The 233,758-nt window shown below is 41.3% G+C and overlaps 8 protein-coding genes, 2 long non-coding RNA genes and 10 other non-coding genes across 37 annotated transcripts; 16 read left to right on the top strand and 4 right to left on the bottom strand.

Moving 5' to 3' along the window:
- The first annotated feature begins 707 nt into the window (after positions 1-707).
- Positions 708-4,031, top strand: cenpv (centromere protein V). The gene is made up of 5 exons (XM_062988626.1): positions 708-830; positions 2,382-2,480; positions 2,601-2,670; positions 2,987-3,101; positions 3,792-4,031. Exons 1-5 carry the CDS (start codon positions 805-807, stop codon positions 3,914-3,916), a joined length of 435 nt encoding a protein of 144 aa, XP_062844696.1. The 5' UTR covers positions 708-804; the 3' UTR covers positions 3,917-4,031.
- Positions 4,032-4,786: 755 nt separating this feature from the next.
- On the bottom strand, positions 4,787-31,934 carry pigl (phosphatidylinositol glycan anchor biosynthesis, class L). Its single transcript, XM_062988671.1, has 7 exons — positions 31,598-31,934; positions 29,752-29,851; positions 17,282-17,372; positions 15,268-15,335; positions 9,527-9,558; positions 8,336-8,469; positions 4,787-5,650 (listed from the first exon to the last, which is right to left on the bottom strand). The coding sequence occupies exons 1-7, from the start codon at positions 31,932-31,934 to the stop codon at positions 5,522-5,524; spliced, it is 891 nt and encodes a 296-aa protein (XP_062844741.1). The 3' UTR covers positions 4,787-5,521.
- A 5,632-nt stretch (positions 31,935-37,566) lies between these two features.
- ncor1 (nuclear receptor corepressor 1) lies at positions 37,567-129,835 on the top strand. Of its 12 annotated transcripts, none has more exons than XM_062988789.1 (48): positions 37,567-37,676; positions 42,363-42,591; positions 48,579-48,676; positions 49,607-49,799; positions 50,621-50,803; positions 52,068-52,181; positions 53,700-53,756; positions 53,914-53,966; positions 55,908-55,974; positions 60,076-60,248; positions 63,425-63,515; positions 64,660-64,838; positions 66,560-66,614; positions 67,674-67,775; positions 80,914-81,044; positions 82,841-83,043; positions 83,212-83,316; positions 88,006-88,068; positions 94,077-94,213; positions 94,306-94,408; positions 95,121-95,514; positions 95,598-95,721; positions 97,411-97,600; positions 97,854-98,015; positions 100,288-100,451; positions 100,562-100,682; positions 101,666-101,761; positions 101,917-102,008; positions 102,099-102,267; positions 102,476-102,586; positions 104,645-104,728; positions 104,900-105,123; positions 105,789-106,080; positions 106,923-107,129; positions 108,374-108,577; positions 109,102-109,242; positions 113,184-113,354; positions 113,472-113,595; positions 114,946-115,364; positions 116,238-116,369; positions 117,833-117,951; positions 118,037-118,278; positions 119,507-119,662; positions 123,036-123,154; positions 124,454-124,507; positions 124,606-124,809; positions 126,561-126,734; positions 127,720-129,835. In XM_062988789.1, exons 2-48 carry the CDS (start codon positions 42,484-42,486, stop codon positions 127,914-127,916), a joined length of 7,101 nt encoding a protein of 2,366 aa, XP_062844859.1. In that variant the 5' UTR covers positions 37,567-37,676; positions 42,363-42,483; the 3' UTR covers positions 127,917-129,835. The 12 variants fall into 12 exon arrangements, with proteins under 12 accessions (XP_062844859.1, XP_062844866.1, XP_062844861.1 ...); XM_062988796.1 differs by having other exon boundaries at positions 88,003-88,068; positions 124,606-124,800; positions 126,564-126,734; XM_062988791.1 differs by having other exon boundaries at positions 88,003-88,068; positions 126,564-126,734.
- Positions 49,708-69,574, bottom strand: LOC134303393 (uncharacterized). Of its 3 annotated transcripts, none has more exons than XR_010007642.1 (3): positions 69,369-69,574; positions 52,603-52,754; positions 49,708-49,779 (listed from the first exon to the last, which is right to left on the bottom strand). It is a non-coding gene; the product is annotated as an uncharacterized LOC134303393 (long non-coding RNA). The 3 variants fall into 3 exon arrangements; XR_010007640.1 differs by having other exon boundaries at positions 49,730-49,782; XR_010007641.1 differs by having other exon boundaries at positions 49,730-49,782; positions 69,378-69,574.
- A 2,538-nt stretch (positions 129,836-132,373) lies between the features above and the next one.
- On the top strand, positions 132,374-136,438 carry LOC134303479 (uncharacterized). Its single transcript, XR_010007653.1, has 5 exons — positions 132,374-132,441; positions 132,537-132,635; positions 133,660-133,692; positions 135,740-135,802; positions 135,903-136,438. It is a non-coding gene; the product is annotated as an uncharacterized LOC134303479 (long non-coding RNA).
- A 169-nt stretch (positions 136,439-136,607) lies between these two features.
- Positions 136,608-142,138, top strand: si:dkey-65b12.12 (uncharacterized). Its single transcript, XM_062989198.1, has 6 exons — positions 136,608-136,630; positions 138,832-139,238; positions 139,334-139,444; positions 140,681-140,725; positions 140,849-140,902; positions 141,244-142,138. Exons 1-6 carry the CDS (start codon positions 136,608-136,610, stop codon positions 141,294-141,296), a joined length of 693 nt encoding a protein of 230 aa, XP_062845268.1. The 3' UTR covers positions 141,297-142,138.
- A 1,142-nt stretch (positions 142,139-143,280) lies between these two features.
- On the top strand, positions 143,281-163,984 carry LOC134303560 (smoothelin-like). Of its 3 annotated transcripts, none has more exons than XM_062988997.1 (20): positions 143,287-143,999; positions 147,740-147,833; positions 147,933-148,037; positions 148,381-148,623; positions 149,427-149,684; positions 149,766-150,077; positions 151,722-151,901; positions 151,978-152,208; positions 152,481-152,678; positions 153,606-153,698; positions 153,791-153,946; positions 154,055-154,171; positions 155,399-155,659; positions 157,967-158,203; positions 159,226-159,288; positions 159,411-159,471; positions 159,563-159,685; positions 161,744-161,855; positions 162,516-162,667; positions 163,145-163,984. In XM_062988997.1, the coding sequence occupies exons 1-20, from the start codon at positions 143,499-143,501 to the stop codon at positions 163,269-163,271; spliced, it is 3,624 nt and encodes a 1,207-aa protein (XP_062845067.1). In that variant the 5' UTR covers positions 143,287-143,498; the 3' UTR covers positions 163,272-163,984. The 3 variants fall into 3 exon arrangements, with proteins under 3 accessions (XP_062845069.1, XP_062845067.1, XP_062845070.1); XM_062989000.1 differs by having other exon boundaries at positions 143,288-143,999; positions 155,399-155,491; XM_062988999.1 differs by lacking the exon at positions 159,563-159,685 and having other exon boundaries at positions 143,281-143,999.
- A 4,796-nt stretch (positions 163,985-168,780) lies between these two features.
- On the top strand, positions 168,781-176,106 carry sebox (SEBOX homeobox). Its single transcript, XM_062988960.1, has 3 exons — positions 168,781-169,366; positions 171,192-171,394; positions 175,221-176,106. Exons 1-3 carry the CDS (start codon positions 169,267-169,269, stop codon positions 175,869-175,871), a joined length of 954 nt encoding a protein of 317 aa, XP_062845030.1. The 5' UTR covers positions 168,781-169,266; the 3' UTR covers positions 175,872-176,106.
- Positions 176,107-178,818: 2,712 nt separating this feature from the next.
- Positions 178,819-195,031, top strand: poldip2 (polymerase (DNA-directed), delta interacting protein 2). 3 transcript variants are annotated; one of them, XM_062988853.1, is made up of 11 exons: positions 178,819-179,000; positions 181,094-181,175; positions 181,551-181,648; positions 182,233-182,332; positions 182,623-182,698; positions 183,142-183,249; positions 183,333-183,469; positions 183,965-183,991; positions 184,622-184,747; positions 184,883-184,962; positions 191,695-195,031. In XM_062988853.1, the coding sequence occupies exons 1-11, from the start codon at positions 178,819-178,821 to the stop codon at positions 191,807-191,809; spliced, it is 1,131 nt and encodes a 376-aa protein (XP_062844923.1). In that variant the 3' UTR covers positions 191,810-195,031. The 3 variants fall into 3 exon arrangements, with proteins under 3 accessions (XP_062844923.1, XP_062844924.1, XP_062844925.1); XM_062988854.1 differs by lacking the exon at positions 191,695-195,031 and adding an exon at positions 188,839-189,334; XM_062988855.1 differs by having other exon boundaries at positions 178,826-179,000; positions 181,100-181,175.
- Positions 195,032-200,913: 5,882 nt separating this feature from the next.
- On the top strand, positions 200,914-224,094 carry LOC134303491 (leucine-rich repeat-containing protein 75A-like). Its single transcript, XM_062988922.1, has 4 exons — positions 200,914-201,187; positions 204,998-205,126; positions 212,723-212,835; positions 223,416-224,094. The coding sequence occupies exons 1-4, from the start codon at positions 200,957-200,959 to the stop codon at positions 223,918-223,920; spliced, it is 978 nt and encodes a 325-aa protein (XP_062844992.1). The 5' UTR covers positions 200,914-200,956; the 3' UTR covers positions 223,921-224,094.
- On the bottom strand, positions 207,777-207,866 carry trnar-ucu (transfer RNA arginine (anticodon UCU)). The gene is given in 2 exon segments: positions 207,777-207,812; positions 207,830-207,866. It is a non-coding gene; the product is annotated as a tRNA-Arg (tRNA).
- On the top strand, positions 208,077-208,166 carry trnar-ucu (transfer RNA arginine (anticodon UCU)). The gene is given in 2 exon segments: positions 208,077-208,113; positions 208,131-208,166. It is a non-coding gene; the product is annotated as a tRNA-Arg (tRNA).
- trnar-ucu (transfer RNA arginine (anticodon UCU)) lies at positions 208,549-208,638 on the top strand. Its single transcript is given in 2 exon segments — positions 208,549-208,585; positions 208,603-208,638. It is a non-coding gene; the product is annotated as a tRNA-Arg (tRNA).
- On the top strand, positions 213,104-213,193 carry trnar-ucu (transfer RNA arginine (anticodon UCU)). The gene is given in 2 exon segments: positions 213,104-213,140; positions 213,158-213,193. It is a non-coding gene; the product is annotated as a tRNA-Arg (tRNA).
- On the top strand, positions 213,452-213,541 carry trnar-ucu (transfer RNA arginine (anticodon UCU)). Its single transcript is given in 2 exon segments — positions 213,452-213,488; positions 213,506-213,541. It is a non-coding gene; the product is annotated as a tRNA-Arg (tRNA).
- trnar-ucu (transfer RNA arginine (anticodon UCU)) lies at positions 213,788-213,877 on the top strand. Its single transcript is given in 2 exon segments — positions 213,788-213,824; positions 213,842-213,877. It is a non-coding gene; the product is annotated as a tRNA-Arg (tRNA).
- On the top strand, positions 213,954-214,043 carry trnar-ucu (transfer RNA arginine (anticodon UCU)). The gene is given in 2 exon segments: positions 213,954-213,990; positions 214,008-214,043. It is a non-coding gene; the product is annotated as a tRNA-Arg (tRNA).
- On the top strand, positions 214,129-214,218 carry trnar-ucu (transfer RNA arginine (anticodon UCU)). The gene is given in 2 exon segments: positions 214,129-214,165; positions 214,183-214,218. It is a non-coding gene; the product is annotated as a tRNA-Arg (tRNA).
- trnar-ucu (transfer RNA arginine (anticodon UCU)) lies at positions 215,192-215,281 on the top strand. Its single transcript is given in 2 exon segments — positions 215,192-215,228; positions 215,246-215,281. It is a non-coding gene; the product is annotated as a tRNA-Arg (tRNA).
- trnar-ucu (transfer RNA arginine (anticodon UCU)) lies at positions 218,141-218,230 on the bottom strand. Its single transcript is given in 2 exon segments — positions 218,141-218,176; positions 218,194-218,230. It is a non-coding gene; the product is annotated as a tRNA-Arg (tRNA).
- Positions 224,095-233,758: the final 9,664 nt, after the last annotated feature.

The following is a 233,758-nucleotide window of genomic DNA, read 5'->3' as shown; positions in this document are numbered from 1 at the left end:
TCTAAGCTGGTTTTTGTTCTTGTTTTGGTTGGGTGTGTTTTTGCTTGCTCTTTGTAATCCTGAATACTATAATACATAATGCATGTGATGAAATGTTTAAAGTCAATATATATATATTTGTGCTAGTTCTTAATTTTAAAATAACTGAATATTCTTGGTTCCACTTAAAATAAGTAGGCCTAAATGCGTTCTACAATATGGATCATGTGGCAACACTGAGTGAAAACAGAAACGAGGCTCTGTCAGCTGACTGGATCATGTGAGTAGCGTTTATTAAACGGCGTTGCCAGATTGAACATTTTACTCTATTTACGCAAATGTCAGCATAAAAAATGAGTTTGTGCATGAATAATATATGCATGATAATAAATAATAACCTTGTTAATTTATATCAAATTTTATTGATGTTTTTACACCCATGATTCCATATTGCACATTTAGAACATCTCGTCTACGTGGTACACAACCGAAATGGCTTGCTGTGGTATTTATTTGATCAATGGACCGGCATATTTATACATAGCATTTAATTATAATTGTATCGAACATTGCGACTTCACGGAATACCGTGACATTACTAAAATATAAAAACAGGTTTCTATGGCAAGTTCACAATTTGCTTGGATAATTCTGATTTTGTGTGTTCCTACAGCAGTACAATCTGGCAACCCGATGCCATTCAAAGCTCGGGTCAAAGTTTCTCTAAGCTGACTGTTTAACAGGAAACTAAACTCCAGTCTGGTGGAAACGCAGCGGTTTTACCTTTGTTTTTTAGCCGTGTGTTTAAAATATCACGACAAAGCAATGTCGAGCGATTTAGAGGAACAAAGGTAGGGTGTTTAAGGTGACACAGTGATTTGCATGGTTTCAATAATGATCATGTATGTGAATGAGCTAGAATGTGAAGTGTACAGGCTCTGTATGCATAATGGTATACAGTATACTTACATAACAGTAGTGCATATATGACTTTGGGCTTAAAGATCTAAGCAAAAAAAGAATGTGTTTAATATTGTATAATTGTTTCATTTTAACATCAGAGTATGGGGGTATTTTTTTGTATATATTTTCTTTATGCATTTTCTCCCCTTTTTCTCCCTTTTTAACGAGTCCAATTGCCCCGTTGCATCATGCTTCCTCTCCGCCAATGCCGATCTCTGCTCTGATTGAGGAGAACGAAGCTAACCCACGCCCCCTCCGACACGAGTGCAGTGCAGCTTAGCTGCGTGTACGAAGGGACACACCCTAAGAGCACTCTTATCTCATCTCTGTGCAGGCGCCATCAATCAGCCAGCAGAGGTCGTAATTGCACCAGTCATGAGAGAGAGACCCCATCCGGCTTAGTCCCGCCCATATGAACAACAGGCCAATCGTTGTTCATGTGGCCGCCCAGCCTCAGCCGGCAAAGCAGAGCTGAGATTCGATACGATGTATTCGAGATCCCAGCTCTGGTTCCAGCGTGTGATTACGATGTGAAAATAGGCGGATGACCTAAAAAAAGCAGGAACAACAACTACCAATAAGCAATAAACTGCATCACTATCATACAAGGCAAAACATTTGCACGCATGCATTGCCAGGAAGAATTCACTTAATCCACAGTTAAGAAAACGCTAATCTGATCCTAGTTTTTTGGGGAAAAAACCCAACCATTATCTTATAAGGCCATACGTCTTGTTCCTAAGTGGATATATGTATTAAAAGCATATTATACAAAAAAAACTAATTTAAAAAAATAACTCCTTTTAAAGAACCAACAATTAAGTTCAATAAAACTCAAGCTTCTCAAGGATCTGTTGTAATAATTTAGTCACGGTGAGTAGAACAGTTGCATAAAACATTTGTTGATCCTGCCACATCAACAACAGATGGATCCAAACATTATGCAAAGCTAGTACGTGTTTTACATCAGTAAATTGGGGTGGGACATATCTGAATGTGGGATGTATTTTTAACTGGATGTTAAATTAGATTAGATTCAACTTTATTGTCATTGTGCAGAGTAAGCAAGTACAAAGCCAACGAAATGCAGTAGCATCTAACCAGAAGTGCAAGATAGAGATTATATACATATAATACAGTTAAAGTGCAGAAGTGACCAGATAAGTGAAATGAGCAGACATATAAGAATATTAAAAATATTAAACAGATAATGTTGATATTAAACAGATAATGATGATGATATACAGTGTATAGACTAATATGTATTTACAGAGTAATGGAAGGTGACTAAAGTGGCTACATGAGTATACAGAGAATACAGAGGCATGAAAATACAGAGACTTTGAGGAAACCCTTTTGGTATAGACTGTAAAATGATCGTGTGTTGCCTGGAGTTTCGTATTTTGTATCATTTGTAACCTTAGAATCCTTTTTGCCAGGAAAGCTCAGGGTCTGGTAAGACATGCAGGTGGCTGCCATTGTGGTGTTGTGCGTTTTGAAGTGTGGAGTGCTCCAGATTTGCACATATTCAAATGCAAGTATGTCCTTTTGTCTAGAGGTGCAACAATTTACACAATCCTTATAAAGCTGGGACAAGAATGTACCCAGTTCTGTGTTCAGATCAGATTACAGTTTAATATAAATGCCTGTTTTCTCAGTTGCAGTATTTGTACCAAGAAGCAGAACCACCATTTCATTGTTCCTAAGGCCCAGTTCAAGTTGCTTCAGGTATAATTTCAACTTCAAATCCAAACATTGACGATAATAAATATTGTGTGAAATATTTACTATGGTAAAAACATCTGGGCCCAAAAAATGCCACAGTAATTTTAAATGATTTTTACTTTATTAAGCTGTTTTAATACAATGTTAAAATCTTCATATCTTGCTCATTCATTCATCGTTCATCCTCCAATATCTAGAAACAGCAGACATAATTTACTCACACATTGCAGTGCTTTAACATAAATGTGCCAGTATAATGATAGAAAAGAGCAACACTAATGAACAGAATTAATGTGTATGTGTACTGTATGTCTTTCAGGGATCAGAGAACTTAACAACGTACACCTTCAATACACATACAGCCAAGCATACATTCTGCAAGACTTGTGGTGTTCAGAGTTTCTACGCACCCCGATCTAATCCTGACGGGTTTGGTAGGTCACACACAAACACATTAATACTGGAGCTGTTACGTTATAAGCCAACCATTAATTACAAGATGGACCATAATTACAATACATAATGTTATAACACATCCTCCACGTCAGTGGAGGTAAAATTATATAATTTTAATTATAAGTGCTTATTAGGTAAGCTTTATATTTGAAAGTTTTGTATTAATACAACCTTTTGGTTGTCTGATTGTAATAAGTAGTGTCGTCTTTCCCCTCCCATCCACAATAAATTACCACTTTAATGTCCAACTACCGTTTCTGCCACATTTAACTTTAGGGTGAGCGTGAAATACAAATTAGCGACCGTGTCAAAAGTAATGGCAAGGGCCTTAAGTATTCGGTCTAACCAAGTGTGCAGTTAAAAACACTAGTGTGCATGTTAAATGCAATTTCAATAATAAGCTGTGGAGCACAAACACATTGGCCCTGTGCCTGGAGAAGCCAGAAAAATAGACCTACATAGGCATTGTTTATGATACTGGCGTGGCTACATAGCTAGCCATAGTCATCACAATTCTATTAGTTACTACTAATTGAGTAAGTAGGTTTGTGTGTCGTTTGATTGACAAGTCGATTACTGCCCATACAGAGTTTACTTTGCCCGACCAGTCTCTCTGTGCCAGAGATAAGTCACATTTGCGTTGTGTAACTGTTGTGTGATTATCTTAGGTGTGGCTCCACATTGCCTGGACCCTGGTACTGTAAAGAGTGTGACGGTTGAAGATTTCTGTGGGGAGAACTGGGAAGAAAGTATGCAGAAACATGAGACTATCAGAAGTATGTCCAAACCTTGACCAGAAACCAGTTAACCCACCAACGTTCACACACGGTCCATTTTGTGTAAATGCCTATCAATGTTTGGATTGAATTGGGGAAAAGTGGTCCATTAAAACACCAAGTGCCTTTAAATTTGAGTATGATGTGTATGATTAATGCTCTTAACACATCTTTATAAAGCACAGATCAAGTGTATTTGTATATAAAAGAATATTGTCTATCACTGCCAAAAAAGTGACATGCAATAGGGATTATTTGTCTTCTAGAATGTTTTGTTCCCTTATGTAATGGGTTCCACCCACAAACACACCGATCAGCCATAACATTAAAACCACCTCCTTGTTTCTACACACGTTGTCCACCCATCGGCTTCACTTACCATATAGAAGCACTTTGTAGTTCTACAATAACTGACTGTAGTCCATCTGTTTCTGTACATGATTTGTTAGCTCCTTTCATCTCCCAGGACCACCACAGAGCAGGTATTATTTAGGTGGTGGATCATTCTCAGCACTGCAGTGACACTGACATGGTGGTGGTGTGTTAGTATGTGTTGTGCTGGTATGAGTGGATCAGACACAGCAGCACTGCTGGAGTTTCCGCTCACTGTCCACTCTATTAGACACTCCTACCTAGTTGGTCCACCTTGTAGATGTAAAGTCAGAGACGATCGCTCATCTATTGCTGCTGTTTTGTTAATTCCACCTAACAATTACGTTCTACTTCTGTTATGTTTCAATGTGTTTACACACACGGCAGATACCAGAAAACCAGTTGTACTGGAATAATCTGCTAAGCAACATACACTTTTTGTTCAAGCCATGAGCCATGCACAATAGCATATCAGTGTAATAATGTATTTAATATAAATTACCCAACTGAATGAGTTTGATCATGTGGACTTTAATCTTCAGGGTCAGTGTTTCAAAGTAAGAACATTAGAACATGAGAACAAACAGTACAATCAAACTGTCAGTACTTTACAATCTGCACAAAACATTCTGCTCTGTTCCTACTACACATTTTTACATTTGAACAAGTGCTGTGGTTATACACAGATATACAAAACGTTTAAACAATGAGAAACACACAGGATTTGCAGTCTGCTGTGAAAACTATATGGCCAAAAGTATGTGGACACCCTAATTAGTGAGTTCAAGTATTCAGCCACATGTATTACACACAGGTTTATATAATACAGTTTGGTTTGGACATACTGTTCAGTATAGATGCCTGACCCCACAGATGTTGTTTTGACTGAACGGTAACAAATTCCCACAGTCCACAACTATCCTTGGCTAGACAGTGGCAGGTTGTCTACAATAGAGATTTGGATATGTGTATATGTAACCTGAAAGAGAGAGGGACTTCATAATAATACCAATGGCTTTGAAACAGAATGTCCAACAAGCTTATGGTCAGGTGTCCGCATACTTTTGTAGTAGTGTGAAAGACTTGTAGTGTGAAAACCGAAGACTAAATACATCAGAGTAACACGAAACTTAAACGTTTCAGAAAATACTGTAAAGCATTGAAACTGCAAACAGTGAAAATATGAAACTGTAAACAATAACGAAACATATTTCAGTGCTTTGGGTTGATAAGAAGTCCGTTTACTTCCATCAGTAGATCTTCACGTTCTTTCTCTCTACTGGTATGGCCCGGAAAGTGTTGATAAACATGTACCGTGACAACAGAATGTACAACCTTCGAAACCACAGCAGCTGGGAGCGGTGACACAGCATAGCCTCCTTAATTCAAAACAGAAAGGACAAGAATTTTAAAACAAACAGGTTGCCACCCAGTGGGTACCACCCAGTCACATGGTCCTGGGAACCTAAGTCTACATAATGGTTATACAGTTGACAACTCTAGGCCTTTGTCTATATATGTCACACTTCTACAAAGACCGGTCCTTCTAGATCAGGGGTGTCAAACTCATTTTCACTTAGGGCCACATCAGCATTATTGTGGCCCTCAAAGGGCCGATTGTAACGCATTCTGCTGTCATTGCAGTCTGTTGTTTTTCTTGGAGGCTGAATTCTGCATTTATATTGTCCTACTTTACCACAGACACGGCCTCATAACACAAGAGACGCACCGTTTTTTCTTCCTGAAGCACAAACTTGTTTTCATTTTCTTTAAATTTCCTACTGCTTAACTTTCTTACTTATCTTCTTGTACATTTTGGGATTATGTGTAAATATTTCTTCACATCATCTACTGGCGGGATGTGTCACTTTGCAGGTCACAAAATCAGCCTGCATTTTGAGAGATGCAGGTAATGTAGGATTTTACAGTGTATTTTAAGACAATTGTTCTGCCCTCACTAATAGTTTATCCCCCTTTCCCAGCTAGAGAGACAGACAGACAGACAGCTCCCTTCAGAATACAGTCGGTTTATTTGCTTCCCAGCTGTGTGATACACTGTGTGCACCAGAATGAAGTAAAAATACAAACAATAAAAACAATAAAGAACTTAATACAGTAAAAGCACACAGCTGTAGTCAAGTGTTACATCTGGTACAATATGAGATTTAACCAAACGTAAAATAGTGCTAACGAGTTAGCATTTTGTGTAAAGATACTAATTGCTATAGTAACAGTAACAATTGTATTTAATTACGGTAAATGTGTAACTAAAACGCTGTGATGTACTCACTAAACATTTACAAACAACTGAGAATATAAATGCCACTACTTACAGACGATGCTTCTGTATTATACTGCAAGATAATTATTTATATTTATTATTATTGTTTACATTATTACCCGCGTTCTTTTGCCGTAAAAGTCACATGGCTTCTAGCAAAGGTTAGTTGCCATGACTACGATGTCACCGGTTGCCGTTTAAAGGCGCAGGTGTCTCATTAAATTATAAGTGCGTCTCTGTAACGACTCGAACCATCACAACAATCGTACAGTCGTTTAAGCCAGATCCGGCCCGCGGGCCGTGAGTTTGACACCCCTGTTCTAGATCATCAGGCAAAACCCAGGCAACTCAGGCAAAACAATGCATCTTATGCCTAGTTCACACTACACGACTTTTGCCCTAATTTTTGCTCGGCGACTGGTCGGCGCTAGATTTGCCGGCTCTGGAGCAACTCGGCGTTTGCTCAGTGATCGAACGCTATGTGTGGACTACTTGAACAAGCTCGGCGACCGAATCAAGATTTCTAGCATGTCAGATATCTGATCTGAGTTGGCCGACCGGCAATGAGTGCTATGTCGAACAGCCAATGAGAACACAAGATCCGGTGTGAGGGGAAACGCAGGGGATGAGTTGTAAAAAGGTGGTACAGGGGCTTAATATAGTTCATATCAGAATACACACACACACACAAGTTTTACAGTATTTCTGACCTTGTCGTTCTCTACAAAACACCAACACTGCATTGCAAAAAATATTTATTAACCTCCAACTCACTACAGAACAATCCATGCTGTTTGCATTGCCAGATCCACTCAGATTCATTAATTTTCCTCTTTGTTTTTACGCTGCACATCAGCGCACAAACTTAAATCGCTCGCTACTTGTTGACTTGATACTTGATTACTCTCTCTTAGATGTAACACAAAACCTCCTCAAGTGTTGCCACTCTCCATTTTAAGAATTCCCAACATCTTGCCACAAAAATCCCAAGATTGTACTAAAAATTCTCCCAAAGAGGTTTGTTTGTTTTTTTAGGATTTTAACGTCATGTTTTACTCTTTGGTTACATTCATGACAGGAACCGTAGTTATTCATTACTCAAGGTTCATCAATTCACAAGTTTAATGTCAAACACAGTCATGGACAATTTGCTGTCTTCAATCCACCTCACTTGCATGTCTTTAGATTATGGGAGGAAACCGGAGCACCTGGAGGAAACCCACGCAGACATGGGGCCTAAAGAGGTTAATGTACAGTAGCTGTAGAAATAGCCAGTGACGACCAAAGGTTATTATTTAGTACTAGTACACTTTGCCATTTCTTATTAATGACTGTAGACCATAAAATTGCATGCGGATTTAAATTGCTTGAGTGCAATTTAAAAATCCCAAGATTACTTGGCATGATCCCCAAACCTCAAGTCGACCCCCCAACATCCCAAAATCTTGGGTACAATCCCAAAGAGTGGCAACACTGCTCTACAAGGGGGCGTTTGTGTACAAGTTTATTTAATTGTTTTTTTCTCCTCGTGTTTATCCCTAATGGGTCCAGAATTACACCCCTGGACAGAGCACTACCCCAGCATCACATGGTCATTCACATGTGAGGACAAATGGCTGATCAACCTAGCAGTATTGTTTTGATGTGTGGAAAAAGCCAAAGTACACATAGACACAGGAACGACATGGTAAATTCTACCCACAAAGAAGGGATCAAACCGGAGTCCCTGGATCTACGCAGCACCAACACTACTTTTATTTAAAAGCTTATGTAGTTTTCTTACCTTAGCTTTCTTGTATTCATTTGGTCCTATGATACAGCAGAAATGTGTGGATAACAGCCAGCTGAATGGCAGCTCTAAGACTGACAGGTACTTCCGGAGGATGCTAATGGTTTGGAGGGAGAGGACCTGGCAACCTGTGGGGAAAAAAGTGTAATGATTATGTTTCAGAGCTTGGGCAGTTCTGTGAAAGCTTTAGCATGTTTTAAATAAATACTGCAAATTAATAACTACATAGTTACATTTACATAATTGTAAATTTGATGGTAGCAACATATTTCAAAAAGAGTTAAGACAGGGGCTTGTTTACTACTATTATACCACTTTACAGAAAACACCTATTATTACAAAAGGGAATCCCCTCATTTTTCCTTGATAAAACACCTAAAAAGGTGCTCATCAGTCCAGAATCTCTGCAGTTGTATTTTCCCTTACATGTGTGGACTGCAGGCAGGTCAGTCTAACACCTTTAAGTCTGTCTTTCTTGTGGTTGATGAGGTTGAACCCAAAGAAGTTGGCAGTGTTTTTGGTGTTGTTTTATCAATAAACTTTATAGCTGCTGACCTGTATTTTGGAGTCAAATGGTTTGTAAAGTATTACAAAGACCCTGTGCTTATATTCACTACAGAAGCATGTCCGGTTCTTTGAATCTTTTAATAATGTTATGAACTGTACATGGTAAATTCTAAAAATTTTGTTCATTAAATTCTCCATTTGCTCATATAAACAATAAGACTTTTGATAATGCTTCTTCTATGACCAAACATGATTGCATTATTCATTCCAGATGGTCTTAATTCACTCCTGTCCAAACTCTTTTTTTTTTCAGAATGTGTTGCTGTCTTTGTATATTTGTATAGTTACAAAAAACATAAAGTACACATGGTAAAACTTATATGTGTTTTCCGTATGCTGTTTTGAATTAAATACTTGTATAAAACGTTTTACAAATCACTATTGTTCTTTTTTTATTTGCGTTTTGTCCACTGTCTCAACATTTTTTGGAATTGGGTTTGTTGTTTGATAGTGTAAATATGATAAATTAAGGGACACTAGCAAGAGAATCAGTGCTGCCCCCTGGTGGCACTGAAACTAAATGCGCATATTAACAGAAGACGGCAAGTGGCGCAATTCACTAAGAAAACATGTCCAAGTCTGTCGCGTCATAAAAATAACCAGCAATATTCTTCTCACCTTCTGGTATTCTTCCAACAAAGGCTAGATGACTGAAATCAAACAGAAAAAGAAAGGGTTATATGGATAAACATTTAATAAGCAAACCTTTTAACATAATAACAAATCCAGTTTATGTATAATAACAATAGCAACCTGGCAGTGGTGGGGCATGAACCAGCAAACTTCTGATTACTAGTCCAGTACCTTAACCACTACAACTTAACCACTGGTCCAGTACCTTAACCACTACAACTTAACCACTAGTCCAGTACTTTAACCACTACAACTTAACCACTGGTCCAGTACCTTAACCACTAGTCCAGTACTTTAACCACTACAACCTAACCACTAGTCCAGTACTTTAACCACTACATCTTAACCACTAGTCCAGTACCTTAACCACTACAACTTAACCACTAGTCCAGTACTTTAACCACTAGTCCGGTACCTTAACCACTACAACTTAACCACTAGTCCAGTACTTTAACCACTACAACTTAACCACTAGTCCAGTACTTTAAACCACTAGTCCAGTACCTTAACCACTACAACTTAGCCACTAGTCCAGTACCTTAACCACTAGTCTACTACCTTAACCACTAGTCCAGTACTTTAACCACTACAACTCAGCCACTAGTCCAGTACCATAACCACTAGTCCAGTACCTTAACCACTAGTCCAGTACTTTAACCACTACAACTTAGCCACTAGTCCAGTACCTTAACCACGAGTCTACTACCTTAACCACTAGTCCAGTACTTTAACCACTACAACTCAGCCACTAGTCCAGTACCTTAACCACTAGTCCAGTACTTTAACCACTACAACTTAGCCACTAGTCCAGTACCTTAACCACGAGTCTACTACCTTAACCACTAGTCCAGTACTTTAACCACTACAACTCAGCCACTAGTCCAGTACCATAACCACTAGTCCAGTACCTTAACCACTAGTCCAGTACTTTAACCACTACAACTTAGCCACTAGTCCAGTACCTTAACCACGAGTCTACTACCTTAACCACTAGTCCAGTACTTTAACCACTACAACTTAGCCACTAGTCCAGTACCTTAACCACGAGTCTACTACCTTAACCACTAGTCCAGTACCTTAACCACTACAACTTAGCCACTAGTCCAGTACCTTAACCACTAGTCTACTACCTTAACCACTAGTCCAGTACTTTAACCACTACAACTCAGCCACTAGTCCAGTACCATAACCACTAGTCCAGTACCTTAACCACTAGTCCAGTACTTTAACCACTACAACTTAGCCACTAGTCCAGTACCTTAACCACGAGTCTACTACCTTAACCACTAGTCCAGTACTTTAACCACTACAACTCAGCCACTAGTCCAGTACCATAACCACTAGTCCAGTACCTTAACCACTAGTCCAGTACTTTAACCACTACAACTTAGCCACTAGTCCAGTACCTTAACCACGAGTCTACTACCTTAACCACTAGTCCAGTACTTTAACCACTACAACTTAACCACTAGTCCAGTACCTTAACCACTAGTCCAGTACTTTAACCACTACAACTTAGCCACTAGTCCAGTACCTTAACCACTAGTCTACTACCTTAACCACTAGTCCAGTACCTTAACCACTACAACTTAGCCACTAGTCCAGTACCATAACCACTAGTACAGTACCATAACCACTAGTCCAGTACCTTAAACACAAGTCCAGTACTTTAACCACTATAACTTAACCACTAGTCCAGTACCTTAACCACTACAACTTAACCACCTGTCCAGTACCTTAACCACTACAACTTAACCAGTTGTCCAGTACCTTAACCACTACAACTTAACCACCTATCCAGTACCTTAACCACTACAACTTAACCACCTGTCCAGTACCTTAACCACTACAACTTAACCAGTTGTCCAGTACCTTAAACACTAGACCAGTACCTTAACCACTACAACATAACCACTAGTCCAGTACCTTAACCACTACAACTTAACCACCCGTCCAGTACCTTAACTACTACAACTTAACCAGTACCTTAACCACTACAACTTAACCACCTGTCCAATACCTTAACCACTACAACTTAACCAGTTGTCCAGTACCTTAACCACTAGTCCAGTACTATAACCACTACAACTTAACCATCTGTCCAGTACCTTAACCACTAGTCCAGTACCTTAACCACTACAACTTAACCATCTGTCCAGTACCTTAACCACTAGTCCAGTACCTTAACCACTAGTCCAGTACCTTAACCACTACAACTTAACCACTAGTCCAGTACCTTAACCACTAGTCCAGTACAACTGCCCCACTTTTGGCCATACAGTCTAATGGAAACCATTTCAGATATATAATTAAATTACAGTAAATCCAGGACTGGAAAACTCATGTACAACTAAACTGATCCATCGGTTGACATCTTGTGTAATCACATGCAGTTTATGTATCAGACGCATCCTAGACAAATTGCAGATGGAATTTCTCAGTGAGATCCAGAACAAGATGAATGATAACTAGAATCACACTTCATAAATACAGCAGACAGACTACAGACACCCCTCCCTTAAGCCGAAAGAAGAAAAATGTGTTCAGCTCCATTAAAACCACTTTCATCTGACTGGCTCTGCTCATCCAGGAGAAACACGTTTTTTGGAAGGAGTCCAACTGGGCGAGAGTTCAGAGCGCTAGCAGCACATTGGGTGCTGTAACAGGAATATCAGACTGCAGTCTCGGAGAGCTGAAGCACTGCAGTTTAACATTTCTCCTGATTTTTGATTCAATCCATCAGCGGAATGTACAACCCAAAATCAGAAAAAGTTGGGACAGAATGGGAAAACGCAGTGTTCCTTACATTTACTTTGACTTATTTGATTGCAGACAGGATGAACCTGAGATATTTTATGTTTTGTCTGCTCAAGTTCATTTCATTTGTTATTATACCTCCATTCCTGCATTTCAGGCCTGCAACACATTCCAAATAAAGTTGGGACGGGGGCAATTTAGGGCTAGTAATGAGCTGACAAAACTAAATAATGATGATGTCAACAGGTCATTGTAATCATGGTTTGGTACAAAAGCAGCATCCAGGAAAGGCTGAGTCCTTGATGAGCAAAGATGATCAGAGGATCTCCAGTTTGTCAACAAATGTGTGAGAAAATGATTGAAATGATTAAAAACAATGAACCTCAAAGAAAGATTGGAAGGGATTTGCATATTTCTCCCTCTACAGTGCATAATATCATTAAACCATTCAAGGAATCGGGAGGAATTTCAGTGCGTAAAGGCCAAGGGCGCAAGCTGAAGCTCAATGTGCGTGATCTTCAATCCCTCAGATGGCACTGCATCAAGAACCGCCACTCAACAATAGCTGATATAACCACATGGGTGAGGGATTACTTTGGCGAACCTTTGTCAAGCGCTACAATACAGAGTCACATGCACAACTTTACTGTGCAAATAAAAAGCCTAATGTTAACCATGTCCAGAAGCGGTGTTGACTTCTCTGGGCTCTAAGGCATCTAGGATGGACCATCACACAGTGGAAACAGTGGAACTTGTGCTCTGGACCAAAGACGAAAAGGACCATCCAGACTGTTATCAGCAACAAGTCCAAAAGCCAGGGTCTGTCATGGTATGGGGGCGTGTCAGTGCTTTGGCTAAGGTCATTTACACTTCTGTGATGGCAGCATTAATGCAGAAAAGTACATTGAGATCTTAGTGCAACATGTGCTGCCTTCAAGACGTCATATTTTCCAGGGACATCCATGCATTTTTTAACAAGACAATGCAAAACCACATGCTGCACACTACGGACTTCTCTGGGCTCGAATGCATCTAGGATGGACCATCACACAGTGGAAACGTGATGTGGTCAGATGAATCAGCATTCTAGGTCTTTACAAAGGCATGGCTGCGGAAGAAGGGGGTACGAGCACTGGACTGGTCTGCCTGCAGTCCTGACCTGTCCCCAATAGAGAATATGTGGAGAGCTTTAAAATATAAAATGCGACAACGACGACCCCGTACTGTTGCACATCTTAAGACGTGTTTGCAGGAAGAATGAGACAAAATAAAAGCTGAAACACTAAATCACTTGGTCTCCTCAGTGCCAAAACGTCTTTTAAGTGTGGTGAAAAGGAATAGCAACATTACAAAGGGGTAAATGCCTTACTGTCCCAACTTTTTGTAATGTGTTGCAGGCCTGAAATGCAGGAATGGATGTTTATTAATAAATGAAATGAACTTGGATTTTTATAGCCGTTCTATCGCCGTTCTGAAACGCTGTGCATGATAAACATTGAGAAAAGACAGATGGCTGCATATTATCACTTCTTCAAGCTGCCGTAATGAGAACAGGGTTTGGACGGAACAAAACGCCTGGCCTGCTTTCCTCACGACCAAACATTGCATAACAGCCAAACAGAGGTTTCTGTGGTGCGCCATCGATTCGGGCGTAGCACAGAAACTCCGCTGAAGTTCTTATCTGTGTCTGTAATAAGACTGCAGAAGAATCGACTTCAGATTTAGGTCATCGCTGTCTTATCTTAATAGACTTCTGAGCGGATTTAAACCTCGGTAACCTGGTCACGCCGAGGTGCGAGGATACGGCGAGTTTATCAAGGAAAAAGTGCCTCTGTGTGGGTTTAGCAATCGCTTTAAAGGCTGGACGGGTTCTGAAATCTGCTCATGATAAATTGTCGCAGTTGCAAAATAGTAAACACAGCTGTACGATCTGAGATTAAGACTATCGTCCTGCTCCGCCGCCTCATAGCTTCATTCCATTCATTCAGTTTACATGATGAACGCTGAATGGTGCATGAATGGTCTGTCTGTCTATGGCTTTCATTTGAACGTTTGAACTGTACTGAGAGGGTCGGTCATGTGTTTGTGAGTGTGGGGGATTGTGAATATGACTTTTTTTTTTATCCCATGGCAGCATGTGAGCTCTTTGAGACACAAACAGTGCATAAAAACAAAACACAAAACGAAATATACTTATACAATCTGGTCCCACTGTGGTTTACAAGATATAACGTAAAGCCTCCACAAGGGGGCGTAAGTGTACAAGTTCGTTTTGTGTTTTTGTGCCTGTTAAAATTCACTCACTCAAGGGGGTGGGGGGGTGCTGGAGCCTATCCCAGCTTTTCAATGGGCGCAAGGCACACAGTAACACCCTGGACGGGGCGCCAGTCCATCGAAGGGCAGACGCACGTGCACCTATAGGGCAATACAGTATCTCCAATTAACCTGACTGCATGTTTTTGGACTGTGGGAAGAAACCCGCACAGACACGGGGAGAACATGCAAACTCTGCACAGAAAGGACCCGGGCCGCCCAGCCTGGGGATCGAACCCGGGACCTTCTTGCTGTGAGGTGACAGTGCTACCCACAAGACCACCGTGCCGCCCCCTGTTAAAATTCGTTTATTTAATTATTATTGTTTTTCTCTGAGACCCATTTTCGGTTTGAAAAACCCTGTGGAAAAGCATCATGGGTCCTGGAGACCATTAAACAGTCCGCAAAAAATACCCGGACGACCCCACTGCATGGGTGGTGCACTGCTGTCTGATAATCTTTCCCATAATCCAACTGGAGCTGCAAAGGCGATCGGAGCCAGAGTCAGCAGTTTACAAGACAATAAAAACCCTTGTGTACAACCCTGAATAATGTCGAGTCGCTTGGTGGAGAACATGCACAACATCATGCTAGAATAAAAAATGCTTTGAGAAGAGCATTTCTTTTGAAGAGTGTGTGTTAAGGTTAGAAGATACCTGAGGGCTTTGTAGATGGCAATGTGATTGGCGTGTCCACTCACTCCTCCCTCATCGAACGTCAGCACCTGTATAGACATTGTAAAACATAAGAACATTTTAAAATGTGGACAAGTAAACGCACGGGTGGCGCAGAGGTATAATATGCTAGCCTAGTAGAGGAGTAGAGGAGTAGAGGAGTAGAGAAATAGAGAGAAACAAGTGTGATCATCTGTAGTATTATGACTCCTTCCCGGTGTATTAAAGTAACCCGTGGCCCTCCTCGAGCAGCAAAGGTGACCAAAGTGCACATCAAAGAGGAATTAGACATATCCAAATCAGGACAAATCACTCCTGTTATATAAGAGTAATAAAAAGCTTATTTGGAGAGAGAATTGGCCCGGCAGGATGGGAGGGACGCTAGTTGGCGACGGCGAGTAAGCATGTTTACCAAAGCCAAGGGGAATATCAAACTGGAACTGTTTCATAACAGCGCTCGGTCTGTCAGTTCACTTATTATTTGTTTATCCAAGCCGTCTGTGCTTGGCTTTTTAATCAGAGGTTTAATGCACTGTGGACTGAAGAGAGAGGTTTTATACAGAAGAGAGATGTAAGAGGGAAAAACAGATGTTGATTTGACATTCCACTTGGGAAATTTCCTGGAACTCGAAGGCAGGCCTGATAACAATCTCTGGGTTAGGTCACAGGGGAAGCCGGGAGCGTTGTGGGATATTTGTGTGTGTATTTATGGATAAATACGGACAAAGGATAACATGGTGGACTCATTTCAAGTTTGTCGACTTATTTATTTACATAAAACACAATTAGCCATGAAATAAAAAGGACCTGCTGCTTCCAAAGTATAAATGTAGTTTAAATTAGAGACAATAAAGAAAAAGGACGAGGTGGAGGTAAAAACAACACTACGTAAGTCCTGTTTTTTCACCAAACACCAGGTAGTTCTAACCACGCAATCTGATTGGTTAAACCAGGTTCTTACCATGCTGTTATACACCGATCAGGCATAACAATATGACCACCTTCCTAATATTGTGTTGGAAGGTGTGCTGTGCTATCTGGCACCAAGATCTAGCAGCAGATCCTTTAACTCTCGTATGTTGTGACGTGGGGTCTCCATGGATCGGACTTGTTTGTCCAGCACATCCCACAGATGCTCGACTGGATTGAGATCTGGGGGGTTTGGACGCCAAGTCAACACCTCAAACTCGTCGTTGTGGTCCTCAAACCATTCCTGAAGCATTTTGGCTTTGTGGCAGGGCGCATCATCCTGCTGAAAGAGGCCACAGCCATCAGGGAATATCGTCTCCATGAAAGGGTGTACATGGTCTGCAACAATGCTTAGGTAGGTGGGACGTGTCAGTGTAACATCCACATGGATGGTAGGACCCAAGGTTTCCCAGCAGAACATTGCCCAAAGCATCACACTGCCTCTGCCAGCTTGCCTTCTTCCCATAGTGCATCCTGGTACCATGTGTTCCCCAGGTAAGTGGCGCACACGCACCCAGCCATCCACGTGATGGTAAAGAAAACATGATTCATCAGACCAGGCCACCTTCCATTGCTCTGTGGTCCAGTTCCGATGCTCACAGGCGACAGGGGTTAGCATGGGCACCCTGACTGGTCTACAGCTATGCAGCCCCATATGCAACAAACCCTGATTTACTGTGTATTCTGACACCTTTCTATCAGAACCAGCATTAACTAGCTACAGTAGAATCTAGCACACCAGTGCCGAGATTCTGAACACCCGGTTCGAGTCTGGGCTCTGCTACCGGTCGGGTCTTCAAACGCTGTGCAAGGACCCTGGTTAGCAGATAGAGGCGCCTGTGCCGAAGCACGAGCGTAAAGAAGAAGTCCTCATTGGAGGGTGTGTGAATAGCAATATACCCTCCTCAAAAGCAATCAGGGATCCACAGCATTGGAAGACAAATTGACTACGCTGAATCGCGAGATAAAGGCATAAAATGCATAAATAAATAGGGAAAAAACAGAACAACTTCCAGAAGGTTCTTACCAAGTTGATGGAATAAGTTGTGATGTGTTTGTGGATGAGCGATGAGGTCAGTGCAATGCTCCACACAGCCTTTGGGTCATCAGGCAGCTCTCTGGAGAACAATAAAGGCACAAGAAAACCTAAGTTACATTTAAAGGTGCAGAATTTGGCAGAATTGTCATATAATAGTACCAAGTAATGGTAAATTTAAAATATTTTGTAATTGTCCACCTTGCTGGTAGCTCTGGATTCAATACAATCCTTTTCCAAAACATGGTCCATATGGTAGAGTATGTTTTTAAATCCATCATCCCACATGCAGTAGCTGTTTCCATTGCCAAGTGACCCACACTGCACCCAAGTACCATTATAAATTGGCTTACCTTTCTTGGTTTTGTAATACAGCAGGAAATAATTGTAACCAAAATAAATTTTGAGTTCACCAGGCAATGGATACACTGATGGGCCAAAACATTATGGTCACGGTGCAAAAAAGAAGCCTTATGTTAACCATGTCCAGAAGCAGCGTCGACTTCTCTGGGCTCAGAGGCATCTAGGATGGACCATCACACAGTGGGAACGTGTATTGTGGTCAGATAAATCAGCATACCAGGTCCGGACCAAAGACGGAAAGGACCATCCAGACTGTTATCAGCAACAAGTCCGAAAGCCAGGGTCTTTCATGGTATGGGGGTGTGTCAGTGCCCTTGACAAAGGTCATTTAGACTTCAGTGATGGCAGCATTAATGCAGAAAAGTACATTGAGATCTTAGAGCAACGTGTGCTGCCTTCAAGACGTCATCTATTCCAGGGACGTCCATGCATTTTTCAACAAGACGATGCAAAACCACATGCTGCACACATTGCAAAGGCACAGCTGTGGAAGAAGAGGGTACGGGTACTGGACCGGCCTGCCTGCAGTCCTGACCTGTCCCCAATAGAGAATGTGTGGAGAATTTTGAAACGACAACCCCGTACTGTTGCACATCTTAAGACATGTTTGCAGGAAGAACGAGACAAAATAAAACCTGAAACACTAAATGGTGAATGCTTTACTGTCCCAACATTTTTTGGAATGTGTTGCAGGTCTGAAATGCAGGAATAGATGTTTATTAATAAATGAAATGAAGTTGAGCAGTCAAATAAAAGTCAAAGTAACTGTGTTTTTTTATTTGCATTTTCCATGCTGTCCCAACTTTTTCTGACTTGGGGTTGTAACATATTTTCATGCTGGATTTGCTAAGTTGTAATGTTGTTTCTTTAGACATATTTCGGCCATGAGGGCAGCAAAGAGAAGAGTAAATCCAAATCCCTGGAGCAATGAAGCTTGTAGGCCCAGCGTGTGTGAACTGATTTTGCATGGCTGTCCCGTTCAGCACAGCTGGAACACTGCCTACAGGGCCTCTCTGAACCCCAGGGGTTAGAGGTTACCAAAGTCTTTGGCTTCTATTCATATGTAAGAGCATCCAGTAAAAACTAGGGCTGCTATGAATCTCTCTCAAATACAGAGAGACACACAAACACTATTCATCCAGACAGACACCCGGCTCTGCCAGAAATGCACCGGGGGTCAATGAACCTTCATCTCACTGGCCAATCGTTCACACTACCTCTCTCTCTCTCTTTTCCATGCCTTGTTTTTCCATTGCTTTTTTCCTCTCGCCCTCTTAGTACAGACATCAAACATAAAAGAGAGAGAGAGAGAGAGAGCGAGAGCGAGTGAGAGAGGCAACCAGGCATACAGAGTGTTTCAGACACACCGGGGTCACTGCAGTTGAACCGAAATCGAAGTGCTCAGGGGCTGAGCGAGATTAACCCTGTCTGTCCCAATCTAACAGCAGTTAAAGCCAAAAACTAGAGCCACGGCTTCATGCGTTCATGCCAACTTTGTGTGGCAGATTATCAGGTGGCACCCTGCCACACATAACGACTTATAATTCTCATTACTTAATACTAACATTTACATCTGCAGCCCTCTCTTGTGTTTGGGATTCGTTTAGCATGAGATTGCGAGTTTTTTATGGGTATTATAGGGTCAAAAATATGTGGACACCCCTTCTAATCTTGGGTTCATGTGTTTCAACCAAACCCACAGCTAACAGCAGAGATGTTCACAAGTCACAAAATACGAGTCCGAGTCAAGTCACGAGTCTTTAGACTAGAGTCCGAGTCAAGTCTTTAGACTAGAGTTCAAGTCTAGTCTTTAGACTAGAGTCCGAGTCAAGTCACGAGTCTTTAGGCTAGGGTCCGAGTCAAGTCACGAGTCTTTAGACTAGAGTCCGAGTCAAGTCTTTAGGCTAGAGTCAGAGTCAAGTCATGAGTCTTTAGGCTAGAGTCAGAGTCAAGTCACGAGTCTTTAGACTAGAGTCCGAGTCAAGTCTTTAGGCTAGAGTCAGAGTCAAGTCATGAGTCTTTAGGCTAGAGTCAGAGTCAAGTCACAAGTCTTTAGGCTAGAGTCCGAGTCAAGTCACAAGTCTTTAGGCTAGAATCCGAGTCAAGTCTTTAGGCTAGAGTCAGAGTCAAGTCACAAGTCTTTAGGCTAGAGTCCGAGTCAAGTCACAAGTCTTTAGGCTAGAGTCCGAGTAAAGTCACACGTCTTTAGGCTAGAGTCCGAGTCAAGTCTTTAGGCTAGAGTTTGAGTCAAGTCATGAGTCTTTAGGCTAGAGTCCGAGTCAAGTCACGAGTCTTTAGACTAGAGACTGAGTCAAGTCACGAGTCAATATAAAATACACAAAACATATATTGGAAATGTAGCGTAGAAATAAACAAATAATTTGTTCAGATAAAACACAACAACAGATTAGCGACTGTATTTTGCCGTTTTACTTCGTGTCTTTACTTTCCTAGTCATTGAGCAAATGAATGTAATTTCCGTAACAAGAAGGTACCAGTTAAAAGCTTCAACTGATACGTTTTGTTTTCACTGCAAAACAAAAGCGCACGATAAATCACAGCACAGCGGCCAAAATCCAAAACACAGCAAAAAAAAAATCATAACCACTGCTTACCTTAGCTTCTGTTCTTCCAGATGCTATTAAATTTATAACCGTGTGTCCCATTAGGAATATAATCCATTATTCTGTAAATGTGTTTATGATTAAAAACCTCCAAACTTTTCCCGGTTGTGAAGTTTCTTACTAAAAATTAAAATCAGAAGGTCTGATTGGTACAGAAAGCGCTCTTTGCGCCAATTCTATAGGAGCGTTCCATTCACCCCAGTTGTTCCTGTGAAGTGCACTACGTAGGGTATTCCACCATTTTAAGTGAGATTCCAATCTAAAGGTAACACAAATATTTAAATGAAGTGAACTTCACACTGTGTAGGGAGTAGGGAGCGACGCTTCATCACTACGCCGGAAGCTGGCTGTAACATTTAACCATTGCGTGCGTTGCGGGTTAAGATGGCCGGAGCGTTATTAGAGAGCAGAATATTTCTAATAATAACAATAATATATATATAATTGTCACACATAACTTATGTTAACACATGCTGACGCTAGAGACTCTTGTTGTTTACGAGTCATTTTGAGTCGAGTCTGAGTCATTTTAAACGAGTCCGAATCTCTGGCTAACAGGTGTTTAAAATCAGTTGAACGAAATTGACTATATACTTTTGACATCAACTATTCCAGCATGATTTGACCAACTTGGTGTGGAGGTACTCCAATGACGTGCAAACCCTGAACCCAACCCTATTCAACACCTTTCGTACAAAGTTCTCATCTGACTCGTTCTCGTTAGCGTCAGCTCTCAGAACGGTTTTGATTAAATAGACACAAACATTATCAAACACTATAAAACCTGTGGAAGCCGTCTCAGATGAGCAGAGCCTGTTATAAGCACAAGGTGGGCCAACTTTTAGGCAATACAATATCTGCTAAATGCTTAAAAATATTCAGTACAGTGGGGAATCTATACTGGTGTGTGGTTTGCATGGGTAGTTGTAGCTTAGTGGTTAAGGTACTGGACTAGTAATCTGAAGGTTGCTGGTTCAAACCCCACCACTGCCGGGCAAGGCCCTTAACCTTCCGTTGCTTGGACTATATACTGTACGTATCTTTGGATAAAAGCGTCTGCTAAATGCCATGGTTGTACAGCAGCCAACATATTTAAGCCAATTTACAGGGCATATCGAATCTTAGCTCTGCTTGCCGGCTAGGCTGAGCGGCCACATGAAAAACGATTGGCCTGTTGTTCAGATATAGGTGGGATTAAGCCGGATAGGGATTCTCTCTCTCATAACTAATGGGTAGAGTGTACTAAGGGGTACAGGGTAAAAGACTGAGGAAACTATTGATTGAACATGGCACAGAAGTATGAGGGTCAATCACAGTGGGAGAGAGTCAGACAGAAACACTAAGATAAAGGAAAAGAAGAGAGCAAAGGGGCGAATAGTGGGTGAACTGCCCCCGTATCGGCATTCTCCCTTTCTCTTCTAACAATAGGGTTCGGACAGTGGGGGCTGTCCTGGCTCCTGATGGATACGGCCACAAATCAAGCGCATCCCGGGGTCACCGAGGTTAGCTGTGGGTGATACCATGTAATGGGGTAGCTAAAGGTGACATCAGGGGGGAGATTTCTTGTCTGGGTAACAGCAGAGAAGAATAGGATTTGGGGAAAAAAGGAAAAGTCAACGGTGAAGGGTGAGACACGGTTGGGGTGTGCCTGTGGGAATTTCCCACAAAGGTTAGGAACCAATGTGAGACCAGATGGCCTGGCGTACAATCAGCATGCCAGTTCTACCCAAAGGTGTTTATTGGGGTTGAGGTCTGTGGATCAAACAGTATCTTTATAGGTTTCTTCTTATGCACAGGGGTACAGACATGCTGGAACAGAAAGGGTCTTGCCCAAATGGGTGTGGCTACAATACCTGAACTCAATAATTAAGTGGGGTGCCAATATATTCATGGTCGTAAGTCTACTGCACCATCCAAACTAGGACAGTCAAATAGTGGCAGCCTAGCAGTGAACCAGCAACCTTCCACTAGTTGCTCTACCCACTGAGCTGCCACCCTTACCACCGTAAATCTACTGCAACCAGCAACCTTCCACTAGTTACTCTACCCACTGAGATGCCACCCTTACCACCATAAGTCTACTGCACCACCCAAACTGAGACAGTAAAACAGTGGCAACAACCTTCCACTAGTAACTCTACGCACTGAGCTACCACCATTACCACTGTAAGTCTACTGCACCACCCAAACTGAGACAGTAAAACAGTGGCAGCCTAGCAGTGATGGAACTTGTACCAGCAACCTTCCTCTAGTTACTCAACCCACTGAGCTACCACCATTACCACCATAAGTCTACTGCACCACCCAAACTGAGACAGTAAAACAGTGGCAACAACCTTCCACTAGTTACTCTACCCACTGAGCTACCACCATTACCACCGTAAGTCTACTGCACCACCCAAACTGAGACAGTAAAACAGTGGCAACCTAGCAATGATGGGACTTGAACCAGCAACCCTCCACTAGTGACTCTACCCACTTAGCTACCACTGCCTTGAAATCGTTTAAGGAGCTTCCGGTTTCCAACAGATCCAATTGGCTGAGTCTGACGGATGAAGGTGGGATGGTGTTTCACCTAGCAAGTGGTGGAGCATTCACATGAAGCATAGCGTGTCTCTCCATACGTGATTTAGCTCCGTGTGGGAACCCACTGCTGGTTGGTGAAAAAAAATGACTAGACTGGAATAAATCTATGGTTTGGTTGGTGTTGGAATGGCCACAATGGTCTAAAATTCATTCTTTCAGTTGTGCAAGTCTGATGTTCGTGTATAGAAATAAGTTTGGGGACTGTTATCGTCTCGAGAAATGTAAATGTGTCACATTTTATCAGTAACAACTAAGGTAATCCAGGTAATTCTGAAGCGTTCAGTTTTCAGATGTTTCATTATCTGCCCTATATAAAAAAAATTTGGCCGAGCAGGAGACCTGGCAGCCGAGAGAGAAACAAAACAAAAGACACATGATCTACCTGACCTTTCTCAAGTTAGGCAGAATGTTGGATTTGCTATGGCAACAGTGCTGAATGGCCCAGAGTAACCCTTCGTAAAGCCACGCCCTCCCTCCCGCCCGCCCTCTTGCCCGCCCGTCCGCCTGCTGCAGTCTTACATGTGGATGTGTAATTGCTTGCAGGCATGTGAATGTAGCGGGTGAACTTTGTCCTACTGCAGATTTTGTGAGTGTGTGCCGATTTTGGGGGGGGGATCCTTTAACAGCACTTGTTTTGTCTGGGAATATAAAGGCACAGGGCTCGTACCGAGTGCATGCTGGGATTGCTAGCTTGCTGAATAAGTTTTAACTCCTTAAGCACTATGACATAATTGAGGAAAGTTTAAGTACACTTATATGAGACACTGTCATGTACTGGGTTTCCAATCAGGCATAACATTATGACCACCTTCCTAATATTTTGTTGGTCCCCTCCCCACCTCTGAATTTTAGCGTCTAGACGTTCACACACAGAATTAGTGCGGACATTATTATTAATGCACTTTCGATCGTAAGTCTACTGCACCACCCAAACTGAGACAGTAAAACAGAGGCAGTCTAGCAATGATGGAACTTGAACCAGCAACCTATCTCTAGTTACTCTACCCACTGAGTTGCCACTCTTACCAGCGTAAGTCTACTGCACCACCCAAACTGAAAACAGAGGCATAACATTATGACCACCTTCCTAATATTGTGTTGGTCCCCCTTTTGCTGCCAAAACAGCCTTGACTTATCCAGGCATGGACTCCACTAGATCCCTGAAAATGTGCTGTGGTACCTGGCACCAAGATGTTTGCAGCAGATCCTTTAACTCTTGTAAGTTGTGATGTTGGGCCTCCATGGATCGGACTTGTTTGTCCAGCACACCCCACAGATGCTCGACTGGATTGTGATCTGGGGAATTTGGAGGCCAAACTCATTGTTGTGCTCCTCAAACCGTTCCTGAAGCATTTTTTGCTTTGGGGCAGGGCGCATTCAGGGAATACCGTTTCCATGAAAGGGTGTACATGGTCTGTAACAACGCATAGGTAGGTGATACGTGTCAAACTACGTGTCACTAGGTTTTCAGACCAGGGCAGGGCAGGAACTGAATTCCACAACCAGGATTCTGGGTTTCTGGGTAGGAACTATGCCAACATGCATGTGGCACAGTGAGATGGGTACAGTTGGAAGAGAGATCACTATGTGATAAGAAGGTCATCTGGGCATATCACCAAGAGATTGGATGAGAGTTCCAGGTGGGTGTCTGAGTTCACATGCCATGAGCGGCTCGGCTAAGCCTCACTGTTTAACCTCACACACGGAACTAAGTCTTTCTCAAACACACACACACTCACATGTATACACACTTCTTAGAAGCCTCTGTAATTCTGCGTATGACCGCTGGTTCATCCAAACCGAACTTCAAACATGTCTCCATCTGTGTCCTGTACACTATCAACCTTAAGCTTCTTCCACATACTTCACGTCTCATAAGATATACATGGGTTGGACAGAAAAACCCAAAAGCACAACTAGAAGGAAGTTGACCTTGAAGAACTACATTTTTTACCCTTTTAGGAAAAACAGTCAGACAAGACCCGTCGGCATATGTCAAACACTGACAAATGGAATCAGAGAGGTGGATTGTTTCTCAGATTTACTTAACACTTTTAGCCCAACTGGTGCATTTGTTAAACAACCCCTTGTTTTGACCCCTTTGCTGGAGGCCTAATGCTTTTATTGCCGGGCTTGGCAATAAGGTTATACCATTCCAAAGCCAATATGAAGCAACCCCCCCCCCCCCCCCCCCCCCACCCTCCTTCTACTGTACAATGTAGGAAAATAACCACAATCCTTAGACCCTGCGGCCTTTTCCCACTCAGCAGATATTTTCGTGGCCAATTTTGTCTGCTGCAGGCACTGCCGATTGTCAATTTATTACATTTTTATTTATTTATTTTTATTACATTATTTAATTATTTTTTATTTATTTTTATTACAATTTTTATTTATTTATTTTGTATTATTTTTGTTACATTTTTTATTTATTTATTTATTTAATTAAATTTTTTATTTATTTTTTTGTATACATTTTTATTACATTTTTTATTTTATTTTATAATTGTTTTATTTTTATTACATTTTGTATTTATTTATGTTTGTATTTATTTTTATTACATTATTTTTTTTTATTACATTTTTTATTTATTGTTTTTTTTAATTTCATTATTTGTTTATTTATTTATAATTACATGTTTTATTTATTTATTTTTATTACATTATTCATTTATTTTTATTTTTTTTATTACATTTTTTATTTACTTTTTTAAAATCATTTTCTCCCCTTTTTTCTCAGTTTTCAGCATAGTCAATTAGTCTTCCCCTGCTGAGGATCCTGATCACGTCTGAGGGAGGGTATATTCCCCTGCCCCATGCCCCCTCTGACGCATGTGCAGTCACTTTACCCCTTCTTATTTGCCCATACTTGGTGGATTCACACACGAGGCCTGATATCGCGCATGGAGAGACTCGGAACGATCTCCAGGCTCCCCCACTTCTGTACAGGCGTCTCGAGCTGCTTACCAGGGTCCTTGCACAGCGTTTGAAAACCCCACCCACTTATTAGTCCGGTATTTCACTATGATGGTCAATTTTGTCTGTTGCACGCACTGTCAATTGTGTTTGCAAGATGACCCCCAGTGGACCGGTAGCAGAGCCGAGATTCAACTTTTGCTGCTTGGTTTAGGAACTTTCCAAATATTTTAGCTTCAAATGTATAAGAAATCCCCCTAAATAAAATATCAATGTATCCACAATTTCTCCTCACTGAGCAGCACCCAAGAGACAGAGCCAATCGTCTCTGGCCATCAATACATCAATAAAGACATAAAACCTCAATTAAATTAAAAACCTCCAGTGCCAGACTCCAGTGTGAATTTAAACTAGGCAGTAAGACCTTCATTAGTCATTTTCTGTCACAGAAACGTGAGTTTAGCTACTGTTAGTTCAGGGGGAAGAAATGCTGGGTGGTTTGGCAGAGAGGTGTCTGTATTTTGTGCTACATGCTGATGTACTGCTCTCACCAGAGTAACCACATGCTTTAGACTAAGAACTAACAGATGGGTGACTAAGAAGAAAACATGAGAGTTTAGATTCTGATCCATGATGTAAAAAGATCCTTAATATGCTTATCAAAATTGTAAGTGCATTTGTGGCATACACCAAAATAACAGTACAGGTCTGAATGATTGACCTGTAGAGTAAGGCAGTTTGGTTGTGCTGTTATTGAAGCATTTGCCCCTTAAAAAAGCTATGAAAGCATGCTTTCCTGATGGGAATGGTTTCTTTAGGAATGACACTCGCCCTCCACAGGAACAGATTTTGGACCAATGTGTCAGCCCGTCACCACCACCATCATCATGATCAAAACACCAAGTAAGGCTAATGTAGTGCAGCAGTCTCATGAGGTAGCGCGGCCTGGTTGGGCTTCAACAATCACCATTAGACGTGTCTAAGAAAGGGACGGCATGAGCGGGAGTAATCTTCTTGCCCCATGCATTGGCAAAGCCTACTGCCTGGTCTAGATGGCCAACTTGAGCAGTGGACAGTGATTTTGTTTTACATTTCAGAGAAACCGTGTGCCAGTCTGTGAACCTCCTAGACCACTTTGGGTGTTTTCCATTCAGTTGAATAGTTTCAATTATTATTAGAAATTACTACATTAGAAAAAAAAAAAATCATGCTTCTGTTACAGTTCCAGAGACTAAGACACTTTATCCCTGCATCCATTAAGACCATGCATTACAGTTTTAATGTTTAAATAATCTTGTAATTTCTTTTTCTGTCTTCCATCAACATCTGGACTATGACCTAAGCACTACATCATCTTAGTTTTTACATATCTGCCCAAATTAAGGCTTGTCCACTTGTTCCTGTCAATTTGAGACATTCAATATGCACAAAATATCTGGACCAGCCTGTATTTTAAAGCTCAGGAAGCTATCATTTCTGGTTCACTGAAATTACAGGGATAGAGAAAGAACAAATTATGATCCAGGATAAAAAGACAGTGCCAGTTCATGAAAACAAATGGGAAACGTAATGCTGCCAAAAACATCCCACAGATTTAAGGCTCACTCTTTATAAGAACAGTCAGTCTTATATAGATAATTCTATAGAATATAATTGCTTTTTTCTGAGTGGGTAAAAACTCTTATTTATTTACTTGGATATTTACTTGGATATTTACTAGTAATTACTGGGTATGGGCCTGAAAGCACACAGCAGACTGGCAAAGAAATGAACCAGATCAGGAGACATTACAACTCCTGTGTAATTGATAAGACAGGCAGGCATATAGACAGACAGGCAGACAGTCAGGCAGACAGATGGACAGACAGACAAATTAATAGACAGACAGACAGATAGATAGATAGACGGATGGATAGATGGATACAGAGAGATAGATAGACAGATAGATAAACACAGACAGACAGACATACAGACAGATAGAGACAGACAAAAAGACAGTTAGACAGACAGATAGATGGACAGATAGACAAACAGTCAGACAGACAGTGAGACGGACGGACAGGGAGACGGTCAGACGGATAGACAGACAGACAGACAGACAGATAAACAGACAGACAAATGGATGAACTGACGGACAGACAGATAGACAGACAGATGGACAGACAGACAGAGTCAGACAGATGGACAGACAGACACAGACAGACAAACAGATAGACAGACGGACGGACAGACAGACAGATAGATAGACGGGTGGATAGACAGACAGATAAACAGACAGACACACAGACAGACAGATAAATGGACGGACGGCTCAAAAAAGAAACTGCCACTAATGCGGAGTGCATGACCCCTGACGAGCTTTTTGGGCAAAATACAAATGAGTCTTGACTAAATTGGTCATAACCTGGCACAAAACTAAACCAGAACCAGCACGTGGAGCAGGAGCTAATAGATCATCCAAGATGAACTAAAGCTTTGATGTGGTTGGAGTATACAGCCATGATTTGTAGTCTAACCACTGTTTGTTCTCTTGGTAGCCAGGGAGAAGTGGAGAACCCATGCTCAGCATGGAATACCCTTAACGTCCCTGCGTGCTGGGATTGAGGACCGGGGGTGGGGTTCAGACGTGTTGTTCTCTGAGGGGTTTCAATATTCTTTTACAGAAGTGCCTCTGAGCAGCTCAGAACAAACAAGCACAGAGCTTTCGTTGTTTATTAGAACAGTAGAAGGTTTTTGGCCTTTGTACGGCACCCCTGGAGCTTAGAGGGTTAAGGTCCCAACAGTGGCTTCTTGGCAGAGCTGGGATTCAAACTAGGCTACCAGGCTGTGGCTTGAACCCATGACCTCATACATGAAAAGCATATTACTATGTTATGAAGATTGTGTGGTTGCTATAATATTTCTTGTGGTTGCTATGGCACATACCATCATTTCGTTGATTGAGTAACAAAAAGGCCAATTACCTTCTTACACAGGGTCATTTAGTGTTATACACCAATCAACCATAACATTAAAACCACCTCCTTGTTTCTACACTCACTGTCCATTTTATCAGCTCCACTTACCATATAGAAGCACTTTGTAGTTCTACAATTACTGACTGTAGTCCATCTGTTTCTCTGCATGCTTTGTTAGCCCCCTTTCATGCTGTTCTTCAATGGTCAGGACTCTCCACAGGACCACTACAGAGCAGGTATTATTTAGGTGGTGGATCATTCTCAGCACTGCAGTGACACTGACATGGTGGTGGTGTGTTAGTGTGTGTTGTGCTGGTATGAGTGGATCAGACACAGCAGCATTGCTTGAGTTTTAAAATACCTCACTGTCACTGCTGGACTGAGAATAGTCCACCAACCAAAAATATATCCAGCCAACAGCGCCCCGTGGGCAGCGTCCTGTGACCACTGATGAAGGTCTAGAAGATGACCAACTCAAACAGCAGCAATAGAAGAGCGATCGTCTCTGACTTTACATCTACAAGGTGGACCAACTAGGTAGGAGTGTCTAATAGAGTGGAGAGTGAGTGGACACGGTATTTAAAAACTCCAGCAGCGCTGCTGTGTCTGATCCACTCATACCAGCACAACACACACTAACACACCACCACCATGTCAGTGTCATTGCAGTGATTCACCACCCAAGTAATACCTGCTCTGTGGTGGTCCTGATCATTGAAGTACAGGGTGAAATAGATGGACTACAGTCAGTAATTGTAGAACTACGAATTGCTTCTATATGGTAAGTAGAGCTGATAAAATGGACAGTGTTTGTAGAAACAAGGAGGTGGTTTTAATGTTATGGCTGATCAGTGTATAATCTTTGTTATTCAGTAAATAAAACGAACATTTAAAATTGTATTTTTTTAATCAGGTTATTTTAGTCATATAATACATTTAAATGAGGCAAACACCTTGTAAAGGGCATCATACACATGTACAAAATAAACATCAGAATAAAACAATACACTCTTACTTGTGATCAATAATGGTGACTTGGTTAGCTGGAATTCCCAAAACTGCACAGCTCTTCAGCAGTTCCTCTTTACGCTGCGCTCCTTGATGATAGTAATTTCCTAAACATAAAACCATTTGGGAACAAAGTCATTTGTGAGTTTCCCCTCATATGATGACTTATAACAATAAATCTAATAGCCAACAATATGTGGACACCCTTTCTAATTAATAACTCCAGGTGTTTACGCCACACCCATTGCTAACAGGTGTATAAAACTAATTATTTAATATAAATCATGTGCTTCAAACTTTGTGGCAACAGTTTGAGAAAGGTGCTTTTCTGTTTTAGCATGACTATGTCCCTGTGCACATAGTAAGATCCATAAAAACACATATGATCATGGTTTGATGAGTTTGGTGTTAATGAATTCCAGTAGTGTGCAACCTCATGTATCAGTGCACATAGAAATGTCAATAAAGACATGGTTTGACGAGTTTGGGTAGAGGAACTTTTGTAGTATGGTTACTTCCATATCCCCAAAAAGGAGGGCATGACAGTTGGTAGTCAAGACAGTGTCTACAGCACACAAAATTAAAACCTCATATATAATTGTGATCCAACCAGATGAACTATGAAATTGCCATAATATAAATGCTCTACCCACCACATTTAGCATCTACTAGTGATACTTTAGTACTAAAAGCATGAAATAAATTTTTCCTTCTCTTCGAAATGAACGGGTGGTGAGCCAACCATTCAGAGCTGTTCATTGTTTTTCATTTTGGCATGTTGACAGCATGAACTGTTAGTAATTAATGTAACTAGCACTCCAGGGCTGGATGTTCCACAATAAAGTGGTGGACGACCTCATGGAAAGTGGTGGCTTTAAACCAATAACATACAAGAATTTTTTTTGAGGGCGGCACGGTGGCTCGGTGGGTAGCGCTGTCGCCTCACGGCGAGAAGGTCCTGGGTTCGATCCCCAGGCGGGGCGGTCCGGGTCCTTTCTGTGAGGAGTTTGTATGTTCTCCCAGTGTCTGCGTGGGTTTCCTCCGGGAGCTCCGGTTTCCTCCCACAGTCCAAAAACATGCAGTCAGGTTAACTGGAGACACTGAATTGCCCTATAAGTGAATGAGTGTGTGTATTTGTGTATTTGTGTGTGTGTGTCTGCCCTGCGATAGACTGGCACCCCGTCCAGGGTGTTACTGTGTGCCTTGCACCCATTGAAAAGCTGGGATAGGCTCCAGCACCCCCCCATGACCCTAACTGGATAAGCGGTTAAGACAGTGAGTGAGTCATTTCTTTTGACATGTTCGGAAGCCAATGACACAGATATTAATTCCAGAGGAGAACAAATACATGTTCGTCCAGGCATTGTGCTGGACATGCAAATAAAAAACCGGTCTGTCCACCCTAAAACTGGACATTTGTGCCCCCCTCCCCCCTTAAACCATGTCATTCAGTGGTGACTTTATGTCTTTGGTTGTAGCACTATTGTTCTCCCAGCATTGACATTAAGGTGTTTGAAAATCCCAACAACACTGATGAGCCTCATACACTTACACAAGCACAACACACACTACCCTCTCATTACCATGTATATAGTGGTAATAAGGCACTTGTAGCCTAGCGGTTAAGGTACTGGACTAGTAATCAAAAGGTTGCTGGTTCAAGCCCCACCACTACCAGATTGCCACTGTTGAGCAAGGACTAACCCTCAATTGCTTAGACAATATACTGTCAGAGTACTGTAAGTGCCGAAAATGTAAATGTTAGTGTAATTAAGGTCTTAATAAAGTGCACAATTAGTAAAACCTGTGCGGAACACCGTGACTGTACTCTCTGTGTTTACTATAAGCCGTACCTGATGACAAGCAGAGCAAATGAACATCTGCATGCGATTCACTGAGTTTTAACAGTGCAGGAGCGAAAAACATGCACTCATCATCCGGATGCGCAGTGACCAGCAGCACCCGCAAAGCTTCCTGCACCGCATCCCGCTCCGCGTGCACCGCGACTCTCTGCGACGGAAAGTCTGACTCTTTGTGTGTGGAGAGAAAGTGTATTTCGTTATCAGCGCATGTAGTAGATGAAATATTATTCAGAATACTCGTCCATAACCGCTTATATCGCTTATATATCAGGTTTATAGTAATAAGGTAACACAAGCAACACACAGCAACTAAAAGCAAAACAAACATCTTTACCGCATTACTAAATAATCCGTGTAGGACAAAGTTTAAGCAAAGGTTCCGCCGCTTAATGTCAGTAGTGAGTGGTTAAGCGTAATGTTAAAGGATCTAAAGTTTCTAATATTTTATACTAATAAGTACAGCACGACTTAAGGTAAACTAAATATGAATTAAATTGACTATTCACTGTCTACCTACATTAAGTGACTTAATTTATCACCTCTTTTTTTAGGCTTTGAAAATAGGGGTCAGGTCACTGTATTTCTCAGTTCACTAAGTTCCATTCAGTCCACTTTATTAAGACATTTTGTATTGATTAACATTCATTCATTCATTCATTCATTCATTTTCATATCCGCTTATCCAATCAGGGTTGTGGGGGGGTGCTGGAGCCTATCCCAGCTTTTCAATGGGCACAAGGCACACAGTAACACCCTGGATGGGATGCCAGCCCATCGCAGGGCAGACACACACACTCACATACACACACCCATTCACTTATAGGGCAATTCAGTGTCTCCAATTAACCTGACTCCATGTTTTTGGACTGGTGGAGGAAACCGGAGCTCCCAGAGGACACCCACGCAGACGTGGGGAGAACATGCAAACTCCACACAGAAAGGACCCGGACCGTCCCGCCTGGAGATCGAACCCAGGACCATCTTGCTGTGAGGCGACAGTGCTACCCACTAAGCCACGCTCTTTACCTGTTGCTTCATGTTTGGTAACTGTATCGATTTATCACCTACAAGTCTACACCCAAAACAACACTTACCAGACACGCATAGCTTATATAATAAGTATTGGGTAATGTTATTACATTTAACAGTTCTATAATTTTTAGTGGTCATATTTCATACCATCTGAATCAACCTATCCAAGTGCTTAAAGACGACTAATCAGATCATTGTGTGTGTGAGAAATTAGCACATCATTAATGGCCTTAAGTTATTTTGTACATTTAGGGTTTTTTATATTTCAGTCCAAAGCCATCCTGTTGTAAATTATTCTTTCCTTACTGACTTAGAAATGTCAACAAATATTAAAAACTGCACCTTCAACATATATTTTATATATATTTTAATTCAACATTCTTTTAAATTCAGGGGGGCGGCACGGTGGCTTAGTGGGTAGCACTGTCGCCTCACAACAAGAAGGTCCTGGGTTCAATCCCCAGGTGGGGCGGTCCAGGTCCTTTCTGTGCGGAGTTTGCATGTTCTCCCCGTGTCCGCGTGGGTTTCCTCCGGGTACTCCGGTTTCCTCCCACAGTCCAAAAACATGCCACCAGGTTAATTGGAAACACTGAATTGTTTCCACGCTTGCCATCTAATCTCATAAAGCTTAAGAGGATCTTACATAAAAAATCTATCTAAATCAATGCATATAAACTATGATACTATAATAATTTGGTACAGAAATAGGTAAAAGGACTGAAGGGTAAAATCTTTGTATAATTATGGTAGTTATGGGTGGATGGTTTGATGGTTTGATGTAAGGTCCAGATATAGCAAGAATAGCTGGCATTTGGTGCAGTTATGAGAATAATGTTTGGAGGTTTGGCACTGGTAAAGCAGAAGCTTTTATAGATACGGTACTAACAGGTGGCTTGTTAGTGGCTTGCAAGTTTTTGGTAGTTCTAGTCAGAAGGTTATAATATTTTAGAGCTCTGGTTGTTCTAGTCAGAAGGTTATAATATTTTAGAGCTCTGGTTGTTCTAGTCAGAAGGTTATAATATTTTAGAGCTCTGGTTGTTCTAGTCAGAAGGTTATAATATTTTAGAGCTCTGGTTGTTCTAGTCAGAAGGTTATAATATTTTAGAGCTCTGGTTGTTCTAGTCAGAAGGTTATAATATTTTAGAGCTCTGGTTGTTCTAGTCAGAAGGTTTTAATATTTTAGAGCTCTGGTTGTTCTAGTCAGAAGGTTTTAATATTTTAGAGCTCTGGTTGTTCTAGTCAGAAGGTTATAATATTTTAGAGCTCTGATTGTTCTAGTCAGAAGGTTATAATATTTTAGAGCTCTGGTTGTTCTAGTCAGAAGGTTATAATATTTTAGAGCTCTGATTGTTCTAGTCAGAAGGTTTTAATATTTTAGAGCTCTGGTTGTTCCAGGCAGAAGGTTATAATATTTTAGAGCTCTGGTTGTTCTAGTCAGAAGGTTATAATATTTTAGAGCTCTGATTGTTCTAGTCAGAAGGTTATAATATTTTAGAGCTCTGGTTGTTCCAGGCAGAAGGTTATAATATTTTAAAGCTCTGGTTGTTCTAGTCAGAAGGTTATAATATTTTAGAGCTCTGGTTGTTCTAGTCAGAAGGTTATAATATTTTAGAGCTCTGGTTGTTCCAGGCAGAAGGTTATAATATTTTACAGCTCTGGTTGTTCTAGTCAGAAGGTTTTAATATTTTAGAGCTCTGATTGTTCTAGTCAGAAGGTTTTAATATTTTAGAGCTCTGATTGTTCTAGTCAGAAGGTTTTAATATTTTAGAGCTCTGATTGTTCTAGTCAGAAGGTTTTAATATTTTAGAGCTCTGATTGTTCTAGTCAGAAGGTTATAATATTTTAAAGCTCTGGTTGTTCTAGTCAGAAGGTTATAATATTTTAGAGCTCTGATTGTTCTAGTCAGAAGGTTATAATATTTTAGAGCTCTGGTTGTTCTTGTCAGAAGGTTATAATATTTTAGAGCTCTGATTGTTCTAGTCAGAAGGTTATAATATTTTAGAGCTCTGGTTGTTCCAGGCAGAAGGTTATAATATTTTAAAGCTCTGGTTGTTCTAGTCAGAAGGTTATAATATTTTAGAGCTCTGGTTGTTCTAGTCAGAAGGTTATAATATTTTAGAGCTCTGGTTGTTCCAGGCAGAAGGTTATAATATTTTAGAGCTCTGGTTGTTCTAGTCAGAAGGTTTTAATATTTTAGAGCTCTGGTTGTTCTAGTCAGAAGGTTTTAATATTTTAGAGCTCTGATTGTTCTAGTCAGAAGGTTTTAATATTTTAGAGCTCTGATTGTTCTAGTCAGAAGGTTATAATATTTTAGAGCTCTGATTGTTCTAGTCAGAAGGTTTTAATATTTTAGAGCTCTGATTGTTCTAGTCAGAAGGTTTTAATATTTTAGAGCTCTGATTGTTCTAGTCAGAAGGTTTTAATATTTTAGAGCTCTGATTGTTCTAGTCAGAAGGTTATAATATTTTAGAGCTCTGATTGTTCTAGTCAGAAGGTTTTAATATTTTAGAGCTCTGATTGTTCTAGTCAGAAGGTTATAATATTTTAGAGCTCTGATTGTTCTAGTCAGAAGGTTTTAATATTTTAGAGCTCTGATTGTTCTAGTCAGAAGGTTTTAATATTTTAGAGCTCTGATTGTTCTAGTCAGAAGGTTTTAATATTTTAGAGCTCTGATTGTTCTAGTCAGAAGGTTATAATATTTTAGAGCTCTGGTTGTTCTAGTCAGAAGGTTTTAATATTTTAGAGCTCTGATTGTTCTAGTCAGAAGGTTTTAATATTTTAGAGCTCTGATTGTTCTAGTCAGAAGGTTTTAATATTTTAGAGCTCTGATTGTTCTAGTCAGAAGGTTTTAATATTTTAGAGCTCTGATTGTTCTAGTCAGAAGGTTTTAATATTTTAGAGCTCTGATTGTTCTAGTCAGAAGGTTATAATATTTTAGAGCTCTGGTTGTTCCAGGCAGAAGGTTATAATATTTTAGAGCTCTGGTTGTTCTAGTCAGAAGGTTATAATATTTTAGAGCTCTGATTGTTCTAGTCAGAAGGTTTTAATATTTTAGAGCTCTGATTGTTCTAGTCAGAAGGTTATAATATTTTAGAGCTCTGATTGTTCTAGTCAGAAGGTTTTAATATTTTAGAGCTCTGATTGTTCTAGTCAGAAGGTTTTAATATTTTAGAGCTCTGATTGTTCTAGTCAGAAGGTTTTAATATTTTAGAGCTCTGATTGTTCTAGTCAGAAGGTTTTAATATTTTAGAGCTCTGATTGTTCTAGTCAGAAGGTTTTAATATTTTAGAGCTCTGATTGTTCTAGTCAGAAGGTTTTAATATTTTAGAGCTCTGGTTGTTTTAGTCAGAAGGTTATAATATTTTAGAGCTCTGATTGTTCTAGTCAGAAGGTTTTAATATTTTAGAGCTCTGATTGTTCTAGTCAGAAGGTTTTAATATTTTAGAGCTCTGATTGTTCTAGTCAGAAGGTTTTAATATTTTAGAGCTCTGATTGTTCTAGTCAGAAGGTTATAATATTTTAGAGCTCTGATTGTTCTAGTCAGAAGGTTTTAATATTTTAGAGCTCTGATTGTTCTAGTCAGAAGGTTATAATATTTTAGAGCTCTGATTGTTCTAGTCAGAAGGTTATAATATTTTAGAGCTCTGATTGTTCTAGTCAGAAGGTTTTAATATTTTAGAGCTCTGATTGTTCTAGTCAGAAGGTTATAATATTTTAGAGCTCTGATTGTTCTAGTCAGAAGGTTTTAATATTTTAGAGCTCTGATTGTTCTAGTCAGAAGGTTTTAATATTTTAGAGCTCTGATTGTTCTAGTCAGAAGGTTTTAATATTTTAGAGCTCTGGTTGTTATAGTCAGAAGGTTTTAATATTTTAGAGCTCTGATTGTTCTAGTCAGAAGGTTTTAATATTTTAGAGCTCTGATTGTTCTAGTCAGAAGGTTTTAATATTTTAGAGCTCTGATTGTTCTAGTCAGAAGGTTTTAATATTTTAGAGCTCTGATTGTTTTAGTCAGAAGGTTATAATATTTTAGAGCTCTGGTTGTTATAGTCAGAAGGTTTTAATATTTTAGAGCTCTGATTGTTCTAGTCTGAATGTTATAATATTTTAGAGCTCTGGTTGTTCCAGGCTGAAGGTTATAATATTTTAGAGCTCTGGTTGTTCTAGTCAGAAGGTTATAATATTTTAGAGCTCTGGTTGTTCTAATCAGAAGGTTATAATATTTTAGAGCTCTGGTTGTTCCAGGCTGAATGTTATAATATTTTAGAGCTCTGATTGTTCTAGTCAGAATGTTATAATAATTTAGAGCTCTGATTGTTCTAGTCTGAATGTTATAATATTTTAGAGCTCTGGTTGTTCCAGGCTGAAGGTTATAATATTTTAGAGCTCTGGTTGTTCTAATCAGAAGGTTATAATATTTTAGAGCTCTGGTTGTTCCAGGCTGAATGTTATAATATTTTAGAGCTCTGATTGTTCTAGTCAGAATGTTATAATAATTTAGAGCTCTGATTGTTCTAGTCTGAATGTTATAATATTTTAGAGCTCTGATTGTTCTAGTCAGAATGTTATAATAATTTAGAGCTCTGATTGTTCTAGTCTGAATGTTATAATATTTTAGAGCTCTGGTTGTTCCAGGCAGAAGGTTTTTGGAGGTTTGGGTGGGGAAGGCTTGTAGGAACGCCAGGCCGCCTGTGGGGAACCTTTAACGTCATTCCACATTATCTTGACTGCTACATAACACATAAATCAGTCCTCATTTTCATGTTAGCTCTGGAGAGTCGTTATTGATGAAACCACGCATTAGAATAAATGTACTTAGAATAAAACTCCCTTCTGTTTATAAAATTTTTGAAACAGAAATAATACATTAAAATAACTGAGACTGCCATGTGTTTGTGCTGCCAGGACAAATAGAAGCACAGAAGTGTGTGTGTGCAGCGTCTAACACTCGCGCAGTCCGTCAGTGGCGGATTAAAAGCTCGTCGTTTACTCACACCGCTTCCGTTCTGTGTATTTTTCGTGGATATTACACCAAAATGAGGTGAGTTTATCAAAAATATTTCAATTGTTTCCGTGCTTACTTGTTTATAAACTGTAGGCTTGCAGCAGTTTGTGACGGTAGAGATAGCTTGTTGAAGTTAGCTTAGCTGGCTAGAGGCAACATGGCGGCCTGGTTTGGAAAGGTGAAATGTTCAGCAAGCGAACGCTCGACTAGTTTGTTTTTTTACATTTTAGAGACTTGTGAGGCACATTTCACATGGTTATAAGTGTTATTTAAATACTAACACATATATAACTTAGCTATTTGCTTAAAAAACAAAGGCGTATTTTTGTTTATATAGCAGGGGTTAGCATTAACGACAACTTGGCTAACGTTGCTAGTCAGTTCTCTTTTCTGTTATTATTTCACTCGACTATAACTGCGTCTTAAACCTGAAACTATTGTAATACATATGTTATTAACTTAAGCTTGGGTCATTTGTTAAATATGTAGTACTAGAATTTGCAATTTGGGACGTGTCCCTAGGCTCCAATAAAATGTTGCTAACGCTAGTTACTTAGTTCAGCCTGTTTAGGCAATAATGCACCTAAAAAGGTAAGTTCGTCTCAGACGTGTAACATCACTATTAAACTTTTTATATATTAAAGATATAGCTGTAATGTTAGGTCCAGATATAGTAAGAAAAGCTGGCATTTGGTGTAGTTATGAGGATAATGTTTGGAGTTTTGGCTCTGGTAAAGCAGAAGCTTTTATATGTATGATACTATTAAACACACCTTAAACCTTTTATATATTAAAGTATATATGTAATGTTATACTCTTATAGCCTGCATTGCAAATTAAAGGGACAGTTTGTAACTTGATGTCACTGTATGCTGTGTAAATATGACTGTTTTAATATATGGAATAATTTATCACCTCTGGACATATTTGTTGGGATAATATCTTATGCATTTTAAGTCCTAATGTGTGATTTAGAGCTCTTATAGATATAAAATCCAAAGTTACCACTATTTGTGCTGCTCTGTATGAAGCGCTGATAATGGTGACATGAATCCGTACACTGGCACACACATTTGAACCTTAATTTTATTTTTTAAACTGCTTATAGACTCATCACACAAACACATGGTCATGATAAGTGGTCCGATAACTTATTAGTATTGTTGCAGCCACTGAAGTGATTCTGTCACACTGATAATCCACGTATAGACCATATGTGTTGCCTGCAAATGAATGTAGGAACATTGATAGTGTTTCATTGATGCATTGATTGCTTTTTAAAGATCCTTGTGTTTGTATTATTGGTAATCGGGGGACTCCAATGACACAACAGTTTGACACGTCAAGCTTGCACACGTGACAGTTAAATGTGTTAACTTATTCCTTGTAACCATCTGATCGAGCTGCTCTTGTCAACACATTTTTGTTAGCAATGTCTCCAAACCCTTTTCTGAAGGTTAGGTGCTGCACACAAACTATTTCATTGAGCAAAATTTATGCATGGGTCAGTGACCAAAGCAGGGTTTAACAGTTTAAGTAGTGGCATGCATTCTAAATGTAAATATTAATCTTGGCTGTGGATACAAAATGCAGTGACAGTTCTCAGTAGTAACAGTTTTTGATAGAAGCACGTGTGGAACTATTTTAAACAGCTAGCAGCATGGACATAAATCTGACACAGGAATGGAGAAGCGGAGTTAAAGGCCAAGTGTCACAAAAGATAATAACAAACATATTTCTGTTAGTATCTTCAAACCTACACTGTAATTTAGTCTTTACTTTAGATGGCAGACGTGATGTCGACCTATAAACAACAGGCTAAATGAATAACTCATGTCGGGGCACAGATTTATGTAAAGGAGTGTATGGTAAAAGCATGCTTGTGTGTCTGTCTTTCTGTAAGATGATATCTGGATCAGTGAACATACTTTAACTGAATGCTTTATTATCAGTGCCATACTAATACTGGGTATTAGGATATGCTATCAAAACAGCTTTACTAGTTTGTGGTTTGTATTCCACATGTTGGAAACATTCATGCAATTTATGTAGTTGCTTTCAATCTCCCATTCTACCGCATCCCACATTGTCATGATCAACCAGTTTGAGATGATTTTTCTCTGTGACATAGTGCATTATAAGGCCTAAAGTCGCCATTAGAAGATGGGTACATTGTGGCCATTAAGGGATGCACATGGTCAGCAGCAGTACTTAAACGGGCACAGCCTGTTCAAGCGTTAATTGATTGGTTTTAACTAGAGATGGACCGATCGGGGTTTTTGGCTCCGATCTCCGATCTCCGATCTCCTTTCAGGGACATCGGCCGATAGCCGATTCCGATCGGGGGGGGATTAGCAGTAAATAAACTTAAAAAGAGCCTCACAGTAAAGATAAACCGGAGCAGCGCGTGCGTGTGTGCGCGTGTGTGTGTGTTTGTGCCTTTAGAAGAGACGCTTTGTTCACAGTATCGCTATAAGTGATTCATTGATTCATGAGTTGATTAGTTTTTATGTGAAGCGAAAGTTTCTCTTCTCAGTTATCTCTCCGTGTTTACTGTTATTAATTAAATGTCGTGGTTTTAAATAAACACCAGCTACTACAGAACATTTTGTGTGACTCTCTTACATTAAAAAGCTTCATTAAAAAGCTTAATTAAACTGCTGTTACCACAGATCTGTAACCGAGTCAGACTTGTTCCGTCTAAGGAGCTAAAAGTTTTCTAAAAGTTCAGCAGATGATCCTGAACTAACGAATTTGGTAATGAATAAACTTTTGCCTCCGATTGGCTCTGTAACGTTTTCTGTTCTCATCTACATCACAAGTAAGAACCGCTCACGATTTACCAAAGTGAACCAGGAGTTTATATAACGTGCTGATAGAATCGACTCGGATGTGACCGGGTTGAATTATCTTTTTAAAGTAAATATTACAATCAGCAAAATTACATCGTAAGAGCTTTCACGATGGTTTCTGTACGATGGTTGATGAATGGTGATGTGATGGTTGGTATTTCGTAGCTCAAAGTCTGGATCAATCCACTGAGCTGTTAACTTAACATGGTCTTTATATATCACACGATCGGATCGGCTACTTTTAGGAAATATCGCCGATCGCCGATAGCATATTTTGATTAAAAATCGGCCGATACCGATTCGTAGCCGATCGATCGTCCCATCTCTAGTTTTAACAAACCTAAAGTGTGCTAAGACAGCATGTCCTATATCATTATGCCACATGCACTAACACAGTCTGGACTGTTGACACAAGCCAGCCTGTTAAGTTGGGTCAGTAGATTCAGGCTGTTGGCACTACATTTTGGCACTGATTTTTTTATGGCACTTTTTTGAGTAAATCTAGGAATGTTGGGTGCACACATCCCAAGAGATCAGCAGATTTAGTATTTGAACCAGCCTATCTGGCAACGAGGATCTTGTCACTGTTAAAATCATGTATACATATACATCAAATCACATTACATATAGCTGCTGGGTCATACACTATATGGACAAAATTACTGAGACACACACACACACATCACACCTACAGGAACTTTTATGACATCCCATTCTGAATCCATATGGAGTTCATACCCCCCTTTGCAGCTATAACAGCTTCCACTCTTTTGAAAAGGCTGTTTACAATGTGTGTTAAAAATAACACTTACAGTTGATCGTGAAATATTTGGGATATTCTATTACAGTACCATATGATATAATGAGATGACATGACACAATTTTTGCAGCGGCGGCACCCTATTACAGTACCATAATTATGTCATGTCAGTGACATAATTGGCTTATTAGTTATCACACTCGTGTTAGGAGCCGATAAGCGGAACCGAAATTTAATTTGTACCTGGTACCTGCAGTTTCGTGTTCCCGACCCTAATGGCCAGGTTGATAGCATCTTTGCGATTCTAACTGGATAGCTCGAGCTCTCAGCGGTGGTGGGCTTAACACATAAACACTGTTTTAAAAGTAAAACCAACACTGTTCTGCTTTTAGATCTAATGCTTGCTCATTCATTCATTCATTTTCTTATCCGCTTATCCAATTAGGGTCGCGGGGGGTGCTGGAGCCTATCCCAGATTTTCAGTGGGCGCAAGGCACACAGTAACACCCTGGACGGGACGCCAGTCCATCGCAGGGCAGACACACATACACACACACCCATTCAGTTATAGCAATTCAGTGTCTCCAATTAACCTGACTGCATGTTTTTTGGACTGTGGGAGGAAACCGGACCTCCCGGAGGAAACCCACGCAGACACGGGGAGAACATGCAAACTTTGCACAGAAATGACCCAGACTGCCCCGCCTGAGGATCGAACCCAGGACCTTCTCGCTGTGAGGCGACAGCGCTACCCACCGAGCCACCATGCGGCCCTAATGCTTGCTCAGTGTTACTTAAAATTTAGTTTTATGATTAGTCAAGTGTGTGAAGTCAAGTGTACTATAATTTTTTACATTTCTTATAGTCTTGAATATTCCTGAATTGTTTGTTCCCCAATACATTTCATAGCATTGCAGCATATGATGATTCAGGTCTTTGCTGACTAGTAGACGTTATGTCAGACCCAGTTCTATAATTCCATTAGGTGACCACTCCTTAATCATCCAGCACATTGCAAGTATCTCCTCAAGCAGCAGCCATGTTAAACAGTCAATTCTTAAACCTCAAAGCACTCTTGGTTTAACTAATACCTCTCTCCTCTTTTTTTAGGTGTGTTGGCATTGGTGCCATGCTGGCATTAGGACCTTAAGTCAGCTTCTGTGCATCTAGGCTCCAGGCCTCTGTCTGAGCCTTCATCACCACCACCACCACCACCAATTACAGCAGCAACATGTCAAGCTCGGGCTTCCCTCCCAGCCAGGGGAGCTTCAGCAGCGAGCAGAGCCGCTATCCACCACATTCAGTGCAGTACACCTTCAGCCCTGCACGCCATCAACAGGTAAGATCGATTGTGTTGTTTCAACTTGCAGTGGTGGGCAAAGTTAACAATGGAATAGGTCTGGATGTATTTATACTTGTTTGTAATGATTACACTGCAACATGTCTATACTCCCATCTGTTGTGTTGATTTAGAACTGAACCTTTTTGTCTGGGTCTAGTTTTGAGACTCTTTTAGACCAAAAAAGTGCCAATGCCATCTTCACAAGATATTATTAGTAATTGTTTGGTTTTAAGGACTCTACAACCAAGAAGACAAGAAACTAAAGTGTGTGTGAATACAACAGGCGGCACTGAATGTGATTCAAACACCAGCACTAATACACATTGTAAAGGCTAGGATATCTAGCAGCTGTTCTGTATCTTGCATATAAAACAATAATGAATGACAGATACACAATATGACAAAAAGTATGTGGACACCTGACCACAAGTCAAGTGCTTTTTAGAACAAAATAGTTTCAGAGCAAACCCTAAAACCCTAATGTGCAAGTCGGTGCACAAAACTGCTCAAACAGCTTGGTTATAACAAAGGCCATGGTGCTAACTGAGGACATTAAGATGAAATAAAAGGAGCTAAAAAGTTGTTAAGCGCTTTATTATACTTTTCATGACATTCTCATAGCTGGTTAATACACAGATCCTATTCATACCAAATGCTTACAATGGTAGCGAGGCAACACAGTGGCTCGGTGGGTAGCACTGTCGCCTCACAGCAAGAATGTCCTAGGTTCAATCCCCACGGGGGCGGTCTGGGTCCTTTCTGTGTGGAGTTTGCATGTTCTCCCTGTGTCTGCGATTTCCTCCCACTGTCCACAGACATGCAAGTGGGATGAATTGGAGATGACCAAACCAATGTTTGATGTTAAACTTGTGAATCTTGTGTGATGAGTAGCTACCGTTTCTGTAATAAATGTAACCAAAGTGTGTAAAACATGTTGTTAAAATCCTAATAAATAAATAATAAACAATGGTAGCGTCTCTAATAGAACATCATTCCCTACAAGTGTGCACTTTATAGGCTCAAAGGTGTAAAGCGACTATGCTTTGCTGCTTAGTTCGTCACTCAGGTTCTCAAAGCAAAATGTGTAATGTTGTACAGAAGCTAGGGAGCACTGCCCTTTCACTGACACTGGCTGTATTGTAATACTAAGCTTTAAGGCCAAAGTAAGCACTCCTGCATCAGGGTAACTTTATATAACTTTATAAAACATCTGTTTTTAACTGGCAACGTGGGAAATTAAAGACTTTTGACCTAGAGACTGCAATTAGTCACAAAACTATAGAATTATGTTAAACTTTGCTATATTAAAATCCGTTGTATGTGTAAATTTAACCTGTAAATGTGTCTAATGTTAGCGAAAAACCAAGCCAGCCATTCAAACCAGGGTCCAAAACAACAGCTATATTATCTGGCTCAGCAACTTGAATGACTGCCCTGAAGGTCACTTGCAGTTTATTTGCTAAAGGTGATTAGAGTTCTCAGAATGGAACATTCACAGGAAGACTGGGCCAGTGAATTGATGCCCTCTCTCCACCCTCATCTTGGGTTCTACACACAGAGAATAGTCATTTTTATAGGGCCCTTTTAAATCCGAGACCCAGAAATGCACATAATTTGACGGGTGTGGGGATTAATACACATTTTCTGAACATATTCATTAAATAAGGGTGCAGTTAGCCACGTTTCCCATTTATTTGTATCTGTTCTACAGTGATCTAAACCCATATATTCACTAACTGACTAGGTGAGTGGAGTCTAGTGCTGGATTGTAGACATTGATGTGCTTTTTGGGACACAGCTTCTGTAAACACATGCACATTACAGCTCAGCCTTTGTAATGAATTTACATGTACATGAATTTTGATGTACAAACTCATCATTTTGCAAATAGAACTAGAAGTCATAAATGGTTTGTGGTGTTTTGCTAAAACAGTTTTTGAAAGTGATAAAGGTTGTGATGGAGGTCTACCTTGTAGTTTGTGCCCAAAAACATCCCATAAAGTTAAATTTGTAGAGGTCAGGAAACACATCTGACTTCACTTTGCTGCTTATTAAATCACTTTAAAAATTTTAGCAGTATGTATGGTCTCATTATAACCTGAAACATTGGGACATCAACAGGAATGAGGCTTTGCACCAATGGATGCACCTAATCCTGTAAAATTGCTGTGCAAGTTTTATTAATAAAATGAACCAATCAAAATGAAAGAGTTTACAAGCTGGCTGCTCACCCTTATGGATAACACACCACTTCAGTGTCAAACAAATAGTGTTGTGATTTTTGATACTACTGCACATGTAAAATATAATAATATGAGCAAAATATAAAACCTGTACAAAACAAACAATAAAGCGGCCCTAACTGTAATCACGATAAAAAAGATGAACAAGCTCTTGCCTGATCTACCAATAAATTCTAGTCTTGTGACTAATGTTAAAGCTGATGGTTTTGGAATTTGATGTATTATAATCAGGATGAGGTGTACACATACTTTCGGCTGTATTGTAATTAAACAGATTCATCAAAAACTAGAATATTAGCAAGTTATTTAGCAGCCCAGTGAATAAATACCCCAATTCTAGGTACTGTATTATATTTGTACTAAAATATATAATGTGTGAGTACATATTGCCTTACATATGTCTTTTACAGACAGTGACGGACGGTAATGAGTTCAGTGTCCCCGTCTGTAATGCTGCAATACATGTTGAAGAGAGTGTTTTTTGGGTTAATCATGCATAGCTGTTAAATGTAGTAAACCCAGTGACCTTGTTGGTCACTGCCTGCACCTTTTGCATAGATCGTAATCTTGTTTTTTGTGTCTGGTTCCTCATTTGGCCTCACTATGTTTAGATTTGCTTAGATTTCCATCCTGCTGGCTCCTGGTACAGCAGTTGTTAAACCTGTTGTAATGGGTGGAACGTGTAAACATTATAACACACAGGACTAGAACTGCTGGGTTGCTGAGTTGATCTGGATCAGAGCCTCGGTTTAAATAAACTTGTGCGTGGTGATTAATGTCACGTCTGAAAGAGATTCCGAAAAGCCGGTTCGGCACGTTTTGAACCTAAACTTTGAGGACACTGCAACATGCGCAGTCAAGTTATTGGTTCCAGAATGGTGGATTAAACACATAATAAAGAGACCTCTGCTAAGTGGTAACTTATAATTCGAATCGCAGTTGTGCTACCGGCCTAGCTGGGCACAATCAGTTGTGTTTGAGGAAGGAAGGTTGGATAAGGCTTGGATGGGGTATTTCTCATTGTGTTGGATTCATGAATGTGACCTCTGCTGTCTGGTCAATGCACCTTGGTATGAGTGGTAAAAATATTCATGGGGTTAGTATGACTTCCTATATGTGGTATTGCTTTCTGTGAGTGTTCATTGCTGGCAGGTTAAAAGAAGCACTTAGAGACTGTACATTCGACAAGGGGCGGATGATAGCCTGTGGCTCTCCTTGGCCATCGTAGAATGGTGCACATGGCAGAGAAATTTTAATAAAAAACAAACTTATAAAAAATACTGATTGAGTACAAAAATACATTACTTTTGAAAACAAGTGGCACAAATTAATATGAATTAATATGTGGCAGTGGTACCTCAGTGGTTAGGATACTGGACTAGTAATCAGAAGGTTGCCGGTTCAAGCCCCACCACCACCAAGTTGCGACTGTTGGGCCCATGAGCGAGGCCCTTAACACTCAATTGCTCAAAATTGTGTTCAGTCATAACTGTAAGTTGCTTTGGATAAAAGCGTCTGCTAAATGCCGAAAATGAAAATGTAAATATAGTTGTTGTTCAGTCACAATCCCCAGGTGGGATGGTCTGGGTCCTTAATGTGTGGAGTTTGCATGTGTCCCTGTGTCTGCGTGGGTTTCCTCCAGGAGCTCCGGTTTACTCCGACAGTCCAAGCACATGCAAGTGAGGTATATTGGAGATATGAAATTTGTCCATGACTGTGTTTGTCCATTAAACTTGTGAACTGATAAATCTTGTGTAATGAGTAGGGATGCATCAATACCATTTTTTCCCAACCGAGTACAAGCACATGTATTTTTGTACTTGCCGATACCGATACCGATACCAATACCTATTGGATCAGATATCTGACATGCTAGAAAACTCGATCTGGTCGCCGAGCTGCTCCCGAGCCGGCAAATCTAGCGCCGACCAGTCGCCGAGCGAAAATCAGGGCAAAGATCGTGTAGTGTGAACCAGGCATAACGCAGCAACGTGCACTAGGCACACGGTATCGGATGTTTCGTATCGGAGCCTCGTTTGTGAGTGCGAGTACAAGTTAATGAGTGCGGTATCGGTACTCATGCATCTCTAATAATGAGTAACTACCGTTTGTCATGTTTCTGAATGTGACCAAAGTGTGTAAAACATGATGTTAAACCCTTAATAAATAAATAAATAAATTATCCAAAGCTATCTACAGTACAATTATGACTGAATACAATTCAAGCAATTGAGGGTTAAGGGCCTTGCTTAGGGACCCAACAGTGGCGACCTGGTGGTGAGGCTTGAATCGGCAACTTTCGGATTACTAGTCCTGTATTGGCCCCTAAGCCACCACTGCCAATCAAACTGTGAGAACATGTTGAAAGATGTTAATATTAATGTTAATATTTTGCCTAAATTCTACACATTTAATGGTTTTTGTTGGATTTTCCAATGTATTGATTTTTTAGATGTAAATTAAGTAATGGTGAAAAACATGGACCAAAAAAGTATGTTAGTATATTAGTAAATTATATAATAGCATGGCTTTGTAATTTCAGTTTGTAGAAGATCTTGTCTTGTCCTAAAACCAAAAATAGGTTTGCCAGTTTTAGTTTTACTTACTACTTACACTGTCAAATACTTTCGTTTCAATGATGTGCAAGTTTTTCCGATGATTGAAATCAGTGATTGAAAGCGGCTCAGTGGTCATGAGTGGCTCATGTGCGCTGTCATATGACCAATGAACAATACAATTTAAATGTGTTGACGAATGGGTGCTTGTCACTTTCAGTAAGCCTTGTGCCAGACCTCATACAAAACAAACAGGAGAAACAATTCAGGTAGGCTGCTCGAGCTGGTGTTAAGCTAGGTGAAAAAGACATTACTACGCAAACTGACAATTTGCATTTTAAAACTGACGTGGTAGATGTACTCGGGGCGAATGTAGCTCAGCGTAATGTACTGGACCAGCAATCGGAAAGTCATTGGTTTAAACCTTCTTGCCCCCAAGACCCCCAAGGCCTTTAATTCTCAGTTGCTTGTATTTGTTCGCTTGCAAGTTGCTTTGGATAAAAAAAGGTTATTAAATGCTGTCACTTTAAGTAATTTGTGTTTGAGCAACTGTATGAATGCAGGTTTATCTAAACTTGACCTGTGGCATGACTGCAGAGGCTCAAGTCTCAGTTGGGTGTGTGTAAGGAAGGGAAGGATTGCTGGGATATCACCACCTTGACGCTAGCCTGTGACCTACCTCGAGCAGTGTAGGTGTTTCCTGACTGGCAGAGGTCCCTGGAGTTCATAGGGAAATGAAGTGCATTTAATTTGAGACAATGCAAACACGGCAGAGGGAGAATTTGAGTATATCACAATATGCTCATTTAATTCAGTATTATTAGTTCAAGAACAAATAAACACCTCTAATCGTTGATAGCATTTAGTGTACCAGTTTGATTCTCACCAGTAGAATTCTAGTACTGATTTACAATCATCTCTGTTTTTTGGAATAAAAAAATAAAATACAATTTTACATTCTTAAGTCTGAGTTCTGGGTCTGGGTTTGTTACTAAACCCTTTTTCTGGACCACCTGACTGCTGTAGACTGAGCTAAAGGGTCCCAAGAAAAAAATCACGCTCTCTTTTCTTATCTCACCCTCATGTTTTTGGAAGTTCCCTCATGCAGGGTTTTTGTATTTGGTTATGTCTGCTTTCTTTCTTTCTGGTTGTGCATCTCTCAATTTGTGTGGTTTTATTGTTCTAGGAGTTCACAGTACCGGAGTACCGCAATAGTCACTTGCAGGACCAGCAGCAACGGCGTCGACCCTCGTTGCTGTCAGAATTTCATCCTGGAACTGAGAGGTCATATTTATTCATTTATTTTACTATTATGTATTATTTAAATATCATGTATTCCTATAAAGAAACAATTATGACTTGATATATGATATGAGATATATGATATATAAAGCTGGATCTTATTGTGTAGTTGTGATTGTAGTCATATACAGACGAACCTCGATTTAACGGACCTTCATGTAACAGATTTCGGATTTAACGGACAAAACCTGGAAAATCGATTGTCCAGTCCGATTGTTCAGCGAGAAGCAGACCAAGACCAGTAGTTCAATAATTGTCCGCTAGCCAGCGCACGTCTCTGTTTACATGAGTGATGGGCTTTCTTGTATATGTATCTATATTTTATGTATCTATCTGTGTGTATATATATGTATGTGTATTTATACGAATATAATTAATTCTTAGTAAATCACAACCAGAAAGTACAGAAGATTTGTATGCAGTAAGTAGCATAAAAATCTGAAGAAAAAAACAGCTTCTTTAGCCCTAAAGTGGCTAGTATTTAGGCTAAGATATGCTAAAGTTGACAGAGATTGGAATGAAGGTCAGTGGAAAAACAGTATTTTGGAGTGACAAATCCGAAAATTTGGGTCCAGTTGTTGACGATACGTGAGAAGAAGAGTTTGAGAGAGATGGAAGAATGAGTGCTTGTGGTCTTCAGTGAAACAGATAAACCCTGCAGGTTTTGGTTAGAGAAAGTCAGAGTTAGACATTTTAATTCAGGTCACACAAAACATGATTTACAGCGGCTGTGTTTTTTCAGTTTGCATATTAGCAGAATCTAAAGAGCCAGGGTTTGTAAATGTGTAGACTTTTTTGTGTAAAAGCCAAGTGGGGTTTATCTTTATAAATTTTATAATAACAGTGAATTTACACACATTTGCTAAGAAGTTTTTATTTGTAGTTTCTAAAGCTGTCTTCTTTGCTGCGCAGGCCTCAGGAGTTCAGACATGCATACGAACAGCAGTTTCACACGATCACGGACCACGAGGTCGTGGAGGCCAAGCGGCCCCGGGTCGAAGGCTCCATCGAAGGCCACCTGCCTCGAGGGCAACACGCCGGCATCCTCCTACCACTACAGCACCCTGTACCGGACAGTCTCCGACCTGCTGGAGAGATCAAGAAGGTAAGACACATTACAAGCTTTTTATTTGGACCTCCTACTAATAATTGAGTTCGGGCGCTTCGGCCACACCCATTTATACCATAGAATAAATTATATGAATTAATATTTTGTGGCAACATTTTGGCCTTTCAACCTTTTGTACTATGTCTGCTCTGGAAAGTTCCAGAAAGACATTGTTTGATGAGTTTAGTAAGAGCAATTCTATTCTATTGGCTTGCACAAAGCCTTATTGAATATTGGAACATTGATTGCCAAGCTAGTCCTTATCATCCCTCACAAATGCTCTTTTGATTGAATGGACAGAAACCTCCACTTTAAAATCTTTCTTGAAATGAGAAGACTCTCCATGCTGTAAATGGGAAGCCAACTACACATAGTGCCCCTGGTTTCGGAATGGGATGTCCATCAAGGTCATGGTCAGATACCCACATAGTTTTGGACATATGCTGTCAGAGCACCTCTGGTGGCTGATCAATGGCGTCTGCACAATAAGTCATAATGAGGTTCTCCTTTGACAGTCCCACCGAGCCAATCTCCATCTGTATAGGCACCTGACCTGCCGGTAGCAGAACCGAGATTCAACCTCACAAACTAGAGTTTTAGTGTTTTACCACTGCATCACTTGAGTGCCCACCTGGGTTGTGTGCTCATTGATTAGAAATAGCCAGTAAGAGCCATGAGAGGTGCGTCAGCATGCATGTATTGTGTCCAGCGTCAGGTTTTACACAGTATAAGGGAAAGGTGCTAGTGTGTGATCTGTGTGGAGCATTTTTCACAGCATTAAGCCCTAAATGCTTAAATGGGACCTGTGTTTTTCCTAGGAAACCCAGTACAGTGTGAAGCTGGAGGCCTCATCCCTGGGGGGAGGTGTTCACAGCCTGGGGGAGGAACAGGACACGTCCACCTCCAAACTCTCCAAAGAGGAGCTCATCCAGAGCATGGACCGTGTGGACCGCGAGATCGCCAAGGTTGAGCAACAGATATTCAAACTGAAGAAGAAGCAGGTTAGCGGTTTGCTCATTTTGATATATCCCATTTACCATGTCACTCATGACCTCCATGGCATGAATATTATTCCCATTTTAACAAATTTAAACTTGAACAAATGTCATTAAATTCATTCATTTTTATGTGTTTTCCACTATTTTATCCTGGTCTGGGTTGTAGTGTGTTCAGTTTCCCCGGAATCACAGGACTGCAGTCCCTCACATAGCCAGTCGTGTCTGTATGTAAACGCCGGAACGATAGCCCGGAAATAAAATTAAAAGGTCAAATCTTTTACAAACTATGTAGGCAAGTGTATGTATTTCATATCAATTCTCATTTTACATAAACATAGATTGGTGAGAGCTTGAACTCCATGACCTTTCACATAAAAGATTGCCCTTGACCTTTCGGAGTGTCGCCAATGAGACAAATCGTTTATATGACAAATACAGAAGTGAAGCACAGACATGGCGGAGAGAAACGGATTCTTAGGGAGCATTCACCTGCGAATCGTTTTACGTTTCGCTCGATGCAAGCATCGGCGCAAACTGCCGTTTTGCTCAGCGCTTGGTGGTGCGGTAAACGTCATCAAAGTGCAAATATGAGATGAATATACTGTACATTTGTGTGTGATAACAGTCAGATCCACTCTGAAAGCTCCACATGTATCTGTGTTTAGCTGGATTTTCCTCCTGTTTCACTTTTAAACTTGTGTTATAGCTCGGGGTTCTGAGAAATTGAGAGAATCAGTTTTTCCAAGAGTCTAATGGAATTCCTCGGTCAAGAAGTCATATTAAGCTTTGTTCACGTTAAGCATTGGTTGTACTGCCTGAGTCGCTTTTATTACATCATATCAAACAGTTTGTCTCATTGTAGGCGTTTTGAAAAGGTCAGCATCAAACTGGGTCAAAGTTCAGTCAGGTGCAGGCAGTACGTTGCTCCATCGTTTCCTGCTCTACATGAATCGTCTCTAGTCGGCTTCTTTCCCCCAAGTGGTCTCCTGATGACCATTTAGTATTTTAAATCAACACTTATTTAAGGAAATGCATTTGACATTGCTGTGCAATTTAAGCGGTAACGATCTTAATGTATCTGGTTCATGGTTAGTACACCTGTAAAGCAGGGTGACACTTGTGGTAAGAAGTCCCGATGCAGTTATACTGTGTCTCAGGACTTCTCAGATGCCTCTAGTCCAATCCGATGACTTGTTTAAAACTAACTCTTGTATAAATGTGAATAGATTATTGCAATGTCAGTGATTGTATTTTTTTTGTCTCCTAGCAACAACTGGAGGAGGAAGCAGCTAAGCCTGTGGAGCCTGAAAAGCCAGTGTCTCCGGCCCCTGTGGAGCACAAACATCGCAGCATTGTCCAGATAATTTACGATGAAAATCGGGTACGAAGCATCACACACATTCTGAGTATTTTAGCGCTATTACTTAATACCATCTACATTTTAAAGCACCAGTGTGACTGGTTTTGGCAAGCACACACAGACAAACCAGAACAAAATAAATGCTGGTGCCAGAGCCAGTTCAAGCGCCATCTCGTTTTTACAGTCAGTGCAAGAGCTGAACTACTATGTAACAGAGTGTGGGCAATCTTGGGTAGGAAGGAATACAACTGGAAGTTACGGTTACATACACATGGTATCGACAATAATAGTGGCTTTATGCAGAATGTGTCTAGGACTGGTTGCCATTAAAGGAACTCTTTCGGCTGCTTCAGTTAGGGGTCGCCACATTGGATCATTTATCCACATATTTGATTTGGCACTTCTTTTTTTTTACACTGGATGGTGGGTGCAGCACTGTCACCTCACAGCAAAAAGGTCCTGAGTGCAATTCCCAGGTGGAGCAGTCCGGGTCCTTTCTGTGTGGAGTTTGTATGTTCTCCCCTGTCTGGGTGGGTTTCCTCCCACAGTCCAAAGACGTGCAAGTGAGGTGAAGAGTGATGAATTTTGTGTAACCTGTAACCAAAGTGTGTAAAACATGACGTTAAAATCCTAACAAAATCAAATAAACACTAGATGCCCTACCTGAAACAGCCCTTCTGTTAATTTAGGCTTTGAACTGGCACTTAAGGGTGCATCAATATGTGCACGGTCTGTTGCCAATGTGCTTGTTAGTAACAGTGAATACAGGAGCTAAAGTGACCTGGTTGGTATTGGCATTAGCACCGTTTTTTAACTTTGCACAAGACTTGCCTGTATAGTAATGAACATTTTAGTCCCTAATGCTATAAAGTTGGTAGAGATGACAAGTTATATATATATTTTAATAGTCCAGGGTGAATTATTGCCGCATTATTAATGTGTTGATGCATTTGACAGTGGCCATATACTAATAACAGCACCAAAGTTGTTTTTTCTCAAGTTTAGGAAAATGCTGGTATTTGGAAGGATTTATTACAAAGTATTTACTGACAATTTAAAATTATTGGGGTTTTATACTCAGTTAGTGGCTGAAATCTCTCTTTAAATGTACAGTGTTTTGACTTTTCTGTGATCAATAACATAAGTAGCCACACAAATGGAATCAGCTCAAACGTGGCCATCGCTGTCCTCATTTCGAACAGCAATTTCAGTCATAGCAATGCATTGTTCTTTTTTGCAGAATGCTTGCCCCGTGAGCCTCTGGTTAGCAACTTACAAGTTCAAAACAACACAAGTTCAGTTTTGCAATGATATTATTGCTAAATTTCCACCATGTATGAGAAAATTGATGGTGTTCATGATAGTACCCAGCCCACATGACCTAAATGTCACAGGTTTACATTGCAGGACTGTTTTTACTCACTGAGTTTTCAGAAGCATCGTTTCTATTTATTGCACTACACAATCATTTGAATGTTATATTTCTAATCCACCTCACGCCAATTAAAAAAAGACATTCTGTTCTCGTTTTGTCTTTAGAAAAAAGCTGAAGAAGCCCACAAGATATTTGAAGGACTCGGCCCTAAAGTAGAACTGGTAAACCAGCCACATTTGGTGCTTGAACTGTACTGTATGTTTAATGTTTCGCAATGCCACCGCTATCCACGCGCTGCAGAAACCAGACAGATTTCCTATTTTTTGGCTAATGATTAACCACCGTTTCCCCTCTGTGCATGTCTTTCTCTGGCCCCAGCCGCTGTACAACCAGCCGTCAGATACTAAAGTGTACCACGACAACATTAAGACGTGAGTATTTCTTTAAACAGCTATTTAGTCTGAATCTGTGGTTTTCACATTCTTTGATTCGGTGAGGAAGAGGGGTTGAGAACGGAAATTCTAGTCGTAGATTACGACAGTGCTGGGTTAAAGGTGAGGAGCAAGTTGCCAATTTTTCATTGTTTATATTTTCTGACTGTAGCTTCCGCAGGTTTTATAGAGCCGGATTTCGTCTGTTGAATGGCTAAAGCATTAAGTTGTAATTATTTGAAGATTCTAAATTAAAGTCAGAATTATTACGCATTATTAATATCATTAATGATTTTATGATCTTGGACAATGGTTTTAGTGGACTGACTGGTTAAAATGTTCAAATTAAAACATACTAATTTCAGTACCATAGTCATTATTGCCATCATAGATGGAACTGGTGGTCCTACTTTCTCTCCTAGACATTAAAGCAAACTAGCTAATCTGTATTGAACCTATCTAAAGGAGGGTGTAGCAAGAGCATCGTCCTCCAGGGATTATGGGTCTGTCCAAAAACCTTGGCCTAGGCCATGCTGCCTACTGTCTACCTGGGCAGCTGGGCAGCAGAGTGGATTATAATAAGACATTGAACTTATAAGGCAGAATATTTAGACGCACTACTTAAACAGTGATTACGTCCTGGGTTCGATTCCCAGGTGGAGCTGTCTGTGTCCTTTCTGTGTGCATGTTCTCCCCGGGTTTCCTCCCACAGTCCAAAAACTTGCAAGTGAGGTGAATTGGAGATACAGTCAGACACAGTCACATAAGGAAGGATGTTTTTACTGTATGTCTGCAAACAAGCTGTCTAAACTATTATGAAATAAAACAAACTCTGTGTGTATGTGTGCACATGCATACACACACGGTATCGGTTGGGTTGTCTGGAATCTTATCTAGTTCTGTGAGTAGGTGAGTAGGTCAGTCAGGTCAGTCCTTTATCTTAGTCCCTTTATCAGTGGCATCGTTCTTGCACACAAGTGCGAGCGTGCGTTCACTGGCAGTGTGCCAACGTCACAAAATGACACCGGTAAACAAACATGATCAACCACCAACTGAACAATAATTCATTGTTCTGTTTATACTGTCAGGTTAATCATTCAAATTCATTTCTGAGAGCTAAGGGTTGATTACATTTACATTTTCAGCATTTAGAAGACATTTTTATCCAAAGTGACTTATAGTACTGTGACGGTATATTGTCTAAGCAATTGAAGGTTAAGGGCCTAGCTCAAGGGCCCAGCAGTGGCAACCGGGCAGTGGTGGGGCTTGAACCAGCAAACTTTTGAATATTAGTCTAGTACATTACCTGCTAGCCTACAACTGATTCGAATTGAAAGCAGAGCTACAAATCTCTCACATACATGAGCGGTACAGACAGTTCCAGAGTTCCAGTCCTCAGTACGCACGTGACAGGTGTTACGTTAAATACTGAACCATGTGTGCATATGAAACCACCTATCGGGACAGTGGTAGCCTAGTGGGTAGACCTTTGGGCTATCAATCAGAAGTTTGTGGTTTCAGATTCATCACTGGTGGACCATTGAGCAAGGTTTTTAACCCTGTCTACTCTAGGTGGGCCGTACAATGGCTAACCCTGTGCTCTGACCCCAGCTTCCATACAAGCTGAGATATGCAGAAAAAGAATTTCATTGTACTGTACACGTGTGTATATATGATAAATGAAGGCATTCTTTTTAGCGGTGGTTGTAGCCTAGTGGTTATATACTGGACTATTAGACAGAAGGTTGCTGGCTCAAACCCCACCATTGCAAGGTTGCCATTGTTGGGCCCAATTGCTTTGACTGCATACTGTATGTCGCTTTGGATAAAAGCGTCTGCTAAATGCCGAAAATGTAATGTCTATGTATTCCATTGAAAGAGCTTGCTGCCACTGCAATGGCTAGGCTGTACGTGTAAACATGCCCTCTCTGTTTTTCTTAGAAATCAAGTGATGAGGAAGAAGCTTATTCTGTTCTTCAAGAGGAGGAACCACGCACGCAAACAGAGGGTAAGTGTGCCCACATGTGTGAACTAAACTTTTGCACTTCAATTACAGATGCTCCTCTTTAAATAAGTTTCATATTAACTTTCATAGTGAACATGGCAGTGATGTAGAACAGTAAAATAAACACACACACTATGAGCAGAACCAGTTTAACGTCATTAATGCTCTTAGATTTTACACCCAGTTGGTAACAGTTCAGTACAAGCTCAGTAGCTGAATAACTAAACTTCATAATGGATGGAGACACAGCTGATGTTAAAGCTTATTCTGACAACGTTAGTTTAATATTTATAAAATGATAAACAGATTTCTACTTTTATACTGGGACACGATGCAAAATATCCACATCATTTTGGAAACAAAAGACATTACACACAGATCCACACACAGATCAGCTTCCAGTTGTGAGTCTAATAGGTAATAGTTTTGTTACTCATCATTTAAATTGTATAAATGCAGAAAAAGAGTTTAGAATAACAATTTGTTTGTGAGTGTTTAAATACACACATTTTCCTTTTCCTAGAGTTAAATCATGAAATATTACATGGACCACATGTGGAAGTTATTTAGTTGTGGATGTGTACATACGTTGCTTTGTGTTAAGTTGTGCTAGACCTTTTTAGAGCCTAAAGGCTGTGATGTGCATCAGAGAGCTTTTTTATAGGTTAACAGAACAGAGGGAAATGATTAAATGAATCAAACACACGGGCAGGTAGTAAACCTGAACTAGTATTAGGAGAATGAAGATATTTATGTATTCTAAATGCTTAATGGGAAACAGTGTACTACTATACTGAATAATATTTTAATATAGTTACATTATTATTAACAAATATCTATCTAATCTAATATTATGTTATAGTAATGTTATGTGGTTTGGAACACTGCTCTTTCTAATACTAATCTAATAGTATGTGATAGTATTATTATGTGGTTTGGGACACTGCTCTTTCTAATACTATCTAATCTAATATTATGTTATAGTAATGTTATGTGGTTTGGAACACTGCTCTTTCTAATACTATCTAATCTAATAGTATGTGATAGTATTATTATGTGGTTTGGGACACTGCTGTTTCTAATACTATCTAATCTAATAGTATGTGATAGTATTATTATGTGGTTTGGGACACTGCTCTTTCTAATACTATCTAATCTAATAGTATGTTATAGTAATGTTATGTGGTTTGGGACACTGCTGTTTCTAATACTATCTAATCTGATAGTATGTGATAGTATTATGTGGTTTGGGACACTGCTGTTTCTAATACTATCTAATCTAATAGTATGTTATAGTAATGTTATGTGGTTTGGGACACTGCTGTTTCTAATACTATCTAATCTAATAGTATGTTATAGTAATGTTATGTGGTTTGGGACACTGCTCTTTCTAATACTAATCTAATAGTATGTGATAGTAATGTTATGTGGTTTGGGACACTGCCGTTTGTCTCCCAGTCTGTGCATGAGCCTGTTGGGAGCAGATACAGAGCTGAAGCTCCTCCAGCATCTATTTACACGTCTTAAATCACCGATCACTACAGATGTTGCTGGAGCCTTTCAGACGCTTTTAAATACCAGAATGGAAAAAGAAATGGGTTCTGAGTGACCATGGCACTGATGATGGTGCCAGGCAGGCTGGCTTTATGAGAGACTTCAGAGGAAAATAGACTTACTGACTTCAATTGACAGATGTAGAAAATTCGAACAGCTAATGTTAGGGCAAATCAGGATATCAGCCTGTGAAGCCACACATTTAATTGTTTACCGCGGTCCATATTCCACACCGTCCTAAACTTAGTCATGCACTATAGCTCGGGCATGCTTTGCAGGTATGTACATACATGCTTGTAGATAGGTATCCTTTGTTTACAATGACAGTTATCGCGCTCAGAAATAATAAGTAGAACCGAAATGTAGTATGTACCCGGGACTTTGTGGGGATGTCCCGATCACGTTTTTTTGTTCTCGATCATTAATTTTTATCCCGATCCGATACCAAGTCTCAAACCGATACTTGTATTTTCTAGATATTGTCTCGATAAGAACTAGATAATACTGTTCACACAGTGCACACTTCAAGTACATTACAGTTATTCAAATTAATCCAATGTATATGTTTAACAACTGAATAGCTCTGCAGTGCTGTAGGAAAAAAATTGCCTGCATCCAAGCTATTGCTTAATGTTCTTCTATTTTTACAAAATAGAAGTAAACAAACTTAGTGCAGCATTGTAGTAGTAAAACTAGAACACTCAGAATGAAGTGAAGGTTCTTTTTGAGGAAAATCAGTAATGAACGCAGCTCTGCTCCTACCGCCTCGTGAAACGCTCGCATTGCATACATTACACTTCGCTGTTGGACTTGTTTCACTTTCCAATTTAAAGTATTTCCACACAGCGGACATGCTGACGTAAAACAAAGGATCGGGATTAGGATCGGTCTTAGTAAAGCCGATACCGATCAGTTAAAAAATGCCTTGATCGGCCCCGATTACGATCTTTGAGATCGGATCGGGACATCCTTACTAATTTGTATTCAGTTCTAAATTGGAACCGAGTTTTAGTTCCCAACTGTACAGGGCACACAACACATCAAACCTTAAAGCATCACAGCAAAACCAAATTGGATTCTACTCCTGCCAGTCTAGGACAGAGATCTGAGGCAACAAGGACCCTACTAAACCAGACAGTTACTTTAAAACAAAAATAAAGTCTGGACCTACACATCTGGATATGAGCCACCGTGTGGAAAAGGTTGGGGCCAGGATTTGGCAGAGAATTAATAGATAGACTTGTTGGAACAGTTCAGGCCTGCATCCAATCAAAGCCACATTTTGCCTTCTTACAATGGCAACAACTGAAATGAAGTTTTACATTTGACATTTTTGGCATTTAGCAGACTTACAGTATACAGGCCAAGCAATTGAGAGTGAAGGGCCTTGTTTAAGGGCCCAACAGTGGCAGCCTGGCAGTGGTGTGGTTTGAACCAGCAACTTTCTGCTTACTAGTTCAGTACCTTAACCACTAGGCTACAACTGCCCTTATATAAATAACATGAATTTAATGTACTTCAATGGCCTCTCCAGTCACCAAATCTGAATATGTTGGAACACATATAGAATGAGGAACATGAGATTACAGCATAAAGTGTAGCTGAAAAATTGGAAGTAAATACATGTCATTGTGGACCAAACTCACAAAGCAATGTTTTTAATTCAGTGACACAAAGAATTAAGGCTGCTTAATATTGGTATAGTGTTTCTAATAAAGTGGCCAGTGCATTTTTGTGGCAAAAATGACAGAAGCTTTAGGATTAAGGTCCTGGGTTTAGATGGGTTTAGATTAAGGTCCTGAGTTCGATTCCCAGGTTGAGTTTGCATTTTCTCCCTGTGTCTGCATGGGTTTCCTCCGTATGCTCCGGTTTCCTCACACAGTCCAAAGACATGCAAGTGAGGTGAATTGGGGATACAATATTGTCCAAGACTGTGTTTGACATTAAAAACTTGAACTTTGGCCGCTCAGGTGGCGCAGCGGTAAAAAACACGCTGCAACCAGGCCGGGATCTCGAATACATCGTATGGAATCTCAGCTCTGCCTTGCCGGCCAAATGAACAACGATTGGCCGGTTGTTCACGTGGGCGGGGCTAAGCCGGATGTGGGTCTCTCTGTGTCAGAATGGTGCAATTCCGACCTCTGCTGGCTGATTAGAGGCGCCTACACAGAGATGAGGAAGGAGTGCTCTTAGGGTGTGTCTCTCCGTACACAACGCTAGATGGCACAACACTCATCAAAGTGTAGGTGATAAGATGCATGCGGCTTGCTGCCTACGTGTCGGAGGGGGCGTGGGTTAGCTTCGATCTCCTCGGTCAGAGCAGGGATCGGCATAGGCAGAGAGGAAGCACGATGCAATTGGGCAATTGGACGCACTAAAGGGGGAGAAAAAGGGAAGAAAGTGCATTATCTTTAATCTTGTGTAACCAGTAACTACCTGTCCTGTCATGAATGTGATCTGTGTGTGTAAAACACGACGTTAAAATCCTAATAAAATAAATAAATAAATATTTGATAGTGAAATTAAAATGCTCCTTGTTTTTGTGCTCAGGAGCAGAAGATCTGCCAGCGCTACGATCAGCTGATGGAGGCGTGGGAGAAGAAGGTGGAGCGGCTGGAAAACAACCCGCGGCGCAAGGCCAAGGAGAGCCGCACGCGCGAGTACTACGAGCGCCAGTTCCCCGAGATCCGCAAACAGCGCGAGCAACAGGAACGCTTCCAAAGGTCAGCCCACTCCATTCCCCTCGTCCTGAATTCCCAGTATTCACTGTGCAGTTCCGTTCCCGGAAAAGTGAAGACAGGCCGGCCCTGGAAACTTGTTTTGCAGACACACGGTCTCACAGGAGCGATCCACAGACGCGCATCCGCCATCGGTCGCTGTGATGCAACTCGGTGTGTAAACAGTGAGAGAGAAATGAATTGGGCTTGCCAGCAGCATCCAGTCAGCTGTGCGCAGGCTTTCGGTGATAAGGTCAGAGGTCGTGCATGTTGCGCTTCCTGGTATGGAGGTTATAGGGTTTCTCTGAATGCAACAGAAGACCAGATTTCTCATGCTTCCAGTAACTAAAGGTGCACTTCAGTTTCAATAGTTCAGTTCTCTTCATTCATTTGGGTAATTAAATAGAATTTGGGTCAGCAGGTGGTGTGGGTGCTGCACACCTGGACACCAGGTCCTCGACACCTGGCTTTAAACCTGCCATGTGACTTTTTTTTTTTAAATACGTGCTTTATTTCTTTGTAAATATTGCATTTGTACTTTACGTTCCCACTATGTGCACCATTTGGTCAAAAGTATGTGGACACCACCTTGAGCTTGTTGGACATGCCATTCCAAAACTGTAGGCAATGCTTATAATAAGGATGGTTGTCCACACAGTTTTTGTCATATAGGGTCTATTCGAAATCTAATGAGCTGCCTTGCTGCCTACTCCCTACCTAGGCAGCTGCCTCGATAGAGATAGAGAATCTGATAAGACATCAAACTCATAAGGCAGGTTATTTAGAGTCTGCAATTAAGGTGATAACGTCATTGCAGTTTCACTTACACAGTTAGCCTCAGGACACTCAAACCAATAGACCACTGAAGTCGTGTCGTCATTTTGTAGGCCACGCCATGTTGTTATGCCCATATTTGGTAACCCGGGTCTAAGAGAAATTTTGAATGGGAAATATGAATGGAGATTTCGCAAATTGCCTCTCTCGCATCCTGTAGTCATAAAAAAATGTTTCAAAGCTGTTACGTTTTGTTTTATGGAGATTCTTCTGTCTATTATCACTGGATCCTCTGAATTATGAAGTCGTTAAAGAGTCAAAATATGAATATTGCTACATGTAAGCTAATGCTACTGCGCGCTGAATTGACGTCACTACACTGGAAGCCTCTTAATGTTTTCTTTTTTCTTTTCTTTTATAAGCCTCTTAAATAACTGCACGAAGCAGCACGATTCACCAGAGTAACAGTGGAGTGATGTTCACAAGTTTTACTTTATATTTTTAGTAGCTAGCTACATTAAAGTAGAAAGCAAGGATGGGTGTTACGCCTTTGGTTGTACTCACCAAAAGCGAGCCGCTCGTTTCGTTGATTTGATTGGTGTAGTTCAGTGACGTCCAATTAATGCGCAGTAGCATTAGCTTTCGTGTAGCATTATTAGTATTACGATCCTTTAACAACCTCGTAATTCAGAGGATCCAGTGATGTACAGGAGAAAAATGTACACAGGACAAAACGTACAGGGTTCTGAACATGTTTATTTAGCACAGGATGCGTTCGAGTCGATTTTTTAAAAACCCCGTTCATTTTTCCTATAGGAAATCTGAGTTAGACCCGGGTCTCCAAATATGGGCATAACGAGGACTACAGAATGACGCACGACTTCAGTGGTCTATGGGCTGAGGCGGCACAACCCGCTAGCATGCCAGCTAACATCTCCGTCGTGTCACTGACTAGACCAAATTTGCAAATAAATTACACTCGTGCACCTTTATACAAATTAGAAGTCAATGGTAATTTATTTACATTTAAAAAGAACTGTTTGTTGCTCCACATTCGTCCGCCACATTTGTCCACGGGTCCTTTCTGTGTGGAGTTTGCATGTTCTCCCCGTGTCTGCGTGGGTTTCCTCCGGGAGCTCCGGTTTTCTCCCACAGTACAAAGGCATGCAGTCGGGTTAATTGGAGACACTGAATTGCCCTGTAGGTGAATGGGTGTGTGTGTGTATGTGTGTCTGCTCTGCGATGAACGGCGCCCCTGCAGGGTGTTACCGTGTGCCCTGCGCCCATCGAAAAGCTGGGATAGGCTCCAGCACCCCCCTGCGACCCTGACTGGATAAGCGTGAGGTTGTACCGCACTGAATGCTGGGATTGCCTTCACTGCTAAAAAGCATCAGATGCTCTCTTGTTATTCAGTCAGTTTATTGCTTCGAAATAAGGCACCTCTGTAGGCAGCATTTTAAGGCATCTATGAATTGAAACAGCCCTTCTCTCGGGAGCGTGCTGTCTATGTAGAAAGCTCACTAGGTTTTCGGACAGACCCGTAGTGTAGGATGGAATACTGAGCTCAGGTGGTGGAGTCATAAATTTTGCTAGTGTGACTGAATGGCTGAACAGCCTACCCATTTGGAAGTGCACTTGTCAGTGCGCTCTCAGTGCTTGTCCCAAGCTCGGATAAAATAAAGAGGCTTGCGTCAGGAAGGGTATCTGTCATAAAGCTGTGCCCAGTCAAATATGAGGACCGGAATGATCCTCTGTGGCGACTCCTGTCATATATACATACACACACATGTACAGAACAATGAAATACTTCTTCCACATATCGCAGGTCATTTGGAAGCTGGGGTCAGAGTCCAGTGCCATTGTGCATTGCCCCTGGAGTCGAAAGGGTTAAGGGCCTTGCTTAAGGGCCCAACAGTGGCTGCATAGCAGAGCCAGGATTCGAACTCTGCTGATTGCCTCAAGAACCTTTAGCATTTTCTTTATCTGCCCGTTCATTGAATTTGACCTTGACATTAGTACACTCTTCCTGCCTGTGTGCTGCTTATTTTCTTCAGGCCTCCCACTTGCCAGCCAGGTTTCCACCCATTCACACACTGACCCTTGTCCTGCTGGTTCTGTCCGTTTACCTGCACTTCATTGTTTTCCTCAGCGGCGTTTACGGAAGCGCCCCGAGAAGCCTCGCACATCTGTAGGAAATTAAAAATAGTCGCCCGCTGCCTGCAAACACACTGCTTTAAAGTCCCTTCGACTAAAAATAAGCCGGCGGAAGGGTATTTCGGTTTTAGAGGCAAGGGTAAGTTCTGGAAGACATGGAGGATTAAAGAACAGGATGTACGGAACCGTGTCTATTAAAATAACTCTTTAAGGAGGAGGAAATGGTTACATTTGTAATGCTTTTATTTTCTCAGGGTGGGCCAGAGAGGAACGGGGCTGTCGGCCACCATAGCGAGAAGCGAGCATGAGATCTCCGAGATCATAGACGGCCTGTCGGAACAGGAGGTAAGCCTCTGATACCCCTCATATATACAAATCCGGTTCCGAAAAAATCTTTTGGAGCTGCCACCTACATACACGGCATCTTTTTTAGTGATGTCCCTGATTTTTATTTTTCGACATAGCGATGCCAATCTATATTCTGCATGTGTTACTACAGCATGGCTTTGAAGTAAAGCAGCTAAATTCTTATTTTAATCATGAATTAGGATAAATAAATCCACTTTAAGAACAGCAACATATGGTGTCTTCAAAGGTGATCTCACTTACTGGTAAACATGCCCTTGTCCCAACTTTTTTGGTACCTGTTTCAGACTTTAGATTTAGGGCGCATTCACATGAGAAGCAGCAAAACTGCTTTTGCGCGGACCGTGTTGTTGTTTTCTATGGAGTGTGGCTGTACTGTTTAGCTTGCCGCTGTGCTACCCTGCGTCCATCCGATTGAACTTTGACCCAGTTTACCGCTGACCTTTCAAAGTGCCTCCAATGAGACAAACTGTTTGATATGACGCGGTACAAGTGACTTGGGCCGAACGAACACTGCTTAACATGAACAAAGCTTCATTGTACTAAAACAGCCAGGGAATGTCATTAGGTGAGAGCTATTAAACAAAATGCACAGGTAGAATTAGGTGACCATTGACCCACTAAAAGGTATCAACCAATGACATTGCTTGATGACTCCCAGATCAGACCATCTGATCATGTAAGAAGGCTTCGTGCTGTCCTGGATAACCAGCTGACCTTCTATCCTCATGTAGTCAACATGACAAAATCGTGCCGGTTCCTCTACAACATCAGGAAGATTTGGCCATTTCTCTCCACTCAGAAGCCACTCAGATTCTTGTCCAGTCACTTGTAATCTCACGGTTGGACTACTGCAACTCCCTCCTGGCAGGTGCTCCTATGTCCACTATTAAACCCTTGCAGCTCCCTGTGTCTGCGTGGGTTTCCTCCAGGAGCTCCGATTTCCTCGTGAGGTGAATTGAAGATATAAAATTGTCCATGACTGTTAAAGACTTGAACTGATGAATCTTATGTAACCAGTGATTACCGTTCCTGTCATGAATGTAACCAAAGTATGTAAAACATGACGGTAAAATCCTAACAAGTTCTTTCTTCTGGCCTTCTCTTTGTGTCAACCAATCAGAACAACGAGAAGCAGATGAGGCAGCTATCGGTCATCCCCCCCATGATGTACGATTCGGAGCAGCGGCACGTGAAGTTCATCAACATGAACGGACTCATGGACGACCCCATGAAGGTCTACAAATCACGGCAGTTCATGAACGTCTGGACGGAGCACGAAAAAGAGATTTTCAAAGAAAAGTAAGTATCTGTTGTCATTTAGCTACTTCACATTTCAGTTGATTTTGACATCAGCTGTGTACAATTGAAGTCAAATGTAAATACAACAGAATCTTCAAAGTTACATTTCAAAGATGCATATCAGCACTTTCTTATTTTCCTCCATATCCAGTCACAGAGTGGCGACACTCCCATAGGGAACCGTTGTAACGGGGGCGGGACATTTTTCTGCGCAGCTCAGTTGTGGAGCTCTGAAAAGTTCCAAACATCCCATAGAGCCCCCTTCATTTCCACTACTTATCAAGCATTTTTAGCTGTATGTTGCTTTGTTAAAAAAAAAAAGAATTTAATGTCATTAATATACTTAATACTGTTATTGTTTAGTATTTGCTCAGCACTAAATGTTACATCTTTATCTTAATTAATAGGTATAACCCAATTAATTTTCTTGTTACAGAAATGATCATAAAACATTAGAGCCATAATAAAGCATGCTACTTTTACTTTCATAATTAAGTACATTTTAAGGTAAATTTAGTACTTTAGTGGAGGTAAAGAGTATTTTACTTTTACTACTACTTTTACTGGAGTAATATGTTACCTTGGATATCTCAACTTTAACTCAACTGCATGGTTTGTTTACCTTGTCCACCACTTACATTAGACAAAATGAACTAGTGCACATTCATAATGAATTCATTAATGTATTACATGTAGGAATCAATGATTAATCACTCATGAAATAAGACATGAATGAATGCTTTTTCATGTACCTGCACTATAATGTTAAAGGTACGGTAGTGTGTTTATGAATCTGTTCATTCAGTGCAGGTAAACCTTATGAATCCAGCCACATGGCTTGGTGTTTAACCAAAATGGTTATTATTATTATTATTATTATGAATCCTCAGGAAAGTGAAGGGATATTAGTTCATGCAAAAAACAAAACAAAAAAACTGTCTAATCTCTGTACTGTATATTGTCTCTATTACTTAATGATATCGCATTATGTAATGTATGCTAATATAATGCACTGTGTGTTATCAAGAACGACCTATTAACAAGTCATTATAAACATCAATCTTCCACTTCATATACCAAACTGACATTAAAGCAGATGCAGTAAATGTAAAGGCAGGTGAAAATACCCAGAAATTGTACAAATTTTTATTATTTAGCGTTTAATATTTCATTCACTGCTGCCTGTCCCATAGAAGAACATGACAGCGCCGGGTTTGTTTGGAACTATTGGAGGGTTACATGAACCACGTGACCGCGTGGCGGCGAGATCAAGGAGTGTCGCAACTCTCTCCATCTACGTCTCTGCTCTAGTGCTGTGTCTGTATTATGGACAGACTGATGTATTCGGCTGGCTCAGCGGGCAACCTGTAACTACCCGTCCTGTCACGAATGTGAACAAAGTCTTTAAACAAACATAAAAATCTTGCCCATCACCGCTGAGATCTAAGTTCAAAAGTAAGTGGTGCTATCAGCCAGCCAGGCATCTACACAGACATCATAGGCTCTGTCTCATAGGGGGCTGATGGCTAAAACCCTGAGAAGAATTGGCACCCTGTCCATGCACTAAAAATCAAACTCTCTCAAGAGATCTGAATAGTTTCTGACACCACCGTCCATATATTTATTGATTTTCTACCTTTGTTGGCCACCGTGTCTCTGTGCTTAGTATTCACTCAATCATGTTTTGTGGGTAAAAATCTTTTACCTCTTTGTTGTTTCAGATTTGTGCAGCACCCAAAGAACTTTGCCCTGATAGCCTCTTATCTTGAACGAAAGGTGAGAGCTTCCCGTTTGCGCTAGTGCAACCTCATACATGTTCATAAGATCGCCCGATCAAACCACAACCCACCAGCAGCTCTGAACAATGACTGAAGTTTCGTCTAGAAGATTTAACATTTTGGGTTGATTGAAGAGTATAAAAAAGGAAGGTTGTGTCAGGAAGGGCATCCAACATAAAACTGTGCCCAGGCACTTTTTATCCAAAGTGACAGTATATCATTTAAGCAATTGAGAGTTAAGGGCCTTGCTCAAGGGCCCAACACTGACAACCTGTCAGTAGTGGAGCTTGAACCATCATCACACATCCCCTCTGACTTGTGGCCAATCTGGTACCACTTCTCTTCACCTGCAAGTATTGCATTTATACACAGAGCCGTAGCCTCCACCTCGCGCAGGCGCCCAGACCAGTCTAGGTCACATGTCACTCTGTCAGCAAGAAGAGACCCAGTCTGAGCCACCCTCCCTCAAACGTGCCAGTTGTGTTTGTATGGATGCCTGACCAGGTCGGTGGCTCTGTGGTGCTGAGATTTGAACCTGCGAGTTTTAACACTAGTGGTGTGCTGGCTTGTTAGCCCGCTGCGACACCCAGGCACCCACTATTATAATTTATGCTCTGTAGTCTAAACCAGGGTAACACAAGCAATGCATATTACTCTGTCTGGTCTTACTGTGATTTACAAGATGTAACATAACCTGGTTCAAAACTCAACACGAAAACAAAGGTTCCATGATTATTCATTCATCCTGAGTTTGTTTCACCATGATCAGGGTGCTGTGGGCACTTTAGCACTTGAAAACGCTAGGGGCACATGGGAAACACATCTTGGACACTACACACCAATAGACTACAGAGATTTTTATTTTTAATTTATTTATACCAAGATCTAACCCTGATCTGGTCAACCCTGTGAAAGCTTTACTGTAGTAGTTTGATGAAACTTCATTGGCCTGCTTATTTCTATATAATGAGATTAGTATAAAGTAATAAGTATAGTCGGTGATTGGATGTGTGTCTCACTCCCACCTACATGTTTACATTTTCTCCTACTGTTGCAGTGTGTGGCTGATTGTATCTTTTATTACTACTTGACCAAGAAGAGCCAGAACTACAAGACACTCGTCAGACGCAATTACGGCAGCAGGAGACGAAGGAACCAGGTATGCGACAATAAGTGTCTGGACTTGGGATGTATTTCACACTTGTGCATCAGTTCTCGTTATGTTTTTGGGTTCAGAACTTGCAGAATGCCGGTCATTAGCACAACATCTAGGCTACGAAGGTCACAAAGGTGGCCTGGTGAATCAGACTGCTGTGCCACCTGAGCGCCAAATATACGCAATATTAAAATGATTACAATAATCACAGCACACCAGCACGGAGATTCTGAGCTCCTGGGTATGAATATCAGTTCTGCTACCGGTCGGCTGGTCACCCTTTAGCAGGCACAGTTGGCCTCCAGTCTGCTGGGTGGGAAAATACCGGGCTAAGGGGTGGGGTTATTAATACTGTGTAAGAACCTTGGTTGCCCAGGGCGCCTGTACAGAAAGTGGAGGAGTGCAGATTTCGTGGGCGTGGCTCTCTGTACACAAAGCCGACCTCACACACAGATCCACTGAAGTATGGAAGAATAAGTGGGGAAAAATAGGAAGGGATTGGTGGACTGCACACACATCAGAGGGAGTGTGTGTCAGGCGAATATACACTTTCCTTGGACTCCAGGGTTCCCAGCAGCAGATTGGCTGTGCTAAATTGAGACAAAAGGGGGAAAACGCGTAAAAAATTACATTTGGATTGGATTGGATTGGATTTCTGCAGTAATTGTATATTTGAGCATAATGAAATGCTATACTTTAGGATTGAGGATTATTTACTCATGACCGCCGCCTAAACATTTAAACAAGTATAAGCTAGACCAAAGGGTTTAAAAGTGATCTGTTATACAGGAGCAGTCTGGTTTTATCTAGTACTATAGATAAATTGTATTTAGTGCAGCCTATGAGTTGTGATTTATGGGGAAATGTCCTTAATTTCACAGACCTTGTTTTTCAAAAATCACAGATTTCAGATTTTCAAAAAAAAAGAGCCACATTTCACGCCAGTCATTAAATAACACTCATTAATTAAATGATCGAATAAATGGAAGCCACAATACACAACTCAGTTTACTTTAATGGTTGAATGTAAAACCTAGAACATCCAATATTCTGCTTCTACAGAATTGGTTGAGAGTTTTCCAAACTCGAGTCGTGTTTTTAGATGCTTTAGATTTCGACATCTTGGACATTTTGACTAACTGAATTGCCGTAGGACTGCTAGTGTGACAGACTTTTCTGTGGTGTAGTGTGCTGATCATGTTTGATGTATGTCTTCATGAATTGAGTGCATTTTGTCCCTTTGGGGATTCCGTAATCAATGGAAAAGTGAGCTTCTCTACACACGTGATCATCTCTGTGTAGTCTGTGCTGCACCCTAAAAAGAACAAGCTCCAGATAGTTTGTCTGTGTACTGTTTATTTCTTACTTTATAAACTCGGGTTACACTAGGACCGCCTCATAGTGCAAATGAACTGGTAAACCTGAGGCACTTGAACGGTTCCACGAATGAGAAACGTTAAATCGCTAGACACAAACCTTAAAGTTTAAATTTCACCACAAATTGCATGTTACACGGGAACTGCGCTTTTCCTCAGGCGTGAATTAGGTAGGGCCTTAGTCATGAACTACAGTTATACTAAGGTTCAGAGTATTTACCTTACTTACCCCACTTCCATCCTCTAAGCTCGGCAGGCCAAAGATGTCCTCAGAAATACCAGTGGTGACGTATTCAGCTGAAGCCTTAAGTGCTGACATTGCTCTGTTCCCGGTAGATTCTGACTGAGCTTTTATGAACCTTGTCATTGTTTGGAGGGAAAAAGTGTGAGTGAGTGTGTGTGTGTGAGGAGAAACTAAAAAAAAAAGAGACCTGGTCCTGCTCATAGGTTGCACAGAGCAAAAAGAGAGTGCATTAAGGGAGTGGACACCCCTCCTCTAAAACCTCCCAGTGGTACAGTCCACTTTCTCAGGAACAGGACCGAAAGTGAAAAAGTTGCCAGGCGGCTGCGAGTGCCAATCAAACGGCCCGGGCTCCGATTACCTGGCCCGACCCCGTCGCCCAGATTGCAGAGTTTGTATTCGAGCGAGACGGAGTCGTGGAGCGTTAATGGGCTGCAGTCTGGAGCAGAGTCTCTGCAGTAACAGCAGCGCTATGTGCTCGTGTGCGACTCCCTGCCGCCGTTGCTTCACCTGCTTGCGTTCGCCAACCGCCAAAGGATTCCACGCTGAGATTTATTCTTGGAAAAGAAGTGGACTTGAGCTGAGCGGTTGATGCTGACTGATGATCTTGAAGGTAGTGTGAGTGTAACGATGTAAGTCGATGACGAGTTGTTTGTCGTAGAGAGTCGTTCTTTTCCGTCTCGGTCTAGTTTGGACTTTCTTGCCTGTGCTAGTTAGAATTCAGTCTGTCAGATTTCTGCAGCTGTCTGATTATTCAAGTGTTTGCAAGCTGCACAGTCTGTTTTTTTCCAATCCTTCAGAACAGCTGTTATGCTTTTAAAAACATAAGAAGTTGTGAACAGTTTGTGGTTGGACACATTGGAGCATTAAGAAAAACTCATCAACTCAGAGAATTCATCTGCTGGATGCTCGGTTATGCTAGCCCACCACCGCTGAAATCTTGAGCTCTCAAGTTCGAATCTCAGCCGTTCTGTCAGCCTTGCTTAGTTCACTACCTGATTTTTGCTTGGCATCAGGTCGGCGCTAGATGTGGCAGCTCGGAGGCAAATCTGTGTTCGCTCTAAGCTCGAAAATCGGCTCTCGATCGTTACGTCTGAATGGTTCAACGACTCGATCCGAGCGGCTCGCAAATCACTCACATACTCTTAGACTTCGTGACTCTTAGACATCTAGCATGTTAAATATCTGGACCTGTCGGCGACTCCAAATCCTGTTGTGTTTGTTGTGAGCGCAATATACTGGGTGAGGGGAATACACTGATCAGCCATTACATTAAAATCACCTCTTTGTTTCTACACTCACTGTCCATTTTATCAGCTCCACTTACCATATTGAAGCACTTTGTAGTTCTACAATTACTGACTGTAGTCCATCTGTTTCTCTACATACTTTTTTTAAACCTGCTTTTACCCTGTTCTTTAATGATCAGGACCCCCACAGAGCTGGTATTATTTAGGTGGTGGATCATTCTCAGCACTGCAGTGACACTGACATGGTGGTGTGTTAGTGTGTGTTGTGTTGTGCTGGTATGAGTGGATCAGACACAGCAGCGCTGCTGGAGTTTTTAAATACCGTGTCCACTCACTGTCCATTCTGTTGCTCATCTATTGCTGCTGTATGAACTGGTCATTTTCTAGACCTTCATCAGTGGTCACAGGATGCTTCCAACGGGACGCTGTTGGCTGGATATTTGTGGTTGGTGGACTATTCTCAGTCCAGCAGTGACAGTGAGATGTTTAAAAACTCCATTAGCGCTGCTGTCTCTTATCCACTCATACCAGCACAACACACACTAACACACCACCACCATGTCAGTGTCACTGCAGTGCTGAGAATGATCCACCACCTAAATAATACTTGCTCTGTAGTGGTCCTGGGAGAGTCCTGACCATTGAAGAACAGCATGAAAGAGGGCTAACAAAGCATGCAGAGAAACAAATGGACTACAGTCAGTAATTGTAGAACTACAAAGTGCTTCTATATGGTAAGTGGAGCTGATAAAATGGACAGTGAGTGTAGAAACAAGGAGGTGGTTTTAATGTTAAGGCTGATCAGTGTATAGTTCTATTAGAAACAACTTTGATCGCTCGCTACTTGCTGACTCGTCTGAGATTCCGCCTGGTGATAGATCATGTAGTGTGAAAACCACAACTTCCTAAAAGACTCCGGAGTACAAGAGACCCAGTCATGTAGTGTGAACTGTACAGCGATTTCAATACTTTAAAAGTCGTGTAGTGTGAACGTAGCATAAACCAGAGGTGGATGATGCAAGGAAGAGCAAAACATCACTATACGCAATACGGCTCTCTGTGAGACTCCATCCCTGGTAAGTGAGTGGCGACCGCACCAGTGCTGGAAGGGGGGCTTGAGCTAGTCTGCAGCTCTACTCAATCTGGGCTGGGGTGGTGCGAGTGGCGAATGAATTGTAATTGGGAATGGGAAACGACTAAGCTAGACTAAGCTTGTTTACAGACAGTATCATCCTAAAATATTGAACTATCCAGAAATAAATCGTCTTAGATGTGTTGGCTGTTAAACCCTATGTGGTAAAAAGTTTGTGGACACCGGCGCATCAGCACACCTATGCACATACAGATAGCCTTTAGTCTTCAGGGAAGGCTTGTCATAGGACTTCCCTAGGATTGCTTGTAAGGCATGGCTCTCAATCCACTTTTCAGTTTGTCTCAAAGGGGTTTACTGAGGGAACAGTCAGGGTTCGGTGCAGGCCACAGAGTTCCTTCACTGCAAACATTGTCTTGCATGGACTTGTGAATAGGCACTTTGGGACAGAAAGAGTTGCCCCCGAGTTGCCACAAGACACAAAACTCTCTTGATATAATGTGTTACACTTGTTAGCAATGAAAGGAGCTAAAAGATGGTATGGTAGACCGCTTTTTAATAGGCTGTGTCTCATTCATCTATCCTCTTTCTCTGGTTCTGACCTGTTGCATTTTAAGAGATTGCCGAACACGTCTTAGATGAGCGACGTGCTAGGGTTCCCGTGCCTGGAGACAGGAGGGAATAGAAGACTTTGTCTTCTATTCCCTCCTGTCTCCAGGCACGGGAACCCTAGCACGTCGCTCATCTAAGACGTGTTCGGCAATCTCTCACTGGAAGGAAAACCTTCTCTGCTTCTCCCTGCAATGAACTCACATGACCGGTCCATTCCTGCGCTGTTGGGTTAGGCAGCGAAGAACAATAAACGCTGTTATTTAAGGAACCGTAAGCATCTTCAGGAACTTCTGGCAGCCATCGCTGTTTTTCCTCTCTGCACTGATCTGTGACTGACCAAGCTGCCAGCTGAGTTCCCTTAATCGCTTAACTCCTTGTAGGACATACACTGATCAGCCATAACATTAAAACCACCTCCTTGTTTCTACACTCACTGTCCGTTCTACAATTACTGACTGTAGTCCATCCGTTTCTCTACATGCTTTGTTCGTCCCCTTTCACCCTGTTCTTGAATGGTCAGGACCCGCACAGGACCACCACAGAACAGGTATTTATTAGGTCGTGGATCATTCTCAGCACTGCAGTGACACTGACATGATGGTGGTGTGTTAGTGTGTGTTGTGCTGGTGTGAGTGGATCAGACACGGCAGCGCTGCTGGAGGTTTTAAATACCGTGTCCACTCACTGTCCACTCCTACCTAGTCGGTCCACCTTGTAGATGGAAAGTCAGAGACGATCGCTCATCTATTGCTGCTGTTTGAGTTGGTCATCTTCTAGACCTTTTTTGGTTGGTGGACTATTCTCAGTCCAGCACAACACACACTAACACACCACCACCATGTCAGTGTCACTGCAGTGCTGAGAATGATCCACCACCTAAATAATACCTGCTCTGTAGTGGTCCTGTGGGGGTCCTGACCATTTAAGTACAGAGTAAAAGCAGATTAAAAAAGTGTACAGAAACAGATGGACTACAGTCAGTAATTGTAGAACTACAAAGTGCTTCTATATGGTAAGTGGAGCTGATAAAATGGACAGTGAGTGTAGAAACAAGGAGGTGGTTTTAATGTTATGGCTGATTGGTGTATATACAGTGGTACCTTAAAACACAACGTCAATTGGTTCTTGGAGTGGCGTTGAGTTTTAAGGTATTTTTTCCCATAAGGATGTATGGGAAGTCTGTTAATGCGTTCCATGGTCCCGTGGAACTGCATATATTTTCCATCTTAGTGCAGTGGGTCGTGATCGGTCGTTACGCAAATCGGGTGCATATAAGTTCGGGGTATTCAACATCAGCTCAGACTGAAGAAGTCACTTGGATAGGTGACGAAACGTATCTCTACTCCAAAACCTTGTGTCCAGATGAACTGATTCAACTTGGTGGATACTTAAAGTACTATTTAAAAACATGGCCGATTTGCGTCAGGTTTGGTGTTTTCATAGAGGAGTTGTTGAATTGTTGAATGACATAATAAAAGTCATTTTTTTATTGTGAACACATTGGTTTAATAATAGAGCCTAAGTGGCAGTCTGGTCCCCGCTAAAGCGATGGTCCTGCGTATGTCTGACGTGAGCACAGTCTCCACTTTGTGTTTTCTGAACGCCGCTCGATCCTTTCTTCCGTGCTCTTTTATTAATACAACTCTCTACTTACTCGGATTCTTTCTTTATTCCCCATTCGGTCTCCGAGAGCAACTAAGGCGTTAAATTGTCCCAATTTTCTGTTGTGTTCTTCGTCTCGCAGACAATTTCGATCCCCCTTTCGCTCTCACGTTCCCATTCGCCGAGCTCTCGACATTCCTTGGCTCCATCTGGCGTCCGCATGGCCTGTTTGGTTTGGCCGATAAAGCCGTGTTTCCATCACTCTTGTTCTTTCCCTTCTTGGAACGGCGAGAGGAAAACCGACAGACTTCCAGTCCTGTTCTGCTTGTAGCGAGAAGTCACAATAAACCATTCGCTTTTAATTAAGCGTGTTCCGATATTAAATTTTCCTTAAATAATAGCCGAGTCATGCTGCAGTCCTGGTGGCAAATCATGTCCAATATAAAACAAGTTAAACCCCCTTAATATAAACATAGTATACAATAATCTAGTTAAAGCTACAGTACATGAATTTAGCTTTTGTTGTCATGAGCAGTCAGTTCAGAATCAGCCCCTACAATCTAGGATTGAGGTTCCACACGTTGCATTACTTGACTGTTACGTAATTGTGTATTTGTGTATTGGCTTGCCAGTTGCAACCATTTTCAGAACAGTGCTTATACTCAAACATACACTGATCAGCCATAACATTAAAACCACCTCCTTGTTTCTACACTCACTGTCCCTTTTATCAGCTCCATTGACCATATAGAAGCACTTTGTAGTTCTACAATTACTGACTGTAGTCCATCTGTTTTTTTGCATTCTTTGTTATCCCCCTTTCACCCTGTTCTTCAATGGTCAGGACCCCCACAGGACCACCACAGAGCAGGTATTATTTAGGTGGTGGATCATTCTCAGTACTGCAGTGACACTGACATGGTGGTGGTGTGTTAGTGTGTGTTGTGCTGGTATGAGTGGATCAGACACAGCAGCGCTGTCACTGCTGGACTGAGAATAGTCCACCAACCAAAAATATCCAGCCAACAGCGCCCCGTGGGCAGCGTCCTGTGACCACTGATGAAGGTCTAGAAGATGACCGACTCAAACAGCAGCAATAGATGAGCGATCGTCTCTGACTTTACAGTGTATCACAAAAGTGAGTACACCCCTCACATTTCTGCAGATATTTAAGTATATCTTTTCATGGGACAACACTGACAAAATGACACTTTGACACAATGAAAAGTAGTCTGTGTGCAGCTTATATAACAGTGGAAATTTATTCTTCCCTCAAAATAACTCAATATACAGCCATTAATGTCTAAACCACCGGCAACAAAAGTGAGTACACCCCTTAGTGAAAGTTCCTGAAGTGTCAATATTTTGTGTGGCCACCATTATTTCCCAGAACTGCCTTAACTCTCCTGGGCATGGAGTTTACCAGAGCTTCACAGGTTGCCACTGGAATGCTTTTCCACTCCTCCATGACGACATCACGGAGCTGGCGGATATTCGAGACTTTGCGCTCCTCCACCTCCCGCTTGAGGATGCCCTAAAGATGTTCTATTGGGTTTAGGTCTGGAGACATGCTTGGCCAGTCCATCACCTTTACCCTCAGCCTCTTCAATAAAGCAGTGGTCGTCTTAGAGGTGTGTTTGGGGTCATTATCATGCTGGAACACTGCCCTGCGACCCAGTTTCCGGAGGCAGGGGATCATGCTCTGCTTCAGTATTTCACAGTACATATTGGAGTTCATGTGTCCCTCAATGAAATGTAACTCCCCAACACCTGCTGCACTCATGCAGCCCCAGACCATGGCATTCCCACCACCATGCTTGACTGTAGGCATGACACACTTATCTTTGTACTCCTCACCTGATTGCCGCCACACATGCTTGAGACCATCTGAACCAAACAAATTAATCTTGGTCTCATCAGACCATAGGACATGGTTCCAGTAATCCATGTCCTTTGTTGACATGTCTTCAGCAAACTGTTTGCGGGCTTTCTTGTGTAGAGACTTCAGAAGAGGCTTCCTTCTGGGGTGACGGCCATGCAAACCAATTTGATGTAGTGTGCGGCGTATGGTCCGAGCACTGACAGGCTGACCCCCCACCTTTTCAATCTCTGCAGCAATGCTGACAGCACTCCTGCGCCTATCTTTCAAAGACAGCAGTTGGATGTGACGCTGAGCATGTGCACTCAGCTTCTTTGGACGACCAACGCGAGGTCTGTTCTGAGTGGAGCCTGCTCTTTTAAAACGCTGGATGATCTTGGCCACTGTGCTGCATCTCAGTTTCAGGGTGTTGGCAATCTTCTTGTAGCCTTGGCCATCTTCATGTAGCGCAACAATTCGTCTTTTAAGATCCTCAGAGAGTTCTTTGCCATGAGGTGCCATGTTGGAACTTTCAGTGACCAGTATGAGAGAGTGTGAGAGCTGTACTACTAAATTGAACACACCTGCTCCCTATGCACACCTGAGACCTAGTAACACTAACAAATCACATGACATTTTGGAGGGAAAATGACAAGCAGTGCTCAATTTGGACATTTAGGGGTGTAGTCTCTTAGGGGTGTACTCACTTTTGTTGCCGGTGGTTTAGACATTAATGGCTGTATATTGAGTTATTTTGAGGGAAGAATAAATTTACACTGTTATATAAGCTGCACACAGACTACTTTTCATTGTGTCAAAGTGTCATTTTGTCAGTGTTGTCCCATGAAAAGATATACTTAAATATCTGCAGAAATGTGAGGGGTGTACTCACTTTTGTGATACACTGTACATCTACAAGGTGGACCGACTACGTAGGAGTGTCTAATAGAGTGGACAGTGAGTGGACACGGTATTTAAAATCTCCAGCAGCATTGCTGTGTCCGATCCACTCATACCAGCACAACACACACTAACACACCACCACCATGTCAGTGTCACTGCAGAGCTGAGAATGATCCACCACCCAAATAATACCTGATCTGTGGTGGTCCTGTGGGGGTCCTGACCATTGAAGAACGGGGAAAGCAGGCTAAAAATTTATGCAGAGAAACAGATGGACTACAGTCAGTAATTGTAGAACTACAAAGTGCTTCTATATGGTAAGTGGAGCTGATAAAATGGACAGTGAGTGTAGAAACAAGGAGGTGGTTTTAATGTTATGGCTGATCAGTGTACATATAGACAAGTTGATAGCACATCTGAGATTTTAATTTTGCCTCAATGAAATACTTAAATGAATGCTGGCATGAATCTCACTGGTTATCTTTTTAAGTCTTGGCCTTGTCGTTGTCTAAGCTTATGTGGCAGTAGTTCTGTCCCTGGGTCGCCCAGTGCCTCGTGTTCCTCTGATCTGCCCTCTGTTCAGGCCTCCGCTCTCTTCCCCTCTTTGAACCTCGCACTGTCAACAATCAGCAACAATCAGCCTATTGTGATTCGGATGCCCGGGTGAAAGCCTGTCCTTCCAGACAACCCCATTCATGTGAGCGTCATCAAAGGGCTACATAGGGCTAATCTCATCTGCGGATAGAGCACCAACCGGCCGTCGCTCTTTAAGTTCCTTCGGCTCTCGTCTTTATGCTTTTTTATGTCTCTTGTCGCCTGTCTTTCTCCGTTTTTCAATCAGCTTAGAAGAGCAGAGTAACCTCAGGGCACAGATCTTTCCTCTATACTTATCTCCACGCTTATACTAACCATCCTGCCGAGCGGCCCGTTTGTGTTCCTGCGCCCAGCCATTCTTCCAAATGGCCTTTAATGATGCCATTCATTTCTATTTGCACACATTTGACCCTTATCAGGCACGTCGTTCAGGCAGTGCTGCAAACCCTGGGTCTTTGTTTCACACAGTGTGAGTCTATTAGACTGTAAGGATTGTTATGACGTAATGGTACTAAATCATCCCCCCTCCCCCAGCAATCTAAACAAATTGTTGCTCTAAATAAGGTGCAATTTTTGGCTCTCTTTTTCTCAGATATCTTCCCCCCAGTTGAGTTACGCTACACCTCTACCGATACAACCCTCCACTGCTGACTGAGGAGCTTCACAGCTCACACATTCCCCCTCCGACACGTGTGCAGTACCGACTGCATCTTTTCACCTGCACAAGATGGGTTCATATGCGGATCAGCTTTGTGCACAGAGAGCCACACCCTGATCAGCGTTATAACTCGACTCTGACCAAGCGCCGTCGATCAGCCAGCAGAGGTCGTAATCGCACCACCCTGTGAACAACAGCCAGTCGTTGTTCATGTTCGACACAGTGAATCACAGCATTCTCTTGTCCACTCTCTCCAACCTTGGAGTAACAGGTTTAGCATGGCAATGGATGGCCTCCTACCTCGAAGGGCGCTCTTACCAAGTGTCATGGAGAGGATCCATATCTCCTCCATGCACTCTCAACCGGTGTTCCTCAGGGCTCTGTACTTGGCCCACTTCTTTTCTCTATCTACACCCGCTCTCTGGGTAAGGTCATAGCCTCCCATGGCTTCTCCTACCACTCCTATGCAGATGACACTCAGCTCGTTCTGTCATTTCCTCCTTCAGACACACAAGTCTCAGCTCGCATCTCAGCATGTCTGCGAGATATCTCACAATGGATGTCAGCTCATCATCTAAAACTTAATCCCAGCAAGACAGAGATGTTGCTCATTCCCGGAGATCAATCTCCAACCCAGGACCTAATCATTTCTCTTGATGACTCCCAGATCAGACCATCTGATAAGGTAAGAAGCCTTGGTGTTGTCCTGGATAACCAGCTGACCTTCTCTCCTTATATAGCCAACATGACAAGATCGTGCCGGTTCCTCCTGTACAACATCAGGAAGATTCGTCCATTTCTCTCCAGGGAAGCTACCCAGATTCTGGTCCGATCACTTGTAATCTCACGGTTGGACTACTGCAACTCCCTTCTGGCTGGAGCTCCCATGTCCACGATTAAACCCTTGCAGCTCATTCAAAATGCAGCTGCTCGCCTGGTTTTTAACCAGCCCAAACACTGCCACATCACCCCACTGCTACGTTCTCTTCACTGGCTTCCTGTAGCTGCACGCATTCAGTTTAAAACACTGACGCTCGCCTACAAAGCCAAAAATGGACCAGCCCCAAGCTACCTTCGAGGCCTAATCAAACCCCGCTCTGTACCACACAACCTCCGAGCCACTAGTCTCGCTCGACTTGAGCCTCCACCCAGGACTAAAGGAAGACAAGCATCAAGGCTCTTCTCTGTTCTAGCACCCAAGTGGTGGAATGAACTTCCTCTGTCTGTCCGAACATCTGAGTCTCTTGCTGTCTTTAAAAAACGTTTAAAAACCCACCTTTTTATTAAGCACTTAAGCTAACTTGTACTTATTTACTAAAATTTTTCTTCCATTTCCAAAAAAACAACAAAAAAACACACTTTGGTTCTAACAGGTTTCAGCAGATTTGTGTTCTTCGACTGTTGTTTACTAAAACTTGAGAAATGAAATGTTTACTATGGAAGCACTTCTGTAAGTCGCTCTGGATAAGAGCGTCTGCTAAATGCAGAAAATGTAAATGTAGCTGCTCCGCCCAGCCGGATGGCAGAGCTGAGTTTCAATATGATGTATTCGAAATCCCAGCTCTGGTGTGCTAGCGTATTTTACCGCTGCGCCACCTGAGCGGCCCTTTGGCTCCTTTTTTTAAAGATTATAATCACAGGCACAGACTCTTCAACTGATGCACCTTTTTGGTACTTACATTTAGGCAACACCTACCATACAGATAAACTTTATGAATATGCAGTTACAGTCTGTAGCCCAGCTGCTTCTCTGTACACTACGTCACCCCATGTGAAGGATTAGTGTAGCGTTTAAAGCTCACATTGTCCCTAATAACTGTACCTACACCCTTTAACTAAGGCCCTACCTAATTCACGGCCTAATTCAAATCGCATCATGTGCCGTGAATTAGCCTTTTGCAGTGTAATATGCAATTTAAGGTTTGTGTTTAGCGATTTTCATTCGTGTAGCGTTCAAGTGCCTCATGTTTACTGGTTAATTTACATTTTGAGGCGGTCCTAGTGTAACTAAGTGTCCCTAAAGCTTCCCTAGTGTAATTTAGTGTAACTAAATGTCTTTACAGTTTGCTGAGTTTATAAAGTAAGAAATAAACTGTACATAGACAAACTATCGGGAGCTTAATACTTTACTGGCTTGTTCTTTTGAGGTGCAGCACAGACTACAAAGAGATGATCACCTGTGTAGAAAAGCACACTTTTCCATCGATTATTGAATCCCCAAAGAGACAAAATGCACTCAATATGTTAACACATACAGTACGTCAAACATGGTCAGCACACTATATCACAGAAAAGTCTGTCACACTAGCAATCCTACGGCAATTCAGTTAGTAATCGGTTAGTCAAAATGTCCAAGATGTCGAAGTCTAAAGCAGTTAAAAACACGACTCAGGTAACTGAGTTTGGAAAACTCCCAACCGATTCTGTGTAAGCAGAGGGGGGCATGTCAAAACATGGACGAGTATTTTCGTATTTCAGACCGTCGCTGGATGTTCTAGGTTTACTTTCAACTATTGAGGTAGCCGTGCTGTGTATTGTAGCTTCCATTTATACTATCATTTAATTTATGAGTGTAATTTAATGACTGCAGTGAAATGTGGCACTTTTGTTTACAAATCTGTGAAATCCCCACTTTGGGAACCACTAAAACGTTGCGTTAAATCTAATTTAACAAGCCACAACAAGCGAGTCCAGGATTAGGAAATGTGAGATTGCTATCTAAAACACAAACCCGGTCTCCACATTTTCAGTACTACTAGTCACCGTTTTGTATTTTTTCCAACAGGTCAGGATTTGGTGAAACCATCATGTTGCAATCAGTTTACACAATACTAGTCACAATACAAGAATTGTTATTGTACTTTCCGATTGCAACCTTGGTCCAGATTATTATTATTTTTTTACCCCTGAGCAGAACCGCAATCTAATCACATTGTTCCGCGTCTTCTTTTCCTCAGCAGATAACGCGGCCCTCGCAGGAAGAAAAGAACGAAGAGAAGAACGAGGAGGACAGATCGGAGAGGGCGGATAAGAAAGAGGACGACGAGAAGAAGGACGAGGAGGAGAAAGATGAAAAAGAGGACTCGAAGTGAGTGCAGTTTTTTTCCCCCCTCAGCAGGTCAGGCTGGGCTCGGCTGGGAATCTGCTCCCTGGCCCCGGCTGCTCTGACATCACTAATCCAGAAGAAACAACCCGCCGTCTATTTAAGCGGCGGCGGCAGAACCCTCTACTTTATTTTTCCATCGGAAGCCGCTCAAATTGTTCCACAGAGGGTCACGATTTTTCCCAGGCATGGTTTTCCTTTAACAGGACTAAAGCTTTAAACCTCTTATTAAACCTCTATTCAAACTGTCAATAAGTACTTTTCAGATGTGGTTTCTGGTTTTCCATCATTTTTTTTATCTATTTTACATAATGATCCAGTTTGTTTCCCTGAGAAATCTTTTTTTTTAGAGGGATGTCATTTATTTATATGGTTTATGTTGTACTTTGGGGAATAGACTGCCTGAATGCACACAACAGTCGGAGCATTTTAACATTCATCGTTTTTTTAAATGCATTTTCTCTCTTTTTCTCCCGATTTTTAGCGCGTCCAATTTTTACCCAGTTGTGTTATGCTTCCTCTCTACTGGTGCTAACCCCCACCCCTGATTGAGGAGAGCGAGACTGTCACACGCCCCCTCCGACACGTGTGCAGTAGCCCACTTCGTTTTTTCACCCGCACCAGTAGAGTTCACATGCCATCAGCCTTGTGTACGGAGAGCCACACCCTGATCAGCGTTATTCCTACACTGCAGCCATCAATCAGCCAGCAGAGGTCGTAATTGCATCAGTTATGAGGTCCCTATCCGGGGCCTCACCCTGTATGAACAACAGCCAAACTTTGTTCATGTAGCCTCAGCCCAGCCGGATGACAGATGTATTCGAAATCTCAGCTCTGGAATACTACCGTGTTTTACCAAATATTCATTATTAGGAGTCATGTTTGTGAGTTTTGGCTGCATCAAAGCTTTGAACTACGCAGGACTTGTGAGTAAAGCTGTTTGTTAAATATTTAGATTAAAGCTACAAAAGCTGTAACTCTGCTCTGCCATCCGACTGGGCTGGGTGCTTACATGAACAACGATTGGCTGTTGTTTATACAGGGTAGGAGCCGGAAAGGGACTCCTTATAACTGATGCAATTACGACCTATGCTGGCTGATGGATAGTTGAGGAATAATGTGTTGAATCAGGGTGTGGCTTCCGTACACAAAGCTCATCTGCATATGAACTCGTCTCGTGCAGGTGAAATGATGCAGTCGACTACTGCACACATGTCGAAGGGGCTGTGTGTCAGTCTCGCTCTCTTTAATCAGGGCGGGGATTGGCATCAGTAGAAAGAAAGTGTAATGCAATTGGGTGATTGGATACGCTAAAAAGTCGGGAGAAAATGCTTAAACAAAATGCCTTGCTGCCTACTGCCTAGCTAGGCAGCTGCCTCAGTAGAGAGGATTCTAATAAGACATCAAACTCATAAGGCAGATTATTCAGACGCACTACTTACGGTCTTCACGTCACCGCAGTTAGCCTCAGGGCATTCAAACCAATGGGCTGAGCAGCACAACCTGCTAGCGTGCCGGCTAACATCTCCATCCATGTACCGAAAACGGTTAAACTGTCACTGACAAGTCCTAATTTGCAAATAAATGACACTTGTGCACCTTCATACAAATTAAAAATCAATGAGAATTTATTTGCGCCCTGTCTAGGGTGCGTTCACGCCTTGCGCCCTGTGATTCCGAATCGAACCGGACCCACCGAATAAAGTGAAACGGAGTTTCCAGCACGTCATTAAGCAAACGAGCGTATTCTGTATGCCAGTGCTAAGCTGTTTTATGTGCAGGGACATTGGCAAAGACAAAGAGAAGTGTGAAGGCGAGGACGAAGAGGGGAAGGAGCAGAGCACGCCACGCGGCCGCAAGACTGCCAACAGCCAGGGCCGCCGCAAGGGCCGAATCACCACACGCTCCATGGCCAACGAAGCCTCTTCTAATGCTGCCGAGGATCTACCAGCAGCAGCCCCTCCGTCGCCACCCCCCGAGCCTGGTATGTCTCGCACACCCATCCCGGATAGGTGCTCTGCTGTCAAGTGCACACCATATGACATTGAAAACTAGAATCAGTGTACACACACTAGCCTACACACACACACACACACCTCCCAATCTCAACAGGATGTAGGGAAATGACTAAATATTTTCTCTCTGTCTGCAGATTTACCTGAGCCTGTGCCCCCTCTTAAATCGGAGCCAGCGCTGAAGCCTGCACGAGAGGTTGCCAAGCCTGCCCCTTTGAGCCCTATAGACACACAAGCACGAGGTAGAACTACAGAACTTTACATTCTTGCGCTTCCCACTTCAGGATGTGTGTTTGGTTTGGTGTGTTGTTCAGTCCCTTGTTCTCAGTGTTGAGCTTTGACTAGTTGACGTATGACTGTAAGCAGTCGGTTAAGAAAATTAGCAAAATTGATATGTTTTAACATGACAGTGACCCAAAGCATACAGCCAAAACAACACTAGAGGTCTTGCAGGGAATGTATTTTTTTTCCTCCAATTACCCCCTCCGACACGTGTGCAGTAGCCGACTGCATCTTTTCACCCTCACAAGGCAATTTCATATGTAAATCTGCTTTGTGTACGGTGAGCCACACCCTGATTCCAGTATCCCCCAACTCCAAAGGTCATATATTGTCTGTGTGTACGTGTGTGTGTATATACGTATGTATGTGTATATATACATCAACACATGCAGTACAGTGAAATTATTTTCTGCACATGCCAGTTTGTTTAGAAGCTGGGGTCAGAGTGCAGGGTCAGCCATTGTATGGTGCCCCTGGAGCAGGCAGCGTTACTGACCCAACAGTAGCTACAAGGCAGAGCTGGGATTTGAACTAACAATCTTCTGATTGATATCGTGTCACTCTACCCAGTCGCTTTTACCTCGTCATATCAAACAGTTTGTCTCATTGAGTTCAATCAGGTGTAGTGTGCCACAAAAGTGTGCAATATTTTAGCCTAGTGGTTAAGGTACTGGACTAGTAATCAGAATGTTGCTGGTTCAAGCCCCACCACTGCCAGGTTGCTGCCGTTGGGCCCTTAAGAAAGGCCCTTAACCCTCAATTGCTTAGACTGTATACTGTCACACTAGTGTAAGTCACTTCGGATAAAAATGTCTGCTAAATGCCAAAAATTAGGGCAGCGCAGCGGTAAGCTAAGCAGCACCGCCACACTCCATAGGAAACAACGGCACAGCCAGCACAAACGCGGTTTTGCTGCCTATCATGTGAATGTGCCCTAATGCCAAACTCAGCCCTAAAGGAACTTGTTTGATGTTTCTTTTGCGCCCCATAGAACCAACAGCACAAATACGGTCCTGCTTTTACTCTGTGCGCTGAGACCCACTTCTGCGCTCCCAGTTTACAGCCAAGGAAATGAAAGCAGAGCTGTTTACACAGAAGTCTTTTTTTTTTTCCGTTCGACTCCGTCAGAAATGCGTCTGCTGGATCCATCAGGGCTGCTGGCTGGAGTCTGTGTCCTTTGACATTTGAGGCTTTTTTTTTTTCTTCTTCCCTGTTTTTCCTTTTTTTTTTCTTTCTTCTCTGTCGTCTCACTCCGTGAGGACAACTCACGGCTCGGACTCTATTCGCGTTTCGTCCTCGCTTTCGTCCGTCGTCCTTACCGGCCGTCCTCTGCGCTTAAAGTTTAACCGCGTGAGTGGTGAGGGAGAGTCTCGGGCGGAGAGCGTTGTCATGGGGATGGGAAAGGGAGGCAGGTAAAGCCGCTGATTTCTGCTCTCATGCTTTTCTCTTGGTTTAGCGCAATGTCTTGAGAATTGATGTCAGAATGTTGAAATATCCAGCGCTCATAATACTGTTATTGGGGATTTTAGCTCCTTGTGTATTCTTTTAGGAAGCAGGCTAACTTTGTGGACGGTTATTAACTGTTTGCTAGAGAAGCTGTAAACCACACACTGATAAGCATGTTTACTTAGTGCTTGTAATGCAAAGTTACTGTAGATATTACTAGATAATAATTAGAGTTGCAAAATGCTTAAGAGTTCATCCTTCAATCTTGTACCGCCGCTAAACCCCACCTAAATCAATTCCATGAGATCAATCATATGCTTCTATGCTTGATTTAAAATACAGTAAGTCCTCGGGTTACAGCGGACTCGACATACAGCGTTTCGTGGTTACGTCGCCATCTCCTATAAATGTATTAAGAAAGTCTTGTTCCGTCATTCCGATGTACGCCGTTTGAGACGTAAAAACAAAGTTCGCACGGGAACTAGTTGGCGAGCGGAGCGGACGAATACGTCATCACGCGGCGCTATACGAGGAAGACGGCGTTGTTCATTCGCCATTTCACTTCATTACTGTACTGTGTATGTGCTCCATGTGAGTGACGTAGATGCTTATGTAGGTGGGTTGCGTCCGTAGGAACGAATCTCCGACGTAAGTCGAGGACCTCCTGTATTCATATCTTTATCCGTTAAAATAATTGAAAAACAAATAAGATACAGACGTGAAACAGATTAAGTTTGTGATTTTAATGTGTGATGATTTGTCATATATTATTTGAATTGTATAAATGCATAACAAAGTTCTCTTGGCCGGATTCGAATCTTCAAATGTGGCTCATGCGAACTGAGGGCGGGTTTCTCTTAATTGGAATCAAGTGTCAGCTAACTGAGCAGCATGAGCTGATGTGTTTGCTATCAGAGTATGAAACACTCAGAGTTCATCCTCTAATCTTCTCCGTCCGCTAAACCCCACCTAAATCAACTCCATGAGATCGATCATATGCTTCTAACTCTTCCTGTTCCAGCACTACTGAGCCTCTTTGCTCCCTGAGTATTAATTCTATGCTGGGGCTTGATTCAAAATTTTATTTGTTAAATGAATAGAAAAAATTTACCGATACAGACGTGAAACAGATTAAGTTTGTGATTTTAATGTGTGATGATTTGTCATATATTATTCGAATTGTATAAATGCATAACAAAGTTCTCTTGGTCGGATTCGAATCTTCAAATGTGGCTCATGCGAACTGAGGCCGGGTCTCTCTTAATGGGAATCAAGTGTCAGCTAACTGAGCAGTATGAGCTGATGTGTTTGCTATTAGAGTATGAAACACTCAGAGTTCATCCTCTAATCTTCTCCCTTTGCTAAACCCCACCTAAATCAATTCCATGAGATCGATCATATGCTTCCAACTCTCTTCCTGCTCCAGCACTACTGAGCCTCTTTGCTCCCTGAGTATTAATTATATGCTGGGACTTGATTCAAAATATTTACATATTTATTTGTTAAAATAATAGAAAAAAATCCACGGATACTGACACACGTGCTAATGCAAATCTGAATCTTCAATTGTGGCTCTACCATGCCATGAGCTGGCTCATGCGAACCGAGAGTGGGTCTCGATTGAAATCAGATATCGGCTACCTGAGCAGTATGAGCTGATGTGTTTGCTATCAGAGTATGAAACACTCAAGAGTTCATCCTCTAGTCTTCTCCCTCCGCTAAACCCCACCTAAATCAATTCCATAAAATCAATCATATGCTCCCAATTCTCTTCCTGCTCCAGCACTACTGAGCCTCTTTGCTCAAAATGATCATCTCAACCCCACTTGTTGGGAAAGCGTCGTAGTTAAACGCTGATCTAATGGCGGGATGTGGGATGCGGTCACTTTGCGGGTCACAGAGTCGTCACCCATTGCGGGAGATTTTACAATGTGTGCTTTAAAGCAGCATAGATTTTTTTTTTTAAGACGATCATACTTCTTATAAGCTTTCGCGGGCCACAAAATGACGTGGCCTCAAGTTGGACACGCGTGTTTCATTTGTCCAGCTGTCCGCCCTGCTCATTTCTGGCCGTTTTCTGAGCCGTTCTGCTCCGACGCCGGAGAACTTCGTCTTCCTTTGTTTTTTCTCAGAGCTTCCGTTCTCAACCTCCATTCTTGTCTCAGCTTGCTGATGTGCTGTGTGGTGTAATCAGAGCGGCTTTTAACTCCATTAGACCTCTGCTGTGTGTGTGTGTGTGTACGTGTGTACACAAAAGATGGATTTGTGTCATGCCTGCTGATGCCATCTGCCCGTCTCACCCATTTGGACATGTGCCAGCTCTGAGTGTTAGCTCCAGTTGTGCGTCCCTAGAGTTCACAAAGATCTACGTGTGTGTATATAGTGTGTGTGTGTGTGTGTGTGTGTGTGTGTGGTTTCCATTAATACAAGGACACACACAAAACACACAGGTTACAGAGTGCAACAAAGAGCAGCAACTAGGTCAGCACTTAAGCATTCGTTGCATTAGTTGAGACGTTCTGTACGACAAGGGTGAATCTTATCAGGACACACACACACACACACAAATGTCAGAGGTTCACTGTGTGCTAAATTTGTCCGAATGTTTGTATAATCTCAAGGAGTCTCCAAAGCCGTGGGAAGGGGTGTGTGCGCGTGGGTGTGTGTGTAGGGGACAGTGCGACTCCACCGTCGCACTTCAACCCTATCCCATACACTGGAGCGTGCGCCTTCTCCCTCTTTAAAGAAAAGTAGGAGGAGCTGGTTCTCCATCTAGCCACAGATCAGCTGACAAGAGCGAGAGTGAGTGAAACACGGAGCGAGGGAGGCTCGGTCCGCCCGCCGAAAGCACGTCAAAGGGGGAAAGCGAGAGACAAACCAGCCGAGGAAACCAGAGCGCGAGGAGGAAAGTACGAAGCTGCGAAAAAGGGAGGAAAAGGGGGAGGGTGAGGAAGAGGGAACAGGGAGGGAAGTGCACCACGGCTGGAAAGCTGTCGTAAACAAATTAGTGGATTATTTAGAAGTTCAAGCGAGGAGGTTGGAAGGTGGAGGGAATCCGCCCAGCCTGGTTTGTGTCTTGCGTTCTTGCTTTCTTTCTCTTTTTTCTTTGCTGTTTTTTTTTTTAAACCTCACTTACCGTGTGTGTGTGTGTGTGTGTGTGTGCGTGTGTGTGTACGTGCGTGTGTGCGCCGTTCTGTCAGCAGGAGCTGTCGAGATCGGAGAGACATCTCGCTGGACAGAGGAGGAGATGGAGGTTGCCAAAAAAGGTAGCGTTCGCATTTCTACTATTCTATCTTCTGTCTTCTTTGATCCTTCGATCTTTCGTGACCTTTGTGCTTTGGCGAGTTAAAGTCACAGTTCTTGTAGCGTTGACCTGCTTAGACTCCACTTTGTTAGTCTGATTAGGACCTGAAAACTATCTTTGACATCATCTGACTGCTGAATATCTGACGTCAAGAATTATTGACCTTGGGTCTGTCTAAAAAAAAAAAAAACTTACTGAGCTGCCTTGCTGCCTACTGCCTACCTAGGTGGCTTTCTAAGTAGAGAAGATTCTAAGACATCAAACTCGCTACTTAGACCACAGTTTTCATTTACCGAGCTACCACAGTTCACCTCAGGCCGTTCAAACCAATGGGCTTAGGCGGCACAACCCGCTAGCATGCCAGCTGACGTCTCCCTCGCGCCACTGACGAGCCCGAATTTGCAAATAAATTACACTCGTGCACCTTGAAATGAAAATGAATGAGAATCGATTTACATTGGAAACGAACTAGTTTGTTGCTTGGCATTCATCTGTGCCGCACTGAACGCTGGGATTGCCTTCATCGCCAAGTCAAATTACCGCTCAGAATTAAGGCACCTTACTAGGCAGCATTTTAAGGCATCTAAGAATTCAAACAGACTTCTCCTCTGTAGGGTGTAGGACGACGTAAAATGCGTCTGTGTGGAGAGATCACAAGGTTTTAAGATTGCTGCATGACTGCCTACGTGTGCGCACAGCCATGATGCTGGCAGCACAGTCCGTGTACTTGTAGTGTGCATGTAGTCAAGTCAAGTTTATTTATATAGCGCTTTTTACAGTAGACATTGTCTCAAAGCAACTTTACAAAATCCAGGACCAACAGATACAAAAACCCCTGTTGAGCAAACCGAGGGCGACAGTGGCAAGGAAAAACTCCCATAAAATTACAGGAAGGAAGGAACCTTGCTAGGAACCAGACTCAGCAGGGCCCATCCTTCTTGGGTGGTCTGGAGGATACTTTAAATGAATAAGATTTAGCAATAAATAAGTAAATAAATAAATAAGTTATTATTCAGTCCAGTCTGTAATAAAGTCTCTAGTGAGTTCTTGACATTCTTGGTGCAAACATGCCAGGCCCCGTCACATCCGGCAGGAGCAGCATTGTTGGCACGGCAGTCTCGACTTCATTCCTTAGACACTTGATATTTATTCAGGAGCGAGAACATCTCTCCTGGCAGTATCCCAAATCGCATCTTTCCACACTATATGGGCAGCACTGTGGCCTGGGTTCGATCCCCTGGTGGAGTGGTCAGGATCCTTTCTGTGTGGAGTTTGCATGTTCTCCTCGGGTCTGCGTGGGTTTCCCCCGGGAGCTTCGGTTTCCTCCCACAGTCCAAAGACACGCAAGTGAGGTGAATTGGAGACACTGATGTGTCATGTGGCAGTGACAAGGGATTCAGTTGGTGTTCAGTTCAGACTGACCTGACCTTGGCAAGGTTGTCGGTGCCAGATAGGCTGGTGTAAGTATGTCGGGCATGGCTGAACTCCTGGGAGATGAGTGGAGGCTGTGCTGATTCTCTACAAGGGTGTTGAGCAGAGACGCAGCTCAGAACTTTCATTTACAGAATTTGGGTGGCGCAGTGGCTCGCCGGGTAGCACTGTCACCTCACAGCAAGAAGGTCCTGGGTTTGATTCCCAGGTAAAGCAGTCTGGGTCCTTTCTGTGTGGAGTTCGCATGTTCTGCCCGTGTCTCTGTGTGTTTCCCACAGTCCACAGATGTGCAGTCTTGCCTTGTTAACAGTTCCACTTGTCATGCCATGAGTTTAGCCATCTCCAATAGCGTTGCAAGTCGCCAGGTCCTAAAATATGCAGCCATTGTGTGATCATGTCAAACCAGCCCACAATCTTAACTCCTGAAAGTTATGTGGCATATCTGGACACATTCTGGTCACACATTTGGCACAGTTTTTTTTGTTTTAAGGATGCCCTTTGTGATGCAACCCTGGCTTGGGACCTGCACTGGAGTGCACTGACAGGTGCACCTTTCAAGTCAAGTTTATTTATATAGCGCTTTTTACAATAGACATTGTCTCAAAGCAACTTTACAAAATCCAGGACCAACAGATACAAAAACCCCTGCTGAGCAAGCCGAGGGCGACAGTGGCAAGGAAAAACTCCCTGAAAATTACAGGAAGGAACCTTGAGAGGAACCAGACTCATCAGGGCACATTTCAGTGGCTGGGCTGTTCAACCACCCCACAGATGCAACCCTATTTTACCCCCTTTTCTCACAATTTAGCGTAGCCAATTCGCTACTGGGGACCCCGGGGGCGTTCAAGGAGGGTGTGTATTCACCTGACACACACTCGCTTTGTTGTGTGCGCAGCGTAAGGGCGGCTTTGCGTACGAAGAGCCACACCCCGATCTCTGCGCTCCTCCACTTTCTGTACACAGCGCTGGTAACTCCACTCTTAAGTCCGGTCTTTCCCATTCAGCAGACTGGAGGCCAGTTTTGTCTGCTGCAGGCGTTAGCGCCCAGCCGACTAGTAGCAAAGCTGGGGTTCGAACCCGGGAGCTCAGAATCTCGGCGCTGGTGTGCTAGCGGATTATCCCGCCATTTGTGCTTGTTTTTTGTATCTATGAGTAAACTTTAGGCTTTTACCACAAGTGGATCAGGTGTACCACAAGTGTATTAATAAATTCAATAGAATTTTATTTTATGTTATTTTTTTAGTACTTGACAGCAGTGATGTCATCATCGGATATTAAACGGAGAATTAACGAAAGGCTCTGACGTTCACTTTGGGGTGCTTGGCTGGCGCAGCAGTATATTACGCAATCCCACTACCACTGGGATCCAGGGTTCTGGTCCTTAGTGATACCATCAGATGGTCGGGCATCCACGTACAGACATGATTGGCTATGTCTGATGGCGGGATGGTCTAAGGTCCCCTGATGGATAGGTCTTTTTTCCGGGGTGTGTTACTGCACTGCGCCCGGTGACTCCAGGGAAACCGGACCCTCTGCGACCCTGACCTGGACAGATCCCTCACCCTCACAGTGGTAAAATATGTATTTTGCTTTGCTCTTTGTGTGCCAGTGTTATTAGAAGGAAATAGGTTGTGCCAGTCAGTATAAACCAGTCTGGCCCGAGTGCTTGTTTGCATGGCGTAATGGATTTTAAAATGAGCCGTGAACGGGCTAATCTGGCTCAGGCGGAGTGGTAAATAAAGTGATTTGTTAGGATAACATTAGCGATGACGCTTGTGTGTTTAGCACTCCATATAAGGACTGGGGAATTGTTGCGTTAAATGTTGTGTTGAATATTGTACTAACCTCTGCTCATCCTGGTCCCCTAGCGATTCGGGATTATCCTATTAGCCCAAAATTTTATTAGCATAGTGAGATCTGGTAAACGCATTAGCAGAAAATCCAGCACCCTTTGAAAAGCACCTGGCTGATTATTTCATCTCAAACCAAAACTAAACTTTATTTGCTTATTCAAATCCTGCCAAGTTTTGATTGATTCTTAGTATTTTCTTTAGCACCCGGTTGGCTGAGTTATTCAAATCCTGCATTTCATCAAAGCTCTCGATTTGGATTCGGTAGCGCTGCTGAATGACACAGCAGTATTGTGACGTTTAGAGCCAGATGAACATAGTTTGCATTCGTTTTCTCAACCTGGCAACTCGTGCTTACGTCACATGTGACCCACACCTCTAAACTTCTAAACCAGAGATCACAGCCGTTCAAACAATTAAGATTTATAGGGATTTATGTAGCTGCATCGATGCATCTAGAGCAGTGTTTCTCAACCTTTTTTCAGTCACGGCACCCTTTTAAAAGTATGCAAAATCTCAAGTCACCCCAGTCTAAAATGCATTAAAAAACTTACACTCTGCATCCCTCGGACTGCTAACACACACGCGCACACACCATAAGGTGTCATTTAGGGCGGGAGGGGTAAACGTGACTGACTTTTAATGGGAAACCTGAGCCTGGGATGATGCACACAAATCGCCCTGTTCTAGGCAGGGATGGATGAGAGGCAGACACGGAGCTCCTGGTCCAGAGCCCTCAGTCGCTCCCTGTACTTGTTCTTGATGTAAGTTAGGCTCGAAAAGCTCAGATTTAACATAATTAAACAAGTTTATAGTTTATTTCTCAATCATTTGTCATTATACTAAGAGCACTGCTTCTTTTCTGCATGTTCTCTCTGTAGCTCGGTTACGGCTCTCTCAATTCAAAAGAAGCTTTATTGGCATGACAAATAAAGACATTCGTATTGCCAAAGCAAGTTACAGAGAAATAATAAAAATAACAGTAAGAAAGAACAAATATATACAAAACAGTTACATGTGCAAAAAATAAAATAGAATAAAATATTAATAAAAACTGCAAAATAGTAACAATAAAAATTATAATATTTACAGTAATGAGGTAGTAATAACGATCTGTGAGTGTGTGTGTGTGTGTGTGTCTCTCTCTCTCTCTATCTCTCTCTGTGTGTGTGTGTGTGTGTATCTCTCTGTGTGTGTGTGTGTGTGTGTGTGTGTGTGTGTGTGTGTGTCGCTCGCTCTCCGCTCTTTGTTTTCGGATTTGAATTTTCGACGCTAAACATTATGACTGACTGATTCCCTCTACTGATGCGAAGCGGACCGGGTGGATTACAGCCGATAAGAACTGCGCAGAAATAAAAATATATGTAGCGACTCCCAGAGGCGCGACTCGGTTCCTTTTTTTCATTTTAAAGAGCCGTTCGCGAACGACCCATCACTATCAGAATATTTTTGACGGCACCCCTGACGAAGCCAGTTGAGAAAGGCTGATCTAGAGAACATATAGAACAATATACGTATTATTTAGGTGGACTGTCCAGATGCCGCGTTGGACACACACATTTAACACACTTGTATCTTGTAAGGGGGGAAGCTACCCCACTCTGATACAGGAGCAACTATTGTCTATCAGCCATAACATTAAAACCACCTCCTTGTTTCTACACTCACTGTCCATTTTATCAGCTCCACTTACCATATAGAAGCACTTTGTAGTTCTACAATTACTGACTGTAGTCCATCTGTTTCTCTACATACTTTGATTGCCCCCTTTCACCCTGTTCTTCACCCTGTTCCCCACAGGACCACCACAGAGCAGGTATTATTTAGGTGGTGGATCATTCTCAGCATCGCAGTGACACTGACATGGTGCTGGAGTGTTAGTGTGTGTTGTGCTGGTATGAGTGGATCAGACACAGCAGCGCTGCTGGAGTTTTTAAATACCGTGTCCACTCACTGTCCACTCTATTAGACACTCCTACCTAGTCGGTCGGTCCACCTTGTAGATGTAAAGTCAGAGACGATCGCTCATCTATTGCTGCTGTTTCTAGACCTTCATCCGAAGTTCACAGGACGATGCCCGTGGGGTGCTGTTGTCTGGATATTTTTGGTTGGTGGACTATTCTCAGTCCAGCAGAGACAGTGAGGTGTTTACGACTCCAGCAGCACTGCTGTGTCTGATCCACTTATACCAGCACAACACACACTAACACACCGCCACCATGTCAGTGTCACTGCAGTGCTGAGAATGATCCACCACCTAAATAATACCTGCTCTGTAGTGGTCCTGTGGTGGTCCTGACCATTGAAGAACAGCATGAAAGGGGGCTAACAAAGTATGTAGAGAAACAGATGGACTACAGTCAGTAATTGTAGAACTACAAAGGGCTTCTATATGGTAAGTGGAGCTGATAAAATGGACAGTGAGTGTAGAAGCAAGAAGGTGGTTTTAATTTTATAGTTAAGCAGCTGTACCTCCTCTCAGATGTCATCAGGTTATGCAGAGTGTGGCATTATACAGCAGTTATACACAGTGATGACATTACAGCGCTCGACTGCCCTCGACGCTTCTCCTCTTTATTCACTCTCTTCCTCACACCTTTTTTAATTATTCATCATGCATCAACACAAACCACATTCACACTTTACCTTCTGCACACTAATCATACCGTGCACGGCTCTGTCTCCGTAGGGCTGGTAGAGCACGGCAGAAACTGGTCGGCCATTGCTAAGATGGTGGGCACCAAGAGCGAAGCCCAGTGCAAGAATTTTTACTTCAATTACAAGAAGCGACACAACCTGGACAACCTGCTGCCTCAGCCCAAGCAGGTAAAGAACCACGGCCTACTTGTTGCACAGATACATTTTGTTTATGCGCCTTTAGAATAAAGTTTTGGATCAAGCAATGTCATCTTTTGCAGTTAAGCACACGACTGCGGGAGCGAGACGCTTCACAGAGCGACAGCGTGGCCACGGCTTCTGCTGACGACGACGACGACGACGAGAACCTGGACGACAGCGAAGGTGCAGATAAAGACCTGCAAACACATACACACGCTCTTCCAAGCCGTACTCTTTACATTTCAATCCGCTACCCAGCAGTTAGTGACTTTAGCTTTGGGTTACTCACAAGTAGAGAACGTTTTCTGCTTTTTCTGGCTTCAGATCGGTCAGGGCAACTAACTAAATAACTGTCATAACTGGCTGGCATTTTCCAGTCTGGCTGCACTTTCAGGAACCGATCTCTGGTCTGGTTGGAACTGCATCTGGGGAGTCAAGCAAGTTTGGCTGGGAACTTTATAGAGCTTGCTTTATGCACAAAGGCACAAAGTTTCCCTTTCATGCCGGAACAGGGAAAGGACCTTCCTTAAACTGTTGCTGCAAAGTTGGAAGCATACCATTTCCTTCATGTATTTGTTTTCTGAAACACATGAATTCAGAAATGAGAAGGGTTGTCCCAGTCCTTTTGTCCATAGAGTTTGTGTAGCTACCCAACCAACAATGAGCTTATATCAACACCCATGGTTTTAGAATGGGATGTCCAACAAGGAGTCCACATAATTATGGACCTTTATTGTACATACAGGGGCTTTTAGTGACTATATTGTGCAAAATTTGACCTGATACTGCAGTAACAGTATCAGTACCCCCCCAGCCAAGAAGCTGACCCCCCCAAGTTTTAATAGTTAGGAAAATGACCTTAACCCATGTGATGGCGTCCCCTGTCTCAAACCAGGTGCAGAAAACAGCTCGGACACCGAAAGCGCCCCCTCTCCGACTCAGTCCGACACCTCCAAGTCGGCGGAGTACGTCCCTCAAGCCTCTGATCAGGAACTCGCCGCCCCCAAAGCACCCAGCACAGATGCCAAAGCCCATGAGCTCTTCGGTGACCTGCAGGTCAAGGTGGAGAAGAGTCCAGAAGGTGCTGCCGTAAGCGAATCCGCCTTCCAGGACGAAGCCCAGCTGCAGCCCAAGAGCGAACCTCAGGACGCCGAGGCAGAGGGGCGAGTGAAGACCGAGCCGGAGACCAGGGACAAGGAGAAGCAGAGCGAGCACCAACATTCGGACAACGACTCCAGCGCTACCTGCAGCGCCGACGAGGATGTCGACACCGAACCAGACAGGCAGAGGTGAGAGAAGGGGGCGCTTCTTACCTCTGTTATTGTTGGTTATTTTATCATATTATGTCGCGTAATGAGTCTCTTTCTTCCAGGGTGTTTTCTATGGAGAAACCTTCCATCCTCGGAGGTGCCGCATCAGTTGTGGTAGCCATGGCCAAGCAAGCTCCGCTCAGCGTACAGCAGCTCCACCAGCGTGCTGCCACCATCCCTCCTATGGTCAGTTTTAATAGCTACAGTTACATTTTCAGCATTTAGACGTTTGTATACAATCTAAGCAATTTAGGGTTAGGGCCTTGCTTAAAGGCCCAACAGTGGCAACCTGGCAGTGACCTTTCGATTACTAGTCCAGGACCTTAACCGCTAGGCTACCAGCAATAGCTTTCTTTACTTTCCTAGCACAACCCCCAATTCTCAAATCAAGGGCCTGAAAGAGGCTTGGGGCCAAAACCCTAGACCCACCCTGGCACTAAGGAATTGAAATCCAGTGAATTTTGACCAACTTTTGATCAATGAATGAAATAAAAATAGAGGAAATATAGCTAAACGTATCTGGCTCGAACATTTTTTGATTATTATATAAGCTACACTTACCATCCAGATGAAATTTGTGTGTATACAATTATTGACTGTAGCCCACCTTCAACTCTGTACCCCATTTATCAAGCTAGGACACCCTTTAAGCAGATGTTATTCAGGCTGTGGACCATTCACATCACTGCAATGACACTAATCACATTGTAGATTGTTGTACATGTAGAGTGGAGCAGGTGCAGCAGTGTTGTTGGGACTCTTAACCTTTATCCATCTAATCAGAATTTAAAAAAATCCCAAAAAATTACCGAAAGGCCGGTTATAAATAGATACAGGGAGGACACACTTCCGTACAAGTCAGCGATTTGGCCCACGGCTCGATGGGTAGCACTGAAGGTCCTGGGTTCGATTCCCAGATGGAGCTGTCTGCATCCTTTTTGAGCGGGTTTTCTCCCCGAGCTCCGGTTTCCTCCCACAAGTCCAAAGACCTGCAAGTGAGGTGAATTAGAGATGACTGTGTTTGACATTAAACTGGAACTGATGAATCATGGGTAACCTGTAATGACCTGACCTGTCGTGAATGTAACCAAAGTGTGTAAAACATCACGTTAAAATCCTAATAAATAAATAAACACACACAAAGCAGATGTTATTCAGCTTGTGGACCATTCACAACCTTTAACTTTAATTACATTGTAGTGCGCTCTGGTGTAGAGTGTAGCAGGTGCAGCAGTGTTGTTGGGACTCTTAACCTTTATCCAATAAAAAATTCACTCCGGTCCACAGAAATTTCACTGAAGTAGCAGTTTATAAATAGCTACAAGGAGGACACACGTATGTAAAAGTTAACAATATGGCCCAGCTGCATTGGCTGATGGATTAATATGTAGGTGCCCCCCGGTTAAGAACACCTTAATTAAAGATTCCCTTGGAGGAGAATAGTGCCCCAACCAGTAATGAACAGAGGCACATAAGTTTAAACAGTATGTAAAAATCCCAACACATTACGCAATCAGGAAAAGTCTTGCTGCTTCTCCCCAGTCATGAATACACAAGTAGATAAACAAGATCCTAAAGCCTTAGTATGCATGTGGACCAATCTCAGACCAGAAAGGTCTCCAGGCAGTGCAGAGCTATTCTGCTCGAAATCCTGCACCCGTCCCGCTGTCCAAACTCGAACTGCATCGTTTCCGATGCTAATGCTATCACTTTGAATTGCAAAAAGGGGTTTGTAAAAAAAAAAAAACGGATGGAAATCGTGTGACGTTGGTGCAACGTCTTTACGAATATCATCATCTGTCTTGAATGTTTTGACCAGAAATGGATGTGAAATACAGAATCACAATTTATGACCTATTTGCTCTCAACCTCCAGGTCTCGGGTCCGTTCGGGCCAGCCGGCGTTCCGGTCGGAGCTCCTCTGAGTGGCTACACTATGTTCCAGCACCAGATCAAAGCTGCACATGAGTCGGTGCACATGGAGGATAACCAGAGGCAGGAGGCCGGGGAGGCGGAGCGGAGGTCACGCTATACCACCCACAGCCCCACCGTCCTCGACCGAGAAGGTAAATGAGATTTGGGTATTAAAGATGGTCTTTAATTTTTCGCACTCTCTCATTGCTGCTGCCAGGCTGTCAGGCTCTCTCTCCAACACTCACACAGATCGCTTCTTTTCACCTGCTAGAGGCAGAGTCTCACAAAATCCAGTCTTGGAGAGCCACACACTCATCAGTCATCCGTGTTCAGCCGCCCCCATGCAGGTGCCTTGACCGGTCAGTCGTACGTGTGTCTATTCATGCATTCTCCTGCCTCCCTCAGGTAAATCGTTTGCTTACATGTCATACGATATGAAGCTGATGGAACAGGAGGCGCTTGGAGGTGCAGGAAGACCTGGCTCACCTTACAGACTCTCTCCTAGAGAGCCCAGCAAAGCCTCACCCCAACCTGAGCCGAACGCCGTCCGCTACAGCGTCCCACCAGGTACATGCTATTGTTCACTGTATTCTGACTCTCTATTCAATACTTAGTAGAAGCGTGTTTGGCAAAAGTTACAGCTGCAAGTCTAAAAGGTTTGCACATCTGGATTTGGGTTATTTATCCCATTATAGCACTGTTAGACTGGGTGATCGGGTGTACGTCTGGGTTTTGGACATTCAGACGCTTGCTTTGAAAGCATTTTGTTGTTGTTTTGAGTGTATGCTTTGGGTCATTGCACTGGTAAATTGTGTGTGTGCTCTGCTAGAGGTTTTCTCCGAGGATGTTCCCATATTTTGCTTCATTTATTCAGCCCTCGTTCTCGGCCAATGTGCTGCACCTCACTGCTGTGCAGTTTTATGACCTTGCCACCACCTTGTTTCACAGTAGGGAGGTTTTTAGCCAGGTCATGTGCCGTGTCAGGTGTTTTTCCAGACACGGTACTGAACTATTTTGCATTAAGAATTAAATCTTCATCTCATCAGGCCAAAGAAACGTTTTTCTTTACACTCAATCATAAGGCTTTCACTTCAAAGTGGCTTCAGTCTGGTGCCACTTCCATGAAGACCTAATTCATTGAGTGCTACAAAGATGGTTCTCTATCTAATAGGTTCTTTTAAAGAGTCACTCTTGGGTTCTTGCCTACCTATCTGACCAAGGTCCTTCTTGCCAGGATGGCCAGATTTCAAAATGTTCCTGGTTGTGCCAAGCTTCTTCCACTGTTGAACCTGTGTTCTTTTCCAATCCACTTCAAGTGATTTTAAAGAGCCAAAGATTTTATCCACTCTGCTGTACTTGGAATAATTGTCCAGTCTGTTATGGTCTTATTTTCCTAATGATGTCATTTTGTTGAGATATCCTCAAAGGCTTGGATTGAAAACCCAAAATCTGCTCATGTCAACTCTGCCCTGGTCAATCGCAATTTTACAGAAATAGAAAAAGAAGAGAATTTAAAGGAGGCCTTAAGATGTGGAATCTACAAATTGATGTAATTTAGTACTGTTGACACAAGGGAGCACAATGTTTAGTACTACAGGTGGTAAAAAAAAAAAAAAAAAAACACCTAATCTTTAGGACTGTAAAGTACTCTTGTGTCCACAATGGTAGCCTCAGCCTCTGGACTATAAAAAGAGGAGAACTTTAAGATCTTTTTAAAAGGAAACCTTTAGAAATGCAAGAACGCTATTAATCTTTAGGACTATTAAGTGTCTTAGTGTAGGAGCATTTTCACTACTGCTGTTAGACTTGTGGCTCTCTCTTAGATAATTAATTGTGGTTATTAATATGATAACGGTCAGTTATCTGTGGAGCTTCAGACCAGGACAGTAGCACTGCTCAGCACTGATGTCAGTAACGTGTTACTTAGTAACGCGTTACTCTAATCTGACCACATTTTTCAGTAACGAGTAATCTAACGCGTTACTATTTCCAATCCAGTAATCAGATTAAAGTTACTTATCCAAGTTACTGTGCGTTACTATTTTTGTCATTTTCCTTAGTAAAAAGATATATTTTTGCTTTCTTTTTGCGTCTCGGGGAGTGACGTCTGGCCTATGCGACAATTAAGTCACGAGCTGTGTCCGGAATCGCATACTTACAGAGTCTGTACTAGATTGGAGGAAGTGTGCACTACTCGGCCGGTAAAAGAGTACTACATCCGCCATCTTAACAACGTCAAGTGATGACGTGGGGACGTGATGACGTAATATCACCATAGTTACAGACTCATTACAAACCCCACTCGCCAAAATTTTGGATATTTATCGTCTTTTTGTTATTTATTTGTCTTTAAAAATGTTTATTTTATTTATCTTACTTACACTTGTGAACAGAGGACTCCGCCATCTTTCTTGTTTCTTATTCCGCTTCAATTGCCTACGCAGCTCCAGTTGCATTATGGGATACTTTAGCGGACCGCATTATATAACTAATAAAGTAACTTGTAATCTAACTTGGTTACTTTTAAAATCAAGTAATCAATAAAGTAACTAAGTTACTTTTTAAAGGAGTAATCAGTAATCAGATTACTTTTTCAAGGTAACTATGCCATCACTGCTGCTCAGACATGTGCTCAGTCTCCACACTGATATGCTTCTATACCAGTTTACCACCGGACTGTTACAGCTTTCAAACAAACTGTGTTCAGACGACGTTTTTAATTAGTTTGGGTCTCGCTAGGTCAGAATTTGCCTGAATGAATCTTAGCTCTTACATTCTTCTGTTACAAACTGTTTCATCATGACTAACGTCTCCTCGCTCATTAATCTTAATCCCTCAGTGCTGCAGCCGGCCCCCAACCAAATGGTCCCCAATCTTCCCGATGGAATGCGCATGACTTCGTTCCGCCACAGGCCGGCCAACATTCCGTCCCCCCCTCCTCTCATCCCGACGTCCAAACCCTCAGACAAGCCCACCTTCATCCAGGGAGGATCCATTTTACAGGTACGTCACAAAAACACAAACACCAGGACAGTCTGTACTAAATGAATGCTCTGCTTATATTAGGATTATATCTATTTAAAATGCTAATACCTCATTTTATGGTTTCGTAGGGAACGCCAGGCACGTATCTGCCCTCACACACGCATGCCATATACGGGCCGGAGGGAGCCAAGAGCGCCGGAGGATCCATCTCTCTCGGCCTGCCAAGGCAACAGGACCCTGCCAAACCTGGTGAGCGAGACACGAAAAAAAGCCGTCGAAAGCAGAGACGAAATTTGTCTGTAGTCTCGACTCTGTGTCTCAAAGGCAACGTTAGCCGTCTAGACTGTTTCTTGTTAGGTTGTTTTAGTATATCATTCAAGATCATGATTTTATTTTATTAACAGTGTTAAAAGAATGAATATACAGGGAGGAATGCAAGAATTTAAATGTTTTCATTATTACAGTCCGTTTTTAATATGATGGGGCCATACGTGGGTCACATGGAGCCTAGCGTGGCCCTGCATGTGTGGGAACCCAAAACTGGCAGGTGATAAGAAGCGGTGGCAGATTGGACATGTGTCTGGTGATCAATGCGGGGGTTCGCAATGATTGAACAGCTCTTCCTGTCAATACAACTGGTCCCAGTGTTCAAAAAGACACAAATACTCTGCTCCTAGACCAGATGTAGACCAGGTAGGAGAGGCACCAGAAGTCATGAAGAATTGTGTTGCAAAGAGTTGCATAAAGACCTGAAAGCAGCAGGAGCAACAGTTACATATAGACTAATCAGTATTGAACTGTATAAAACTCATCTGCTTAAAAAACATATATAGAGATGAACAAACCGGTTTGTCTTTTATAGAAAGGACACCATAAAACAGTGAACTAAACCTCATGTCCTACAAAAAAACCTCATGTCGGCTGGGCGCCCTCTAACAGATACAATTGGCCTCCAGTCTGCTGGGTGAGAAAGACCAGACTAAGGGGTGGGGTTATGAACACTGTGTAGGGACCTTGGTTGCCCAGGGGTGCCTGTACAGTAAGTGGAGGAGCGCAGAGATTGGAGACCTCACGCGCAAACCCACCGGGTATGGGTGAAGAAGGGATTGGTGGACTGCGCTCACATCAGAGGGAGAGTGTGTGAGCCGAATATACACCCTGCTTGGACGCCATTGGTAGAAAAATGGGGAAAATACATTAAAAATTGTTGGGTCTCGTTGTTCTCCTTCCAGTGTCCTATATAAAGCAGGAGGAGTGTTCACCGCGTGGACAGAGCTCTCCTGCTGAGGGGCTTCTCTCCAGGGCTCAGTACGAGGGAGTGGTCAGAGGTAAGACACTGTGCACGCTACTGTTGTAACAAATGCTTTTATATGACAATCTGACATAAATCCTCCTTTTTTACGTGGCTCCTGCTGCAGCTCTGTTTCCCTTAGCTGAATGTGGTATGTTTAGTTACTTCCTCTCTGTCCTTTTTCTCCTATAGGTGGACCGATGCCTGCCATCCAGGACCTGGGCCGAGGGCCTACAGGAAAAGCACCAGAAGGACTTCAGTTCAGAGGAGGCTCCATCACACACGTACGTATCATCAGTGTACCAGCACTTTTGACACTTTGAGCAATTTATGCATCCCTTACGTTTCCTCTTTTTGTCATTTCCTGTAAACAGGGCACCCCAGCTCTGTCTCAGTCCAGCATAACAGCCGATCTGCTGAAGGGCAGCATTTCCAAACTGACCGCCGAGGACCTGAGCAGCCCGGAGAAGAGCCGAGCCGAGACGCTGTCCAAACCTCACATCATATACGAGAGCAGGAGTGGCCATCTTATCTCCTATGAAAGTAAGAGACGGCTGTTTTTAGCAGTTTTAAAGTGGCCAAATGTATGTGGACACCACTCTCATCCAACATCACTGTCTGACCTCACAAATACTTTTCTTTTCAATCTTCTTGAAAGCTTTCTCAGAAGAGTGGAGGCTGTTATTGCTGCAATGGAACTTTTCAATATTGGTTGGAATTTGAAAGTAACAAAGTGTTTGCATATTCACAGCCAAGAACCCCAGGGAAGGTACTAGAAGCCCCAGGACAGGCCACGAACTCAAGCGCACATACGAAATGATGGACGGTACCAGAGGGCATCCCACACGGGAGGCATATGAAGGTAAGATAAGCACCGCCAGCAGAGAGCTTTGTGGGTTTAGTTAGATTTGATATGTAACTAATTCATGTGATGCAGGCTTCTTCGTGTTAAACATGATTAAGATAAGATAAGACTTTATTGATCCCCTTAGGGAAATTAACTTGTTACAGCAGTATGAAGACAGGAAAAACAGAAAGAAATACAACTAAGTAAAAAATATTGCACACATAGTGTGTAGTTATTTACTCTAAAAAATATATCTAAAAAATAATATATACACATTAGAAATATGCAAAATATATTAGGTTATTGCACTTATTGTAAATAAATTACATATTGCACTTGTTATTACACCATGAACATGAAAGATTAGGTATGAGTGATATTATTATATATTATTACTGTTGTAAGCTCTGATGGCTGTGGGAATAAAGGACCTGCGGTAGCGCTCCTTCTTACACGGGGGGTGGAGGAGTCTGGTACTGAAGGAGCTTGTTAGGTCTCCTACAGACTCATGTAGTGGATGTGTGGTGATGTCCAGGATGGATGACAGCTTGACTATCATCCTCCTTTCTCCCACCTCCTATAGAGGTTGGAGAGGACAGTTCAAGACAGAGCTCGCTTTCTTGATAAGCTTGTTCAGTCTTTTTCTGTCTCTCTCTGATATTAGAAGCGGTAGGGGTAGCCTAGCGGTTAAGGTACTTTACTAGTGATCAGAACATTGCTGATTCAAGCCCTAGTTACCAATGTTGGACCCTTGAGCAAAGTCTTTGATGCTCAATTTCTTGGAGTGGGTTCAGTCACAAATTTAATTCGCTTTGGAAAAATGCGTCTGTCGTAATTGTAAAATGTAAAATCTGTGTTTCAAAAAGTTGTTTCAGAGTCTTTAGAACTATTTGGCAAATCCTGACATGTACAGTAGTACCATTTTGGTCATGAAATTAAATTTATATCGGGCAACCACACATGAATAGGGCAGTAATAGCTTTGCAAAAATAATATTAGTATTATTAATAATAATAATAATAATAATAATAATAATAATAATAATAATGGTGCATTATAGACAGTAATAATAATAATATTAATAATGATAATGATAATAATAATAATGATATTAATAATAATAATTATAATAATAATGCTGCATTATAGACAGTAATAAGAATGATAATATTGATAATGATAATAATAATGATATTAATAATAATAATAATAATAATAATAATGCTGCATTATAGACAGTAATAATAATGATAATATTGATAATGATAATGATAATAATAATGATATTAATAATAATAATAATGGTGCATTATAGACTACAATGTTAATGATAATATTAATAATAATAATGATTATAATACTAGTAATAATAATAATGGTGCATTATGGACTAATATTAATAATAATGATAATAATAATAATAATAGTAATAATGTTCATAATGATAATAATAATAATAATAATAATAATAGTAATAATAATAATAGTAATGGTGCATTATAGACTAATATTAATGATAATAATAATAATTATAATAATAATAGAGTAATACTGTTCATGATAATAATAATAATAATAATAATAATGTAATAGTAATAACAATAATAATAATAATAATAGTAATGGTGCATTATAGACTAATGTTAATGATAATAATAATAATTATAATAGTAATAGTGTAATACTGTTCATGATAATAATAATAATAATAATAATAATATAATAGTAATAACAATAATAATAATAATAGTAATGGTGCATTATAGACTAATGTTAATGATAATAATAATAATTATAATAGTAATAGTGTAATACTGTTCATGATAATAATAATAATAATAATAATAATAATAATAATAATAATAATAATAGTAATAACAATAATAATAATAATAGTAATGGTGCATTATAAATATAACAGCAATGCTTTTTGCAGGCTGTCTACAAGTATAATTGTTTAAACTATCAAAAAATGAGTAACAGGGAAATTCTTTAAAAAAAAAAAAAAAAAAAAAAAGGCTCTAGCCACATATCAGAAATCAGCATCTTTTATTTTTGCCTCTCCTTTTTAAGGCTTGATAAGCAGAGCGCTGCCAAGAGATGGTCCCCACCCTGAATCCAAGGAGCGGTCCATACTCACCGGATCCATCATGCAAGGTAACTACAGCAGTACTGATTACTGAACTAAAAACAACTTGTCCTGCATGTCATATTGCACAATCTTTGATAGCTGTACTCCGTTTCATAGTTTTATTGCTGTCTATAATTACATAGATTTTATTTGACTGGATTAGCACCGGTATGATCCGATCCCTCATGTGTTTCCAGGAACACCTCGAAACGCCGCAGAGGCTTTCGACGAGGCCAAGTACGGCAAGCAGATCAAGAGGGAGAGTCCACCCATCCGCTCCTTCGAGGGGGGCATCACCAAAGGCAAGCCCTACGAGGGAGTGAACACCATTAAAGAAATGGGACGCTCCATTCACGAGATCCCCCGCAAGGAGGTGCCGGACAGCCGCAAGACTCCTGTCCTGGAAGGATCCGTTACTCAGGTAATTTTAGTTTGGTGACTCGGTGGGTAGTACTGTCGCCTCACGGCAAGAAGGTCTTGGGTTCGATTCCCAGGTGGAGTGGTTTGTGTCCTGTCTGTGTGGAGTTTGCATGTTCTCCCTGTGTCTGAGTGGGCTTCCTCTGGGAGCTTAAAGCATTTAAAGCATTTAGCAGGCTCCTTTATCCAAGGCAACCTCCAATTGTGACTGTATAAGAGCAATTGAGGGTTAAGGGTCTTGCTCATGGGTCAGTGGCAGCCTGGCAGATGTGGGGCTTAAACTAGTAACCTTCCAATACCTTGTCCAGTACCTTAAGCACTGAGCTTGACTTGTAGCATTAGTGCCAGTATTATAATGATCTGCAGTCTGAGCCAATGTGGATAGTAATAATTAATAAATGCAGGGTGCATTAAAAGGGGGGTGGGGGGGTTTGGGTGTGGAAACCTGTGACTGGGGCCCTCAATAAAATCACTCATGTCTTTATGTTGACCATACCTGCTGCATTCAACACGTAAACTAAGAGGAACTAGCCATCAGCCCACTGTTTAATATATCCCTGCCTACATCCCGGCTCGTCATTCCTTGATCCTCAGTAATCCTGAGTACTGTATCTTACCCCCAGCAAACACATTGACGTAACGCTTCTTTTTCCCTGTCTATTCTTTCAGGGCATCCCTCTGAAATACGAGAGCAGCGGCGCCGGCCAATCGACCATCAAGCACAACGTCAAGTCCCTCCTCACCAGCCCGGGCAAGCTGGAGGACCCTAAGATCCCCGAGCGCGTGCGGCACACGTCGGTGGTCAGCTCCACGTCAGTGCTGCGCTCAACACACCAGGAGGCCAGCAAGTCTCAACTCAGCCCAGGCATGTACGAGGACGCTAACGCCCGACGGACCCCCAACTATCCCAGCGGCTCCATCTCCAGAGGATCGCCCCTGCTCCGGGCGCAAGAGGGTATCGGTACATTTCCTTTACTTTTCTATCCTGTTTATTTACTGTTATCGCCATAACAATTTGTCTTTTTTTTTATTTAGATGTATCCAAATAACTCTATGTGCTTTAGCGACCGCTGCCACTTATCCCTCCAGATGTCTTCTTTTCACACAAAGACCTCTAACCTCCTCAGAGGTTATTTCCCATCCAGCCTTCCCTCCCTCAGACACCACCAATTGTGTCTGCATGCAGTTGTCTCAGCCATGCCACTGATTCAATCGGGCATACCGTATTAGACTCTGTGCCAACTGAGTGCCAAGTCATAGAACCGTTTAATGGAACCCTTTCTTTTATCTGGGGTCCAGGTGCATGTGACCCACGCTGATATATTAGGGTCTCAGACTAGCACACGCACACATGCTAATACAGAGGAACATGCCAGGCGCTATAAACAATCAATGCCACTGTCTCAGCGGCACAGGGGCACTTCCAGTCTGATTTTGCGTCTCTCCTTGACACGCGGCAGCTGTATCCGTAGTGTGCCTGACCATACAGTGGCACCGGCGAGACCCGGGTTCAAGTCTCAGGCCAAAAAATATGTAGTACTTACAAAGGCTAACACAATATATAGTACAGTGCTACCTTGAAACTCGACGTCAATTGGTTCTGGGAGTGGCGATGAGTTTCAAGGTATTTTCTCCCATAAGGATGTATAGGAAACCTGTTAATGTGTTCCATGGTCCCGTGGATATGCACATCTGCACATATTCTGGGCTAATGTAAAATAATACCTGAAAAGACCTAAAATCCGGATTGTTAGGTGGTCCCTGATTTGCTCCATTAATGTTCCTTCTTGTTCTTTTCCATAGGAGGCATAACAGCAGGCAAACCCGTGTCGCATGAGAGAAAGAGCACGCTAACACCGACCCAGAGAGACAGCATCCCGGCCAAGTCTCCCATATCCGGCGGTGAACCACTGGCTTCACACAGCCCCTTCGATCCCCATCAAGTGTACCGGGCCCATCTGCCACCTCACCTGGATCCTAGTCTTTTCCACCACCGTGTGCTGGACCCAGGTAAAAACCAAAACGTAGCAATTTGCTGGTGATCAGTGTCACATTTGACAAAAGTATGTGGTCACCCCATTTACCCCAATTCCCCTTTTTCTGGTAGGATAGTCTTAACTCCCTTGGAAAAGGTTTTTCTTTAGATTTTAGAACATAACTGCTGGAATCTACTCCATTCCAGTGTTAAACAAGCCAGGCATAGATGTTAAGAAAATAAAACTATGGCTTATGGTCACGTTCTAGTTTGTTTTGCAGGTGTTGGATAGAGTTAAGCGGAGTGCAGACCAATCAAGTATGTTCTTGTATGCTGTAGCATTAAATTTCCCTTCTGTAAAACTTGGTCAGACCTTGTTATTAAAAAGATGTTACCCTTGCTACACCTAGTGGCACAATTTTCACTGTGGCAACCTACTGTCTCCTTCTTGCATCCACCAAACTGCATCCAAAGCTTGGCATTGCGCATGATAATACTGATATACTGGGACCATCGAAAGTGCCTTATTTCGGGTCACTCAGGTTTTCTGTATGACCCATCCTACTAGCAGCGTTTAGCAATGACTGCATCTGAAACTGATCCACTGATTAGAAAAGGTGTCCCTATACTTTTGGTCAAGTACGTTAACTGTATCAACGCCTTTGCAGGGCGGCATGGTGGATATGTGGCTAGCACTGTCACCTCACAGCAAGAAGGTCCTGGGTTCGATCCCCAGGTGGGGTGGTCCGGGTCCTCTCTGTGTGGAGTTTGCATGTTCTCCCCGTGTCTGCGTGGGTTTACTCCGGGTGCTCCGGTTTCCTCCCACAGTCCAAAGACATGCAAGTGAGGTGGATTGGAGACACTGAATTGTCCATGACTGTGTTTGATATAACCTTGTGAACTGATGAACCTTGTGTAATGAGTAACTGCCGTTCCTGTCATGAATGTAACCAAAGTGTAAATGACGTTAAAATCCTAATAAACAAACAAACAAATCCTACACCAAGTGGCACATCACCAAACTCCATCCAAAGCTTGGCACTGCGCATGATACTCTTAGGCTTGGGTGCAGCCGGGATATACTGGGACCATCAGAAGTGCCTTATTTCTGGTCAATCAGGTTTTCTGTATGACCCATCCTACAAGCAGTGTTTGTCAGTGTGATTCACCTATTAGCAAAGACTGTCTGAAGGTGTCCCCATACTTTTGGTCAAGTACGTTTACTGTATCATCGCCTTTGCATTCGGAGCATCTACCAACATAATTTCCTTTTCTTCAGCGGCGTACATGTTCCCGCGGCAGCCTTCCCCAACAGGCTACCCCAACACCTACCAGCTGTACACCATGGAGAACACGCGCCAGACCATCCTGAACGACTACATCACCTCGCAGCAGATGCAGGTCATCCCGCGGCCCGACGTCGCCAGAGGACTGTCGCCCAGGGAACAGCAGATCGCCATCCAGTACCCTCCTGGAGCCAGAGGTACGAGGCTGTGTGTTCGGATGGATTTGTAGTTTGTAGACCCTGTGCTTGTGCGAACTAGTGGAAACCTTTTCCAGACCATCAGAAGCAAATGACCTCAAGGACAAATGAGAGAGTTTAGGGTTGGGGCTGCTCTTAAATTCCTTATATTAATATGCCCTGTATTATTCAGGTGAATTATAAATGGAAAAAGATGTGTGGGTGCAGTTTTGTAAGTAGCTTGTCTTTAGGATCAAGTGTTGCCTGAACCACTATTCCACACTGCACCATATTAAACCAAACAAACAACTAATACCAGATTTGTTATTATTTAACACAATAAAATACCATTATATAGCATTTACATTACATTTGATCAGCTTTCAGCCCTAACCTGCCAGTAGTATTAGTTTCTACTTATTTTTAATAATCTTTGTTCTAGTTCATTCCAAATCTGATCCTAGTTCTGTATTCTAGAAGCTCTCTAGTTGAAATCCTGGTTGTGATTGCTCACCGTCTGGTCCCTTTGCTTCTGTCTGCAAAAGGTATAATTGATCTAGCCCAGATGCCTCCCACCATCCTGTTGCCTCACCCCGGGGGGACAGGTTCCCCTTCCTTGGATCGCATCACGTACATCCCTGGAGCTCAGCCCCCTTTTCCTCCTAGGGTTTTCTCCATATCTCCAGGTGAGGACCCCAAAAAACCCTCTCCCAAAGCTTGACCTTTTCCTCGGCTGTTTGTAGCTCCTGACTTCCGGCTGCCGTTTTCTGCTCTGCCCTCCTAACTTCTCCTGCTTAGCTGTACTTCTTTCCTAAAGCAAGCTTCACACTCCTCAGAAATGCTGATCTAGAATCGGCTTACATACACACATATCACCACTGGTTTGGTAGGCACTATACGAGACATAGTAGTTCAGTAGATCATTTGAATACCTGTAGAAGTCAGTGACTGTTGCATTTTTAAACATTTCTTCATTGTGTGGGGGTTACCAAGATGTTGTATAGGATTGGCTCAGACTTATTGCAGTTTCTAATTTGAAATTAAATAAATGTTTTTTTTTTGTTTTTTTTTAAAGGCTTTTTAAGGGTACAAATTTCTCCAAAAAGTGCTTCCAATTTTAAAGACTTTGAATTTAGGGGACGTTGAGTTACAAGGTGTACCACTGTATTGTACTATGTTTTGCAAGACTCCTGATGTGCTTGTGGTATGTGACAGCTGCCTCAGAGTCCCAACAGTGAGGATTAGTTCTTAATCCTAATCACTGATGTAAATTAATTATGGTTTTATTAGATTTAAATAACAACTCAAAGATCTGTCCTTTAAGGTCGTTCAGTTGGCGCAGCGGTAAAAACACACCCTGGAACCAGAGCTGGAATCCATCGTATCGAATCTCAGCTCTGAGCAGCCACATGAACTAAGATTGGCCTGTTGTTCAGATATGGGTGGAATTATAATGACCTCTGCTGGCTGATTGATGCCGCCTGTACAGAGACGAGGAAGGAGTGCGCTGATCAGGGTGTGTCTCTCCGTACAAATTGCTGAGCTGCACGGCACTCGTCAAAGTGTAGGTGATAAGATGCATACGGCTGCTCCCCGCGTGTCAGAGGGGGCGTGGGTTAACTTCATAGATTGGAAGCAAAGGTCTTTTCAACACCCAGTGATTGAGTTCTAGTGAACATTGGTGGGTAGCAGAAGAGTAAAGGCTTATTGTAGTAAATGTCAAATTCAAACCACAGCATATAAAACTAAAGTAAAAAAATTAATCACATTGACACAATTCAAATCGGATACACAAATGCCATTCTATTAAGCAACACTCATTTCAAAGAATAGCCCACATGATGCAAAACCATTCTCTTAGTTTTATTTCTTTTATTCTTTATAACTTATAGACTTCTAACTTTTATTCATGTTATTTAGTCTGAATGATTCTGGGAACTGCAGATGCTTTAAATAAGTATAGGCCTATAGAAAGTTGCTTCTAGATCTGTATTTCGAGGGTGACTGCTGCTTTATCCTTTATCACTACCTGCCTTGAATGTGACTTGACTGCTGCTTTCTAAATAACAAGATGCTTCACTGCTGTGTATGTTCTCATGTTCTCATTATGATGCTGATGGAAGATTTCATGTGTCTGCGTTTGCACTGCGCTAATTTCCAGATTTCAGTGTTAACTCTGAAGTGGAATAAAATCTGTGTAATTAATCGCTTGTATTAATTGCACTTAATTGCAGCTTTGAATATACTATATTAATTTAACCTTTAAAATAGGGCTTACAGGTGGCACACCGGTAAATACTCTAACCCTGCTATTGGCCAGTCGGACATGTACACAGACACGATTGCCTGCCTTAGTTGTGGCTAGATGGCTGAGATCCTGTGATTGATTGGTTTTACTCCATTGTACCAGGCATACCGATAAGGCATAACATTATGACCATTATGTGTTGATCCCACTTTTGCTGCCCCATACACAACAAACTGCGATGCACAGTCTATCCTGACACCTTTCTATCAGAACCAGCATTAACTTCTTCAGCAATTTGAGCTACAGTAGCTCGTCTGTTGGATCGGACCACACGGGCCAGCCTTCGCTCCCCACGTGCATCAATGAGCCTTGTCCGCCCATGACCCTGTCACCGGTTTACCACTGTTCCACTGGACCACTTTTGATAGATACTGACCACTGCAGACCGGGAACACCCCACAAGAGCTGCAGTTTTGGAGATGCTCTGACCCAGTCGTCCAGCCATCACAATTTGGCCCTCGTCAAACTCGCTCAAATCCTTACGCTTGTCCATTTTTCCTTCTTCTAACACATCAACTTTGAGGATAAAATGTTCACTTGCTGCCGAATATGATTTATCCCACCCACTAACAGGTGCCGTGATGAAGAGATAATCAGTGTTATTCACTTCACCTGTCAGTGGTCATAATGTTATGCCTGGTCAGTGTGTGTATATACAGGGGTTGGACAAAATAACTGAAACACCTGTCATTTTAGTGTGGGAGGTTTCATGGCTAAATTGGACCAGTCTGGTGGCCAATCTTCATTAATTGCACATTGCACCAGTAAGAGCAGAGTGTGAAGGTTCAATTAGCAGGGTAAGAGCACAGTTTTGCTCAAAATATTGCAATGCACACAACATTATGGGTGACATACCAGAGTTCAAAAGAGGACAAATTGTTGGTGCACGTCTTGCTGGCGCATCTGTGACCAAGACAGCAAGTCTTTGTGATGTATCAAGAGCCACGGTATCCAGGGTAATGTCAGCATACCACCAAGAAGGACAAACCACATCCAACAGGATTAACTGTGGACGCGAGAGGAAGCTGTCTGAAAGGGATGTTCGGGTGCTAACCCGGATTGTATCCAAAAAACATAAAACCACGGCTGCCCAAATCACGGCAGAATTAAATGTGCACCTCAACTCTCCTCTTTCCACCAGAACTGTCCGTCGGGAGCTCCACAGGGTCAATATACACGGCCGGGCTGCTATAGCCAAACCTTTGGTCACTCGTGCCAATGCCAAACGTCGGTTTCAATGGTGCAAGGAGCGCAAATCTTGGGCTGTGGACAATGTGAAACATGTATTGTTCTCTGATGAGTCCACCTTTACTGTTTTCCCCACATCCGGGAGAGTTACGGTGTGGAGAAGCCCCAAAGAAGCGTACCACCCAGACTGTTGCATGCACAGAGTGAAGCATGGGGGTGGATCAGTGATGGTTTGGGCTGCCATATCATGGCATTCCCTTGGCCCAATACTTGTGCTAGATGGGCGCGTCACTGCCAAGGACTACCGAACCATTCTGGAGGACCATGTGCATCCAATGGTTCAAACATTGTATCCTGAAGGCGGTGCCGTGTATCAGGATGACAATGCACCAATACACACAGCAAGACTGGTGAAAGATTGGTTTGATGAACATGAAAGTGAAGTTGAACATCTCCCATGGCCTGCACAGTCACCAGATCTAAATGTTATTGAGCCACTTTGGGGTGTTTTGGAGAAGCGAGTCAGGAAACGTTTTCCTCCACCAGCATCACGTAGTGACCTGGCCACTATCCTGCAAGAAGAATGGCTTAAAATCCCTCTGACCACTGTGCAGGACTTGTATATGTCATTTCCAAGAAGAATTGACGCTGTATTGGCCGCAAAAGGAGGCCCTACACCATACTAATAAATTATTGTGGTCTAAAACCAGGTGTTTCAGTTTCATTGTCCAACCCCTGTACATACATGGCATTACAAAAACAAACAAATAAAAAAAGGAGTGTATATTGTGATAATACACCATTACCATGGTGCAGGTATCTATATATGCATCAAATGCTAATTAATACCATCAGTGCTTCCTGGTCTGTTACAGCAAGGAAAAATGACACCATACTGATCAAAGTTGACTTTTTCCTAGAGGTGATGGGACCATATGTCCTCTTTCTGCTTTTTCCTACCTGCTAAATGACTTCTTCACCTTCTCCTCGTGCGTCTCAGTGCTGTATTGGGATCTGTTTGGTCAATGCTTGACTACACTTGACTTTATATGGGACACCAGTGCTGATTTCTACCTGTCCCGTGTTCCTGTTCCTGTGTGTCCGCATGCACGTGCACGTTTCTCTTCGCAGGACATCTGGCAGCCAGCGTGGAGCGGGAGAGAGAGAGGGAGCGAGAACGTGAGAGAGAGCGCGAGCACCGAGAGCGAGAAAAAGAGAGGGAAAAGGAGAGAGAGAGGGAACGGGAACGAGACAGGGAGCGCGAGCGTGAGCGCATGGCTGCTAACGAATACATGAGGGCGGGTAGGACAAACGACTACACTTTGTTTGCATGCCTCCTCCCTTCCCGACTATTTACTCAGTGCCTGATTATTGAGATTTTTGGATAATTGTGTTTTTTGCTGTTGTTGTTGTTGTTAGCTCAAGAGCAGCCTGGCAGGCCTGGTAGCCGTGGGTTTCTGCGCTCACCCTCCCCATCGATGAGGTCACAGGACAGGCCCAGTATCTTCCAGGGCACCAGCAAAAGTGTCATCACACCTCTGATGTAGGCTCACACACACACACACACACACACTTCTAAGTGCGCATTTGCATTAGAGGGAGAAGTGGTAGCTTAGTGGTTAAGGTAATGGACTGGTAACCAGCAGGTTGCGGGTTCAATCCACACCTTAGCCCCTGAGCAAGGCCCTTAACCTTCAATTGCTCAAGTTGTATTCAGACATACTGTAACTGTAGATGTAAATGCATTCACATGAGAAGCAGCACCAGCCACGCCCCGATCTCTGATAACCCCACCCCTTATTAGTCCGGTCTTTTCCCAACCAGCAGACTGGAAGCCAATTCTGTGCCTGCTAGATGGCACCCAGCCAGTCGGTAGCAGTGCTGGGATGTGAACCGGGGTGTTCAGAGGAATATCCTGCTGCGCCACCTGGGCACCTGACAATGTTTGATGTACAGTACAGGCCAAAAGTTTGGACACACCAGCCAAAAGTTTGGACACACCTCACACCTTCAATGTTTTTTCTTGATTATTTTTATTTTCTACATTGTAGATTAATACTGAAGACATCCAAACTATGAAGAATTATGTAGTGAACCAAAAAGTGTTAAACAAACCAGAATATGTTTTATATTTTACTAACTCTACCTCTGCACAACCCAACTGATGGTCTCAAACACATTAAAAAAGCAACAAATTCCAAAAAGTCACTCTAGACAAAGCACAAACATTCATTGAAAACCGTTCCAGGTGGAAACCTAATAAAGCTGGTTGAGAAAATTTCAAAGAGTGTGCAAATCTGTCATTAAAGCAAAAGATGGCTACTTTGAAGAATCTAAAATATAAAACATATTCTGGTTTGTTTAACACTTTTTTGTTTACTACATAATTCCATATGTGTTCCTTCATAGTTTGGATGTCTTTAGTATTAATCTACAATGTAGAAAATTTAAAAAAATTAAGAGAAACCACAGGAATGAGAAGGTGTGTCCAAACTTTTGGCCTGTACTGTATGTGTTACTGTATGTATTGAGTGCATTTTGTCACTGTGTGCACTCCATGATCAATGGAAAAGTGTGCTTCTCTACACACGTGATCATCTGTGTAGTCTGTGCTGCGCCTCAAAAGAACAAGCCAGTAAAGTATTATGGTCCTGATTGTCTATATACTGTTGATTTCTCAGTTATACTAGGACCGCCTCATAGTGCAAATTAACCAGTAAATGTGATATACTTAAATGCTACTCGAATGAAAAAAAGCCGTGAATTAGGTAGGACCTTAGCCGTAAACGTACGGTTTGATGAGACTGCTGAGGTCACTAGTGCAGCACTTTAAATCTTGATTTATCTTGCCATCACCAAGCTTATTCCCACTTTTCTGTTTCTGATCCCCGAGCAGGCAGATGCCCCCCACATCCACCGCGGGTCAGACGAACTCCCGCTACAGCACAGCGGCCGACGCGCTGGCCGCACTGGTGGACGCCGCAGCCTCTGCGCCTCAGATGGACGTCGCGACGGCCAAAGAGGGTAAACACGACAGCGTCAATTCCCGTGACGACGTGACCGTCTCTCGACCCATGCAGCTTCCACCTAGCAAAGCTCCGCTTCCACTGTATTCGGATGGAGGGGCGGGACCAGGGGGCAGCAAAGACAAAACCCAGCCCACCAAGTCTCGCATAGAGGAGGAGCTGAGGCAGCACGGCAAGACCACTATTACCGCAGCCAGCTTCATCGATGTCATCATCACACGGCAGATCGCATCGGAAAAAGACTCGCGCGAGAGAGGCTCCCAGAGCTCGGACTCGTCCTCTAGCTGTAAGTATTTATTCTGGTCAAGGTTGCAGTGGGTCTGGGTTTCCCAGAGTCAGTGGATGCCTATCCGTCACATAGCCGGTCGTGTCTGTATGTAGATATCCGACCAGCACTGCTGGTGATTCGAACCCTGGATGGCAGTAGCGGCTTAGCGTAATTTACCGCTGCTGGGCGCCTGCTCGTTCGAAGGGAGGGTGCAAGAGGGGATTCCTCATAACTGGTGCAATTACAATCTCTGCTGGCTGATTGATGCCACCTGCAGGAGAGACTGGGGATAATGGGATCAGTGCGTGACTCTCTGATCCACAGATGAGCGCGCCTCATGCAGGTGAAAAGATGCAGTCGGCTACTGCACACGTGTCGGAGGGGGGCGTGTGTTAGTCACGGCTCTTTTCAGTCAGAGTAGATTTGAACATCAGTAGAGAGGAAGCGTAATGCAATCGGGTAATTAGATACGACTAGATTTGGAGGAAAATTGGGGGGAGGGGGGGATGTGTAAAAAAATGGATGGGATGGAATCTAAATAGAATGAATAAATAGAAATGGAATCAAATGGTTATTGCTTGACGTGACTTAAACCATAACAACCAAACGCCTGCAGGCGATGATGATGCTTCTGGTGTGAAGACAAAATTCTCTGCCGATCTGAATGAAGGAGAGTTCTCTCTGGCTTTAAATTAAGCAAGACTGGTAACCAGTAAAGCTAACAGAGAATGGGAGTGACGTGTGCAGAGCGCTTAGTAAAATTGAGTACTGATTAAAAGTGGCTGCTGAATTCTGAATAAACTGAAGCCAGTTATAGACAGAATAAACAAGAATGTTGACACGTCATCTGACGGCAATCTAACGACTGAAGACGTTGCCCCTTTTGTTTAGTGCCGCCAAGCCGTTACGAACCGCAGACCAGTGGCGCCATCGAGGTGATCAGCCCGGCGAGTTCTCCAGCCCAAAGAGAGGAGAAGAATGAAAGATCCTTCCCCCCAGAGAAGAGCTCTCAACCACCCACAGGTTTGTTCGTTTTCACTTATTAGTTCAAATGCCCTAGTTTGTCTTTAGAAGTGGCATTTTAGCCAATTTGGCTATTTGGATGTTCATTGTTAAACCAGTGGAATTGAAATGTCCGAACTAGAAAATGATTCATGATTCAAACACAGACGGTTCAGAAGATTCGATTCTTGTTTTGTGTCTTTTCCTATGGACTGTAGTGGTCCCGCTTACCTTGCCTCCTTGCTCAGATTTGCCACTTTGTCGCTCGGTTTTACCACCGTCTGAACTTTGAGCCAGTTTGCCGCTGACTTTTTCAAAGCGCCGCCGATCAGACAAATTGTTTGATTGAACTGTCGAATTCTTGTAAACTACAACCATGACATAGCGACTATCGAGCTGTGAAGCATTGAGACCGTGTGTTACATACATATGTGAAGCCAACTTTTATTTTTTGCTCTTTGAAAGTAAATATAAATGGGGCTCCCGTGTGGTGCCGCGGGTTATTCCGCTAGCACACCAGCGCTGGGATTTCGAACTGCCCGATTTGAATCTCAGCTCTGCTACCGGTCGTCTGGGCGCCCTCTAGCAGGCACAATTGGCAGTGCCTGCAGCAGACAAAATTGCCCATCAGTCTGCTGTGAGGGAAAAGACCGGACTAATAAGTGGGTGGGGCCTTTAAACACCGTTAGTACAGAAGTGGAGGAGCTTGGTGATCGGTGTGTGTTTTTACATGTGCGATATCCGGCCTCATGTGCGAATCAACCTAAGCGCGGGTGAATAGGAAGGGGTGGAGGTACTGCGCACTCAGTAGAGGGGGCGTGGGGCAGGCGAATATACCCTCCTCATATCCCCAGCAGTGGAAGACTATGTATAAATAAGATGGGGAAAAAGTAAATAAATAAGAATCTGTTTATTGATTTGAAAGAACATACCAAATTCTAGTAGGTATGGGGCTTTTTTTTTTTCTTTCTCCCCCTTTAGCGCATCCAATTGTTCAATTTGCATCGTGCTTCCTCTCTGTCAATGCCGAACCCTGCCTTGACCGAGGAGATCGAAGCTAACCCATATCCCCTCCGAAACATGAGCAGCAGCCGGATGCAATTTTGCCATCCACACTTTGATGAGTTTGGTGCCACCTAGCGTTGCATGCGGAGAGGCACACCCTAAGGGCACTCTTTCTCATCTCTTGTGCAGGCGCCTCTAATCAGCCGGCAGAGGTCGTAATCGCATTCTGACAGAGAGAGACCCACATCCGGTTCTTTGTCCCACCCCCCCCAACTGAGCAACCGGCCAATCGTTGCTCATACAGCCACTCGGCCTCGAACCGGGGAGGCAGAGCTGGATTCAAAACGATGTACTCAGAATCCAGCCCTGGTTGCAGCGTGTCTTTTTTATCGCTGCGCCACCTGAGCGGCGTGAATTGCTAGTATATTTATTGAAATGAGGTCATAATGATCACACACTCTTCCTCTGTTCATTTCTAGGATCCGTTCGAGGGTTTGACCTAGGTCGATACAGGCAGCCGATGGAACCCGGACCCCCAGCACCCCAGCCTCCCACCACACAGATCCACCGTGTCATGACCCTGGCCGACCACATCTCGGTACCGCCCCACTAATGCACCTCACCTTGTGTCTCGCAAAACGTGTCTGAACTGCACACTCACACTCTGGGTTTCTTTCACACAGCACATCATAACCCAGGACTTTGCCAAGAACCAGGACTTCCCACCTTCCTCCAGCTCGCTGCCTTCCTCCTCCTCTTCTTCCTCGACTTCCTCTACATTCCAAAGCTCCGGAGCAGGAGGTGGCGGGGCTCGTGGCAAAGTGCCTAATCGCTACAGTCCAGAAAACCCAGGACACCCTACACACCATCAGAAACCAGGCAACAGGGTGTCGCCTGAAAACGCATCGGAGAAACCCAGAACCAGGTAAACACATACGCCCTACTGGTCACGCCGAATGTAACGATCAGCTTCTAATGATCTACAGGACGGGTTGTAGAGAGCTTGGTTTTGGAGTTTTGGAGAAATGTCAGTTAGGGGGGAGAGATTGAGATGGTTTGTGCATGTGCCAAGGAGGGAAGTTACAGAGAGTTCTATCTGAAGAGGGGTGTAGGAGGAGAGGAAGGCCAAAGAGGATGTTTACGGATGTGGTGAAAGGAGGACATGTTAGGTGGCTGTGGTGAAAGAGGAGGTTGTTTAGGACAGGCCAAGATGAAGATGAAGGAGCCATGGTGGATCATTCTGGTCCTCATACTTAATTTTTTAAACCTAATACCCTTTCTGAAACAACCCTCCTTATTGTATCCAGGCTAGGCTTTCAATTGCTGGGCCAGTCACGTCTTTCAATAGCCAATCACGTCTGTGTAGACACATGACCAACCAATAACACCACTGAGATTCAAACCCCAGTTTTCAGCAGTACTGGTCAAGCATTAAGGCAAATAATAATAGTAATAATTTTGGCTGCTCCTGTATTTCGGGGGGTTTGAACGGTGGATTATACTGGTCTGGACTGTTTTTAACACAGTCTTATTCTGGTAGACCTTCCTGACACGGCACCTTCCAGTGTCTAGGTTGTTCTACCATCCCCCAAACATAACTAATCGTGTCTGTGTTGACACCTGACAGGCACCGGGTCAGTGAGCAACCTTGATTTACCACTGCGCCACCTGAGCGCCCTGGGTTATTGTTTATTGACTTTTATTGGGCGCCACAGTGGCTTGGTGGGTAGCGCTGTCGCTTTACAGCAAGAAGATCCTGGTATCGATTCCCAGGTGGAGTGATTTGGGTCCTTTCTGTGTGGAGTTTGCATGTTCTCTCTGTGTCTTTGTGGGTTTTCTCCCACAGTCCAAAGGCATTCAAGTGAGGTGAATTGGAGATAATGTGTTTGACATGAAACTTGAACTGATGAATCTTGTGTAACCAGTATCTACCTGTCCGGTCATGAATGTAACCAAAAGTGTGTAAAACATTATATTAAAATCCCAATAAATATATAATGATTGTTATTAATCACTATGTTCTTAAACATCATGGGTTTTGAGATTTTTTGGAGATATATTGATATTTTATAATGTATTAATGGATCTACTATCACCACTGTTCTAAATGTTTATAGGTACTCAATCTTTTTTTTGGCTGTCTGTTTGTGTAGCAGGCCAGGAAAATCTCCAGAGCGCACTGGTGGAGTCGGCGGTCGAGCCAGGGAGAGCTACGAGCCCATCTCTCCCCCCCAGAACTACTCGGGCCTGGAGAAACAAGAGAGCAACATGCTGCAGGGAAGACGTGATCAGGAACTGTCGGAGCAGAGGTACGTTGTGTAGTGAAAATGAATGAAATGTAGTTGATCCTTGTTGATTTAGCAGATACACTCATCCATAGTGACATTTCTTGTCTGGATGTTTGAATGGACAGGGGACTGGATGGATGTTTGAATGGACAGGGGACTGGGTGGATGTTTGAATGGACAGGGGACTGGGTGGATGTTTGAATGGACAGGGGACTGGGTGGATGTTTGAATGGACAGGGGACTGGATGGATGTTTGAATGGACAGGGGACTGGGTGGATGTTTGAATGGTCAGGGGACTGGATGGATGTTTGAATGGACAGAGGACTGGATGGATGTTTGAATGGACAGGGGACTGGATGGATGTTTGAATGGTCAGGGGACTGGATGGATGTTTGAATGGACAGAGGACTGGATGGATGTTTGAGTGGACAGGGCCACTGGATGGTCGAATGGACAGAGGACTGGATGGATGTTTGAATGGACAGGGCCACTGGATGGATGTTTGAATGGACAGGGGACTGGATGGATGTTTGAATGGTCAGGGGACTGAATGGATGTTTGAATGGACAGGGCCACTGGATGGATGTTTGAATGGACAGGGCCACTGGATGGATGTTTGAATGGACAGAGGACTGGATGGATGTTTGAATGGACAGGGGACTGGATGGATGTTTGAATGGTCAGGGGACTGGATGGATGTTTGAATGGACAGGGGACTGGATGGATGTTTGAATGGACAGGGCCACTGGATGGATGTTTGAATGGACAGGGGACTGGATGGATGTTTGAATGGTCAGGGGACTGAATGGATGTTTGAATGGACAGAGGACTGGATGGATGTTTGAATGGTCAGGGGACTGAATGGATGTTTGAATGGACAGGGGACTGGATGGATGTTTGAATGGTCAGGGGACTGAATGGATGTTTGAATGGACAGAGGACTGGATGGATGTTTGAATGGACAGGGCCACTGGATGGATGTTTGAATGGACAGAGGACTGGATGGATGTTTGAGTGGACAGGGCCACTGGATGGTCGAATGGACAGAGGACTGGATGGATGTTTGAATGGACAGGGCCACTGGATGGATGTTTGAATGGACAGGGGGCTGAATGGATGTTTGAATGGACAGAAGACTGGATGGATGTTTGAATGGACAGGGGGCTGAATGGATGTTTGAATGGACAGAAGACTGGATGGATGTTTGAATGGACAGGGCCACTGGATGGTCGAATGGACAGAGGACTGGATGGATGTTTGAATGGACAGGGCCACTGGATGGATGTTTGAATGGACAGGGGGCTGAATGGATGTTTGAATGGACAGAAGACTGGATGGATGTTTGAATGGACAGGGGGCTGAATGGATGTTTGAATGGACAGAAGACTGGATGGATGTTTGAATGGACAGAGGACTGGATGGATGTTTGAATGGACAGAAGACTGGATGGATGTTTGAATGGACAGAGGACTGGATGGATGTTTGAATGGACAGGGGGCTGAATGGATGTTTGAATGGACAGAGGACTGGATGGATGTTTGAATGGACAGGGGGCTGAATGGATGTTTGAATGGACAGAGGACTGGATGGATGTTTGAATGGACAGGGGGCTGAATGGATGTTTGAATGGACAGAAGACTGGATGGATGTTTGAATGGACAGAGGACTGGATGGATGTTTGAATGGACAGAAGACTGGATGGATGTTTGAGTGGACAGGGCCACTGGATGGTCGAATGGACAGAGGACTGGATGGATGTTTGAATGGACAGGGCCACTGGATGGATGTTTGAATGGACAGGGGGCTGAATGGATGTTTGAATGGACAGAAGACTGGATGGATGTTTGAATGGACAGGGGGCTGAATGGATGTTTGAATGGACAGAGGACTGGATGGATGTTTGAATGGACAGGGGGCTGAATGGATGTTTGAATGGACAGAAGACTGGATGGATGTTTGAATGGACAGAGGACTGGATGGATGTTTGAATGGACAGAAGACTGGATGGATGTTTGAATGGACAGAGGACTGGATGGATGTTTGAATGGACAGAGGACTGGATGGATGTTTGAATGGACAGAGGACTGAATGGATGTTTGAATGGACAGAAGACTGGATGGATGTTTGAATGGACAGAGGACTGGATGGATGTTTGAATGGACAGAGGACTGGATGGATGTTTGAATGGACAGAGGACTGGATGGATGTTTGAATGGACAGAGGACTGGATGGATGTTTGAATGGACAGAGGACTGGATGGATGTTTGAATGGACAGAGGACTGGATGGATGTTTGAATGGACAGAGGACTGGATGGATGTTTGAATGGACAGAGGACTGGATGGATGTTTGAATGGACAGAGGACTGGATGGTCGAATGGATAGGCAACTAGTACAGAGAAAAGCCCTGATGCCTGTCTTCCTCGGCTGTGGATCAAGCCGAGCCAGACTTTACTTTTTACTTTATATTGTCCTAATTTATGTTTAATTTAGTTCAAGGTTCTGAAACGATTAAATATGACAAATATACCCAGTTAAAAAGTGAAGAAAGGAACAAACACTTTCTTTGTAGTATCGCACATAAGTCACGGTTACATCTGCAGTGTTCCACAAGTTCCTGTGGAGATCGGCACGGTGGCTTGGTGGGTAGCACTGTCGCCTCACAGCAAGAAGGTCCTGGGTTCGATCCCCAGGTGGGGCGGTCCGGGTCCTTTCTGTGAGGAGTTTGCATGTTCTCCCCGTGTCTGCGTGGGTTTACTCCGGGTGCTCCGGTTTCCTCCCACAGTCCAAAAACATGCAAGTGAGGTAAATTGGCGACACCAGATTGTCCATGACTGTGTTCGATATAACCTTGTGAACTGATGAACCTTGAAGATAAAACTACCGTTTCCTGTCATGAATGTAACCAAAAGTGTAAAAACATGACGTTAAAATCCTAATAAACAAACAAACAAGATCCAGGAACACCCGTCAGCAAAACGACTATCAGCCTCGGCTGACTCGCACAACCCCACCCTCTTATAATGGAAACTTGGCCTTTTTCCCCAAACATTCCACACACTCCTGTTTACCCTGCTGCTTTCTGACCTTTACATGTTGGTTAAGCAACTCCGAGTCAGAATGCTTTTTAAAAATTTGCTTAGCACATTCCAGTGGCCTCCACGGACATAGGAAAATGTGGAAACAAAAAATACTAATTATTAGCAAAGTGTTTCCCATTTATCCCAAAAATGCCTAGTCACTGTCCCTGTGTGTTTTGGTGTGAGGACTTGTATGGTCGTATTTGTTTTGATTTTGTTTTGAAAACTGCCAACCTCAGCTAACATTTGCTAAAATCCCTGAATCTACCTTAAAACCCCCTTGACATGTCCCCTTGTCTCTTCTCTGGCGACAGGACGGACTCGCGCTCCCCGTGCAGTGGCAGTTATCTGCCAGCTTTCTTCACCAAGCTGGAGAGCACCTCTCCCATGGTGATGTCCAAGAAGCAGGAGATCTTCCGCAAGTCTGACGTCGGTAAGTACTATACTCGGCTCAAGCGTAATTTAGGTTTGGTTCCTGTCATGTGATCCTTTTACTTGATTATGCCAAAACATGGAATTTGAGGGATGGATGAGGGGTTCCAAATTTTACAGAAGATTCTATGTCAGGGGTGTCAAACTCACGGCCCGCGGGCCAGATCCGGCCCGCCACGTCATTTTCTGTGGCCCGCGAGAGCTTAAACGACTGTACGATTGTTGTGATGGTTCGAGTCGTTACAGAGACGCACTTATAATTTAATGGGATTCCTGCGCCTTTAAGTGCAACTGGCGACATCGTAGTCATGGCAACTAACTTTGACCTCGCTGAGTAGCCATGTGACTTTTACGGCAAAAGAACGCGGGTAATAATGTAAACAATAATAATAAATATAAATAATTATCTTGCAGTATAATACAGAAGCATCGTCTGTAAGTCGTGGCGTTTATATTCTCAGTTGTTTGTAAATGTTTAGTGAGTACATCACAGCGTTTTAGTTACAAATTTACCATAATTAAATACAATTGTTACCGTTACTATAGCAATTAGTATCTTTACACAAAATGCTAACTCGTTAGCACTATTTTACGTTTGGTTAAATCTCATATTGTACCAGATGTAACACTTGACTACAGCTGTGTGCTTGTACTGTATTAAGTTCTTTATTGTTTTTATTGTTTGTATTTTTACTTCATTCTGGTGCACACAGTGTATCACACAGCTGGGAAGCAAATAAAACTGACTGTATTCTGAAGAGAGCTGTCTGTCTGTCTGTCTGTCTCTCTCTCTAGCTGGGAAAGGGGGATAAACTATTAGTGAGGGCAGAACAATTGTCTTAAAATACACTGTAAAATCCTACATTAACTGCATCTTTCAAAATGCAGGCTGATTTTGTGACCTGCAAAGTGACACATCCCGCCAGTAGATGATGTTACACATATTTACACATAATCCCAAAATGTACAAGAAGATAATTAAGAAAATTAAGCAGAAGGAGGAAATTTAATGAAAGTGAAAACAAGTTTGTGCTTCAGGAAGAAAAACCGGTGCGTCTCTTGTGTTATGAGGCCGTGTCTGTGGTAAAGTAGGACAATATAAATGCAGAATTCAGCCTCCAAGAAAAACAGCAGACTGCAATCACAGCAGGATACATTACAATCGGCCCTTGGAGGGCCACAATAATGCTGATGTGGCCCTCTGTGAAAATGAGTTTGACACCCCTGTTCTATGTTTCTCTTATAAATTCTCAACATTTGTTAATTGAACAACCCTAAATTTGGTCCGTTTTCTTTGTAGGAAATGCCCAGCCGGGCACAGAGATCTTTAACTTACCAGCAGTAACGAGCTCAAGTGAGTAAATGTGCATTATTTTGCATCATCTTTTCTTATAGCAGAGTGAAGATTAACTTGGGCTTGAACTGTTTCTCATCCCATTATTACTGTTTAAGGTAACATGAACCCCAGGAACCACTCGTTCTCTGATCCAGCCCATAACCTCGGTCTGGAGGACATAATCAGGAAAGCTCTGATGGGAAACGTGGACGAGAGACCAGAGGATCAGGCACAGCAAGCTCAGTCTGTGGGTTCTTCTGCGCAGAGCAATACAGAGGGGCGAGCGGAGGCCAGTCCCTCCCACAACACAGGTAGATACTGTAAGGAAAATGCACTCACTCACACACACACACACACACACACACACAGCATACCTGTATTAATACACTCTACCTTTAGTTGGGATATTAAAATGTTGTTCAATATTGTTCAAACTTCATATCGAAGCTTTTGGAACTGCTAATATAACGGCGTTAGCATCTCACCTAAAATTACCATTGGTGAGGTGGTAAAACACGCTTGCACACCAGAGCTGGGATTCCGAACACATCGTATCGAATCTCGGCTCTGCCGTCCGGCGGGCGGCACTGTGGCTAAGTGGGTGGCTGAGTTTGCATGTTCTCCCCGTGTCTGTGTGGGTTTACTCCGGGTGCTCCGGTTTCCTCCCACAGTCCAAAGACATGCAAGTGAGGTATATTGGAGACACTAAATTGTCCATGAACTGTGTTTGATATAACCTTGTGAACTGATGAACCTTGTGTAATGAGTAACTACCGTTCCTGTCATGAATGTAACCAAAGTGTAAAACATGATGTTATAATCCTAATAAACAAACTCTGCCATCCGGCTGGGCTGGGCGGCTGCATGAACAACGATTGGCTGTTGTTCATAGGGTAGGTTAAGCCGCATAGGGACTCCTCATAACTGAGCGAATTACGACCTCAGCTGGCTGGTTGATGGCGTCTGCACAGAGTCGAGGATAATGCTGATCAGGGTGTGGCTCTCCGTGCACAAAGCTGATCGGCATATGAACTCGCCTCGTGTAGGTGAAAAGAGGCACGTGTCGGAGGGGGCGTGTCGGAGCGGTGGTCAGCTCCAGTGGAGAGGAAGCATAACACAATTGGGTAAAAATTGGACGCTTTGATGCTTGTTTACAGTGTAGATATTGGTTTTTCCTCTATAAACGCATCGTACAACACTTTTAACTAGAGATGGGACGATCGATCGGCTACGAATCGGTATCGGCCGATTTTTAATCAAAATATGCTATCGGCGATATTTCCTAAAAGTAGCCGATCCGATCGTGTGATATATAAAGACCATGTTAAGTTAACAGCTCAGTGGATTGATCCAGACTTTGAGCTACGAAGCACCAACCATCACATCACCATTCATCAACAATCGTACAGAAACCATCGTGAAAGCTCTTACGATGCAATTTTGCTGATTGTAATATTTACTTTAAAAAGATAATTCAACCCGGTCACATCTGAGTCGATTCTATCAGCACGTTATATAAACTCCTGGTTCACTTTGGTAAATTGTAAGCGGTTCTTACTTGTGATGTAGATGAGAACAGAAAACGTTACAGAGCCAATCAGAGGCAAAAGTTTATTCATTACCAAATTCGTTAGTTCAGGATCATCTGCTGAACTTTTAGAAAACTTTTAGCTCCTTAGACGGAACGAGTCTGACTCGGTTACAGATCTGTGGTAATAGCGGTTTAATGAAGCTTTTTAATGTAAGAGAGTCACACAAAATGTTCTGTAGTAGCTGGTGTTTATTTAAAACCACGACATTTAATTAATAACAGTAAACACGGAGAGATAACTGAGAAGAGAAACTTTCGCTTCACATAAAAATGAATCAACTCATGAATCAATGAATCACTTATAGCGATACTGTGAACAAAGCATCTCTTCTAAAGGCACAAACACACACACACACACACACACACACACACACACACACGCTGCTTCGGTTTATCTTTACTGTGAGGCTCTTTTTAAGTTTATTTACTGCTAAAGCTACTTACTCATGGAGTTTAATTCTATGACATTTTATTCCACAGCAGCAAAGCAGAAGCTTCAGAGCAAAGCCAGCAACAGGAAGACCAAGTCACCTAATCAAGGGCAGGCTTATGCAGGTGGAGAGCGACCCTCCTCGGTTTCCTCTGTACATTCGGATGGAGATTATCATCGCCAGCCTCCAAGTTGGAATTGGGAGGACAGGCCATCATCCACAGGTTAGTTCTACACAGGAGTTACACTGATCAGCCATAACATTAAAACCACCTCCTTGTTGCTACACTCACTGTCCGTTTTATCAGCTCCACTTACCATATAGAAGCACTTTGTAGTTCTACAATTACTGACTGTAGTCCATCTGTTTCTCTACATACTTTTTTACCCTGCTTTCACCCTGTTCTTCAATGGTCAGGACCCCCACAGAGCAGGTATTATTTAGGTGGTGGATCATTCTCAGCACTGCAGTGACACTGACATGGTGGTGGTGTGTTAGTGTGTGTTGTGCTGGTATGAGTGGATCAGACACAGCAGCGCTGCTGGAGTTTTTAAACACCGTGTCCACTCACTGCCCACTCTATTAGACACTCCTACCTAGTCGGTCCACCTTGTAGATGTAAAGTCAGAGACGATCGCTCATCTATTGCTGCAGTTTGAGTCGGTCATCTTCTAGACCATCATCAGTGGTCACAGGACGCTGCCCACGGGTCGCTGTTGGCTGGATATTTTCGGTTGGTGGAATATTCTCAGTCCAGCAGTGACAGTGAGGTGTTTAAAAACTCATACCAGCACAACACACACTAACACACCACCACCATGTCAGTGTCACTGCAGTGCTGAGAATGATCCACCACCTAAATAATACCTGCTCTGTGGTGGTCCTGTGGGGGGTCTGGACCCGGGCCCGTGGTCTTGATTAAGGTTTCAGGAATTATTTTATTAATCAGAACATTTTTGTACACATGAAAATAAAGCACTAGTTATCAATCAGTGATGCAAAAAACAGTGTAGCAAGTACGCCAGTTAGGGTTGGGAAGTTCACAGTAACTACTGGGAATTTCAGACACTTTAAAGGCTCACTAAACTCCCCCAAAAAAGTCAGCGACTAAAGATTAGAGTGTGCCCCAATCCTAAAACCAACTCTTCATTTCTCATAGTGTCTCTATGCTCGGCAGTCCTAATTTGATTTCTTCTTTCTCTCCCCAGGTCCCATGCAGTTCCCCTACAACCCTCTGACCATGCGCATGCTGAGTAGCACACCTCCCTCCATAGCCTGCCCCTCTCCATCCATGCAGTCCCAGCAGCAGCTGGCCGAGAGCGCCGCCGCTCCAGCCCGCGTCTGGGAGAGGGAGCCGCCGCTGCTTTTAGATGAGTATGATTCCCTGTCGGACAGCGACGACTGAGCCGGGCAAGGACTTCGACATTTCCCCCCAGACCCTTTTCATCCCTCAGCCCTCCGGGCCGGCTAGCGTCTAATACAGGTCCCTCTGGACTAGACAGAGGAGGATTTCGGTGCTTCTTGGGCTTTATTTCCCTCCGGTGCTCGTCGAAATCGGTGCAAAGGGGTGGCCAGAGAGCCCGAACCTGTAATGAAACCTGTAAGCTTTAGTTCTCCTGTTTGTGGCTGCGCAGACTCAAACGATGAAGAACTCGCAATATAAAGAAACCTATAAAGTCGGAAATACTTCAGATATGTTTCATTTCTGTAAAGAAGTCTTTAAAAGAGGTAAAACCGTGTATGTAAATAGAGTAACGTTTTGCTGTGTGATTTGTTTTCTCCGTTTCTTCTCCGTCTTCTTCTTTGCATTTTATTATTGTTTTTTTTTTTTTATTGTTTTTTTTTTTTTTTTTTTTAAGAAAATCTGATTCCTGCTGGTTTGAGATTATGCTGAAAGCTGTCAATGTGAAAAGTGCGCATACAAACCCATCCCAAAACCCCATTCTCCCTCTCTTTGAGACTGTGATGACAGATATGGCAAACTGGATCACATCCAAAGAATGGATGTGAGCGTTTCAGTGACACCCTGCTTTTATAGCACCGTTCAGCCACAAGGGTGCATGTGGAAGCTACAGTGTGGGCAGAGAGACAGTTTCGTTTGCGTGAACAACTTCAGAACACTGGTGACAGAGCCATAATTTTTCTTTTAATGACAGAGGAAATATAAGCTGAAACTGAAGGTTTTTTTTTTTTTTTTTCTTCCCTGTTCATCCCTCAGAAGTTCCGTAGGAATTAACTCGTGGTGCACCCGTCGTGGTTTCGAGAGGAAATTCGGTTGGATGGGGCTTCCAACCTTCCATCCTGAATCTTGCTAACGCTACTGTGGTCTCTACCATGTGCTCAGTATTCTGCTGTTTTCCCCTTCATCTCGCACCACACAGATGGACGAGCGGCCCGGTTGGTTTCCCCAGCGCGTGCGAGAAATCGAGTTCGGCTTTGAATCAAACGAATCAAAAAAGGAAAGAAAAAAAAAACCTGGTTTGCTGGTTCGCCTCTGCACCACCGTTGCACTTTTTCTTCTTGTTTTTTTTTTTTTTGCCTACTAACGTTGGACTATCTGTAATCTAAGTTATTGAAGCTTCTGCACAGGTCTGGACTGTTCCCGTTCGATTTCCCGTCACGTTTTCAGATAATCCGATCATACGCTTGGTTTGAATCTTGATACAGTCAGGCTGTTAAAGTTGCTGCTTTGTAGTGGTGGCTTTCACTTATACGTCGTCTGGATGTCAGAAGAATAAGCTCAATTTCAGTGATCTGCACAAGCATAGCTGTATTTTATTCAATATTACATTATTACAATATTACAGTGTCAATCAGTCAGTCATCGATATAGTGAGGTTTAGGACGAGACCCTAAAACGTTTCCTTTGCTTTTTCTTTGCTTGTGTAACCGAGATGTGGTTGGTTTTCTTTTGCTATTTAATTGATTTTGCTTCTAAAGTAGAAAACAAGCCCTCAAGCTCATGTTGAGATTATTTTGTTTGTTTGAGAATTATTGATAACATCAATGTTGTTCATCCTGTTAACGGGATGCAAAGTGTTTACAATGGCATTGACAAAAAAAATGGTGAAACTTGAATATAAAGAAAATGACAGTCAGTCGTTGCATCAGTTAGACTGTTTTGTTTTGTTTTACAGTCTAACCTGGTACAATGGTAACTCTTACTTTTCTTTTGTCCGTTTGGAACTGAGACTTGAAATAATCCGTGTGTCCCATGTTGTCAGAAAGCAATGTTTATATCGCACAATGTCTCTTAAGTAGCCTATTGCGAAACATTCAGACCAATCAATAAAGTGGATTAGCGCTCCACCTTTCTGAAAACCATCTTTCTGTGTCCTCGTCCCTTTCTTATGCAAGATTGTTATTGGCTTTTCTTATACCATGGTGAAATTTAGGAAATAAATACATAAAAGGTAAATTAGGTTTTACGTATTAAAACCAGAGTTCCAGAAATTTTTGGGAACCACTTCTTTGCTTTTTTTTGGGTGTTTTTACGTTTGTGCCATTTAGCCTGAATACAGTTTAAGCAATCAAGGGTTAAGCGCCTTGCTCAGGGGCCCAACAGGGGCAACTTGACAGTGGCGTGGTTTGAACCTGCAACCTTCTGATGACTACTCAGGTACCTTAACCACTAAGCTATCACAGTACCATTTATGAAAGTCAACTCTCTGTGTTGTCATCTCACATTTGCACCCCAGTAATACAGAAAGCCTTGAGTGAGTTTAACAAACTACAAATGCAAAGATTTTTCAGTTAGGTGCCAATCATGGGTACATGGTTTTGTCAAATATTTCAATAAGGGGTTTCTAGAGCTGCTCAGGTGGCGCAGCGGTAAAAGTACGCTTGCTCACCAGAGTTGGGTTTCTAGATGCATCGTATCGAAACTCGGCTCTACCTTTCCGACTGGGTTGGGCGGCAGTATGAACAACTTTGGTTGTTGTTCAGGGGCTTAGGGGTAGAGTCGGAGGTCCTCGTAACCGGTACGACTGCGGCCCCTGCTGGTTGACTGACGGCGCCTGCACAGGGCTGAGGAATAACATTGAGGGGGGTGTGACCCTCCGTGCGCAGTGTCTCTTGGTGTATGAACTCGGCTCATGCAGGTGAAAATTGCAGGCTGTACTGATTGCGTGCCGGAGGGGGTGCAAGTCAGTTGAGTGGCGTCCTCAGTCAGTGGCAAAAGGGTCGAATCAGTATAGAGTACACAATCAGGGTAATTGGACACGATTAGAATAGGGATAAAAATTGGGGGAAAAAAGTGGGAAAAAATAGATAATTAAAAAAAAAATTTAAAAATAAGGGGTTTCTAAAAATCAATTACATTAACGAACATAGTTTCATAAGTGGGCAGCTCGGCAGGTAGTATTGTCGCCTCACAGCAAGAAGGTCCTGGATTTGAGAAACTGAGGGATCTTGCTCAATGGCCCAAGAGTGGCAACCTGGCAGGTGGAGTTTGAACCAGTAACCTTACATTTATATTTTTGGCATTTAGCAGATGCTCTTATCCAGAGTGATACGGAGAGTGGCACGGTGGCTAAGTGGGTAGCACTGTCGCCTCACAGCAAAAAGGTCCTGGGTTCGATCCCCAGGTTTGGCGGTCCGGGTCCTTTCTGTGTGGAGTTTGCGTGTTCTCCCCGTGTCTGCGTGGGTTTCCTCCGGGAGCTCCGGTTTTCCTCCCAGAGTCCAAAAAAGGGCAAGTGAGGTGAATTGGAGACACTAAATTGTCTAAGAGTGTGTTTGATATAACCTTGTGAACTGATGAACCTTGTGTAATGAGTAACTACTGTTCCTGTGATGAATGTAACCAAAGTGTAAAACATGACGTTAAAATCCTAATAAACAAACAGAAATATACGGAACGATGATTTGCTGTGGCGACCAGCCAAAAGGAATCATTCATCACTTTTGATCTTTTAGGTTCTTGCTACTGCGCAGTAACAGCAGGAGATTCCTCCTCACCAAACTTATCAAACTGTGTCCTTAAAGACCTCACTTTTCTTCACACACATTTCAAATAATTGGTTTTATATACAAGGTAAGAATTAGTTTGGCTGAAACACTAGATTTTCATAATTAAACCAAGTGTTCACATAGTTCTGGCTGTGTGGTGTAAAAGTGTCATGCGCTTACAGTTCAAAGTAAGTCACCTTGTTGTTGTGATGGCTTTTTAAGGTGTGAAACATCTGACATAATGGGTTCTGGGTTTAAATAGATGGGTGTCACTTTTGTTCAGGAAGTCGTGTACAGAGTTCATCACTGAAGGTTGTTCTTTTAGATGCTCTTGCCTCATGAGAACATAATGCTGCCTCGTTTTTACATGAAATATTTTTACGTTTTGACGTTTTGTTGGTGCTGTCTGCAGTTGGTTAAAGGTAATTTAAATTAAGTCTATATTAAACCAGCATGTAGTTTAAGTTTACAAATTTAAACTATGTAAAGATCTAATTAGTTGTAGCCTTGGTGCCTGTGTTGACCTCTCAATTCATACGGTGTTCTAAAAAAATTGTTTTTCAATGTTGTCTGACTTCTATTATCACTTGTATTGTTTATTTCATTTTCTTGATTTGCAGGAGAAATTCTGTGCACAAACCAGCTTTTAAGAAGCATTAACGTATCCACAGTGATGCAGTCTGACATTCTGCTGCCTTGCAATTTTAATTCAACTCTTTTTGGATCAGACAAGACTGCAGATATATCAGTTGTGTGGAGTCAGAAGAATTCTTTCTATTCCAACCTAGTGGAGATCACTGCACAGGGAGAAAGCAAGTTCTGGTATAACAAAGGTGGACGCATTGTAACCTTCCCTGAACATGCCGAATCTGGAAACTTTTCCATCCTCATCCGGAAGGTTAATGAGTCGGATCTGGATCTGTACAGCTGTAAGCTGTATGAGGGGAACAGCTGTAGTATCGCTTATCAGGAGCTGCGCCTTGGTTAGTTGTTACAAGCTAATAGATGCAAACATTCCATCCAGGCTGTATATGGACATGTTTACATCATTAAATCACTGTTACCCTTGATCTTTCAGGTCATGCTGCTAATCAGAAGTACATTATAGCAGGTGCATTGGGAGGTGCAGGACTTCTTTTTCTATTAGTATCATCTGTGTGTTACATATTCTACAAACGTGAGTGTTTTACACCTTTATATTAGTTTTATTATATTAATAATACATTGCTTATGTGTTAATACTTATTCTCCCACATTACACAGATAACTGTCCATTTTATCAGCTCCACTTACCATATAGAAACACTTTGTAGTTCTACAATTACTGAATGTAGTCCATCTGTTTTGCTGCATGCTTTGTTAGCCTCCTTTCATGCTGTTCTTAAATGGTCAAGACCACTACAGAACTACAGAGCAGATATTATTTAGGTGATGGATCATTCTTAACACTGCACTGACACTGACATGGTGGTGGTGTGTTAGTGTGTGTTGTGCTGGTATGAGTGGATAAGCCACAGCAGTGCTTATGGAGTTTTTAAACACCTCACTGTCCCTGCTGGACTGAGAATAGTACACAAACCAAAAATATCCAGCCAACAGAGTCTTGTGGGCAGCATCCTGTGACCACTGATGAAGGTCTACAAGATGATCGACTCAAACAGCAGCAATAGAAGAGCGATCGTCTCTGACTTTACATCTACAAGGTGGACCAACTAGGTAGGAGTGTCTTATAGAGTGGACACTCTGATTGGACTGTGTCTGAGCCACTCATACCAGCACAACACACACTAACACACCACCACCATGTCAGTGTCAGTGCAGTGCTGAGAATGACCCACCATCCAAATAATACCTAGTTTGTAAAGGTTCTGGGAGAGTCCTGACCATTGAAGAACAGCATGAAAGGGGGCTAACAAAGCATGCAGAGAAACAGATGGACTACAGTCAGTAATTGTAGAACTACAAAGTGCTTCTATATGGTAAGTGGAGCTGATAAAATGGACAGAGAGTGAAAAAATGAGGGTGTGTGTGTGTGTGTGTGTGTGTGTGAGTGTGTGAGTGTGTGAGTGTGTGAGTGTGTGAGTGTGTGAGTGTGTGAGTGTGTGAGTGTGTGAGTGTGTGAGTGTGTGAGTGTGTGTGTGAGATCTGCTAAACCAAATAATACAGTGTACCACTAATGACAGTTATTTTTGGTGCTGCAGGAAATCATCAAAAGAGGCCGGAAATAAGCTGTGGTAAGTCTTGCTTTTATACATTCTTATCAGTGGTATCTGCAGTTCGCATATCAGTGATCAGATTACAATCAGTGAGCAAAGTGTCATTTTAGTCCACAAGTTGTGATAATGCATTCATTTACATAATGTAATCATATCTAATAACTGATTAAAGGAAACACCACTGATTTCTGCCTATATGCTTCCTGCTGGCCATAATGGTGTAGCAGGTGGGCATCATTCTGCAACCTGATGGCATCACTTGTTTTACCATGAGATTTGACACAAAATAACATGCAAAATGTATCAAGCTCTGACCTGGGTGACCATCTGTTTTAACAGTAGACTAATTAATAAAATAGAAATTGATGTTAGATTGATATTAATAATACATAAAACATACAGTGTATCACAAAAGTGAGTACACCCCTCACATTTCTGCAGATATTTAAGTATATCTTTTCATGGGACAACACTGACAAAATGACACTTTGACACAATGAAAAGTAGTCTGTGTGCAGCTTATATAACAGTGTAAATTTATTCTTCCCTCAAAATAACTCAATATACAGCCATTAATGTCTAAACCACCGGCAACAAAAGTGAGTACACCCCTAAGAGACTACACCCCTAAATGTCCAAATTGAGCACTGCTTGTCATTTTCCCTCCAAAATGTCATGTGATTTGTTAGTGTTACTAGGTCTCAGGTGTGCATAGGGAGCAGGTGTGTTCAATTTAGTAGTACAGCTCTCACACTCTCTCATACTGGTCACTGAAAGGTCCAACATGGCACCTCATGGCAAAGAACTCTCTGAGGATCTTAAAAGACGAATTGTTGTGCTACATGAAGATGGCCAAGGCTACAAGAAGATTGCCAACACCCTGAAACTGAGCTGCAGCACAGTGGCCAAGATCATCCAGCGTTTTAAAAGAGCAGGGTCCACTCAGAACAGACCTCGCGTTGGTCGTCCAAAGAAGCTGAGTGCACGTGCTCAGCGTCACATCCAACTGCTGTCTTTGAAAGATAGGCGCAGGAGTGCTGTCAGCATTGCTGCAGAGATTGAAAAGGTGGGGGGTCAGCCTGTCAGTGCTCAGACCATACGCCGCACACTACATCAAATTGGTCTGCATGGCCGTCACCCCAGAAGGAAGCCTCTTCTGAAGTCTCTACACAAGAAAGCCTGCAAACAGTTTGCTGAAGACATGTCAACAAAGGACATGGATTACTGGAACCATGTCCTATGGTCTGATGAGACCAAGATTAATTTGTTTGGTTCAGATGGTCTCAAGCATGTGTGGCGGCAATCAGGTGAGGAGTACAAAGATAAGTGTGTCATGCCTACAGTCAAGCATGGTGGTGGGAATGCCATGGTCTGGGGCTGCATGAGTGCAGCAGGTGTTGGGGAGTTACATTTCATTGAGGGACACATGAACTCCAATATGTACTGTGAAATACTGAAGCAGAGCATGATCCCCTCCCTCCGGAAACTGGGTCGCAGGGCAGTGTTCCAGCATGATAATGACCCCAAACACACCTCTAAGACGACCACTGCTTTATTGAAGAGGCTGAGGGTAAAGGTGATGGACTGGCCAAGCATGTCTCCAGACCTAAACCCAATAGAACATCTTTGGGGCATCCTCAAGCGGAAGGTGGAGGAGCGCAAAGTCTCGAATATCCGCCAGCTCCGTGATGTCGTCATGGAGGAGTGGAAAAGCATTCCAGTGGCAACCTGTGAAGCTCTGGTAAACTCCATGCCCAGGAGAGTTAAGGCAGTTCTGGGAAATAATGGTGGCCACACAAAATATTGACACTTCAGGAACTTTCACTAAGGGGTGTACTCACTTTTGTTGCCGGTGGTTTAGACATTATTGGCTGTATATTGAGTTATTTTGAGGGAAGAATAAATTTACACTGTTATATAAGCTGCACACAGACTACTTTTCATTGTGTCAAAGTGTCATTTTGTCAGTGTTGTCCCATGAAAAGATATACTTAAATATCTGCAGAAATGTGAGGGGTGTACTCACTTTTGTGATACACTGTATGTATGTGTTTTGTTTCTACAGAACATACAATCGTAAATGCAGTGTATGACAGTGTTACTGTACCGAAAAGCAATGACATAGACGGTAAATAGCAGCACATCAGAACACTTTTTTTGGTTGTGAAATATTGTACAATTTTTTAGTTGATTTATTCCTAATCTATTTTGTTTTCTACCTTCAACAGCTTTAGTGTGTGAAAATCCAATCTATGCTACTGCTGGAAACTTAGAGCGGTACAGTACAGTACAGTAAAGATCTTATGCTATAATGTATGTATTTGGATGCTTTAATGTTAACATAGAATAAAAATGTAGCATAATATATTATTAATATGTTATTAATTGTAATAATTGTTAAAAGAATGAATAGTGCTGAATACCTTAATTAACTCAAAAAAATGTAATGAATAATTGTCAAGACTTGGAACTAGTAAATAAAAATAAGCAAGCAAGCTAAAAAAACAAACTGTATCCACTTAAAATAAAAATGTCAACACTATATAAAAGTTATAAAAGATTTATACATCTTATTGTTTAGTTTGTAATGGCAAATTTCATTTACAGTTTTAGGTTTGTAGAGAGTGGTGGTGTAAACAATTAGATCAAGACTAGGGTCCTGACGGGTCCATTCAATAACATGAATTGTCTTCATTTTAAACTATCCAGATGTTGCTTTTGGCTTTTGGAATAATAGCGACATGGACTTAACACGATGTGAACAATATTGAAATTGCTTGTATGTATTAATAAATATCCTTCCTCTGTTTGCTAAGACGTCTTGTTATGTGTTTTATTCACTTCTCAACAGAAGATGGATTGGCTGATTTTAATTGGTGTCAGTAAGTGAATGTTTGTTGTGCTGTGATGGGTTGGCACCTTCTTGAGCGACTATGTCTGCCTTGCACAGTCTGACGTTAGCATGCTGTTAGCACTCGTTGTAGAGTTAGACTAGTGTGATTGTTGGCTTCAGGTTTTTTGTTGGAGTACAAGATTCTCCCCTCAGTACACGGTAACACTGCTGCCCCAATACACTCATACCAGTACAACACTAGCATGTTTTGTCCACCACCCAAATAACATCCGGTCACTGGGGGTCCTGTTAGATTTATAATCGGAGTACAGGAGTGACAGATGGCCTACAGTCAGTAGTCTTTAGTCTTCTGTATAATGTATACAATCCTGTGTCCTCTATGTTAAAGGTATATTTTAAAAATAAAAGTTCATTTTTACTTTACAGTATTTACTTTACATGTAGCTTTTATACATGTTGTATGAACATAACATCACATAACAGAAACATCAGCATGGTGTTAGTCATATTTCCACTAACCATACCCCACCAAATGCATGGTCATGTGACCTCACATCTTTCAGAACTAAACATTTCAAAAATTAACTGAATTTTTTATAAACAGCACAGTGCAAACAAAACCCTTTTTATGCACTAAAGCAGCCCTTCATTGTTTAAGTGCATGAGTCTCCTGTTAACGAATGTGTATCCAAAACATTATTGCTTTGTTTAAAACCAGACAGGTTGAAGTTTGCTGAAACCTTTGTTCACACCTTTAGCAATCTCACTTAGTTTTATTTTTCAGGAAGTGGTTGTGGGTAATCACATTGAATACTGGCAAACACAGTAAAGGTGTGAGTTAAAATTGCTCTTAAACTACTAGTCATTCTGTTAAAAATGTTCCATGCCTATAAGATTTGGATTTTGTGGTTGTTTAATTGTCAGACTTTATATGTGACTGGTAAGTGGCTATTTTAATTCATCAGAAGTTGTTTTTTTCTAATAATAGTTGATGCTTTAATGTATGAGAGCGAAACTTATTTCAGTCTAAAAGGATTAAATGCTGAATGCTTTAAACTTTTAAGTTCTTGATTTCTTTATTTGGATCTATTCAATCTGCATTAGAAGGAGAAACGACCACCTTAGGCCAGTGGTAACAAGCATTTTAACAAATATATTGTTTATACTATGTGTCAAATTAGGTCAAAATTAATAAGTTACAGATGCATCCAGGTCAATAAATGAAACGTATTCTGCAAACAATACAATAACAACACAATAGTTTCTTTATTAAACACATTATGTATGTATGATCATTCAGAAATTACATTTTTACTTTGAGGCTTCTAAAAAGAGTTTGATACTACACCGATCAGGCATAACATTATGACCACCTTTCTAATATTGTGTTGGTCCTCTTTTGCTGCCCCATACGCAACAAACTGTGATGCACTGTGTATTCTGACACCTTTCTATCAGAACCAGCATTAACTTTTTCAGCAATTTGAGCTACAGTAGCTCGTCTGTTGGATCGGACCACACGGGCCAGCCTTTGCTCCCCACGTGCATCAATGAGCCTTGGCCGCCCATGACCCTGTCGCGGGTTTACCACTGTTTCTTTCTTGGACCACTTTTGATAGATACTGACCACTGCAGACCAGAAACACCTCACAAGAGCTGCAGTTTTGGAGATGCTCTAAACCCAGTTGTCTAGCCATCACAATTTGGCCCTTGTCAAACTTGCTCAAATCCTCACGCTCGCCCATTTTTCCAGCTTCTAACATCAACTTTGAGCATTAAATGTTCACTTGCTGCCTAATATATCCCACCCACTAACAGATGCCGTGATGAAGAGATAATCAGTGTTATTCACTTCACCTGTCAGTGCTCATGATGTTATGCCTGGTCGGTGTATACTACAGGGCTGGTTGAAATCCAGCCTGATTGTGTTGATTTGCATTTTTTCTCATTTAATAAAATATTTTTCATTACAAATCAATCAGCATCACGTGATTGAGAAGTTGTACACAATTTCAAGAATTACCTTGTATGTGGCTGTACTGCACAGCAAGCAAGCACATTCGTAGAAATAACCACGTCCATCCCTTACAACTTACAGTACAACTGGCAGTGAAGTGCTTTTGTGACTGCTCAGCCATATTAGTAATTACAAATTAAAAATTTAATAGAATTTTAATTAAATAATAATTATTAAATACTATTAATTCTATTATTATAAATAATAATATTAAATAATAAAACCAATTTAAAGTAAAACAAATGTGCAAATGGACTAATAATAATAGTTTAATATTTATATATAGGGACTGTGCTAATTATGTTCCTCATTGTCCCACCACAGGTGAAAGCACGTGCAAAAATGATCTGCTTAGCACCAGGAACTTAACCATCGTGCCCCAGTCTGATGTCCTACTTCCATGTATTTTTAATCCAACTCTTTTTGGATCAGACACGACTGCAGATATATCAGTTGTGTGGAGTCAGAAGAATTCTTTCTATTCCAACCTAGTGGAGATCACTGTACAGGGAGAAAGCAAGTTCTGGTATAACAAAGGTGGACGTATTATAACGTTCCCTGAACGAGCCGAATCTGGAAACTTCTCCATCCTCATCCGGAAGGTTAATGAGTCGGATCTGGATCTGTACAGCTGTAAGCTGTATGAGGGGGACAGCTGCAGTATCGCTTATCAGGAGCTGCACCTTCAGACAGGTGCTTATGGTTCTTTATTGTTTAATATATTGCAAACTAGTTCATTCATTGTCACTAATTAACAGTGTTTTTACTTCTATATTTTTATGCAAAAGGCTCCAATATTTTGGAGATGTACTGGCCTCTCATAGGAGGAGGAGGAGCTGTTCTCATTCTTCTTGCTGTTTTATTATGTTGCGTTATGTGCAGAAAGCACACAGCTGTCAGTAAGTAAAGCTCAGTGTCAGTATGCTAACAGTGCATGGTCTGTTCTACCTTTTGTTTTACCTCTTCATTGTTAAAATGAAAATATATTGGTAACCACGTAAGTGTCAACCACAGGTTGTGGCTATATGCCAATTTAAGATGTAGTGTCAGTATGGGTAGCACTGTTACCTCACAGCAAGAAGGTCCTGGGTGCGATCCCCAGGTGGGGCAGCCCGGGTCATTTCTTTGTAGAGTTTGCATGTTCTCCTCATGTCTGTGTGGGTTTGCTTCGGGAGCTCCGGTTTCCTCCCACAGTCCAAAGACGTGCAAGTGAGGTGAATTGGAGATACAAAATTGTCCATGACTGTGTTTGATGTTAAACTTGAACTGATGAATCTTAGTAACTACCATTTCTGTCATGAATGTGTAAATCATAACGTTAAAATCCTAATAATAGCTCAGGTGGCACAGCGGTAAAACACACTAGCACACCAGAGCTGGGATTACCATCGAATACATGGTATCGATGAACAACGATTGGCTGGTGTTCATAGGGTTAGGGGCAAGCCGGATCATGGGTCCTCATAAATGGTGCAATTACAATCCCTGCTGGCTGATTGATGGTGCCTGCACAGGACTGAGGAATAATGCTGATCAGGGTGTGGCTCTCCGTGCACAGTGCTGATCGGTGTGTATGAACTCGACTGTACTGCAGTCTGTGCTGAGCACGTGTCGGAGGGGGCGTGTGTCAGTTGAGAAGCGTCCTTAGTCAGCGGTGGAGGGTTGAATCAGTGGAGGATGCAATCAAAAAATAGAACATTTTAAAAAACAAGAAGCAGGGAAATGAACAAGCGTAAGGATTTAAGTGAGTCTGACGACTGGGTCAGAGCATCTCCAAAACTGCAGCTCTTGTGGGGTGTTCCCAGTCTGCAGTGGTCAGTATCTATCAAAAGTAGTCCAAGGAAAGAACAGTGGTAAACCGGCGACAGGGTCATGGGCAGCCAAGGCTCATTGACGCACGTGGGGAGCGAAGGTCCGATCCAACAGACGAGCTCCTGTAGCTCAAATTGCTGAATAAGTTCATGCTGGTCAGAATACACAAAGTATCGCAGGTTGTTGTGTATGGGGCAGCAAAAGGGGGATCAACACAATATTAGGAAGGTGGTCATAATGTTATGCCTGATTGGCATGCTGCAGTGTGACAAATGACTGTAATACATAAAATTTAACACATTATTTACCTTTCCTTATTCCAGATGCCTCTAATCAACCCCTCTATGCAAACTCAGGATTTGTACAAAGTACGTCTTTCACGTTGTATAGATAAAGCTAATTCATTAATAAACCATGTCACATATTTAACATACATTTACAATCAAACCAATTAATAATGCATTAACTGTCTCTCTGGTTCTTTTTCACAGGGAAAGACACAGAGCCTAGTGAAAAGGAACACAGTTGCAAAGCTCACAGGCACTGTAAGTACCATTACTAATAGGATAAAATATAAAAGAACTATCATAAATGTATTAAACACCAGAGTTGTGGCTTAGTTGTTCACATTATAGAATATTATTAAATATAACGGATGATTCCACTCAGAAATGATGACGCCCACACACCCAACACAATATTAACACTTTTTGTGCAGGAACCAATGAGGTTATTCAATGTGGTTTGTTCAGATAATGTGATAAGACTTTATTGTTAGTTAGTTTAGTGATTAGACTGAATGCTTACTTTGATTAAACATCAACCAATCGATTAACAGATCTCAGAAAGTGTCTTACAGTTGTTTTTTATTCTCTTTGTTGAACAGGTGAATCTGAAAGTCGTATTTATGCCAACCAGCCTAACAATCATGGTCGCTGATGTTGACGCTGATGTTGACGCTGATGCTGAAGAAGTCCTGGGTTACATTTTTTTTTCTTTTGGCTACTCTTTAGGGGTCACCACAGCGGATCTGATCCTCATACCAGACTTGACACAGTATTTATGTTGGATGCCCTGCCTAATGCAAATAAATAAATAATAATAATTATTATTTTTATGTTCAGAGGTGGTTTAGGTCAGAGCTCTGTGCAGGTTACTGGATTTTCTCCACTCTAACCTGTCTTTATAAACTCTGGGTTTTTGCACTGCAGTTCATTGCTTACTGTTCTTTATGTAACTGTTGTTGCTGCTGCTTTCAGGTCATCCTGCAACTCTTCCAGTGAGTGCTGGCATCTCATATCTTTGTTATTAGTCTGAGAGCATTTTGTTCGGTGCATCTATACAAGGATAATTTGTGGTTCCATGAAGTTACAACTATTATTATTATTAGATATAACATTTAAGGTGTTTTGAACTTAAAGTACATTAACATTTGCTGTAATTGCTACTTGTTGTGTAAAATGTTTCAAACCAGTGGCAGGGTGGCACAGTGGCTAAGTGCGTAGCACTGTCACCTCACAGCAAAAAGGTCCTGGGTTCGATCCCCAGGTGGGGCGGTCCGGGTCCTTTCTGTGTGGAGATTGCATGTTCTCCCCGTGTCTCCGGGTAATCCGGTTTTATCTCACAGTCCAAAGACGTGCAAGTGAGGTAAATTGGAGATACTTAATTGTCCATGACTGTGTGTTTGATATAACCTTGTGTAATGAGTAACTACCATTTCCTGTGATGAATGTAACCAAAGTGTAAAACATGACTTTAAAATTCTAATAAACAAACAAACAAACACACCAGTGGCAACATCTTAAATAAAAGCAGGTGTAATGTAAACCCAGTCATGTTTAAGCTGACAACTTTAACATGTCAGCAGATTTCATACTGTTAGCATGTTACTGTAGCTCAGGGGTGGGGAACCTTTTACCCACTGAGGGCCAGATTAATAATTACATATCTGGTCACGGCCACCGACTACAATAACGCAACATGCAGCCAAATAATATAGGCTTTATAAATACATGATGCTGATGGTATGTAGTGTTTATATTTGATCTCAGACTAACCTTATCATAATTTCAATGTGACAGTTGTGAATGTTTGGTCTTGACCAACTGTGGAATATCTGGGGGCAATGACGTCGTGGCAACACGCAACTGGTATTTGTTATGTCTGTTGTCTCGTCTAAAGTTTAATTAATTGCATAAGGCCCAGACAATAAAATCTAGGAAACATATGGTGGGCCACATTTGATTGAGCGGGGGGTCGTATACGGCCCACGGGCCGGAGGTTCCCCACCCCTGCTGTAGCTGTTCATACTGTTAAAGAGAGTGTGAATTATACAGTAACAGTGGGGGGTGGGGGCAACCCTAAGGTTGTAGTTGCGAAAGCCAGAGAAGGCACCGCATTAGCTTGTGTCAACTGCATATTGATGAATGCTAACATCAGCTAGTTTAGCCTGAAGTTACAGTTCAGCCTCTTTTTTGGTGGTGGCTTCCAAGTATTAAGTAGGGTCAGACCCCTCCAATTCTCCCACATCCCCCTGGTAATTTAAACCATGGTTACCATGCAGCTGCAAAAAACATTGGTCCCTTTGCCTCTTTGGTCCTGTCCACATTTTTGTATTATTTTATTTCTATTAAACCTCAGTTATAAATAAACATGTGAAAACAAAAAGCACAGTAATGGCAGCTGAATCTGCAAGTGTTTATTGCTTAGTTTAGTACCTGGATTAACACCGTAGTTAGGATGGGCTTCTAAAAACTGGTCACTGTGCTTGGACTGGTCAATTTACAAGAACCTGAACACTGACTATTGCTTAAACTGTCCACTCACAGTACCTTTAAAATAAGATTTAATTCTGTCTCTTTTCACCCTGCTGAGAAGTAGCAAATACACTCTAAAATTAGCTGCCCTACATGGGAGACCAAGTTGTCACCCCACTTGCCTCCTCTCTACCCTCATTCTGTCTCCTCCCCCTCCTTCCACTGTCACCTGACCTGCATTTCTTACTGGTCATGACGGGAGTCAAGTAGAGCATAAGAGCAAGATCCAAGTACTCACTACTCACATACCCGCTGGCGGGTCAAGGAACAACACAGGCACCCTTTAGATACACACAGATCCCACCTGGGCTTGCTTTACACAGTAATGGAGCTGGGTAAGATGGCACAAAGAAGCGGTCCACATGACAACGACAATCCCATGCTGGCCAAGTTTGAACGAGCTCTGCGCCTCGTCGTACGCGAGATCCATGTTGACGTGGCTACCTTTAAGCATAACGTCGAGCAGCGCCTGGAGGAGGCAAGTAAGGGTGCGAAACCTCTGGAGACCATGGTATCAAGGCTCCAAGAGGAGAATCAGCTGCTGAGGGAGAAGCTAGAGGCTCTTTCTGCACTTGTAGAGGCGCTTCCTGGGATGACGGGGAAACATGATTTTTGTGGCCAGATCAGCCAAGTTCAGGATCAAGAGAACCCGGCTCAGAGTGGCAGCCCTGAAACTACATCTCTAACGGTGGAAGAAGATCCTGCAGGTTCAGCTGGTACTGAATCTGAGTCTGTGTGTGTGGATTCCATCTCGTCCTCCTCCAGCAGCTCCACTGCTGCATCCCTGACCAGCACTGTGATTATGGATGCCAGTTATCCGTCCAATGTAAGTCATATGTTTTGATGTTGAATTGCTTTGGTTGCCTAAAGATTATCTTATAATCGACATGATCATTAGAATGATCAAAATAGGCTTCCAGGTGACGCAATGGGATATTTCGCTAGCACACCAGCACTGAGTTTCTGAACTCCTCGGTTCGAAACTCGGTGTTGCCACCGGTCAGCTGGGTGCCATTTAGCGGGCGTAATTGGCAGTGCCTGCAGCAGATACTAATTGGCCACCGTATCTGCAGGGTGGGGGCTGGACTATGTGTGGGTGGGTGGGTCTTCATACACTGTGTAAGGACCCTGATTGGCGGAAGAAACGCGTGTGCAGAATGCATGGGCGAGAAAAGGAGGGCTGTGCACGTTTCGGAAATTAAATTAAAAAATTAACTGTAACTGGCGGGGTAACTGTAGTTTTCTTCCTACCAGAAAGGTGACTGGCAAATCCAACATCAAGGTACTTATGGGTTACTCCAGTTTTCTTCTAATGTTTCCAAAATCTAAATTGCTTACTAAATATACATAAAGCTCCACAGTTAAAGTGTCAAAGACACAAAGTGTTTCAAATGGGTGGATAAAAGTAACTGTTAAGTGTTCACAATGCAGTTATGATCATGTAAAGTTTTAAAGAGCATGTATATTGTACTCCTTATATCTCTTATTTATTTCATTTTAAATAATTGCCAGGCATTTCTAGTATGAATTGAATAAATATACACAGATCAGCCATAACATTAAAACCACCTCCTTGTTTCTACACTCACTGTCCATTTTATCAGCTCCACTTACCATATAGTAGCACTTTCTAGTTCTGCAATTACTGACTGTAGTCCATCTGTTTCTGTACATGCTTTGTGTTACCCCCCCTTTCAGCACTGCTGATGGAGTTTTTAAACACCTCACTGTCACTGCTGGACTGAGAATAGTCCACTAACCAAAAATATCCAGCCAACAGCGCCCCGTGGGCAGCATCCTGTGACCACTGATGAAGGCCTAGAAGATGACCAACTCAAACAGCAGCAATAGATGAGCGATCTACAAGGTGAACCAACTAGGTAGGAGTGTCTTATAGAGTGGACACGGTATTTAAAAACTCCAGCAGTGTCTGATCCACTCATACCAGCACAACACACACTAACACACCACCACCATGTCAGTGTCACTGCAGGGCTGAGAATGATCCACCACCTAAATAATACCTGCTCTGTGGTGGTCCTGACCATTGAAGAACAGGGTGAAACCAGGCTAAAAAGTATGTAGAGAAACAGATGGACTACAGTCAGTAATTGTAGAACTACAAAGTGCTTCTATATGGTAAGTGGAGCTGATAAAATGGACAGTGAGTGTAGAAACAAGGAGGTGGTTTTAATGTTATGGCTGATCAGTGTATGTTGATAATGCTTATTATTTATACAGCTGATTGAACACTCCTTTTTGGAAGCTTTATCACAGCAGAACTTCAAAATGCAGTTAGAACATGAGATGACTGGTAACTGGAGATAATACTGTCAGAATTTACTGTACATATACTCTATAAACCACATGCATAACAAACAAGCCAGAGTTTGCATGCACCTACACTCACAGTGTGTCACCCCAGATTGGTAGTTAACATGATTTAGACATGGTTCAGTGTCTGCTTTCTCTGAAACTAATAGCACAGCATTCCACCAAGCTTCTCATACCCAGTCGGAAACTTCTACAAGTCTGGGTTGCTGTATCTCATCTATCTTTCTTCTTATGAAGGGCATGATAAGCTTATTGTTAACCACACACACACCCACACAAACAAATGTCAGGCCCTGCGAATACCCGATTAAATCTTTGCATAATTTTATACGCCTAGGAAGGCTTCACTCGCCCATAATAAATCAAAGTAAAATATTTCTCACGCTATAAACAGGCACCCACATGTACAGTATTTATGCCAGCGGGTCAAATGCTATTCTGAAAATAGTACTGCAAACTAGTGTTCTTAGTTGGGAATACATCTACTCAGTGTAAATTGTAAATTTGGCCCTATAATGAAATTATTAGAGCTGTATGAATAGCATTGCTGTTTAGAAATCGTGTTGGTTATAAACGCTTTAGTGGCAATAACTGCAACTAAACACTTTTATAAATTAATATTAGTCTTCATATCACTGACTAGTACTTTTAACCCACTTTTCTTGGCAAAATCTCTTTTCTTTAAATTAAGACATACTACTAGGTTTGCCAAAATACTGTACATCTATTGGGTTTACATCAGAACACCAGATCGCTTTATAACTTAAATTTTATTTATTTTCCACTATTTAAATGTGAACGGCAGCGGGATATTCCACTAGCACACCAGCGCAGAGATTCTGAACTCCTCGATTCAAAACTCGGGCATAATTGGCAGTGCCTGCAGCAGACACGTTTCTGCTAGGGTGGCATGACCGGACTATGTGGGTGGGGTCTTCAAACGCTGTGTAAGGACCCTGATTAGCAGATAGAGAGGTGCTCATGCAGAATGCATGGGTGAAAAAGGGTTCTGCTAAGGGTTGCATGCGGGTCAGAGGAGGCATGAGCAGCAATATACTCCCCCAGCAGAGGAAGACAAACTGACTATGCTAAAATTGGGAGAAAATGCATAAATAAAATAGAAATAAAAATGTGAACATTTCTCTCTGCTTGTCTAGGTTTTCCTGTACAAACTTAAAAATGGCTGCCGGACCTTTTTGGTAGGGTTCCAGCTGAGTGAGATTTATATTGTACAGGATTGGTTTTGTTCAATTAGTTAAATTTGCTTATAAATTAAATTGAGTAACAAATGGGTCAATTACTTTTTCACACGCTTAATATCTTTCATCCAATTTTTGTTATATAAAATCATTTAGTTTGTCTTCCGCTGCTGGGGATCCCTGATTGCATTAGAGGAGGGTATATTTCCTGCTCACGCCTCCTCCGACCCACACGCAGTCCTAAGGTGGACCCTTTCTTATTCACCCATGCTTCTGCACAGGCGCCTCTCCATCTGCTAATCAGGGTCCTTGCACGGCGTTTGAAGACCCCACCCACATAGTCCGGTCATCCTGCCATAGCAAACACTAGGGTCCGCTAGATGGTGCCCAGCCGACCGGTGGCAATGCCGAGTTTCAAACCGAGGAGTTCAGAATCTCGGCGCTGGTGTGCTAGTGGAATATCCCGCTGCACCATTTGGGCGCCCACTGGAACTATTCTAATACAAAAACAATCGTCTGACTTGGTTTATAAGTACAGTCTATTGACCAGAATATGTAGACACCTGTCCATAAGCTTCTTAAACATTTCATTTCAAAACCATGGGCATCAATATGAACCTAACCCTACCTCCTGTGCAACTTTAATTGCCTTTGCTTTCCTGGTGAGGCTTTCTACAAGATTTCAGAGTATCTTTGTGAGAGTTTATGGCAATTTTGGACAATCATGACTATACAAATTGTGTTCAGTGAAGTTGGAGTCATGGTGTGAAAGAACTCCAGTGACCTTTACAGAGCCCAAGTTTATTAAATCATGTCTTTGTCCTCAGTGGCACAGTCATGTTGAAACAGTCATGACTAATATATAGGTAAGGCTAAACACATTAACCTATTAATAAGTAGGGGTGTCCACATACTGTTGTAGCATCCTATGAAAGTGACACATAACTGAGGGTCTCTGAGCTTGTCAGCACATCTATTATCAGTATGTACACTGAACAAAAGCCTCTATTCAATGGATATTTGTTTCTTAAAGCTGATCAACCAAGAGAAGGAGAACCTGATAGAGGAAAAGCTGGTTGATCTTTTGTCTTCAGCTGGACTGGAGAATAAAGCTGAGAAAGAGCAAGGTAACACTGTGCACTTTAATATGCTGAGTCAAATGGACATAATACAGTTACTGTTTTTTTTACCCAGGATTAATGACTGATGAATATTTTATTATTTAGATGTGGTACCACTTGTCAGTAGCCAGTGTGAAGACTCCCTGACCTTGTCATCACTCCAAATAGCGCATGACACCGATCCTAGTCCAGAGTCTACTTTAGGAAGTGGTGGGTAACTTGCTCAATTCACATTTTCTTGAATGGTTTGTGATCAGATGTTTAGTCATTCCTCAAGAAAAGGGTCTTTGAAAGACTTCATGTATAGAAACTGACTTTGTACCTTTTTCTATAAAAGGATTATTGTTGTTTAAAACTGGTCTAATATTTGTTGGCTCTAAAATGACATGGTCACACAAAGCATTTACTGTAAGTTAAGCCCTTAAACCTGTTTCCATTGTTATACTTGTAGCAGTACATTTGGGCCATTTAATAGCTATCCTGTAAAGTGTTATTTATCCTGAGCTTTGGATTGAGAATGTTGTTTTAATTTGTTGTATTTATACCACTCTAGAAAACCTTGGATATTTAGGATACTCACAGGAAGTAATGTCATCAGTTGATGTAATGTCTACAGCCATGACTGCAAGACATTGTCCTTTAACAGCTATGAGCAGAGCAAGAGATCTGGCAGGTCAAAAGGCAAAATCACAGGTCACTACAGAGGACAGCCATGCCAAGCCATCCACACCGACTACCCAAGTAGTACTGGAGATCATTGAAAGCGATTTAATCCCAGATTCTGTCCTAGAAACTGGTGAGTTTGGAAACAACTAGACATACATGAATAACACGAATAACACTGTCTCATTCAGAAATTCTGGGTATAAGACAAACACGCCTCATACTGGGCACCAGTACACCACAGGGCCGCAAACAAAGGACATGGGTAGAACATGTAAATCTACTTATAAACAAGAGATAAAGATCAAATCAAAGTTCACTGTTCTCCGGTTGTAGTGGATGGTTAACTACAGCTGGTGACCTTTCTGTGCTAATATAAGTAGGGCTAGTTTGACTAAACGTATTAACAGTAAGTCTCTTGTTACTTTTACCTTTTGTTGAGAGAAAATTTATGTGCAAAGGAATTGAAGAATTAGCAAAAACTGGTCTGCCATGGATTCAAGGGCCCAACTTTGCATGGCAGAGACCCTCCAAACCCTCCAAACAAGGTAGTATATGCAGAAAGAAAGCACTTCATTGTCCTTTACACTTGTATATATGACAAATAAAGGCATTCCATCTGCCCCAAACTGTTAGTAGAGAATGCATCTTGGTTGTTTTGCTGCCTCAAGGCCTGGACAGCTTAGAAGTACAATTGTTTGTGTTATTAGAATTTGTTTGTCTTGTTTCTGTGATCTTTTAATAATTTTCAGTGGGTCTTTCTTTTATATAAGAGCACCAGCAAGTGAGGTCACCAATCCCAAGTTTTAAGACACCAGACAAAGAGTTCAATCAATTGGCACCTGAAAAAGTCTCACCAAACACATGTACAGAAATGTCATCCTTACAGAACCTTATTCACCTGTATCATGTAACATTTCCTACTTTTTCCATCAGAAAATGCTTTGGAGTCTCAAGAAGTGGCATTTATGGCCAACAATTTGGAATTAAGTCCTACAGCCATAGACAAACAACAGCCAGCCATTACTAAAACTACAGCTCCACAATCAACCAATCAAAATGAAGATCTGCCTGAACTTGAAAAGCATTCAAGAACATTTAATGAATCAGTACTGAACCGCCATGAGGCTTCCTTCTCAAGATCAGTGGCTGGCAATGGCATAACCAAATCATCAGAATCCACCTTCAGAACAGGTAAATTTCTCACAGACTTTAAGTTTGTAATGTCCTTCTAAATACTGGTAATACTGTTTTATTTTCTGTTCATTTTCACAGAGCGTTTACTGTCATCACAAGTCCTCAGATCAACACTCCATGTTCAGTCAAGTGTGGTTTTCAGGACAGATAGTCAGCAGCCTGTAAGCACTTTCACTGTACCCAAAGGCCCCAAACATATCACATCAACAGACCAAAGCTCTGTTCAAGTACAACCACTATCTACACCTTCAGAAACTAAGCCGTCATCCTGCAATCAACTATCTTCTGAATCCAGTGCATCTGTAAATAGCCACCATGTGGCTCCAGTATGTGTCACAGCTCCGTTGGATACCTGTTCTGCAAAAGGCTTGAAGCCCTCCTTTAAGGATGGTAAATAAAACACACATTGTTTCCTGCTGGCCGTTAGTCATTTGATGAAATATTAGTTTTTCTCATAGTGGCTTAATCATAGGCAAACTCAATTGTGTTTTCGTGTCTTTATTGGACATATTGATTACATTTACATTTACATTTTCAGCATTTAGCAGACGCTTTTATCCAAAGCGACTTACACAATGAGCAATTGAGGATAAAGGGCCTTGCTTAGGGACCCAACAGTGGCAACTTGATGGTGGCAGGGCTTGAACCGGGAACCTTCTGCTTACTAGTCCAGTACCTTAACCACCGAGCTATCATTGGCCCTACATGGATTAACATGTTAGCTTGTAATCGCTGAGGAACTGCATTTAAAAATGGTAAAGAACACCAGAGCTGGGATCTGGAATACATCGTATCAAGTCTCAGCTCTGCCTGAAGGCTGGGCTGAACGGCCACATGAACAACAATTGGCCTGTTGTCATGTAGTTGTGGGATATTAAGCTGGATAGGGTCTCTCTCATAACTGATGCAACTACGACCTCTGCTGGCTGATTGATGGCGCCTGCACAGAGACGAGGAAAAAGTGCGCTGATCAGGGTGTGTCCGTACACGGTGCTGATCCGCTTATGCACTCAAGTGTAGGTGACAAGATGCATACGGCTGCTGCCTACGTGTCAGAGGGGGCATGGGTTAGCTCGTTCTCCTCAATCAGAGTTAGGAGAAAGGGAGAAAATGCAGAAACAAAATATATATTTTTTAAAATTATTAGGGAATTTTACAGAGGAATATCATGGTAGGAGTCCATCATGGCATGGCAGGTGGGCATGATACTGTAATCCGTGCTCTCCTGCCGAGATATATGGCAGGTAAGTCCATTACAGAATGCACAAATAAATACACAACAGAATTGTTTAGAAATAATATAAATTGTATGTTAAAATGGTCCAGACTTCCAACTGAGATTCAAATTTCAAAGCTTATCTAAAACTATAAATTAGGATTAGTTTATTTCATTGTCAAGAAATAACCAATGCTGTCTCTAGTTAGCTAGTTCTAGATTCAAAGTTATGATACCCAATGTGAAAATCAGTGTACATTAATGTATGCAAGTGCTTTATTGAAGCCTGAAACATACCATAAAGATGTTCCCCCTTTTGTTGCTTAATAGAGCACAGATCCCAACCATTAACTCTAATGAGTCTTCAGCAGCTACTAGCATTCTTGGCAGTCCTGCTCTAGTTTTTCTGGAGGCATGGCATTCCATGCTTTAAACCTACCCACCACAAGCAGTGTTACTGGTCCTTTATTCACTTATACATCAACTTCTACAAATACCTGTCTTGAGCTGGGTTTGTTTACAGTTTAGCAGTCGTTGTTTACAGTTTTTAATAGCCTTGAAGAATGCTACCCTCTGGTGGACAAACATTCAAATTTAAGTTTTACCTTAGACTTAAATTACTGTAATAAATTAATAAAATCACAATCACTAAGGTTTAATGATTAATCCATGTTTTTAATAAAGACATGAAAATTACAATTGTTTGTGTGTTATTAGCTTATGCCTACACTTCATGATCTTTGCCCCAATTTGCAGACGGTTGAGTAGTGTGAACAGTACAGCGATCTGACCACTTGTCTATTTACTTGCAACTGCAGATTGTCAAACAATCAGACCAGCAATTCTGCAAGTAGAACCACTTACTGACAAAACTCCACATCAGCCTGTAAGTAGTATGACCTTTCCTATGAGCCCCAAACTCCTGAGATCAACCAATCAAAGCTCAACAGCGTTTAAATCTTCACCAAGATCTGCAACCCGATCACATCACAGAATTGGTAAGAAAAGTATTTTACAGTTTTTTAGAAGGAGGCTACAATAATGTCAGAAATTAAACCTTTTTTGTCTAAACAGAAATGTCATCTACCAGCAACGATTCTGAGGAAGAGTCAACTGTTAAAGGATTTGCCTCTTATACAAGAAAACCTACATTAAATTTGGATGTTCACACAAGCCCTAGTTCTGAAACTGAGCCAATTAAGTTAAACCTAGTTCAGTCTCCTTCAACCAACCAGAACTCGACTGCTGAGTCCCTCACCATCTCAAAGAAACCACTAGCTGCACCTTCACCAGGACATCTAGCTTGTAAGTATTTATGATATTGTTTTATCATAGATTTTAGTATTAAGCTATTGCAAATCTGTCATACAAAATGTATTTAGACCATAAAACAAAATAAAACATGACATAACACAAAGGAAATTTGAGTACAAACATAGTACGAATATAATGTCATTTGTTGGAACACAATTACTGGCTGTATGTCCTTAAACAGCAAACTAAGTCCCTTATCTCACAAATGCTGCTTTGACTTTATCACTTTTTAGATGTTGACTCATATAGTCTTTACTCTCCAGCCTCTTCTGTGACACAAGTAACTCATCTGACTCCAATACTGGCAAACACTGACCCTTCTCAAAATCCAGACACCAGTCTCAGGAGTTTCCAGTCTGTTATTGAAACATCCACAGACAACCCATTTCCTGTCCAGTCTGATGTAACCTCAGCTTTTAACCAAACACAAGATCCTGCTTTACCATCAACTGCAGCCAATGGTACGTATAAATACTTTAGTTTTTATTTTAATTTCAGGTATGCACTATAATTCAACCCCCCAGCCTTAGTACTTGGTGGAAACTCCTTATGCCTCTTATAAGCATTCACGGTAAGTGCTAAAAAGCTTCTTTGATCTGTCTTCTCATGCTAAAGCTTCCAGTTTATTGAGGTTTGATGGGATTTCTATGGGATTTCAATCTTGAGACTGAGAAGTCCACTCCAATATATTCCAGGACTGATTCTTTAACCAAGCTTTGGTTGACTTAGAATTGAGCTTGGGACCATTGTCTTCTTGAAAGTCCAATTATCACCAAGGGTCAATTTCACCAAATGGCATAACATTCCTCTTCAAAATGCTTAGGTATTTTTATTGATCCATGATGCCAGTCACATGGTTTATCACAGACCCACCTCAATGCTTGACTGTGGGGTTGTTTGGCTGGTTATAAGCCTTACCTTTCCTGCACCAGACAAATCACTGATCCATGTGACCAAACAATTCCATTTTTGATCATTCACTCCATATAACTGGCTGCCAGAACTCTATTCCAGTTGACCCTTTTTATACTTCTTGGTCAAGAGGTCAAATGTGTGCTATGGAGTCTATCCATGAAGCCCCTGGTTGTTAAGAGGTCATCTTATGGTTGCCACTGAGACAAGTGTCCCAGCCTTTATCAGGTCTTGCGATAAGTCAGCACAGCTGAGACTTGAACTTGACATGCATTTTACAGGGCATCTACAATCCTTCAATAATGTCTCACATAACACATCATTTGAAAAACATTGTAAAGATTAGTCATGTTTTGTTAATAATAAAGGCAGAAATCCAGGTAATTCCAAGGTTGTTCCATAACTTTTACCTACTACTGTAGATTTGGTTGAATTTTTGTATGATCATATATGTATATGGTATATGTTCTCTCCAGTGCAAGAGGAAACATCAATTACAAGCAGGTTCTCAGGGCGTCAGCTGTCTGTTTGTTCTCTGAACAGACGTGCCGAGTCGCCGTGTGGAAGTGGTAATTATGTATTTTACCTCAGTTATCAGGTTACAATATTGTCCTTACAAAATACTAATTTTGTTTTAACATGACTTATTGTTCTTATTCAGAATACTCTGGATGCTCCTCTTTGGAAGTGGGGTCATTAGTAAAAAGTCAGCACGTGACCTCTGCTCACACAAGATCTGTAACTTTTATGAGTCCTAGATCCCAAAGAAAACCAGCCAGTCACAACACAGAGCTATCATCTACATCATCACATATAGGTACTGGTTCATGAATTAACTTGACTACTACTGACATCTATCAGGCAGTCTGAAATGGTTTACTCTAAATGACGGTCAATGATCTATTATATGTTTCCCTTTAATCAGATGTCTCTCCAGGATCACAGGGAGTGAGGGCACTGGGGGTGTCTCATGCCTACTCACAGCCTCAGCTAAGTCCTTTGAGTTCTGTAGCTAGACGAGCAGAATCACCTTCTGGAAGTGGTGAGCTTTCCCATTCCATCCTGCTTTCTGTTTTTTTTTTTTTTTTTTTTTTTTTTATACTATTGCTGTTTAAATAGGTCAAAATAGTTTAGGAGTGACATTTTGGCATCACTCTAACATTTTTTACTAAATTATTACAAATTTGTCGTTGAATTATATTGCGATTATAGTGTCAAACGTACCTGATACACCTCTAAGATGGAAACCATGAGAATATCTTGTAATTACTTGTTTCAAAACTAATAGTGTTTTATATATCGTGTTATACATACACCGACTAAGCATAACATTATGACCACTGACAGGTGAAATGAATAACACTGATTATCTCTTCATCACGGCACCTGTTAGTGGGTGGGATATATTAGGCAGCAAGTGAACATTTTATCCTCAAAGCTGATGTTAGAAGCAGGAAAAATGGACAAGCGTAAGGATTTGAGCGAGTTTGACGAGGGCCAAATTGTGATGGCTAGACGACTGGGCCAGAGCATCTCCAAAACTGCAGCTCTTGTGGGGTGTTCCCAGTCTGCAGTGGTCAGTATCTATCAAAAGTGGTCCAAGGAAGGAACAGTGATAAACCGGCGACAAGGTCATGGGCGGCCAAGGCTTACTGATGCATGTGGGGAGCGAAGGCTGGCCCGTGTGGTCTGATCCAACAGACGAGATACTGCAGCTCAAATTTCTGAAGAAGTTAATGCTGGTTCTGATAGAAAGGTGTCAGAATACACAGTGCATCACAGTTTGTTGCGTATTGGGCTGCATAGCCGCAGACCAGTCAGGGTGCCCATGCTGACCCCTGTCCACCACCGAAAGCGCCAACAATGGGCACGTGAGCATCGGAACTGGACCACGGAGCAATGGAAAAAGGTGGTCTGGTCTAATGAATCATGTTTTCTTTTACATCACGTAGATGGTGGGGAACACATGGTACCAGGATGCACTATGGGAAGAAGGCAAGCCGGCGGAGGCAGTGCAATGCTTTGGGCAATGTTCTGCTGGAAAATCTTGGGTCCTGCCATCCATGTGGATGTTACATGTACCACCTACCTAAGCATTGTTGCAGACCCTGTCATGTATACATGGTGTTATACATATATAATATATTATATATATTATAATATATATATGTAATTGATTGTCATAACTGTATACTTCTTTTCACAGGGTCTGCATACAGAATGATACAAATGTATGTGTCTATCTTTGTTTCTTTTCACATGTGGTCAGAATATTCCGGATATTCGTCCGTCTACTCCACAGTGTCGCAGGACGTGCGTCCAGTTGTCGACAAATCATCCCCAACCGCAGCGACACCACAAGGTCCTGTCACCGCTATGATTCGCATGAGCCCTAAACCCTTCCGAAGATCTAACAATCCAAGCTCTACTCTACCTAACCCCTCACCTCCACTAAGGTCAAAAGTATTTGCCCAACCATTACTAAGTACTAACTCATATTCAGCTATTACTGAACCTACTACTAAATCTGGTGAGTAACACATTCTTTCTTGTTGTTTTTATATTACTGAGTTAGAATTTATGTTTTTATTTGGTCGTAGATCATTTATAATTCCACTAATGGACATTTTTGCACATAAATGATAGTCAAATGTTCCACTTTTGTGAAGCTCACAATATATATATATATATATATATATATATATATTATTATATATTATTATAATTATTATATATATATATATATTGTGAGCTAAATAAATGTTCCACTTTTGTGAAGCTCACAATATATATACAGTGTATCACAAAAGTGAGTACACCCCTCACATTTCTGCAGATATTTAAGTATATCTTTTCATGGGACAACACTGACAAAATGACACTTTGACACAATGAAAAGTAGTCTGTGTGCAGCTTATATAACAGTGTAAATTTATTCTTCCCTCAAAATAACTCAATATACAGCCATTAATGTCTAAACCACCGGCAACAAAAGTGAGTACACCCCTAAGAGACTACACCCCTAAATGTCCAAATTGAGCACTGCTTGTCATTTTCCCTCCAAAATGTCATGTGATTTGTTAGTGTTACTAGGTCTCAGGTGTGCATAGGGAGCAGGTGTGTTCAATTTAGTAGTACAGCTCTCACACTCTCTCATACTGGTCACTGAAAGTTCCAACATGGCACCTCATGGCAAAGAACTCTCTGAGGATCTTAAAAGACGAATTGTTGCGCTACATGAAGATAACCGAGGCTACAAGAAGATTGCCAACACCCTGAAACTGAGCTGCAGCACAGTGGCCAAGATCATCCAGCGTTTTAAAAGAGCAGGGTCCACTCAGAACAGACCTCGCGTTGGTCGTCCAAAGAAGCTGAGTGCACGTGCTCAGCATCACATCCAACTGCTGTCTTTGAAAGATAGGCGCAGGAGTGCTGTCAGCATTGCTGCAGAGATTGAAAAGGTGGGGGGTCAGCCTGTCAGTGCTCAGACCATACGCCGCACACTACATCAAATTGGTCTGCATGGCTGTCACCCCAGAAGGAAGCCTCTTCTGAAGTCTCTACACAAGAAAGCCCGCAAACAGTTTGCTGAAGACATGTCAACAAAGGACATGGATTACTGGAACCATGTCCTATGGTCTGATGAGACCAAGATTAATTTGTTTGGTTCAGATGGTCTCAAGCATGTGTCGCGGCAATCAGGTGAAGAGTACAAAGATAAGTGTGTCATGCCTACAGTCAAGCATGGTGGTGGGAATGCCATGGTCTGGGGCTGCATGAGTGCAGCAGGTGTTGGGGAGTTACATTTCATTGAGGGACACATGAACTCCAATATGTACTGTGAAATACTGAAGCAGAGCATGATCCCCTCCCTCCGGAAACTGGGTCGCAGGGCAGTGTTCCAGCATGATAATGACCCCAAACACACCTCTAAGACGACCACTGCGTTATTGAAGAGGCTGAGGGTAAAGGTGATGGACTGGCCAAGCATGTCTCCAGACCTAAACCCAATAGAACATCTTTGGGGCATCCTCAAGCGGAAGGTGGAGGAGCGCAAAGTCTCGAATATCCGCCAGCTCCGTGATGTCGTCATGGAGGAGTGGAAAAGCATTCCAGTGGCAACCTGTGAAGCTCTGATAAACTCCATGCCCAGGAGAGTTAAGGCAGTTCTGGGAAATAATGGTGGCCACACAAAATATTGACACTTCAGGAACTTTCACTAAGGGGTGTACTCACTTTTGTTGCTGGTGGTTTAGACATTAATGGCTGTATATTGAGTTATTTTGAGGGAAGAATAAATTTACACTGTTATATAAGCTGCACACAGACTACTTTTCATTGTGTCAAAGTGTCATTTTGTCAGTGTTGTCCCATGAAAAGATATACTTCAATATCTGCAGAAATGTGAGGGGTGTACTCACTTTTGTGATACACTGTATATATATATATATATATATACTGTATATATATATATATATATATATATATATATATATATTGTGAGCTTCACAAAAGTGGAACATTTGACTATAATATACCTGAGCGGCTCTATATATATTTTTTAATACTGTTTTGAAATGTTAGTACAATTCTTTGATTAGTTTTGGGGCTGTTCAGGTATTTATCAGCTTTTCTGTCTCATATTGCTTTGATAATCCCACATAATAAAGTCGTAATAACCTGAGCCTTCATAGTATAGATACATGCGGTTAATCAGAACCATCTGAGCAACATTTTTTTACCTTTAGTACAAATATGTATCAATTTGCACAGTCACCTAAGTTTCTTCTTTCAGAATGTACCTAAGACCACCATTTCTATTCCTTGTTTCATTCAGGAAGCTCCATAATGACACAAGAAGTGAAGTCAGCAGTCCGCAGTCAATATACGTTATCGCTCTCACAGTCATCCAGCACACACAGCCAAATCCAAAGAAGCCCCAAGTCCCTCAGTCGGTCGACCAACCTAATGCAAAGTCAGACTAATACCAGCCCACATTTTAATCCTTTACTTTTCAGCCAGACATCATCAGACACTCTTTCTAAACCGAGCACAGACTCTCCTAGCAGACCTGGTGAGTCAAACATACCCTCAATATTACAATGTTTCATATCTTAATGTTTCAGGATCCTAATTTTTGATACAGCTTGGCTGCAATTTTCTGATTTTTCTTTTCATGCTGCACCAACCACTTTCAATATGAGACAGATCTGGACTGTAGGCAGACCAGTCAAACACACACTATGTGTCTACAAAGCCACCTTATTAAAGAGCTTGCTGAAATAACCCATGGCCTTCTCAGGATGTCACCTTGATTCCTGAATCTTTTTATAATATTATGGAAAGTAGATGGTGGGAAAACCTAAATCATTTGCAATAATGCTTTGAATTGACAATTCTCTTTTAAATATTTGAATATTGAACATTATCTAAATTTTTTAGTCTAATCTTCCCATCACTTTTTATTTTTATATATTTATTTTATTTTATTTTTTGCATTTTCTCCCGATTTTTTGCGAGTCCAATTTTCCTCTCTACTGGTGCTGAACCCCGCCCCTGATTGAGGAGAGCGAACTGACACACGTCCCCTCCGATACGTGTGCAGTAGCCGAGTGCATTTTTTTCACCTGCACCAGCCCTGATCAGCATTATTCCTCTACTCTGTGCAGACGCCATCAACCAGCCAGCAGAGGTCGTAATTGCATCAGTTATAAGGTCCCTCTCCGGCTCCCTAACCCTGTATGAACATATGAACAGCCAAACCTTGTTCATATAGCCACCCAGCCCAGCCAGATGGCAGAGCTGAGATTCAATATGATGTGATTCAGAAGCCCGGCTCTGGTGTGCTAGCGTGTTTTACTGCTGCACCACCTGAGCGGCTTTATTTTGATTTACAATACAATACAATACAATTAAGTTGGTCAGCCAAAACATTTCATGTCGTTTTTGTTATGTCCAAGTTATTTATTTGTGCTTTCGTCAGTTAAATATTGGTTTGAGAGAATTAACAAATTATTCTTGTTTTCATTGTATTTTACAAAATGTCCTCAATTTTCTGGATTTAGGGTTGACTTTGTTGTGACTTTTTTATTTTAGTGTCTGCAGTGAAGCCATGGACCTCTAGTCAAAAGACATCAGCAACTTTACCCAATTCTGCAGGTAAAACATCATACAGTTGATCATAGATATCAATAATCTTAATGTATTTTACATTAATGCTTCTCATCTCACTGTTTGTCTCACTTTTAGTTTTATTCACTGTGTGCTTCTTTTTTCCTTAGACAAGTCTACTACGTTTACTAAGCAATCTTCCTTCTCTGACTTCAAAACACTCAATGACAAGTAAGAACTGTGACCCTTGATAATGCATTTTTATTAAGTACAGGTATATCTTTTATGCATAATGTTTTACTTGTTTTAAACTCATCTACAGCTTGAAGAAGTCTGACAGTGTGGATAATAAGAGGTTTATGTCAAGTTCACAGACATTGCCAAGGAATATGGGCTGCCAGATTAAGCAGACCTTGTATGAGAAGATGAATTGTGAGACGAGCAGGTTAATAAGTTGAATAAGTGTCTTATTTTCAGTAATACAGTGTATCACAAAAGTGAGTACACCCCTCACATTTATGCAAATATTTCATTATATCTTTTCATGAGACAACACTATAGACATGAAACTTGGATATAACTTAGAGTAGTCAGTGTACAACTTGTATAGCAGTGTAGATTTACTGTCTTCTGAAAATAACTCAACACACAGCCATTAATGTCTAAATAGCTGGCAACATAAGTGAGTACACCCCACAGTGAACATGTCCAAATTGTGTCCAAATTGTGCCCAAATGTGTCGTTGTCCCTCCCTGGTGTCATGTGTCAAGGTCCCAGGTGTAAATGGGGAGCAGGGCTGTTAAATTTGGTGTTTTGGGTACAATTCTCTCATACTGGCCACTGGATATTCAACATGGCACCTCATGGCAAAGAACTCTCTGAGGATGTGAGAAATATAATTGTTGCTCTCCACAAAGATGACCTGGGCTATAAGAAGATTGCTAACACCCTGAAACTGAGCTACAGCATGGTGGCCAAGGTCATACAGCGGTTTTCCAGGACAGGTTCCACTCGGAACAGGCTTCGCCAGGGTCGACCAAAGAAGTTGAGTCCACGTGTTCGGCGTCATATCCAGAGGTTGGCTTTAAAAAATAGACACATGAGTGCTGCCAGCATTGCTGCAGAGGTTGAAGACGTGGGAGGTCAGCCTGTCAGTGCTCAGACAATACACCGCACACTGCATCAACTCGGTCTGCATGGTCGTCATCCCAGAAGGAAGATGATGCACAAGAAAGCCAGTAAACAGTTTGCTGAAGACAAGCAGTCAATGAACATGGATTACTGGAATGCCCTGTGGTCTGACGAGACCAAGATAAACTTGTTTGGCTTAGATGGTGTCCAGCATGTGTGGCGGCGCCCTGGTGAGAAGTACCAAGACAACTGTATCTTGCCTACAGTCAAGCATGGTGGTGGTAGCATCATGGTCTTGGGCTGCATGAGTGTTGCTGGCACTGGGGAGCTGCGGTTCATTGAGGGAAACATGAATTCCAACATGTACTGTGACATTCTGAAACAGAGCATGATCCCCTCCCTTCGAAAACTGGCAGTTTTCCAACAGGATAACGACCCCAAACACAACCTCCAAGATGACAACTGCCTTGCTGAGGAAGCTGAAGGTAAAGGTGATGGACTAAACCCAATTGAGCACCTGTGACGCATCCTCAAGTGGAAGGTGGAGGAGTTCAAGGTGTCTAACATCCACCAGCTCCGTGATGTCATCATGGAGGAGTGGAAGAGGATTCCAGTAGCAACCTGTGCAGCTCTGGTGAATTCCATGCCCAGGAGGGTTAAGGCAGTGCTGGATAATAATGGTGGTCACACAAAATATTGACACTTTGGGCACAATTTGGACATGTTCACTGTGGGGTGTACTCACTTATGTTGCCAGCCATTTAGACATTAATGGCTGTGTGTTGAGTTATTTTCAGAAGACAGTAAATCTACACTGCTATACAAGTTGTACACTGACTACTCTAAGTTATATACAAGTTTTATTTCTATAGTGTTGTCCCATGAAAAGATATAATGAAATATTTGCAGAAATGTGAGGGGTGTACTCACTTTTGTGATACACTGTACATGTCTATACTATAGACACAAAAATGAGCATTTGTAGTTAATTGGCTAGTTGGTATTAGTTTCACAGACACCAATATTTAGTCATAGCCAGTTTGTACCTGTTAGATGAGTCTGTCTTCTTGTACTTTTAAATAGCTGCCAACCTTGGTAAAAGCTCACCTGTGCTTCCTTTTAATTTATAAGTGTCAGCTTAATATGCTTGGAGGAGCACACTAACTGACTTCATAAGTGCAAGAGTGATCAGATATAGTAACAACAGCAATAGTATAGTAAACAGATATAGCTGATTATGCAGTGTATATGAATAGTATATATTGGGTCACTTTATAGTGTAACACACACTTATTACGAATGTGTTCATAAATTAAAATACGGAAACTAACAGGAAAACTGAAACACTTTGTAACAAACTCTGTTTTCTTAGAGGTAATAGTGTGGAGTTGAGGCCTAAACTAAGACGATCGCAGAGCTTTGGCGCCAGCGGCATTAAACACATTCTGCTAGATTGGTGCCGCTCCAAAACCTTAGGCTACCAGGTATGAAAGTGTTTTTCAGATATGAAAATCCATATAAGACATATTGTATACGTGGTTAAATGTTTACAGTGTTGCTCTCTCTAAGTTGACTTGACTATGTAGCTTTATAATTTCATCCCAGTTATGGCAAATGTGGCTACATAGCCAAAACTATATGGACACCCAGACATTGCATCCATTTATACCCACTTTGTTTTTACAGTATGAAAGCTTCCACTCCTGTGGAATGGCTTTGCAGTAAATTATAGAACATCAGTGTGGGATTGTCTTTTATTCACCCAAAGGCATTAGTAAGGCAAAGATGAAGAGTGGTAAGATTAAGACTGATTAAGTTTAGGGCATATAGCATTCTGGCATCAACATTCTTCCCTCTTAATTGTCTGCAAGACAATGAAGCATTTATACAATTCTTGCTATGTTCTTGCATGTGCTTATGTTGCTTTCAGGGCACTTTTAAGGCCATGCTTTTTAAAAGCTACATGGTTTAACACTTAGCAATTATAATATGTAGCTGTTGTTTGGTTCTAGAAGCTTCCACTTTTACTTAGCCAGGACTACAAGTAATGGGGGAAGTTGCTAAATTAAACAGGTTTGCAAATGGTAAAAGATATGCAGTGAATTCTAATACTCTATTCTGACATTGCTTTATTTCTTTCTCAGCACATAGATATCCATAACTTCTCCTCCAGCTGGTCTGATGGAATGGCCTTCTGTGCACTGGTCCACTCCTTCTTCCCTAATGAGTTTGACTATGATAAGTTGAACCCTGCTCATCACAAACACAACCTCGATTTAGCCTTCACCACTGCTGAGTAAGTCGGTGTTTTTGGACTATGTATTGTATTACTTAATTACCAACATTTACTCAGGCATATTTAAGGGGGTAGGGAGGGCGGCTGGAGTAAACCCTCACAAATATAGTGAAAACATGCAAGACTCTACACATAGTGAATGGAGGCAAGGAGCAAACCCAGGTCCCAAGGACCATGTCACTGTCCTTATTTTTGCTGTTATTACATTTAATATTGTTATTATTACCATTATTTCTGATTGATGTATGCTTGCAAGCTTTATCACAGCAAATCACATGATTTAACTGCATTTTTACAAAAAAATTAGTATAGCATTATATTATTGTTATTGTTACTAAAGAGAAATTCATGACAGAGCTCAGTGTACCAGGATTCTGGTACTATCTGGTGGTTGGTTATTTATTATTTATAATCATTATTTTCTAATATTCTAACTCCTTGATTGAAATTTTACAAAACCTTATATATCCTTTTCAGAGAGAAAGCGGAGTGCATTCGTCTGATTGAGGTGGACGATATGATGGCAATGGGGTCCAGCCCTGACCCCATGTGTGTGTTTACATATGTGCAGTCTCTTTACAACCACCTCAAGAGATTTGAGTGATCACATTGCTAAATTGGGTTGGTAGTTGAATGAATAAAATGTTGTAATGTAAAATACAGGTAGATTTAAAATTACAGATACACATATTACAGACCTAGATAGCCAGCAGATGGGGCAGTTCTCAACTCAATGATTCAGCAAATGCCCCACTGCTTTTGGAAAGCCACGCATTCAAGTCACACTGCTAAATATAAATGTTGTCTAGGTCTTTAATATGTTTATCTCTGATTTTCAAATATGTATGAATTTTGTGTGCCTACCTTTGTTCATTAGAATTTGTCACACTTAATTGCACTGGGGTTGTAATAGGGACAGTTTGTCAGCACGGTAAGGACTGAGTTCCTGAGATGAAAAGAGAAGATGTGTGTATTCCAGGCAGAGTTTCATCACAATGTTGGGAAGTGGGAGATGATCAGTTGTATGGGGTAGGGTCAAGTGCTGCAACTGATAACATTTAGAGATTTCCTTTGTATTGTGAAGGAAACACAGAGGTAGCATTGAATGCTGTAAGTTTCAAGGTATTTCTAAGACTAAAGGTAAAAGTCATATGAGATTTGTTTAAAAAAGTGCTGAATGGTTTAAAAATAAAAAAATTTGGGCTGTTCCAGTGAAACCATGTTTTTGAAAAAACTGATGGGCATGTAACAATTTAAAATGCCTATCATATATTTTACAACTGAAAATGTACATTAATAAACATTATCTTTGCCAAATCATAGTTTCTTGAAGTTAAGTCCTTTTAATGAATATATAAATGTATACATACAACAACTACAACTGCAAAATAATACATAATTATCATGTTGCTTTTAATGTAAAGTTATTTATTGATTACCAATAGCCATTCTAAAACATCCTAAAGATTTTAATGGGGTAACTTTATGCAGAAGTAAATGAAAGCTAGCCTGCAGATTGCACACGTTTTAGAATAATGGGTCCAACAACTAATAAACCAATAAACCAAACAAACTAATAACTTCCTTAGCTTATAGCTAATAAATGTGATCTGCAATGTAACTGCCCAGTTATGCATCATTTTTAAATAATTTAAATAATTTGTTTTAGTTCTACTCTTTTTAAAATTGAATTTTAAAATATGTATGTGGGAAGTTTGATCTGTTCAAATTCATTTGAACTTTTAAGCTCTTAAATGTCTTGTGGAGAACCAACATGATTAGTGGAGGTACTCATAAGGGCATTCTGTCTCTCTGTGAAAATCCTCTGCTGCCTGGTGTAAAGAAGTGGCTGGTAACTGCACAAAAGTTGGACTGTTCGGTAAGTTTGTGGCTTTCTTCGGCCAGCATGGGGTGGTGCAAGCTGAAGAGGAATTAAAGATAAAGTACATGTGTAATAAATTGACATTTTTGTTTACAGCATTTAGCAGACGTGCCTATCCAAAGTGTCTTGTACTTGTTAATGAATACAATGCAAGCAACTGAGGGTTAAGGGCTTTCCTCAGGGGCCTAGCAGTGACTGTGGTGGTGATTGAGCCAGTTACCTTCAGATGACCAGGCTAGTGCCCTAACCACTGAGCTTCCACGGCCCTATTTATATAAATAAAACGTTTGTTAATGCATATAGCCTACAGTGTATTGGAATAAACATTGTTCTACGAACGAAAAGTAGAAAGAACAGGATTATTCAGATGTTTTGATAAAAATGGATGTTATGTAACTAAAAGACCGTCGTTTGCTTTGCCTAATAACTCAGAAAAATATCACTCCGCCGTTTAGCTCTGATTTGATCTCTTTCTTTAGATGCGTTATGCCTATATAACTTAGACTTTATATTTAAAAGAACATAAATTTGGTTATCTGTCTTGCATCTCGGAGTCTTTTTAAAGCCTCACAGCTCTGATGTTGGGTGTGATTGGTACTAATTGCGCAGTTAACGGCTGGTCGGTGTGCATAGCTCCGGAATTAGTCCCGGCCGCTCACTGAGGTGTGTATTGAGGGCGCGCGCGCGCTCACTCTGCTTTAATTATGCTAACAAAGACACGAGTTCAGAGGAACCTCCAAAATTCACATTTACCCCCCACATTCTCTCATGACATCAAAAAATAGAATCAGGACTGTAGTGCAGAAGACAGCTGACATACAGGAGAGACGGGAGAGGAGTTCATGATGGTGAAGTTGAAACAGCTGCAGTAATGTTCATCTGTGCCTCAGATATCTGTCGCTTTTAATCCCCTAACTCATGTCATCATCCTTCACATAATCATTTACCTGTGTAAGATCAGAAAATCGGATTTACCAGGATCAAGTGTAGCTATCACTGTTTTTCCATATGTGCATGGTGTTTAGTTCAATTATTTAGATATGTTTTTTTATTGATAAGTATGAACATAGTAATAGTAAAGTAATACTCAATAGTAAAGTAAAAAGTAACAACTATTTTTGTAAGTATAGTAACAGATACGTTACAAATACAAAATATGAATATTTGTATAAAACGTATCCATCCATCCATCCATCCATCCATCCATCCATCCATCTAGACAGTCTGTAATCTAAGAAACACCATAATACTGGTTTGTCATAAAGTAGATGCTGCCAGAACACAGGCGACACTGTCCACAACCAAGTGAGTTTTACCTAGCGTATATCACCATGGGTTTTCTATGGTTCTGCCATTACACTGGACTGTCCAGTCCAGACAGAATTCTCTTTGGTACTGCACCCACTGTGATCCTTACTGTAGTAAAATGAAAAAATAATACTATATAACAGCTAGAAAGTAGATGGTGCTTTGGAACTGTTTAAGATTTGTAGCACCTGCATTCTGTGTATATGATGGACAATATAAAAAGGCTGTATAGAATTGAAATATACATCCTTTTATTAAGTTTATGTTTGCCATTTGTGCACAGCAAAGGTAGCAAAGGTGTTTTATGTACTAAAACAGTCAATGATTTCATTAGATGTGTACCTGCTGTGTCCCACATCCACTGGCCTTTTTTTTCTTAGTAAATGTTTAAACATTATTAAATTAATTAAATTATTTTTTAATTATTAAATTATTTTTTAAAGATTTGGGAGAAAGCTTTCCTATGTTAACAACAACCAAAACGTTGCCACTACACAACAGTAAAAAGAAAAAAAGCCCAGGTAAAAAAGTGTGATAATTTGCATGAAAATAAAATACTATTATGCTGTAGGCAGGACACTCATCAGACTTTCTAAACCACATACACCACCAAAATGCCAAAACACAGGCCTCCCAAATATTCAATTTAATAATGTAGGGATATTATGTATTTGCTTATTTTGTTTGCTAGTATACTATTTGCGGGCATTGGAATAAACGAATCCAGACAATGTTATTTACATTGTACTGTATGTGTGGTGTTTTTACACCAGTCTAGACATCTATTCCTGAGCCCAATCTGGCAACCCTGGCTGTCAGACGTTCAGGTGTTACGGAGAATTCAGTGCCCCCTGTTTCCCCTTTAACGCGCATGTGCAAAAATCATGACGTTTTTTTCAGTCGCTTCGTTGAGCGTCGGTTTATTTGGAATATGTATTTATAGCGGTATGTTCTTTTCACATTTCATGTTGTATGTTAGGTAGTTTGTGATTAAATACATACTTTAAAGTATTGAATGAACTACTGTCAGAGGTTTTATTGCTCCACCGCAAGTCAGAGGTTTTCACACTGCTGTCTTCAGCCTTGCTGTCAATCAACTATAATGAACGTGTCAGATTTTTTTGTAAATAAATCCTAATACAGGACATGCTCTTATTCACACACTAGTCTGTTTATTCTCGTTTTGTCACACAAGATAAAGTTGTGGTGCAGATACAAATAAACTATATGGTACAGGACAATAAGCAGTCTGTGTTATTATTTAAGGTTACTCATCTCAGCTGCACTACCATTTACTTTCAAGAATAGTTTCATTCATGGTGATCTCTCGTTCATTTAAACTTCACAAACTGCATCCATGTGATTTAAAAATTAACAAACAGTATGTAGAACAAGTTTAACCTATAGATCAGTCCGTTATACTAACAACACAGGGGGGAACACATTTACCTGGAGACCTGGAAAAAATGGTTCCCCACATGTATATCACTGTGTGTGTAATTATAAAACACTACAGTGATGCTGGTGATGTATTTAACTGTTGTTATTATGTAGAACAAGTTTAACCTATAGATCAGTCCATTATACTAAAAACACAGGGGGGGGGGGGGGGGGGGGGGACACATTTACCTGGAGTCTTGGGGAATATGGTTCCCCACATGTATATTACTGTGTGATGATTCTTTTTTTTTTTTTAATGCAAACTACAGGCACACACACATTTTAAAAACAAAATATCTGTATTAGAAATTAGTGTTAAACTAAATTATGCATATATTACAATTATGCAAATATATAATAAAGAAATCCACCTCAATGCAAATTAAAACTTAAATACATATTTATAGCTTAATAAAAATATATATTTTTTAAAACGAAATAAAATAAAATCTGGGATGTGCCCTGGGATTGACTAGCATCACATCCATAGTGCACTCCTGCCGTACGTCCAGTTTCCCCATGAACAGTTCTGGATCCTCCACGGCCATGACCAGGATAAAGCAGTTACTAAACAGAAATGAATGATTAATTTACTATCTACTTTTTAAATAAACTAAAAGAGCAACATAAAATAAAATACAGCAACAAGCAAACTTTTTAGAAATAACGTCCCAGTTAACCTTGGTCTAATCTTCAGTACATACAATACACTTTCTCTACTGGTGGGTTGCCAACACATGACTGGTGGTACCATCTGTCACATCCATCACAGCCAATCTCAATGATCATACAGTCCTTCAATTGATCAATAAAAAGTCACACAATAGTTTTATGGTTACATTAGACTTCTCATTTACAAGTGTAGCTATAATAGATAGATCACTTTATTAATCCCAGAGGGAAAGTCAAGGACATATATAATAGCATGGTGCAATGAAAAAGCCAATAAAATTAAGGCATTATTTTTATTTCTTTGGTACCACCAGTCATGTGGTACTGATCTATAGGTTAAACTTGTTCTACATAATAACAACAGTTAACATCACCAGCATCACTGTAGTGTTTTATAATTACACACACAGTGATATACATGTGGGGAACCATTTTTTCCAGGTCTCCAGGTAAATGTGTTCCCCCCTGTGTTGTTAGTATAACGGACTGATCTATAGGTTAAACTTGTTCTACATACTGTTTGTTAATTTTTAAATCACATGGATGCAGTTTGTGAAGTTTAAATGAACGAGAGATCACCATGAATGAAACTATTCTTGAAAGTAAATGGTAGTGCAGCTGAGATGAGTAACCTTAAATAATAACAGACTACTTATTGTCCTGTACCATATAGTTTATTTGTATCTGCACCAAAACTTTATCTTGTGTGACAAAACGAGAATAAACAGACTAGTGTGTGAATAAGAGCATGTCCTGTATTAGGATTTATTTACAAAAAAATCTGACACGTTCATTCTAGTTGATTGACAGCAAGGCTGAAGACAGCAGTGTGAAAACCTCTGACTTGCGGTGGAGCAATAAAACCTCTGACAGTAGTTCATTCAATACTTTAAAGTATGTATTTAATCACAAACTACCTAACATACAACATGAAATGTGAAAAGAACATACCGCTATAAATACATATTCCAAATAAACCGACGCTCAACGAAGCGACTGAAAAAAACGTCATGATTTTTGCACATGCGCGTTAAAGGGGAAACAGGGGGCACTGAATTCTCCGTAACACCTGTAAGGGGACACTTAAGGGATCAAAGGTGTGATCATCACCCTCGATGTCTATTAGATCAAAAAGACACAATGAACTGGACACACAGCAGACAGATGGGCAACACCTCACCGGATGAGTTGGGATAAGATGGGGTAGGGGAGGGGTAACAGGTGAAGGTATAATAATGGAAAATGCATTTCGGATGGATTAGTAGTTGGAGAGGACCCAGGTCCCTGTACTGAATAAATGCGAGTTATGTCGTTGTTTATGGAACAGACCTATGATTACATTCATAACATTAACGAGGAAGGAGAAATGGACTTAATCTTCAACAAAAACTTCACAGGTAAATTCTGAATGTTCAATCTATTAGATTAAATCAGTTAAGAATAAATGTTTTGGTCTGTATATGAAACTTGGATCTTGGTTTAGCTTTATATGTTAACATAATGTGGAAAAAAGCTTACATCTCAAAAAGCTACATGATTATAGATATTGGTTGGGATATTTACATTTAGAATTAACATTTAAAATTAAAATGATAGAAACAACTTTACTGGTTATGCCACTGTGTCTGTATCATGTAAAGGACCATGAATTAATTTAAGAAAAACTTTATGCTCAGCTTTATTTTAAGCCCTGTATTAACTTTCTCACTATCATTTTATTAACCTTTAATTATTACTCACATTTTACAAACAAATCAGTATATTTTCGTTTAGTTCCCAAATTATATAACAAATATACAGACAGGCAAGACTGCACGGAACACAGTGATGTAGGTTACAATGTCTTATCCATTATATGTTATGAAATATGAAATTATCCATAATATGATAAAAGAGTAGTATGCATATATGATAACTCCTAGATGATAATCAAGATACTCATTTATCTATTTATATGAAATAAAATATTTCAGAAGAAGCGACTTCATTAAATGATGTTAGTTATTTAATTGGCTATTGAAAATTATTAAGCTAAACACATTTAACGCATAGAAAGGCTTTACGTATTGTAATTCGAATTTTTAATGGTTTAACTAAATTATCAATCAAGATTTATATACACAAAATGCAGAATTCATGTTGGATTGATGTACCCATCTCTAAATACACCGTGGAACATTCCACAACATTGCACCTCTATAGAGGTCCTATAGGTCAATCAAACCTGACTCAACAACAATTCTTGTTATATACGCGTTGTTTTGAATGTAGTTTACACAAAATTGAGCAGTATATATATAAAAAACAACGTCATTAGAGGAAGATTTATTTGTTTGTGTTTGTGGAAACCATACTCACAAATCCTAAAAGCTTGGAGATAATGCAACTTCTTTTATCCAGTCTTTGAAATGATTTAGCTTAATCGTTACTTGATATTAATTAGGCTGAAATTAATTAGGCTCATTTATTATGTACTCAATATGTTAATTATTAAATGGTGTTAATAAAAATATTCATTATAATAATAATAATAAAAAAAATAAGAAGAACAAGAAGAAAAGAAGAAAAAGAGTAAGAATGAGTTTTCTTTATTTGAAGAAACAGTGAACATAACAGTACACTTAATATATATGTACATATACATATTACCAAAAATATGCTTTAACATTAATACAACAATAAAAATAAAAATATCAAAGAAAAAAAACTAAACCAGAGGAATTACAAATAATTTAAGGCATCTTGTTCCAATAGCATAATATATAAAATAAAAGAGACAATAAAAAAATGCTTTATCTTTATTTAAAACTAACAATATACATAATTAAGGAATTTACTGTTTGCAAATATGTCTTTAAATCTAAATTTATAAAATAGACCTATAAAATAGGTTTTTTTTAAATAAAGATTGAACGAAAATGGTTTTTCTTTTATAGGCTATATGTTCATTATTCCATAACAAAGAATGTTTGGTTAATGTTTAATTAATTTAGGTTATGTTTAATGAGTATGTTAAATGTAAGTAATTAAGTATATTTTTAGCACCGATGCTGTGTATTGTATGTACAATAATATAGACATTTAAATTAAATAAAATTTATTTTCATTATTATATATACATAATTATATATTCATTGAATGATTTAAAATGTTCAGTAGTAAATAATACAATAAGAATAATAATTGTATGTACTGAAATATTGTACTGAAATATATTTATAGATGGGATGAATGAGAACGCCCTGTCCTCACCTGAAGCAGAACTCACTGTACAACCGGAAGCTCAGAGGAAACGGAAGAGAACCATCTTCAGTCGCGCGCAGTTATCAGAGCTCGAGCGTGTTTTCGTCATGACTCCGTACCCGGATATTACACTGAGAGAGAGACTCGCTGCTCTCACCCTGCTACCTGAGAGCAAGATACAGGTCACACACACATATATATATAACACACATACAGGTCACACACATATATATATATATAACACACATACAGGTCACACACATATATATATATATATAACACACATACAGGTCACACACACACACATACGTATATATATATATATATATATATATATATATATATATATATATATATATATAACACACATACAGGTCACACACACACACATACGTATATATATATATATATATATATATATATATATATATATATATATATATATATATATATATAACACACATACAGGTCACACACATATATATATATATATATATAACACACATACAGGTCACACACACACACATACGTATATATATATATATATATATATATATATATATATATATATATATATATATATAACACACATACAGGTCACACACATATATATATATATATATATAACACACATACAGGTCACACACACACACATACGTATATATATATATATATATATATATATATAACACACATACAGGTCACACACATATATATATATATATAACACACATACAGGTCACACACACACACATACGTATATATATATATATATATATATATATATATATATACTGTATATATATATAACACACATACAGGTCACACACATATATATATAACACACATACAGGTCACACACATATATATATATATATAACACACATACAGGTCACACACACACACATACGTATATATATATATATATATATATATATATATATATATAACACACATACAGGTCACACACACATATATATATAGTGATATATAAAATATTAAATGGCCACTAAATAATACAATAAATCAATATATTAAATCCAAGGAATGTTTACATTTGGCCTGACTTCCCAGAAAACATAGATGTAATACAGATATAGTTAGAATTATTTGTATATTACACTAACTCTATTAGAGTTGTATATATTTACAACTATAACGATATCATTATTTTTTATATTCATACTTATATATCTGTATATATTGTTTATAAGAATATGTACACTATTGCTTCTATTAGTAAGATAAGAAATCCTTTATTTGACGTATATACATGTACAGTAGAATGAAAATCTTTCTTTGCATATCCCAGCTTGTTTGGAAGCTGGGGTCAGAGCGCAGGGTCAGCCATCGTATGGCGCCCCTGGAGCAGACAGGGTTAAGAGTCTTGCTCAAGGACCCAACAGTGGCTGCATAGCAGAGCCAATCTTCCAGTTGATAGCCCAAAGCTCTACCCACTAGGCTACCACTGTCCCCAGATGTAATGTACCAGATGCTCAATTTGCACATACTTTCTTTGCATACCATATATTGCATATACAGTGTATCACAAAAGTGAGTACACCCCTCACATTTCTGCAGATATTTAAGTATATCTTTTCATGGGACAACACTGACAAAATGACACTTTGACACAATGAAAAGTAGTCTGTGTGCAGCTTATATAACAGTGTAAATTTATTCTTCCCTCAAAATAACTCGATATACAGCCATTAATGTCTAAACCACCGGCAACAAAAGTGAGTACACCCCTTAGTGAAAGTTCCTGAAGTGTCAATATTTTGTGTGGCCACCATTATTTCCCAGAACTGCCTTAACTCTCCTGGGCATGGAGTTTACCAGAGCTTCACAGGTTGCCACTGGAATGCTTTTCCACTCCTCCATGACGACATCACGGAGCTGGCGGATATTCGAGACTTTGCGCTCCTCCACCTTCCGCTTGAGGATGCCCCAAAGATGTTCTATTGGGTTTAGGTCTGGAGACATGCTTGGCCAGTTCATCACCTTTACCCTCAGCCTCTTCAATAAAGCAGTGGTCATCTTAGAGGTGTGTTTGGGGTCATTAACATGCTGGAACACTGCCCTGCGACCCAGTTTCCGGAGGGAGGGGATCATGCTCTGCTTCGGTATTTCACAGTACATATTGGAGTTCATGTGTCCCTCAATGAAATGTAACTCCCCAACACCTGCTGCACTCATGCAGCCCCAGACCATGGCATTCCCACCACCATGCTTGACTGTAGGCATGACACACTTATCTTTGTACTCCTCACCTGATTGCCGCCACACATGCTTGAGACCATCTGAACCAAACAAATTAATCTTGGTCTCATCAGACCATAGGACATGGTTCCAGTAATCCATGTCCTTTGTTGACATGTCTTCAGCAAACTGTTTGTGGGCTTTCTTGTGTAGAGACTTCAGAAGAGGCTTCCTTCTGGGGTGACAGCCATGCAGAACAATTTGATGTAGTGTGCGGCGTATGGTCTGAGCACTGACAGGCTGACCCCCCACCTTTTCAATCTCTGCAGCAATGCTGACAGCACTCCTGCGCCTATCTTTCAAAGACAGCAGTTGGATGTGACGCTGAGCACGTGCACTCAGCTTCTTTGGACGACCAACGCGAGGTCTGTTCTGAGTGGACCCTGCTCTTTTAAAACGCTGGATGATCTTGGCCACTGTGCTGCAGCTCAGTTTCAGGGTGTTGGCAATCTTCTTGTAGCCTTGGCCATCTTCATGTAGCGCAACAATTCGTCTTTTAAGATCCTCAGAGAGTTCTTTGCCATGAGGTGCCATGTTGGAACTTTCAGTGACCAGTATGAGAGAGTGTGAGAGCTGTACTACTAAATTGAACACACCTGCTCCCTATGCACACCTGAGACCTAGTAACACTAACAAATCACATGACATTTTGGAGGGAAAATGACAAGCAGTGCTCAATTTGGACATTTAGGGGTGTAGTCTCTTAGGGGTGTACTCACTTTTGTTGCCGGTGGTTTAGACATTAATGGCTGTATATTGAGTTATTTTGAGGGAAGAATAAATTTACACTGTTATATAAGCTGCACACAGACTACTTTTCATTGTGTCAAAGTGTCATTTTGTCAGTGTTGTCCCATGAAAAGATATACTTAAATATCTGCAGAAATGTGAGGGGTGTACTCACTTTTGTGATACACTGTATGCACGTTGTACATTCACTACACTTAACTTCCTTTATTTATATTTGTATTAGTTTTTCTTCTTTTGCTTGTTAAACTACTGGAAACATAATTTCTTAATTGTCTGTCCATCCATCCATCCATCCATCCATCCATCCATCCATCTTTACCAGACACTTTAGGTGTACACCTACAGTTATACTGTATATACAGCTACACCTACAAACTGCACTTTTTGTTTGGTTCCCAAACTTGTCAGGGTCAGAACTCCAATTTAAATAATTCTCCATTTTATAGCACCTCATAATGGCATTACTGAGTCACCGAAACTTGATTTTTGTAACCACCTGTCTGCACTAATAATGGTGATTGTAGTTATAAAAAGGTGTAATATACATCTTGGTGACTGAGTAGATAAAGAATGCCTTTATTTGTCGTATACAGGTGTACAGTACAATGAAATTCTTTTTTTCACATATTTCAACTTGTTTGGAAGCTGGGGTCAGAGCACAGGGTCAGCCATCGTATGGCGCCCCTGGAGCAGAGAGGGTTAAGAGCCAGCCCTAGAGAGGCTCTCAGGTAGCCTCTGTGTTTGGTCTTGAGCTGTTGTATTGCTTTATTGTCTGCAAGCAAACAGCTTAAACTGTCTCTTAATTTAAAAAGAAAAAATCCTGTATCTGGAGTATTTGTGTGTATATATGTATGGTATATATTTATGGTCCTTGCTTTGATGAAACCAACAGTTTTGATTCAAAATATTAAAGCAGTTTTTATTTTCAATATATGCAAACATTATTCTTACTAAATGTTTGTAACTTTATAATTAACTTTTTTCTTTTTCCCATAGGTGTGGTTTCAAAACAGACGTGCCCGAAGCATCAAAAGTGGCAGACTGACCAGACCAGTAAAGAAAACCCCATCCACATCCAATTACAACCCAGCAATCACTTTCCCTCTCCCCAATCTCACTCTTCCATCTTCTGCTGCAGCAGGCCAGAGGAACATACCTGAAAGTTATCAACCATCCAACAGAAACAACCAGCAGCAGCTGGATTGGGCGAGACAAGCGCTAGGCCCCTGGCCTCAAAATCTGCCCCACTCTACCCCTCCTGTCCCATCCATATCTCCTGACATTCCTGAAGCACTCGCCGGGGGAAACAGACATGAAAGTACCTCAATTTTTACAGCTCAGACAGCAATGCCAATCCATTCCTTATCCCAGCACCAGTGGAGAGGGATTGGAGAGACGGGTACAAACACAGCCTCGTCTGGAGGGGTTTCAGGGTACCTAGGCAAAGCGCAATGTAATATTAATATGAACAGACATCAAAATCTATCTGTGGACCAGGTTGTTTCTTCACAATCTGCTCAAGGTTGTTGGGAGGGAAGAATGCATAGACAAGGACATGGACATGTGCACTACCCTCAGACCTCCTTAGGAGAAAGCTCTGACCTTATCTACAGTGCTGCTGTGGTCACCAATCTGGAAAATTTCTGATTACATCCTAATGGACTAAAACAGGCATTTATTTATCTGTTTTCTTCCTCAATAATTTAATGTATTTATCTAAATTTTTCAAGTGATGTAAAATGAATGGTACTGTATAAATGTCCTACAATAATTTCAGCAGTTTTAAATTTATCCAAAATGTAATGTCCATTTATGAACTGTTAATTTGTACATGATGTAAAATACCTTTGTTAAAATGTGGTGTATTCCTGTGTAAAGATCCCCCCCCCCAAAAAAAAAAAAAAAAAAAACCACACAGTAAATTGTTTTATATAAATAATTGTGTCTGTCATTTTTTTTCTAATAAAAAAAGAATAATAATTAAAATCTTACTGTCCTGGTTAAATATAAAAACACTAAAATATGGTGTGGCCGCTCAGGTGGCGCAGTGGTAAAAACACATGATGGGACCAGAGCTGGAATCTCGAATACATTGTATCGAGTCTCGGCTCTGCCTGCTGGCTAGGCTGAGCGGCCACATGAACAACGATTGGCCTGTTGTTCAGATATGGGTGGGATTAAGCAGGATAGGGTCTCTATCTCATAACTAATACTACTACGACTTCTGCTGGCTGATTGATGGCGCCTGCACAGAGATGAAAAAAGAGTGCTGCCAGGGTGTGTCTCTCCGTACACAGTGCTCAGCTGCACTGCACTTGTCAAAGTGTAGGTGATAAGATGCATATGGCTGCTGCCCACGTGTCGGAGGGGGCGTGGGTTAGCTTCGTTCTCCTCAATCAGAGCAGGAATCGGCATTGGTGGAGAGGAAGCATGATGTAATCGGGCAATTGGACACACTTAAAGGGAGAAAAAGAGGCAAAAATGCATAAATAATATAGATATATATGTATATATATATATATATATATATATATATATATATATATATATATATATATATATATATATAATGCTAAAATGTTCTTTTAGTTTATAGTGAAAAAAGTTTAGTCATTTTCATGGGTTTGTAGGTTCATATTTTGGTAAATTGACTACATCTGCTTTGTAAACATTTGGTGTTCCTGCCCTGCATTGAGTTGACCGAGATGATTCAGTTTATAAAAACTGAATAAATAGTGTGTGAATAAATAAAATTAGGCTACTACAGTTCCTCCACACAAAATGCATTAAACCATGTCTTTATGTGCCCTACTTTTGTGGTTTAAAAGAACCATTTAAAAATAATTTTGTTTGCCAATTATACATATATAATCATATTTCAATCCAAATGTATTATTTTTAATGTTCTTATAGGTAGTATTATAACCGTTTAGATAGGCTTGATAAACTAATAAACTTTAAACTAACATTTTTCTTTTTGGAAATACAGTGAATGAGTGAATGAGGTTCTATATAAACAACAAGTTAAATATATGTTTACAAAATGTCTGACCAGCTTAGCAGGAGTTTAAATTACATTTGGATTTAAAGATTGGGATAAAATTATTAAAGTTTTGGATATTACACTAGGAATATGACTACAGACATGACAGGTTGCTTGACCTACTGGACAATGATCACTGCCTATCATAATAATCTCTACAGCAAAATAATCTTCAAATAAAATAAAATCCCTTAATCCGAGTGTCAAATCTACAGTCTTACTCTGATATACTTGGACAGTATGTGTTCCAGATGCAACCACATCATTTAATCTTTTGTATATTGAAGGGATATCTGCTTATTTTTCATAAGCAGAGCAGAAAGATAATATTCATGGCCAGGCTGACCACCACATGTTGACAGATTCTACACTTGTTCCAAATAAGTGATTTTCATTGTTTAAGAACCAAGGTGTTGGTCTGTGCTGTTTCCTTAATTCAACTGTTTTTTAACCTAATCCCAGTCCACCACATCTGTGCTGTATGGGTGATTGTTATGAGCAAATATGTTGACACATTTTCCTGAATGCAAAAGAAACAGAAAGCCATTAATTACTTTTTTATTATCTGCTTTTTAAATCTTAGTCACAGTTTTTATCAACAGACTTATCATGGTCAGGGTCAAGGCTGACCCTGTGGTATTAGGAAACAGTGTGAGCAAGGCAGAAATATTTTGAACAGGATGCCAATCTATCGCATTGTTTGGCCATCCCCACCTCAGACATAGCCAATCATGTCTGTGTTGGCACCTGGCTGGTCGATAGCAATGGTGTCATTTAAACCTAGACCTCAGCGGTGCTCCACCTAAGCAAAATGGCAATAATATTATATTATAATAATATTTTAATTCACTTTCTGAATCCACTGTAGACAGAAATGTTAATACAGTACCCTACTAATAGATAGATAGATAGATAGATAGATAGATAGATAGATAGATAGATAGATAGATAGATAGATAGATAGATAGATAGATAGATAGATAGATAGATAGATAGATAGATAGATTATTTATCTCGAGGGCAATTATTGAAAGTTTACATTTTGTGGTTTGACAGCCTATATTAAAGTACTAATGTGTGAATACTTACACAAATGCTTTACTAAAATGTATCAAATGTATATTAAAAATGAGTTAATAATGCACATTATATACTATCTTAAAGCTAGCAAAATGTGGAAGGCATAAAGCTCAGTAAGCAAGTAAACTCTTAAGTTGAAAACAAATAAAATAAATACAATTAAGTGATCAGTAACTATAACAGGCCTTATTTAAAACTAAAAAGCTAAAAGATAGATACTTTATTCATCCTGAAGAAAAATTTTGGCAGGACATTTTTTAATTCTTAAAAGTAAGTCGAATTTATTATAATAAACGATATACTGTTGACAAAATGGCATCAGCAATAATTATTTTAATATTTTAAGCTTGTATTGTTGGTTTTAAGGCATATTTTATGTGCAACGTTCAATTCTGGAACTCTAAGTGACGACAATTCTGTTAGCACTTGAAGGTAGCATGCCTGCATGCAGGCTGCACTGTAGAAAGAAAGATGGCGGCCTGTGTAATGCGGAGTTGTGGGCTTTTGTCTACTGTTAGTAAATATAGTAAAAAACACACGCTGCGGGTACTCAGTGTGAATTTTAGCAGTAGACACGAAGTAAACAGACGCCGGTTGCAATGTTCCTCGTGTGGACTTCTGAATGTGCAGCCGAAACGATTTATGTCCTCCCGGTAAGAAATTGCTCGTTCTGTCTTTAGCTTAGCATAGGCGGCGGCGTTCCAAAACACTCCGCGTCCTGAAGAGGACAGAAAATTGTAATTGCACTTTTGCTGGTGTCTCAATTTGATACTATTTATTAGAATATTATGTTGAATGGGACACTTCCCAAGTCAGTCTACGCAGTTACAATATCGCATACTGCAGTATGAGATAGTATGGACGATGGTCAACAATCCAGCCATACTGCTTTAACGCACTGTTGACTGTTGTAATGTGCTGGTTTGGACATGTAATGTTATTTTAAGTGCTGTCAGTAGACAGGTAACCTCAGGTTTTCTGTATTTCATGTAATAACGCTTGTACTACATCTAGAACAGATTGAACACCAGCACGTTATTAGTTGACACATGGCTAAGCTAGCTGCTGACATGCTAAGCACGACAGACTGTTGTGTAATAGCTAAAAGTGCCAACGATGCAAGGTCAGCTTCTCCACATGCTTTCTTTATACAGCCTCTGGATGTGACTGGTTTTGTATTAGAAACATGATTATTAAAACAGCCTTGGGCATCTCAGGTCACTGTCAACACTACACATACTCCTGATCAAGCAAACAAACATACAAGCAGAGATCATAGAATAGAATGCCTTTATTTGTCATGTATACATATCCTGGTGTACAGTACACCGAATTCTTTCTTCACATATCCCAGCTTGTTTTAACCCAGAGGATTAAGGGCCTTGCTCAAGGGCCCAACAGTGGCTGCATGGCAGAGCTGGGATTCGAACTCTCAACCTTTCAGTTGATAGCCCAAAGCCCTACCCACTAGGCTACCTCTGTCCCATGCTGTGTGTTTGCCAACAATAGTTGCCCATCCACATAGAGCCGGTAGTAAAGATAACAGGGTTGCTTGGTGGGTAGCACTATTGCATCACAGCAAGAAGGCCCTGGGTTCGATCTCTGGGTGGGGTAAACCGGGTCCTTTCTGTGTGGAGTTTGCATGTTCTCCCTGTTTCTGCGTGGGTTTCCTCCCACAGTCCAAAAACATGCAAAACTGTCCATGACTGTGTCTGACATTAAACTTGTGAACTGATGAATCTTGTGTAACGAGTAACTACCGTTTCGGTCATGAATGTAACCAAAGTGTGTAAAACATTAAGTTAAAATCCTAATAAATAAAGATAACATTTGTTTTCTTTATATGGAATCAGATGATTTGTTTTCCAGTGTATATTACTCCAGGATCACTTAGTATTCAAGAGATTAGGTCTACACGTTGTTTCTATTTGCATTTAATCTTTAGATTTACTTGACCCTAAGTTTTGGTCTGTTGTTCTGGTATTGTTAATAGTTAGTGTCTTGTGTATTATCAATATTGTAATATAATTTTGATTGCCTCTCGCTTGACTTGTTGCAATGTTGGCATCCTATCACAGTAAAACTCAAAATCAGTCAGCTCTTTACAACGACACATTATTTCACAAATGTTTATAAAGGCAGACTGCAAGGTTAGGTCCTTGATTTTATACACATGATACACATGTGGCAACAGGACTGAATGAAAGTCTGTATTTGATAATTAAGAGGTTTGTCCATCAATAATTTATTACAGTGCAATACACTGTGCTCTGGTCAAGGTTATGGTCAGAATATGGTCCTCTGTGCATGTTTTGTTTATTTTCAGTCCGGTCTACATGTTAGTGCTGATTTGCAGTTGTAATTCTTGTTCCTTTGTGCTGCTATTACAAACGTATCTGTAATTTAGCTCGGCATTAAGAGACAGATTTTACTGTTATGGGCAGTTTGTCCAGACAGATTATAAAGTCTAAACTCCATAGACTAAATATTGATTTTGATTACTTTTAAATATACTGTTTACAGCAAATCTTTGATTGTAAAGTTTAGCAGGTAAATAGAAATCATTTGGCTTAAGAGATTGAAATTTGATTGTAATCTGTGATCTTTGAAAGCAAAACAAGGTCTGTTTTAGCTCATTTTGTTTTAGAATTGTGTTATAAATGTGGAACATTTGCACTGTGGCTTTGTTAACGTTTATTTTGTGTTTGTGTGTCTGTGTGTTTGTGTATGTTTCTGTTTTGGTCAGTAACAGGGCAGAAGGAAAGGTGCTGGAGACTGTGGGAGTGTTTGAGGCCCCAAAGCAACATGGCAAATATGAGACAGGACAGGTATAAATTTACACAAATAATAATAAAATAGGCTTGGAAAGGGTGGGTGTTTTAGATCAGTCCCATCTGATATGTTTGAAGAAAACAGTGCAGCCCACATGTGGCCTGACCGCTCAAGATGGGCGTGAGGTTCATGTTCCAGCCTGACAACAACCCTAAACACATCACTAAAATTGCTAAACCTAAACTAAGGGTGCTTGGTGATGCAGTGGGTTGGTGCCTTGTCTATGGTATTTCTGCCTTGCACCCAGCTGTGACCCTGATCAGGATAAAGCGGTGGATGAAAATAAAATGACCTTATGGTACACAGATTTAGAAACAAATAACTACTTTATACATAGAGAAGCTGACAGAATTTGTTTGTATTTGTCCCAGTTGTTCTTGCACAGTGTGTTTGGCTACAGAGGTATTGTGCTGTTTCCTTGGCACGCTCGTCTCTATGACCGTGACGTCACTCCTCCAGCATCTGACAGGTAAATACAAAATCATTGATTACCTTTTTTTTTTTAGTTTATGCTGTTTCCCCTTTAAGAGAAATATTGCCTCAATTTTGTCACATAAACTGATAGATTGTTGCTGTGGACAGTTGTGTGGTTGCTTGTACGCATGTCTTTGCTATAACCTGTATCAAATAGAAACATGACAACAATAGGGCTCTGTGAATGTTTACTGTTAACATAACTGTCAAGCATTCATTAGGCAGAACTATGAATTTGCTCATATCACTAACATGACCAGTCATGGTTATGGTTATTCAGGTTTGAATATCAGACATGCTGTCAATCAGCCGGGCATCTACCAAAAAATTCTAAATGGAACTGGACCCCCTGCCCACCTAACCACAATAAAACGACTTTTTACAATAAAATGATTAAAATGAATGTAACCATACATTTTTTACAGTCAGTCATGTTCAATCAAAATAATGTATTTCAGAATCATGGTATTTATTATATTTTTATAATACATTTAATTACTTTGTTACCAAGTGTTTTGAAGCTATTTTCAGTTTATATTTTCCTAAAACAACTTTAAATCATTCTTTTGTTTACCAAAGTAAACCAGAGGATTCAAGCGCACATGGTTCGAAGGAGGTGAAGGGAAAAACGCACACATACTATCAAGTTCTGATCGACACCAGAGACTGCCCACACATAGTAAGTATGCACACACAATAAGGTTGAGGTTAGGTCTTAACCTTTTAAGTAAGGTAAAATTGCAGGGTCTTACCAGCATTTTGCCTGTTTGGGAAGTTACCAGAATTAATGGTAATTAATTACACACATATACATTTCTTTATTAATGGTGGGTTGGATGTTGTGTAGGTGGCTTAGTTTTTTTTATTCTGTTTTATATCTTCTCCAGTTTAGCATTTAAATGTGTAAGTTTAGGAATTTGTCAATTAATGTTGGTTGTTTTAATAAATTGAGCTTTTTTTAATCAACAGTCACAGAGATCACAGACAGAGGCTGTGACATTTCTTGCCAATCATGATGACAGCAGAGCCCTGTATGCTATTCCAGGTGAGAATGTCAAAGAAAATTAGGGGCTGGCCTTAGACACCACTAATTGTTAGTAAAAATGTGGTATTTCTATCACTGCAAACTTAAAAAAGATGCCTGAAGTATGGAGACACACAGATATAGTGTCCATACTATTAAGTTGATGGTAAAAATGATACAATAAATAGTTGTAGTAGTGGTAGTACTACAATGGAGTACAGTATCAGCTAAATCGAGCTTTCATTCAGACTGGCAAATTTGCTTATAAACAGTTTAGTTGGAATTTGAGATTGGAATGAGCTGGTATAATCATTGTTTTTGTAATCTCATTAAACATTACTGGTTAACCTGGCGGTGTGAGATTGTGTTCAGTCAGCTTTATATTACACAAGACTATTGTACACATTTACCTATCTGCTCCGTTTAGCCTGTGTGTCATCTCAGTCTATTAATTATGTTCTCAGGTCTAGACTACGTAAGCCATGAGGATATTCTGCCATATAACTCTACAGATCAGGTGCCAATTCAGCATGAGCTGTTTGAGAGGTTCCTTATGTTTAACCCATCAAAAGGTTTGTCTCATTATTCCCAGATTCATTTTAAACTCAGTTCTTTATCTCATGATTGTTTCTGTGTTCTGTGTCTGTCTTTTCAGCGCCCCCATTTTTAGCCAGAGACACGTTGCGTGCATGGCAAGAAAAGAACCATCCTTGGCTGGAGTTGTCTGATGTCCATCGTGAGACTACAGAGAATATCCGTGTCACTGTCATTCCCTTCTACATGGGCATGAGGGTAAGATTGGAAGTCTCTAAAAAGAGCTTGTTCTTTATTACAGATCTGGGATCAGATCAGACTTTTTTTAGGCCTGTAGTATTATATTGTTCTCTGGTATTATACAGCAGACAGGTACAGCTGCAGTCAGAAATATTTATATATAACTCTAATATATATATATATATATATATATAACTTTTCTGCAGAGCTAGATTTTGTCCTTAGGAGATGTAGCTGGGTGACTGGATATGACTAGATTTGGGGAGAAAGGGGAAAAAGAATAATTATAGTATAAAAAAGTAGTAGCTCAGCGATTAAGTAATGGAAAGATTGCTGGTTTATGCCCCACTACTGCTAGGTTGGCACTGTTGGGGACCTAAGCAAGTTCCTTAAGTCACTGTGTAAAAAGCATCTGATAAATGCAATAAATGTAAACACAAATGTCAGTTTGATGCTCTTGTCTTTTTTTTTTTTTTCTCTGTTGCTGAATTTATCTTTTCTGGAATTTCACAGGAAGCACAGAATTCACATGTTTACTGGGTAAGTTTAATAGCTACTACTATGTAAAACAATACATTTTATTAAGAGCAAAACTACATTTTACTGTTCTTGGACGTCTATTTATCTTGCAACCTGCATTTCAGTGTGTGTGTGTATATATACTACACATAAATACTATATACACACATATAGAGATTATATAGATTACTAAAGTGTGATGTAATTTTAATAATTCTATTTAATAATTTTGATAATGAAAAATTTTTCCATGTTAAACTAAAGTGTTAAAATTTCCGCACCCATAGATCAAACTGAAGTTTGATCGTAAACATACATTGTAGATAAAATTAATCAATAACAAACAAATGCTAGAATTTGTGTACAGTCTACAGTTTGCAGAAGATTTGACTGTAAAGTTCGTTGATGGCTTTTGCCCTTTTTACACATGCACATTTAGCTGGGTATTAATCAGCTATTTACTGGCCTCGTAATTTGTGTAAAATAGGTTTTTACACATTCATGTAGCTTTTACAGAATGTGGCAGAGTTAGTTTTAGGCTAAATGGATTTGGAAATTGAACAGTTTCGTCAGCAGTACAGTGGAATGTAGCATTAGTCCTTATATGTTTAGTATTTGTGTTTTTTATTCCTGTTTACGTTTTGTAAACAGTGGCGCTATTGCATCCGCCTTGAGAACATGGGGAATGAGGTGGTGCAACTTAGAGAAAGACACTGGAGGATCTTCAGCCTGTCGGGAACGCTGGAGACGGTTCGAGGCCGTGGCGTGGTGGGACGGGTGAGTAGATACAGATGACATTGAATGATATCTAGGCGGATTAAGTGTGTGAGATGCTGCCTGCATTTAGTTCTGCTGTGTAATCCTTCATACAGATCAGGGTATGACTAAGATCTGTCTGTGTGTGTTTTATAGGAGCCTGTTTTGTCTAAAGAGCAGCCGGCGTTCCAGTACAGCAGTCATGTCTCACTTCAGGCCCCCAGCGGACACATGTGGTAAGTCTCAAAAGCACAGGCTTTAACTTTATCTGATAACATTATTCAAATACTGTATACAGTGGTACCTTGAAGCTCAGCGTTAATTGGTTCTGGGAGTGCCGTTGAGTTTTAGGGTATTTTTTTCCATAAGGATGTATGGGAAGCCTGTGAATGCATTCCATGGTTCTGTGGAACTGCTATATTTTAGGCTAATGTAAAATAATGAGGTGGTTTTTGACACTTATACACTGAAAATGCACAAATGTAATATAAAAACACTGCAATACAATTTAAAAAAGCAGTTAAAATCAATAAAAAATGGGCACTCAGTGACCAATGATTTGTTTTATTAGGTCCTTTGAATAAGTTCTTTGTAGTGCAACTTGTACTACTTGTGTTGGCTACTGTACAACCACTATAGTAGTGGACCAGTAGTGGCCCAGCTGAAACTGTTAGTCATGGACTAAAGATGTGTGTTGCACTGGTACACTGGCAAGGATTTTTTTTTTTGCTTTGCTGGGGTTGGTGCTGTTCATGTACATAAAGGATAAACTGAGTACAATACATATAATGCACAATTTAGTATGTTCTTTCTACAAATCGAAAAAGGGGCCACATTTTTAAAAGCCTGAAAACAGTAGTTAATTCCTTAGTCACAATAATGCATCTGTTCAGGGCTTGTCCAATCCAGGCTTGTGTACTGATTTTTGGTATTTAGTTCAGCCCTGCTACAGTGTTCTAGGTTTTAATCTACAGACCTGTAGCCTGGGAATAAGAAACGTAAGGGAAGCCTGAGTTTTTGTCTTGTTGTCGGGTTCAGGTGGATAGAATGTTGCATACGGCAGCTTGGTAGAGTCATAAGTGGATTGGTTTATCTCTATATTTGTGTCTGGACTTTTAAGAATTATTTATTTATAAGGTGGTGTGTGTAGCCAAAGCTTTCAGTCCATGTTATTGTGTGTGTATTATACAGCAGTGTGTTCAAATGTAAGGCCAGTATGGGTTGCTACGTGTGTGTAAGTGTGTTTGAGATATTAGTATTAAATATTAGTAGCCAAGCCACCTGGGGCCGAGCCGATGGGTCTCATGGTGCGTCATCTTGTGTCTCTGCCCCCTGCAGGGGCTCCTTCAGGTTCGAGAGGCCCAACGGCACATTCTTCGACGTGCGCGTTCCTCCCTTCTCACTTGAAAGCAAGAAGGATGATTTGCCCAATGGTTTCCTGCCTGGCCCCTTCACCTCCCTGGCCTAAGAGCTCAAAGCCCAGACCAATGCCCGGTCTGCCCATCACCACCTCTGCCAACCTGATTGATCTTCCATCATGCACCCTCAGCAGCATGTTCCCTCGTAATTTTAACTGTGCTGTAACGAATCATTTTGCCCCAAGTGTGCACTTTATCCAAGATAGTAATAACAATATTTATTTAACACTTTATATACATTTCAAATGGTGCTTAACTGGAAAGAACTTCTAGCACATTAGCAAAATAATGGTAAAGTTGTAAACCTTATTCTGCAATGTGCAATTTTATAGTTTCACTTTGCACAAAATATGCTACATTTTATTATAGGATGGAAAGGAGGATTGATTTAATGTTTTTATTTTAGCTAGCTTGGGGAATCAGCAGTCCAGATAGTGAAACCAAACCATGCATTTATCCAAATAGTGAAAAAACAGTTTTTTGCCCCTCCCTCTGTGTGTGTGTGTGTGTGTGTGTGTGTGTTTGTATGCATGGCTGAATCAACCTCTCTAAATGCTTTGGCAGACATTGTGTACCATTGTGCTAAGATTTTAGTGTAGGCAACGACACTATCTTAGAGAGCAAAGATAATAATTTTATTTTCTTTCTGCTGCTTATTCTGGACCGGGGCGGCTCTGTGGGTAGCACTGTCGCCTCACAGCAAGAAAGTTTCAGGTGGAGTTTGCATGTTCTCCCCATGTCTGCTTAGGTTTTCTTCCGGGAGCTCAGGTTTTCTCCCACAGTCCAAAGACGTGCAAGTGAGGTGAATTGGAGATACAAAATTGTCCATGACTGTGTTTGACATTAAACTTGTGAACTGATAAATCTTGTGTAACCAGGAACTACCTGTTCTCTGTGATGAATGTAACCAAAGTGTGTAAAACATGACGTTAAAATCCTTTTTATAATAATAATATACTGGACCGCATACCTGATTTGGCACAGTTTTTACACTGGATGTCCTTCTTTACTCAACCCTCGTTTTATCCGGGCTAGGGACCTGCACTAAAAGTACAATGACGAGTGCATCCCCTAATGGCTAGGCTGTTCTGCTACTTAAAACTGGTAACACTCATAATAGAGGTGTTGCACTGTGATGATAAGCAGCTTAAAAACCTGAAACAAACTGTGAAAATCGCTCTAAAGTATGAAATTAATCTAAATAACTTGTAAAAATTTTTTATTAGTTTGTGATTGTCTGATTAGTGCAAAGCCTTTCTAATGTGTTATATAATTTAAATATATATTAAGTTATAAATATATTTAACCATTAATGTGCAACTTTTTCGGCCCTTCTTGACGAAACCTACCTATTTATCCAGGCTTGGGACAGGCACTAAGAGTGCACTGTATATGTCCCCTCAATGGCTAGGTTCACGTAATGCCCTTCTGTATTTGTGAGTCCAGCATGTGATTTAAACCCCCGGAGCTTTTACCATTATGCAACACAAGCTCAAGAAAGTATAGTGTATAATATTTAAAAATGTAATGTGTGACACTATACCACACGCAGGTCAATTATTATTGATTTTTGATGAAGAAAAATAAATCTTTAATAAGCGAATAATTTTAAATCAGTCATTTGACTGACATCTTTCTTGTTGATGTTTTCTTTCTAATGAATTAATATTCAATGGAAACACATACAGTTGTGTGCAAAAGTACATACATATGCGTAGTCAGTTCTAAGAAACACTTCTCCAGCTAAGGGTTTTCCAATTTTGTATTGAAAGAACTCATAAAAATTTGAATTTGTAGAAAGTAGAATTTGCTCATGTTTAATAAAAAGGTTTTGCATGCAGATCATTTTTATACAAGCAGCTCAGTACAGTGGGACGACATAACACTCCTATGTCAGCTAAACCTTACTGCAGGTTCTTGCTGCCTTTCTTGCCATTTCAAGCCATTTCACTTCCAATCTCCCTTCCAATCTCCCTTAGCTGCAGTTTATAAATGACTTTTCAGAAAACTGAAATTGTGCCCCCTCATTTGTAGGCACAAGTTCATTCAAGCTTCATTTTCGGATTCTCTTCTAGCTGCTTTGAGAAGTCAGTGGTTGTTCAGTGTTAGCACAGGGTTTAATGAGTATTAATTATTCGTCCTGTCTGCTAGTGAACACAAGCAGATTATTTTTGCTCCCTGTAGTGGTTGTTTACTTCTTTTCAATGCAAAAAGCAATGCTATTTGAACTGGGTATGCAAACATTTGCAGACATCTATTATTTGTGTGGTTTTAACAAATTTGATAGCATTCTTACTTATCAACATTATTAAGAAAAGTGGTCATACAAGCCATAACAATGCTTCAACACAGCGTGAATGATTTTCTGGTGCAGTTTTTATTTTTTAATGATACATTTTGTAAACACTACAAAAACCTTGAATACTGAAACATTGTAAACTCTACATCTTTTGTTTTGCTTTTGTGTTTGGTTAGGTGTTGATTAAATGGAGTATTTTTAGCAGTTGCAATGATTTATGGGCATTGAATTCCTAATTTTGCTGAATGTATTAATTTGATCAGATTGTTAGTTGTGTGTTGGTTTGAAAAGAATAAAATGGAGAAATTTGACAGTCTTTGCCTTCTGTGAAATTCCCTTATCAAGGCTTTGTCCAAACTCACATTGCTGCTGATTGGTTGTTTGCACCTTTTTAGGGGGACGTTCACCTTCCAGAGGGCCAATGGCAGCATGCTCGACGTGCCTATCCCTTCCTTCTCCTTGGACAGCCATGGGCACAGAGACAGCCCATACTCCTTCCTCTTCTGAAGCAGTCTAGCCTACTTGATACACTAATGCATGTCAACCAGCATTTTACTTCAGACCTCATCATGATTCCCATAATCCTGCCTTGTATACCTACAGACTGACGTTCTTCTTGCTCTGCATACAGGAATTTTAAACTCTTTATCCTCCTATGCACCAAGCTCCTTTTTGGGGTGGACGGAACATACCTACACACATTTATGTTCTTTGGTTTCTCAAATACAAGTTTAACTATATTCCATAAAAGACAAGCCCTGCGATGGATTTGTGTCCTGTGTAGGGTGTTCCTGCTTTGCGCTCAGTGTTTTCTGGTGGATCCTGACCTGTTGCAACCTTTAGTAAATAGAGACTATGTAAATAATACTTCATAGCTGACTTGTACTGTCCTGGTTTGTTCATTTTTCATTTTATTGATTTATTTTGTTTTGCGTGAACTAGGTATAAAGTTTTTATGTGAGATTAATAGTTTTAATAATTAAACATGAAACTTTTGTAGTTCTTTTTTTCTGGGATAAAACATCTGGCTTGATCAGAAATTGGAGAGCAATCATACTTAAATCTAAGTTATTGGAATATGCTCTGTATTTTACATACAGATGACTGCAGAAATCTCCATGATCAGATTATTAGTGTGCTGGAAAGCACCCCTATGCCCCCTTTCTATTGTCCAATAACCTGAACTGTTCCAAAGTAGATGTACTAAATTTGGTTACCCTTCTTGACAAAAGCAATGTCAAGTATGGTATAATTGGTTCTAGATTTGGATGGGTACCATATTGTACTGTAGGTACTGTGTAATGGAAAAGGGGCTTTATTGACACTTTTGGGATGCTCGGGTGGCTGTATGGGAGACTACACATACATCGACTGTGTTTGAGGAAGTTACCATGTTTCATATGCACTGCTTTGCTTATTTACCCCCTTAAACTTATACAGAAATCAAAGGTAAAATTAAGCAAAAAAGCCGTCAGGTTTTACCCATCAGGTTAATACCACTTTTGGCTGCACATCTGGATTTATTGTGTGTTTGTGCCCAGGTTATTAGTACAAGTTCTCAAGCTTTGCAAAATTGAATGGACACCATTGGTGAATTGCAATTTGAAGGCTTGCGCTGATTCAGTTCTTTGAGGCTCTTTGTTTAAAATCTTTCCACTGTATATTCAACTATGAGTTGTATAGGTAAAAAAGGTAAACCTTTGTCCTGGTTTCTTTAGACCAGTGGTCCCCATCCATCGTTTATTACCGGGTCGCACAGAAAGAATGAATAATTAGAGATCGCTAGAAAAGCAGTTTTCACTGCTTCTATTTCAGGTGTTATTGTCACCCCTTGGTGGAAGCAGCGTCTTGTTGCAGCGAAAAAAGCTTATTTTACACCGCTTGTGCGCAATATTATTAAATCCACCCTTCCCCGTCGGTCCGTGAAATTATATCTTATATGAAACCGGTCCGTGGTGCAAAAAAGGTTGGGAAACGCTGCTTTAGACCAAATGAACCCTTCTCACAATTGCAACACAAAGAGTTTAAAATGCTTATGAAAATCTTCAATCTGGATTTCATATAGCTTTTTTTTTTTGTCTTTTTGTCTTTTTCCACAGTTCTATAAACCCAAGCTTCGTGAAGTGTCCTAGCTATTGTTTCTGTGTGAACAGCTTTTTTTTAATCTAAACTGTGGACCATAGCAGCGTAGTCAGATTTAACTTTGGCCTTTTGTTGCATCTCTAGGTGCCTAGTTTCTGTGTTTTTGTGGTTGGTCACTTTCTCTATTTAGAATCATGTTTGTTTTCCCCTTCACATTTATTAAATAATGGATTTGATTCCATAATAAGTTTTATATGCGATTTAGCGTGCGCTTAGCGTGCTAACAGCATTTCCGACAGATGAGGCATATTGCCAACAAACTTTAAACTGGACCTGATTTAATTAGGGAAATTCATTTTAGAACATTAAATTGTATCTACAAAGCTTGACAGATTAAGTCAGGCAGAGCTGAAATGTTAGTAACGGACAAGATTTCCGGTGTGACTAGGGTGACCATACGTCCTCTTTTTCCCGGACATGTCTTCTTTTTTTTTTTGCACCTAAAAAATGCATCCTGTCTGGATTTCTAAATCACCAAAAATTTTAGTAGTCTGCACACGCTATTATTTGTGTCTTTTTGCACTGATTTCACCTTTCTCTTTGGGTCCCGCCCTCTCTCACTTCTCTTGAAAATGCCCAAGCGCAAATGCAAATTCACAGACGAATTACAGAAAAATTTTCATGTTTACATTAAATTACTTAGCCAAAATCAACCCCCACCCCCTGAACCCAACCTTCCACCCTGAACAGGTGTCCGTCTGATCCATGCTGTCATTCTGTTCCAAGTGTTTCTTTTATAAAAAAACAAAATATGGTCATCCTAGGTATGACGGGACCTTCAGAGTAATAAAAGAGACAATGTCAAAGGTGAACCATCCCTCCCAGATTGTAATGTTTAGTACTCTTTAGTTGGTTTGGGATACATCCCAAATTTTGTGCTTCTTAATGTAAACGGAATAGCTGTTGAGTTGCTTTTAAGTGGGAGAGTCCTGCTAAAACAGCTACATTTGTCATGAATCCTTACTGTCCATTTCAGTGATAATAATGTGGCACCTTAAATGTTTAACCTAAGCAGCTATTTAAAGAGTTTTATTGGTTGTAATCGTCATTAGTGTTTTAAGAATCCTGGGCCTGGTCTAACACTTCTCTTGTCACCGTTTCTCACACAGGGGGACCTTCCGAATCGAGCGGACTGATGGATCTCACTTTGATGTAAGGATCCCTCCATTCTCCCTGGAAAGCAACAAAGATGACAAGTCCCCCCCTGCTGGATACAACTGGTAGATCGGCTGAACTATCCACAGAACGAGGCTTTCTTTCTTATTTCAATTCCAGCCCACATCCTAATCTCAGATCATGAACAAGCCATCACCCATCATGAACATCTCCCACAATTTCAACCTAATTAATTTCACATCTGAGATCTTACTGATAAGGTACTGGTACTAGTAACCAGAAGGTCCCTGGTTCAAGCCCCACCATATCTGTGTTGGACCCCCTCACAGTTGTTAGGATTTAGTCACAGTTGTTTGCTGCTTTGGAGAAAATCATTGCTAATTGCCTTAAATGTAAAATGGGTCATGCTGTCACTTTTCAATACTGTATCTTTCACTCTAGTTTTCATTTCATTTCCATTAACCCTGGACACTAAGTTCTCTGGACATGGTCTGTCTGGACTCATCATGCCAATCATGTCTGTTTAGACACCCAGTTTTTAAGTCTTGTATAGATCCATATTATAAACAGTTTGAAGTGAACTGTGTGAAAATACACCAAGCATAAACACCTTCAGAAAAACACATTTTGGACTTTGGGGAGTATTTACATCACATCACATTACTTACTATTATTGTAAAGCGGCGGTCACACTAGAAACTTGGTCTTCCTTTTTGCATTTGAACGAAGTGTTGTCATGTTTGTTTCGCTTATTTACATAATGTCATTTCTACATGTGCACAAAATATTGCACATAGCAAGTTGGCTGCTGATCTTGCATTCTAATGTTAAAGGTTGCTTGAAAGCAAGCTTTCTGGACACCTATAAACAGTAAAAAGCACAAAAGTAAATGATAGTTAAAACTTGGGATAGGTAATATTCAGTAAATGTAATTCTCTAAAACATTAAAGACACTGAGGTTTTATTATTTATATATATGCTGACAGTTGTTTCAGGCAGGTCACACGTTTTTAGACTAGTCGTGGCCACGCCACAATTTGCATTTACATTAGACGCATCCTTATACATGCACGCAAATGGTAAGACAGTTAAAGATCTAAAACAACACCAACTGAATAGCTAACTGATGACAAAGTATCTGGACAAAGCACTATTTGCATTTGCTATGTTGATAGGAATGACTTGAGATTGTTTGTAGCAAATTTTAATAATAGGTTCCTGTTACCATGATTACAAAAAAATATATAAACTGTGACCACTGGTAGAATTATAACATTATGTCTTAATGCAACACTGCAAAATAAGTGCTTCCTTCGTTTTCCATTCACACTGGAAGGCTGCTTTGCAAATTGCTTAATCATAGTGAACTCTGTTCAAATTAATGTCACTTTGCGTGCCATGTTTTGCTGGTGTGACCGTAGCTAAATACAGCAGTATTCATTTTCACTCATGTTTTCATCCTTTTTTGGGGCTTTTTCTAGCATGTTTAGTTCTTGTGTTAATATAGCTTACAGAACGGTGTTTTAGTTCATTGAGCCTCTCCTGCAGAGCTTCATTTCCAACCCAAATCAAACGATTCTCATGTCAAAGCTCTTATTTAAGGGACTTGTATTTTAGCTTGGCTTCAGTGCTCAGCGCAAAAGGTGCACTTTTATAACCCTAGTGCTCTGTGCTGCTTTGATGCTGCTTAAAACCAGGAGGGGGGTCTTAATAAAGTAAAATTAAGATAGTGTTTACAGAAAATACAATTTATCAAGAGCGGAAGCAAATGAAAACTAGAACTATTGCCTCAAATTCATCAATACATAGTAAAATAAATAGACCTCTGGGTTTGGTTTTGTCTTTTTTTTTTTTTACCAACACTCACATGACTTATTCTAACTGTGTGGAAATGGAAAAAGCACTAAAAAGGGAAGAAATCGAAACATGATTGTGAACAGCAATGATAGTGTTAATCTTCTTTAGATAAAGCTGTATATTATAGGTATTTAAGGTCAGATTTCTGTAGAAATCAGCATTTAGTGCCACTTTAATGCTCAGGGACCAGGCTGATTGGATTGCTTGCTTTTTTGTTCTTTGCTTTGCAATGTTTACTTCTATAAAGAACACAAATTAGTCTCCGATCTAAAAAAAAGTCTGATCATTTGAAAGACATATAGTTCTTTTAGCTCCAGTATAGAAGTATTACTATATTTATTGTGCACTAAGGTCCTTGAAAATGTAACTATTACCACAAGAGTAATTAAAGACATTTTCAGGACAAAAAGTACAAAACAAGTATTGTGTAAAAATATATATAAATCATAGATTATTTTGTTGGTCAGGGATTGAATTATAATAATATGTGCCATTATAGCTGTAGTATCTTGTTTGTTTTGTGAAACGTGGTATGTGGTATAGTATTTAAAAACCTCTTTGAATCTTTATGAATAGATACTGATTATGAGGATTGCTTTGAGTTGGAAGTGGAAATGAACTCTGTAGGTTTCCAAGAGCAGGATTTGTGATTAATGTTATTGCTGCTTATCATTTTTTGTCATTTGTTTTGGCTTAATTCAGCCCAAAAAGACCTGATCTTGTGCTGGTTCCTTTTGAATACCATAGAAAACACTCATTTAGGGGCTATTTATTGAGTCATTGCTACTTACTGTTTTAGTCTCTGTTATTTCTACCAGTCTGGCTAATTTGTGATGCTTCCGAGGATATATGAAGCCAGCTGTTGCTTTATTCATAGTAGAGGTGTCGAAGATGATCACTTCTTCTGTACACATGAGCTGATAGATTCCCAGCATTGATTAAGGAGATGTTTTTAACCTTATCATCAAGACGTCAGTGTGATGGAAACCTGTTAAGCTAAATACATTTAAGGTCCTGATTGCCCTTGATCCAAAACCTAGTCCAGTGTTATTGTTGATTTTCTGTAAAGTCAAGGTAAATGTGGCAAAACCGAAAGTACATACAGCGTCAGGAAAGGAATCCCATAAATTCTTAAGTTAATGTGTCAGCCATGTAGTCTTTACATTCTCCAAGAATCTGACTTCTGTCTTCCCTTTAATATAAGCAGATATGCGTTCAATGTTTCTGCACAGCTGGGTTTTTTTTATCTCTGTGTGACATGATGTAGAAGAAAATGACTATAAGAGTGACAGAGCAAATGTGAGTAAGGGTATTTTTGTACCTATGCATTTCTGAGTACTACAAGTGATGATGGAAACTACCTTCAACCTCAAGTTTGGCTTTTGGTTGAGTGTAGGCCTCCTTTAAATGATGATGGTTGAAAGTAATGCAATTTGTAATTAAATTAATAAAGTTCAGGTCAACGTAGCATAACATGAGTGTGTTTTAATGTGCTACAAGTCTTTTTTTTCTTCCTTCTGATTTATTCATTTATGTTATCTAATCCCAGAAAGAACTAGGCAAAGGCCAGAAAGGCCTTGGAAAAATACAGAGGGTTAAGAACTATGGTCATGGTAACTTGAGCTAAAGATTGAACCTGAGTCCAGACGGCTTCGCAGCACCAACATAACACAACGATCAGCCATAAAATTAAAACCACCTCCTTGTTTCTATGCTCACTTTCCATTTTATCAGCTCCACTTACCATATAGAAGCACTTTGTAGCTCTACAATTACTGACTGTAGTCTATCTATTTCTCTGCATGCTTTGTTAGCCCCCTTTCATGCTGTTCTTCAATCAGGACCACTACAGAGCAGGTATTATTTAGGTGGTGGATCATTCTCAGCACTTCAGTGATGCTGACGTGGTGGTGTGTTGGTGTGTGTTGTGCTGGTATGAGTGGATCAGACACAGCAGCGCTGCTGGAGTTTTTAAATACCTTGTCCACTCACTGTCCACTCTATTAGACACTTCTACCTAGTTGGTCCACCTTGTAGATGTAAAGTCAGAGACGATCGCTCATCTATTGCTGCTGTTTGAGTCGGTCATCTTCTAGACCTTCATCAGTGGTCACGGGACGCTGCCTACGGGGCGCTGTTGGCTGGATATTTTTGGTTGGTGGACTATTCTCAGTCCAGCAGGGACAGTGAGGTATTTAAAAACTCCATCAGAGCTGCTGTGTCTGATCCACTCATACCAGCACAACACACACTAACACACCACCACTATGTCAGTGTCACTGCAGTGCTGAGAATGATCCACCACCTAAATAATACCTGCTCTGTGGTGGTCCTGGGAGAGTCCTGACCATTGAAGAAAAGCATGCAGAGAAACAGATGGACTACAGTCAGTAATTGTAGAACTACAAAGTGCTCCTACATGGTAAGTGGAGCTGATAACATGGAGGTGGTTTTAATGTTATGACTGATCGGTGTACATATTAGTCACAAATGGGCGCCGGGATCCAGGGTTCAAATCCCAAGAGATGCTATCAGCCAGTCAGGCATCTACACACAGACATGATTGGATATGTCTGACAGGGTGGCCAAGGTTCTGCAATAAATTGGTGTCCTGTCTGGGCTGTGTTACTGCATTGAGCTCAGTGTTTCTCCGGACGCCGGACCCTGAAAATAACATGTAAACAAAAACAGAATACAGTTTTTGCTTTGTTTATCAAGGTCATCCACACAACTGTCCCTGGGTGGAAAAAATAATTGTCCCCTACAGCTGGTTGTGGCTCCATTAGCAGAAACAACCGCAACCAAGCACTCAGATAAATGGAGATCACAGAAATGTCAGCTCAAAATTGCTTTAATTTAGCCATATTTAGCTTTCAAACAAAAACTCTAATTTAACAATCTGCCACAGCATGTCGGTGAGGTTTAAATCAGGATTTGGACTTGAAATTTTGGTTCTTTTGAGCCATTGAAAAACGACCTTGTCAAGGAATGATGATAAGATATTCTTCTTTGGGATTATTTTTGTGATAGAGAGCAGAATAAATGTATCCATTAATTATGATGGAACAATTTATTCTGGCTCTATATTATAAGACTACCAACAACATGTTTGTTGGTATGAGCATGCAGCAATTTTGGTAGGCTTTACTAAGTTTTCTTGATTAGCCAATGGCTTGATTTGGTAATGGCTCTCACTATGAATTGCTTTCTAAGATTTTTCATGGATTTTAAAACCGATTTTTAAAGAAGTGATTTTTGTGTAACAGTCCAGATCTCAACCCCATCAAACACACCAAGTGGTAAGATTAAAAATGCAGAAAATCTAGTTGGCAGCAGCAGCTTATGATCATTGCTGATCATTACTAGCTGAAGCTGGTCATGCTTCCCCTTTGGTCAGCTTGGTCGAAAACTTGGTGTCAGGCACTTCATGGATCCCAAAGTTTCATCTACCAAGTCAGACAAATTTAGTGTTTGATCAAAATAAATTACAGATGGTCAACAGAGGGCGACAAATTACAAGAAATCATTGAATCAATAAACACCATCTGCACATTGGTTGGTGGAATAAAAAAGAACAGGGATTAAACAGGGATTATCCAAACAAATCCACCTTTGTGATGTAGAATGTCTTTGTCTATCCCATGTCCAAGTTTTAGCCGAAATTAAAGAAACGTTTCACCAGCACCAGGCTGAACCTATGATTGGGATTACCAAGTATTTGTTGCAAACACAGTACAGAAAAACAAGATAGCTTTAGTCCATTGTTTTTTCTGTGCTATATATCTTCATAGTTACAAGCTTTGTACCTAACCAAGTAGTATTTATAAGCATAAATAAAGGTTTACTTAAACAGTGAAACCAAATGTTAAGACACTGTATTACATATTTGTTGTTGAAAGCTGAAAGCATATCATTTTGTGTAGTTTTATATTTCTAATTAAAAGTTCAATAATCACGGGTGTCCTCATACTTTTGGCCATATACTGTATTTGTAATATCCATGGCATCCTTACAAGTGTATACAAACTTTGGGTAAACTTGATTTATGTGCTATCAGCTACACCTTTCAGGTATGTTCACTGGCTACTAACTACACCTACCATACAGATTAAATTGTAGGTTTACAATTACTGATTGTAGCTCAACTGTAACCTATACATATTGGTTTCCCCACTGGAACTCCATCACTCAAAGAGTCGCCAACAGGACCCCCACTGTTTGGGTAGTGGACTGCAATAACACAGACTTAGTAATTACATGATGAATGAGGTGCACCACTCTTGATTTTTAAAACTTAAATGCTTAAATTTACTAGCCACTTAATTAGGAACACACCACCTGCAAGCACTCATTGTAGCTGTATGGTTAAGAGACTGGAGAGATGTTCTTTGTTGGGTGGCACAGTGGCTCAGTGGGTAGTACTGCTGCCTCACAGCAAGAAGGTCCTGGGTTCGATCACCAGGTCCGTGTCCTTTCTGTGTGGAGTTTGCATGTTCTCCCCATGTCTGTATGGGCTCCCTCTGGGAGCTCCTGTTTCCTCCCACGGTCCAAAGACATGCAAGTGAGGTGAACTGGAGATACAAAATTAAAAACTTGTGAACTGATTAATCTTGTGTAACGAATAACTACCTGTCCTGTCATGAATGTAACCAAAGTGTAAAACATCACGTTAAAATCCTAATAAATATATGTTCTATGTTTCATAAACATGTGATTATCTCCCTGTAGTCTATTATCACAGAACACTTTCTGATCCCAGGGTGCTGTTGGCTTATACTGTATTTTTCTTTGGACCACTGTTGTCCTATATTGACATTAGGGTCTAAAAAAATCCCGTCAAGTCAACTTTATTTATATAGCGCTTTTTACAATAGACATTGTCTCAAAGCAACTTTACAAAATCCAGGACCAACAGATACAAAAACCCCTGTTTTACAAAAAACCCAACATTTGGTTCTCAACAACACTGTTGCACCTGATAAACTCATACCAGAACAACACACCAACTGCCATGTTAGTGTCATATTGCAGTGCTGAGAATGGGGTATCTTTCACTTGATAAGTTGAGAACAAAGGGGTGACAAAGTGCACAGAGCAACAGATGGGGCACAGTTAGTAATTGTATAACCATAAAGTTCATCCCAGGGTGCTGTTGGCTTATATTTTTCTTTGGACCACTGTTGTTCCTATATTGACATAGGGTCTAAAAAAAAATCCCAACACTGTTACACCTGATACACTCATACCAGAACAACACACCAACTACCATGTTACCATGTTAGTGTCATATTGCAGTGCTGAGAATGGGGTATCTTTCACTTGATAAGTTGAGAACAAAGGGGTGACAAAGTGCACAGAGCAACAGATGGGGCACAGTTAGTAATTGTATAACCATAAAGTTCATCTTTATGATAGGTGTGGCTTAGAAGAAATAAACGAATGTAACATAGCAAGGGCTGGGTGAGTGTGATTCTCTCTCTCTCTCTCTCCCTCTCTCTCTCTCTCTCTCTCTCTCTCTGTCAGTGCTTTATCTGTGGGTTATCAGTACTAAAAGTAGAGATCGTGTGGGGTATTGCAGTGCAGTTTGGCTCCTGTGTTTTGGATTTGAAGACAGAGCTGAAGTCAGGACTGTTATGTAGGAGATACAGTTATGATCACTGGCTGCAGCTCCGTCTGTTTACTCTTCTCTGTTGCGTCGGCAGCGTCTTATCAGGTTTAATCTTTACAACCTTCACTGATTTGTACGATTACAGCCTTGAACAACATAATCCTTGAACACTGAACGACATTTAATGGCTAGATTTTGGTCTGTTCAGGAACTGTTGTTGGAGAATCTACAACATACAAGAGGAAATCACGGTTCACAGACCTGAAACTGACTCTTCATGACCAATTTGCAAAACTTTTGCATGTAAAACCCTGGCAAACTGGATTTACATTTTATTTTCCTGACAGAAAATACATTTTACTCATCTTTTACACCAGAAAGAAAGAAACACATTGTCATCCTGCGTGAAACACACGTATTTTTGGTTTTAGCAGCGCTGCACTGAAGGAATCACATGCGAATCGGTTCTTCCACAAATGACTCCTTTAAATGAATCGTAAGTACAAAGTTTAAAACGAATTTTTTTGTTTGTCTTCAAAGGTTGTGAGTTATTCTGACAGAAAGAAGATTCAATACTTGTTTTAAATCTATTATTATAGGCTCAAAATAGGAATTAACCAAAAGAAGTTGATAGTTTTGGTGTAATTTATTCTTAAATTAAGATAAACACTGGTTAGCAATGTTTAGCTATGTGTATGAAAAACAGCATTGCAGCACATACTTCAGAACTGATTCATTAAGTTTATATTTTCGTACATAACCCTTATTTTAGTTTTTGATAATTAAAACTATTGCTCGTTCAATGATAAATACTCTCAAAAGTTGATATGAAAACGTTTTTTAATCAAATTTACCTCATGGTTTTTGTTATAATGCTATAAATGTAAACAATACCATATAAATAAAAACCCATACCCATATAACAACACATATAGGGTTACATATTAATATAGTTTTTGATAAATAATGCAAAAATATGGATATTTCTATGTCATAAATCATTTGCTTCAATAGTGTTATGTAAAATGGGCAGTGATAGCTCAGTGGTTAAGGTACTGGACTAGTAAACAAGAAGGTTGCCGGTTCAAGTCCCACCTCCACCAAGTTGCCACTGTTGGGTCCCTGAGCAAGGCCCTTAACCCTCAATAGCTCATTGTGTAAGTCGCTTTGGATAAAAGCGTCTGCCAAATGCTGAAAATGTAAAATAGAGGTCATTTTTAGTTTAAGGAAATGGAATAACAACATTAGTGCAGCAATTATATCATTATGGCATGTGAATTTAAAACTCATAACAGCAAACACCATTTAAGTCATTTTCTTAATGGTGTTACAATGCTGTTATATATTATTTATAACACTGCTGACCTCTATTACACTCGTATTGTTTGCTGCCACAATAGTAGAATGACCCTTCTACTAAAAGAACCACAATGTAACTAAAAAAATCTAAATCTAAAACCTCTAACCACCCAAAGGGAATCTTTTTTTCTTTTCTTTTTAAAGCGTGTTTGTTTCTTCATTTTTTACCTCATGCAGGCATGGAGGTGGTTTATAGGACCTTCATGTCTTCATAAACCTGCTAAAAACCATTAACATGCTGTTTCCCCATGCACCTTACAAATTTGAGATCGTAAATCTTGAAAGACCATATAAGTAATTAATTAAGCAAATCAAGAAGATACATAAATACTGAACCAAATCAAAGTTTTATTTGCTTAAACAAGGACGAATTGGCTGGGTAAAAGGAATCGTGATGCCTTTTACGACACCTGAGAAGTCCGCACCGCAGGATGGGGGCTAAGCAGTCGAAAGGTTCGGAGGCTGGCTCAGGCCCATTTCAGGGGATTTGGAAAAGAGCCCAAGGTTCTGTCCTGCTCCGCTCGTCCGCCAGTGAGGCCCCGGAAAGCCAAAGGTCGCCTGCACCGTACCATCGTCGTGTTAGCATGATCCAGGACCTGTTGCTGATGGCAAAGGAGGGCAGACAGGATGATGCCAGTGAACTGTTGAAGACTTTGAGACAGGTGAGATGATCTGGGTTTTTTTTCTGAGTTGGAGCGGTGTTGCATGTTCTCCCTGTGACATTAGTCCTAATAAATAATAATAATATCAGAACAGCACACTACCGTCATGCTAGTGTTAATACAGTGCTGAGAATGGTCCACCCTCAATTACTATCTGTTCAGTGGGAGTCCTAATGTATACACAAGTGTTGATTATACACTAATCAGCCATAACATTAAAACCACCTCTTTGTTTCTACACTCACTGTCCATTTGATCAGCTCTACTTTCCATATAGAAGCACTTTCAAGTTCAGTACTGCAGTGACACTAACATGGTGGTGGTGTGTTAGTGTGTGTTGTGCTGGTATGAGTGGATCAGACACAGCAGTGCTGATGGGAGTTTTTAAACACCGTGTCCACTCACTGTCCACTCCTACCTAGTTGGTCCACCTTGTAGATGTAAAGTCAGAGACTTTTTTGAGTTGCTGCTGTTTGAGTTGGTCATCTTCTAGACCTTGTCAGTGTCACTGCAGTGCTGAGAATGATCCACCACCCAAATAAAAACCTGCTCTGTAGTGGTCCTGTGAGAGTCCTGATCATTGAAGAACAGGGTGAAAGCAACAGATGGACTACAGTCAGTAATTGTAGAACTACAAAGTGCTTCTATATGGTAAGTGGAGCTGATAAAATGGACAGTGAGTAGAAAAAAGGAGGTGGTTTTAATGTTATGGCTGATCGGAGTATGATGTGTTTATATCATGGTGTGCAGTAGCTTAACAAATGCTGCACAACCGGTAGAAGGTCGAAAGGGAATATTTATGTATTCATATAATTTCTCCTGGATTTTACATTAACATTTCACAGAATTATGGAAACATTTAACTGATACGAAGCAGTAAAATGCCATAAATTGGCTCACTTGAAGAAATAAACTGGATTCCTTTCACAAGCTGTTTTTGCATCTTTCACCCCTCAGACTCACCCAGAGAGAAACTTTTTTTGAAAGCTGAGTGCTTTGACTTGGAAAGTATGCTTGAAAAGGCAAATCAGGCTCCTTCTGTGCTCCATTTGATCCCCTCTTCCTCTCTCTCACACACAAACGCACACAAATCTACACTGTATCAGAGTCTATCACATAGAGGAGGAAGGGCTGGCCTATACATATATCATAGAGCCGTCCATTCATCAGTGTGTGCAGAGTAACATACAAGACCATTAGACTAACAGCCTCAGTTTCACCTCTCCTAAGTATTAGGTGTTTCAGCCACATCCATTACTAACAGGAGTATAATAACAATTATATACACTAATCAGCCATTTTATCAGCTCCACTTACCATATAGAAGCACTTAGTAGTTCTACAATTACTGACTGTAGTTCATCTGTTTCTCCGCATGCTTTGTTAGCCCCGTTTTATGCTGTTCTTAAATGGTCAGGACCCCCACAGGACCACTACAGAGCAGGTATTATTTAGGTGGTGGGTCATTCTCAGCTCAGCACTTGCAGTGACACTGACATGGTGGTGGTGTGTTAGTGTGTGTTGTGCTGGTATGAGTGGATCAGACACAGCAGTGCTGCTGGAGTTTTTGAAAACCTTACTGTCACTGCTGGACTGAGAATAGTCCACCAACCAAAAATATCCAGCCAACAGCGCCCCGTGGGCAGCGTCCCGTGACCACTGATGAAGGTCTAGGAGATGACCGACTCAAACAGCAGCAATAGATGAGCGATCGTCTCTGACTTTACATCTACAAGGTGGACCAACTAGGTAGGAGTGGACAGTGAGTGGACACGGTATTTAAAAACTCCAGCAGCGCTGCTGCGTCTTATCCACTCATACCAGCACAACACACACTAACACACTACCACCATGTCAGTGTCACTGCAGTGCTGAGAATCATCCACCACCCAAATAATACCTGCTCTGTAGTGGTCCTGTGGGGATCCTGACCATTGAAGAACAGGGTGAAAACAGGCTTAAAACGTATGTAGAGAAATAGATGGACTACAGTCAGTAATTGTAGAGCTACAAAGTGCTCCTATATGGTAAGTGGAGCTGATAAAATGGACTGTGTGTAGAAACAAGGAGGTGGTTTTAATGTTATGGCTGATCTGTGTATACTGTCACAGTGCTGTAAGTGCCAAAAATGTAAATGATACCAGGGTTACCATGGTCCTGAGATCTTTCTCTCTCTCCGTGACTCTTCTACACACACACACACACACACAGTGTATTATTAACAGTATACCACAGAGAAAGAAAGCCCGTCATGCATGAATATTTTATACATCCATACATTTATTAGTATTTACAGAGTTACACAGAAGGCCACCTGCATCTGTATACACTTGAGTTTATACAGTGATTGTATCAAGATAGAGATTATTTTATTCAAGTTAACCCTTTTCCTTTTTCTCCTCTAAAATTGGCTCATTCCAGAAAAGTTGGGACAGTAAACAGCAGAACCAAAAAGCAGTGATCTGTAATTACTGCTACTGGTATTTAATTTAATTAAAAACATCACATTTCTAAATGTAGGTATTCTACAATATTAAATATGGGTCATTAATTAACATGTTAACAACCTGATATTAATAGGCATACAAATGGATCAGGGCTCAAAATAGGATTGGCCATGTAATGTACTTCTATCAATGATGTTGTCGAAGCAAGCCTGAAGGCTAAATATCAGTGTCTGCGTCTTCCAGTACTAGATAATGCAGTATAAGCTGATGGAGCCTGTATGTTATACAGAATGTAGGCTGTATAGTATAAATATATATTTTTTTCTGTACACCGATCAGCCATAACATTAAAACCACCTCAATGTCCATTTTATAGGCTTCACTTACCATATAGGAGCACTTTGTAGTTCTACAATTACTGACTGTAGTCCATCTGTTCATGCTGTTCTTCAATGGTCAGGACCTCCACAGGACCACCACAGAGCAGGTATTATTTAGGTGGTGGATCATTCTCAGCACTGCAGTGACACTGACATGGTGGTGGTGTGTTAGTGTGTGTTGTGCTGGTATGAGAGGATCAGACACAGCAGCGCTGCTGTCCACTCACTGTCCACTATTAGACACTCCTACCTAGTTGGTCCACCTTGTAGATGTAAAGTCAGAGATGGTCGCTCATCTATTGCTGCTGTTTGAGTTGGTCATCTTTGGTTGGTGGACTATTCTCAGTCCAGCAGTGACAGTGAGGTGTTTAAAAACTTAATTAGCACTGCTGTGTCTGATCCACTCATACCAGCACAACACACACTAACACACCACCACCATGTCAGTGTCACTGCAGTGCTGAGAATGATCCACCACCCAAATAATACCTGCTCTGTGGTGGTCCTGTGGGGGTCCTGACCATTGAAGAACAGCATGAATGGGGCTTACAAAGCATGCAGAGAAACAGATGGACTACAGTCAGTAATTGTCAGTAGTTGTGGGTTCGAGTCCCACCAGAGTCGAAGGTTGTGTCTAAAAGCATAAAATTGCAATTTTGAAAATTGCGATGATGCACATAAATGATAACGCGTTTACCATTTACAGACGGTTCCGAAAGTGTTCAGACCCCTTGACTTCTTGCACACTTGTGTTGTAGATTTGATTTAGAGTGGATATAATTACCATTTTTACCCATTCATCTACACTTTCAGTTTCAGGTTTCAGTTTTCAAATGTTCTTTTTACATAGAAGTATTTAGACCCTTTAAAGTGGCACTCCAAATTGTGGTCAGGTGCATCCAGTGTAACCCATATGTGTGTGTCTGTAAATGAACACTTAATGAGCTCTGTGGTTATTGTGTGTTTAATGTCTGTGTCTGTAGGATTTGGGGATGGAATCAACGTCTCTGGATGATGTATTGTACCGGTATGCCAGCTTCCGTAATATGGTGGACCCCATAACCCATGACCTCCTCATCAACCTTGCTCGCTACATGCACTGTCCCAAAATGGTAAGAACAAACACACACAAAATGTTAAGTTTTTTGGGTGTTTTGGCATTTTGGTATCACTGAGGATAAAGCTCACACCTAATCCTAACCTCAGTACTCAAAATCAAATCTGTTACGCCATGTAGTGTATAGTTTTCTTTCTTTCTTTCTTTCTTTCTTTCTTTCTTTCTTTCTTTCTTTCTTTCTTTCTTTCTTTCTTTTTTCTTTCTTTCTTTATTTCTGTGTCTTTCTTTCTTTCTTTTTTTTCTTTCTTTCTTTCTTTCTTTCTTTCTTTCTTTCTTTCTTTCTTTCTTTCTTTCTTTCTTTCTTTCTTTTTTCTTTCTTTCTTTATTTCTGTGTCTTTCTTTCTTTCTTTCTTTCTTTCTTTCTTTCTTTCTTTCTTTCTTTCTTTCTTTTTTCTTTCTTTCTTTATTTCTTTCTTTCTTTCTTTTTTCTTTCTTTCTTTATTTCTTTCTTTCTTTCTTTTTTTTCTGTCTATTCTATATTTCTGTCCACCTGTCTGTCTGTCTGTCTTTCTTTCTGTCTGTCTAATCTATTTTTCTTCCTGTCTGTCTGTCTTTCTGTCTAATCTTTCTTTTTGTCTGTTTTTCTATTTAATCTAATCATTTTGTCTCTTTTTCTTTGTGGTTTCACCCTTTTCCTTTAATTATTTCCTTTTATAATTGTTGGTAAAATTTTAATTGCTTCCTTCTTTTATTTAATTTTTTTTTCTTTCACACAAAAGATTTGTATTATCCTGAACAACGATGTACGATTGATTTGGTGCTGTGCTTTCTGTAATCGCGTAGTTTCCTGCTGGTCTTATGTTAATTTACATAGACTTCATAGCTGTAGAGCAAATAACACTGCAGTCATGCAAAGCACCAATCATAAGCAATCTCGCAGATAAACACTGACTCTTTTGCTAAACTATATATAGGTTGTCAGCATCAGCCTGAGGACCTTGCACACACATACTGTGCCTAGGCTGTATGCTAAAATACGGGGTCGCTTCAAGAAGCAGTGAGCAGATTTGAAATGTGAAACTGCCAACACTGGCACTTGGTTAGAAATGTAAGACGCATCCTGCACTACAGTAGACCCAACATAGACGTAGATTTATGTTACTGCTTCGGGAGGTTATGCCCACCAGTGTGTGTGTGTGTGTGTGTGCCCCCTCAACTCTTATTTCCTGGGTGCACACACTCAAGAGACCCATTAATTGGCAAGCTGCAAGTCTTCAATATTTATACTTTCTCTATGAACTGTATTCATTATTTGCATGTGTGGAGGTGTGTGCTCATGCAGATGTGTATGTAGCGTGTATGTGTGTTTGTGAATGCCTAATTAGCGTTTTTGATGTGGCATAGTGCCCTCTTGTGTGAGCCCTGTTGTGTCCTGTTAGCATGTTTGTCTGTGGTGTTTGGCCGAACTCTCACTGGCTCATTGATTCTCAGAACAGAGCCTCTCATGAATGGAAATGCAGGGAGAGACGACGGGATGAAAGAAAGACACTATCTAGTGAAGCATTAGCATAAAGCCAGTTAGGCTTAAACACACACACACACACACACACACACACACACAAGCACAGCAAGACCCCATCTATGCAAAATGAGTCACTCATCCTCGTCGTGCATGGTGAGACTGCTACTGTTTTTGTTATGGCTAATGAACCGGACATGCACGCACATACTGAAAGATGGAAAGTAGTCAAAATCAGAGACAGACTAATGGAAAGACGTGGAGGTAATTTGAGTCTGATCATTTGTCACAATGTGTGGGTGTGTTTGAGTATCTGGATTGTATCTGGACACAAAACAGGGCACAATTTACCATGCAATTCATTTCCAAAGAGAGGTCTCACACCTCAAATTATCAACAGTTTATCAGCTGCGGACAAATAGCGTCTTGTTGAACAGAATCGTGAGGACTCGGTTTACTGCGGAAATAATTCAAAAACAGGTTGCACTGAGAAGGTCCTGCGTAAGGCGATGAGCTTAGAGGCTGTGTCACAAATCACTAGGGATGTAACGATGCACCACAAGGCAGTTAAAAATCGTGCACATGTGCCGCGATTCGAATCGGTTATTCATTTAAGATTAATCGATATTCACTTTAAACAGCAGAGGGCACTGGCCTGGTTGACGGCATGTCACAAAGTTGCCAGGTAGGGGATTTTCCAGTCAAATTTATTTATGTGAGGATAATTTCTTTATTTGTATTATTTATTTATTTATAGAATGTTGGATTTGTTTTAAAATTTCATTTCAGTTTTTTTTTACACAATAAGCATTATTTGGCATAGTTTGTACCTACATTAGAAATAAAAGGACATTCATTATTTAGATAAATAAAAGATATAATAAAAGGAAACTTTGTCTTCAATTTCATTTTGTTTAAAAAAATCGGGGAAAAATCGTATCATGAACCCAGTATTGTGAATCGTATCGCATCACATCGTGGGTAGAGTGTATCGTTACATCAATACAAATCACACATTTTTATAAACTATCTGGACCATATTTTGGGGTGGTCATGTGACATCATTTTCAGTATTGTTTGAACATGACAAGATTTTATTACAATTGGTTGAACATTTTTAATGCAGAGTTTTGCCTAGATATTACTATACTATACTTACAATTACTATACTATTTAAACTTAATTTTGACCCTGGTGGGACTCGAACCCACAACCTTTGAATGGCCTCAAATATGAGCCTAGAAGTCCAATGCGCTATCCATTGCGCCACAGAGCCTGGGAACAGGTGCCTCCAAATCCGGTTTAGTCAATGTTGTTGCAATTGTACGTCGTAAATCACATTAGCCTCGACAAAAACCTCGACTCTGGTGGGACTCGAACCCACTTCAGCTGCTCAAAAAAAATTTATTTTTCATTTTTTGAGCTAGTTCATGGTGTACAATAGCAATATCGTTGACTAAATTGGATTTGGAGCCTATAGTTGTCGGGCTCTGTGGCGCAATGGATAGCGCATTGGACTTCTAGGCTTAGATTAGAAACCATTCAAAGGTTGTGGGTTCGAGTCCCACCAGAGTCGAGATTTTTGTGTTTCTAGCCAAAACCAATTGTGTTACGAAACAATAAAATCCTTACACGTTCAAACGATACTGAAAAAATGTCACATGACCAGCACAAAATATCATCCAGAGGCCTTAGCAAGCTCAAGAAATGCCTCTGTGTTACTGCACAACACTTGCAGTATGATGACATGATCTGGGCTGGGACAAATTGTTAGTAATAATCATAAGAAGATCAGTTAATCACCAAGGACTTCATGGCCAGACTCAATAATACACAACACTCTCGACCAAGAAGCATGGAACCACTTGGCTATATTATGTATATTTAGTTTTGAGATGATTTATGGTGTGCAATAGCAACAACGTTGACTAAATTGGATTTGGAGCCCGTAATTGTCAGGCTCTGTGGCGCAATGGATAGCGCATTGGACTTCTAGGCGCAGGTTTGAGGCCATTCAAAGGTTGTGGGTTCGAGTCCCACCAGAGTCGAGGTTTTTGTGTTTCTAGCCAAAACCAATTATGTTACAAAACAAAAAAAATCCTTTCATATTCAAGCAATACTTTAAAAATGTCACATGACCACCCCAAAATATCGTCCAGAGGCCTTAGCAGGCACAGGAAACACCCATGTGCTACTGCAAAACACTTACAGGATGACTTGATCAAGGTTAGTAACAGTCATAAGAAGATCAATTAATCACCAAGGACTTTATGGCCAGACTCCATGATACACAACGCTCTCAACCAAGAAACATGGAACCACTTGGCTGTATTATGTATATTTTGCGTATTGGACTTCTAGGCTTAGGTTAGAGGCCATTCAAAGGTTGTGGGTTCGAGTCCCACCAGAGTCAAGTGTTTTGGATTAAAATAAACTGTATGTAGCGTGTATTTATAATTTCTAGGCCAATCATTTCATCCAATTCTGTTAGAAAGTAATTAAATCCTTTCACATTCAAACGATGCGTCGATAAGTCTTTGTCAAAATGTCACTTGCAAAACTGCAACAAATTGTATTCTCAGTACACAAACCATTTTATATTTGTTTATATTTACAAAACGCAGTTACATCGGTCAGTGAAAACATTGGACATAATTTCTGAAAGCACAAATCTTTGTACTTTTGGTTAAAAAAGGGCTCAAAGAACTAACACACCACAGATTCTTAGTTTTATTGCATTTTATCAAATATAAGAACTGCCAGAAACTCAAATAAAATTTTAACTAAATATAAAAGTCTACACATTTAAAGCTATTTAAAAAATCTGAAACTATAATAACACTTAAACACACGCTGACAGTACTTATGTATCCCCGAGTGCGTATTGCCTCCACTGTCCTAATGAACAGTACCACTGTAAGGAGCTGATCCATAGTCTCAGTGCATATCTGAACACGTCTCTGTTTGTCTCAGACTCCCCACAGGGAGACATTCGAGGCAATCGGTAATCCATAAAGCCCCTGATTGGACCGACAGGCACCCCACGGCTCCATGGACCACGGAGAGCTCACGCTGGGAAGTTCAGTGTGCATGTGTGTGTGCGCGCCTGCATATGTGTGTGGGTGGACAGAGGACAGGGGTGACAGTAGAAGAGCCAGAGCTGATGTGATTCGCTTTCTTTGGTAAAGAAGGTTTAGGAGAGGAACGGAAAGAGAAAGGTTGAACTAATTAATCCATTAATATATGAACATAAACTCACAGAGTGTAAATGAGCCAAGATGTTACGACCACTCTCAAAAATGTGCATGGTAATAACTATTTCACAACAGTTTTGCATGTCAAGGTCAGGGATATATTAAATGTTGGGCTGGTGGTAGTTAGTTATTGCATTTTTTGCACCTTACTCTTCATATCTCTCATATCTGCTGCTAATTGTGTATCAGAATATACAGGGCAGTTGTAGTCTGAATTAGAGATGCATGAGTACCGATACTGGTATCGGGTATTGGCCCGATACCGCGCTCATTAACTCGTACTCGTACTCGCAAACGAGGCTCCGATACTAAACATCCGATACCGTGTGCCTAGTGCACGTTGCTGCGTTATGCCTGGTTCACACTACACGACTTTTGCCCTGATTTTCGCTCGGCGGCTGGTCGGTGCTAGATTTGCCGGCTCGGGAGCAACTCGGCGTTCGCTCGGCGATCAAAACTCGGCTCTCGATCGCTAAGTGTGAACTATCCAACAACTCGATCCGACCGGCTCACCGAGCGCTCATCTAACATGTCAGATATCTGATCTCAGATGTGCGACTGGCAGTGAGTGACATGTCGAACAGCCAATGAGAACGCAGGATACGGTGTGAGGGGAAACGCAGGAGAGGAGTGTAAACAGGTGGGACAGGGGGATAATATAGTTTATATCAGAATACACCGGCACACACACACGTTTTACAGTATTTCTGACCTGATCGTTCTCTACAAAACATAACAACAAAACACCAACATTGCAAAAATATTTATTAACCTCCAACCCACTACAGAACAATCCATGCTATTCGTGTTGCCAAATCCACTCAGATTCATTTATTTTTCCTCCTTGATTTCATCACGTCAGCGCACAAACACTTTGATCTCTCGCTACTTGTTGACGTGCATTTTTGGACGTGGTATCATTAAACTTCTCGTCTCTTCTCACGTGTGTTTTTGTTTAAAAAAAAAACGGTATTCTAAATAGGTATCGGTATCGGCAAGTACAAAAATACATGTACTTGTACTCGGTTGGAAAAAAATGGTATCGATGCATCCCTAGTCTGAATGTTGGGCAATAGTGGTTAATGTATTAAAACAGTAGTGGAAAGGTTGCTGGTTCAGGTTGCCAGCCTGCCACTGTTGGGCCTTTAAGCAATGTCCAATCAAGCAGGTTCCCATCCCATCTAGTAGGAGCACGCCAGGTTCCCATCCCATCTAGTAGGAGCAGCATTGTTGGTCCTGCAGTCCATGCAGAATATGTAAGAATGTTTTTTTTTTTACTTCACTTATCATTTACTCAGTACCATGTTCTGGCCAATACTACTCTTGTCTTTGGTCCCACCCCCCTCAGTTTCTTTAGAATAGACAATAAATCTCTTGTATTTATTGTACTGTTTGTGTGTGCACTGTGTATATTGTATTGTTCGGTGTTGCATCCTGGTCCCGGAGGAACGTTGTTTCGTTTCAATATGTACTTGTATATAGCTGAAAATACATTTTCGGCATTTAGCAGACACCTTTATCAAAGCGATTTACAGCCTGGGCAATTGAGGGTTAAGGGCCTTGCTCAAGGGCCCAACAGCAGCAACCTGACAGTGATGGGGCTTGAACCAGTGACCTTTTGATTACTAGTCCAATACCTAAAGCACTAGGCTACAACTGCCTACTTGACCAAGAAGTCTATTCTACTAAGGTATGGTCAGCATAAAGTCCTGAATGACTTGCTTTAAGATCCACTCACTACGCCTAGATGACTGGATTGAAGTATCTCCAAAACATCAATGAGTACCAACGACATTGGTCCAAGCAGGCATAAGCCACAAGCCGCTGACAGCTTGTTGGGTGGCCAAAGCTCATTGATGCCAGAGGATATGAAGACTACAGTGTCTGATCTGGAACTACAGAAGATCTATTGCATCAAACCCTTCTGTGTATGGGACTGAAAACGTGCTGGACGATCAGCATGCCCGCAGTGTTTAACATATCTACAGTGGCGCAGGCAGGTAAGCAAACATTGAAACTGGACGTCAGAGCAATGATGAAGTCATATGGACGACTAGGCACTGTTGGATGATCCACCTCATAACACACAGAAGTTCAAGGACCTGCTGGTAGGATCCAGGTACCAGAAACAACAGGAAAGCTTGAAATGTCTCGTGGAGTCCGTAGCTGCGTCCGGAATCGCATACTTCCATACTCAATAGTACGCGAAACGAGTCCGCGAGAGCGGTAAGTATGTCCGAATACATAGTATAAATAAAGAGGTACGCGAGAAGCACCCGGATGACCTACTTATTGGGCAGCCATGTTTGAGTATGCAAGCGATGCACACTTGCGGTCCGCTAATGTATCCCATAATGCAACTGGAGCTGCGTAGGCATTCAAAGCGGAATAAGAAACAAGAAAGATAGCGGAAAACGGAGTCCTCTGTTCACAAGTGTAAGTAAGATAAATAAAATAAAACATTTTAAAGACGAATAAATAACTAAAAGATGATAAATATCCAAAATTTTGACGAGTGTGGTTTGTAATGAGTCTGTAACTATGGTGATATTACGTCATCACGTCCTTACGTCATCACTTGACGTTGGCAAGATGGCGCATATGTAGTACGTAGCGGTGTTGTGTGCATACTGCACACTTCTGTACTGAAAGTATGTACTTCTTTACCGGCCGAGTAGTGCATACTTCCTCCAATCTAGTACGTACTCTGTAAGTATGCGATTCCGGACGCAGCTCGTGTCTGGGCACGTCAGAGCTGTTTTGACAGCATCTTAGGCAGGTGGTTCTAATGTGTTGACTTATTGGTGTTGATCTAGCTAATAAATATCAGATCACATTTAATGTAAAGTCCGTGTCTCCTGTTTATTCTCTGTGACAGGAGGGTGAGTCACTGAGTGCCATGGAGAAAGTGTGTCGCCAGCTCATGTACCACCTGAGTCCCCATCCACGCTGGAGGAGACAGGGCCTTTTAAAGGGCAAACTCCAGGCCAGGTAAGATTCCGGCACCAACGTCTTTTAAAGTCACAAAAAGGGTCACATGACCAGCTTGATCAACCTTTTGTTTAAAATGTGTGTACAACAGCATCAGCGTCGACTAAACTGGATTTGAAGCTTTGGCGCAATGGACTTCTAGGCTCGCAGTTGAGGCCGTTCAAAGGTTGTGGGTTCGAGTCCCACCAGAGTCGAGCTTTTTTCATTTTTCATGCAAATTTACGCCATAAAATAGCATCAGCACTGACTAAACTGCCGTATGTTGGCAGGCTCTGTGGCGCAATGGATAGCGCATTGGACTTCTAGGCTTACGATTGAGGCCATTCAAAGGTTGTGGGTTCGAGTCCCACCCGAGTCGAAGTTTTTGTGTCATTAAAAATGTTTGACCAATTCTGTTACAAAACAATCAGCATTGACTAAATTGGATTTGGAGCCATCTGTTGCCAGGCTCTGTGGCGCAATGGATAGCGCATTGGACTTCTAGATTCAGATTTGAGGCCATTCAAAGGTTGTTGGTTCGAGTCCCATCAGAGTTGAGTTTTTTTTATTTTCCAAGCAATACACCATAAAATAGCATCAGCACTGACTAAATTGGATTTGGAGCCATTTGTTGGCAGGCTCTGTGGCGCAATGGATAGCGCATTGGACTTCTAGGTTTAGGTTTGAGGCCATTCAAAGGTTGTGGGTTCAAGTCCCACCAGAGTCGAGTTTAATTGACATTTTTCAAGCAAATTTACACCATAAAATAGCATCAGCACTGACTAAACTGCCGTTTGTTGGCAGGCTCTGTGGCGCAATGGATAGTGCATTGGCCTTCTAGATTCAGATTTGAGGCCATTCAAAGGTTGTGGGTTAGAGTCCCATCAGAGTTGAGTTTTTTTTATTTTCCAAGCAATACACCATAAAATAGCATCAGCACTGACTAAATTGGATTTGGAGCCATTTGTTGGCAGGCTCTGTGGTGCAATGGACAGCGCATTGGACTTCTAGGTTTAGGTTTGAGGCCATTCAAAGGTTGTGGGTTCAAGTCCCACCAGAGTCAAGTTTAATTTACATTTTTCAAGTAAATTTACACCATAAAATAGCATCAGCACTGACTAAACTGCCGTATGTTGGCAGGCTCTGTGGTGCAATGGATAGCGCATTGGACTTCTAGGTTCAGATTTGAGGCCATTCAAAGGTTGTGGGTTCGAGTCCCATCAGAGTCGAGTTTTATTTACATTTTTCAAGCAAATTTAAACCATAAAATAGCATCAACACTGACTAAATTGGATTTGGAGCCGTTTGTTGGCAGGCTCTGTGGCGCAATGGATAGCGCATTGGACTTCTAGGCTTAGGATTGAGGCCATTCAAAGGTTGTGGGTTCGAGTCCCACCAGAGTCGAGTTTTATTTACATTTTTCAAGCAAATTTACACCATAAAATAGCGTCAGCACTGACTAAATTAGATTTGGAGCTGCTTGTTTTTAGGCTCTGTGGTACTATGGATAGCGCGTTGGACTTTTAAGCTTATATTTGAGGCCATTCAAAGGTTGTGAGGTCGAGTCCCACCAGAGTTGAGATGCTTTATTTTTCAAGCAAATTTACCCCATAAAAAAGCATCAGCGTTGACTAAATTGGATTTGGAGCCGTTTGTTGGCAGGCTCTGTGGAGCAATGGATAGCGCGTTGGACTTCTAGGCTTATGATTGAGGCCATTCAAAGGTTGTGTGTTCGTGTCCCACCAGAGTTGTAGTTTTTGTGTCATTAAAAATGTTTGACCAATTCTGTTACAAAACAATCAGCATTGACTAAATTGGATTTGGAGCCATCTGTTGCCAGGCTCTGTGGCACAATGGATAGTGCATTGGCCTTCTAGGCTCAGGTTTGAGGCCATTCAAAGGTTGTGGGTTCGTGTCCCACCGAAGTTGAGTTTTTTTTATTTTCCAAGCAAATTTAAACCATAAAATAGCATCAGCACTGACTAAATTGGATTTGGAGCCAGCAGTTGTCAGGCTCTGTGGCACAACGGATAGCACGTTGGACTTCTAGGCTTACAATTGAGGCCATTCAAAGGTTGTGGGTTCAAGTCCCTCCAACATCGAAGAAGTTTTTCTTTGAGCTGTTGAGTGAATTATGTTTCGATGAGCATCAAATGCAGCATGAATCACAGCTTTACCTGCCCTGGAGCAGGTGAGCTATTAGCTGTCATGGTAACTGAGCTAGTTGAGTAATTTTTAAAGCAAGCTAGCTAACCCACATATCCTGCTGAATGGCCATTCAAAGGTTGTGGGTTCGAGTCCCACCAGAGTTGAGTGTTTTGCAAAAGTAGCTTAAACAGCTATGTGAGAAAAAGCTGCCACAAGCTCACTATCTACAGGCTCTGTGGCGCAATGGATAGCGCATTGGACTTCTAGACTCATGTTTGAGGCCATTCAAAGGTTGTGGGTTCGAGTCCCACCAGAGTCGAGTGTTTTGCAAAAGTAGCTTAAACAGCTATGTGAGAAAAAGCTGCCACAAGCTCACTATCTACAGGCTCTGTGGTGCAATGGATGGCGCATCGGCCCTCTAGATTCACCCGTGTAGACATTCAAAGGTTGTGGGTTTGAGTCCCACCAGAATCAAGAGTTTTGCAAAAGTATCTTATACAGCCACGTGAGAAAAAGCTGCCTCAAGCTCGCTATCTACAGGCTCTGTGGCGCAATGGATAGCGCATTGGACTTCTAGGCTCATGTTTGAGGCCATACAAAGGTTGTGGGCATTGTTTCACACATAAGGAGGATCCACGCAGGAGAAGGAACGTCACATCGCCTCTGGGGCAGCTCACTTGTCCAGAAAAGTGCCATGACACTGTCTTATTTCTGCAATTTCCCTTTGGGGATCAATAAAGTATTTAATTAATCAGTCAATCTTTTTTGAGTTCCCTAAAAAATAAAAGGATGTTGGCATCCCACGCCAGGCCTGGCATCACAGTTCCAGAGAAAGCAGGTTGCCAAACAGAAAAGCTGGCAAGTCTCTCGGGACGAAACTGTGATAAACACAAACCGACGTGTCAATCATCTGCGCCATCTGCGCACAGTCCAAAGTCTTGTGAAAAAGCTTTCTAAAATATTGAAGGCTGTAAAAATAGGGGCAGATTCATACCAATGCATGTGGGTTTTCCCCCCATTTCCCCCCAATTTTCCTTCCAGTCTAGTCATATCCAATTATCCGATTGCATTACGCTTCCTCTCTATTGATGTTGATCTCCATCCTGACTGAGGAGAGCCATGACTAACACACACCCCCTCCGACACGTGTGCAGTAGCCGACTGCATCTTTTCACGCGCACCAGGTGAGTTCATATGTGGATCAGCTTTGCGTACGGAGAGACACACCCTGATCACATTATCCTTCGTCTCTGTGCAGGCACCATCAATCAGCCAGCAGAGGTCATAAATGCATCAGTTATGAGGAATCTCTTTCCAACAGCCAATCGTTGTTCATGTAGGTGCCCAGCCTGCCGGATGGTGTGTTTTACCGCTGCGCCACATGAGCGCCCCATGCCTGTGGTGTTGAAATATTAGGTAAAACTTATGTAAATATTATTTGAGTGTGATTGTTAGTCTGACTTGCCTGCAGACCTAGTTGGCAGTTCTCATTTAAAATGCACAGCACAGTATGCATGATGTGCAAAATACGACAATAAAGGGCTCATAAGGTTTCATAGCTACTGGGTGGCACAATGGCTAAGTGGGTTGCACTGTCGCCTCGCAGCAAGAAGGTCCTGGGTTCGATCCCCGGGTGGGGCGGTCCGGAGCTCTCTGTGCAGAATTTGCACGCTCTTCCCATGTCTGGGTGGGTTTCTTCCGGGTGCTCCGGTTTCCTCCCACAGTCCAGAAACATGGAGACAATGAATTGTCCTATAGGTACCTAGCCGCCAGGATGCATAAACCTGTGCGTTGTAGTGCCGGTCCCAAGCCCGGATAAATAGGGAGGGTTGTGTCAGGAAGGGCATCCGGCATAAAAACTGTGCCAAACTAAAAATGCAGGTCACGATCCGCTGGTGACCCCTAACGGGAGCAGCTGAGGAAATAGATGGTTTCACAGCTACAATGGAAATAGGGTCTTGGGTGGCATGGTGGCTCGTTGGGAAGCTTGGTAGGGTTTGATTCCCAGGTGGGGCAGCTTTCTGTATGGTGTTTGCATGTTCTCCCTGTGTCTATGTGGGTTTTCTCCTACAGCCCAAAGATGTGCAAGTGAGGTGAATTGGAGATACAGAATTGTCCAGGACTGTGTTTGACATTAAAGACTTGAACTGAGGAACCTGTCCTATCCTGAATGTAACCAAAGTGTGTAAAACATGACGTTAAAATCCTAATAAGTTAATAAATAAATAAAACAGGGTCTTTGGTTCCCAAAGGAGTCATGAACACCCTCCAGTCTCACTTTGTTTGGAATGTGGTGCTTGCATGAAATGAAATCAGGTTCTTACTATTCCCAATTTGTACATCAAATTGAATTTAAGATATAATTCATAGGATTCCTGTAAAAACAAAGCCCCTGTTCTTCAGAAAGAATCTGTTATAGCTGAATATTGAAATAATCAAATGGAATTAAAGCAACCCATTAGTAATGTTCATGATAAACCTGCTCTAACCAAAACTGACACTTTAAAAAACAGCACAAAACGTGGGTCATGAACCCATGGTGTCAAGAGCCAAGCTGTGAAAAACCCATTAGGTTGAGTACCAGTGAATTAAGGACCTTAATCTTATTTCCTATGAAAAGTGGTCCATTTAATTGGCAGCCGGTTTTCCTGTTCCTGACTGTCATATGATCACATTTTCCCAGAGTACAATTACCAGAGAGAGCAATTAGAACAGAGAGAGAGAGAGAGACTGCCAATAATTGGGGAGCAGAGACTTTATACAGTTGCTATGGTATCTGAAATATTCAACCCCCTACCTCAATAGGTATTATAGTGATGCATATAAAATGGAATGAAGATACACTGATCAGACACCTCCTTGTTTCTACACTCACTGTTCATTTGATCAGCTTCACTTACCATATAGAAGCACTTGTAGTTCTACAATTACTGACTGTAGTCCATCTGTTTCTTTACATACTTTTTTAGCCTGCTTTCACGCTGTTCTTCAATGGTCAGGACCCCCACAGAGCAGGTATTATTTAGGTGGTGGATCATTCTCAGCACTGCAGTGACACTGACATGGTGGTGGTGTGTTAGTGTGTGTTGTGCTGGTATCAGTGGATCAGACACAGCAATGCTGCTGGAGTTTTTAAACACCTCACTGTCACTGCTGAACTGAGAATACACAGAAAACCTGACTCTGGTGGAACTCGAACTCACAACCTTTGAATGGCTTCAAGCCTCAGCTTAGAAGTCCAATGCGCTATCCATTGCGCCACAGAGCCTGTAGATGGAAGATTTGTGGCAGCTTTTTCTCACATGGCTAAGCTACTTTTGCAAAACTGGCTACTGCTGACTTCAATTTTATCCTACTCATTTTAGTTTTGACACAAAAGACTCGACTCCAGTGGCACATGAAACCACAACCTTTGAATGGCCTCAGACCTAAGCCTAGACGTCCAGTGCGCTATCCATTGCGCCACAGAGCCTGCGGATATTTTGGTTATGGCTGATTTGAAATGCCACTTAAAACTTTACTGTGCAAAAAAGAAGCCTTATGTGACCCATGTCCAGAAGCGGCATCGATTTCTCTGGGCTCGGAGGCATCTAGGATGGACCATCACACAGTGGAAACGTGTATTGTGGTCAGATGAATCAGCATTCCAGGTCTTTTTTGGAAAAAATGGACACCGTATGGTCCGGTCCAAAGACGGAAAGGACCATCCAGACTGTTATCAGCAACAAGTCCAAAAGCCAGGGTCTGTCATGGTATGGGGGTGTGTCAGTGCCCTTGGCAAAGTAATTTACACTTCTGTGATGGCAGCATTAATGCAGAAAAGTACATTGAGATCTTAGAGCAACATGTGCTGCCTTCAAGACGTCGTCTTTTCCAGGGACGTCCATGCATTTTTCAACAAGACGATGCAAAACCACCTGCTGCACACATACAGGTACTGGACTGGCCTGCCTGCAGTCCTGACCTGTCCCCAATAGAGAATGTGTGGAGAATTTGGAAAGTAAAAATGCGACAACGACGACCCCGTACTGTTGCACATCTTAAGACGTGTTTGCAGGAAGAATGGGACAAAATAAAAGCTGAAATACAAAATCACTTGGTCTCCTCGGTGCCAAAAACGTCTTTTAAGTGTGGTGAAAAGGAACGGCAACATGACAAAGTGGTAAATGCTTTACTGTCCCAACTTTTTTTGGAATGTGTTGCAGGCCTGAAATGCAGAAATGGATGTTTATTACATTTACATTCACATTTTCAGCATTTAGTTGTGACTTACAGTATGCAGTCAAAGCCAGTGTTTCCCAACCACTGTACCGCGGCACATAAGTGTGCCATGAGAAATCATCAGGTGTGCCATGGAAGATTATCCAATTTCACCTGATTGGTACACTAAGCCATTCTCTTCCACTAGAGGGCAGAACAACGTAACAGTAAATATACTTTTTGTGACATTTTTGTTTGGTGGCGTGCCTTGTGATTTTTCCAATGTGAAATATGTGCCGTGGCTCAAAAAGTTTGGGAAACACTGGTCTAAGCAATTGAGGGTTAAGGGCCTTGCTCAAGGGCTCAACAGTGGTAACCTGGCATTGGTGGGGTTTGAACCAGCAACCTTCTGATTACTAGTCCAGTACCTTAACCGCTAGGTGACAACTGCCCAAGTTTATTAATAAATGAAATGAAGTTGAGCAGATAAAACATGAAATATCTCAGGTTCATCCTTTTTAATTATTTGCATTTTCCATGCTGTCCCAACTTTTTCTGATTTGGGGTTGTAATTACAACTGTATTTGTGTTTAAAAAAACAGCATCCATTTACATTGTCCGGTAGTACTTAGACATTTAAAATCAATATCCTTCACAACCTGCCCCTAGGATCTAAGTATCGGCTCTGATGTATGACGAGACACTTCTCGCTTCCTTCTGTCATGTATGAATTTTCACTCTTACCCAGAAAACCCTGCAGCTTTCATATGTATTGTGTAATTTCAATGTGATTCACTTTTGAATCCATTAGAGTGAGTCATTTAGAGTTAGTGGCTGTACTGAAGCTTTTTAATCACTTGCTAATGACTTGGAACACAGAACTCATAGATCTGCGCTGCACCAGTCAAAGCTGAGCATTATTGAGAAAGCCTCACTAATTGTGTAAGTATTGACCGCTGCACTGACAACTTGCCCTTTTACTGTTAGCTTTTATTCGTTTCACTTTGTCCACGCGCTTGTTTCTGAATCTTGCGGGTGCGTGTGTGTTTATTCTGGGAAACGAAAATTATGACTTCCTTCCCAGCTAATAAATTCAGACCCTGTTTTTGTTTGCCGTAAACCGTACTAAAAACCAGTAAAATCCAGTGTTAAACCTTGTCAACGCAGCGCTTAGAGTTTCCCACAGGTCTAAAATCAATCTGGGTGGTGTCCAGGCTTTTGTTGATGCTGAGACATGAGATTAAACGCTCTGTTTATACAGGACTGAATTTTAACATGGCACGGTCGGTAGAGTGGGTGTTGCACTGCATCAGGTTCCAAGGGCTGGGATTTGATCCTCATATTCAATCACTGTAAAGTGCTTTCTGTATCTGGGACATTCTTCACCCATTTTTTAAAATCCTGCAGAAGGTTGATTGGCTACTCTGAATCGCCCCTTGGTGTGTGAATGAGTGTGTACACCGCTCAGCCATAACATCAAAACCACCTCCTTGTTTCTACACACTGTCCATTTTATCAGATCCACTTACCATATAGAAGCACTTTGTAGTTCTACAATTACTGACTGTAGTCCATCTGTTTCTCTGAATTCAATGGTCAGGACTCTCACAGGACCACCACAGAGCAGGTATTATTTGGGTGGTGGGTCATTCTCAGCACTGCAGTGACACTGACATGGTGGTGGTGTGTTAGTGTGTGTTGTGCTGGTATGAGTGGATAAGACACAGCACCGCTGCTGGAGTTTTTAAACACCTCGTTGTCACTGCTGGACTGAGAATAGTCCACCAACCAAAAACATCCAGCCAACAGCGCCCCGTAGGCAGCGTCCTGTGACCACTGATTTAAACTCATGACTTCAAGATGTCGTTACCATCATGCCACCTGAGCACCCCAGTAGATTTTGACAAATGGCAGCGTTAATGTTCATCTTCATTATTTGTGATTTTTGTCTTGTAGTGCTTTACTGGATACCACTTTGCCCAACTGAATTATAAATGCTAATCTTATTTAAAACTTTGAGGTTATAAAAGCCACTCTTGGGTAGATTCATCACTATTTCAAGGTTACTTGCTCTGAGATCTAGCTTGGAGACCTTATGCCTGCGAAATATAACTCATCCAGTCTGATATTTTAACAACATTGATTCTGCATTCATTCTTTTGGAATTACTTCACAATGTGGAACATTGTTCTTGAAGAAACTTTAACACAAAGGTTTAATATGTGTGCAGCGGTAAAAACACACGCTAGAACAACAGAGCTGGGATCTCGAATACATTGTATCGCGTCTCAGCTCTGCCTGCCGGCTGGGCCGAGTGGCCGCATAAACAACGATTGGCCTGTTGTTCGTATAGGTGTGGGACACTAAGCCGGATAGGGACTCTCTCATAACTAATGCAATTACGACCTCTGCTGGCTGATTGATGGCGCCTGCACAGAGACGAGGAAAGAGTGCTCTGATCAGGGTGTGTCTCTCCATACACAGTGCTGATCCGCATATGCACTCGTCAAGTGTAGGTGATAAAATGCATACGGCTGCTGCCCACGTGTCAGGCAATTGGATGCGCCAAGAGTCGGGAGAAAAGGGGAGAAAATGCATAAACAAATATATATGTGTGTGTGTTGGATCACTTTTAGCCTTTTTTGACTGACGCAGTATGGGCTCTGTTCCTGGGTTTGATTGGGGTCCGATTTTTAACCAAAGAAATACATGTTTTAACAAATAGTTCCTTTCAAGAAATATAATCGGTTCAATGTAATAAACGTGCAATAACGGAGGCAATCGAATCACAAGGGGGGAATTACTTTTTCTCTCTGTACAGAAGAAAATTCTGACTGGAAGTCCTCGACCCCTCCCACCTTTTGTTCCCTCCATCCCACTCCCAATCTGTCTTGTCAGACGTGCCGCGGCTCAGCCGAAGATAGACGAATAAAGCAGAACGTTGCTTTCTGATTATGACTCATCAGATAGAAACACAATCTGTGTGGTTTAGACTGAAAGGAACGGGCTGTTAGGTCAAGAGTGTTTCCCTTGAGGACGACCCGTTCTTCCTGCATGTCAGTGTTCATATGGGAAAGGAATTGAGTTCATTTTGGTTAGTAAGTGTCTCTATCTGAGGGATTATATGTATTTGTGTTAAGGTACAGAGTTCTGAGTGTGGCTGTCCACTATTGTACAATATACACCGATCACCTATAATATTAAAACCACCTCACTGTCCATTTTATCAGCTTCACTTACCATATAGAAGCACTTTGTAGTTCTACAATTACTGACTGTAGTCCATATGTTTCTCGGCATGTTTTGTTAGCCCCCTTTCATGCTGTTCTTCAATGGTCAGGACCACTACAGAGCAGGTATTATTTAGGTGGTGGATCATTCTCAGCACTGCAGTGACACTGACATGGTTGTGCTGTGTTAGTGTGCGTTGTGCTGGTATGAGTGGATCAGACACAGCAATGCTGATGGAGTTGTTTTTTTCCCCCCAGTTTTATCCTCACTCTAGTCGTGTCCGATTACCCTGAATGCGTCCCTCTATAATGATTCGACCCTTCACCGCTGACTGAGGACGCACTGGCACGTACGGTCAGTACAGACTGCAATTTTCACCTGCACGAGTCGAGTTCATACACCGACGGGCACAGTGTACGGAGGGTCACACCCCCATCAGCATTATTCCTCAGCCCTGCGCAGGCGCCAGCAGTCAGCCAGCAGGGGCCGCAGTCGCACCAGTTATGAGGACCCACGATCCGACTTTCTTACCCTCTAATCGTTGTTCATGCAGCCGCCCGGCCCAGTCGGAAAGGCAGAGCCGAGATTCGATACGATGTATTCGAAACCCCAACTCTGGTGCGCTAGCGTACTTTACCGCTGCGCCATCTGAGCGGCATGATGGAAACACCTCACTGTCACTGCCGGACTGAGAATAGTCCACCAACCAAAAATACCCAGCCAACAGCGCCCCGTAGGCAGCGCCTGTGACCACGGATGAAGGTCTAGTAGATGACCAACTCAAACAGCAGCAATAGATGAGCGATCGTCTCTGACTTTACATCTACAAGGTGGACCGACTAGGTAGGAGTGTCTAATCGAGTGGACAGTGAGTGGACACGGTATTTAAAAACTCCAGCAGCGCTGCTGTGTCTGATCCACTCATACCAGCACAACACACACTAACACACCACCACCATGTCAGCATGGTGTAGTGTTTTGTTATAACGCCTAATAAACCCTATTTTTTCTCTTTGTCTCAGTCTAAAGGCTGTTTTATCCGTGTCTCCGGATGGCACCGTGGATTTATCCGGATTCCCTCTTTCACGCCGTGACATCGAGCGTCTGACGCTGCACCTGCGCCGGCACTCCTCCCGCGTCCGTAGCGTGGAGCTGGGCTTCACCGAGCTCACAGACGACATGCTACTCACACTGCTGCCAGCTCTGGCTGCGCTTCCCACCCTCGAGAGTCTGGCGCTCAACGGCAACCGGCTAACACGCGCCGTCCTCCGGCAACTCACCGATGCCCTTAAGGAACCGGGCAACTTTCCACTACTGGCGTGGGTCGATCTGGGCAACAACGTGGATATTTTCTCTCTTCCTCAGGCCTTCCTGTTGGGCCTGCGAAAGCGCTGCCCCAAGCAGGGCAACCTGCCGACCATACAGGAGCAGCCTGAACGTGTGGGTGGGGCTGGGGAAAGTGCAGGATCAGAAGAGGTTGGGGAGGATGAAGAAGGGTGGAGTTCAGGGTCAGGAGATGACACATAATCAGGAAGTTAGTGGCGGATAGGAATTAAAGGGGGTCCATTTACATGTGTGCGCATCAAGGATGTGGATGATATGACATTATGTTGACCTGTTCTTGATATGTGGATGAAATCAACTGGTCTCGGTCGGGCACAGGTAGAGGAACTGGCTAGTTTACTGCTTGTGAGGAGTAAATGTGTGGTTTTGATACAATACCGTATGTGTTGGGTTTGCACTTGGTCCTGGATGGAATTATGGAATTATTAACACAAATGTGAGTGCACAGCGATAAAACAAGCTAGCACACCAGAGCTGACAACTCGAATCTCAGCTCTGCTACCTTCAGACACCTAAACAGACAATGACTTGTTCATCCATAGGGTGGGAGGGCCGGAGGGGATTCCTCATAGCTGCTGCACTTACGACCTCTGCTGGCTGTCGCCTGCACAAAATCGAGGGATAATTAAGAATGGTGCATACAGCCGCTCAGGTGGCGCAGCGGTAAAAACACACACTGGAACCAGAGCTGGGATCTCGAATACATCGTATCGAATCTCAGCTCTGCCTGCCGCCTAAGGCTGAGCGGCCACATGTTGTTCAGATATGGGCGGGACTAAGCCGGATGGGGTCTCTCTCTCTCTCTCTCTCATGACTGGTGCAATCACGACCTCTGCCGGCTGATTGATGGCGCCTGCACAGAGATGAGAAAAGAGTGCTCTCAGGGTGTGTCTCTCCATACACAACGCTGAGCTGCACTGCACTCGTCAAAGTGTAGGTGATAAGATGCATACGGCAAGCTTCGTTCTCCTCAATCAGAGCGGGGATCGGGATTGGTGGAGAGGAAGCGCGACGCAATCGGGCAATTGGACGCACTAAAAAGGGAGAAAAGGGGGAGAAAATGCGTAAACAAAAAACAAATGGTGCATACGGATCTGAACTCGCTTCGTACAGGTGAAAAAAAAGTGGTCGGCTACTGCACACGTGTCAGAGGGTGTGTGTGTCATACAAAATTGCCTGTGTGTGTTTCCGGTGATGGACTGGCGCCCTATCCAGGGTGTTTCCGTGTGCCCTGCGCCCATTGGGAGCTGGAATAGGCATGACTGATAATATTTACATACTAATTTTTAGACACTCAAGATACGTATTGTTTTATATGTATGTTTGAAAATTCATTACATTAACATGTTTATATGTGATCGTGTAAAAATGCTGCTTTATCCACTATGTGTGTGTATATGTATGTACGTACGTACATACAGTGGGGCCAAAAAGTATTTAGTCAGCCACTGATTGTGCAGGTTCTCCTACTTAGAAAGATGAGAGAGGTCTGTAATTTTCATCATAGCTACACTTCAACTATGAGAGACAAAATGAGAAAAAAAAATCCAGGAAATCACATTGTAGGATTTTTAAAGAATTTGTTTGTAAATTATGGTGGAAAATAAGTATTTGGTCAATAACAAAAGTTCAACTCAATACTTTGTAACATAACCTTTGTTGGCAATGACAGAGGTCAAACGTTTCCTGTAAGTCTTCACCAGGTTTGCACACACTGTAGCTGGTATTTTGGCCCATTCCTCCATGCAGATCTCCTCTAGAGCAGTGATGTTTTGGGGCTGTCGCTGGGCAACACGGACTCCACAAATTTTCTATGGGGTTGAGGTCTGGAGACTGGCTAGGCCACCCCAGGACCTTGAAATGCTTTTTACGGAGCCACTCCTTCGTTGCCCGAGCGGTGTGTTTGGGATCATTGTCATGCTGGAAGACCCAGCCACGTTCCATCTTCAATGCTCTCACTGATGGAAGGAGGTTTTGGCTTAAAATCTCACGATACATGGCCCCGTTCATTCTTCCCTTAACACGGATCAGTCGTCCTGTCCCCTTTGCAGAAAAACAGCCCCAAAGCATGATGTTTCCACCCCCATGCTTCACAGTAGGTATGGTGTTCTTGGGTTCTTCTTCTTCCTCCAAACACGACGAGTTGAGTTTTTACCAAAAAGTTCAATTTTGGTTTCATCTGACCACATGATATTCTCCCAATCCTCTTCTGGATCATCCATATGCTCTCTGGTAAACTTCAGACGGGCCTGGACATGTACTGGCTTAAGCAGGGGGACACGCCTGGCACTGCAGGATTTGAGTCCCTCTCGGCGTAGTGTGTTTACTGATGGTCCCAGCTCTCTGCAGGTCATTCATCAGGTCCCTCCGTGTAGTTCTGGGATTTTTGCTCACCGTTCTCATGATCATTTTGACCCCACGGGATGAGATCTTGACCCCAAGGGAGATTATCAATGGTCTTGTATGTCTTCCATTTTCTTACAATTGCTCCCACAGTTGATTTATTCACACCAACCTGCTTGCCTATTGTAGATTCACTCTTCCCAGCCTGGTGCAGGTCTACAATTTTCTTCCTGGTGTCCCTCGACAGCTCTTTGGTCTTGGCCATGGTTGAGTTTGGAGTCTGACTGTTTGAGGCTGTGGACAGGTGTCTTTTATACAGATAACGAGGTCAAACAGGTGCCATTAATACAGGTAACGAGTGGAGGACAGAAGAGCTTCTTAAAGAATAAGTTACAGGTCTGTGAGAGCCAGAAATCTTGCTTGTTTGTTATTGACCAAATACTTATTTTCCACCATAATTTACAAATAAATTCTTTAAAAATCCTACAATGTGATTTCCTGGATTTTTTTTCTTCTCATTTTGTCTCTCATAGTTGAAGTGTACCTATGATGAAAATTACAGACCTCTCTCATCTTTCTAAGTAGGAGAACTTGCACAATCAGTGGCTGACTAAATACTTTTTGACCCCACTGTATGTACAGTACACTACTGTTTTTTACACACAGCACAGCAGGTATTGTAAGATGGACCTTAAATCTGCAACCCCAACCAGGATGAAGATGTTTGTTTGCTAACCCCTTCACTGTTTCTTCTCTCTGAAAAAAAACTTTTCAGTTTCTTATGGCACCAACCAAACATTGTCCTTTCAAAAAACATCCATTGAAAGCTCCTTAAGGAAAGCAAAAGTGGTTCTTTGATGGAATTGCTACAAAGGATGCTCTCTGGTTTCGGTTTGCACATTTATTTTAATAGAGTTGTGAAATGCATTGTAAATCAGTGGTATTGTAATTAAAGAGGACTTGTCTGACATCTGTAACATTGGACTCAACAGGTATGATTCTATACACGTGTACATTTTAAAGTCTGAATAAAGGGCTGCTCTGTTCATTCTCCCGAGTGTCCATGCTGAGCTTTTAAGACAGGCTGAAGAAGGTCTGGAGGGAATTGTTTGTTAGGCATGGGTGACAGGAAATCTACAGTTGGTGATGAGTGTGTGAAGCACCGAGACTGTAACCATCAATCTTAAAATCCCTAGTGCAGACTCACTAATGAGCCACTGCATGCAGGAGAAGAAAAATCACTCGTCTTTTCAACTTAATCAGCCCTCATATGTCAATACAAGAACAGACTGAAAGCAACATATACATGGCATTTAGGTTGATCCCACCTGATGAGACGTGGAATAGAGGAGAGTTTTTTGTGCTCATAATTGCATACTTTTATTTGCAAGTGTGTACATTTTATTTAGATATATGCAACAAAATAATATAAAAATTATCACGAAGGGGCTAAATACTTTCCCCATGCTGTATAGATGCATTTTTGTAGTAAAAAAAATAAGAAAGTACATACAAGGCTGTAATCACAATATATAATTTACATTTAGCAGACGCTTTTAATCAAAGCAATGTACAGTATACAGTCTAAGTAATTGAGAGTTAAAGGGCCTTGCTCAGAGGTCCAACATTGGCAACTCGGCAGAGGTGGGGCTTGAACCAGCAACCTTCGGATTACTAGTCCAGTACCTTAACCACTAGGCTACAACCATGGCTGGATTACTGACCGGGCCAGTGGGGGGGCCCTGGCCCAAAACATTTTGCGATGCTTATCAACATTTATGATACAATATATTTTTATTTCCGAGGGCCCTCCATTTTAAGGATCCTCTGATTATTAGGGACTTTGACCCCAGGGCCTCTTGGGGGCCCTAGCCATGCTTTTGGGGCCCCTAACCATGCTTTTGGGCCCTAGCCATGCTTTTGGGGGCCCTAGCCATGCTTTTGGGCCCCTTATAAAAATGGATGAGGCGTTGTGGCACTGCTCTGACTTCGACTTCTGGCTATTAGGGGTCCTAGGAAAGAGGGGGGCATATTTTTAGAGGGCCCTGGTTATGAGAGCCCCTACCAGGGGGCCCTAGAGAAGAGCAGGGCATACCATTAGAGGGCCCTTGATCATGAGGGCCCCTGCTATGGGGCCCTTGACTTCCATAGAAGTCGTTTACCATGGCTCCTTGACTTTCTAGGGACCTACAAATTGCCAGGCAAGCTACCATATTTCATAACAGACGTTTTGTTGCAAATATGCGATTCAGGCCCTTACTTAATGTTTCTGAATTTGTGTTTCAAAATTATTATGTTCAATTTCTCTTAAGCGCAGAGACACAAATTAATTTAGCAATTTTGCAATAATTTAAATTTAAGACAAGCAATTTCAAGCAGTTTGAATGCATACACACACACTTAACTGAGCTATTTGATGTTCTTTTCATGCCTGACAATATGTCCAACAGTGAGCTCACTTTAAAGGCTAACTCACTCGCTGCAGCATATCCTTCAGATCTGAACATGAGCCTGGCAGATGAATTGATACAATACAAATCATTGATAACAGAAAAAGAAAAATGTCCTAGTAAAATGCTCAAAACCATGATAAATTTGAATTTACAGTCAACCTTTCCAAATGTCTACATAGCACTTAGACTTTTTTTGACTGTGCCTATCACAAATTGTGAAGGGGAGCGTTCATTCTCCAAACTGGCTCGTATTAAGAATGAACTCAGGATTAGGATGCGCCAAAACCGCCTGAACTCACTGTCACTTCTGGCCATTGAATCAGATTTGGTCAGACAGCTTAATTTTGGGGAATTAGTGGATGACTTTGCAAGAAAGAAGAGTAGAAAGAAACTTATATAAAATAGATTCTTGTGTTAGGGTTAGTTATTGACAGGTTGTTTAATGTATTAATTTATTTATGTTTTTGGAGGGGGGCCCAGACTATCCTTAATCCGTCCTTGGCTACAACTGCCAATGTTAATATAATGTTAGTGCATATATCCACTTTTTTACACACCAATGACATGACTGAAATGTAACAAACTTAAATTTTAACAAAAGTATGCAATTATGAGCAAAAACAAATCTATCCCCTGCTGTATAGATGCATTTTTGGAGTGAAGAATAAGAAAGTATAGGCACAAGGCCGCAATTACAGTATATATTGATATTCAGACCCCCCCCCCAACATACTCCAATGTTTGGATTTGTCAGTGTTCTCATCAGTTGTTAATATGACAGCCTTAATTAAGCCTTAAGCAGATATAAGAAAGAACAGTTGAACTCGAAGTAAAAGTAAAACTAAAAGTAATAAAATGATACAATAATGAAACACTGATGTAAATGAATGCCAAATTGGGCCGCTTTCTGAAAATAGTCCACCAACCAAAAATATCCATCCAACAGCGCCCCGTAGGCAGCGTCCTGTGACCACTGATGAAGGTCTAGCAGATGACCAACTCAAACAGCAGCAACGAGGTGGACCAACTAGGTAGGAGTGTCTGATAGAGTGGACAGTGAGTCGACACGGTATTTAAAAACTCCATCAATGCTGCTGTGTCTGATCCACTCACACCAGCACAACACACACTAACACACTCAAACTCAAACTCAAACGAAGCTTTATTGGCATGACAAATAAGGACATTCGTATTGCCAAAGCAAGTTACAGGGAAATATAAACAATAAAAATAAGAAAGAACAAAAATATACAGAACAGTTACATGTGCAAAAAATATAGAATAGAATAAAATATTAATAAAAACAGTGCAAAATAATAACAATAAAAAGTATAATATTTACAATAATGAGGTAGTAAAACAATCAGTTTGTGCGTGTGTGTGTATGTGTGCTTGTGTGTGCGTGTGTGTGTGTGTGTGTGTGTGTGTGTGTATGGGACATGGTCACCCACTGTCCCTCACCTGGTGGCAGGTGTGTGTATAGAGTGCTGCTAGTGTGCAGCTCTCTCTGTGCTCCCCCAGTAGGTGGGGCAGTTTGTCGAGGTCTGGGAGGGAGGTGAAGTTGGGGATGATGTTATTAAATTTAGGGAAGAATTGGGAGCGGACGTGGTGGTACTTGGTACACCGGGTGAGGAAGTGCAGCTCCGTCTCTACTGTACTGAGAGTGCAGTGCTGACACGACCTCTCCTCCCGGGGCAGCCAGGACCGGGTGTGTCGCCCCGTCTCCACGGCCAGGTCGTGTGCGCTCAGTCTGTACCTCGTCAGGGTGTTTCTTAATTTATGGTCGGATACTGTGCTCAGATAGTCTGCTGCACTGTAGTGTCTGTTTAGGGTCAAATAGCACTGCATTTTACTTTGAGTTTTAGTTTCAGTTTCCCAATAATTCAGATATTTAGTTCTGAGTTTTTGTGTAATTTGGTTTATTTTAATTGGGTTTGCAGATTTCTTCTGTTCCTGAGTCTTTATTGTGTTAGTGTGTGTTAGTGGTGTGGCGGCGTGTGTTAGTAATGTGTTTGTGTGTGTTATTAGGGTGTCTGTGTGTGTTAGTGGTGTATCTGTGTGTGTTAGTGGTGTATCGGTGTGTGTTAGTGGTGTATGGGTGCAGTGACTCAGGACCAGTTGGATTAGGGGACTGGTATGTTTGCTCAGCTCTTGGTGTTTCAGGGCTTTATAATGATAAGTTTGGGGGTCGCTCTCATTTAGATGTTTCCAGAAGTTGATTGCTCTTCTCTGTATGTTTATAATTAGTGGAAATCGGCCTAATTCTGCCCTGCACGCATTGTTCGTGGTGTGTCTGTGCACCTTTAGGATGCTTTTACAGAACTCTGTGTGCAGGGTCTCTAATGGATGTTTGTCCCAATTATGGAATTGATGGTGTGTAAGCGAACCCCAAACTTCACTGCCATATAGAGCAATCGGTTCAATTATTGATTAAAAAATTTTAAGCCAGATTCGAACTGGAATTTCCACGAATGTTTGACGTTTTATGGCGTAGAAGGCCCTGCGAGCTTTTTCTCTCAGTTCATTTACTGCCGGGTTAAAGTTTCCTGTGGAACTGATGTTTAGTCCGAGGTAAGTATAATCTTTAGTGTGCTCAATTTCATGGTGTCCTAATTTATATGTGTGTTTGGTTCCCTGAGATCTGGCTCTTTTCTGGAAGGTCATAATTTTGGTCTTTTTGAGGTTGACTGTCAGGGCCCAGGTCTGACAGTACTGCTGCAGCAGGTCCAGTTTGTGCTGGAGACCCTGGGCGCTGGGGGACAGCAGGACCAGATCATCTGCATACAGCAGGAGTTTAATCTCTGAGTCGTGTAGAGTGAGACCGGGCGTGGCTGAGTGCTCTAACATGGAGGCCAATTCATTAATATAGATGTTAAATAGAGTTGGACTTAAACAGCAGCCCTGTCTCACTCCACACTCCTGAGAGACGGGATGTGTTCTCTTACTGCCGATTCTTATTCCACACTGGTTTTCTGTGTACATGGATTTAATAAGATCGTATGTTTTACCCCCTACACCGCTCTCCAACATTTTATAAAACAATCCTTCGTGCCAAATGGAATCAAAAGCTTTTTTTAAATCAATAAAACATGCAAATATTTTAGAGTTATTTTGAACTACATATTTTTCGATCAGGGTGTGTAGGGTGTAAATATGATCGGTAGTGCGGTAATTTGGTAGGAAACCAATCTGACTTTTACTCAGGACGTTGTGTTCGGTAAGGAAGTGTTATAATCGTGAGTTAATTATACTACAGAATAACTTCCCCAGGTTACTGCTCACACAGATGCCCCGGTAATTATTAGGGTCGAATTTATCTCCACTTTTGTAGATGGGTGTTATGAGACCTTGATTCCAGATTTCAGGGAAGGAACCGACACTCAGAACCAGGTTAAAGACTTTTAACATCGCCAGGTGAAATTTGGAGCTGCTGTGTTTGATCATTTCATTCAGGATCCTGTCAGGTCCTGATGATTTCTTTGTTTTTAGTTTTTTAATGTTGTCTTTAAGTTCCTGCTCAGTAATGAGAGAGTCTAGAGGATTCTGGTGGTTTTTAACAGCCCGTTCCAGTTCCTCTAACTTACTAATAATTTGAATTTGTTCAGGATTTGAATCTAATTCTATATTTTTAAAGAGTGATTGGAAATGGGTTGTCCAGATATCCCCATCCTGAATGGCCAATTCTTCCTGTTCTCTATGTTTTAATTTGTTCCAATTGTCCCAGAATTGATGTGTGTTGATTGATTGTTCAATAATTGTTAGTTGTTTTTGGGTGTACTGAGCTTTTTTGGTTCTGAGTGTACGTTTATATTGTTTGAGGGTTTCACAGTAAAGAAGTCGTGTGTTACTGTTGTTTGGGTCTCTGTGTTTTTGGTTTGATATTTTACGGAGTTCTGTTCTTAACATTTGACAGTCTTTGTCGAACCAGCTGTCATCTTTTGTAGATTTAGGTTTTGATTTAGATTTAATTTTTAATTGAGCTTTATTTGCTGTATTTTTAAAGATCTGATTAATATTTTTAACTGCCTGATTTACTCCTTCTTTACTGTGAATGTACGCAGTGTCCAGAAAGTTGTCTAAGCTAATTTGGATTTCTGTGCTGCTAATTGCTTTCTGGAACTCCTCTGCGCTGTTCTCGGCCCATCTGTAGGATCTGGAGATGCTGTACAGCTTACTGGGCCGTGTGTGTGTGGTGGGGTTAGTTTCTGTCTTTTTGATGAACACACCACCACCATGTCAGTGTCACTGCAGTGCTGAGAATGATCCACCACCTAAATAATACCTGCTCTGTGGGGGTCCTGACCATTGAAGAACAGGGTTAAAGCAGGCTAAAAAGGTATGTAGAGAAACAGATGGACTACAGTAATTGGTAAGTATATGGTAAGTGGAGCTGATAAAACTGACAGTGTAGAAACAAGGAGGTGGTTTTAATGTTATGGCTGATCAGTGTAATTAGATTGATGTATAACTCGACACATAAAGGACTTTAGACGAGGCTAGAAGTACATCACATCAAGTATAACACTGCCCTCTCTTGACTTTATAAAAGAATAACAGTCTTCCATTCTATTATTGCATTCTACTGTAGGTATTGATAAGAGTAGCACTTTCAGTGTTAAAGGTATCTTCCTTTTTTTCTTTTATAAGCTCTAAATAATGTTTTACATTACATATTTTTGATTTTATGTACATTTGTTTGTGGTGTAATAAGTCACATGAACTATGAAAGGATACATTTGAGAAACAGCATGTGAGCTGTACAATATTTTATAATGCAGATACAACTGCCATTATTTGCAGCACTATGGCACAGCAGGTACTGTTGGTGATGCACAGCTACAAGAGTCTGGGTTTGTTTCTTACTTCAGGTTATTGTCTGTGTGGAGTTCCTCTCACCTGCTTAAACATGCCATTTCTAATTGTGAATAAGTAAGCTCATTAATAAGTGTGTAATGAGTTATTAGAAGAAAAAAAAACACCAAAGGAACCCACTGCTTTCTATAAAAACATGTGTTCCACAGTACATCTGAGACAGTATTGTATTGAAATATGAGACAAAAGTCAAAATTTTTGACCGTAATCAAAGATGCTATTTTTGGATAGTGAACAATTAGTACACCAAAACCTCATCCCAGCTGTAAGACATGGTGGAGGGTGCATCATGGTTTGTGTCTGCTTTACTGCATCAGATCCTGAGCAAACAATGAATGTAAAAAAAAAACTAT

The sequence above is a fragment of the Trichomycterus rosablanca genome, chromosome 26 (assembly GCF_030014385.1).
Source record: "Trichomycterus rosablanca isolate fTriRos1 chromosome 26, fTriRos1.hap1, whole genome shotgun sequence".
Classification (NCBI taxonomy): Eukaryota; Metazoa; Chordata; class Actinopteri; order Siluriformes; family Trichomycteridae; genus Trichomycterus; species Trichomycterus rosablanca.
This window is presented reverse-complemented; position numbering and strand designations above follow the sequence as displayed.

Excerpts from the sequence above, each read along its gene's own strand:
- ncor1 (XM_062988788.1), top strand. The coding sequence starts at position 42,484 with ATGTCAAGCTCGGGCTTCCCTCCCAGCCAGGGGAGCTTCAGCAGCGAG. Across the intron at positions 67,776-80,913 it reads GCAGGAGACGAAGGAACCAG|CAGATAACGCGGCCCTCGCA; the intron begins GTATGCGACAAT and ends TCTTTTCCTCAG. Across the intron at positions 102,009-102,098 it reads GAGGAGGCTCCATCACACAC|GGCACCCCAGCTCTGTCTCA; the intron begins GTACGTATCATC and ends TCCTGTAAACAG.
- LOC134303560 (XM_062988997.1), top strand. The coding sequence starts at position 143,499 with ATGGAGCTGGGTAAGATGGCACAAAGAAGCGGTCCACATGACAACGAC. Across the intron at positions 153,699-153,790 it reads CGAGTCGCCGTGTGGAAGTG|AATACTCTGGATGCTCCTCT; the intron begins GTAATTATGTAT and ends GTTCTTATTCAG. Across the intron at positions 158,204-159,225 it reads AGACTCTCCTAGCAGACCTG|TGTCTGCAGTGAAGCCATGG; the intron begins GTGAGTCAAACA and ends TTTTTATTTTAG.
- pigl (XM_062988671.1), bottom strand. The coding sequence starts at position 31,934 with ATGTTTGTTTTGCTTTTAGTTGCTGTGTGTTGCTTGTGTTACCTTATT. Across the intron at positions 29,852-31,597 it reads TTTGCTCTGCTTGTCATCAG|GAAATTACTATCATCAAGGA; the intron begins GTACGGCTTATA and ends TTTTATGTTTAG. Across the intron at positions 9,559-15,267 it reads GCCATCTACAAAGCCCTCAG|TCATCTAGCCTTTGTTGGAA; the intron begins GTATCTTCTAAC and ends GTTTGATTTCAG.
- cenpv (XM_062988626.1), top strand. The coding sequence starts at position 805 with ATGTCGAGCGATTTAGAGGAACAAAG. Across the intron at positions 831-2,381 it reads AGCGATTTAGAGGAACAAAG|GAAAGCTCAGGGTCTGGTAA; the intron begins GTAGGGTGTTTA and ends CCTTTTTGCCAG. Across the intron at positions 2,671-2,986 it reads CCCAGTTCAAGTTGCTTCAG|GGATCAGAGAACTTAACAAC; the intron begins GTATAATTTCAA and ends TATGTCTTTCAG.
- sebox (XM_062988960.1), top strand. The coding sequence starts at position 169,267 with ATGCGAGTTATGTCGTTGTTTATGGAACAGACCTATGATTACATTCAT. Across the intron at positions 169,367-171,191 it reads CTTCAACAAAAACTTCACAG|ATGGGATGAATGAGAACGCC; the intron begins GTAAATTCTGAA and ends ATATATTTATAG. Across the intron at positions 171,395-175,220 it reads TACCTGAGAGCAAGATACAG|GTGTGGTTTCAAAACAGACG; the intron begins GTCACACACACA and ends TTTTTCCCATAG.
- si:dkey-65b12.12 (XM_062989198.1), top strand. The coding sequence starts at position 136,608 with ATGTCTGCCTTGCACAGTCTGAC. Across the intron at positions 140,726-140,848 it reads AAACTCAGGATTTGTACAAA|GGAAAGACACAGAGCCTAGT; the intron begins GTACGTCTTTCA and ends TCTTTTTCACAG. Across the intron at positions 140,903-141,243 it reads TTGCAAAGCTCACAGGCACT|GTGAATCTGAAAGTCGTATT; the intron begins GTAAGTACCATT and ends TTTGTTGAACAG.
- poldip2 (XM_062988853.1), top strand. The coding sequence starts at position 178,819 with ATGGCGGCCTGTGTAATGCGGAGTTGTGGGCTTTTGTCTACTGTTAGT. Across the intron at positions 182,699-183,141 it reads AGCCCTGTATGCTATTCCAG|GTCTAGACTACGTAAGCCAT; the intron begins GTGAGAATGTCA and ends TTATGTTCTCAG. Across the intron at positions 184,963-191,694 it reads GCCCCCAGCGGACACATGTG|GGGGACCTTCCGAATCGAGC; the intron begins GTAAGTCTCAAA and ends TTTCTCACACAG.
- LOC134303491 (XM_062988922.1), top strand. The coding sequence starts at position 200,957 with ATGGGGGCTAAGCAGTCGAAAGGTTCGGAGGCTGGCTCAGGCCCATTT. Across the intron at positions 201,188-204,997 it reads TGTTGAAGACTTTGAGACAG|GATTTGGGGATGGAATCAAC; the intron begins GTGAGATGATCT and ends CTGTGTCTGTAG. Across the intron at positions 205,127-212,722 it reads ACATGCACTGTCCCAAAATG|GAGGGTGAGTCACTGAGTGC; the intron begins GTAAGAACAAAC and ends TCTCTGTGACAG.